Here is a 288,358-nt window from a genome sequence, read left to right as displayed (position 1 = left end):
ATAGATAAGCACATATATTACCACATCATTACTTTAATATTTTGATAACCACAATTCAATAATATTGCTTTGTAATCCTGTGTGTTTTATGCATTTAAAACATTTTTCTGAGAAAGGATGCATGGCTTTCACAGGATTGTCAAAGGGCACCTGGAACACACACACACATACACACACTCACAAGGTTAAGAGTTCCTGATCTAGAGGATGTAGGACATTGTCAGAAATTACATCTTCACCTTATTCCTGTTTACTCTATTGTACTATAGATTTTTAGATGTCTTTTCTTCCTTGCTGTCTGTAAATTCTTTTTTTTTTAATTTTATTTTGAAATAAATTCAAACTTACAGGAACAGTTGCAAAAACAACACAAACCCCATACACAGAACTCCAGCATACCCCAACCCCCCCAACCCCCCTCCCCCGATACCCCGATCCAACAACTTTAACATCCTGTCACACCACCATTTCTTTCTTTCTCTCCCTCCCTCTTCCCTGTCTATCATCCATCATCTACTGCTCTGTCTTCTGAACATGAGAGCAAGCTGCACACATCCTTGAACAAACAATATAATTCACCTATACATTTCCCATGAACAAGAACATTCTTTTATGCAATCCCATTAAGCGCAGCTAAGAAGTTCAAGAAATTCAACATTGATACAAAGCTTACATTCTATATTTCCTTTTTTTTTTCCTTATGTCCCATCTGTGTCCCTTTCAGCCTCCTCTCCTCCATCCTCAGATCCCATCCAGGATCATCCTTGGCATTTAATTGTCATCTATTTAGAGTGTCTTTTTTTTTTTTCAATTGTGGAAACATATATATAGCCTAAATCTTCCCATGCCAGCCCCTCCCTAGCATTCCATTAGTGGGATTAATTATATTTAGAATGTTGCAATGCTATCACCTTCCCACCATCCATTACTAGAAATTTCCCTTCACCACCCCAAACAGAAACCCTACTCTCATTTCTTAACTCCCCATTGCCCCTTCCCCCATTTCTCATAACCCATACTTTTCATCTCTATGGTTATATTCTCTGATAATTTCTTTGTGTTTACCGTGGGGCTTAAATTTAACCTCTTAAATCTATAACAATCTTGTTTTTCTTTGATACCAACTTAACTTCAACAGGACACATAAACTATGTTCCTATACTCCTCCATTCCCCCACTTTTATGTAGTTCTTATCAAAAATTACATATTTTACATTGAGTTCAAAACCACTGATTTATCATTACAGTTTATGTATTTCAGATCCTGTAGGAAGTAAATAGTGGAGTCACAAATCAAAAATACAGTAGTATTGGTATTTATATTTACCATGTGATCTTTACTGGAAATCTTTATTTCTTCATGTAGTTTCAGTCAATTGTTTAATGTCCCTTCCTTTCAGCCTGCTCAACTCCCTTTAGCATTTCTTATAGGACTGATCTACTGATGATGAAGTCCCTTATCTTTTGATTATCCAGGAATGTTTTCATCTCCCCCTCATTTTTACCCTCCAGATGCTTGTGAATTCTCCAAGTCTCTGATGGCTATTGACTTCTATTTGTATTCCATTGTGGTCAGAGAATGTGCTTTGAACAAATTCAATTTTTTTTTTCAAGATTTATTGAGGCTTGTTTTATGTCCCAGCATACGGTCCATTCTGGAGAAAGATCTGTGATCACTAGAGAAGAATGTGTGTCCCGGTGACCTAGGATGTAATGTTCTATATATGCCTGTTAAATTTCTCTGTATCTCTTTCTCCTTTCTTTGTTTCTTTGTTGGTAGGACTCCCTTTAGTATCTGAAGTAGGGCAGGTCTTTCATTGGCAAAATCTCTCAGCATTTGTTTGTCTGAAAAATTTAAGCTCTCCCTCAAATTTGAAAGAGAGTTTTGCTGGATAAAGTATTCTTGGTTGAAAATTCTTCTCTCTCAGAATTTTAAATATGTCCTGCCACTGCCTTCTCGCCTCCATGGTGGCCGCTGAGTAGTCACAACTTAGTCTCATGTTGTTTCCTTTGTATGTGGTGAATTGCTTTTCTCTTGCTGCTCTCAGAACTTGCTCCTTCTCTTCAGTATTTGAGAGTCTGATCAGAATATGTCTTGGAGTGGGTTTATTTGGATTTATTCTATTTGGAGTTCACTGGGCATTTATGCTTTGTTTATTTATATCGTGTAGAAGGTTTGGGAAGTTTTCCCCAACAATTTCTTTGAATACTCTTTCTAGACCTTTACCCTTCTCTTCCCCTTCTGGGACACCAATGAGTCTTAAATTTGGATGTTTTATTCTATCTATAATATCCCTGAGATCCATTTTGATTTTTTTTATTTTTTCCCCATTCTTTCTTTTGTTCTTCCATTTTCCGTTCTGTGGTCCTTGAGGACGCTGATTCATTGTTCAACTTCCTCTAATCTTGTATTGTGAGTATCCAGAGTCTTTTTAATTTGGCCAACAGTTTCTTTTATTTCCATAAAATCTTCTATTTTTTTATTTATTCTTGCAATTTCTTCTTTATGCTCTCCTAGGGTCTTCTTTTGTTCTTTATATCCTGTGCCATGCTCTTCTTCATGTCGTTTATATCCTGTGCCATGCTCTCGTTCTTCGTCTCTAGTTCTTTGATTAATTGTTCCAAGTACTGTGTCTCTTCTGATCTTTTGATTTGGGTGTTTGGGTTTGGGTTCTCTATATCGTCTGGCTTTATCACATGCTTTAAGATTTTCTGTTGTTTTTGGTCTCTTGGCATTTGCTTTACTTGATGGAGTTCTTTCAGGTTATAAAAATTACCAACCTCTAATTTTTCAGATCTACAGCTTGGTGGTATACACTTTCTCTAAATAACCAGCAGATGGCATCCGCGAGTCACCTGTTCCCCTCAAGTCAGTTCTCCCCAACTTTGTCTTTGTGGTATGTGGGGATCTGATTCTTGTGGGGTTCAATTGGTGCACTAAATTTGGGTGTGTTGTTGGTGCTGTCCGCCCTGAATTCGGGGCATGTGTCTGGGTGGTTAGGGAGGCGGGGCAGCTTTAATAATCACATCTCCCAGGTGTTCCTGGAAATTTAAGGCTGTTGTAAGAGTCTAAGCCTTCATTTCAGTCTTGCCACAGATTGTCTCTGTTGCTGACCCACGAGTCCTTGGTATTGGTGTAGGGTCCCTGGGATTTCCGAGTAGGTCCTCCTCAGCCATGCTCTTCCAGGACCTCTGCTGAGGGAAGGATGTGCCACTTCACAAGTGTGTGCCAGCCCTCCAGGGAAGCCCTGGGCTGCCAGGCCGTGCAGGGGCGTTCCCAGCCTGATGTAAAGATGGTTGAATGGGGTATGTTAATTTCCCCCCTTTCACACAGCTCTGCCTTCCCAGCTCCGGGACAATTAACTGTGGGTGCAGTAAAGGCCACTGTCCATGGCCAATACTGTGGCGTGTGCGCGGTGCTGCGGGAAACACTCCCCGTCACACTGGGTTTCTTGACGCGGCTCTGGACTGTGGGTCCAGCCCTGGGCAGGAGTGTCCCCAGCCCACAGGGGAGAGGTCTGCAAGGGGCGTGGTTTCTTTCTCCTTTTGGCTCCCCTCTGCCCCTTTAGCCCCGAGACAATCAGCAGCAGGTGTGGGAAGGGTTATCCTCCACACCAGACACCAAGGCTTTGTTACAGCCCTCTCCTGCCATGCTTCACTGCGCAGTTCTCCCCGTCATATCCGCAGCTGCTCCTGGGTTTTTTTTTTTAAAGAACTAGTCTGTCTCCAAACGCCAACCCACAGTTTCCCCACACCGCAGCGTGGCCACCAGACTTTCAGCCAGCTCACTCACTCATTTCAGAATGCAGACTCCCAGTTTCACCAAATGCACAGTCCCTGTGGATTTAGCAGACCTTGTCTGGCTGGTGCTTTGCTGGAACTGATGTTCTGGGTCACTTTCTGTTTTTTATCTAGTATTTTTCACGGAGGTGCTTTTGCCCTGTCTCACCTAGCTGCCATCTTAGGTTCCTCCCTGTCTGTAAATTCTTAAGAGGGCAGGAATGGTGTCTTACATTTCTTTGGGTCCTCAGTGTCTACAGGTAGGCCTTGGCATTTCTTGAACCATCATTTACAGAGTGTCTACTGTGTTTAAAAGGCTCAAATCCCACTGTGTAAAGCAGAGGATGGAGAGATTCAAAGAGCTATAATTCATTCACGTGATTGGGCATTCACTCATTCACTCAGAGAAGAATTATCCAATGACTATTCCATGCCAGACCCTGTGCTAGGCTCTGGGGACACTAAGAATAATAAGACCCAAGTGCTTATTCTTGTGGAGCACCCATTCCAACTGATAGGAAGAAGAGAAAAGTAGGTTTCTGAAGAAAGCCAAATGGGAATGAGTTCACTTGTTCTGGAGAAGCAGACTCATGGGGGAAATATAGTTCTTGGATCTATATTCATCAGCTCTTTCTGGCCAAAAGTTCACTGGGAGAAAGTAGCCAGGGGCTAGAAAAATGTAGATCAAGAAGTTCCTCCTAAGAGGAAAACTGTATGGAGGTTCTCGTGAGGACAGTTTACCTTGTTGTGTGGATGCTGGTCTTGCCTAGTAAACCTTGAAGAGAAGTTAGCCCTCCATGGCCCCAGATGTCTCAGGGGCTGGCCTGTCCAAAGGCACCGAGATGGATGACTGCCCTCTCTGGAGTTCCCTTCTGGTCCAAGGATTCTATGATGCTATCAATTGGTCAGAATGTATAAGGTTGCCTAGATACCTTGGAGCTCCTTTTTCTTGTAAGACACCAAAGCTGGAAAGGAAGTAGGCTGGGCTACCTTCTTACTTCCAAACATATACTGAGAGCAGGTTGTGGGAGAACTTGATGGCTCAGCTCCCTGACTCTCTGGAGCCAGAACATCTGTCCAGCAAGGGAGCGACTCCCAGCAGAATCAGGGGAAAGAGGGGCTGGGGGCTGAGGGTGTCTTACTAAGGAATGAGGGGGGACTGAGAAAAGGTAACCTAACAAGGACAATAAGGTTTTTGGTTCTTAAAAAAAAGATCTGAAAAGGTGAGACATTTCCTCAAAATACAAAAAGATCATCTTAATAGATCTGTACAACTTTTTCCCCAAAGAGGTAGAAACTTAAAATCAAAAAAGTGAATTTTGGTAAATCTAAGGCCTGCCCACAGTAGTAATTCCATACATGTTTATTGAACATGTGAAAAAAATATTTCCTGGGAAACCCTCAGCTCCCTCATCTATCCCCAGTTCTGGCTGGCCTCTCACACCCTCTTAGACTCGGCCTTCTCCATTCTATCTGTCTAAACCTCCTATTTCAACAAATGGTGATGGATAGCACTGGAAATCTTAGGGCAATGAAGAAGTAGCCAACCCTTTGTGGAGTTGAAGTGGTATATAATTATGTCCTTAAGTAGAAGAAATTAACTTGGATCACCTGGAATGCTACTCTTGTCAGTTTGTTCTCCACGATAACAGGATACCCTCCACTTTCGCCGAAGAATATTTTTCAGAATGTTCTATTTTTTAGTCTCCTTCCATCCAATAAGTTTTTAAAGAGAAAAGCAAAGTGCTGGGCTCACTGGGGGAACACAAAGATGTGTCTGACAAAGACTGTTCAATCTACTAGGCCAAATAAGAAACTCATACCTGTGTGGTTGCTAGTCTTGCCTGTGTGATGAAGCAGAAAGTCACAACAGGTTCACATGAAGGACAGGGGGAATCAGAAAAGAGAGAAAGAGCAAAGACTTCCACTGGAGAAATGGCCAGGAACCTGTCAATTACACACAGTTCTGGAGGGTAGAATGGAGACTAGTGGAGTGTTTGGGAGGGGCTAAGTTCCAGAGCGCTGGAGTCAGCTCCGAGGTCAAAAGAACCTTCTCTCAACTCCAGCTGGTTAGAAGCGAGAGCTGCATGATCAAATGGTAAGCTCCCAGTAACTGGAAGTATTCATTCAAGTAAAACTTAGATAATCTATTAAGGACATTATAGAAAAATTTCCTTGCATTTCTCACTGTTGGTGGGAAGTTTGGACTAGATGCTCCCAGCACCTTCTGACTCTACATGTCCCACATTCTACCAGCAAAGTGTGAGGTTACCAAGTAAGCCTCTCAGATGAAATATCAACACTTCATGCAAAGTTTCTTAGGAAATCAAATATTTTTTATTCACTTACTAGATTTCACATACCTGACAATCCTTAAAACAACTATCAAAAGCCGCAACACAAACCACATACAAGATGAGAAACAAATGCCCCAAATGGCACCCTACTCGATAATACACACCTATTAAGGAATTAAATCCTACAGAGGCTGACAACTCACTTAAAGCATGAGAAGTTTCCTATAACAGCTCCCTGGCAATCCACACCTCTGCATCCTGGGGTGAATACTCCAAAGTCTTAATTTGCTCTTCACATTTGAAGACAACATGACAAGTTGAAGACAAGTCAGATTAGATCCCCAGTTTGTTACATGAGTCCCTTTCACTCTCAGATGTTTGCCCACAAGCAGAGAACCCCATCTACTACAACCAGGAGCTTGAGCATCCCAGTGGAAATCTCAGCCAGGCCAGGCCACATGGGAGGATTCTGTGTATGTTTCCAAGTCTAGCAGCCATGGGACCCAATGGCACTGAGAACTGATAGCTCAGACCTGGAGGGGAAAATTTCCTGACAAGTATCTCTTCTGTCAGATACTTTGATTTCACAAGTTGGCCCATCTTTGGCCCAAATACATCAAATAGAAAAGTCATTTAATTCCATCGTAGAACCAGTAACAAGGACCTGGGGCTCCCTCAGCTGTCCAGAAGGTGAAGTCTGCCTGGAGGAGAGGCTGGTCAGTATCCGAGGTGCATCTTGCCCAAACCCAAGGGGTTCCTAGTTCTCCTTCCATGCCTGCTGTAACCTCTTGGCCACGGCAGTGATCAGAGCTGCCCCCTTTCCACTTCCATCTTCTGACAACATGAATGTCACATCACATTGAGGGGCTAGTTCTTTCACAGTTTCCTGCAATATCCAAGAAAAGCTATGAAAAAAAGAGAAAATGAAATATCATCAGCACTTAGGTATGTGATTAGCCAAACCAAACCAGTCTGGTTTGTTCCTTTGAGCTTGCTTCTTAAGGCTCTAAACAGCTTCTCAAACAGTTGTTTTACCTTTTTCCTTTCATTGGGTAACTACTAATGCCAGGTATTATTCTAGATGAAAACATACAGTGTCAAAGCATAACAAATAATAGTTTGAAAGTAGTTATTATTTTCACTACATAAAGAAACTGATGCTCAGAAATTAAACTTTTCCAAGTTTTCACAACTTGTCAGTTTATTAGAATTTGAACCGGGCCTTTTTCCAAAGTCTACCTTTTTTTTTCCCTCCAAATTTCCCCCCAACTTTTTATTTTGAAAATTTTTATACTTACAGAAATGCTGAAAGAACAATATAATAAACACCTGTGTTCACCCTCTGCCTAGACTCCATGACTTAAACTACTGCCCTATTTGCTTTGTCCATCCATCCATTCATCTTTCCATTAATTTTCTCCCAAAGCACATGCCTTAATTACAATATCCTCTGCCTCTCTCAACCATCTTCTGAGACTTAATCCATTTAATGGGCACCTTGGGAGTGAGAGTTACCCAAGACTGTCCTGGAGCCAAAGTGTGTTTGCCAGACACCTGGACGTCTAGGCCTCAGCTCCTGGGATCCTGGGTTACTGTGTGATACAGATGATGATCATCTTGGAGGGCCAGCATGCCAGTGCAGGTTCTGAGCCAGACTCTAACACCCAGCCAGTGGGTGATCTCTGCCAACCACTGCCACTCCCCAGGACTCTGCTTGCTAAGTGGGAGGAGAAGGTTTGAAGTTTCAATAAAAGGACAAGTAAGAGTGGTTAGCCCCAACATGCCTGGGAGAAAGGACAAAATGACTTGTAAAGAGTCACTGCTCAATCCAGTCTGAGGGACAGAAATCACCTGATCATCTGCAGGCAGGGCTAGAGGCAGTATGATGTTGAATAGAAGTGGTGAAAATAATCATCCTTATCTTTTTCCTGATCCTAAGGGAAAAGCTTTCAGTCTCTCACCATTAAGTATGATATTAGCTGTGGGTCTTTCATAGATATCGTTTATCAGATTGAGGAAGTTACCTTCTCTTCCTAGTTTGTTGAGTTTTTTTTTTTTAATCATAAAAAAAAATGCTTTTTTTAAAATGCATTGTCAAATGCTTTTTCTGCACCTGTTTTAGTTTCCCAGCTGCTAAAACAACTACCATACAACGGGAATTTATTGGCTCATGATTTTGAGACTAGAAGGGTCCAATATCAAGGCAGCAGCAAGGTGAGCTTTTTCCCCTTTGACTGTGGCGTTCTGGGGCCGGCTGCCGGCAATCCTTGGTCCTTGGCTTTTCTGTCCCATGGCAGTGCACATGGCAGCATCGTCTCCTTTCTCTTACGGGCTCCTGTGACTTCCAGCTTTAGGCTGCTCCCTGTGGCTTCTTTTTTTGTGTCCAATTTCCTTTACTTGTAAGGACTTTAGCCGTATTGGATTGAGACCCACCCTCACTCAGTATGGGCACATCTTAACTAACAACATCCTCAAAGGTCCTATTTACAAATGGGTTCCCACCCACAGGACCAGGGGTTGGGACCTGAACATGTCTCCCTTTGGTGGGGGACACAATTCAATCCCCAACAGCACCCACTGCGATGAGCTTGTGGTTTTCGTCTCTGAGTCAAGTCTTGATTCAAAGGAGAGATGTGTAGGAACCACACTAAAACATAAGACCCCCAAAGGGAAAATCAAGATAGGATACCAGTCAGTTACTTTACATAATTAGTCAGCATCATAGGAAGGACTAAGGATTACAATATTAATATGTTCATGGAGACATTTCAGCATGATTTGAAATTTTTATAAGCACGTATTACTTTTCTTCTTCAGCAAAACAAAATGTAAAACATTAAATAAAAAATAATAGCCTCTTTGGGTGATGAAAAAGTTCTACTAACGGAAAGTGGTGATCGTAACACAACATTGTAAAAGTAATTAATGCCACTGAATTATACACTTAAAAATGGTTAAACTTGCAAAATTTGTAATATATTCATATATACACACACAATAAAAATGAATTCAACACAGATAAAATAATGATAATGATAATAATAATAGCTTTCATTATTGAGCTTTTGTGATCTGCCATGCACTTTACAGACACTATTTTACTTAATCCTCATGACAATCTTTACGATAGGTAATACTTTTGTCTTTATCTTACAGATAAACAACTAAGACTCAAAGAGAATATGAAATTGGTCCCAGACCTCCTATCTTCTACATGGCAGAGTCAGGATTCAAACCTACATTGCTTGATGGGACTCTTAATCCCTCTGTCCACTGACTTTAAGATAAGAAAATTCATCCTTAACAAATGCTTTGTGCTTTGAAAAATTTTCATTCTCATTATAACCCTGTGATGTTAGATGAGAATAATGATAACAACAATAATTTGCATTACTGAGCACTGTGGGAAGTGTGTTATGTGTATTAACTCATTTAATCCCCATGTAGCCCTATGAGATGGGGATTATTACTGCCCCCCTTTTACAGATGAGGAATCTGGGGTTCAGAGTGGTTGGCTAATTTTCCCACATCATATCCCTAGGAAGTAGAGTCACCATGGTTCAAACCTCATCTGTCAGACTCAGCAGCCTCTGACTTCACCACCACATGGGCACTCCCTCCCGATCGGCAGCTGAGGAGGCTGTGCTGAGTCCCACACTTGGCCCCAGGCCCCTCCACGCCGCTCACCAGGCACTCACTGAGGGTGCAGCTTGTAAAGGGTGCCGTCCACACCCACAGTGATCCTCAGGAGCTCGAGCTTCTGGTCCTCCCTCCTTTTCTCCACGATGGCGGCCAGGCCAGCACCACAGAGCTGAGCTGCCCGCCGGGACACGGCTCCACACACCTCCTTCACCACGATGCTGTCTTCACAGGTGCTGTCCAGACCAAGCTGCTGCAGGATCCTCCTGACCTGGAGAAGAGCCAGCCGATCGCTGCAGGAAAGCAGAGTGTGATGTCAGGGCCTATTTCCTAGGGACGAGGAGCCTGCTTAACATGGCTGATAGCCTCCTCATCCTTAGATGCCCTAGCAGGAGAGAAGAGAAAATTGCCCAGGCAATGGCTACAGTGGAGCTGAGTGTCTCAGAAGCTGAGAGTCAAGGTCTGCCAACCCCAGGGCATCCCATCACCTTTAAAGTATGGAATGTAAGCAACTCTTATATTCGTATGTTCATATCTATCCTCTCACTAGGAGATATTATTAGATTAAACAAACAACATTCCAGATACCATTTTTCAGAAGAGTAATCTGAGGGTTAGAGTTATAGAGGCTTGCCCCAAACAGGAGCATAGCAAGGATTCAACACAAGCCTTCTCACATCAAGTCTAGCACTCCCCCACTGATCAAGCCAGCTCACAGCATGATGGCTTTCCTTCTATTTAACTTTTTCTGATTCTCTGCTTTAGCTTCCCAAGCAGACTCCATATTCTTGGAGGGTAAGACTATATTCCCAATAGTAGCCAACACAAGGCTGGGTGCATTCAGTGAGTAAGTGAATAAGTGAATAAACAACATATACTTATCACCTTATAGAATGAGAACCCGTTATGACCTTAAGCACATACAGAGAAGCATCTGTGATGGGGACAAGCTGGCCTCAATTCTAGATCCTGATTATCTCACAGTAAAGTAATGGTACTTACATGGAGCTTTGACTCCCAAGCTAAATAATGTGAAGTTATATTCTTAACTGTCTCCAGTAGTAATCGAGGGAAGAAGAGTGGTACCCAAAGGTAAACAGTATAGCCAGACAACAGAATTCTTTGTAGACATTAAAGATGACCTTGCAGAAAACTATTTAATGCCATGGAAAATGTTCACAAAATATTAAGTGAAAAACAGCTTGTAAAATGTTATGTGCCATATGATCTTATTTTCTTAAAATGTTTGTCTTCACACACACACAAAAGAGAGAAAAAATTCTATTTAGATGTTGGTGGGATTACTGATGATGCTTTTCTTTTTTTTCTTTATCTGTGTTTTAGACTTTCTAAAATTAATGAGTAATATTCTTTGTCTCTCTCTCTCTTTTATGATGTTAGCAGTCACTGATGCTCATTGCCTAGATCTACTTAGTAGATAACCAAAATGGTGATAATCTAATTCTATCATTCCTTCTGCAATATTTTCTGGAGTAGTTATAGAAAGAGAAACTATATTGTGTGCATAAAATGTTTATAAAAAAAGAAAATCTGTTAAGAGAATAAAAAGCCACAGACTGGGAAAAAATTTTGCAAACCACACATCAGATAAAGACTTGTATCCAAAATATACAAAGAACTCTTAAAATTCAACACTAGGAAAATAAACAACATAATTACAAAATGGGCAAAAGATCTAAACAGACATCCCACCAAAGAAGATGGCAAATAAGCATATGAAAAGATGCTCAACATCATATGTCATGAGAGAATTGTATATTAAAACAACAATGGTCTACTATTATACACCTACTAGAATGGCTAAAATCCAAAACACTGACAATACCAAATACCTTCAAGGATGTGGAGTAACAAGAACTCTCATTTACTGGTGGTGGGAATGCAAAATGGTATAGCCAGTTTGGAAGACAGTCTTACAAAGTTAAACATAGATTTACAAACATCCTACAAAGCTAAACATAGATTTACCGTATGATCCAGCAACCGCACCCTTAGATATTTACCCAATTGAGTTGAAAGCTTATGTACACACAAAAACCTGAACACCAGTTTATAGTAGCTTTACTCATAATTGCCCCAAACTGGAAGATTACAAGATGTCCTTCAAAAAGTGAATGCACAAAAGAACTGCGGTACATCCATATAGTGGACTATTCAGCGACTAAAAAGAAGTGAGCAATCAAGTTACAAAAGACATGGAAATACGTATTCAAGACACTCAAAGAACTCCAAACAGAATAAATTCAAATACAGGCATACCTCGTTTTATCGTACTTCACTTTATTGCCCTTCACAGATACTGTGTTTTTTACAAATTGAAGGCTTAATAGACTTGCAAGTCTATCAGCGCCATTTTTCCAACAGTATGTGCTCACTTCATGCCTCTGTGTCACATTTTACTTAAGGTATGTAACATTGTTTTTTAGACATAATACTATTGCACGCTTAATAGATTCTGGTACAGTATAAATACAACTTTTACATGCACTGGGAAACCAAAAAATTCATGTGACATGCTTTATTGCAATATTTGCTTTATTGTGATAGTCTGGAACCAAATCTGTGATATCTCCAAGGTATGCCTATAAACCCACACTGCGGCATATTAAAATCAAATGGTTGAAAGCCAAAAAAAGAAAGGAGAGAATTCTGAAAGCCACAGGAGAGAAGCAACATGTCACGTAAAGGGAGCCTCAATCACATTAAGTGCCAATTTCTTATCAGAAGCCAGGGAGATAAGAAGGCAGTGGGATGACATATTTAAAGTGCTGAAGGCATAAAAATGCCAACCAAGAATTCTATATCTGGCAAAACTGTCTTTCAAAAATGAGAGAGAGAGTAAAACATTCCCAGATAAACAAAAGCAGAGGGAGTTTTTCACCATTAGACTGGTCGTGTAAGATATGCTAAAGAGAGTTCTTCAGGTTGAAAGGAAAGGGTAATAGACAACAGATCACAGCCACATGAAAAATTAAGATATCCAGTGAGGGTAATGACAGGGATAAATATAAATGTCTGTTCTATTGTATTTTTGTTTTTTAATTCCACTTTTTACTTCCTTCAGGCTCTGAAAGGCAAATGCAAAAAATGTAATGATAAATCAGCAGTTTTGAAATCATAATGTATAGATACGTAATTGGTGACAAGAACTACATAAAGGTGGGAGGATGGAAGGGTACAGGAACATAGTTTGTATATACCATTGAAGTTAAGTTGGTATCAAAGCCATGAGAATGTTACAGATTTAGGATGTTAAATTTAAGCCCCACGGTAACTACAAAGAAAATATTAAGAAGATATGCACACTCAGAGAGAGATTAGAGTCCAGGTTGCCAGGAGCAGGGGGCAGGCAGAATGGGGAGTTGGGGACATGGAAAAGTTTTAGTAATGGAAGGTGGTGAGGGTACTACAATATTGTGAATGCGATTAATCCCATTGAATTGTATGCTTGGGAGTGGTTGAGATGGGAAACTTTATGTTGTATATATTCTCCCATAATTTAAAAAAAGAGGACAACTAAAGAGATAATGACAATTAAATGCAATACAGCAACCTGGATGGGATCTAACAAAAGACTCAAAGGAACATTTGAAAAAATTGGAATATAAATAGTAAGCTTTATGTCAATGTTAAATTTCTTGAACTTCAAAACTGTACTTAAGGTGATTATATAAGTGAATATCCTTGTTCTTAGGAAATATACATGGCAGAATTAAGTGTTCAAGGAGTACCTTACACTCAAGTATTCAGAAAATGGATGGATGGATGGATAGATGGATGGATGGATGGATGGATGGATGAATGGATGGACAGATATGGAAAATGTGGCAAAATGTTAAAATTGGTGGATCTCAGTATCTGAGGGTAGGGTGGGAGTATGCTGGAGTTCTCTGTATGGGGTTTGTATTTTTGTAACCAACCTAAAAGTTTGAAGTATTTAAAAATAAAAGTTAAAAAAAGGCACGGAGGAAGCTTAAGTGTGTATTGCTAAGTGAAAGAAGATACTCTGAGGAAGCGGAATGATTCCAACTATACGACATTCAAATAAAGGCAAAACTATAGAGACAGTACAAAGATCAGTGGATGCCAAAGGTTCAGAGAGAGGGAGGAAGGGAGGAGGTCGAACACAGGCAATTTTTATTGCAATGAAACTATCCTAAAAGATACTATAATGGTGGATACATGACATTATACATTTGTCAAAAGCCACAGAACTGTACAACACAAAGAGTGAACCCTAATGTGAATGATGGACTTTAGTTAATAATAAGGTATTGTCCTAGTTTGCTAATGCTGCAGAATGCAAAACACCAGAGATGGATTGGCTTTTATAAAATGGGGGTTTATTTCGCTTCACAGTTACAGTCTTAAGGCCACAAAGTGTCCAAGGTAACACCTCAGCAATTGGGTACCTTCACCAGAGGATGGCCAATGGCGTCCAGAAAACCTCTGTTAGCTAGGAAGGCAGCTGGCGTCTGCTCCAAAGCCCCGGCCTCAAAACGGCTTTCTCCCAGGACGTTCCTCTCTAGCAAGCTTGCTCCTCTTCAAAACATCACTCCCAGCTGCACTCAGTGAGTTCCCTCTCTCTGAGTCAGCTCATTTATATAGCTCCACTGATCAAGGCCCACCCCGAATGGGTGGGGCCACGCCTCCATGTGAACATCTCATCAGAATCATTGCCCACAGCTGGGTGGGGCACATTCCAAGCAAATCCAACCATCACCAAAACGCCTGCCCCACACAAGACCACAAAGATAATGGCATTTGGGGGACACAATACACTCAAACCGGCACAGGTATCAATATTGGTTCATCAATTGTAACAAATGGACCACACTAATGCAAGACAATAATAGGAGAAACTGTGGAGGGGAGGGGGTGTATGGGAACCCTCTGTACTTTCTGCACAATTTTTCTGCAAACCTAAAACTGCTCTTTTAAAAAAAAAACTATTAAAAAAGAAGAAAACCTGCAATTTCTTTACAGTTTACCTAGTTCTTTCTTGTACTTTCCCTAACTAAATCCTCTCAGCCGTCTTGGGAGTTAAACAGCAGAGAAATTATTTCTCTTATAGAGTGTGCTGGTTTGAAGGTATTATGTACCCCAGAAAAAACCATATTCTTGGATTGCAATCTTGTGTGGGCAGACATTATCAGTGTTGATTAGATTTCTTTGAGTGTTTCTTTGGAATGCGCCCCACCCAGCTGTGGGTGATGACTCTGACTGGATAAGTTCCATGGAAGCATGGCCCCACCCATTCAGGGTGGGCCTTGATCACTGGAGCCATATAAATGAGCTGACAAGCAGAAGGAACTCAGTGCAGTTGTGAGTGACACTTTGAAGAGGAGCTACAGCCAAGAGGGACACTCTGAAGAAAGCACAGGAGCTGCAGATGAGAGACATTTTGAAGATGGCTGTTGAAAGCAGACTCTTGCTCCGGAGAAGCTAAGAGAGGACAAATATCCCAAGTGCAACTAAGAGTGGCATTTTGAGGAACTGTAGCCTAGAGAGGAATGTCCTGGGAGAAAGCCATTTCAAAACCAGAACTTTGGAGCAGACACCAGCCACGTGCCTTCCCAGGTAACCGAGGTTTTCCGGAGACCATTGGCCATCCTACAGTGACGGTACCAGATTGTTGATGCATTACCTTGGACACTTTATGGCCTTAAGACTGTAACTGTGTAACCAAATAAATCCCCTTTATGAAACCCAATCCATCTCTGGTGTTTCACATGCCGGCAGTATTAGCAAACTAAAACATAGAGGAAGAAATTGAGATCCAGAGAAGTGAAGCAACCTGCCTCAAGTCACACAGTACCAACAGGTGAGCTCTGAGACTATAAAGTCTGGGCTCACTCTTTGGGAATCACTGCCCCATCCACTGGACAATATGCTCTGAAAGGGGCCACAGTCAGTATAGCACCCACCTTCTCCCAATAGGCACTAAATGGACGTGATTTTCTTTTTAATTCCATGAAGGATTTTTTTTTAACCGTAGAAATCGAAGCATCCAAAACAGACACCTCTTGTGCAGCAGAAGAAAATATTTCTGGAGGAAGATGGCTGACTTATACTTGTCCAGGAACAACTTTCTTTGTACTCAGACCAATTAAAAAAAAAAAAAAGCAAAGCAAAGGTAAATCAATCTGCTTAGCTGCTACACATGAGGGAGAAACTGTTTCTCACTCAAAAGAGGATCTCTCTGGTCACCAAAAGGTGATTACTTATAACTTGTTCTTTGGAGTCTGGTTAGTTGAAGCCAGACAGAAAAAGGATGCTGAACACCTGCTAATCTACACACGAAAAACACAAAGTCACGTCTGCTGTTGTTTGTTCTACCACCATGTCCCTAGACAGAAGAACACCTCTGCAACAGCCCCTCTGAGTTCCTTCATTAAGTCACTGCTTTAATTTATGAAGTGATTTTGTTTTTCCCTCTGTAAAGAGAGTTTCAGCTTGCTGGCATCTGGCCATAACAGCCAGGAGAATTGAATGAATGAATGCAAATTGAAAGAAATTCCAAACAGAGCCTATGATAACATCCATAACATCCAGCACTCATAAGCAGTAAAACTGACATATTTGTGCATAACTGGTGGTGGCAGACATTGTAACTATCTTTTTGAAAAATAGTGTGTCCATTGGAGGACCTATGCCTTTTAACAAATGCTTCTACTTCTAAGGGAATAATTTACAAGACACAAATGACTCTGTGTATAATTTTATTAATTATGGTATTAGAATAGCAGAAATCCATAAATTATAGGCTAGACATCCTATACTAAAGGAAAAGTTTAGGAAATTATAGGACAGAAGCATAAGATTATGCATCCACTTAAAATGATATTTAAACCAAAGAGTTTCTAAAAGGATTCCAGCTAATTAATGCAGAAGGACTGATAGAATTAGAATATCATCATTTTGCAATTCCTAGTGAAATAACAGATCTAGGCCATGAGCATCAATGACTTCTTACATCATAAAAAATAAAGAGACAGACAGACAAAACTAAATGCCACCTATTAAGTATTCTTGCCCAAAATTCAGCCCTGAATCTAATCAAGTCTATGTATCTAACCACAAATTGCAGCAAATACAAAGGACAGAGGAAAATGTTATTTGATGCAATCAGCAAACTCCAGAATGTAGGAAGCTCAATGGAAAAGTGACAGTTTCTTCAACAAATAAATACAAGGGTAAACGAGAGGATTGGGAAACATATAGATTAAAAGGGACTTAAGAGCCATATTGACCAAATGCAATTATGAACCTTGTTTGGATACTGCTGCAAATAAATGAACTGTAAAAAAAACATTTTTAGGCAATTGTGGAAATAAGAACACTGGCAGGATATTTAATGAGATTAAGGTTTATCATTAACTATTTCAGGTGTGATAATGGAATTGTGGTTATGTTTTTATAAAGAATCCTTGTATTTTAGAAATGTAGATTGAAATATTTATAGATGAAATTACATAAAATATGAGGTTAGTTTCAAACTAATCCAGCTGGGGAGTGGGGAAAGCAGCAGTTACAGATGAATCAAGTTTGGCTATGAGTTGATAATTGTTGAAGCTGGTAAGTGACTACATGGAGGTTTCACTTGGTTCACTGTAATATTCTATTTACTTTTGTATATGTTTAAAATTTTTCATAATTATAAGTAAAATAAAAATCAGAATAAATGAATACTCCCATGATTAACCATTTAATAAAACAACATACAGAATGATAGTTGTAATATGATTGCAACTAGACAAAATGTTTGCACACATTCAAGGATTGAAAGGGGATTCGATATGCAAAAAAATTTTAAACCAAACGTTTCTTTCATATACGGAAAGTCATCTTTTTTGGGAATAAAAGAGGATGAACAGCCTTAAGCTAACTTTAGTGTGACAGTTTAGGAACCTCGTTGGTTCTGCTGAGCACTCTGAGTCCCAGGCAGGGTGCTGGCCCCTCCACTGTGCACAGCCCTGGGGGCTGTGATCCCCACACAGCTGGAGAGAGGGCGCAGTCCCGGGGGGTGCCCTACCCCACCAGGGCCTTTCTGTTTGTTCTTGTAAATCTCAGATCTGCCTGACCCCGGCATGACAGCATGACGGCAGTGTATCCCAATCAGTGCCTCTCACACCACACGGGGGAACTTCATCAAATATCACCTTTCGATCTGGGACAGGAACTTCGTTTCAAAGATGCCCCTCGTCCTTAGACGCTCTGAAATCTGCCCACGGAAGAGGAGACCCTGCTTGGTCAGGTCGATCAGGATCTGCCGCACTATCTCCCCCAGGTACATCCCACTTGTCATTTTCTCGTATCTGTTTGGGAAAGAGGGGTGAGGTTGGTGCAGGCAGAAAACACTCTGGCGAAGGGCTCCTGCAGGACCAGCAGGCTGGACTGTGGAAGGCACGCCACTGTCACACCATTGTCACCTGCCAACTGCCTGGTTCAGGGTGGGCCTAGTGAGGCTGCCTCAGGCAGCAGGCTCTGAGAAATGCAATGCAGAGACAGCATGCAGTGGGAAAGCCAGGCTTTGGAGTCATATGGACCGGGAGCCAGGGCCCAGCTCTGCCTCCTGCTAGCCACATAACTTTGAACACACACCATAAGCTATCACCTATTAAATGGGGAGCAAAACACTGGCCCCACAAGACTCTGCCTCACTCCCAGAGCCACCACTGGCCTTGTGGTGAGTAGAAAAAGGCTCTCCTTCTTTCTATGTGTTGGAAATTAATCATAATATACTGCTTTTCTTCAAATAAGATATTTCACTGGCGTCTGATAGAATGTTGTAAAAAATACACCCAGGATATGAAAACAGCACCCCCCTAGACCTGGTAAAGTTGTACACTGCACAACCTGCATAATGCACACAGCCACACACTTCACCTCTGTTTGCCAGGATTCAAAGACCCCTCATCCACCTCCTTGTCATATTGGGTCCTGGTATCATCTATGCAGCCATTATCTCCAAATCCTCCCCACTCCGTGTTGATACACATCTTCCCTTCATCCCCTTCCACCACCTCGATGTTTCTCATCTCCTCCATGTAGCATACATTGCTGCCTGTTCCTAGAAGGGAAAGTGAAATGAGTTTACTCTTCGAAAGACCTTCTGGTCTTAGAGAGGCAGTGGAGTGTAGTGGATAAGAATTTAGACTTGGTCAGATACAATTGGGTGTGGATTCCAGCCTTATTCTCATGGCCAGGTGACTGTAAGCAAATACCTCATCTTTCAGAGGCTCAGTTTCCTAATTCATAGAAAGAAGATGGTACCTGCTTCATAGACTTGCTATAAGGAAAAATTAAGATAATTTCTGTAAGTTTTCTCCACAAGGTAAATTTTCAATAAATGGTATCTGCTATTATTATTATTATTATTATTATTATTATTATTATTATTACTATTCAGCCACAGGTATACAAAGTGAAATTCCAGGCAGTCTTGGGAGTGAGTGGTCAGAGTTGGAAGGGATCACATGGATGCATCTAGTCTGGGATCAGCAAACAGTTGGCATCACAAGTTACTCTCTTCTCCCTTGCCCATAACCTGGTCTCAGAACCATTCTCAACACAGCAGTTCAGGCAAATACATATTTGGTTGAACAGGTCTCATCTTTTTGCCCTCCTTGATCTAGTCCACCCCCTCCCACAGAAGAGGAAACTCAAGTCCAGACAGAGTAAGTAACTTGCCCAAGGTCACACAGTGGTAAGAGTTACAGTGAGATGAAACCCCTTAGCTGGCATGGGAGACATCTTAGTGTATCCCCATCACCTCATTCTACCCACTATGCATCTCTAGGAAGTCCAGATAACCAACTGGACAACTTTCCCAGATTCTGTCTATGGCCTGGAATGCTCTTCTTCCCCATTTCCTTTCAGTTAAATTCCACCACTCCCCCCACCTCTTTCTTTAATGCATTTTTAATTGTGAACTTTAACATGTATACATAACAGTGATAACTTTCAAAGTATAATTTAACAAGTAGTTACAGAGCAAATTGCAAAGAATGTCATGGGTCACAGTTCCACAACTTCAGCTATTTCCACTACTGTAAAATATAACACGCATACAGAAAGGTGTTAACTTTCAATGTATAGCTAGCTCAATAAGCAGTTATATAGGTAATTTCAAAAATTGTTATGGGTTACAGTTCCACAGTTTCAGTTCTTTCCTTATTATGCAATATACAGGGTATAAACAGAAAGGTGAAGACTTTCAAAGCACAATTCAATGAATAGCTATAGAGCAAATTTCAAAGGATGTTATAGGTTACAGTTCCACCACGTCATTCACCTTCTTCCAGCTATTCCAACACCCCAGCATCTAAATATATACATATATTACATATACATATGTATGCATACATATATATGCATACATATATATACACATATAAATATATAAAGTTTCAGTATTCATAGACCTTTGTTAAATCTTATTTGTTGCTACCCTTTCCTCTCACTTAATCTCTCTCTCTTCATCATCAGGGATATCTAGACAGTAAGCACCCTAACTTGTTCATTTTGAAACTGGGTATCGACAGTATAGGGAAGGGGGCTGCATCTGATTTTCATTCTTAAAGAGGCTGTTGCCTCTGGGTTTTAGGACTTGTCTGGCATAGGAACACTCTGACAGATTTAAGTTTCTGAGAGATAAAACTTGGTGAGTGAATATTTTATAGAATCTCAGGTGAGGACCTAGGTATTTGGGGATTACTTTTGGTAAGGGCATGGCATACTGTGGCCATTTGTCCCACTACCTCTTCAGAAATTCAATCTTCTAGAATTCACCCTTGAACTTAATCACTGCCAGACTTTTCCCCAAGAACCCCTATGAAGGTTAATTTTATGTATCAACCTTGGCTAGGTTATGGTGTCCAGTTGTTTGATCAAAAGGTAGCCTAGATATTACTATGCAGGTATTTTACAAACGGGATTAGCATCTACAATCAGTTGACTTTACATAAGGGAGACTACCCTCAATAATGTGGATGGGCTTCAGCCAGTCAGTTGGAGACCTTAAATACAAAGAAATGAGGGTTCTGGGAGGAAGAAGAAGGAATCCTGCCTCAAGACTACATCCTGGGGCGGGGCAAGATGGCAGACTGGTGAGCTGTATGTTTTAGTTACTCCTCCAGGAAAGTAGGTAGAAAGCCAGGAACTGCGTGGACTGGACACCACAGAGCAATCTGACTTTGGGCATACTTCATACAACACTCATGAAAACGTGGAACTGCTGAGATCAGCGAAATCTGTAAGTTTTTGCGGCCAGGGGACCCGCGCCCCTCCCTGCCAGGCTCAGTCCCGTGGGAGGAGGGGCTGTCAGCTCCGGGAAGGAGAAGGGAGAACTGCAGTGGCAGCCCTTATCGGAAACTCATTCTACTGATCCAAACTCCAACCATAGATAGACTGAGACCAGACACCAGAGAATCTGAGAGCAGCCAGCCCAGCAGAGAGGAGACAGGCACAGAAAAAAAACAACACGAAAAACTCCAAAATAAAAGCGGAGGATTTTTGGAGTTCTGGTGAACATAGAAAGGGGAAGGGCAGAGCTCAGGCCCTGAGGTGCATATGCAAATCCCAAAGAAAAGCTGATCTCTCTGCCCTGTGGACCTTTCCTTAATGGCCCTGGTTGCTTTGTCTCTTAGCATTTCAATAACCCATTAGATCTCTGAGGAGAGCCCTTTTTTTTTTTAATCCTTTTTTCTTTTTCTAAAACAATTACTCTAAGAAGCCCAGTACAGAAAGCTTCAAAGACTTGCAATTTGGGCAGGTCAAGTCAAGAGCAGAACTAGGAGAGCTCTGAGACAAAACGCAATAATCCAGTGGCTGAGAAAATTCACTAAACACCACAACTTCCCAAGAAAAGGGGGGTGTCCACTCACAGCCATCATCCTGGTGGACAGGAAACACTCCTGCCCATCACCAGCCCCATAGCCCAGAACTGCCCCAGACAACCCAGTGTGACGGAAGTGCTTCAAATAACAGGCACACACCACAAAACTGGGCGTGGACATTAGCCTTCCCTGCAACCTCAGCTGATTGTCCCAGAGTGGGGAAGGTAGAGCAGTGTGAATTAACAAAGCCCCATTCAGCCATCATTTCAGCAGACTGGGAGCCTCCCTACACAGCCCAGCAGCCCAGAACTGCCCTGGGGGCACGGCACTCACCTGTGACATAGCACAGTCATCCCTCAACAGAGGACCCGGGGTGCATGGCCTGGAAGAGGGGCCCACTTGCAAGTCTCAGGAGCCATACGCCAATACCAAGGACTTGTGGGTCAGTGGCAGAGACAAACTGTGGCAGGACTGAACTGAAGGATTAGACTATTGCAGCAGCTTTAAAACTCTAGGATCACCAGGGAGATTTGATTGTTAGAGCCACCCCCCCCTCCCTGACTACCCAGAAACACGCCCCATACACAGGGCAGGCAACACCAACTACACATGCAAGCTTGGTACACCAATTGGACCCCACAAGACTCACTCCCCCACTCACCAAAAAGGCTAAGCAGGGGAGAACTGGCTTGTGGAGAACAGGTGGCTCATGGACGCCACCTGCTGGTTAGTTAGAGAAAGTGTACTCCACGAAGCTGTAGATCTGATAAATTAGAGATAAGGACTTCAATAGGTCTACAAACCCTAAAAGAATCCTATCAAGTTCAGCAAATGCCACAAGGCCAAAAACAACAGAAAATTATAAAGCATATGAAAAAACCAGACGATATGGATAACCCAAGCCCAAGCACCCAAATCAAAATATCAGAAGAGACACAGCACCTAGAGCAGCTACTCAAAGAACTAAAGATGAACAATGAGACCATAGTACGGGATATGAAGGAAATCAAGAAGACTCTAGAAGAGCATAAAGAAGACATTGCAAGACTAAATAAAAAAATGGATGATCTTATGGAAATTAAAGAAACTGTTGACCAAATTAAAAAGATTCTGGACACTCATAGTACAAGACTAGAGGAAGTTGAACAACGAATCAGTGACCTGGAAGATGACAGAATGGAAAATGAAAGCATAAAAGAAAGAATGGGGAAAAAAATTGAAAAACTCGAAATGGACCTCAGGGATATGATAGATAATATGAAACGTCCGAATATAAGACTCATTGGTGTCCCAGAAGGGGAAGAAAAGGGTAAAGGTCTAGGAAGAGTATTCAAAGAAATTGTTGGGGAAAACTTCCCAAATCTTCTAAACAACATAAATACACAAATCATAAATGCTCAGCGAACTCCAAATAGAATAAATCCAAATAAACCCACTGTGAGACATATACTGATCACACTGTCAAACACAGAAGAGAAGGAGCAAGTTCTGAAAGCAGCAAGAGAAAAGCAATTCACCACATACAAAGGAAACAGCGTAAGACTAAGTAGTGACTACTCAGCAGCCACCATGGAGGCGAGAAGGCAGTGGCACTATATCTTTAAAATTCTGAGTGAGAAAAATTTCCAGCCAAGAATACTTTATCCAGCAAAGCTCTCCTTCAAATTTGAGGGAGAGCTTAAATTTTTCACAGACAAACAAATGCTGAGAGAATTTGCTAACAAGAGACCTGCCCTACTGGAGATACTAAAGGGAGCCCTACAGACAGAGAAACAAAGACAGGACAGAGAGACTTGGAGAAAGGTTCAGTACTAAAGAGATTCGGTATGGGTACAATAAAGGATATTAATAGAGAGAGGGAAAAATATGGCAAACATAAACCAAAGGATACGATGGCCAATTCAAGAAATGCCTTCACGGTTTTAACGTTGAATGTAAATGGATTAAACTCCCCAATTAAAAGATATAGATTCGCAGAATGGATCAAAAAAAATGAACCATCAATATGTTGCATACAAGAGACTCATCTTAGACACAGGGACACAAAGAAACTGAAAGTGAAAGGATGGAAAAAAATATTTCATGCAAGCTACAGCCAAAAGAAAGCCGGTGTAGCAATATTAATCTCAGATAAAATAGACTTCAAATGCAGGGATGTTTTGAGAGACAAAGAAGGCCACTACGTACTAATAAAAGGGGCAATTCAGCAAGAAGAAATAACAATCGTAAATGTCTATGCACCCAACCAAGGTGCTACAAAATACATGAGAGAAACACTGGCAAAACTAAAGGAAGCAATTGATGTTTCCACAATAATTGTGGGAGACTTCAACACATCACTCTCTCCTATAGATAGATCAACCAGACAGAAGACCAATAAGGAAATTGAAAACCTAAACAATCTGATAAATGAATTAGATTTAACAGACATATACAGGACATTACATCCCAAATCACCAGGATACACATACTTTTCTAGTGCTCATGGAACTTTCTCCAGAATAGATCATATGCTGGGACATAAAACAAGCCTCAATAAATTTAAAAAGATTGAAATTATTCAAAGCACATTCTCTGACCACAATGGAATACAATTAGAAGTCAATAACCATCAGAGACTTAGAAAATTCACAAATACCTGGAGGTTAAACAACACACTCCTAAACAATCAGTGGGTTAAAGAAGAAATAGCAAGAGAAATTGCTAAATATATAGAGACGAATGAAAATGAGAACACAACATACCAAAACCTATGGGATGCAGCAAAAGCAGTACTAAGGGGGAAATTTATAGCACTAAACGCATATATTAAAAAGGAAGAAAGAGCCAAAATCAAAGAACTAATGGATCAACTGAAGAAGCTAGAAAATGAACAGCAAACCAATCCTAAACCAAGTAGAAGAAAAGAAATAACAAGGATTAAAGCAGAAATAAATGACATAGAGAACAAAAAAACAATAGAGAGGATAAATATCACCAAAAGTTGGTTCTTTGAGAAGATCAACAAGATTGACAAGCCCCTAGCTAGACTGACAAAATCAAAAAGAGAGAAGACCCATATAAACAAAATAATGAATGAAAAAGGTGACATAACTGCAGATCCTGAAGAAATTAAAAAAATTATAAGAGGATACTATGAACAACTGTATGGCAACAAACTGGATAATGTAGAAGAAATGGACAATTTCCTGGAAACATATGAACAACCTAGACTGACCAGAGAAGAAATAGAAGACCTCAACCAACCCATCATAAGCAAAGAGATCCAATCAGTCATCAAAAATCTTCCCACAAATAAATGCCCAGGGCCAGATGGCTTCACAGGGGAATTCTACCAAACTTTCCAGAAAGAACTGATACCAATCTTACCCAAACTCTTTCAAAACATTGAAAAAAATGGAACACTACCTAACTCATTTTATGAAGCTAACATCAATCTAATACCAAAACCAGGCAAAGATGCTACAAAAAAGGAAAACTACCGGCCAATCTCCCTAATGAATATAGATGCAAAAATCCTCAACAAAATACTTGCAAATCGAATCCAAAGACACATTAAAAAAATCATACACCATGACCAAGTGGGGTTTATTCCAGGCATGCAAGGATGGTTCAACATAAGAAAATCAATCAATGTATTACAACACATTAACAAGTCAAAAGGGAAAAATCAATTGATCATCTCAATAGATGCTGAAAAAGCATTTGACAAAATCCAACATCCCTTTTTGATAAAAACACTTCAAAAGGTAGGAATTGAAGGAAACTTCCTCAACATGATAAAGAGCATATATGAAAAACCCACAGCCAGCATAGTACTCAATGGTGAGAGACTGAAAGCCTTCCCTCTAAGATCAGGAACAAGACAAGGATGCCCGCTGTCACCACTGTTATTCAACATTGTGCTGGAAGTGCTAGCCAGGGCAATCCGGCAAGACAAAGAAATAAAAGGCATCCAAATTGGAAAAGAAGAAGTAAAACTGTCATTGTTTACAGATGATATGATCTTATATCTAGAAAACCCTGAGAAATCGACGATACAGCTACTAGAGATAATAAACAAATTTAGCAAAGTAGCGGGATACAAGGTTAATGCACATAAGTCAGTAATGTTTCTATATGCTAGAAATGAACAAACTGAAGAGACACTCAAGAAAAAGATACCATTTTCAATAGCAACTAAAAAAATCAAGTACCTAGGAATAAACTTAACCAAAGATGTAAAAGACCTATACAAAGAAAACTACATAACTCTACTAAAAGAAATAGAAGGGGACCTTAAAAGATGGAAAAATATTCCATGTTCATGGATAGGAAGGCTAAATGTCATTAAGATGTCAATTCTACCCAAACTCATCTACAGATTCAATGCAATCCCAATCAAAATTCCAACAACCTACTTTGCAGACTTGGAAAAGCTAGTTATCAAATTTATTTGGAAAGGGAAGATGCCTCGAATTGCTAAAGACACTCTAAAAAAGAAAAACGAAGTGGGAGGACTTACACTCCCTGACTTGGAAGCTTATTATAAAGCCACAGTTGCCAAAACAGCATGGTACTGGCACAAAGATAGACATATAGATCAATGGAATCGAATTGAGAATTCAGAGATAGACCTTCAGATCTATGGCCGACTGATCTTTCATAAGGCCCCCAAAGTCACTGAACTGAGTCATAATGGTCTTTTCAACAAATGGGGCTGGGAGAGTTGGATATCCATATCCAAAAGAATGAAAGAGGACCCCTACCTCACCCCCTACACAAAAATTAACTCAAAATGGACCAAAGATCTCAATATAAAAGAAAGTATCATAAAACTCCTAGAAGATAATGTAGGAAAACATCTTCAAGACCTTGTATTAGGCGGCCACTTCCTAGACTTTACACCCAAAGCACAAGCAACAAAAGAGAAAATAGATAAATGGGAACTCCTCAAGCTTAGAAGTTTCTGCACCTCAAAGGAATTTCTCAAAAAGGTAAAGAGGCAGCCAAGTCAATGGGAAAAAATTTTTGGAAACCATGTATCTGAGAAAAGACTGATATCTTGCATATATAAAGAAATCCTACAACTCAATGACAATAGTACAGACAGCCCAATTATAAAATGGGCAAAAGATATGAAAAGACAGTTCTCTGAAGAGGAAATACAAATGGCCAAGAAACACATGAAAAAATGTTCAGCTTCACTAGCTATTAGAGAGATGCAAATTAAGACCACAATGAGATACCATTTAACACCGGTTAGAATGGCTGCCGTTAAACAAACAGGAAACTACAAATGCTGGAGGGGATGTGGAGAAATTGGAACTCTTATTCACTGTTGGTGGGACTGTATAATGGTTCAGCCACTCTGGAAGTCAGTCTGGCAGTTCCTTAGAAAACTAGATATAGAGTTACCATTCGATCCAGCGATTGCACTTCTCGGTATATACCCGGAAGATCGGAAAGCAGTGACACGAACAGATATCTATCTGCACGCCAATGTTCATAGCAGCATTATTCACAATTGCCAAAAGATGGAAACAACCCAAATGTCCTTCAACAGATGAGTGGATAAATAAAATGTGGTATATACACACGATGGAATACTACGTGGCAGTAAGAAGGAACGATCTCGTGAAACATATGACAACATGGTTGAACCTTGAGGACATAATGCTAAGCGAAATAAGCCAGGCACAAAAAGAGAAATATTATATGCTACCACTAATGTGAACTTTGAAAAATGTAAAACAAATGGCTTATAATGTAGAATGTAGGGGAACTAGCAATAGAGAGCAATTAAGGAAGGGGGAACAATAATCCAAGAAGAACAGATAAGCTATTTAATGTTCTGGGGATGCCCAGGAATGACTATGGTCTGTTAATTTCTGATGGATATAGTAGGAGCAAGTTCACAGAAATGTTGCTATATTAGGTAACTTTCTTGGGGTAAAGTAGGAACATGTTGGAAGTTAAGCAGTTATCTTAGGTTAGTTGTCTTTTTCTTACTCCCTTGTTATGGTCTCTTTGAAATGTTCTTTTATTGTATGTTTGTTTTCTTTTTAACTTTTTTTTCATACAGTTGATTTAAAAAAGAAGGGAAAGCTAAAAAAAAAAAAAAAAAAAAAAAGAAAAACAAGTTAAAAAAAAAGATGCAGTGCCCCCTTGAAGAGCCTGTGGAGAATGCAGGGGTATTCGCCTACCCCACCTCCATGGTTGCTAACATGACCACAGACATAGGGGACTGGTGGTTTGATGGGTTGAGCCCTCTACCATAGGTTTTACCCTTGGGAAGATGGTTGCTGCAAAGGAGAGGCTAGGCCTCCCTATAATTGTGCCTAAGAGCCTCCTCCTGAATGCCTCTTTGTTGCTCATATGTGGCCCTCTCTCTCTGGCTAAGCCAACTTGAAAGGTGAAATCACTGCCCTCCCCGCTACGTGGGATCAGACACCCAGGGGAGTGAATCTCCCTGGCAACGTGGAATATGACTCCCGGGGAGGAATGTAGACCCGGCATCGTGGGACGGAGAACATCTTCTTGACCAAAAGGGGGATGTGAAAGGAAATGAAATAAGCTTCAGTGGCAGAGAGAATCCAAAAGGAGCCGAGAGGTCACTCTGGTGGGCACTCTTACGCACACTTTAGACAACCCTTGTTAGGTTCTAAAGAATTGGGGTAGCTGGTGGTGGATACCTGAAACTATCAAACTACAACCCAGAACCCATGAATCTTGAAGACAGTTGTATAAAAATGTAGCTTATGAGGGGTGACAATGGGATTGGGAAAGCCATAAGGACCACACTCCACTTTGGGTTTATGGATGGATGAGTAGAAAAATAGGGGAAGGAAACAAACAGACAAAGGTACCCAGTGTTCTTTTTTACTTCAATTGCTCTTTTTCACTCTAATTATTATTCTTGTTATTTTTGTGTGTGTGCTAATGAAGGTGTCAGGGATTGATTTGGGTGATGAATGTACCACTATGTAATGGTACTGTAAACAATCGAAAGTACGATTTGTTTTGTATGACTGCGTGGTATGTGAATATATCTCAATAAAATGAAGATTAAAAAAAAAAAAAAAAGACTACATCCTTCACTCTTTCCTGAGTTTCCAGCCTCCTGGTATCCCCTATGGATTGCACACTGAAGATTTCAACATCACTCATCGGACTTTCCTATGGAATTCAGCCTGCCCTACAAAATTCAGAACCACCAGTCCCCACAATTGAATGAACCAATGCCTTAGGATAAATCTCTTAACACACGTGCACACACACACATCCTGTCGGCTCTGTTTCTTTGGAGAATCCTTACTGACACAACTCCTAAAACATCCATATGACCTCAGCCTACTCCCCTCCCACCTCCCCAAATTTTTTTCCAACTCTTCCCCTTCTCGTGCACCCTGACAGAAGAGTCCAGAGGACCAGAGGAGGTGCATGTTGGAGCTGGAGTGAAAAATATAGCTCACTCAGTCCCAGGCCAACGTAACTTGACGTTCTAATGACGTCTTCCAATCACAATCTAACTATGGCTTCCTTCCTCCCAGGGCAATCTGCCCCAAGACCCTAATTTGAAAATCTCCTCTGTTTATGTCATTCCTTTTTCTTCAACAGAAAGGATGAACTTGACTTAAGACTCTTAATGGAGAAAGATATTAAGTAAAGACTTAGGAATTAGGGGACCTGGACCTCCAATCTTAACCTCATCTCTGCCTTGGATAGAGCCGATCTCAAAGCCTCTTCATAATGGAACAGTGGCCCCCTGCCCCTCAGTAGGTTAAAAGGGAACCTCCAAAAGAACAGATGGGATTAGGCCAATGGGACATGCCTGACCGCTTACCTGCAATCAGGCCAATCTCACAATTGGGATTTTCATAGCCACAGGTCATCATGGTTCCCACTGTGTCATTTACAACTGCAACTATGTCCAGGTCAAACTCCTGCAAAGGAAACAGTTCCACTGTAAGTGGAGTGTGCAAGCCAAACAGATTTATCAGGAGGGGTGCATCAGCCTGGGGGTGGGGAGCAGAGACATATAGTGGCAGAACAGAGGGACTTGGGAGCGGGGCAAGGTCAGCCATGAGTTTCAAATCCATTTCGTACATTTCTCCGCTTGATGGCTTCCCTGAGCAGGTCCACTACATCTTCCCCTTCACAGTCAGTGGCCTTGAAGCCTTTGGTCCACTCTACGAGTGTTCCCTAAAAGAAGGGAGAAATTCACTAGAGCAATAGCTTGCTGGGACTACTGCACAACCTCAACATCTACTACATACAAGGCACTGTAGTTGATTGCTAGTCACACACATGTGCTTCTGACTGTGCTTCCATCTCTGCTGCCCTAACACTGAGCACAGAGGCTTCACACAGCATGATGATCAGTGTCTACCGCTCAGTGGAATAATTACAGCAATGCATAATCATCAAGCATGACTACACATAGTAAAGTTCTGGGATCATAGTGATCCCACTTCTAATCTAGTTAAGGTCAGAATTAAGATGTGAGCAAAGATAAAGCTACCAAATGTTCATCAAAGCATTGCTCCACAGTGAAAACCTAGAGGCATTCTATAATTCCAACAATATGGATCTATCAGCTTGGACATTCATATAGGAAATGTATTACAACCATTAAAAATCTTTTTTTTTCCTGGCCAACTCTCAGTGGCTCTGCTTCCAGCTGCCCATCTGTCTCCCCTTCCTCTTAGCTGTGTCTTCGTGAATCTCTCAGAACTGCTGGAGAGAGGCCCAGAGGTCCTGAGCCTCAGGTCAGGAAGAGCCACTGTGCCTGGGACCCATCCATCTCAGGGTTATGGACAACTACACACAATTCCCAAACTTCTTGGTACCTTAATTATTAATGGCAGCAGTAATACAGATGCATTACTCTCATAAAAATTAAAATGTCACTGATAAGGATAAAGTCCCCTCTAACTCTGCATTCCCTCAATCTGAGAGGTAACATATATTATCATTTTGATATGAATCCTTCCAGACCTTTTTCTCTCTATTTCCATGTGTTTTAAAAATAAATTCATACTGTGTGTGAACTACTGCAATTTGTTTTTTTCTCACTCATTAATGAATCTTTTACGCCTTTCCAGGTCAGTTAATACAGCTCTGCCACATTCTTACACCTAGCAAAATATTCCTTGAATATAATTGCATAGAAAAAAAACTCCACAAAACATACTGATGAAATAAATACTATTTTAATCCCCACTTTTCAAATGAGGAAACCAAGGTAGAGAGAGGTTAAATAACTTGCCCAAAGTCACAGAGCAGTAAGTGAAGAAGCCAAGAGTCAAACACAGGCACTCTGGCTCCAGAGCCTGTGTTCTTAGGTGCTGCACCCTGCTGCCTCCCAATTAGGTAAGTTAATATCTGTGAAGCACTCAGAACAGTGTCTGAGGACAGAGCAAACACTATCTATGTGTTTGTCAAATAAAAATCAAATATTTAATTACACTTGATTGATAAACCATCATTTATCTTGTTGCTCTTCATTGCCAGATATTTGGGTTATTTCTAATTTTTCATGATTAACTGGGTGCTGTAGTGAATATCCATGTTCATTCATCCTTGGGCTCATGCTTGAGAAGTAGATCTGTTGGCTCTTAAGACATGTGAATTTTTTATTTTAGTGTCATTCATATTACCAGATAATTCAATTTGATGTTTTGAATCCCTCTCTCCCTGTGTTCTGAATGATATACCCACATATATGCAATTACGACAACAACAACAACAAAATCAGGAAGTAACACTACCTTTATTATGTGGAATACATTCTGATATTTTCTATTCCCTTTCATTTTTCATATGGGGAAATTGAGACATGCAGGTCTCTGCAGACCAGTGTCCTGGGTTAAAACCCTCTACCACCATTTATACATGTGGTACCTTAGGCAATTTACTTAATCTCTGTTTTTCTCAACTACAAAATGATGATAAAAAAAAAAAAAACTAGTGTGTTCATCATGGGGACATTGGGTGCATTAGACAAAAATCGCAATAAATCTTAGGTGTTATTATCTTTTACACTCTGATTGACTTGCTGTGCTGACCAGAGTCCTCACTGCAAATTCAGGAAAGGGCATCTGCTTTATGCCAGCCTCAGAAGCCTGGTTGATGTGAGTCTGGCAGAGACAGAGTGCCACTCTCTACCAGCTGGTGAATCAGTCTACAAAGCTGAGGCCAGACTCCAAGTTACGGAGAATTCACCATGGGTGACACCAGGACAACCTCCCCCACTCCCCTGGCCCCTGCTTACCACCATCACTCACACCAGATGAATTTCAATCAGATTCTGACACAAGAGTTAATAATGGTTCTAATATTTGATGCTTACTATGTGCTAGGCACTGTGCTATGCATTACATGCATTAGCTCATTTAATCTTTACCATTATCCTACCAAGGAGGGTACTGATATCTTTATTTTTACAATGAAGAAACTGAGGCTTAGAGAAGTTAAATGACCTACTCAAGGCTATTCAGGCAGGAGGCAGGAGAGCAGGCTTTCAGCCCAGGCAGCCTGTGAGTGAGCCCAGAGCCAGTGCTCCTGTCTTCTGCTTTCCTGCTTAGGGGAGGATGTGGGTCTCTGTGCTGCAGCCACACCCAGGCCCCAAGCCTGAGCCCCTGAAGACGGGTCACCCTTGCTCCAAAGGCTGCCTGTTTAAAGGCCATTCTGCAGGGTGCTGGCCATTCTCTGACAGAGATTGTACCCCATCTCTTGCAATCTGCAACACAGACATCTCTGTGCAGAGCGTTGCCCAAGGTTCAACCTCACTCACCCACCATCAACCCAAGTAGAGGCCCCCATCACCCAGTGGAAATCTGGGGGACTTGAAGGGGGCAGTCAGTGTCTACTCCTCACTTTCTAAGCTCTACTCCTAGGTCAAGGTAGTTTACAAAAAACAAAACAAAACAAAATAAAACAAAAAACACCATGGGCCCAGCCTACTTGGATCCTAAATTCCCAATAAAATTTTTTTTTCACTCATTACACATAAAATTAATGCCTTTGGGAAAAGGGGTGCTTTTTATCCAAGAATTCCAAGGAAGACCTTGTGATAAATGTTACTAAACTCTTATGAATTAACTATTAAATCCATGCTGTTCTTCAGTGCCAACTAAGTAAGTGTCCAAGTGACAAATTCCTTCTGAGACTCTAATCAGGAAAGAGATGTATTTCTTATGATGAACTGGTAAGCTTTCTTTCATCAGTCAAGAAAAACCCTACAACCTGTCGGGTTTCCCTGTTTACACTGGCTGCCCAGGGACACATAGATAATATTACTGCCCGCTGTTATAACTGGTCTTAACTGATACATTTATAGGTCATTACCTCTTTCTCTCCCACCACGATAGGGCTTGACCTCTCTTTTAACAGCAGTCTTATGTATAAATCCCTTTATTGTATACTACTCTAAACTCTTTTTTGAACTTTGAGCCCAAAAATAACAATAACGAAAAATAGAACATAGTAAGTAAAAAAAAATTAAATAGTAAAAATTCTCTTTTATGTTTCCCCAGCTGCCCTGAACATGTGACTCCTAAATGAAATGAACAGTAACTGAGAGGTACCTTGACATTCATCTGGCGGGGGAAGGCAGGCCAGGGGGCTGGCTGGGAGCCTGGCTGGGCCTTCTTACCTTGTCAATGCTCGCCTGCCTGCAGGGAAAGGAGAACGTGAAGCCCAAAGGCAGCTGGGCTCCCTTAAGGCCCATGTAGTCCAGGAAGTCAGCGATGCACTGCACAATGTGGTCAAACAGCTGCAGGGAGAGAGCGGCATTCACAGCTGGTGGGCAATCATCCCAGGCCAGCAGGCTGGTGCCCACAGGACCTGCGCCCAGTGCTTACCTCCTCGCCAGTGCCCTGCATGATCTCCAGGGGGATGGCGAAGATCTTGTGGTACATTCGCACTGACCTTCGCGCGCTTCTGATCTTCACCAGGAGGACCCGGAAGTTGGTTCCCCCCAGATCCAAGGCGAGGAACTTTCCTTTCTCTGTAGTGGAGGAAGGTAACTTGGGGCTGCAATTCACCAGCATGCACTAAGCAGGGACTTGTGTCGAGGCATTGGGAGGAAGGGCAGATGCCGAAATGGGGCGGACCCAGAGCCTGCCCTCCTGGGGCTTCTGGATCAGAGAGATGTGACAGTCACTGTGCAATGTCAAGGCACCCTGAGCCTGAGGGAGGCAGACTGCTTTTCTTGGTCTCCTTTTTCCCTACACCAAAGATCTAGGCACCACCTAATCTACCACTGTGCTGGTTTGGAGCTGTTACATACTATAGAAAAGACTATGTTCTTTTAATCCATTCTTGTGGGGGCAGACCTATTGTGGGTGATTAGGTTGTTTCCATGAAGATGTGACCCAGTCATTCAAGGTGGGTATTAATCCCCTTGCTGAAGTCCTTTATGAGAGGATAAAAGGCAGATGAAACTCAGAGAGCAGAGAGAGACATTTTGGAGACAGCCATTGAAAACAGAACCAGCAGAGAAGCTAAGAGATGAAATCCAGAATATGCCCCAGAGATGTGAAGAAAGGACCCACACAGGAGCTGAGAGAGAAAGCCACTGAAAGCAGAAGCTAAACCTGGGAGAGAAGGACCAGCAGACTCCAGCCATGTGCCTTCCCATGCAACAGAGGAACCCCAGATGCCAGCAGCCTTTCCTCAGAGAAAGTATCCTTTTGTTGATGCCTTAAGTTGGACATTTTCACAGCCTTAGAACTGTAACTTGTAACATAATAAATCCCCATTGTTAAAAGCCAACCCATTTTCTGGTATATTACATTACAGCAGCTTTAGCAAACCAAAACACCTGGCCTCACTCACTCTGTTCTAGCCACACTGGTCTTTTCTTTGTTCCTTGAATTTGTCAAAGCCCTCACTTCCAGCCATCTCTCTAACCTCACATCCTGCTCTATTTTTCTTCTTATACCACTTGTCATTACCTGACATCATATGACATTTATTTGTTTACTGTCTGACAGCCCAACAGATTGTGAGCTCCACAAGGGCAGGTACTGTGTTTTCTTCACTGCTATATCATGAAACCTAGAACAGGGCCTGACACATAGTAGGTCCTTCATGAAGCTTTGAGGAATGAGTGAAGGATATAAGGAATAAAAGGATGAAAGAATGAATAACTGAACAGTATCTTGTACTGTTCTCCACTTTTTTTCCCATGTAGAGTCAAAGGATATTAGTTCTGAAAAAGATCTTAGAAATCTTTGTTGTGAAGAGATCCAAAGTTCAGCAGTGTGACATTCACTTCACTTTGCTGAGTCTCAGTTTTGGCATCTATAAAATGGGACTCATTCTCTCTTTGCTTAACATACGAAGTGGTTGTGAGGACCAAATGAGATGAAAGGTTCAAAAGCAAATTATAAAATGTAAAGCATTTTATGAAGGACATTATTTCCAGATGAGGCTAATGAAGTCCAAACCAGTGAAATAACTTGTTCAAAGAACTGACTCTGCTAGTTAGTGGCTTCTCTGTGCTGAGTACAGAGAACCAGAAGGATCAAGAGTTGGAAAAGTCAGAGAGTGATGAGAACAGAGAGGAAGAACCACGCCTCAGAAGACAACAGAGAAACTGGGCAGGAAAATAAGCCCATACAAGCTCAAGTGTTTAGATGGAAGCTCCCTGAGGACAGAATCTGGGTCTTCTGTTTGCTGACAGCATTGGGTACACTCCATGTTCTCAACTACATAGATACAAACTCACATGTGTGAGCACACGTGCACAACTTAACTTGGAGAGTCTTTCACAGCCAATTTCTTGGTTGAACCAAGGCAAACAGGACCAGGGGTACTGGTACACGACACTACCCTCCACTCCCATTACAGACAGGAACCCAAGGCTTCAAAAACAACCTTATGGATTTGAGGAGTTTCAACAGGAGCTGGGTGGCCATCCCAAGCAAGGGCTGTGCCGGCCCACCTGTGCCGTCAGGCATCCCGCAGACGTAGGTGGGCAGCATCTTGACTGTGGCCAGGTGATGGGTCTCCCTCTTCAGCCCGAACTCCAGCTCAGCGCGCATCTTGTCCTGTATACCCACAAGGCGGTCCCGCGTGAGCTGGAACAAAGCCAGAACCTCACTGATCTGCTTCCGCTGGGCCTTCAGGCGGCAGCCCACCGCTGTCACCATGGCGGCCCCCTTGCTGCTGCCACTCTCTGACAGGAGGAAGCGGACATCACAATTCGGGACCAGTTTCCTCACCACCTTGTGCAGGCGTTTCGGGTACCTGAAGGCAGGGGTGACAGCAGAAATATTTAACAATCACAAAAGACCTGGCCTGCCTATCGGAACACACACAGATGTAGCAGTGGAAAGGGTTGTGGGGAGCCCTGATGGGCCAGGGGTCAGTCCTTAAGTTGCTGGATGGTAGAAAGGATGCAGTGGGGTGTGAGGGTTGTGTGGGAAGAGACTACTAGGATAGCTGGGGCAGTAGAAGGTGAACTTGGGAGGCTCAGGGAAGTGACTATTTTATCAGCTAATATTTCAACTAGTGGAGCATGTGCACATATAATATATTGGCTGAACAACATCTCTGCCTAAATGGGAAGGATTTCCCTTCCCCTGCACCTTCCAGGATGTACCTGCCTGACTTCCAAAACCACCTCTGTTAGCCAAAGAAACATTCACTTTCCCTCCTTCTGGGAACTTCTCATATCCCTGTAACTTCCTACCAGGACCCTTCTTGTGAACTTGGCAACCTTTGCCATCCCTATTTTTCCCCATCTATAATCGGGTGTATCTTACTTTCTAGTTCTACCACATAGTAGGTATTCAACAAATAATAGACAGACAGATGAATAATAGATGGATGAATGAATGTGCAGATGGATAGATGGATGAGTGGACAGACACATGGATGGATGGCCTTAGTAACTAGTCAATTGACTTTAGCAGAAGAGTTCTTTAAGAATGATCCCCCAAAACAACCCAGCCAGCTAGATGAATGTAGCCTCTGGAATGACCCTTCCCGTAGGGGGCAGTTTGTTCCAGCAGCCCAGATAAGCAGCATATTCCAGGGAGAAGAACTGGGACCCTGTTCTGGGAGAGGCTTGTTGGCAGAGGCTGGGCTGGCAGACAGCACTTACTGAGGGTGTATCTTGTAGACAGTGCCATCCACTCCGACCGTGGTCCGCAGCCGTTCGAGCTTCTTGTTTTCCCGGAGGCGTGTCAGGATGGCCGCCAGGGCTGCTGCACAGAGATTGGCGGAGCGGAAGGAGACGATGGTGCACACATGCTGGACCGCAATGCAGTCGGCCTCGGATGGCTCCAGGCCCAGATCCGTCAGAATCTCTCTTGTATTGGCAAGGCCTTCTTTATACCTGGCCAGGGTTCAGGAATGAGAGGACCACCCTTCTCCATCTCCTGGGTATCCCCATTGGGAAGCCAGCTTTCCTATCTCTCAGGATGGTTAAAAATAAGCAGGCTGCACACAGTAATGTAATAATACAATAACAAGATCAACCATGATCATAGCAGCCAACACACTTACTGAGCACTCACTAAGTGCCAGGTACTCCTCTAAAGATTTTACGTGCATTAATCATTTGATCCTCACATAATCCTGGGAGAAGTAGCACCAGTACTCTATCGTGCAGATGCAAGACCTGAGACATAGTCAGGGTAAGGAACTCAGCCTCAGTCACAGGCTAGTAAGTTCTAGAGATAGGATTCGAACTCAGATTACAGTTAACCACCCTAAACTATACCACCTTTACAGTAACTCCACACTGCCAAGCACTGCACAGAACATAAGCTCTGGGGGTCAGGCACCATTCTGCTGAGCTCAGAATCTAAACACATTACAAAGCTCAGGGTGATGCCAGGGTTTCTAAGCCTGAGGAGCAGGACCCTGAGTTGACTGGGGCCAGCTCCCTCTTCCAGGGGCCACCTGGGTGTAAGGCCTCAAATCACCAAAGCCACAGCCAGTCCCTGAAGGGATCAGGTGGAGAAGGCCCCATCTATAATTGGGTGTATAATTTGCTATAACAGGAGTTCTTATTTTTTGGTTTACAGAAATTTATTAAGATGTTTAAATCTTATTTCCAGAGTATCCATCCAGCTGCTTTTCAAATAGTTAAGAGCTGCACAGCTGCTGTCGTTAAAGTCCTTGAAGCCTTCAGGCAAATGAAAGGTCTACCTGTGTTCTCCCTACAGGTGAGTTCCAAATCCTTGCCTTCTAAATTGTCCTGTGCATTGCAGCCAAGGTCTCCACAATCTGCACACAAGCAAGCTGTCACTGGATAAAAATGTGTACCATAGAGCAAATACAAAGCTTTCCAGACAGGTCAGACTTGGGTCTACCATTAGTTCTGGGTAATTTAGATAGCAGGAGTTCTTAATTTGGGTTCCATGCATGGGCTTTAAGGGTTCCTGATATGGAAAGCAAAACTGTGTAAGAATGTGCATTCTGGGGGGTAAAGGACCCAGAACTTGACTCAGATTCTCAAAGGGGTCCATGACCCTAAAAAATCTACAAGTTACCACTGTAGGGAGGAAAAAGGCAGCAAAACATGAGAAGGGGGTGGGCCTCTGACAGCAGCAGCGCTAGCTTAAGAAACCAACAGGCGTATCACATCTGAATCATGTAGACATCACTAACTCATCTGAAACTGTTTCCAGGTCTGCAGGAAGTCCTGGACCCTAGCACTGTACCACTACCATTGAGCATGCCATGCCTTGGCCACCCACCCTACCCCTCAGCAAAGTCAAGGTGGGAGGGACACAGCCAGCAGCTTACTTCTCCATGGCAGCCACATGTCGGGTTTCAATCTTGCCTTTAGTGAGGAGAGTGGAAGATTTCCTGCCACCAAACAGAAGACCGACTTTGGCCATCTTCAGCAAAATGAGCCTGACAAGTTCTCCCAGGTACAGGCCACTGATCATCTTCTCAAACCTGGTGGACAGATCAGTGGAAGCAACACCTTCGGTTATGGTTATGCAGCATCCTTTTCCCAAAAACCCTGAGCCATGGCAACTGACAAGAGCACATGCAGTGGGAGGGCCTCTCGATGAGGTCAGGTGAGGTCAGGAGGCCTCACCTCCAGTCCCAGCCCTTGGGAAATCACTATCCTCTCTGACTTCATTTGCCTCATCTATAAAAGGAAAGGACTGAACTAGAGGAGATCTAAGATTCCTTTCTGTTAACAAAGTGCTTCATTTCAAGAGTCTTTATCCCAAATCTTGCCTGACCATGGAGATACCATTCTCATACTAGGCATAAGGAACCTGAATTTCAGAAACTTCAGGTACTTTCTTTTCCAAGGTCATCCAACCATGGCATGAAAAATTCAAACCTCAGACTCAGATGCTTCCAACTCCTACACTGAGCTCCTGATTGAGAAAGAAAGATACTGTGTTCATGACATGGGTCTCTCTAGCACTAGAGGATGCTACAGCAATGTGGCTGGTATACCCCACGAGGCTACCTACACCTGCTTTCGGAGTCCATGTGCACCAGCACATGATTTCCAATTGTTTCCCAGGTAAAATATTAAATATAATTTTTTAAAACATAATTTTATTCCCCAAACACATTGGCACAAAATCGAGCACAAGCTGTTTCATAATCAACTTTATACATTTCACTACAAAAAGCCTTAGAAGACTGAAGAAGTAAAAGAAAATCAAAAAGAAATTCAGGTTGGGTTTGAAGGAGTGGAGCTTTTTGTTTGTTTGTTTGTTTCTTTTTTTTTTTTTAGTGAAATGGAGACTGATGAGGATGATAAAGTCCAAAATATGGACACCACTTCCACATGAAGTGACAGCAATAGGTCACCAGCAAATCAGGGATGTATTGGAGAACAGGTACATCCAGAACAGAAAGTTGCTTTACTGAGAAGCAATTCTGGTGTTTGAATGGTTTGGGGTAGGTGCTTAAAATATTTATTCGCCAGGGCTGATTCCAGGGCTAGGGCTGGGAAAGAATAGGATGAGCCTGGAATGTCTTACTGTGCCATAAAATAAGAAAGTACTTAAAGGGTGATGGGAACATGTCAAAAGGACACAGGAAATGGAGAGTTATTGCTTAATGGGTACACAGTCTCTGCTTGCAGTGATGAAAAAGTTCTGGCAATGGATGGTGGTGATGGTAGCACAATATTGTGAATATAATTAATATCACTGAATTGTACACATAAAAGTGTTCAAATGGGAAATGTTGTACAGTTTATAAGTTAATACAGCAAACGTTTTTTTAAAAAGACACTGGAGCCAGCTTGAAGGGGCTTCCATTGGCCAAATATGAAACTATCTACGCACGAAAATAAATAGTGATAGGAAGAGATGATAACCCATTAAACAGAAGAATCCATGGGTCCATATGAGTATAAATAAACAAATGGAGGAGACAGGAGAGCTCTTCCCTAAAGTAAAAAACAACTCATAGAGGAGGGATAATGGATTTAGAAATTCATCAATAGGTGCTAAAACTAGAGAGTGAAAGTTTGATCAGGATTTTTATATAGTCTCCAAGTATCTCCTCATCAGATACTTATTAATTCCAAAAGGAGTAATATTAACTTTATGGTAGAGAAACCTGTTGAACATCCCCCTACCCAAGTGATTTGAGTTAACATTACCAATAACAAACATCATTTGCTTCCTGATACAATGCACTGAAAACGACACAACATCATTTCTGTGATATTCCTGCCAAAATTGCATAATCTGAATCTATGATGAGGAAACATCAGACAAATCCAAATGGAGGGTCATTCTGCAAAATAAATGGTCTGTGTTCTTCAAGGTCATGAAAAACAAAGGGGTATTAAGGAACTGTTCCACTTTAAAGGTGGCTAAAGACACATGGCAACAAAATGCAACATGTAATCCTGGACTGCAGCCTGGATTAAAAAAAGAAACTTTTTTTCTTTTTTTATAAAGGACATTAGTGGGGCAGTTGGTAAATTTTTAATGTCTGTAATGTAGATATTAGAACTGATTAAGTATTAATTTCCTAATTTTGATCATTATAGTAGGGTTATGTAAGAGTATGTGCTTGTTTTTAGGAAATACACTGTTTATGGACAAAAGGGCATTACGTCTTGCAACTTACTCTCAATAAGAAAAAAAAACTGTATACATACATATGTGTATTTTATGTATATGAGTATTTTAATGTGTACATGTGCGTGTATATACACAAACACACCTATAAGGAGAGAGAGGAAATGATAGTATTTGTGGAATTTGGGTGAAGGGGTATATGGGGAATTCTATAGTACTTTTGTAAATTTTTTGTATGTCTGAAAATTTTTCAAAATTTAAAAACTAAAATATGTTTTCTCATTCAACAAACATTTAATGAGCTGCTATAATGTATAAGACACTGTGTGTGGAAAGGAAAGAAAAACTAAACACATAGCCTGCCCTCAGGGAGCTCAGCATTTAGGAAAAGGGCTAAGGCAGATACCTAAATAACCATTCCATAGTGGGTACTGAGGAGGCTCCCTGAGACCTGTGGGCTGGGAAGGACGGACACAACACAGATGCAAGGACAGCCTGTCCAAATCCACAAGGTGCCATGTAATTGGGCCTCTGAGCAAGCAGTGTGGTGGGGGAGTAGCGGAAACACAAAACGTGAGGAATTAGGCCAAGTCCTAATTCCTCGGGCGGCACTGGTTTGCTCTGTGACCACTAGTCCGAAAGCTCTGGGAGGACCAGGCCCATGTCATCTGGTTCTTAGAGAGATCTCCAGTGCCTCGACACGGGTGCTCTAGAAACATTTGATTAAATTAGAATTAGGTACAAAAGGACAAATATTGAATGATTCCACTTAAGTGAAATATCTAGAATAGGCAAATTCATAGAGACAGAAAGTAAAGATTACCAAGGGATGGGAGTAGAGATGGGGGGAATGGGGAGTTAATGTATAATGGTGTAGGGTCTTTGTTAGGGGTGATGAAAAGTTTTGGTAATGGATGATGGTGATGGTAACACAATACTGTGAATGTAATTAATGCCACTGAATTGCACACAAAATGGTTAAAATGGCAAGTTTTATATTATATATTTATAACATATATAATTTTTTTTTTAATTTGAACAAGCGTTATGACCTAGGGGAAATCCCTGTCTTCTTGGCTTCGATTTCCTCACTTGTCTGTCAAATGAAACTAAAAACCACAAGCCTTGCCTTATAGATTCATTGTGATGGGTAACCTGTCACAGCTCGAAAGCCCCCGAGTACCTGAGTGACTGGGTGTTTCCTGGTGACGATGCCCAGGTGCCAGCATGAGGGTACTCACAGCTGCTTCCCTGGGTTGAGCGATCCAAGGTCCAGCTCCTGGTCAAACTCTGTGCGGATGTCCTCCAAGGTCCCGTCGTCTCCAAAGGCCCCCCACTCCGTGTTGACGCACATCCTCCCCTCGTCGCCTTCCACCAGGTCAATGTTGCTTATGTCCTCCATGTAACATGCATTGGTCCCAGTTCCTGAACAAGGGATCAGAAAGAATATGCCAAGGGAGAAGGGCTCCTGGCTGGGCAAAGACAGGGAGATCTCTTAACTGCCTGGGAGTCCTCTGGAAAGTACCACAAAGTGCTTTTGATCCGCTGCAGGGGGCTGGTTCTCGCTGAGGGAAGCAGCTTTGGCAAGCCCAGTGTTCACGACAGAAGAAAGCTGGCATAGCAAGTCTATACTTCTCGGAGTGTTAATGGTTTGCTGTTACAAACAAAGTCTATTGTGAAGAAGTCTCTGATGAATATGTATAAACACTCACAAAGCACATTTCAAAGAGGAAGATGAATTAACCTAACTTTGTAAATACAAAAAATTCCCCAGTCTACAGTCATGTTTTAAAATTCTTTTCTTAGCTACTTAGCTTTCTCTCTATTTGATACTAAAACTATTTTTTACTCATGGCCTGCTACCAATTTCTAGCATTCAGCTATATCCTTTAATCTTTGACAATGATTAGCTATCACATAAGAAAGCAATATTTCATTATTCAAATACAACATCACTCCGTGGAAATATCTAAAAACTTGAGTATGGGGGAGGGACTACAAATGGGCATGAAGCATCTTTTGGGGATGATGGAAATACACTAAAATTGGATTGTGGTGACGGTTATAAAACTCGGTAATTTTACTAAAAGTCATCGAATTATACACTTAAAATGAAAGAATCTTTATGCTTCATTAAGGCTGTTTAAAAATAAATAAACTGATATCTTCACCTGGCTAATACTCTGTTTCTGAGGATTTTACAGACTTTTTTGAGAAATAAGAAATGTGGAAAAGGAGAATTTAGTATAAAAATTGGAAAAAGCTTTTCTCAGAAGAGGGTGAGTGCTGTGCAGGCTGATACCCGATCTGTGGGTCACCAGACAGTCTGGAAGACAACCAGGAAGTGGGACTGGGAAGCACCCACCCCTTCTGCAGGAGCAGGGAGGCAGACCAAGCCTGTCTGGTTCAAGATTCCGCCCTTGGGGAAAGTCAGGCCGAAGAGGGTGCTGTTGGAATTTAAGAAAACTTTTCCCAACTGTTTAAAGGAATGGGAAGGGGGGGGGCGGTATTCAAGATAAATTTGCTTTTGTCGTACCCCAAACTGCCTTCTCATGGACCCCCCCTCCAGCAGATCCCCTCTCAGCTCAGGAGTTGAGACCTCCGCTGCCACCTCCCTAGTCCAAGCCACCATCACCTCTCAGCTGGGCTGTTCCATGGCCTCTTAACTAGTCATACTGCCTCCACTCTTGCCCTCAATAATGGCTTCTCCACACAGCAGCCAAATGAGCTTTTTAAAAGTGCACATCCTACCCATCCATCCCCTGCTTGAAGTCCCCCAGGGACTTCCTGCCTCCGTTAGAGTAAAAGCCAGTGGCTTATGTGCCCTGTCCCATGCAGTCTGCCCAGTGCCTCCCGCTCTCTCTGACCTGTGCACCCACTACTCTCTGCCTTCACTCACTCTGACTGAGCCATGGGTTAGCCTTTTAGGGTTCCTTGAGCTCCCCAAACTCATTTCCATCTCAGAGGCCACATGCTTCCTATTTCCTTTGCAAGCGACTCTTCCCTCCTTCTCGTAACTGAAGTTCCTGCTCGAATGTAACCCCCTTAGAGGGACCTTCCCTGAGCCCTCCCCACCACTCACTGTCAGTCACATCAGCCTGTTTCATTTTCTTTATCACACTGACCATGACCTGAACTGATATCCTATCTGCTTAGGCAGTTTTGACCCTTCACTTACACACACACACACACACACACACACACACACACACACACACACCCCACTAAAACTCCACGAGTACAGGAACCTTTGAGTAACAACTCACCACTGTGAACTCAAAGTGGAGTGTGGGGCCTGGAATGCATGAAGCACTCAGTAAACACTTGAATTAATGAATGTACACAAGTAGTATTTTCCATCCTCCCTATGTTTCTTCCCCTAAATAGAAAGTACCAACTCCTCTCCCACAGAATTTACACAGCGAAACTAAGCCTCAAATCAGCCCCTTCCAAAAAAAAAAAAAGCCGATCTGAATTACCAATGATGACACCAACTTCGCAGTAGGGATCATCATAGGCACACGTCATCATGGTCCCCACGGTGTCATTGACCAGGGCCAGGATATCCACATCCAAGTCCTGCTGGAACACAAGTCGCAGGGGGTGTCAGTGGGTGGGAAGGAGGTATTATCCTTTTATCTCTCCACAGAGGAAGCAAAAGCAGGGAAGGTGGCTGGCTAAGACCATCACCAGATACTGCCTGCTGGGCCCGCCTGGAGGAAACAAGGTCTTTACCAAGGGTCAGTTCTCTTCACAGCTATGGGGGATTTGGGGGAGAGAAAGAGCAGATTGGGGGGCTGAAGAGAGAAACCCAAGCACTTGTTGTTGTGGGTAAAACCCTTTTTGCAATGGAAATACAAGGACTCCAGCCCCTTGTTTGGGAGACTCTGGGAAGACACAGAGGAAAGCACATTGAGCCAGAGAGCAATGGCATTTCCAAGAGAAAATGCCAAAGTCCTAGCCCACAGGACATCGTAACCAGAAAGCACAGCCTCGGCCGAATCCTCCCCATGGGTAGCACCATGGCTTCCCACCTGGGTTTCCCATTCTGTCAAGGCAACTTGGGTTATTGCACCAAGGTCCCCCCAGTGAAAACAAGAAGAGAAAAAAGCAGGCTACAAAAGAACAGATCCAAGTTTTAAGGAGGAAAGACTGGCAAGGTATACATCAAAACATTCCTCTTGCTAACAGGGTAACAGGCAACTTGGGTTTACTTGTGTAGTTTCCAGCTCTGCAAGGAGCATGTCTTGCTTTTGCTGTTATGTACATTATTTTAAAGTATATTCAACAAACAGAGATGTTCAACGAATTGAGAGTGGGAGTGAGACTGGAGAGAAAGTGATATCTTAAGGCTTGGAGAGGAGGGTGGCATGGGAGCATTACAAGCAGCATCTGGTCTAGCCGAGACCCTCTGAGGGGACTGTGGCCGGCAGGGGGAGGTCCCGGGAATTGTGGGGCCACCTTTTGAGGGTGATTGGAACGAGGTCCACATGGCAAGGCCCATCCAGGGTTCATCCAAATTGGCCACATCTATATACTGCAGTGAGACCTTCTCTGGACTGACCCCTCCAGATTCCCCTTCCAAGGTGGGCACGGTACGAGGCCCCACCCAGAGATGGGGCTAGGACTTGGAGAGCACCCGTGCAGAGGAGAATTCCTTGCCTTGTGTTTCTTCATAGCTTTTGTCAGACGGCTCACTACATCTGTGTCCTGGACTCCCCGCGCCTTAAACTTCTTCGTCCATGAAAGCAGGACACCCTGTGGGAAGATTTCAGATCCAGTCAAAATGAAGGAGGCTCTCAGATGCTAATGATAGCTGCTTCAGGTGCTTCCCCCTTGGCTGACTCTTCTCCAGGCCGAATCACCCCAGTTCTTTTAAGAGCTCAAGGTCTCACTGTGAGGGAAAGGAGAGAGCCCAGCTAGAACTGGGGTCTGACGCCTCATCGGCCACCAGGCTTTTTTCACTGCTCCACAGCACCACCTGGTGGCAGCTCTCCCTAACTTCCGCCTTCATAGGCTGTGGGAATAGACCCTGCTTCACCTGATAGGGGATGAGAGATCTTGGCATCTCCCAAGAAAGCATGCTAAGACAGTGCGAGACCTATTAGGGGGAAAGTTTATGGGAGAGTGGAGGAGAAGTGTTTGTTATATAATGCTACCGGGGAAAAACAGTAACAACAACAAAAAAAAGCAATACATAATCATATTTTTAAAATCTATATGTACACTGTAACACCAATATTTATTACAGAGAGGACTAAAAGGAAAACCCCACAATTACAGTAGTGGATATTTCTGTGTGTTAGAATTAGAGGAGGTTTCTATTTTCGTCTTTAAAATTTTCAGTTCCTACTCTCTCTCTTTCTTTTTTTATTTTTGATCCCAAAGAAGTATTATAGTTTTGCATTTAAAAAAAAAATACACACAAAAAAGAAACTTCTCTTTGGCTAAGATTTTTCTGTTAGCTCATTTTAAAAAAGTGACTTCCTCTTTTAATTCTCATGCCTTTATCCTCTTTAATCATTTTTAGCTGCTCAAAGAGGCCCTCTTAGTCACATATCCTGATGAAGATCCCTTCCAAATACCTTCTGCACTTGACTGGTGAGCAGACCCTTCCTTCTCCAAGAGCTCTTATTTTAGTGCTCACAAAATCCCCATCAATAGAAGAGCCATGGTTAATTAGCTATTCAGTGTGAGCTCACATGCAGTTTTTTATAACTAAGGAATTTCCTTGTGGTTGAAGCTTTTCTATTTATCTTTAGACTTCATTGAAAGGCAGTTTGGGAGGAAATTTTGTAAAATGCAAGTAATCAAGTAGACTTTGGTGAGAAAAAGCATTTCCTTCTTCCACAATACAACTGAGCTCCTTTCTCTAGTTTAAATGTTACTGGAAATTTCTTATTGTGATAAGACAGAAAATTGGTAAAAATGCTTTCAGGCACCTGCTGACATTTTAAACAAAGTTCTAGAGCTGTGTCTTTCTGGAAAGGCAGTGTGGTCAGGGAGTTCGTGAACTTGAACTCAGACACCCTTGACTGTGTGGCCTTAGGCAGCCTCTTAATCTCTCTGAGCTGCTGTTTTTCCCAAATAGTAAATGGGGATAATAACCTTATTTGGTTTGTTTTGGAACTTTAATGAGATTGAGATAATGCACATACAGAGTTTAGCACAGTGCAAGATACAGCCTCAAAATCCAAAGTACAGTACAAAAGCCTTTATTAAAATAGAAAGATACTGGTGGGTATTTGACTTAGATAAATGCCCAAATCTCCAAGAGGTAAATCATAGATTCACCCCTCAGGTATCAAGAAAATGTATGAGTTTGATTCCCAAAGTCAGATTCGCTCCCACAGTATAGCTTGAGAATTTGCTTCCTTCCCCTTGACGTCTCTGTTCCTGAGCTTGAGTAGAGTAAGAGCTGTTTAAATATCTGGCGTGCAGTGGGCATACTCCTACTCTGCCACCTGTGCTACAGAATCCGACACCCAGGCCCGATCCCAACTCCTCCTTGCACTTCCTAGGACATTGGAAAGTCACTGCCGGAGCCGCTGCTCTTCTAGCCAAGAGAGACAATGACACCTCAGAGCAAAACTCCACTTTGCCTCATTTAATCTTCTTCATACTATTTTTTAAACTTCTCTTCATAAAATAATGAAGAGATAAACCTCAGCCCATCTCCTGTATAGTTGATCTCAAATTCTCACTGAATGGAGTCATATAAATGAGGGTTTCTCACACTTTTCAATGGTCTGCTAGTTATCAAGTATCTATTAAATAAAGGATGGTGTGCTAGAAACCCTGGGGATGGGGAGGAAGAATTGCACAAAACAGTGACTTCCCTCCAAAAAAATCCCACTGAACTGGAAGACAAAGACACAAATGCACCAAGAGATAAGTAATACAGAAAGGGTCATTATAGCCCAGTCATGCTACATCCCTGCACCAGGCCCAGTGCTAGACACTTTGCATGTGTAAGCTTCAGCCCAGCAAGTAGATATCATTTACTATCTACTTTTACCCTGTTTCAAAATGAGTAAATAAGAGGCTCAAGAAGTTAAGCAACTTGTCCAAGGGGATTTTATAGTTTGTGCTGAGCAGTGATTCAAAGGTGAGACTTGAAAGTCCCTTCCTTTTCCACTATGCACATGATAAGCAGCTCAATCCAACAATATCAAAAACATCCCAAGGCCCAAAACTAGGAAGTCCCTGATTGCAAGGTATCCATGATTTGACTGTCACCTGGATGTTATAACCCATGTGTGCAGTAAGTCAGGAGCAACCACCCCAAACAGGAGTGGCCTGGGGAGACTTGATTCCTGGCCCCAGAAAGCTCATTGTCCTTTTACATGTTCCCTTATTTATTTTCACAGATTTCCTTAGGCTCAGCTTTAGCTACACTCTGCTTACAAACTGAAAAACTGAGGCACACAGAGATGAATCGCCAGAGAACCATGCCTTTCAAGTGGGACAGCTGAGACCATACACCCCAGGCTCTGCATCTGCTCAGTAACATTTTCACCCAATGACTCCACCTCAATCCTTCTCCAAGGACTTCCCCAGCCTTTCAGTTCTTATTCTATCGGCTATGTCAGTGGTTCTAAGTGTGATCCCCAGACCAGCAGTATGGGTATCACCCAGGAACTTGTTAGAAATGCAAATTTAGGGTCCTACTCCAGGCCCACTGATTAAGAATCTCCAGGGTGGGTCCCAGCAATCAATTTTTAATAAGTCTTTTAGGGTATTTCAATGCACACTAAGGTTTGAGAGTAACTGAACTAAGGCATGATTCTACGGACTTGGGCTGTGCCCATGTAAACTATAAAGTCAAGGCAGCTGGTTACCAAGTTCTTGGCCTCACATTTCCACCTCATCGTTAATATAAAGAAAAAGATAAACAAAAAAACTCCAGCTGGGTAACCTGGGCCCTCCTGTTCCCAGCCCAACTCCTACACATGCCCACATTCTCTAGCCCCAGACCCCAAATCCTGCACAGCAACTCCATCCAACCAGACTTACCTCTTCCAATTTTGTCTGTCTGCAGGGAAAAGAAAAGGTTAGGCCGAGTGGCAATTTCTTATGCTTGAAATCTTTGGTTTTCATGAAGTCAGCCAGACAGTCAGCTATGTATTCAAACAGCTACAGAGGAGAGAAGGCAAAGGATGCTGGGATGAGGCCCAGATACTTGTAACCTTGCTGCCAAGCCTTTTCCCGCCTGCCCGAGTACCTCGGAGCCATTCCCTCGGATAATTTCATTGGGCGTTGGGTAGAACTGGCTCTCCATCTGGACATTTCGTTTACCCTCTTGAGAGACTTGTACTTTCAGGACACGAAATTTGGATCCTCCGAGATCCAGGGAAAGAAACTCCCCATTTTCTATCACACAAAAAAAGCACCATTTATTGAGAGACTATTATAATAAGCTCTGCCCAAGAAGTTGGACATACAATAAATGTCATTAAATCTCACATGCAATAGGTATCATTATATCATTATCCACATTTGCAGCAGCTCCAAGTGCAGTCATCTGCAGCCTTCACAGTAAGGGACAGAAATGGGGAGTAGCCCCTATGTGGCTAAATCCACAGCTGGAGCCCTTCTCACTGGACTGTGCTGTAGGAAACATGCATGTTCATTTGGAAAAGACAAATATGAACCCACTTCATGCAGGTGGTATTAGAAATGGGCCTTGAGGGTGGAACAGATTCTAGCAAGCCATAGCAGGGAAGAGAGAGAGCTGATACTCCAAGCATGGGGGTGGGGGTGGGGGCATGGGGAAACATAGATAAAGGCATGGAGGAGAAGGGTGTACAGGGAAGAGAAACCAGCTCCACACAGGCCTCAATCTGATGGACAGAGGGAAAACACTCCAGGAGAGAAGAAGAGACAGGAACTAAATGATGGCACTCAAGATGCCAAGGATGTTTAACTTTTTAGTCCAGCATCACTCCAAATCCTTTTGTATCATGACCCAGCCTGCCTCAAGATAGATGCTGTACTGGGTTGAACAATGCCCCCCCAAAAAAATTCCTGTCCACCTGGAACCTCACAATGTGACCTTATTTGGAAATAGGGTCTTTGCAGAATAAGCTAAGATGAGGTCATACTAGATGTGGGAGCCCCAGGCCCAGGGCTTTCCCCAAATGCCTTGAAGACTGCACACAGCAGCTTGCTTGACCTAGGACACTTAAGGTTTGATCTACTCTCCTTAGAAAATCAGGCCTCCGGGGCTGAATGTTATCTATAGCTTGCCTCCCTACTGAAACTACCTACTCCCTGAAACTGCCTGAGGATAATCTATAATCCTCCCCTCTTCCCTGTTGACTACAACTGATCCCTCTCTACATCAATAGACCCCTGCTCCTCACATACCCATTTGAGTGTCACTAGACCCCTGCTCCTTGCATACCCATTTGAGTGTCGTTGTCCTAACCCTTACAAACCACTCCCTGGCACCCCCTGCTTTTGCAGAGTATCTTCTTGTTGAGCTTTGAACCCGCCACCATTCAGAGTAGCTCCTGAATTCAGGGCAATGTGACCAACTTCCCACCCTGTAGGTAAGCCCCAAAATAAAAGCACATGTCTCAGAATATGTCCGGTGCTTTCTTTGGTCCTTTGGCTGCAAAAGCCCTCTTGGGCAGTGGCACTAGATTAGGGTGGCACTAAGCCAATGACTGGTATCCTTATAAGAGAGACACAGGGACACAGGGAGAATGCCATGTGATGGTGGAGGCAGAGATTGGAGTGAGCGTTCTATAAGCCAAGGAAAGCCAAGGATTGCTGATAATCACCTGAGCTAGGAGACAGGCAGGGAACGGATTCTCCCTTGGAGCCTCCAAAATGGAATGAATGTTGCTGACACTTGATTTCAGACTTCTAGCCTCCAGAACTCTAAGAGACTAAAGTTCTGTGGTTTTAAGCCAGCCAATTTGTGGCACTTGGTACTGCAGCCGTAGGAAACTAATACAGACACTATTAATAAAGAGATGAAAATGAGTCACATGTGTGTGATGCAGCCCACCCTGAGGACTTTGATTCAGAGCCCAGCCAGAATTCCTCCCCAGGACCCCAGCCAGTGCCTTCAGCTTCAAACATAAATACGGGATGGGCATTCAGGTGGGCAAACCCTCAACCAGCAGGCCCACAAATCCTAGCACTTAGGTGGCCCTGTTGTGTACCATGTAATTCCAGCCTCTGCTGCCTGGATTTACGGGGCCTGCTGACCAATCAGATTCACTCCTTGAGAAATGAGAAGTGAAAAACACAGAGTGAAGTTGCTAGTAGGTGGTAAAAAGTGAAACAGAAGGGTCCCCCCAAAACAGAGTCAGCTGGAAGCCAAGGTGGCCACATGGTGGGCTGAAATCATGGGGAGGAAAACCCTGCATCCCAGTCCCCTGGAGGCCTGCATGTGCCACGGTTCCTGCCCTTGGGTTCCCATGAGATCCCGTCTGTCTCCCTTCTTGCTCCAAGCGTCCTCCCACAACAATCATCCTTTCCTTGACCCCACTTGAGTGGGTTTCCCTGTTCCTGGCAAACAAAGAGCTTGCGGCCAGATCTCTAGATGATTTGGAGCAAGGCTCTACAGTCTTTAATGTGTCTGTGAATCTCCCAGGATCTTGCTAAAGTGCAGGTTGTGATTCAGCGGTGGTGGGGCCTGACATTCTGCATTTCTAAACAAGCGCCCAGGTGCTGCTGCTGCGGCTGCTCTGTGGAGCAAAGTTAAAGGTTTAATGTCCTCACTACAGACCCAGCCAGCTCCTTCTCTTGTTTGTGTGGAGACATCTGGAAAGCGAGACTCTTATCTTCCCAGAGCTGCCCCGAAAGGAGCCTTAAGGAGCTGTTTATTATTTGGTGAAGGAATCCAGGGACTTCACCCTGTGCAACTTTTATTAGGCACTTGTTATGTACCAAGCAAGAGATGCTTTCACTCATGTTTATCACACTGGTAGGAAGTAGGGTAGATCACACAACCCATGTACAAACATTTACTGAGCACCTACTATGTGCCACTGGATACTATGTGCCACTGGATACTATGGTTTATCCAGTGCTAGGGATGCAGCTATAAAAGACCATCGATTTCCCAGGGTGGGGGGGCAGGGTCTATGAGGATGCAGGCAAGTAAATAAGCACAGGGATGGGCAGCTAAATTAGAGGCCTCAAAGGCAGGTCCCCAGGGAAGTTGATACAGAGCTGAGTGCTGAAGGATGGGAGGGAGGTGGCCAGCCAGACAAGGGGGTGGGGGGGTGGTGGGAGGGGGGTAGGAAAGTGGGGGTGTCTCTGGGAAAGGAAACCATGAGCAAAGAAATGGGGGGCCGAGAGAGCATGCAGAGCTGTGCTTTTGAGGAATGAGGGAGGCTGTGACAGAATTTGGCTGGCAGCTAGTCTCAGATTAAATTAGGAAGGATTTGGAAAGGCCACCCCTACTCAAGGAGCTTGGGCTTTATCCAGAAAGTGGCAGAACTGGAGTGCTAAGTTCTGATTGAGATTTTGGAAAAACACTGCTGCACCATCCAGGAATGGACTGAAGAGGTTCAGAACAAAAGAGGGGGTTCCTGCGCTACAATTCATGTTGGAGGTGATAGGCTAAGGCCTAGTTTCATGTCTACATGGAAACATTTCAGTGACTCATGATGCTATGTCGCTGAAACCCTGTGGTGTGATCCCATCCTTCAGTGACTTTGACTCCAGAGAAAAGACTCATTTGAGCCCAGCACGAAGGGGGCCATTCCCAGGAAGAAAGAGAGGACCACTGTAGCAGTGGGGCCATCAGGGCCTTTAAAGCAGTTATTAAGAAAACGACCTCCCAAGAGAGTGGATCATAGTGCAGACCGCTGGGGCTACTGGGGGCCTGGGCTGGCCCCAGGAGGCCTGCCTGGAGACAGAGACCACGAGGAGAACCAACCAGGGTCAGACTTACAAAATCCTAATTACCTTCAGAGTCACGCAATGGGGGCTTCCCACGATGATAGAGGAGAAGGCACAAATGATAACACATTTTTAAGTCCCTTGACACTGACTAAGAAGAGTCTATCACAGCTCCTCCACTAAAAGGCTGGGCAGTGACTGAGGTTTTAGCAGGTTACTCCCCTTTTGAGTGGAAACTGATGAAGAGAAGAAACTACAGAGAAAGGCAAACTCAGAAGGATTCCTCTGGAAACTGCACACATTTCTTAAATGTAAGACTTAAGGGAATAGGAGAGTTCTATTGTATGTTTCATTTGTCATGAGAGTATACCATCATCTCACAAGAGCTACTGAGGACTTGGGGCACCATTGTAGAGATTTCAAAGCACTCCATCCACATGACTTCATTGGATCCTCACAACTCTGCAGGGTGGTGAGAGGAGCTGACCATGGCCTTTTGCTAATGAGCACAGGCTACTTTGCCAAGGGCATCCAGCTCATTAAGGACTCTGGACCCAGGGACCTCATTGCATCAGAATCACTGGTGAGATTTCCTATGTGATGAGAGGTTCTAAGGACACAGCAAAGAAAGCAGGTGTCTCCTGGCCCGAGGAGCAAAGAGTTTCTAAAACTTTGTTAGTTTCACTTCTAAACTTGCCTGAAGCAGCCAACACAAGGAAGGTACACCCTGCCCTTGAAGCTGCCAGACCATCAAAGGCTACTTTCCCTTGCTTCTGGGGACACACCTTATCTGTATCTGGAGGAAGAGCCACAGCACAGGAAGTCAGGAGGACTTAGCCCTGGTATCCCCACCCCTCAACACCCCATGAGTCAGGGAACACATGTTGACTCAAACACTTTTTCTGGATGATCTGTCAAGGACCATGGCCTCTCAGCACACTCTCAGTGAGCAGTGTCGGGGACCGAGCTGAGATTTCCTCTCTCCAACGTTTATGCTCCTCCGGGGTGGGGCACTGCCTACCCCTACTGCCCACCCACCAGTGAAGGAACAAGGCTTTTCCCATCACATTTTCCCAGGGACCTCACAATAAGCAGGGCCAAGCTAATCTGGACCTGTGCATTGCCCCAGAGGGCCCCAGAACTGAGCTAACCCATTCAAGGGCCCCTGAAAGCTCCCCAAACTTCAGCCCTGCTCCTTCTAGGGCCCCAAGTTTCCTGCTGGAGCTTGGTTTTGGCACTAGGACCCTGACTTTGGGGGAAACCCCTCAGTCCTTGGTGTTCTCATCTGACCTGGGGATAACAGCTACACCACAGGATTCTTGTTAGGATTGTGTGAGACAGTGAGTCCCAGATACTCCATGGCCACTGTAGGTGCTCAGCAAACATCAGTTCCATTCCCTCTCATGGGTCTGCCCAGAGTCTAAGAATGGAGGAGTTGGATGGGACCTCATAGATCCCTTCAGAGTGTTCTAGGCTGCAGTAGGCAAAATAATAGCCCCCAAAGATGTCCACATCCTAAACCCTAGATCCTATGAATGTGTCAAGTTACATGGCAAAGGGGAATTAAGGTTGCAGATGGAATGAAGGTTGCTAATCAGTTGACCTCAAGATTGGGAGAGTATCCTGGAATATGTAGGTGGGCCCAATATAATCACAAGAGTCCTTGGAAGAGGTAGGGAAAAGAATCAGTCAAAGAGAGATTTGAAAATGCTACCCCGCTGGCTTCGAAGATGGAGGAAGGGAGGCAAGAGCCAAGGAATGCAGGTGGCCTCTAGAAGCTGTAGAAGTTAAGGAAACAGATTCTCCCCTAGAACCTCCAGAATGAACACAGCCCTGCTGACATCTTGATTTGAGCCTAGTGAGACCTATTTTGGACTTCTGATCGCCAGAATTGTAAAAGAATATATGTGTTATGACAACATGGATGAACCTTGAAGACATAATGCTGAGCGAAATAAGCCAGGCACAAAAAGAGAAATATTATATGCTACCACTAATGTGAACTTTGAAAAATGTAAAACAAATGGTTTATAATGTAGAATGTAGGGGAACTAGCAATAGAGAGCAATTAAGGAAGGGGGAACAATAATCCAAGAAGAACAGATAAGCTATTTAACGTTCTGGGGATGCCCAGGAATGACTATGGTCTGTTAATTTCTGATGGACATAGTAGGAGCAAGTTCACAGAAATGTTGCTATATTAGGTAACTTTCTTGGGGTAAAGTAGGAACATGTTGGAAGTTAAGCAGTTATCTTAGGTTAGTTGTCTTTTTCTTACTCCCTTGTTATGGTCTCTTTGAAATGTTCTTTTATTGTATGTTTGTTTTCCTTTTAACTTTTTTTTCATACAGTTGATTTAAAAAAGAAGGGTAAGTCAAAAAAAAAAAAAAAAAAAGAAAAACAAGGAAAAACAAAAGATGTAGTGCCCCCTTGAGGAGCCTGTGGAGAATGCAGGGCTATTGGCCTACCCCACCTCCATGGTTGCTAAAATGACCACAGACATGGGGGACTGGTGGTTTGATGGGTTGAGCCCTCTACCACAGGTTTTACCCTTGGGAAGACGGTTGCTGCAAAGGAGAGGCTAGGCCTCCCTATGGTTGTGCCTAAGAGCCTCCTCCCGAATGCCTCTTTGTTGCTCAGATGTGGCCCAGTCTCTCTAGCTAAGCCAACTTGAAAGGTGAAATCACTGCCCTCCCCACTACGTGGGATCAGACACCCAGGGGAGTGAATCTCCCTGGCAACGTGGAATATGACTCCCGGGGAGGAATGTAGACCTGGCATCGTGGGACGGAGAACATCTTCTTGACCAAAAGGGGGATGTGAAAGGAAATGAAATAAGCTTCAGTGGCAGAGAGATTCCAAAAGGAGCCAAGAGGTCACTCTGGTGGGCACTCTTATGCACACTTTAGACAACCCTTTTTAGGTTCTAAAGAATTGGGGTAGCTGGTGGTGGATACCTGAAACTATCAAACTACAACCCAGAACCCATGAATCTTGAAGACAGTTGTATAAAAATGTAGCTTATGAGGGGTGACAATGGGATTGGGAAAGCCATAAGGACCACACTCCACTTTGTCTAGTTTATGGATGGATGAGTAGAAAAATAGGGGAAGGAAACAAACAGACAAAGGTACCCAGTGTTCTTTTTTACTTCAATTGCTCTTTTTCACTCTAATTATTATTCTTTTTATTTTTGTGTGTGTGCTAATGAAGGTGTCAGGGATTGATTTGGGTGATGAATGTACCACTATGTAATGGAACTGTAAACAATCGAAAGTACGATTTGTTTTGTATGACTGCGTGGTATGTGAATATATCTCAATAAAATGAAGATTAAAAAAAAAAAAAAGAATATATGTGTGTTGTTTTAAGCCACTAAGTTTGTGGTGATTCATTACAGCAACCTTAGGAAACTAACTGATAGGACAACTCTCTTTTTACAGATGGAGAAACTTGTTTAAGGTCACTGGTGAATGGTAGAGCTGGGCCTAGAACCCAGGTTTCCTGAATTATCACTTAATATTCTTTCTATGACATCATGCCTCTGTCTATAACCTAGAATCTAGATGCCTGAGAGTGAAATGCCATTTATTATTCCTTCAACAAATACTTGAGGGTCTAGTATGCATCAGGCCCTATGATAGTTGCTCAGAACACTGGTGAATAAGACACAGACCCTTCCCTCGTGGGTCCAATGGGGACACTCTCCCAGACTTCAGGGTGAATGAGTCTCCCAAAAGCACTAACCCAAAAGAAGATGCTGCTCAGACGGAAGCAGTGTCCTCTGCACTGAGGTCGAAGTCTAAGATGGAGAAGGATGCTATGGCAGGAGAGGAGACAATGTGAGGGCAAGGCGGGCAGAGAGAAAGCAAGGTGTATTTGCCCATGGAGCCAAAAGATATTCAGTAAGACAGAAGCATAGTCAAGGAAGATGGGAAGAGAGAATGTGGAGAGAGAGAGAAGTAAGCTGGGGACCAGGAGCAAACTTCAAGATCCAACAGTCAGGAAGGAACCAGGGGGATCAGGATCCATGACAGTCCCCAGGCCCACTCACCTGAGCCATCAGGAATAGCCCTGACAAAGGTGGGCAGCATCTTCACTGCAGCTGTGGGGTTGGTGTCCTTCCCCAGGCCCTTCTCCATCTCAGCCTTGAACCGTGACATGATATCCAAAAGGGTCTCATCAGAGAGCCGCATGTGATACAGGAACCTGTCCACCTGGAACAGATAACAGGGTGACCAGGGTTGGCTGCTGGGGGCACCTGCCTTCCAGTCGAGGCTGTAAACTCCCACACCCATTGCAAAGCTGCAATCTTGACTCTGGGGACAGCTTTGTGTTGTGGATTCCCAAAGGCTCCCTACCTGACACCATATCAAGCTGGGGACATGGAAGGGAGTTGGGAGAACAGAATGGAACAGAAAGCTGTAGAGATGGGGATTTATAGCCTCCTCTGAAAGGCAAACTCTGAGAAAGAAACCCCCCCCCCCCCCATTTTTCTGATGGGACATTGGAGGAGCAGAAAATGAGGATTCATGCTTTCTAATTCCCTATTCAGTGTCCCCACCATTGTCCCATTGCTCTCCACTGGAAAAGCCTGGATACAGCTTGAATCTTAGACTCTTAAACATGGAAGCTTTCTTTTCTCTGATGATGAAAATATATATCCAAACATGTTTGTTTATTGGCTGCTAAGAAGTTCAGAGCTAAATTCAGCTTTCAACTGCAATTTCTAAAACCTAAATGAAAAATCTAAAAATTTTCATTCTGTTTTAACTGAGGTTGTTCTAATTTAGATGATGTTTAACTTTTAAAGCCAACTCAAATTGCTGCTGGAGATGAGTGGACGTTACTCAAATAAACGAACATAAGCAGGAAATTGAGACAAAGGACCATTGTCCCAGTGGAGGGAAGCTATAAAGATTACTATGGCTGTGCCCAACCCAGTTGAGGGTCATATGTTACATCAAGAACAGCAGAACAGTTTCCTCCCTGTGCTAATGTTAATATTTTGGTGGTGGCAGCCTGGGTTCCCAGGGCTCACTAGGAAAGACACATGATGGATCAACCAATGGGGCCAGGAGGAGGGATAGTAGCATAGTAGCATTTGCACTGTGTGTTTGCCACCCCTGTTTTGTATTTACTGGGAGCTCTCTCCACCCATCCAAATCTCAAGGAGGCTTGATGCCAGGAAGCTTCCTGTAGAAAGTGCATCTCCACAGTTTTATCTGAGGCTAAGACCTTGGGTTGCAGTCTACAAAGTGCTTTCATGTATGACATCTCATCTATTCTCATCTAATCTCTTGAGGCAGCCGGGTAAGGCCAAAATTCTTGTCCCTAATTTAGAGATGAGGAATCTAAGGCTCAGAGTTGTTAAATGTCATTAACCAGAGCTGCTAAGAAGCAAAACTGGAACTATATAAAGCAGTCTCTAGACTTCTTGCCCCCACTGTCTAGTTTTGGTTTGCAGCTCCATCTGCCATCCACAAGCCAAAAAGACAAATTACACCAAAAACAGAGTGGGGGTTGCATCACTTTTCTCAGAAGATGGGTGCCTGAGCATAAGCCAGGCATCAGGGGTCACAGGGACCCAGCTCAGTCCAGTGCCAATGCAGGGACCCAAGCCAGTAAAATGGCACATGAATCCAGGGGCTAGGAGGTCAGAAGCAATTGTCAGAGAACCATCAACAAGAAAAAGACAATTGGGCTTTCAGCAGATTTGAGAGGACAGGGTTGTAACCAGGTCATGCTTCATTAAGGGCTTCCTGATCAGCCTGAGTCTGTTTATCACTAATTGGCTGGCGGTTGGCACAGTCATACTCAACCAGAAAACTGCTGGAACAGAAGGGATGTGACTCAAGTTATTGGCTGTTGGAAGGGTGGGATGCCCTACATGGGAACTGAACTTGACCCTTCATCACGCCAAAGCCCCTTCGACAGTGTTCCTGAACCTATTTCTCATCTTCACTCAGGCCCCAGAGTACAGTGAGCTTCTTCAGGCATGTCCATAGTGCCATCCCTTCCATGCAAGTAAGGGTTTTGCAGCCTTGTAGGGACCGTTTGTGAGGTGCAGTTTAACCCGAGAAAAAATGTCAAGTTAGTGGCTGTTTCTTGTTTATTCTTTCTATGTTCCATAGCACCTTGTATAATAGCTAGAATGGAAGAGTGAATCATACCATATGTCAGGACAAAAAAAAAAGCTTTATTTTAAACCCAAACAGGTCACCTTTAGGCACATATAACCAGACACGTCGCAGGCACTGACGGTGGTCATGCTGCAGAAAAACAAGCCCACTTTGGGAGTGACTCACAGACCGTAGTATGGATTACCTTCTAAACAAGAGAGCTAACAAGCAGCAGCACATTTAATTTATGAAGAGCAAATTCACATATTTAAAGCTCAATACTGTTGAATTACAGAATGTGTGCGCTGGAAGGTGCCTTAGAAATCAATTAATCCTAAGGTCTCCTGTCAAGATCAAGAGTCATAAAAAGGTTCAAGCCTTTGACCCAGTAATTTCATTTCCGGGAATCTATCCTCAGAAAATAATCTTAAATATGGAGGACTTTAGGTATACACAAATATTTATCCTAGCAATATTTTTATTGCAAAAAATGCTTTTGAAAGTAAACAAAATGTCCTACAAGAAGGAAAAGTTTAAATAAATTATAGTATGTCCATTTGATTTACTATTAAGAAAACATTAAAATGAAAATTATGAAGATAATGGAAAAATGTAGATAACTGGTTACAACATAACAATAAGTGAAGAAAGCAAGAGTCAGAACTGTATGTACATTATAACTGTAAAAAACACATACCATGAAAAAAAGATGAGGGCTTCTACCCAGCAAAGATGACAGTGTTTGTGAAAGATAACATTTCTACTTTTCGTAATGTTGACTTACTAAACTGTAAAAAATACACATTGAAAACCCAACCAGTCCTTCCCTTACTAACAGTCTGCAGGTCAGTGACCAGGCCTGGCCCAATGCTATCAATAGGTCAAATGATGTCAATATATTGAATCGGAAAAGAAACTGTCAAGAGTGGTTTCTCGTCTTGCTTTTTTTTGTCTGTTTGTTTGTTTTGTTTTGTTTCTGTTTTAATGTTCGGATAGGAAGATTTTGTAAAGATTATTCCAGGGTCTGAATAGTAGCCTTCATAGGCAAGCATGGCCTGGGATCAAGACAAGGCAGGAAGCACAGAAACTCAGTAGGGGCCTGCCTACTTGACCACTAGAGAGAAAGGGCCCCCTGCCTTCTGACCAGGTGTGTTTTCTCAGAGAGGGGTGGATGACTACAGTGTTCTCAGAACCTGTGACTCACCGCAATGATCCAGGAACCAACCTCCCACACTACCCCAGGACCTGCTTAAGGTAGCTGCAAAATGCTACTTGACTCCCCTTGCTCAATTCACTCTCACAAGCTTCCTTGCCTGGGGCTGTGGGGGGTAGGGAGGGCTTGAGGGGAGTTGAGGATGGGCTCCTAGCATTGAGGAAGACTGACATACACGCCCCCCACCCCTGGAACAGGAACAGACCAGTGGAGGCTGCCTTTCCAAAGGGGCCTCCTGATCTGCACCAGGGCTGCTGAACAAACATGTCCCGCCCTATGGTGTGACAACAGGTTAACCACTACAAAGGGTTCAAGGAAAGGAAATGGATTTGCAGACCTAAGAGTGTCAAGGTTCCAAAGACACCCCTTGGGAGTTGGTGACACAACATGTAAATTCCTTTTTGCTTAAGAAGATGGTAATAAGAGAAAGTTAATTCTTGAGCAGGGCTGTACAGGGCTTTTTTGCCTTCTTAAGTAGCCAGCAGAGGGCTCCATGAATCTAATCAACAAATGAAAATAAAGGCAGATGAAACCTAATTGATTTATATTTTTTTTAAAAATTGCTGCAATGGCTAACCCAACTCTATAATAGTTTTGTGGGAGTTTATCCCACCAAGCACAAGAGGGCTATAAGGGCCATGTTCCCTCTTTCTCAATTTGGAAAGCAGGGAGGTATCATGGCACATTAGAAAGAATGCTGGAGGAGTCAGTTGACTTGGGTTTAGTCTGGGTTCCACCTTAAATACTTGGGTTACCTTGGGTAAATCCTCCTTCCAGGAGAACTTCTGTTATCTGTAAATTGAGAAATGCTACATGCCAGGACCCTGCTGCTGAGGACAACAGCCAGTGTGGCCAGGGCGGCAGGCTTGGAATATTCTGGGCATCCAGGAGAGAATCCTGATTGCCCAGTTCAGTCCTGACCACCTTTTACTGGCACACATTGGAATGAATTTTGTACACAGGTTTCTTAGATAAAATGGAGTGGAAAAAAAAAAAAAAAAACCCACACCATTAATAGCAAACCATTGCAAATAGCCCATACCAATAATGCATATGTCAATTGTTGTACATTAAAACTCATACCCATCTTGGTCAGCCCATTTTATATTCTTTCAAACACATGAAGAATCAGATCTGTGTCAAAAGTCTTAAAACTTTTTTTAAAATTTAAAAATGACTTTCCTTTCCTTTGTAGCCCTCCCCCCAAACATCCTTTACATCACATCAAACACAACCCTTTTTAAGTTCCTAAAGACTTTCTCTTCATACCCTTCTGTATCTTCCAGGAAGTTATGAGTGAAATTCAAGACTCAGGACAATAATGCAACGCCCAGTGGTGTGGAGGATTTACTTCCTCTTCCCCCTCTACGAGTTTTTTACTGGTCACATGTTCCCTGTATCTTTTATAATTTGCTCTCTTAAATCTTTTTTGATGTAGTCAAGAGTATCAGTTAGTTTTGTCAGTGAAGAAAGAACCAGGCATCTCTCAGCTTTGCTGAGTCCGTACCTTCTTGATTTGATCCTCCTTCAGCTTGGTGAAGTAAAACGCCATCAAGTGTACTGCAAACATTTTCCCCAAGTTTGGTTTCTCTTGAGACGGGCAGAGATTTCTGTGCAGTGTTTGGTTCCCACGTCTCCGGCGTTCTGCTCACTTCCAGCTCAGGCTGGAAGACCTCCCAGGGAGCGAAGTGCTAGGACTAAATACTCCCAGCTCGCTTGGTTCAATTATTAAACTTTGCCCCCTCTCTCTGGTCCCTCCCTTTGGCACATACTTAATTGTCTAGTATGAGGCTTTGGACAGCAGCTGAGGGTTGGTGGAGGGGGAGGCAGGGAATTGATGGGCTGCTTGAGTATTTGAGAATCGGGTGCCACAAAATCCTGTTGCTAAGCAACACTCTCAAACTACTGCTCCACCAAGTTCACTGAGGCGAGGAAAATCTTTGAAAAGTTAGGCACTGAACAAAGCCAACTTTCAACTGTTTGTACTACTCTTCAAATTTCCAGACTTAGGCTTTTCTCTTTGGTCCTTTTCTCCTCGGCCCGGTGATACAACTACACGACTCCCTGCCCCTCTGTGGCACTGTCTTCATTAAGACTAAGCATTGCCCTGGTCAGGGAGATTTTAAGAATGTTGGGACAAATTCCTCCATTTGTGAAAGATCAGTTCTCATACCTAACAGCCCATGGTGATGGAAAAGAATCACTAAAAGTTTACCCAGTACAACAGTAAGCCAGAAAGCCTTTATTTCACAGCTAGTGACCCAGAAAAAGATACGCACGAGAAAGAATTAACAGAAGTGACCAGTACTCACTCACTGCGAAGTTGCTGCTGGAGAAAGAACTGAATCTACAGATGGGAAATGTCTCACGCCACTAGGAAATTTGGTTCCTTCATTTATCTCTCTGATCATACTTGATGATGAGAAGCATCCAGAAAGGAGCCAAAGTGAGGGTTCCACAGACCTCACCCTCTTCCCATAGTCACTCGCTGGCTAATGAAATCAACAACAACATTTGGGTTTTAAACAACAGCTGACATGGATTGAACACTTATTATTCCCATTTATAGATGAGAAAACTGAGGCCAAGAAAGGTTAAGTGACTTACTCAAAATCACCAAGTGTGTAAGTGGTACACAAGCAAACAAACCCAGGAGTTTGATTCCAGGACCTAGCTCTTAATCAATACATGATACTGCCTCTCCGGTATTTTTTCTCCATGCAATAGGCACTCAGTTGATAACTATAATAGTAGCAGTATTCTATTGGACCATTGCTAAGAATTTCAACTACTTGGGAAACTAAATAGCGAGATATCACTTCAACAGGGCCTTCACAGTGGGGAAAAAAAGGCAAATGAAGGAATTCCTGACCACAACTTCCCAAAACTAACCAAATGCCTCCTAAAATTAGCAACCAACAAGATCTTAATGAATGTCTATTGGGAATCCAGTGTTGGGCATTCCAATGTTTCTCACTCCTACCTAGTACCTGCTTTTGACACAAGGGGCCTCTGAAAAAAAAAAGTGTTTTCCCGGTCAGCTTAACAGCCTCAGCTTTGTTTGCTTTTCTACTACACAATCTCATTAATCGAAACAGTTATCAAATGATTGCCTGGTGAGGGAACCTTCAACAGCTGCTTCTTCAGAAGCCACTGATCCTCCAATCAGTGCTTTTGCCCATCCTGTTGTGGCTAAGCAGTCTGCCTTTGAGTGTCTAGCTTAGACCTGCAATTCAGGGGGTGCCTGATTAAAGTTACTCCAGATGATTTTTTCACATTGATATAAAACTGTCTCCCAGGTAGAGAAAATCTGTTTCAGTCTGCCTGCCCCTCAAGCAATGATCTCTTTTACTTTATATAAGCAGGCAGAGGTTAATCTTCAGGTTTTGAAACCATTCAGTTCCTCATACCATTTGGAATAGTTGGTATTCTGAAATGGGTGTGCTCTGCCCCAAGTCTGCACTGGCCAAGGATATCTTGGAGAAGGTAACCTGCCCATGAGTGATAGCATTATTTGTCTTAATTCCTCCATCTATAAAGTAACCCCCAAGTGATGTCATCAACAAAGCAACATAAGACAGCTACTAAAAATCTGTCTCCAGAGATTCAGTGAAAAAAGGACAAATCTCACTTGTGCAGAACTCTGGAGAAAGGTAAACACTGGAGAAGTATCCCACAAATGCTGAATTGAAGAAGGAGAAAAATAGGCAGGAAACTTCTGTCCTGGACCAGCCAGTCCTCTCCCCTCCCCTTCATTCAGTCCCACACAGCTTGGGCAGTGTCCAGAGGCATTGGCTGGGATCCTCCCACTTCCCACTGCGTACACAGACTGTAAAATCTCTCATAGCAATGAGACAGATCCCCACCTATATCCAGACACAGAGACCCAAGTCCACAGGGATCCATAGTAGGACTCAAGTCACTGGGGAGGACAGAATACAAAAGGGCAACAAAGAGGAGCTCTTAAATGGAGGATGAGGGAGGGATGGCAAAATCTACTTCTTTCCCAAAAGCAGCAAGTAGCCAGGCAGAATCTCTCTGAATCAACTGTTTGGGGACCCAGGAGACAGGCGAGAATACTCCAAGGCCCAGGTCAGTGAGGGATGAAGAGTCTGAGAAAACATGGACAGAGACTGTAACTCCTGATGTCCATCCCCCACCCTTGAGGAAAACAGCAGCAGGAGGCCCAATCCTTGCCTGGAGATGGCTGCAGACTAGGGTGGCTGTAGGAGTCCTCCAACCAAGCACAGAGGGGGACACAGCCCAACACTTAGCCAGATATTGGCCAGTGAAGTGGGAGCACAGGAACCCTGCAGTTTTAGCCCTGCCTGGTCAGATGCTGTGGGGTTCCAGGAGTTAAACACCTTGTGAGGATGAATAAGTAACCAGAGCACTATCTGCTGGGCAGGCTGGGAAAGTGCAGGGGAAAACAGCAGAGCTTTTTGGAGCCTCTCCATACCCTGTCCCAGGCCCATTGGAGCTGGTCTACACCCCCTGCACAGGTACCTGGCCCTGTTTTGTCTGAGAAATACTGACAACCCAACTGTCAAAGCAGTGCCCTAATACAAACCTAGGCAACAACTAAATTCTAGGCAAGAGAGAAAACAACCTTCAGAATAGACCCATCGAGATAACCAGATGAGCAGGTATCAACAAAAAATCACAAGGTATACTAAAACACAGGAAGAAATGGCCCACTGAAAGTAACAAAAAAAGTTGGAGGAGTCACAGAATCTGGAACAACTAATCAAAGATGTTCAAATATCCTCCTGAATCAATTGAAAGAAATAAAGAAAAATATGCACAGATAAAGGATATTAAGAAGACACTAGAAGAATATAAAGAAGAATTTGAAATATATAAAGAAATAACAGACATTATGGAAATTAAAGACATTGTAGATGAAATTAAAAATATACTAGAGACACAGAAGAGCAGATTTGAAGAGGGAGAAGAATGGATCAGTGAGCTAGAAGACAAATAACTGAATTTGTACAGACAAAAGAACAAATGGGAAAGGGGCACTCGGGCAAGATGGCGGCATAGAGAGGAGTGGAGGCTAAGTAGTCCCCCTGGAACAACTACAAAAAAAACAGAAACAACTAGTAAATAATCCAGAATAACTGTGGGGGGACAAACGAGACCATCCACTCATCATACACCAACCTGAATTGGGAGGAATGCCCGTGAACACAGCATAAAATCTGTAAGTAAAACCTGCGGATCCAAGTCGTGAGACCCCTTCCCCCATAGCCCGAGCTGCAAAGCCTCGTGGTGCCAGAGAGAAGCTCTCTCCCAGCAAGCGAATATAGCTCAGCTGAGCTCCAACTGGGGTTTTAAGCAGTGAGTGTGAACTGCTCACTACAGGTACGCATCCCCAAAAAACAGACAGAGGCTTTGGGTGACGACTGACCTGGGAGAGCCGGAGGGTCGCCTTGGACTGGGTCTGAAGGGGACTATCTGTTTGTTTTTTGGCTCAGTGGAGAAAGCCCCAGTCATTTTCAGTTTCCAGGGCTGTGACTCTGGGAAGGGTGGAGACACCACAAGCAGAGAGCGAGACCATTGAAATGCTAATGACCTCCACCTGGGGGGTCTGTCTTCTCTAGGAGGAAAGGGGTGGGGCCCTTTCCATTCAGAACCAGACCCCAGAGCCTGGGGGAACATGGCCACACCTCCTCACACCAGTCAAGAATTATAGGCTAACAGGCGTCACCTGCTGGGCAGAAAAGCACAGTGACCTGAGGCATCAAAGGGTGGAACAACTTTCTAAGACACACCCGCAGGGAAACCAGATACTATTTCTTCCCTCTGGGACCTGAGCCTGTTCTGGTCTGGGAAAACCTGATTTGGATAACCAAGGAAACCATGCCTAGACAACAGAAAATTACAACCTACACTAAGGAAAACAAAGTTATGGCCCAGTCAAAGGAACAAACGTACACTTCAACTGAGATACAGGAATTTAAACAACTAATGCTAAATCAATTCAAAAAGTTTAGAGAAGATATTGCAAAAGAGATAGAGGCTGTAAAGGAAGCACTGGGCATGTATACGGCAGAAATCAAAAGTTCAAAAAAACAACTAGTAGAATCTATGGAATTGAAAGGCACAACACAAGAGATGAAAGACACAATGGAAACATACAACAGCAGATCTCAAGAGGCAGAAGAAGACACTCAGGAACTGGAGAACAAAACACCTGAAAGCCTACACGCAAAGGAGCAGATGGAGAAAAGAATGAAAAAATATGAGCAACATCTCTGGGAACTCAAGGATGAAACAAAGTACAAGAATCTACATATCATTGGTGTCCCAGAAGGAGAAGAGAAGGGAAAGGGGGCAGAAGCAATAATAGAGGAAATAATTAATGACAATTTCCCATCTCTTATGAAAGACATAAAATTACAGATCCAAGAAGCACAGCGTACTCCAAACAGAAGATATATGAATAGGCCTACGCCAAGACACTTAATAATCAGATTATCAAATGTCAAAGACAAAGAGAGAATCATGAAAGCAGCAAGAGAAAAGCAATCCATTACATACAAAGGAAGCTTAATAATAAGACTATGTGCGGATCTCTCAGCAGAAACCATGGAGGCAAGAAGGAAGTGGTGTGATATATTTAAGATACTGAAAGAGAAAAACCGCCAACCAAGAATACTGTATCCAGCAAAGCTGTCCTTCAAATATGAGGGAGAGCTCAAAATATTTTCTGACAAACAAACAATGAGAGACTTTGTGAACAAGACACCTGTCCTACAGGAAATACTAAAGGGAACACTACAGGGTGATAGAAGACAGGAGTGCGTGGTTTGCAACACAATATTGGGAGATGGTAGCACAACAATGTAAGTACACTGAACAAAGGTAACTATGAATACGGTTGAGAGAGGAAGGTGGGGAGCATGTGAGACACTACAAGAAAGGAGGAAAAATAAAGAGACTGGGATTGTATAACTTGGTGAAATCTAGAGTATTCAACAATTGTGATAAAATGTACAAATATGTTCTTTTACGAGGGAGAACAAGCAAATGTCAACCTTGCAAGGTGTTAAAAATGGGGAGGCATTGGGGGAGGGATGCAATCAGCATAAACTAGAGACTGTAACTAATAGAATCATTGTATTATGCTTCCTTTAATGTAACAAAGGTGATATACCAAGGTGAATGCAGATAAGAGGAGGGGATAGGGGAGGCATGTTAGACACTTGACATTGGTGGTATTGTCTGATTCTTTATTCTACTTTGATTTAAGGTTATTTTTCCTTTTGCTGCTTCCTAGCTGTCATCTTTTTTCCCTCTTTCTTTTGCCTCTCTACCTTCTTTGACTCTCCCTCCTGCCTTGTGAAAGAAATGTAGATGCTCTTATATAGACAGTGGTGAAGGTGGTGAACACATAAATGCATGACCATAGAGAAAACTATCAATTATTTACTTGGGATGGAATGTATGGTGAGTGAACAAAACCACATTAAAAAAAAATGGGTTGATGACAAAACCTTGAGGGCAATATACTGAGTGAAATAAGCCAGACACATTAGGACAATTATTGCAGGGTCTCACTGACAGGAACTAATTATGATATGTAAACTCATAGACATGAAATATAAGGTACCAAGATATAGGACAAGGCTTAAGAATGGGGAGTGGTTGCTTAGTATGAGCAGAATGTTCAATTAGGATGAACTTAAATGTTTGGAAATGAACAGGGGTGTTGGTAGCAAGATGTGAGAATACCTAACAGTGCCGAATGGTGTGTGAATGAGGTGGAAAGGGGAAGCTCAGAGTCATATGTCAGCAGAAGGAAAGTTGGAGGTCAAAAGATGGAAATGTATAAAACTGAATCCTATGGTGGGCAGTGTCCATGATCAACTGTACAAATACTAGAAATCACTTCCATGAACCAGAACAAATGTATGACAATACAATTAAAAGTTAATAATAGAGGGGCATATAGGGAAGAACTATATACCTATTACAAAATATATACTACCATTAGTAGTATTTCAACATTTTTTCATAAACAGTAACAAATATACTATATCAATACTACGAGTCAACAACTGAGGGGGGTTGGTTAGGGATAGGGGAGGATTAGAGTTTCCTTTTCTTTTTTTCTTTTTTCATCTTTCACTTTATTTCTTGTCTGGAGTAATGAAAAGTTTCTAAAAATTGAACAAAAATTAAGTGTGATGGATGCACAGATGTATGAGGGTACCCAGGGGCAAGTGATTGTACACTTTGGATCTTTGGATAATTATATGGTATCTGAACAATCTCAATAAAAATGAAAAAAAAAAAAAAAAAAAAGAACAAATAGGAAAAATTTGGGCAGGGTCTCAGGGAAATGATTGACAACACAAAGTGTGCAAGCATGTGCATCATGGGTCTCCCAGAAGGAGAAGAAAATGGAACAGGGCCAGGAAGAATATTCACAGAAATAATTGCTAAAAATTTCCCAATCATTATAAAAGACATAAATATGCAAATTCAAGAAACCCAACATACTCCAAGCAGAGTAAATTCAAATAGACCCAATCTAAGACATATACTTTTCATACTGTCAAATGCCAAAGAGAAGGAGAAAATTCTGAAAGCAGCAAGAGGAAAGTGATTCACTACATACAGGGAAAGCCAAATAAGACTCAGCGCTGATTTCTCATCAGACACCAAGGAGGAGAGAAGGAAGTGGTATGATATATTTAAGATACTGAAAGTGAAAAATTGCTGGCCAAGAGTTCTCTATCCAGCAAAGCTGTCCTTCAAAAGTGATAAACAAAAGCTGAGAGAGTTCATTAACAGGAGACCGGCCCTACAAGAAATACTAAAGGGAGTTCTGCTTGCTGAAAAGAAAAGACAGGAGAGAGAGGCCTGGAGAAGGGTACAGAAATGAAGAGTATTAATAAGGGTAACTAAAAGGACAAAAAAAGAGAAAAAAACAGATCTGACAAATAAAATCCTAAGTATAAAATGGTTGAAGTAAGTACTGCCTTTACAATAATAACATTGAATGTTAATGGATTAAAATCCCCAATCAAAAGACATAAATTGGCAGAATGGATAAAAAATATGATCCATCTGTATGCTGTTTAAAAGAGACTCATTTGAGACCCAAAGATACAAATAGGCTGGAAATGAAAAGATGGTAAAAGATATTCCAAGCAAGCAGTAATCCCACCCACCAAAAAAAAAAAAAAAAAAAAAGAAAAGAAAAAAAGCTTGAGTAGTTAGTATACTAATATCAGACAAAATAGACTTTAAATGCAAAACTGTTTTAAGAGACAAAGAAGGACATTATATTTTAATAAGAACAATTCACCAAGAAGAAATAACAATCATAAATATTTATGCACCTAATACAGTTACCCCAAAGTACATGAGGCAAGCACTGGCAAAACTGAAGGGAGTAATAGACGTCTCTAATAGTGAGAGACTTCAACATACCAGTCTCATCAATAGATAGGACATCTAAATAGAGAATCAATAAGGAAACAGAGAACCTAAATAATGATAAACAAATTAGACCTAATAGATATATATAGAACACTGCACCCCAAAACAGCAGGATATACCTTTTTCTCAAGTGCTCATGGAACATTTCCCAGGATACACCATATGCTGGGGCACAAATAGGTCTCAATAAATTTAAAAAGACTGAAATTATACAAAGCACTTTGATCATTAATGGAATGAAATTGGAAATCAATAACAAATGGAGAACCATAAAATTCACAAATATATGGAGAATAAATGACATGCTCTTAAATAATCAGTTGGTTAAGGAGAAACTACAAGAGAAATCAGAAAATATCTTGAGATGAATGAAAACGAGAACACAACTTATCAAAACTTATGGGATGCAGCCAAGCCAGTGGTGAGAGGGAAATTTATAGTCCCAAATGCCTACATTAAAAAGGCATAAAGAGCTAAAGCCAATGATGTAACTGAATAACTAAAGAAACTAGAGAAAGAACAGAAAACTAATTAGGAAGTAAGCAGAAGGAAAGAAATAACAAAGAATTTTACCAAGCATTCCAAGAAGAACTAATACCACTCCTGCTCAAAGTCTTCCAAAAAACTGAAGAAGAGGGAACAATAGCTAACTCATTCTATGAAGCCAATATCACCCTAATATCAAATTTGATAAAGATACTACAAGAAAAGAAAACAGACCAATCTCTGTAATGAATATAGATGCAAAAATCCTCAACAAAATACTTGCAAATCAAATACAACAGCATATTAAAAGAATTATACAACATGACCAAGTAGGTTTTCTTCCAGGTATGCAAGGTGGTTCAACACAAGAAAATCAATTAATGTAATACACCACATGAACAAATCAAAAGGGAAAAACTAAATGATCATTTCGATTGATGCGGAAAAGGCACTTGAAAAAATTCAGTATACTTTCATGATAAAACACTTTGAAAGGTAGGAATTGAAGCAGACGTCCTCCAAATGATAAAAGGGCAGATATGAAAAACCCACAGCTAACATCATACTCAATGATGAGTGACTGAAAGCTTTCCCTTCAAGATCAGGAACAAGACAAAGATGCCCAAGGTCACCACTCTCATTCAACACTGTGCTAGAAGTTCTAGCTAGAGCCGTTAGACAAGATAAAGAAATAAAATACATACAAATTGCTAAGGAAGAAGTAAAACTTTCACTATTTGCAGATGACATGATCCTATATTTTAAAAGTCCTGAAAAAAAAAAATGACAAAGCCACTTGAGCTAATAAAAGAGTTCAGTAAAGCGGTAGGATATAAGATCTACATGCGAAAATCAGAGGTTTTTTGAGCTATCTGAGGAGTCAATCAAGAAAAAAATCCGTCTATAAGAGCAACTAAAAGAATCAAATATCTAGGAATAAACTTAACCAAGGATGTAAAGAGCTTGTACACAGAAAACTACAAAACATTGCTAAAAGAAATCAAAGAAGACCTCAATAAATGGAAAGACATTTTGTGTTCATGGATTGGAAGGTTAAATGTCATTAAGATGTCAAGTCTAACCAAAGTTATTTACAGATTCAATGCAATACCAATCAAAATTCTAACAGCCTACTTTACACAAATGGAAAAATTATCAATTTTATTTGGAAGGGTAAGGGGCCTCAAATAGCCAAAAACATCTTGAAAAAGAAGAATGAAGTGGGAGGACTCACGCTTCTTGACTTTAAAGCATATCATAAAGCCACAGTGGTCAAAACAGCATGGTACTGACATAAGGACAGACATATTGATTAATGGAATCAAATGGAAAGTTCAGAAATAGACCCTCAGATCTATGGCCAAATGATTTTTTTAATTCAATTTTATTGAGCTATATTCACATACAATACAATCATCCAAAGTGTACAAGTGTACAATCAATTGTTCACAGTACCATCATTTAGTTCTGCATTCATCACCCCAATCTATTTTTTTAACATTTTCCTTATACCAGAAAAGTGAAAATAAGAATAAAAAATAAAGGTAAAAAAGAATATCCAAATCCTCCCCCCCACTGTATTTTTCATTTAGTTTTTTGTCCCCATTTTTCTACTTATCCATCCATATACTGGATAAAGGGAGTGTGATCCACAAGGCTTTCACAATCACACTGTCACCCCTTGTAAGCTGCATTGCTATACAATCTTCAAGAGTCAAGGCTACTGGGTTGGAGTTTGATAGTTTCGGGTATTTATTTCTAGCTATTCCAGTGCATTAAAACCTAAAAAAGGTTGTCTATATAGTACATAAGAATGTCCACCAGAGTGACCTCTGGACTCCATTTGGAATCTCTCAGCCACTGAAACTTTGTTTCATTTTGCATCCCCCTATTGGCCAAGAAGATGTTCTCAATCCCACAGTGTAGGGTCCAGATTTATCCCCAGGAGTCATATCCCACGTTGCCAGGGAGATTTACACCCCTAGGAGTCAGATCCCACATAGAGGGGAGGGCAGTGAGTTCACCTGCCGAGTTGACTTAGCTACAGAGAGAGGGCCACATCTGAGCAACAAAGAGGTACTCAGGGGCAGACTCTTAGGCACAATTATATTCAAGTTTAGCCTCTCCTTTGCAGTAATGAGCCTCATACGGGCAAGTCCCATGATAGACGGCTTGGCACATAAAATGGTCAGTCCTCAATGTATGGCCGATTGATTTTTGACATGGCTCCCAAGTCCACTCAACTGGGACAGAACAGTCTCTTCAGTAAAGGGTGTTAAGAGAACTGTATATCCATAACCAAAAGAATGAAAGAGGAGAGCTAGCTTACATTGTACATAAAAATTAACTCAAAATGGATCAAAGACCTAAATATAAGAACCAGTCTACCATAAAACTCTTGGAAGAAAATGTAGAGATCATCTTCAAGATCTAGTGATAGGTGGTAGTTTCTTAAACTTTACACCCAAAGCACAAGCAATGAAAGAAAAAAATAGATAAATGAGAACTCCTCAAAACTGAATACTTCTGTGCTTCAAAGGACTTTGTCAAAAGGATGAAAAGGCAGTGGACTCAAAGGGAGAAAATATTTGGAAACCACATATCTGATAAGGGTTTAATAATCCAGAATATATAAAGAAATCCTACAACTTAACAATAAAAAGACAGACAACCCAATTTAAAAATGGGCAAAAGACATGAATAGATATTTTTTCAAAGAGGAAATACAAATGGCTAAAAAGCTCATGAAAAGATATTCAAGTTCACTAGCTATCAGGGAAATGCAAATCAAAACCACAAGATATCATTTCACAGCTACTAGAATGGCTGCATTCAAACAAACAGGAAACTACAAAGTGTTAGAGAGAATGTGGAGAAATAGGAACATTTATTAACCGCTGGTGGAAATGTAAAATGATACAGCCACTGTGAAGGATGGTTTGGCGGTTCCTCAGGAAGCTAAGTATCGAGTGCCTCGGGACCTGGCAATCCTGCTACTCGGGATATACCCAGGAGATCTGAAGACAGTGACACGGACAGACATTTGCACACCAATGTTCATAGCAGCATTATTCACAATTGCTAAAAGATGGAAACAACCCAAGTGTCCATCAACCAATGAATGGATAAACAAAATGTGGTACATACATACAATGGAACATTATTCAGCAGTAAGAAGGAATGAAGTCCTGAAGTACAGGACAACATGGATGAAACCTGAGGACATGTTGAGTGAAATAAGTCAGACACAAAAAAATAAACATTGCACGATCTCCCTAATATTAACTATAATATGTAAACTCACAGACATAAAATATAAACTATAGGTCACCAGGAGATAGAAAGAGGCTAAGGAAGGCTAAGGAATGGGGAGCAGTTGCTTAATATCTGCAGAATGTTTAACTAGGTTGAACTTAAATGTTTGAAAATGGATAGAGGTGACAGTAGCATGTTATTGTGAGAATAATTAACAGTACTGAATTGTGGGTAAATGTGGTAGAAAGAAGTTTAGAGTCATGAATGTCACCAGAAGGAAAGCTAGAGGTTAAAACGTGAATTTATAACACAGTGAACCTTGTGATGGACAATGGCTGTGATTAACTATAAAAATATAAAAAAAATTCTTTCATGAACTAAACAAACAGACAACACTATTACATACAAAGAGTTAATAATAAAATGGTATATGGGGGAATGTATTTATTGTAAACTATGAATTATAGTTAACAGTACTATCTTAATATTCTTTCACCAACATTAACAAACGTACCACACCAATACTAGGGGTAAATAATGGGGGAAGGGCGGAGGGGGATAATGGTATGGGATGTTTTGGGTTTTCTTTTTTATTTTTATTTCTTTTCTGGAGTAATGAAAATGTTCTAAAATTGATCATGGTGATGTATGTGTAACTATGTGATGATATGGTGAAACAATGATTGTATACTTTGGATGGTTTGTATGGTGTGACTGTATCTCAATAAAATTGCATTTAAAAAAAGTGACCTCTGCAGTGCTGTACAGCACCAACTCCATTGGTTTATTCAACATAGAGATAAGAGATTACAGTGGCTACTGGGCAAAAGGACACAAAACTAAAGACAACATTTTCCTTTAAAATACTGAGCTTGATGGGAAGAATAGAAGTCCAATAAGATTTACCTATTTATTTAGCAAACACTTATATAGTGCTTACTAGGTGTTCTGCAACATTAATTCCCATGGCAAGTATTATTCTTCCCATTTTACAGACGGATAAACTGAGGCACAGAGTCCAGCTGGTATGTGTTAGAGTAGGGATTGCAATCCAAGCAGCCTGGCTACAAACTCCATGCTTAACCACTATGCCACACTGGCCCTCACTAACCTGGAAGCAAAACACAGTGGAAATGTAGGCTAAGTTGCTAAAGACCGATGCAACCCCCAGTAGCACAGTGGAAAGCACACAAAACCTGGCTTCTCTCTTTGGCTCTGCCCTCATTGGAAGAGAAAGCACTGAGTCCTTACCAATAAAGGATTCATGGCAACCTCAGTATTTATCACAAGAATGAAAGTAAATGAGATTACCTATGGGAAAGCATGTGGCCCACAATGGGTACCCAAGAAGAATCTCTCTCTCCTTTTTTCTTTTTTTTAAATATCTTAAGATATTTGAACAGTTTGCCTACATTCATTTCCATTTTGTTTTTTTAATACAGTTTTATTGAGATAAATTCACATATCATACAATCATCCGTGATGTACAATCAACTGTTCACAGTACCACCACAGAGTTGTGCATTTATCACCCCAATCTACTTTTTGAACATTTTCCTTATACCAGAAAAAGTAAAAATAAGAATAAAAAATAAAAGTAAAAAAGGACACCCAAATCATCCCCCCCCCACCCTATTTTTCATTTAGTTGTTGTCCTCATTTTTCTACGCATCCATCCATACACTAGATAAAAGGAGTGTGATCCACAAGGCTTTCACAATCACACTGTCACCCCTTGTAAGCTACATTGTTATATGGTTGTCTTCAAGAGTCAAGGCTACTGGGTTGGAGTTTGATAGTTTCCGGTATTTACTTCTAGCTATTCCAATACATTAAAATCTAAAAAGGGTTATCTATATAGTGCATAAGAATGTCCACCAGAGTCACCTCTTGACTCCATTTGGAATCTCTCAGCCACTGAAACTGTTTCATTTCATTTCAAATCCCCCTTTTGGTCAAGAAGATGTTCTCAATCCCACAATGTCAGGTCCTGATTCATCACCAGGAGTCATATCCCATGTTGCCAGGGAGATTTACACCCCTGGGAATCAGATCCCATGTAGCAGGGGAGGGCAGTGAGTTCACCTGCTGAGTTGGGTTACTAGAGAGGGCCACATCTGAGCAACAAAGAGGCACTCAGGGGGTGACTCAGGCACAATTATAAGCAGGTTTAGCCTCCTTTAATCTCACCTTTGCAGTAACAAGCGTCATAAGGGCAAGCCCCAAGATAGAGGACTCAGCATACCAAACCGCCAGTCCTCAATGTTTGCGAGATCATCAGCAACAATCCAGGTGAGGAAGTCCCACATTTCCGCATTTTCCCCTAGATCCTCAGGGGGGCCCTGCATATATATTTTTATTCTCTGCCCAAATTACTTTGGGATGTGTTGCTATTCACACTAACCTATACAAACCTACCAGGTCTCACTTCCTATTCAAAGTTCCATTTAATTATGGCGTTTGAATAAACTGTATCAATTAACCTTTTTAGGAAATACAGATCCTGCACCAAATAAACTTCTCTTCCCTTGGTCTCACATGGAAGTTGAAGTTCCAATACACAGTCAGTATCGTCCTTTACCCTTTGGCCTGATTTGCCCTAGTCTTAACCAGATCTGCTTCATTCATATCTCTAATGGAAGTCTTTTTTCAGCTTTTTTAACAGTTGCTGTATGAGGTAATATTGATATTCATAGCTGCCAAGCTCTAGCTCTGAAGAAGCATCTCTTGTATTTAAATCTTCACCTGGTTAGGGACCCCTTTTGAAAATTCCTATTTCTTCTCATTCCATTTGGTCCTGTAGGGTAAAAATGTATGCCCTCCTTTCAGTACATTCAGTGAAAACAGCATAACCACAGATCATTAGAAAGTACAGCCCTATTTAATAAAATTGTAGAACAATTACGAATTTTGTAAACATTCTATTCCTGCTGCCAAAGAAAACAGATCTTGAAGTTGGTCCATATTCTTTTAAATGGTAAATCCAAAATTAGGTTACCCATAACATAAATCGGTCTGACGTAATGGTATTCCAGTTGTTTCAGAAGAATGAGAGAGTGAGAGAGCAAACTTCCATCACAGAAAGTCAATGTAGAAACTTCTAAACCCTGCCAGTAATTATAGTTACTATGGTGTCTCCATGGGTGCAGGCATAGATAAAGAAGAAATGTTAACCTTGGCAAGTTTCAAAAGAATGCTGCTGATCATTTTTTAACAGGTTTATTCCTAAGCCAAGAGAAGACAGGAAATGCTCATGAAGAAATCAATTCAACACAAATCTTTTTATCAGAACTGTATATTAAAAGCCATATTTGCAAAACGCATGTCAAGGAAAGAGAAGCCATATTAGGAAATGTAATTCATGTGGTTTTTAACATTTTTCAGAGTAATTACAACCTCAGTTCCACAAAATAGCAAAGTTTTAAAAACAAATGAGGCTTCTGGTTAAACATGGCATAAATCCACAAGGACAAAGAGAAATGAAAGGGAACAGTGGTCAGTAACAGATGATAACATAATTTTGGAAGACTGAAAGCTACAGAGAAGTAATAGCTCAACAGAGGAAACAATGAAACCTAAATGCCTGCAGAGGGTGATTCAGCTGAGAAGTAGGCTGATGACATTTGTAAAATGCTAGAAATGCTCAGTGATTGGAGGCCCAGATACCTCAGAAAGGCAGGAGTGAGATACAGAGCTGAAAACAGGAGATTGGCTAATGTCTACATAAAAGAAATTAGAAAACCAGATGCCCCCCTGCTAACTAGAGTGATGGGTGACAACTGTTACCCCCCATCCATATAGGAGACTGGGAATTTATTCTCTGAAGAAACTGAACCCAAAAGCCTCCAGAACTGGGACCATCAGGCACCACGGGAAGTGGGAGTGAACACAAGACTGACAACAGGACCAATGAGTGAAACCCTCCAATCGAACAATGAGATCCCAGACCATGTTTCTCTATCCAGCGCCCTCCAACAGACATGTTTCCATATACAACCCTTTCCTTCCTCCTTGGGAGGTGTTGAAGTTTCCTCCTCCAGTAAAACTAAATGGCTTCAGAGAAAAAATACCACACCTAAAGATATGGAAAAGGCAAAACTATAAGAAATCAGTGGTTGCCAAGGTTTTGGAGAGGGGAGAAGGTTGAAAAAGTGAAGCACAGTATATTTTTTAGAGCAGTGAAACTATTCTGTATGACACTGTAATGGTGAATACGTGACTATGTTTTTTATCAAAACCCATATAACTTTACAGTACAAAGAGTGAACTTTAATGTATGCAATACTTTTTTTAAAAAGTATTTAGCATGTCAGGGGATCCCAGATGGAATGCAGACCGTGAAAAAAAAGAATCTAACTGTATTACAAACATATGGAATAACCTCACTGAAGGGGATGCGGGACTGATGTTGACCTAAGTAACTTTGGAAATGAGTGTAAAACTAAAGGTAAAATAAACTTTTGACATAAGAATTGTAAACTAGTTGATAAAGTTGTTTCCCATGGGGTATGGGTTAACAATTCTGAAACCACCATACATGTATATGGGTACTGAACAACTGGTCAATGGATGGTGAATAGGGGGAGCAGATTTCTCACTGTTGGAAAGAGAGGTTACAGACAAGCAGGGAGAGACAGCTACAATGATCTGGATTAGAGTTGGATTCGAGTTGGAGATATCAGTATAAACTCATGTTTAGCTTACTACAGACAGAAACAGATATATACATATATATAGACAATATAAATATTTATATATTAGAAAAAGACATGCATATATACACAGGGAAGTATACACACATATGTTCCCTTGCTCTGACAGCTAAGAAACCCTAGGAGCAACAACATAGGTAGCAACAAGCACACTTAGTTCTCAGATCTTCGTTTCTACTATCATTCTAAAATAAAAGGAACCAGATAATGGCTAGAGAAATGGCTGATTCTAGAGCTGAGGCAGGATATATATAACATGAGCCCAGAGCATCTTACAGTGCCAGAAAGTAAGGAAGTGCTCAAAAAGCAAAATAAAACCAAATCAACCCCTCAAAATGATGGATATGTCAAAGGGACACAGGAGCCAACTGAAAGAGCTCCCAATACCTGAGCTGAAGCAATCTGATCAAAAAAGTAAATAATGTAGTATTGGATTATAACCTGAGGTATTAAAAAAAATCATTCATGAGTCCATATTTATATAAATAATTGAATAAATAAGTAAATGGGGGAGAATAGCTTAATCTCCCATGCAGAACTTCAAACAATTTATGTGCATAGTCTCCCCTCAAGTTGGGGAGCATAACTCTTCACTCCTTAAGTGCGGCCTGCACATAGTGATTCCTCTCCAAGGAGTTCAGTATGAAAAGGAGGGAAAAGAGTAACTTAGTCGAAAAACCTGACAAAACACTACCTCAGCCCACGTGATCCAGGTTAACCTCAATAGTGATAAGTCATGTTGACAGCATGTATCCCTGATGTAACAGGATGCAAATGGCACTTCATCTCTGTGGTCTTCCTCCCCAAAACTCATAACCTCACTCTAATCTAAGAAAAACATCAGACAGATCCCAATTGAGGGACATTCTACAAACACCTGTCCAGTACTCCTCAAAACTTTCAAAGACATCAAAAGCAAGGAAAGTCTGAGACACTCACAGCCAAGAGGAACTGAGGGAGACATGATCCTGGAACAGGAAAAGGGCACTAGTAAAAACAAAGAAATGTGAATGAAGTGTGGACTTTAGTTAATAATCACATATCAATACTGACTCATAATTATAACAGTACCATACTAATGTAAGAAGTTAACAGTAAGAAGAACTGGGTGTGGAGCATGGATACTCTTGGTACTATCTTTGTAACTTTTCTGAAAATCTAAAGCTATTCTAATTTTTTTTTAAAAGCCTATTTAAAAAATCCTACAGATATTGACTTAGGGAATACACTAAAAGAGCCACTTACCATCCAATCAACCTGTATCAAAATCCAAGTCAATAAGCCCTACCCATGTACACAGAGCTTCCCATTAGCTTAATTCCTCACTTGAAAACAAGAACAAAGCCAAGATCACTCAACACTTGAGAAAAGCTTCCATCAGCAAAGGAAGAAATCAAACTCAGTGAGGAAAAAAGGGGGACTTTGAAAGCAAGTATGTAGGAAACAGAAGAAAACTTACAACAAAAATTATTGTATCTTTGGAGAAATAAGATATTCCATCTATTTAAGAACAACATGATGATAACTAAAAACAAAGGAACCAAAACAAAAAGCAAAGGAACTATATGACTTTTTTTTTTTTAACATCAGTACTTTTTGCCCAGCAGACTTTTAAGCTCAAAAAAACAAATTTAACTTTAGACTGAAAAGGAAAAGCCATGACTGATAAAAATCTTAGGTATGAGTCTAAAATTTTAATTTAAATGCCTTTTAAATTTCAAAAAGTGATTATTAGAAAGCACACTGAATAATGAAACTAGACAATGTATTCATTTACCTTAATTCTGAAGGATATAATCATGTACATTTTGCTTTACAAAATGCAAAACTCCTAGTTTGGGGCATGGCATATTGAACTACAGCTTAGAATATGGATCTGCATTAAAAACAGCTAAGACTTTCTGTAAATGTGATATAAATAATGCGATTTCAATTGAAGTGTTCCATAATTATAAACATTAGTGTCTTATTAGGGGGTTTAGCAAGGCCTAGATACTAGAAATTATATGAGTCCGTAGGGACCTTCCTAATAAAACTTTCAGGGAATGATTTAAAGGTGTACTACTGACACATTTTCCAATACTTCTTATTTTGATTGTATTACATTTTTATATTCTCTGGTTATATTTTACAGCATCTTAAATTAGCTTCAAGCAGTTTGAATTCAGACAATAAGATAATGGATTTTAATATTATACTAGGATTGTCTGTAATTGAAAAAGGATAATACACATACACACATACTTTGTAAACTTGGTTATAACCATACAAGATGTGATGCACTAAGTTGGTAAGGGAAGAATATTAGCTTAGGAAAGTAAGCAAGATAAAAAGTTTTAAGATCAGGGCAAGATTTATAGTTAAAAGAATATGTGAAAATACATGAATTCTACTATTACTAAGAATTAAATAATAGGAGGCAGAATTGGTTGAATTCAGCTAGAAATCATATATGTGAATCTTGCACATATAACTAAGTAAAAAAGTTTTTGTATATGGACCAGGTGGTGATGAAATTTAATCACTGTACAGAATTTAGGAGACTATGTCATGGGCATTGCCTTCCGTCATCTCAAGGTAGACTCGTCTCTCCTTGTGGCTGAGCATCTCCAAGAAAAGCCAAACGCTGAAAGCCTCCACTTTCTAAGTAGAACTCAGGTCTGTCATTTGTTAGAATACCAACACTCTTACAACAAAAAGCAACAAAATCCTCACCTTTTCTTTTCCTCAATGTAGACTCCCCTGAATTCTGTTCTTTTGAATTGTGTCTCCCTTTCCTTTCAAATGTGTATTTGAATCTCTTCTCAGATGTAGACATTACATTGTTTATTGTTATTCCTCGTTTTCAAAATGAAAAAAGGGAACTGTCAAACGATAAAGAGCACTAAGAAACTAAAACTGTGATAAAGAAAATAAAAATTTCAATAAGCTGTAAGATAAAGTTGAAGAAATTGCCTTAGAGAGTAGTACAAAAAGTCCTAAGAGTGTAATTTTTAAATATTGATTTAACAAAACAAACAAAAAGGAATAATAACTATTTGGGGAGGGCAGTGGGAAAATGAAGTGGTTTAAAAAAGCTAGATCCTCAAATGATACAATAGGAAATCAGTTGTTAATGTTGTAAAATTATGACTCAAGAGCTAGTAAAGGTGTATTACGTAGAATCATTGAGGTAAATACTGGAAGAAATAGATAACATAGTGCTTGTTTTTGCTTTTTTTTTTTTAACCTGTGCATGCATTCCTTTGACAAAAATTAATTTTTTAAAAATGACAAGCTAATTTGCTTATGTACACAGATTAGAGATAAGTTCAAAGTGCAAAAGTGTGGCTGAGGGGAGAGTTCTTATTTCCAAGTAAACTGTGTTTTTAATCCATGTTATTTGTGTTACTTTAAATAGTTATATGCAAAGATAATTTAACAGAGACAATGTAATCAACATCCTATCCGTCAGTTACAACGCATGACAAACACGTAAAGAAAATGAAAAGGTAGCTGTTAAAAGAATAAGGCAATTCAATGAACATTATAAATTACTATGGAATTTTAAAAATTAAAAAAAAAAAATATGATCCTGACCTGATTACAAGCCCTTCTAAAGACTCCAGAAGGTGATTATAAATTTCAGTGCATTTTATAGATGCATCAAATGGTGATTCAAACTAATTACTGGGCTTACAAGCTTTTCCAACCCTCTCTATATGCTTTTGCAGGGGATAGTGCGGACAGGGAATATGTGAAATTGAATCTCTGGGTTGATTCTAGGAGTGTAGCCTTAAAGTGCAAAGTTAAAATCTTTTCTCCCAAAATTTGCCAGAAGTAGCTTCCTAAATACAGTTTTCAAAGTCTCATCCTGTTTCAAAAGACTTTTTCATCTCTAACATTTTTTGCCCATAAAGACAACTTGTTTATCATCTCTGTATAAAATTGTCTATCTTAATTGACAAGCCTTTAGATAATATGGTAACTAGTAAAAATGGTAACTATGAAGCATGTTTATAAACATTGCTCTCTGTTCAGGTCTTTATTTTTTAAACTTTGAAATAGAGGAGGGAAATCTTGGCCTAATTCACTTATTTAGCAAACCACAACTCTTCATTATATCCTAATGGGTTTGAGTTGAATACATAGAGAATGACTACATATTAAACTATCAGATGTAACTATTGACTCATAGTTCTGAGCTGTAAGACACTTCAGTGATTTGCAATGATAGTTTTATATACTTGTGATTCACAGTAAAAGTCCTATTTCAAAAGACCCAGTTTCATTTTGCAGATTTATATTCTTCCACAGATATAATGTACAAAGCATTAGAAGTCAGCAGTTATTCCTAATAACCAGCTATGTACTATCCACATTCTATTAAATTACCCAGACCTGTTGTGACAGAATTGAGATCAGCATCTAAGCCTCAGTTCATATCCTCCATGTTAAAGTTCAGCTGAATCCACAAGAATCCAAGGAGGGCTTTCAAATAAGCTATTCTGTATTCGTTACAAAACTGCAAGGAAACAAAAAGTTGTGTTTGGGAAAGGGTGAAAACATGACCTATGTTCAGGACTTAATTTTCCCCAAATCTTAGAAGTGAAATGTACACCTGGAACTTAGTTGGCACAGAAGCCTGTAAAGAAAGAGACACACCAAGATTGTTGCAGAGAAGGAAGCCATTACTGCCATTATTTAAAGCACACTGCAGAGAATTTTTCAGGGCCACCCAGTTATATTTTCCTGTTTGATCTAACCTGATGTCATCTTTCTTTAGTCTATTCTACTTATCCACAATGCTCCGTCCCCTACCCCCAAAGAGAAGGGAAAGGTGAAAAGGGTAAACACTCTAAATTTAGCTAAATGTTCAAGCACCCCTTCCCTTAAGCATTCTCACCCCTTATTTGAGGCTTTGCTAACATTTAACTTGCGTAAATTTGCAAGTGTCTTGTCTAAATATCTTCTCTGAGCTTCCAACTCTGGCCCCCAGGCTGGAGAAAAGGGAGAATAAACAACCCTCTAAGTGACATCCCTCATCACTTAAAATGTGAGACCAAAGCCATTATCTAATTCAGTCCATGGATATTTTTTTTTTATCATTTTATTGAGATATATTCACATACCACGCAGTCATACAAAACAAATTGTACTTTCGATTGTTTACAGTACCATTACATAGTTGTACATTCATCACCAAAATCAATCCCTGACACCTTCATTAGCACACACACAAAAATAACAAGAATAATAATTAGAGTGAAAAAGAGCAACTGAAGTAAAAAAGAACACTGGGTACCTTTGTCTGTTTGTTTCCTTCCCCTACTTTTCTACACATCCATCCATAAACTAGACAAAGTGGAGTTTGGTCTTTATGGCTTTCCCAATCCCCTTGTCACCCCTCATAAGCTACATTTTTATACAACTGAATTCGAGATTCATGGGTTCTGGGTTGTAGTTTGATAGTTTCAGGTATCCACCACCAGCTACCCCAATTCTTTAGAACCTAAAAAGGGTTGTCTAAAGTGTGCGTAAGAGTGCCCACCAGAGTGATCTCTCGGCTCGTTTTGGAATCTCTCTGCCACTGAAGCTTATTTCATTTCCTTTCACATCCCCCTTTTGGTCAAGAAGATGTTCTCCGTCCCACGCTGCCGGGACTACATTCCTCCCCGGGAGTCATATTCCACGTTGCCAGGGAGATTCACTCCCCTGGGTGTCTGATCCCACGTAGGGGGGAGAGCAGTGATTTCACCTTTCAAGTTGGCTTAGCCAGAGAGAGAGGGCCACATCTGAGCAACAAAGAGGCATTCAGGAGGAGGCTCTTAGGCACAAATATAGGGAGGCCTAGCCTCTCCTTTGCAGCAACCGTCTTCCCAAGGGTAAAACTTATGGTAGAGGACTCAACCCATTAAACCGCCAGTCCCCTATGTCTGTGGTCATGTTAGCAACCATGGAGGTGGGGTAGGCGAATAACCCTGCATTCTCCACAGGCTCCTCAAGGGGGCACTACATCTTTTTTTTTTCCTTGTTTTTCTTTTTTTTTTTTAACTTTCCCTTCTTTTTTAAATCAACTGTATGAAAAAAAATGTTAAAAAGAAAACAAACATACAATAAAAGAACATTTCAAAGAGACCATAACAAGGGGGTAAGAAAAAGACAACTAACCTAAGATAACTGCTTAACTTCCAACATGTTCCTACTTTACCCCAAGAAAGTTACATAATATAGCAACATTTCTGTGAACTTGTTCCTACTATATCCATCAGAAATTAACAGACCATAGTCATTTCTGGGCATCCCCAGAACGTTAAATAGCTTATCTGTTCTTCTTGGATTATTGTTCCCCCTTCCTTAATTGCTCTCTACTGCTAGTTCTCCTACATTCTACATTATAAACCATTTGTTTTACATTTTTCAAAGTTGACATTAGTGGTAGCATATAATATTTCTCTTTTTGTGCCTGGCTTATTTCGCTCAGCATTATGTCTTCAAGGTTCATCCATGTTGTCATATGTTTCACCAGATTGTTCCTTCTTACTGCCACGTAGTATTCCATCGTGTGTATATACCACATTTTATTTATCCATTCATCTGTTGAAGGACATTTGGGTTGTTTCCATCTCTTGGCAATCGTGAATAATGCTGCTATGAACATTGGCGTGCAGATATCTGTTCGTGTCACTGCTTTCCGATCTTCCGGGTATATACCGAGAAGTGCAATCGCTGGATCGAATGGTAGCTCTATATCTAGTTTTCTAAGGAACTGCCAGACTGATTTCCAGAGTGGCTGAACCATTATACAGTCCCACCAACAATGAATAAGAGTTCCAATTTCTCCACATCCCCTCCAGCATTTGTAGTTTCCTGTTTGTTTAATGGCAGCCATTCTAACCGGTGTTAGATGGTATCTCATTGTGGTCTTAATTTGCATCTCTCTAACAGCTAGTGAAGCTGAACATTTTTTCATGTGTTTCTTGGCCATTTGTATTTCCTCTTCAGAGAACTGTCTTTTCATATCTTTTGCCCATTTTATAATTGGGCTGTCTGTACTATTGTCATTGAGTTGTAGGATTTCTTTGTCTTTTGTCAGATACATGGTTTCCAAAAATTTTTTCCCATTGAGTTGGCTGCCTCTTTACCTTTTTGAGAAATTCCTTTGAGGTGCAGAAACTTCTAAGCTTGAGGAGTTCCCATTTATCTATTTTTTCTTTTCTTGCTTGTGCTTTGGGTGTAAAGTCTAGGAAGTGGCCGCCTAATACAAGGTCTTGAAGATGTTTTCCTACATTATCTTCTAGGAGTTTTATGGTACTTTCTTTTATATTGAGATCTTTGGTCCATTTTGAGTTAATTTTTGTGTAGGGGGTGAGGTAGGGGTCCTCTTTCATTCTTTTGGATATGGATATCCAACTCTCCCAGCCCCATTTGTTGAAAAGACCATTATGACTCAGTTCAGTGACTTTGGGGGCCTTATCAAAGATCAGTCGGCCATAGATCTGAGGGTCTATCTCCGAATTCTCAATTCGATTCCATTGATCTATATGTCTATCTTTGTGCCAGTACCATGCTGTTTTGGCAACTGTGGCTTTATAATAAGCTTCCAAGTCAGGGAGTGTAAGTCCTCCCACTTCGTTTTTCTTTTTAGAGTGTCTTTAGCAATTCGAGGCATCTTCCCTTTCCAAATAAATTTGATAACTAGCTTTTCCAAGTCTGCAAAGTAGGTTGTTGGAATTTTGATTGGGATTGCATTGAATCTGTAGATGAGTTTGGGTAGAATTGACATCTTAATGACATTAGCCTTCCTATCCATGAACATGGAATATTTTTCCATCTTTTAAGGTCCCCTTCTATTTCTTTTAGTAGAGTTATGTAGTTTTCTTTGTATAGGTCTTTTACATCTTTGGTTAAGTTGATTCCTAGGTACTTGATTTTTTTAGTTGCTATTGAAAATGGTATCTTTTTCTTGAGTGTCTCTTGAGTTTGTTCATTTCTAGCATATAGAAACATTACTGACTTATGTGCATTAACCTTGTATCCCGCTACTTTGCTAAATTTGTTTATTAGCTCTAGTAGCTGTATCGTCGATTTCTCAGGGTTTTCTAGATGTAAGATTATATCATCTGCAAACAATGACACTTTTACTTCTTCTTTTCCAATTTGGATGCCTTTTATTTCTTTGTCTTGCAGGATTGCCCTGGCTAGCACTTCCAGCACAATGTTGAATAACAGTGGTGACAGCGGGCATCCTTGTCTTGTTCCTGATCTTAGAGGGAAGGCTTTCAGTCTCTCACCATTGAGTACTATGCTGGCTGTGGGTTTTTCATATATGCTCTTTATCATGTTTAGGAAGTTTCCTTCAATTCCTACCTTTTGAAGTGTTTTTATCAAAAAGGGATGTTGGATTTTGTCAAATGCTTTTTCAGCATCTATTGAGATGATCAATTGATTTTTCCGTTTCAAACTGTTAATGTGTTGTAATACATTGATTGTTTTTCTTATGTTGAACCATCCTTGCATGCCTGGAATGAACCCCACTTGGTCATGGTGTATGATTTTTTTAATGTGTCTTTGGATTCGATTTGCAAGTATTTTGTTGAGGATTTTTGCATCTATATTCATTAGGGAGATTGGCCGGTAGTTTTCCTTTTTTGTAGCATCTTTGCCTGGTTTGGGTATTAGATTGATGTTAGCTTCATAAAATGAGTTAGGTAGTGTTCCATTTTTTTCAATGTTTTGAAAGAGTTTGAGTAAGATTGGTGTCAGTTCTTTCTGGAAAGTTTGGTAGAATTCCCCTGTGAAGCCATCTGGCCCTGGGCATTTATTTGTGGGAAGATTTTTGATGACTGATTGGATCTCTTTGCTTGTGATGGGTTGGTTGAGGTCTTCTATTTCTTCTCTGGTCAGTTCGGTTGTTCATATGTTTCCAGGAAATTGTCCATTTCTTCTACATTATCCAGTTTGTTGCCATACAGTTGTTCATAATATCTTCTTATAATTTTTTTAATTTCTTCAGGATCTGCAGTTATGTCACCTTTTTCATTCATTATTTTGTTTATATGGGTCTTCTCTCTTTTTGATTTTGTCAGTCTAGCTAGGGGCTTGTCAATCTTGTTGATCTTCTCAAAGAACCAACTTTTGGTGATATTTATCCTCTCTATTGTTTTTTTGTTCTCTATGTCATTTATTTCTGCTTTAATCCTTGTTATTTCTTTTCTTCTACTTGGTTTAGGATTGGTTTGCTGTTCATTTTCTAGCTTCTTCAGTTGATCCATTAGTTCTTTGATTTTGGCTCTTTCTTCCTTTTTAATATATGCGTTCAGTGCTATAAATTTCCCCCTTAGCACTGCTTTTGCTGCATCCCATAGGTTTTGGTATGTTGTGTTCTCATTTTCATTCGTCTCTATATATTTAGCAATTTCTCTTGGTATTTCTTCTTTAACCCACTTATTGTTTAGGAGTGTGTTGTTTAACCTCCAGGTATTTGTGAATTTTCTAAGTCTCTGATGGTTATTGACTTCTAATTGTATTCCATTGTGGTCAGAGAATGTGCTTTGAATAATTTCAATCTTTTTAAATTTATTGAGGCTTGGTTTATGTCCCAGCATATGATCTATTCTGGAGAAAGTTCCATGAGCACTAGAAAAGTATGTGTATCCTGGTGATTTGGGATGTAATGTCCTGTATATGTCTGTTAAATCTAATTCATTTATCAGATTGTTTAGGTTTTCAATTTCCTTATTGGTCTTCTGTCTGGTTGATCTATCTATAGGAGAGAGTGATGTGTTGAAGTCTCCCACAATTATTGTGGAAACATCAATTGCTTCCTTTAGTTTTGCCAGTGTTTCTCTCATGTATTTTGTGGCACCTTGATTGGGTGCATAGACATTTACGATTGTTATTTCTTCTTGCTGAAGTGCCCCTTTTATTAGTATGTAGTGGCCTTCTTTGTCTCTCAAAACATCCCTGCATTTGAAGTCTATTTTATCTGAGATTAATATTGCTACACCTGCTTTCTTTTGGCTGTAGCTTGCATGAAATATTTTTTTCCATCCTTTCACTTTCAGTTTCTTTGTGTCCCTGTGTCTAAGATGAGTCTCTTGTATGCAACATATTGATGGTTCATTTTTTTTGATCCATTCTGCGAATCTATATCTTTTAATTGGGGAGTTTAATCCATTTACATTCAACGTTAAAACCGTGAAGGCATTTCTTGAATTGGCCATCGTATCCTTTGGTTTATGTTTGCCATATTTTTCCCTCTCTCTATTAATATCCTTTATTGTACCCATACCGAATCTCTTTAGTACTGAACCTTTCTCCAAGTCTCTCTGTCCTGTCTTTGTTTCTCTGTCTGTAGGGCTCCCTTTAGTATCTCCAGTAGGGCAGGTCTCTTGTTAGCAAATTCTCTCAGCATTTGTTTGTCTGTGAAAAATTTAAGCTCTCCCTCAAATTTGAAGGAGAGCTTTGCTGGATAAAGTATTCTTGGCTGGAAATTTTTCTCACTCAGAATTTTAAAGATATCGTGCCACTGCCTTCTCGCCTCCATGGTGGCTGCTGAGTAGTCACTACTTAGTCTTACGCTGTTTCCTTTGTATGTGGTGAATTGCTTTTCTCTTGCTGCTTTCAGAACTTGCTCCTTCTCTTCTGTGTTTGACAGTGTGATCAGTATATGTCTCACAGTGGGTTTATTTGGATTTATTCTATTTGGAGTTCGCTGAGCATTTATGATTTGTGTATTTATGTTGTTTAGAAGATTTGGGAAGTTTTCCCCAACAATTTCTTTGAATACTCTTCCTAGACCTTTACCCTTTTCTTCCCCTTCTGGGACACCAATGAGTCTTATATTTGGACGTTTCATATTATCTATCATATCCCTGAGGTCCATTTCGATTTTTTCAATTTTTTTCCCCATTCTTTCTTTTATGCTTTCATTTTCCATTCTGTCATCTTCCAGGTCACTGATTCGTTGTTCAACTTCCTCTAGTCTTGTACTATGAGTGTCCAGAATCTTTTTAATTTGGTCAACAGTTTCTTTAATTTCCATAAGATCATCCATTTTTTTATTTAGTCTTGCAATGTCTTCTTTATGCTCTTCTAGAGTCTTCTTGATTTCCTTCATATCCCGTACTATGGTCTCATTGTTCATCTTTAGTTCTTTGAGTAGCTGCTCTAGGTGCTGTGTCTCTTCTGATATTTTGATTTGGGTGCTTGGGCTTGGGTTATCCATATCGTCTGGTTTTTTCATATGCTTTATAATTTTCTGTTGTTTTTTGGCCTTGTGGCATTTGCTGAACTTGATAGGATTCTTTTAGGGTTTGTAGACCTATTGAAGTCCTTATCTCTAATTTATCAGATCTACAGCTTCGTGGAGTACACTTTCTCTAACTAACCAGCAGGTGGCGTCCATGAGCCACCTGTTCTCCACAAGCCAGTTCTCCCCTGCTTAGCCTTTTTGGTGAGTGGGGGAGTGAGTCTTGTGGGGTCCAATTGGTGTACCAAGCTTGCGTGTGTAGTTGGTGTTGCCTGCCCTGTATGTGGTGCGTGTTTCTGGGCAGTCGGGGAGGGGGGTGGCCCTAACAATCAAATCTCCCTGATGATCCTAGAGTTTTAAAGCTGCTGCAATAGTCTAATCCTTCAGTTCAGTCCTGCCACAGTTTGTCTCTGCCACTGACCCACAAGTCTTTGGTATTGGCGTATGGCTCCTGAGACTGCAAGTGGGCCCCTCTTCCAGGCTGTGCACCCCGGGTCCTCTGTTGAGGGATGACTGTGCTATGTCACAGGTGAGTGCCGTCCCCCCAGGGCAGTTCTGGGCTGCTGGGCTGTGTAGGGAGGCTCCCAGTCTGCTCAAATGATGGCTGAATGGGGCTTTGTTAATTCACACTGCTCCACCTTCTCAACTCTGGGACAATCAGCTGAGGTTGCAGGGAAGGCTAATGTCCACGCCCAGTTTTGTGGTGTGTGCCTGTTATTTGAAGCACTTCCGTCACACTGGGTTGTCTGGGGCAGCTCTGGGCTATGGGGCTGGCGATGGGCAGGAGTGTTTCCTGTCCACCAGGATGGTGGCTGTGAGCGGACACCCCCCTTTTCTTGGGAAGTTGTGGTGTTTAGTGAATTTTCTCAGCCACTGGATTATTGCCTTTTGTCTCAGAGCTCTCTTAGTTCTGCTCTTGACTTGACCTGCCCAAATTGCAATTCTTTGAAGCTTTCTGTATTGGGCTTCTTAGAGTAAATGTTTTAGAAACAGAAAAAAGGATTAAAAAAAAAAAAAAAAAGGGCCCTCCTCAGAGATCTAATGGTTATTGAAATGCTAATAGACAAAGCAACCAGGGCCATTAAGGAAAGGTCCACAGGGCAGAGAGATCAGCTTTTCTTCGGGATTTGCATATGCGCCTCAAGGCCTGAGCTCCGCCCTTCCCCTTTCTGTGTTCACCAGAACTCCAAAAATCCTCTGCTTTTATTTTGGAGTTTTTCGTGTTATTTTTTTTTTCTATGCCTGTCTCCTCTCTGCTGGGCTGGGAGCTCTCAGATTCTCTGGTGTCTGGTCTCAGTCTATCTATGGTTGGAATTTGGATCAGTAGAATGAGTTTCCGAGAAGGGCTACCACTGCAGTTCTCCCTTCTCCTTCCTGGAGCTGGCAGCCCCTCCTCCCATGGGACTGAGCCTGGCAGGGAGGGGCGCGGGTCCCCTGGCCGCAAAAACTTACAGATTTCGCTGATCTCAGCAGTTCGACATTTTCATGAGTGTTGTATGAACTATGCCCAAAGACAGATTGCTCTGTGGTGTCCAGTCCACGCAGTTCCTGGCTTTTTACCTACTTTCCTGGAGGAGTAACTAAAACTTACAGCTCACCAGTCTGCCATCTTGCCCCGCCCTCGGATATTTCTTAAAACTATTTGGGAAAGAATGACCATGACTGCGGTAACATTAATCCTAAAGGCTGAAGTTGTTGCCCAAAAGCAGATGTCAGAAGAACTATACCCTTCAAGGCATTTCACTACTGTTTACCCAGAAGCAAGAGAGAAATACAGTCAGTGCCACCTGCTCAGCCCTTATTTCCATAAAGGCAAAGATTAGCAGAAGATTGCCATCTCAGTTAAGTGAAATATGTGAATTCTGAACTATCAGAGGAAAAATGAGAGAGAGAGAGAAATTACTAGCTTGACAAACCTGGCTCTGGGTTCCCTGACCCAATTTGAACCAAGTAAGGTTTAATCCATAGTCTGAGGTCAGCCTCGATTCAGGAGTTGCTCAAGAAATTACCTCAGTTTTCAGAATGACCTAAGAGATCAATTCTCAGCCCCAAATGGACCCGAACCTTCAGGCTCATTTATAAAGCACTTACTATGGAGCCAAGGCCTGTGCAAAATGGCACATCATCATATTTAACCTCCAGAACAAATCTATGTAGATGTTCATGTCCACCTCCTTCAGAGGTAGAGACTAAGCCCTAGAGAGGGCAAAGTCAAAAAGCTGGTAGGTAAAGAGAGAACTTGAACCAGGTCTGTTCAACAGCAAACCCAACGCTCTCAAACTTCTTTTAGCTGTGTTTCTAACCAAAGGGGTTTGAAAATTTGGACAAATAAAAACTGTCATGCATCAGACTGGCCTTTGGACAGGAGAGACCACCCTAACTAAAATACCCGACCGCTGCCACCCGACACTATTTCTTTATTCTACTTTTTTATCATTTATTTCTTCTTGAAATTATATTCATTTATTTCACAAATATTGATTATGCTTCTATTATATTCCAGGCACTGTGGATATAGCACTGAACTGGAGACACAACAATCTCTGCCCTCATGGAGCTTTGTTAACTTGTTCCTATCTGTCTCTCCTACCAAAATATAAGCTCCACAAGGGCACGACCATTATCTGTCATCTTACTGCATATATCTCACATCTAGAAGAGCCTCTTGCACATGGTTCATGCTCAATGAATATTTACTGAATAAATGAAAGAAAATGAGTACAAGGGATGGCAATATTTGCCAAAGATCTCCACCCAAGATATCCTCCTCAGCAACAGTGTAAGAACCTGTCCAACAATACACCAAATGGATTTTATGCCTATGCAGAGTTCAGTGTTATACTACAAATGGCCATTATATAAGGTTTTGAATTAAATGTCTAATATTTTTCAAATCTTGTTTAGTCATCCTTAAGAGTTCATTTTTCTGTACAAAAATGCAGTCAGAGATAGTCACAATACTGCGGCAGACAGTAACTGCATATGAGGAAAAGAGTTTTAAAATAGACTTTATTGCAAAATTAAAAAATAAAACAAAACTAGTCTGAGTCATGTTCATTTTTCCTTCTTCGTGTCCCTTTTGAGTACTCTCAGATTCTGTTCTTTCTTGCTAGGTTCTGTTTGTTGTGTCAGCCATTCTTTTCTAGCTGTTTCAGCATGGCGGGAGTGAGGAGTCCTTGCTGTACCAATGTGGAAGCGAGGGATTTCTCTCCTGAGCTGGGGTGGCTCAGCAGCTCTATTTCCTAAGTTTTGGTGCTGCGCGTCCTTTTAGCTTGGCTCTTTAAGGTTCCTGACAACCCTGCTGACATGCTCTCCAATTTCAATAGCTTACGTGTCTCAGAAATTTTAATCAATTTGGTGATGTTGTGTACGCCATCTTGGATAATGCCATCTAGTTCTTCTGGAGTGCTCGAATAAGCTGCATCTGGGAAACATATCCATAAATCGGTAGCTCTGGAAAAAAAGACACATTATGTTATAGCAACAGCTCTTACCACAGTTGCTGCTGGGCTAACCTCCAAGACCTACCTGTACCTTGACACTGATTAATTCCAAATGTTTCTTTTTGCAGACTCTGCCCAGTGGCCTTTGCTCAGCCTTTATTTCTGCCCCAACACACTAAGAAATAGTCATCATGAAGGTAGCGCATCACTTGTATCTCAAGCGATTCTGATTATGCTCCCCCTGGAGGGACATGTCCCTCCTTTTTGAATCACTTATCTACAGCAGTGCTTCTCAAAATGTTAATATACAATGAATCACCTGGAGATCTTGTTAAAATGCAGAATTGATACAGTAAGTCTGGGGTGGGCCTGATATTCCTATATTTCTAACAAGTTCCCAGGAGATACAGAGGCTTTGGATCAGGGACCACCTTTTGAGTAGCTAGGTCTAGTGGACCTTCTTACCTTGTTATAGTAACTAGAATCTTAAAAACTCCTTAAGTCATTTTTAGAATAGATATAAACCAGGCTCAATTGACTTTATGGACAATAAACCTAATATGGAGCACCCTGCAAATGTATGCCAAATTGAAAGAGCAAAGATCATTCATAAAACCTCTGATTTACTTTACTACTTAGAAAAATGAAAGCACATAAGAGAAAATTTTTGGTACCTTAGCCACAGGTAGAGATCCAAGACATCATGGACAGCTTCAAGATCCATGAGGTCTTTAATATTTTTAGGAGGAAGTATTGGCCATTTAATATATCGGCGCAACCAAGTAAAGGTCAGGGGCTCATTCCTGCTATACTGTCTGGCAAACTGAGAGAAAGAAAAGAAAAGAGTTTAGAAAAGGAATTCGAATTCACGTAACTCTGTGATTAGAAAGAACAAGAGAGAAGCATAGCAAAATGTTAACTATAGTTGTGTTTCAATAGGCAGGCTGATTTCTTCTTTATACTTGCTATATTAAAAAAAAAACATTTACTACTTTATAAAAGTACTTAAAAAAAAGGATGATTTCTTTCTTTCTCCAAAACCAGGGCAATAATATATGTATCCGAAGTTGTTCAAGGACTACTGCCCAAGACCTCAGTCTGTTAACTCTCAGTTACGGATATTTGATGTTCTAAGCTATGGGCAGACAGTACCTGAGGACTATCATTTCTACCCCTTCATGTAATAGTCCCATATAACCTCAAATACAAGCTTTATTTTCCATATCTCGTTAATGTCCTTCCCTATTGCAAAGAAACTTTTTGAGGTGGCTGGGGCAAGGCTGGCCATGAGTCAATCTTGATTCTGCTTCTTACTAGTTGTGACTGTCACCACTCAGAGCTTCAGCCTCTTATTGGTAACATGAGAACACCACCCCCCTTCTTGAACCACGAGACACTGTGGAGGAGTAGTTTCAAAAACCATATTGCACCCCAGACCATGTTAGGAATCATTATGCATCACCTACACAATACAGGAGACAGGAATACAACCATATAATGAGATCTTTCAAGCAAGACTTTAAAATCTTTGGCTTTAAGAATAAGCTAATTTCAAATGGTTCATTTCTCAATTAGGAAAAAGTGCTAAACCAAAGTAAACTCAATACTTCAAAGAGAGCCAGGGCAACTTTAGGCCAACTGTGGTTAAATAATGCTATGATTTTATTAAATTTAGTCTGGCACAACCTGCTAGGTTTAATAAATGCCATGTTTGGAGCCCACAAATGTGACCATGATAACCTGTTAAACAGGATATGCCAAGCACAATTTTCAAGTTATCTTAAAAAGGCAGTGGTTTTATTATTTTTGGTCACAAAAACTTGTGGAAGCCCAATGTGTAAAACAGCAAGTACAGAGCTGCCCAGAGAAAGAGTGGGAAAGATGCCCATCCACTCAGATATGCTCATCCAGCAGCCATCCCTAAAGAAGCTCCGTGGAGCACAGTTTCAAAACGCCTAAGGGCCATCAGAAGCCATCAAAGGAATTGAGCGCTATGGGATTTATAGTTCAGTAATGATGGAGATCAGGAAAAAGTTAAAACTACTAGATCTCACATTCGAATATTTAAACAGGAAATATCAGCACTTATTGACATCTACTAATCCAGAGACTATACTACTCCTTAGTTTCTGCTTCCTTAGATCAGCTGCTTGTGGATGGTATAAGAGGGGCCAAAGCCACTGGAAAGAGCTCCATGCAGGCCAGTTTACTGCAGACAAAAAGACTTTGTTACATAAACTTCTACCTGATAGTAGCAAGATTTCTCAAAAATGCCAGCTCTAAGAAACATATATTTTATCCAGGGATTTTCTAGGTAAACACCTGGACATGAAAGCCCTCTAAGCCATATTAAGTTTTCAGTTTTCTTTCCAGAAAATGTTAAGTTGCAGAATAATTCATTATGATAACATTTATGGGAAACACAGACACACAACTAAACTAGAATTTCTACAGGTACATACATACATGTAGGCAAATGCAAAGAAAAAGGTCTGCAAGGATACACACAAACTGACAAGAGTGATTATTTCAGAGGACTGGGATTGAGGGTAGGAGCCAAACTTTAACCTATCTATAATGCCTTAATTTTGTACAACTGAAAGTATTTATGTATTATTTATGTAATTAAAACTTGGTTAATAAAAATAAGTTTAGAAATAGATTTGATTGAGCCAGGGCTAGTTTGCAGAATGCTAAAGCCTATAAAGGATACGGCAACTAACCTACACCAACAAGTCAGGAAAAGATTCAGAGAAGAGAAGACCTTTGGGTAGTGGGATGTGGAGGCACTTCGAGCAGAGGCAACAACACATGCAAGGGCCCAGAGTGGTAAGGAAACAGAGCGGGGGCTGGACATTCAGCTTCCACTGCCCTTCCCTGGTCCCCTTGTCTGGATGAATCATACCCACCATGTTCCTCAGAAATCAGAGATGTGCATTCCCTGGGTTAAAAGAGAAGGGGCTCACTAAGCATATTCTTCAGAAACTTCAATCCTCCAGAGGGCTCCTATGCCAGCTAAGTCTCAAAACCCAGAGGCAACAGACTCTCAAGGACATCAACCAGTTGCGTCCCCTTTTCCCATAATGTCGACACACCTTTTCAAGTGAACAAGTGAGGGTGGTCACTGCCTAGACATCCCTGAAGATTGGGGAAGTGATTAAACTAGAGGAAGGAGTAGCAACAGACAAGATAGAATTTAACAAAGGATTATGAATACTGAATCTCTTCTATATAATTTTCTTGGTTGCTAGGGTACAGAATAGCTAGAAGGAAAGAAATGAGATGGTGGAACTGTTACCAATAACATTCTTTGAAATTTGCTATATAGCTACTTGTTAAATCGTAATTTGAAAGTTATCATCTTTTTGTATACGTGCTACTTCACATTAAGGAAATAACTCAGACTATGGTACTGTAACCCATAATATTCTTAGAAATTTCCTATATAACTACTTGTTAAATCATATTATGAAAATCATCACCTTTTTACATATATGTTATATTCCACAATAAGGAAATAACTGAAACTGTGGAACTATAAATCATAACATTTTCTTTGAAATTTGCTCTTTACTTGTTAAATGGCACTTGGAAAGTTATCGCTTCTATGTAAATATGCTATATTCCACAATGAAAAAAAAAAAAGAGAGAGCGAGAAGGGGCTGGAACACTGGAACTACCTTCATATAAGACAGCAACCCCTGGCTCAATGCTTTACAGTGAAGAAAACTGACTAGTATTGCCACCACTAGCCCCTCATCTCCCCTCTCTCCCTCAAAATATTACTTCAACACTAAAAATGAAAAAATGTATCATCAGGCAAAGCATCTTCCCCTCCAAAATTCAATCATCTTTGTTTTAGCATTTTTACAAAAGCTACTATATGAGCTCAAATGCAAGGCAAGGGATCCCCCCACACCCTTCAAAAAACAATTACCTGTAAGAAAAAAAGGGAATCACTTTATGTTCAAGTTCTTACAAAGTCTCTCACATTACAGGGCACAATTTTTCTTAGTTTGAAAAACAAAGTACTTTCGGGGGAAATGAATCAACATGAGAAAAACTCAAAATATCATAAAGATAAAGGCTTACCTGTAGCAATGAAGAACAGACAAAAGGTTGCTTCTTGTTGATAGGGGCTGTGCAGAAAACATACCTCACTCGTAGATTTAATGGAATATGCTGGATCAAGTCTGCAGAAAATTTAAAGTCATCCATATTGCAGACAAAATATTGCCCATCAACTTGAGAAAAGTCTACAAAAATATCCTAGGGAAAAAAGGATATATGAAATTATTGGACTGTCAAACTAGGCATGAATAACTTAGACAAGTCTATAAAAGATAATCTCTTTAATCCATAACACACTTCCAGAAGGGTCTGCTTTATTCACTGCCTCCTCAAGCTAATAAACTTCCTCATAGCCTTCCCAACCAGAAATACAGAGAGAAAATTCCTCTAGAGAAAAGTTTCAGAAGATTTTGAGGAAAAGTTTTCACTTTGAATATAAATTTCATAAATAACAGTTCCACAACAGACAATCCATTCATGCCCATGAGGTTAACCAGTAATTCTCTTAACATATTACTGACATTTTTAGAAATATACAACACAAAGGGGTTTAAAAAGTAAATTTCTACTTACAATGAGATTAGAAAGTGTCGTATCAGGGAGATGGTAGGCAAACATTTCAATCTGTTCAGCAGTTGGATGAAGTCCAGCTGCCTATGGTAACAGTAAAAGAAAAAACCGTAAGCTGATTTTTTAAAAAAAGAACACAGTTTCTTAAGTTATTTCAAGATAAAATCCTACATTCAGGCAAAGCTCTCACAAATGGGTTAAATTCCAAGAATTTCAATAAAATAAGGATTTAAAAAATCATTTTACCATTTATTACCAATTTGGAAAGCTAATAAGATGATTTTGTTAACCTAACATACTATACACATTGAGTAATTAGTCTTTTGCTTGTATTTTAGCCATGTATATAAAATCTACGATGATCTGATAGACAACCAAAAAAGATGTTTTGTAGTGTAAAATAATTTTTCAAGTGTCAAGTCTCCCCAAGGAACAAAAATGAAGAAGGAAAACCCAATCTCACTGACCAACACAATAGTGACAAACATGTACATAAATACATAAGAAACTTTTCTAACTGGAGTTCAGTTGTATACTATAGCTATATACTTCAGCTGTATACTATAATGGTAAAAAAATGCACAAAAATGAGAATAAAGAATGAGGTAAGACAAAAGAAAAAAGGGAATGGAAAAGAGAAAGAAGAAAAGAAAGGTGAGCTAGGCATAAGGGAGGGGAGAAGAGTATGAGTAAAGGATATGGGGTACACAGGAGGGTAATGGGGATGTCATTATCAACTGCACTGGGAGCCACCCATGAATCCCACTGCACTCTTAAAAACTACACAAATGATTACAACTACAGCTTTCAGCCAGATACTTTTTCTTGAATCATCTCCTATATAAATTTCCTTTTACCTAGAATCAATGAAAAATGAGAGGAGCCACATAAGTCAATCTTCTAGGCAACTTTAAATTTCAACTGTTTTTTTTTTAAAATAGTGATTCTGCTTAAAAATATGCACTCAACTCATTAACTATACTAACCAAAATTTAACTTTGTCCCTACTGGCTTGAAGTTGTATTGTTTAGGGTTGTCCCTCCTCTCCCTCCACATTCATGGTTTCTTCTACAGTCTTCTGACAATTCTGCTAACTGCTAGATAGCTCAATGTGCCCACATGAGGCAACTGTTCCTATCCCACCTGCTGCTAGATTCCAGAAAAACTAAAGGAAAATCAGGTTAACTAAACTTGTTCAATCTGGATCTTTCAACTGCATACTACTCTCTGACCAAGGAGTCTTTTTGTCTCTCCAAACAAATAATAAAGATAGTGGAGTGAGAAGCGCCAGTGCTCTCTCCACAAAAGCTGTGAACAACCAGCAAGAACTGGCAGAAACATTATTCTCAAAGCTCCAGAAAACTTTAAAACATTACAGCATCAAGATGAGTGCCAAATCAAGAAAAAGTCAATTTAAAAGCGGTAGGATTTGGGGAGGCGGGGCAAGATGGCGGACTGGTGAGCTGTATGTTTTAGTTACTCCTCCAGGAAAGTAGGTAGAAAGCCAGGAACTGCGTGGACTGGACACCACAGAGCAATCTGACTTTGGGCATACTTCATACAACACTCATGGAAACGTGGAACTGCTGAGATCAGCGAAATCTGTAAGTTTTTGTGGCCAGGGGACCCGCATCCCTCCCTGCCAGGCTCAGTCCCGTGGGAGGAGGGGCTGTCAGCTCCGGGAAGGAGAAGGGAGAACTGCAGTGGCAGCCCTTATCGGAAACTCATTCTACTGATCCAAACTCCAACCACAGATAGACTGAGACCAGACACCAGAGAATCTGAGAGCAGCCAGCCCAGCAGAGAGGAGACAGGCATAGAAAAAAACAACACGAAAAACTCCAAAATAAAAGCGGAGGATTTTTGGAGTTCTGGTGAACATAGAAAGGGGAAGGGCAGAGCTCAGGCCCTGAGGCTCATATGCAAATCCCGAAGAAAAGCTGATCTCTCTGCCTTGTGGACCTTTCCTTAATGGCGCTAATTGCTTTGTCTATTAGCATTTCAATAACCCATTAGATCACTGAGGAGGGCCCTTTTTTTTAATCCTTTTTTCTTTTTCTAAAACAATTACTCTAAGAAGCCCAATACACAAAGCTTCAAAGACTTGCAATTTGGGCAGGTCAAGACAAGAGCAGAGCTAAGAGAGCTCTGAGACAAAAGGCAATAATCCAGTGGCTGAGAAAATTCACTAAACACCACAACTTCCCAAGAAAAGGGGGGTGTCTGCTCACAGCCATCATCCTGGTGGACAGGAAACACTCCTGCCCGTCGCCAGCCCCATAGCCCAGACCTGCCCCAGACAACCCAGTGGGACGGAAACGCTTCAAATAACAGGCACACACCACAAAACTGGGTGTGGACATTAGCCTTCCCTGCAACCTCAGCTGATTGTCCCAGAGTTGGGAAGGTGAACCAGCGTGAATTAACAAAGCCCCATTCAGCCATCATTTCAGCAGACTGGGAGCCTCCCTACACAGCCCAGCAGCCCAGAACTGCCCTGGGGGCACGGCACTCACCTGTGACATAGCACAGTCATCCCTCAACAGAGGACCAGGGGTGCACAGCCTGGAAGAGGGGCCCACTTGCAAGTCTCAGGAGCCATACGCCAATACCAAGGACTTGTGGGTCAGTGGCAGAGACAAACTGTGGCAGGACTGAACTGAAGGATTAGACTATTGCAGCAGCTTTAAAACTCTAGGATCATCAGGGAGATTTGATTGTTAGGGCCACCCCCCCTCCCCGACTGCCCAGAAACACGCCCCACATACAGGGCAGGCAACACCAACTACACACGCAAGCTTGGTACACCAATTGGACCCCACAAGACTCACTCCCCCACTCACCAAAAAGGCTAAGCAGGGGAGAACTGGCTTGTGGAGAACAGGTGGCTCGTGGACGCCACCTGCTGGTTAGTTAGAGAAAGTGTACTCCACAAAGCTGTAGATCTGATAAATTAGAGATAAGGACTTCAATTGGTCTACAAATCCTAAAAGAACCCTATCAAGTTCAGCAAATGCCAAGAGGCCAAAAACAACAGAAAATTATAAAGCATATGAAAAAACCAGACGATATGGATAACCCAAGCCCAAGCACCCAAATCAAAATATCAGAAGAGACACAGCACCTAGAGCAGCTACTCAAAGAACTAAAGATGAACAATGAGACCATAGTACGGGAGACAAAGGAGATCAAGAAGACCCTAGAAGAGCATAAAGAAGACATTGCAAGACTAAATAAAAAAATGGATGATCTTATGGAAATTAAAGAAACTGTTGACCAAATTAAAAAGATTCTGGACACTCATAGTACAAGACTAGAGGAAGGTGAACAACGAATCAGTGACCTGGAAGATGACAGAATGGAAAATGAAAGCATAAAAGAAAGAATGGGGAAAAAAATTGAAAAAATCGAAATGGACCTCAGGGATATGATAGATAATATGAGACGTCCGAATATAAGACTCATTGGTGTCCCAGAAGGGGAAGAAAAGGGTAAAGGTCTAGGAAGAGTATTCAAAGAAATTGTTGGGGAAAACTTCCCAAATCTTCTAAACAACATAAATACACAAATCATAAATGCCCAGCGAACTCCAAATAGAATAAATCCAAATAAACCCACTCCGAGACATATTCTGATCACACTGTCAAACACAGAAGAGAAGGAGCAAGTTCTGAAAGAAGCAAGAGAAAAGCAATTCACCACATACAAAGGAAACAGCGTAAGACTAAGTAGTGACTACTCAGCAGCCACCATGGAGGCGAGAAGGCAGTGGCACGATACATTTAAAATTCTGAATGAGAAAAATTTCCAACCAAGAATACTTTATCCAGCAAAGCTCTCCTTCAAATTTGAGGGAGAGCTTAAATTTTTCACAGACAAAGAAATGCTGAGAGAATTTGCTAACAAGAGACCTGCCCTACTGGAGATACTAAGGGGAGCCCTACAGACAGAGAAACAAAGAAAGGACAGAGAGACTTGGAGAAAGGTTCAGTACTAAAGAGATTCGGTATGGGTACAATAAAGGATATTAATAGAGAGGGGAAAAGTATGACAAACATAAACCAAAGGATAAGATGGCTGATTCAAGAAATGCCTTCACGGTTATAACGTTGAATGTAAATGGATTAAACTCCCCAATTAAAAGATACAGATTCGCAGAATGGATCAAAAAAAATGAACCATCAATATGTTGCATACAAGAGACTCATCTTAGACACAGGGACACAAAGAAACTGAAAGTGAAAGGATGGAAAAAAATATTTCATGCAAGCTACAGCCAAAAGAAAGCAGGTGTAGCAATATTAATCTCAGATAAAATAGACTTTAAATGCAGGGATGTTTTGAGAGACAAAGAAGGCCACTACATACTAATAAAAGGGGCAATTCAGCAAGAAGAAATAACAATCGTAAATGTCTATGCACCCAATCAAGGTGCCACAAAATACATGAGAGAAACACTGCCAAAACTAAAGGAAGCAATTGATGTTTCCACAATAATTGTGGGAGACTTCAACACATCACTCTCTCCTATAGATAGATCAACCAGACAGAAGACCAATAAGGAAATTAAAAACCTAAACAATCTGATAAATGAATTAGATTTAACAGACATATACAGGACATTACATCCCAAATCACCAGGATACACATACTTTTCTAGTGCTCATGGAACTTTCTCCAGAATAGATCATATGCTGGGACATAAAACAAGCCTCAATAAATTTAAAAAGATTGAAATTATTCAAAGCACATTCTCTGACCACAATGGAATACAATTAGAAGTCAACAACCATCAGAGACTTAGAAAATTCACAAATACCTGGAGGTTAAACAACACACTCCTAAACAATCAGTGGGTTAAAGAAGAAATAGCAAGAGAAATTGCTAAATATATAGAGACGAATGAAAATGAGAACACAACATACCAAAACCTATGGGATGCAGCAAAAGCAGTGCTAGGGGGGAAATTTATAGCACTGAACGCATATATTAAAAAGGAAGAAAGAGCCAAAATCAAAGAACTAATGATCAACTGAAGAAGCTAGAAAATGAACAGCAAACCAATCCTAAACCAAGTAGAAGAAAAGAAATAACAAGGATTAAAGCAAAAATAAATGACATAGAGAACAAAAAAACAATAGAGAGGATAAGTATCACCAAAAGTTGGTTCTTTGAGAAGATCAACAAGATTGACAAGCCCCTAGCTAGACTGACAAAATCAAAAAGAGAGAAGACCCATATAAACAAAATAATGAATGAAAAAGGTGACATAACTGCAGATCCTGAAGAAATTAAAAAAATTATAAGAGGATACTATGAACAACTGTATGGCAACAAACTGGATAATGTAGAGGAAATGGACAATTTCCTGGAAACATATGAACAACCTAGACTGACCAGAGAAGAAATAGAAGACCTCAACCAACCCATCACAAGCAAAGAGATCCAATCAGTCATCAAAAATCTTCCCACAAATAAATGCCCAGGGCCAGATGGCTTCACAGGGGAATTCTACCAAACTTTCCAGAAAGAACTGACACCAATCTTACTCAAACTCTTTCAAAACATTGAAGAAAATGGAACACTACCTAACTCATTTTATGAAGCTAACATCAATCTAATACCAAAACCAGGCAAAGATGCTACAAAAAAGGAAAACTACCGGCCAATCTCCCTAATGAATATAGATGCAAAAATCCTCAACAAAATACTTGCAAATCGAATCCAAAGACACATTAAAAAAATCATACACCATGACCAAGTGGGGTTCATTCCAGGCATGCAAGGATGGTTCAACATAAGAAAATCAATCAATGTATTACAACACATTAACAGTTTGAAACGGAAAAATCAATTGATCATCTCAATAGATGCTGAAAAAGCATTTGACAAAATCCAACATCCCTTTTTGATAAAAACACTTCAAAAGGTAGGAATTGAAGGAAACTTCCTAAACATGATAAAGAGCATATATGAAAAACCCACAGCCAGCATAGTACTCAATGGTGAGAGACTGAAAGCCTTCCCTCTAAGATCAGGAACAAGACAAGGATGCCCGCTGTCACCACTGTTATTCAACATTGTGCTGGAAGTGCTAGCCAGGGCAATCCTGCAAGACAAAGAAATAAAAGGCATCCAAATTGGAAAAGAAGAAGTAAAAGTGTCATTGTTTGCAGATGATATAATCTTACATCTAGAAAACCCTGAGAAATCGACGATACAGCTACTAGAGCTAATAAACAAATTTAGCAAAGTAGCGGGATACAAGGTTAATGCACATAAGTCAGTAATGTTTCTATATGCTAGAAATGAACAAACTCAAGAGACACTCAAGAAAAAGATACCATTTTCAATAGCAACTAAAAAAATCAAGTACCTAGGAATCAACTTAACCAAAGATGTAAAAGACCTATACAAAGAAAACTACATAACTCTACTAAAAGAAATAGAAGGGGACCTTAAAAGATGGAAAAATATTCCATGTTCATGGATAGGAAGGCTAAATGTCATTAAGATGTCAATTCTACCCAAACTCATCTACAGATTCAATGCAATCCCAATCAAAATTCCAACAACCTACTTTGCAGACTTGGAAAAGCTAGTTATCAAATTTATTTGGAAAGGGAAGATGCCTCGAATTGCTAAAGACACTCTAAAAAGAAAAACGAAGTGGGAGGACTTACACTCCCTGACTTGGAAGCTTATTATAAAGCCACAGTTGCCAAAACAGCATGGTACTGGCACAAAGATAGACATATAGATCAATGGAATCGAATTGAGAATTCGGAGATAGACCCTCAGATCTATGGCCGACTGATCTTTGATAAGGCCCCCAAAGTCACTGAACTGAGTCATAATGGTCTTTTCAACAAATGGGGCTGGGAGAGTTGGATATCCATATCCAAAAGAATGAAAGAGGACCCCTACCTCACCCCCTACACAAAAATTAACTCAAAATGGACCAAAGATCTCAATATAAAAGAAAGTACCATAAAACTCCTAGAAGATAATGTAGGAAAACATCTTCAAGACCTTGTATTAGGCGGCCACTTCCTAGACTTTACACCCAAAGCACAAGCAACAAAAGAGAAAATAGATAAATGGGAACTCCTCAAGCTTAGAAGTTTCTGCACCTCAAAGGAATTTCTCAAAAAGGTAAGGAGGCAGCCAAGTCAATGGGAAAAAATTTTTGGAAACCATGTATCTGAGAAAAGACTGATATCTTGCATATATAAAGAAATCCTACAACTCAATGACAATAGTACAGACAGCCCAATTATAAAATGGGCAAAAGGTATGAAAAGACAGTTCTCTGAAGAGGAAATACAAATGGCCAAGAAACACATGAAAAAATGTTCAGCTTCACTAGCTATTAGAGAGATGCAAATTAAGACCACAATGAGATACCATCTAACACCGATTAGAATGGCTGCCATTAAACAAACAGGAAACTACAAATGCTGGAGGGGATGTGGAGAAATTGGAACTCTTATTCATTGTTGGTGGGACTGTATAATGGTTCAGCCACTCTGGAAGTCAGTCTGGCAGTTCCTTAGAAAACTAGATATAGAGTTACCATTCGATCCAGCGATTGCACTTCTCGGTATATACCCGGAAGTTCGGAAAGCAGTGACACGAACAGATATCTGCACGCCAATGTTCATAGCAGCATTATTCACAATTGCCAAGAGATGGAAACAACCCAAATGTCCTTCAACAGATGAGCGGATAAATAAAATGTTGTATATACACACAATGGAATACTACACGGCAGTAAGAAGGAACGATCTCGTGAAACATATGACAACAGGGATGAACCTTGAAGACATAATGCTGAGCGAAATAAGCCAGGCACAAAAAGAGAAATACTATATGCTACCACTAATGTGAACTTTGAAAAATGTAAAACAAATGGTTTATAATGTAGAATGTAGGGGAACTAGCAATAGAGAGCAATTAAGGAAGGGGGAACAATAATCCAAGAAGAACAGATAAGCTATTTAACGTTCTGGGGATGCCCAGGAATGACTATGGTCTGTTAATTTCTGACGGATATAGTAGGAACAAGTTCACAGAAATGTTGCTATATTAGGTAACTTTCTTGGGGTAAAGTAGGAACATGTGGGAAGTTAAGCAGTTATCTTAGGTTAGTTGTCTTTTTCTTACTCCCTTGTTATGGTCTCTTTGAAATGTTCTTTTATTGTATGCTTGTTTTCTTTTTAACTTTTTTTTTCATAAAGTTGATTTAAAAAAGAAGGGAAAGTTAAAAAAAAAAAAAAAGGAAAACAAGGGAAAAAAGATGTAGTGCCCCGTTGAGGAGCCTGTGGAGAATGCAGGGCTATTGGCCTACCCCACCTCGATGGTTGCTAACATGACCACAGACATAGGGGACTGGTGGTTTGATGGGTTGAGCCCTCTACCATAAGTTTTACCCTTGGGAAGATGGTTGCTGCAAAGGAGAGGCTAGGCCTCCCTATATTTGTGCCTAAGAGTCTCCTCCTGAATGCCTCTTTGTTGCTCAGATGTGGCCCTCTCTCTCTGGCTAAGCCAACTTGAAAGGTGAAATCACTGCCCTCCCCGCTACGTGGGATCAGACACCCAGGGGAGTGAATCTCCCTGGCAACGTGGAATACGACTCCCGGGGAGGAATGTAGACCTGGCATCGTGGGATGGAGAACATCTTCTTGACCAAAAGGGGGATGTGAAAGGAAATGAAATAAGCTTCAGTGGCAGAGAGATTCCAAAAGGAGCCGAGAGGTCACTCTGGTGGGCACTCTTACGCACACTTTAGACAACCCTTTTTAGGTTCTAAAGAATTGGGGTAGCTGGTGGTGGATACCTGAAACTATCAAACTACAACCCAGAACCCATGAATCTCAAAGACAATTGTATAAAAATGTAGCTTATGAGGGGTGACAATGGGATTGGGAAAGCCATAAGGACCACACTCCACTTTGTCTAGTTTATGGATGGATGAGTAGAAACATAGGGGAAGGAAACAAACAGACAAAGGTACCCAGTGTTCTTTTTTACTTCAATTGCTCTTTTTCACTCTAATTATTATTCTTTTTATTTTTGTGTGTGTGCTAATGAAGGTGTCAGGGATTGATTTAGGTGATGAACGTACAACTACGTAATGGTTCTGTGAACAATCGAAAGTGAGATTTGTTTTGTATGACTGCGTGGTATGTGAATATATCTCAATAAAATGAAGATTAAAACAAAACAAAACAAAACAAAACAAAACAAAACAAAAAAGCGGTAGGATTTCATGGTGCCCTAGCTGGCCCCTCCCCCAATCCCCTCTCAGGCTCAGCACAGAGCTGGCCTACACTCGCAGTGTGCTCCTGGTTCCAAAGGGAGCAGAGTAAAACCCTCATGCACAACTACGTCTGGCCCAATCTCTCTGGTGGTAGCCAGAGGGAATGAACCAGGACACTCATTGCAGGCTTGCCACCCCAGTTTTTGTCTTGTGAACTTTCTTTAGGACAGTTCACAGAGCTGTCCTAGAGAAAGCTGTTGCGAGAGCAGTCAAGTCACAGCTGTCTAAGGCAAGGGAGTGCTGTCTGTGTGACATACAGTGCAGTGCCCAGGACTGTGAGTAAACTGTTTTCTAGGGAAAAGGGGACATTCATATCTGTGTAAGAAGGGGAATTTCAAGGGCCACACACACATGCCCAAGATAAGACAAATGTGACAAAGGCTCAGGGAGGCACCTGCACTTTGACCTGGAGCTACTCTCTAAACTCACTGTATGGATAAACTCTGAAGGAGAGCATTCCCACAGGTCAACCTGCAAAGTGTGGGAAAGGTGTTTTCTTTTCTTGCTTGTTTTTTTGGTTAGCTCATGACATTCAGGGAAAGCTTTGTCATTAACCCTAGTTGGATACAATCTTAAGGAATAGACACCCCAGAGTCAAAATTCCAGCAATCACACACTAACATATCACAAAGTCCAGGTTTCAACAAAAGATTACAAAACATACAAAGAAACAGAAAGCAATGCCCAGATGAAGAAAATTAAAGCATTAGAAACCAACAATGATGAGGACCAGCCCTGGGACATACCAAAGACTAAAAAATGGTCCTAAATATGCTCAAAGAGCAAAAGGAAAGCACGGACAAAGAATTACAGGAACTCAGGACAGCAAATGAGCACAAAGAGAACATCAATAGAGAGAAATTATGAAAAGGAACCAAACAGAGCTGAAGACCACAGTAATAGTTTTTAACTCCTTGGAGAGGTTCCATTTCCATAGCAGATTGGACCTGGCATAATAAAGAATTAGCAAACCTGACGATAAGACTATTGAAATCATTCAGTCTGAGGAGCAGAAAGAAGAAAAATGAACAGTGCCTGAGGAACCTGTGGGACACCATCAAGCATACTAATATAGGCGTTGTGGGAGTCCCAAAAGGAGAGGAAATAGAGAAAGAGGTAGAGAGACTATTCAACAAAATAATGGCTGAAAACACCCAAATTTAACAAAAGATGTGAATATACACATCCAAGATGCTTGATGAACTCCAAACTGGATATATCCAGATAGACCCAAGCAGTGACATATTATAACCAAACTCTCAAATGCCAAAGATAAAGAGAGAATTCTGAAAGCTGCAAGCGAGAAGCAACATTCACATAAAACCTTCAATAAGATTTAGCGTCGATTTCTCATCAAAAATCATGGAAAGAAGAAGGCAGTGGGATGCCAACCAATTCTATACCCAGCAAAACTGTCTTTCAAAAATGAGGAAGAGATTATGACATTCTCAGATAAACAAAAGCTGAGGGAGCTTATCACCATCAGTGTGGCCCTAAAAGAAATGCTAAAGAGAGTTCTGCAGGCTGAAAGAAAAAGACAGTAGACAATAGATGGAAACCACATGATGAAATAAAGATCTCCAGTAAGGGTAACAACATGGGTAAATATAAATGCCACTACTACTGTATTTTTGATTTGTAATTCCACTATTTACTCTCTACAGGATCTACAAGGCATATGCATAAAATGTAATGATAAATCAGTGATTTGGGACTCATAAGGTATAAACATGTAACTGGTGACAAGAACTACATAAGGTGGGGTGTACAGGAACATTGTGTGTGTATACTGCTGAAGTTAAGCTGGTATGAAAGCAACAAGATTGTTACAGATTTAGGATGTTAAATTTAAGCCCCACTACAAAGAAAATATTAGAGAATATACAAGTTCACAGAGACAGAAATTAGAGTACATGTTGCTAGAGGCAGGGGGAAAGGGGAAGGAGGGAATGTGGAGTTAATGCATATGGATATAGGATTTCTGTTTGAGATGTGAAATTTCAGTAATGGTAAGGGTGCTGCAACATTGTGAATATGATTAATCCCCACTGAATAGTATGCTTCAGAGTGGTTGAGATAGGAAAGTTTTATATTGTATACATGTTCCCACAATCAAAAAAAAAGAAGATCAATTAAAGAGACAATGACAATTAATGCAATATGTGATCCTGGACAGTTTCTAATAAGGGAGGAGAAAAGGCTAAAAGGAACATTATTAAGACATATGAAAAAATTGGAATATAGAATGCATACTTTATATCAATGTTAAATTTCTTGACATAACTGCACTTAAGGTGGTTACATAAGTGAATATCCTTGTTCTTAAGAAATGTACAAGGCAGTGTTAAGGTTCAAGGAGCATGATGTCTACAACCTACACTCAAGTGTTCAGAAAACGGATTGACAGATAGTAGAAAGACAGAATGACAGATGGATTGAAAGAAAGATAGAATGACACGGCAAATGCGGCAAAATGTTAAAATTGGTGGATCTGCATATCTGGGAGGTTGGAGTTTTCTGAAGTTCTCTGTATGGAGTTTGTACAATTTCTGCAGCTGTCCTGTAAGTTTGAAAGTATTTAAAAATAAAACATCTATTTTTTAAAAAAACAGCAATGAAGTTGTGGAACTCTGATCCATGACATTCTTTGAAATTTGCTAACTACTTGTTAAATTGAACTTTGAAATTATCACTGTTATGTATATGTGTTAAAGTTCACAATTTAAAATGCATTTTAAAAAAGCAGCAATAAGGTAAGGGCTTCTTGACATTATTTTCATGGTACCATTTTTTTTTTCCATTTGGTTATGTTTCCAGGTGTCTGAATGGTGGGTGAAGAAAGGAATGACTGTACTATAAAGAGAATTAACATGTTCTCCTTACCCTTATAGGATCCACAGGTCTATTCAAAATTTCCTTTAATAAACTGAGGTCTTCACGATTCATTGTGGTAACCAGTCCTTCTTTAAATTTTGAGCTAAATCTACCTGCTCTGCCAGCAATCTGCAGGGCTTGAGAGGTGGTGATGGGTTCTATTTCTTTCTCTCCCTTTTCATTAATACTGGGCTTTATAAGAGAGTAAAAAATAATTCTTCTTATGCTCCTGAAAAAGAAATAAAAATGATCTCAGACTGCTGTACCCACACATACACACACAAAAAAATTCGATTACTTGGGTCATCGCATAAATCCTTACTCTGATTCTAGTTTAGGTACACTTGTAATTTGGTTCACTGTAAAAAATAAAGGAGAGGTTCGTTGGCTACTCTTTTCCTTCTTTCAAATAATATTTTTAACTGTGTAAATTTACTAAAAATCAAACTGCAAACTTACAACGAGTAAATCATACGGGTATGTAAATTATACCCCAATAAAGCTATAAAAATAACTTTTTTACAAATAAACCAAATAAAGTATCCTCAGACTGCTTTAAAAAGTTTTCTACTATTAATGGCTATAGTTCTATAAACTATAAAGGTATAAATCACCTTGATTACTCAGGCAGGAATATTTAGGTGTAACATTGTTATCCCTAGAAATAATGGCTTGCCCCACATGCATAATAGGCACTCAGACACCTACTGATGGAGAAACTGAAAATGAAGTATATAACATAACAGGTTAGCAGTGCTGGAAGGAAGGGCTCAAACATCACAGTGCTATATTATGTTTTCTTTTTATTCCCTCAACAGTGTATAAGCAAGATAAACCTCAGGTCTATTGTAATACCCATTCTCCTAAACCAAAGTGTTCACTCATTCTAATGCCAGTTAGAAAATTGGGGGGAAAAAGTCATCCAACCCACTGAATATTTGTGCTTATTAAAAACAAATTACTTACAAATTAAGTCCCATGCCAATTGCATCTGTAGCAACCAGGATTTTGCATGGATCATCAGGATCATTAAACTTCTTTGCCTGAGCAAGTTTGGTCCCTAAAATAAAAATAGGTATAATACAGTTTAGGATATAGCAGTGTTCTCAGTCTTTTAATACATTATGCAATGTTTTTTTAGAAACCCTTGCCTCCTGCTCTTCCCATTTTTATGGATAAAACTCTTTTTTTTTTACAAACTTATTTCTTAACATCCTCAATAGAGCCAATAATTCGTTATTTCCACTCCTTTAAATATCCCTTTATGTAGCATCACAATCCCCTACCACACTAGTCTTACTGTTTCTGAGGACATTTATTAAGAGATATCAGAATTATAACTTGAAGGATATTAAAAAGTCTGTTATTAATGAGATTTCTGTAAGGAAATCATAAAATCATCACTTAAAATAGTCTTCTAATAGCAGCAAATAACAGTCTATAAATAACTAAAACACTTTTATTCCCAACCAAGATGAACTAGAAAAATATTTATTTTATATGACTTACAACAAATTACTGATACAGCAATCAACTTAATTATCTTTTACTATGCTTTCTATACATATCTTAAAATTATCTTTTACTAGGTTTTCTATACATATCTTAAAATAAACAGTTAAAAGAAGATATTTCATGCCCTGTTAGTATGACAGTCAATAATTACCAGGCGGGAGACTGCCATATATAACAGCTGATTCCAGTCCCCGAATTTCAATCTGCCGACTCACTGAATAAATATCGTTCTTGCTAAAACAGACGATGCAGTCCCCAGGTTGAAGGTTATCTAAGGAGTCTAGTGCATGATCAAGCACAGAGATAGGAGTCAGCCTCTCATAGCTTTGAACCTACAATAAAGACATGATATTGTAAAAACACACATCTAACTCAACTTCTAGTAATCAATAAATGAAAAACTTGTGAAATAATCCAAGAGTAGCTAAAAACTGACAAGTACCAATATTTTTCAAAGGAAAATACAGAAAGCATTTATTTTGATACTGTGTCATGATCAGTTCCTACTGACATTTCTGAATTAATAAAATATTCTACAGTGTTTCATACATTTTTAAAGCACTTTCACATATATTCAATTTTCATGGCAGCTCTGTAAGTTCAGAAGGGTTGTTAACTGTTACTTCCATTTTATGAAAAGAGTCAGACAGGGCTCAAGAAAACAGGTGGTCTGAGGTTTTGTCTAATACTAGCCTTCCATAATTTGCCTAATAACAGTGAAGACTAGATTGGAACCGGGAATTTCTTCCACTCTTTCTTCCCTATCTTTCCCTGAAAGCTGAGCATAAAACTAAAGTAATGGACTAACTGAAAAACACTTCTTCATCTTATTACAGAACTCTGGAAAAGGGGGAAAAAAAAAAAAAAGCAGGATCATTAAAAAGAAACCAGTAGTTCTACTCTAGAAATTTTAAAAAGAGACAGAATCTGTCTATGGCAATTAACGTATATCAAAGTTCCTAATATCTGAGATGTAAGGCTTCGAAAAACACAAATTTTAACTTGCCATTTTGCTGGGCCTCAAATTTCCAACAGTTCTGATTTATTTAATTCTAAAGAAATCTGCTCAAACTCCAAATGCTTTCATTAAGAGAAGATGAGAAATCTACTACACTCCTGGGGAGTGTATCAGAACTTCAGTACATACAGTTCAACTGAACATACATATCTAGTCAACCACAAGGAAATTAAGCTTTCTTTTTAATTCTCTTTAGTTCTTTTCAGATAGTTTTGCCACTATTTGGTGCCTAGGAAGCCACTGCCCAGGTCTTCTGGACTATGTGATATGCTATCCTGAGAACAAAGCATATAATCTAATACCTCCACTTCCTCCCCAGTTGTGTACATGAGCTCAGTAACCAGGTCAATAGCAGCAGATTCTCCACACAAGTGGATCTCTTCAGCACAGAGTCCTGTAAATGCAAAATCAGGATTTTGTTTTAATCTTAAAGCAATCAAAATTCAATATTCAACACATTACAAGCAAAAACAGTTCACATTTGTTTACCTATTGCTTTACAACTTTACCAAAGATTACCTTTTTTTACTCAAACCTCAGAACAACAACAACTTTCTAATGGGCAAAGATTATCCCCATCTTTAAAAATCTTGAGGATTTTAAATTGCTTTGGCCGAAGTTTTAAGTCTATTATGGAGTGAAACCAGCCAGGACTTCCAATGTATACTCTTTGAAGAAAGAGTTCAGCTATTTGTTTTTAAATCTGAAAACACCTGCCCTACAACATGCTGATCAAAAATTCACTCCAATATCAACAGCAGGAATGTTCATTCATGTCCACGGACCTCAAGAACTCTACTTCCAGGAGCCTATCCTAAAGAAGTAATTTAAAAATAAATAAATAAATAAATAAATAAATAATATATATATATAAAATATAAAAAACTATGGCCACAGAGATGTTTACTGCAGCATTATTAATAAAAGAAAAAGATTTTCAACTCCATGGTAACAAATTACGGTACAGCTCTTCAACATGAATAATGGAATCATATTAACATATGGTATGGAAAAATGTTTATGAAACAAAAGATCTAGAAAAACGACACAAAACTCTAAACACAAAACATCATATATACAAGGAAAAAAGACTAGTGTGAAGCACACCAAAATGTTAATAGTAGCTGTATAAAAAGGCAAGATTTGAAATTTTTAATTTTAATTACATGGTCATACTAATTTTTTAATATGAAAAATGGATTTCCCATTATTAAAATAATATTTAGAAAATAAAAACTTACATTTTAGCAGTCATGGTTTTTTTGTTTGATTTGTGTCAAAAGAAAGGATCTCCCACAATTAAAAAAAAGAATGAATGAACAACTGAAGAGACAATGACAATTAAATGCAATACATGATCTTGGACAGGATCTAACAAGGGAGGAGAAAAGGCTCAATGGGACATTACTGGGACATACAAAAAAACTCCAATATAGACTACAAGTTTTACATCAATGTTAAATTTTGTGAACTTGATTAACTGCATTTAAGGTGGTTACACAGTGAATATCCTTGTTCTTAGGAAAGGTACATGGCACTGTTAGTGCTCAAGGAGCATGATGTATACAACCTATAATCAAGTGTTCAGAAAATGGATTGATAACTATCTAGACAAACAAAATACACAGATAGATAGATAAATAGAATGATATGAAAAATGTGACAAAATCTTAAGAGTTGGAGTATACTGGAGTTCTCTATATGGGGTTTGTATTATTTTTGTAACTGTCCTGTAAGTTTGAAAGTATTTCAAAATAAAAAGCTAAAAGGAGAGAGAGAGAGAGAGAGAGAATCTACCTGGCTTTATTTGACAATGCCAAGCAGATAAATGCATCTCAGTGCAGATGTCACTAAGTAGAGGTTTTATAGCATTAAGAACACCAACCTAAAAGTGCTCTGGTCCAGGCCCATCCTCTGGCTGGATCTTTAATCATTTGAATTTCATCAATCACAGCTACTTTATCTTAAAATAATAAAAAAAAAAAATCATGAGAAATACAGTCTGCTTAAATAATATCAAAAAATGAAAACATCAAAACTCAAGGTTTCATCATTGTCACCAACATCACCATCATCATCATGGCAGCAGCCGACACTTATCTGATTCTCCTTTTCTGGGCGGCATGTTCTAAGCGCTTTACAATTGCAACTCATTTAATTCTCTCAACCCTATGAGGAAGATATTATCATTATCTCCTTTTATAGAAGATAAATTGAGGACCGGAAAAATTAAGTCACTTGCCCAATGTTACACAGTAAGCACAGAGATGAAATTTAAATCCAGGCTGTCTAGCTCCAAAGTCCAAGCGATTGACCACTATACTGCACTGCCTCCAAAACTGAGGAAGTTCATCTGTCCTATTTTCTGAATCTCAGAGGCAGCCTGGCAGAATCTCCCTAATAACACATCAGGAAAAGAAGAAAGCAAATTATCTAGCCTTCCAGGAATAAGGAGCAGAAAGCCCTGCAGTAAATGAAGCATCTCTACCACAGAAAACCAAACAGGTCTCAGAATCAAGAAGTGAAGTAAAACGTGTAATTCCTTGGGCTCCAGCTATGCTCATTCTTAGGGTTTTAAGCTAATCATGATGGCAAAAAAGTAGTATCCCACCTTATTTTCTACTGCTATTTTAAAGGATTTTATAATTTCAACCACATGATTTTATTCTCTGAAAGTTATGTAAATTATATTTTTGTTGTCTTATCTAAATACCAAGGAATTGAGAAGAGGGGAAACAAAACAAAACAAAACAAAAATCCATGTAATATACCACAATGATATTTAGGAAATTAAAGGAAGGTTTTTTTCAATACTGAAAGACCATCAAATTAAAAATTACTTATCATATTTTGTTATATACAAACAAGATTAGAAAAGAGAGGGCAGAAGAGGAAATTCTGATTTATAAACACCTGTGCTATTTGAATTTTTATAATGCATTACTTTTATAATACACTGACTTTTTAAAAACTATCCATCCACTCAAGAAGTTAAGACTACTAAAATGGGGGGGGGGCAACTAACATATAAGATCCATTTTATTTAATATACACACCCACAAAGCATACATAAGTGTATGAACACACAATAGGAACACAAATACAGAAAAATTCTGGAAAATATACACCACAGGGTTAACTTTTGTTGATTCTAGATGGATGGAACTGGGGGATTAACATGTTTGTTTTCTTCTTTTGCTCATATTTTTTTTTTCCTATAATGAAAATAAGCTTACTTACATAAGGAAAAAGTTAATTTTTATTTAAAATGTTCTCAAAACTATCTAAATAGAAGTTCACTAAAACACTGTGTATAATAGTGAAAAAAAACTTGAAAACTTAAATATCCTTTAATGGGGAATGAATAATGTTAGTCATGAAATGGAATACTGTGTAATAGTTTAACTGAATAAACTTGATTCCACGTATCAACAGGACTAGATCTATGTAATAGTTTAATTGAATAAACTTGATCCCCATGAACCAACAGGACTAGATCTAAAAACATGTTGTATGGAATAAAAAAGCAAGTTGTAAAACAATACATACAATATGATGATCACGTAAATGCCTTAAAACACAACAATCTATAGCATTATAGGTAATATGTATCAGCGATATAAAAAGAGACAGGAAAAGGTACACACCAAATACTTGATAGCAGTAGGCTCAAAAGAGGGGAGAGGAATTGAACTGAGGAATGGTACAAAGAAAAGTTCAACTTGCTGTTGACATTTTCATTCTTAGAAAAAGGGAATGCATGTAGTAGTATTAGTAGTATTAGTATAGCAGTTTGTTATACTGTTGTCTTTTTGTGATTTTAAAAAACTTTTTCATAATAAAAAAAGTATTTCACATAGATATATTTTACAACAAAAAATACTAAAACAAAGTTTTAAATGTATACATACAAGGAGTTGTGACACTGCACATCTCCACAGTGCAAGCGACATGGGCAGCCTGTTTCCCATCTGGATCCACTGTCACACGCTCTTCACCTGTCACCAAGTCACATGGCACACCCTAAGATGACAAAAAAGAAATTTAAAATTATTTCTACCTTGAAACAATAGCAAAAAGAAGTTTTGAATGTTTAATATTCTCTTCATTACCACCAGATTTATTTATTCAACAGCTGAAACAAAATATTCCCTATGTTTTCTTTTTTTATAAAAAACAAAATAAAAGCCACGGTCTTACATAACCTGTATAAACTTGGAAACATCTCAAATTGGCAAAATCCTCACGTAACAAGAGGAGCATGAGAAATCACAGGGGTTTCACTTTTTACTTAGTACATTTCTGTACTATGTAAGTTTATAAAAATGAACATGAATTACTTCTATAATCCCAAAGAACACTATAACACTTTAAATGAGTTAAATGTATGACAAGCAAATTATATCTTCAAAAAATGGCTAAGGGAAAAAAAAGAACATTACAAATAAAATTTTAAAATGTAAAGACCTCTTGAAAGAATGTCCTGAGAAGGACCAACATCAATTTTGTGGTACACCAGGGTAACCAGCTATCCTCGTTTGCCGAGAACTGAAGGCTTCCCCGGAACAAAGGATTTTCCAGTGATAGATTTTGAAAAGTTTCATGCAAATCAGGATGGTTGGTAATCCTAGTGGCTCCAGTCTAATCATGAGAAAGACATCAAACATATTCACACTCAAGAGAAGTTTTCCAACAAAATAACTTCTAGTCTTCCAAAATGTAAAGGCTAGGGAAGACCAAGAAAGACTGAGGAATTGTCCCAGATTAATGGAAACTAGAGACACGACAATTAAATACAATGCAAGACCCTGGATGGAATCCTGGACCAGGGTGGGATAAAAGAAACTTTACTGGACAACCGGCAAAATTTGAATATGGACTGTGAATTAAACAACAGTATCTATCATATAATTTCCAGTTTTGATAAATATCCGGTGGTTATATAAAAGAAAATCCTTGTTCTTAGAAAATACATTCTTAAGCATTTATGGATAAAGGGACAATATGTATGCAAATTACTCTAAATTTATTTTTTTTTTAAATAGAAGAGAATGCACAAGTACAAATTACCTACCAAAACTGGTTAATCTAACTCACATTATAAAGTCATAATGAAACAATGGACCAAAGTATGGCCCATTTAGTGAAATGATGCCTCAGACCACAGGCCATTCAGTCCTTTTAACTTTTGAAAAGGTGGCTTCAGTCTTTATCATTAGTTCTAGTGGACAGCATCAGAGATCTGATCTAAAGAAAGTAAATTAAACATCATAACAGAGTAGTGGTTAACTATGAGGAGGAAGAGGGAGTTTTTAACTATATCAATAATATTTCATTTCCTAAAAAAGTAAGATTTTAAGTATGGCAAAATTTTGGGATCTGATGGAGTCAGTAGTGGGTCCAAGGTTATTCACGTTACTCTCTATACTTCTCTGCATATGTGAAATATCCCATAATATTGTATTTTGTTCATTATAATGCACATATTTTTTCACATTTTAAGTACTCTGAAATTAGGATGCATCTTAAGAATTAAAGGTATGTCAAAGTTTAATTGGCAGCATCTTTTTCTTTCTTAGTTGAACATAAAATAATGGTGCAGCTCACAACTGATGGCTTCTTAGGTTTAATGAAATATGGCAACTTTGCTAACAGTAAATTACTACATATGACTCTCCCCACTTCCATTCCACTCCAAAACAGAAAATTACAAGGAAAAAGATCAAATATTTAGTAATAAACTGACAGCAGAATTACTCTTTTCGAAGATCTCATGTGCCAGTAATTTTAATGGACCACAATACACTCCAGATTTTGCTGCCAAGTATTTCTGGATTGCATGATAAGTCTTTCCACTGTTTGTGGGTCCTGAATGGAATATTATCTTCCGCCGTATAGCTCTGGCTTCTGGGTACCTAAAATATGAGTGGGAAACAGCTTAATCCCATTAACCTCAAATCCACTCTGGCAAAGATATCAACCCCAAAAAAATTTCAAATGAAATACCCTTTTAACATTCACAAGATAGTTTCTTTGAAAAGCTAAATTTAACAATGGGTTTCATATTCACAGGAAAATAGTGACTGATTTCCAAAAATAGCATTTACTAACTAAAGGAGAGAAAAATGGAAATGCAAAGTAATTTCTTAGATATTTTCCCATTGTAAAAATTTCATTATCTCAGAAAAGTTTTGTAAAATAAGTTTGACAGCAATCAGCTCTATAGATATGTTCATATCATTCCCACAGGTCTAAACATATGACCCTATAAATAAATACTCACAAGCTTCAGAGTCTCAAGGTAAAAATGTAACTGAGGTGTCTGCTTCTGGCATGATGGAATAATTGGTACTAGACTTCTTCCACCATATACAACTATAAAACTGGACAAAATATATGGGCAACTGTTTGAGGGCACTGGGCAATAATAGGCAGGGCAGGACTGCAACCCCCAAAAGAAGGGATCACTTGAGAGGAGCCCTACTTCACCCCAGTAGGACCTAGGGAGATGGAAACCAAGCAGAGTCTGACAGTCCCACTAAGCTGAGGAGGTAGAGATGAGGTTCAGAGCTGCTGAAGCAGCCGGAATGTGAAGGGCAGAGTATGGAAGAGAAGGGAGAATACAAGGCGGACGGAGCCCTGAAGTCTGTGTGGGGGTTCCCCAAGGCTCCTTGGTCAAGGTTGAGATTGAAAATGAGCAAGGTGAGATTTGGTAAGGCCTAGCAGAGAGCAGCTTGCTAAGGTTTTGAGAGTGGGAAGTCTCAGAGGACACAAACTGTTAGGAGATGTCGGAGTTCCAATCACAGTGGAGAGAGCTCATTAGCATCCCAAGCTTTCAGTTGAGACACCGGAAAGGCCACACCTTAGAAGAAAGGACAACACTTTAAGGGCTGCTCTAGATCTGCCCTAATAAAGCCTGAAATCAAGCCTGATCATGATCAAAGGGAGCTACCAGTTAAATTCCTGCCAGAATTATTGGCCTGTTTATCTAAAACACCAGAACTCAGGTTCCTTACAATTTATCACCCAACATACAAAATAATAATAATAATTAAAATAATAATGATCACTTATCTCCCAAGATTAGAAACTGAAAATTTCAAATCCACAAATGAGGAAACTAACCAGTGAGGTGGTAATCTTAAGTCACTGATTTTACGTAGATCATCCTTACATTCCAATACAGGGAATATCTGTTTTGCATGTCTCAAGAAAAATGGAAACAGATCGTCCACATGAGCTGGAAAATAAAACACTAAATTAACATGTGTAATCTAAATGTCAACTACAAATGAAATTAGTGAGACCTTTTTTCTTAGGAACTAAGTTAGGGACGCATCATCTGAATAAACAGAAAAGTCCTGGAGCAGGATGACCATCCTTTTCTGGGATCCTGCTCTGTCTTACTTTTTCCTCCAAATTTCACTTATATTTCCCAGGAAAACTAACAAACAAACAAACAAAAAAAGTGGCTGCCAACCACCATTATCTACTCCTCTAACGCAAACAGGCAAAAATCTGCATAGGTGAAAGTTAAATTAAAATTAAAGATGCCAGAAATATACACTAGAGAGAAGGTCTGTTACATGAAGAGAATACAGGTGCAAACATTTTTTAAACTACAAAGACTACAGAAAGACAAACACAAAAATGAATTAATTCCTCAGCAAGAATTCTCTACAACTTAACAACTCTGAGTCAAGGTGGGGCCATGTCCCATTCTGCTTTGTATCCAGGTTGTACCTCAGTGAAAATCTGAGTCAAACGTGTTAAAAATACAACCAAACCCAACCTGCCTGAGGGAACAAAGTGATGTTCTACTATCTTCTCTTTTGCAGCTAGAGCTTTATCCTGATATGAGGGAGAAAAAAGACAGTGGAGGAAAGAGATTGAATCCACTATGTGCTAATTCCACCTTGTGTGAGAGCTCATTTCACAGTGGCCTATGTTAAACACAGGGTGGAGAGCAGATGATGATAGATCAAGGATCCAGTCTTTCTCTGGTCCAAGACATATGGATGATTTAATAACCACCTCAGGGACGTAATACAAAAACAGAAGGACCTAGAAAGGTCTCGTATCAAAGTAAGGGATTACTTACAAAGGATGTTACTTGGGCCCAACATAAAACAAGTGAGTCCTGCCTAGAGAAGTAAACATGAAGTACAGGAAGAAAGAGAAAGTATGTTCAACAGAATTAAAAAAAACTTTAAACACTTGCCTGCACTGAAGCAAATGTCGTTCAAAACAATGTGAATGTCCACATCCAAGGAATGAGACTGTATAATATAATTTCTAAAGCTTATGAAAGCTTGATGGAAGAGACGAGCTATAGAAAACATAGTGTGAAAATAGGTAAGAGTTTAATTTTCATTTCATTTTGCATTAAAAAACATATACACACCACACTAAACTCATCAAAGTGTCATTTTAAAATGATTTTCATAATAAACTTGAGAGCATTCTTGTTTTTCTGCATTGAAGTAAGAGTTATGTGTTAGAAAGAGGCAAGGTGCTGGAAGAAATATTTTTAAATATATATTTTAGATTCATTCAACTTAAAGGGATTGCATTTTCTCAGAAATACACCATAGTGACATGTCGAATTTAGTTTTTCCAGAGATCAGGAAATAACAGTGAAGAATCCCTAAGACTCCATTTCTTAATATAAAACTTCTGACAGGCAGTTTTGGAGTTTTTATGACACCAAATTCACCAATATTGGGAAAGGGCAGAGCACTGAAATGTTTCATCAGTATTTAAATAATAAGGATTTTTTGTGCCTATTTTTGTAGGTACCTAACTAAATTGTTGGGGTGGAGTGACAATTTCCACTTTTGTTTACCCTCCCCCAGGTCTACAACAATTCTGGCAATGAAGACCCCTCTCTGCCATGTAATCTGGCTCACAAAGTAAGCCTTGCCAGTTTCCTCCCAAGGCAGAAGGAAAGGTCAGGGACATGTCTCCAGACCACATTATGTACACGCCACACAAGGTCCCACACAATATTGACAAAGCTGTACCCTAAGAAGAAAACTTTACTATGAAAGTATGATTAGACTTACCATCAAGTCCATAATCAGCACCCAGTTTCTGAATTTCTTTCCTCTTATAAAACTTGTCTAAGATCTTCTTTACTTCATCTAGAAGAGAAATACCAAAATTTGTCATGTGTTTCCTATCTCAGACAGAGAAATGTCCAGAAAGCAAAAGAAACTTGAAATCAGAACACTCAAGGCAGTGGTTAACCTACCGAGTATTGCAAGAACTTGAATGTTTTAGTAGATCATAAGTGCTTTACAGGTTAAAGGTTCAATGAGTCTCTAAAAAATAAAATCCAATAATGCAATCCATATTCCTGCTTTACTGCAGAGGAATGAGCAAGGCACTAGAGGATTTAGAAGAGGTAGTCCCTAATCTCGACCAGACCACTTTTAGACAACTGTGTTCTAGTTTATTTACTTTACAACAACTCTGAACATCAAATAGTGGGCAGCTAAATTATATCAAGAAAGACACTCCATACAGCAAAGACCAGAACATTGTGTTTTATGCAAATTATTCAAGGAGCTGGGGATGACCTTTAGTTTGAAGAAGATGACACTAGAGAACATATTTTATTTTGTTCTACAGAGCAGAATTAAAGCCAGTGGGAGGTAAGGGAAGCAGATTTCAGTAGTATTCATATAAGAATTTCCTGACAATTAGACAATGCAAAGGGGTTGCCTCACAAAATTGTGAGCTCCTTGTTACCAGATGTATTAAAGCAGGGGTTAGGACGACTCTATTCTGGGGTAATGCCAGAGAAATTACTGTGTTGTAGGGAAGGTTGAATTAGATGTCTGCTGAGGTGACATGCTATTATGAGTCAATAATTTTCTAGATGAAAATGTTTTCAATGAAACTGAAATTGTACTAAAACCTGTACAGGTCAAAATACCACCACCAAATTGTTCTGTAGACATGAACTTTACTGATCCATGTACATACTGTTTATTTCTGAGAAGGCAGGCCAAAATTGAGGGTGCAGTCTTTGCCCATGAAACACAAAACAGCCAAGTGAGAACTCATAAAAGAACCAACCACATTTTCACCCAACATATACAACACTCATTGAAGAAATTAATCCTGAAGAAAGCATCCCATCAACAAAACTTTGTTTTGCAGAATGAAGGAACTTCAAAGTCGCTGATTTTAGCCACTCAATTTGCCCACTCCTGAATGTATGATTATGTTATGTATTTCTCCAATGGCAGACAGCTAACCTGGTATTTCTGGGTTTCTGTTACTCTGTAACTAGTGGTGGCAGCAGTTTCTTTTCATTACTAGTAGAAAAATGAGTGACAAGTAAAAGACTGGGAAAAAGCACTGGGGAAATTCTGCTGACCTATAAATTCAATACAGACAACAGAGCACACTTATTTAGAATTAACCCATTTTCCATGACTAACATTCTGGTGTCATATTAATCATGCTACTTTACTCATTTTTAAAATAAAATTTTACTAGAGAAGATGTAAATACAGAAAGATGCATAAAATACAGAATTCCCATACACAACCCTATTATTAACACCTTGCCACTTTACTCAATTTTAAATGTTTCCAAAATGTAAGTGAAAAAAACCAATCATAAAAACACCACACATAGTGACAGAAAGTTTAGTGGTTGCCTAGGGCTCAGGGAGTGGGAAGTGACTACTAATGAATGGGGGTTTCTTTTCTGGGTGATGAAAATGTTCTAAAATTAAATTATAGCCATGGGTGTACAATCCTGCAAATATTCTAAAAATCAAGGAATTATATATACACTTAAAATGGTAAACTTATGGTATGTAAATTATAAATCAGTAAAACTTATCTTTAAATCCATGAATTTTACCCACCCCCAAATAAAGTTTCTCTGTATCAAGACTTTATCCAAAAGGATTTTCCAAAACTCATTAATCAATTTTTAAAAAATAATTGTAAAAACATTAACACAATGGAAATAGTCCTGAAAATTTTTTAACTTAACTACAGAAGTATATGGAGGGGGAATCCAAAATGGTGTATTAGGAGAGAGAGAGCAAAATTCTCCTCTGTGAAAAACACTAGATAATGGACAGAAAGTGATCCAGAACAGCAGTTCTGGGGTCCCACCAGCTGGGCAGGGACTTCTACACCCATAATGAGTGTGCACTTGGTGAAACCAAGAGTCTGCATTTAAGATGGGTGAGTGGTCGGCCGAACACCATCAGAGAATGGGTGGCTGGAGCCAGCTGATGGCGCGGAGGGGAGTAGCTTTCCACACCCAGGGCACCCTCCTCAGTACCTGGCCTGGGTGATAGTCCTTCACAGACCCGTGGCCAAGAGCCCCCGTGCCAGGGACTGGCCATTGGAGAAGGCAGACTATCACAGAAGGGGGTTGCCTTCCACACCCCGTGCAGCCAGCTTTGCAGCTGGCTGGGAGACGACCCTTCACAGCTCCACGCCAAAAGCTTCCTTGAGGGAATTTGGAATTCAGCGGGCTTGTGATGGCACCCATTCTTCCTCCATGGAAGCTCACAGTATGCACAGCCTGGAGGCTGGGGTGCCACACGGAAGTGTCACTAGCCCTCCCCCAACCCAGGGACTCCTGGATGCATGGCAGAGAGGGATTGTGGGACATGTGAGCTGGAAGGTGAGATGCACAGCTCTGCAGCCCCAGAGTACTCCACCCACAGCCCCAGGAATGGCCAGGACCACTGTGTCCTGGCCAGACTCCCTGCCAAACTGCACAGGGCATACCCCCATCCACAGGACTGGCAGACCCCAGTGCACACGGAAAACTGGTACAATGATTGGACCTCCACATGGTTTGGACCCCCACTCAGTGCACAGACAAAGCTGGAGAGAACTGACTTGAGGGTAAGGGGTGGCTCAGGAGCGCCATCTGCTGGTAGGTCAGGGAAAGTGCAGCCCACCAAGATGTAGTTTCTCAAATTACAGATAAATGTTCAAATAAGACTGCATATCCTAAAAGAACCCTATCAAGATAAACAAATGCCAAGAGGCCAAAAACAACAGAAAGTTATAAACAGGAGGCAAAGATCACCCCAGAAGATATGGATAACCCAAACATTCAAATTAAAAAGCCAGAGGAGACACAGAACCAGAAGCAATTACTCAAAGAAGTACACACAAACATCAATATCATGGCTCAGGATATAAAAGACATGAAAAAGACCCTAAAGCATAAAGAAGAATTTGCAAGAGTAAATTAAAAAAATTAATGGATCTTATGAAAATAAAAAAAAATTGTTGATCAAATTTAAAATATTCTTGAGACACATAACACCAGATTTGAAGAGGAAGAGGAAAGAATTAGCGTACTCGAGGATAGATGATGGAGAGTGAAAGTACAAAAGAACAAATGGTGAAAAAAAATTGAAAAATTTGAAATGTATCTAGGGGAAATTATGGACCGCATGAAGTGTACAAATATAAGAATCATTGGTGTTCCAGAAGGGGAAGAGAAAAGGGCTAGGAGGAGTATTCAAAGAAATTGTTGGGGAAAACATCCCAACCCTTCTAAATGACATAAATATGCAAATCAAAGATGTCCAGCAAACTCTAAATAGAATAAATCCAAATAAATGCACTCCAAGACATACTGTGATCAGACTGCCAATTATTGAAAAGGAGAAAGTTCTGAAAGCAGCAAGAGAGAAGCAATTCACCACATACAAAGGTAACAACATAAGACTAAGTACTGACTCCTCAGCAGGCACCATGGAGGTGAGAAGGCAGTGGTATGACATATTTCAAATTCTGAAAGAGAAAAATTGGCAGCCAAGAATTCTTTATACAGCAAAGCTCTCTTTCAGAAATGAGGGAGAGCTTAAAATTTTCAAAAAAAAAAAAATGCTGAGAGAATCCGTTAACAAGAGACCTACCCTACAAGAAATACTAAAGGAAGCTCTATCAGCTGAGAAAAAAAAGAGAGAGAGATATGGAGAAGGGTACAGAATTTAAGAGTTTTAGTAAGGGTATTGTGCCGGTTTGAATGTATTATGTCCCCCAAAACGCCACTATCTTTGATGTAATCTTGTGTGGGCAGCCATATCAGTGTTAATTAGATTGTAATTCTTTGAGTGTTTCCATGGAGATGTGACCCACCCAACTGTGGGTGATGACTCTAATAGGATAACCGGAAAACCTCTGTTAGCTGGGAAGGCATGTGGCTGGTGTCTGTTCCAAAGTTCTGGTTTCAAAATGGCTTTCTCCCAGGACATTCCTCTCTAGGCTGCAGTTCCTCAAAAACGTCACTCTTAGTTGCTCTTGGGGTGTTTGTCCTCTCTTAGCTTCTCAGGAGCAAGAGTCTGCTTTCAACAGCCGTCTTCAAACTGTCTCTCATCTGCAGCTCCTCTCTCAGCTCCTGTGCATTCTTCAAAGTGTCCCTCTTGGCTGTAGCAAGCCAGCTTCTTCTCTCTGAGTTATATAGTGCTCTAGTAAACTAATCAAGGCCCACACTGAATGGGCAGGGCCACATCTCCATGGGAATTACCCAATGAAAGATCTCACCCACAGTTGAGTGATCACATCTCCACAGAAACATCCAATCAAAAGTCTCCAACCCAATCAACACCAATATGTTTCCTACCCACACAAGACTGCATCAAAGATAATGGAGTTTTGGGGCACATAATACATACAAACCAGCACATTTGGTTACAAAGTTACAATCTGAAGGCCATGAAAATGTCCATCAACACAAGTATACCCTCACCGAAGGAAGGCCAATGGCATCCGGAAAACCTCTGTTAGCTGGGAAGGTACATGACTGGCATTTACTGATTTCAGGTTGTGTTCCAGCTCCACTTTCAGCTCCTGCACACTCTTCAAAGTGTCTCTCTTGGCTGTAGCACCTCCTTCTGTCTGTGACCTCTTTTACAGCACTCCAGTGATTCAATTAAGACCCACTCTGAATGGGTGGGTAACACCTCCATGGAAATTATCCAATCAAAGGTCTCGCCCACAGTTGATTGAGTCACATCTCCATGGAATACTCAATTAAAGGATTCCAACCTAATTAACACTAATACATCTGCCCCCACAAGACTATACCCAAGAACATGGCATTTTGGGGGACATAATACATACAAACCAGCACATTCCACCCTCTGGGCCCCGAAATGACATGATCTTTCCATATACAATACAGTTATCCTCACACAATATCAAAAAAGTTTAAATCATTTCAGTAACAATAGGTAAGTACAAGATCCTATCAAAATCAGTTACAAAAGTGGTCTTAATGCAAAATTCCCCTCTACCTGTGGACCTGTGAAACTTAGAACAAGTTATCTGCTGCCAATACACAAAGGAGGGACAGTCATATGACAAATGTTCCCACTGCCAAAGAGAGAAATTGAATGGCAAACAGGGTTCACAGAACCAAAACAGTTCCTAAAACCCGCAGGGCATACGTCATTAAATTTCAAAGTCTGAGAGTCATTTACAGAATGACGTTTTATCCTTGGGGCTTGAGAGAACAGAAGTCAAATCCTTTCTAAAGGCCATTGCGGCGGCCCTTTTCTCTCCAAATGCTGGGGTGAACGCTCCAACATACCCACACAATAGGGAGACTACCTTCTCAGCCCCACCCTCTCAAACATTGGGGCAGCACTTGGATTCTCTTCCATCTCCAGGGTACACGCTCAACCCCTTCAGAACATGGGGTGATGGCCAGGCTCTCCCCAATCCCCAGGGAATGTGCTCCACCCTCTGAGGCCTGGGGTGGCAGCACTATTCCAGAACATCGAGGCGGAAGGCCCACCCTCTGTCTCTGGGGCAAAGTCACCCTTTCCACATGCATGGGTTGCTCTGCTCTGCTTGCCCGAGATTTCTTGACTCCAGGCCTCAATTTCCATGGCTCTGTCTTTGAAGAAATTTTTCCTTCAAGTTGTCCCTTCTCTGTCCCCTCCAGTCCAGACTGACAGTGGTTCTGTGTATACAGATCTCGCAAAAATTCTGTAGGCTTGGCATGCAGTTTACAGGGGTCAAAACCATCAGACAATAGGACTTTCCACAAATCCTTTCTGGATAACTTCATGTTCAATTCTGGCTTGTACTGAAATGGTGGCTGCGTTCCATGTTTGGTTAAATCCTCACGTGGGGCTGTAGCTTCTGGGGTCTCACTTTTTAGAAGCCTGAAATTTTCCAAATTATCAGTTTCTGGCTTCTTTGTACCAATGAGTTCAATTATCAGTTTTATCTCTGTCCTCATGCAATTTACTATAAGCTGTAAGGAGAAGCCAGGCTACATCCTCCACACGTAGTCTGGCGATCTCCTCAGCTAAGTATCCCAGCTTGTCACTTTCAAATTCTGCCTTCCATCTGACACCAGGACAATATTTTGCCAAATTTTCCGCCACTTTAAAACAAAGATCACCTTTGTTCCAGTTAGCAATGACATATTCATCAATTCTGCTCAAGGCCTCATCAGAAGTATCTTTTTTTTTTTTTTTTTTTATGCTTACATGTGTCGTTAATTCTTTTTTTTTTTTTCATTTTTATTGAGATTGTTCAGATACCATACAATTATTCAAAGATCCAAAGTGTACAATCACTTGCCCCTGGGTACCCTCATACAGCTGTGCATCCATCACACTTAATTTTTGTTCAATTTTTAGAAACTTTTCATTACTCCAGACAAGAAATAAAGTGAAAGATGAAAAAAAAAAAAAAAAAGGAAACTCTAATCCGCCCCATCCCTAACCAACCCCCCTCAATTGTTGACTTGTAGTGTTGATATAGTACATTTGTTACTGTTTATGAAAAAATGTTGAAATACTACTAACTGTAGTATATAGTTTGTAATAGGTATATAGTTCTTCCCTATATGCCCCTCTATTATTAACTTCTAATTGTATTGTCATACATTTGTTCTGGTTCATGGAAGTGATTTCTAGTATTTGTACAGTTGATCATGGACATTGCCCACCATAGGATTCAGTTTTATACATTCCCATCTTTTGACCTCCAACTTTCCTTCTGTTGACATATATGACTCTGAGCTTCCCCTTTCCACCTCATTCACACACCATTCAGCGCTGTTAGTTATTCTCACATCTTGCTACCAATACCCCTGTTCATTTCCAAACATTTAAGTTCATCCTAATTGAACATTCTGCTCATACTAAGCAACCACTCTCCATTCTTAAGCCTCGTCCTATATCTTGGTACCTTATATTTCATGTCTATGAGTTTACATATTATAATTAGTTCCTGTCAGTGAGACCCTGCAATAATTGTCCTAATGTGTCTGGCTTATTTCACTCAGTATATTGCCCTCGAGGTTTTGTCATCAACCCATTTTTTTTTAATATGGTTTTGTTCACTCACCATACATTCCATCCCAAGTAAATAATTGATGGTTTTCTGCATGGTCATACATTTATGTGTTCACCACCTTCACCATTATCTATGTAAGAGCATCTACATTTCTTCCACAAGGCAGGAGGGAGAGTCAAAGAAGGTAGAGAGGCAAAAGAAAGAGGAAAAAAAAAGACAGCTAGGAAGCAACAAAAAGAAAAATAACCTTAAATCAAAGTAGAATAAAGAATCAGACAATACCACCAATGTCAAGTGTCTAACATGCCTCCCCTATCTCCCCCTCTTATCTGCATTCACCTTGGTATATCACCTTTGTTACATTAAAGGAAGCATAATACAATGATTCTATTAGTTACAGTCTCTAGTTTATGCTGATTGCATCCCTCCCCCAGTGCCTCCCCATTTTTAACACCTTGCAAGGTAGACATTTGCTTGTTCTCCCTTATAAAAGAACATATTTGTACATTTTATCACAATTGTTGAATACTCTAGATTTCACCAAGTTACACAGTCCCAGTCTTTATTTTTCCTCCTTTCTTGTGGTGTCTCACATGCTCCCCAGCTTACTCTCTCAACCATATTCATAGTTACCTTTGTTCAGTGTACTTACATTGTTGTGCTACCATCTCCCCAAATTGTGTTCCAAACCACGCACTCCTGTCTTCTATCACCCTGTAGTGCTCTCTTTAGTATTTCCTGTAGGACAGGTGTCTTGTTCACAAAGTCTCTCATTGTCTGTTTGCCAGAAAATATTTTGAGCTCTCCCTCATATTCGAAGGACAGCTTTGCTGGATACAGGATTCTTGGTTGGTGGTTTTTCTCTTTCAGTATCTTAAATATATCACACCATTTCCTTCTTGCCTCCATGGTTTCTGCTGAGAGATCCGCACATAGTCTTATGAAGCTTCCTTTGTATGTAATGGATTGCTTTTCTCTTGCTGCTTTCATGATTCTCTCTTTGTCTTTGACATTTGATAATCTGATTATTAAGTGTCTTGGCGTAGGTCTATTCATATCTCTTCTGTTTGGAGTACGCTGCGCTTTTTGGATCTGTAATTTTATGTCTTTCATAAGAGATGGGAAATTGTCATTAATTATTTCCTCTATTATTGCTTCTGCCCCCTTTCCCTTCTCTTCTCCTTCTGGGACACCAATGATACGCACATTATCGTACTTTGTTTCATCCTTGAGTTTCCGGAGACGTTGCTCATATTTTTTCATTCTTTTCTCCATCTGCTCCTTTGTGTGTAGGCTTTCAGGTGTTTCGTTCTCCAGTTCCTGAGTGTCTTCTTCTGCCTCTTGAGATCTGCTGTTGTATGTTTCCATTGTGTCTTTCATCTCTTGTGTTGTGCCTTTCATTTCCATAGATTCTACTAGTTGTTTTTTTGAACTTTTGATTTCTGCCGTATACATGCCCAGTGCTTCCTTTACAGCCTCTATCTCTTTTGCAATATCTTCTCTAAACTTTTTGATTTGATTTAGCATTAGTTGTTTAAATTCCTGTATCTCAGTTGAAGTGTATGTTTGTTCCTTTGACTGGGCCATAACTTTGTTTTTCTTAGTGTAGGTTGTAATTTTCTGTTGTCTAGGCATGGTTTCCTTCCTTGGTTATCCAAATCAGGTTTTCCCAGACCAGAACAGGCGCAGGTCCCAGAGGGAAGAAATATTCAGTATCTGGTTTCCCTGCCGGTGTGTCTTAGAAAATTGCTCCACCCTTTGATGCCTTGGGTCACTGTGCTTTTCTGCCCAGCAGGTGACGCCTGTTAGCCTATAATTCTTGACTGGTGTGAGGAGGTATGGCCGTGTTCCCCCAGGCTCTGGGGTCTGGTTCTGAATGGAAAGGGCCCCACCCCTTTCCTTCTAGAGAAGATAGAGCCCCCAGGTGGAGGTCATTAGCATTTCAATGGTCTCTCTCTCTCTCTCTGCTTGTGCTGTCTCCACCCTTCCTAGAATCACAGCCCTGGAAACTGAATATGACTGGGGCTTTCTCCACTGAGCCGAAAAAGAAACAGATAGTCCCCTTCAGACCCAGTCCAAGGCAACCCTCTGGCTCTCCCAGGTCAGTCGTCACCCAAAGCCTCTGTCTGTTTTTTGGGGATTCGTACCTGTAGTGAGCAGTTCACACTCGCTACTTAAAACCCCAGTTGGAGCTCAGCTGAGCTATACTTGCTTGCTGAGCGAGAGCTTGCTCGGGCTATGGGGGAGGGGTCTCACGACTTGGATCCGCAGGTTTTACTTACAGATTTTATGCTGTGTTCTCGGGCATTCCTCCCAATTCAGGTTGGTGTATGATGGGTGGACGGTCTTGTTTGTCCCCCTGCAGTTATTCTGGATTATTTACTAGTTGTTTCTGGTTTTTTGTAGTTGTTCCAGGGGGACTACTTAGCTTCCACGCCTTTCTATGCCGCCATCTTGCCCCGCCTCCCAGAAGTATCTTTAGAGTTCATATTTCCACAAATAGTCTCTTCAAAGCAATTTAGGCCTTTTCTATCAAGCTCCTCACAATTCTTCCAGAACCTTCCCCTTGTCCATTTAAAAAGCCGTTCCAACAAGTTTGGTATTTGCAAACTCAGCAGCATTCTACTCCTCTGATACCAGAATCTGTTCCAGTTTGTTAATGCTTCACCAAAGAAAGGCCAATGGCATCCGGAAAACCTCTGTTAGCTGGAAAGGCATCTGCTGATCCTGGGTTCTATTCCAGCTCCTCTCTCAGCTCCTGTGCATTCTTCAGAATGTTGCTCTTGGGGCATTCTGTCCTCTCTTAGCTTCTCCAGAGCAAACACTGGGCTAGTATCCCAAAGTTTCAGCAAAAGTCTGCTTTCAGTGGCCATCTCCAAAATTTCTCTCTCAGTTGCTCTCCAAAATGTCACTCACAGCTGCTCTGAGCTGCTTCTGTTGTGGGCTCTTTTTATAAGACCCCAGTAATTAAATCAAGACCCACCCTGGATGGGCAGGGTCCATATCTCCATGAAAATAATTCAATCAAACATTTCACTCACAGCTGGGTAAGTCACATCTCCATGGAAACACTCAATCAAAGGATTCCAACCTAATCAACACTAATACATCTTCTCCCACAAGATTTCATAAAAGAACATGGCATTTTGGAGGCCATAATACATCCAAACAGCACAGAAAGGAAGTAAAATTGTCATTATGTGCAGATGATATGGTATTATATTTGAAAAACCTCAAGAAACTGACAACAGCTACTTTAGTTAATAAACAAATTCAGCAAAGTGGTGGGATAAAAGATTAATTCACATAAACTCAAACTCATCTACTCATCTACAAATTCAATGCAATTCCAACCAAAATTCCAACAACCTACTTTGAAGACTTGGAAAAGCTAGTTATTCCATTTCTTTAAAGGGAAAGATGCCTAGAATTGCTAAAAACATTCTAAAAAATAAAAACAAAGTGGGAGGACACAAACCTAAATAATTGTTAACGTGATATACTTATAAGGTATTACACTGTTGCAGACGGTTAACAGCAGAGTGGTATGGAAAAACTACCCATTATGTATTAAAGACTATATTTAATAGGAATATCTTACCAACTCTACACTAATACTAGGGATGAATAATTAGCAGCTGATAAGAGCTCTGGAAAGTATTATGTTATGATAATTGTTTAAAGTTGAGAGTGATGATGATGGTACAACTAAGTGAAGATAATTTAAGAAACTGACTATTTATCCTGGGATAGAACACATGTTAAGTGAAGTTAGGAACCTACTACTTAATAAATCAAGCCCTCAACTTGAAGCTTGCTCTTGTGAAACTCAGGGCTGTAAATGGGAGGCTGAGCCCTCCTATAATTATGCCTAATAGGAACCTCCAGGGAACCACTTTTGTTGCTCAGATATGGCCTTTCTCTCTCTAAGCCCAACTCAGCAAATAAATTCATTAACCTCTCCCCCATGAGGGACATGACTCCCAGGGGAATGAATCTCCCTGGTGATCACAGACATGACACCCAGGAATGAGCCTGGTCCTGGCAGTAATGGATTGAAAATGCCTACCTGACCAAAAGGGGGGGAAAAGAAAGGTAACAAGCTGAGGTCACAGTGGCTGAGAGATCTCAAATAGAGTCAAGACGCTATCCTGGAGGTTTCTCTTATGCAACCTCCAGCTACACATCCTAAATGGCCACAGCATGCCATGCCCTTACCAAAAGTAGTCCCTGAATACCTAGGTCCCTACCTGAGAGTCTATAAACGATTCACTAAGTTTTATGTCTCAGAAACTTAAATCCACCAGAGTGTTCCTATACCAAACAAGTGCTAAAACCCAGGGGCAACAGCCTCTTTAAGATCAACTATCAGATGCAGCCCTCCTCCCCATACTGTTGACACCCCCTTTCAATATGAACAAGTTAGGGAGCTCACTGCCTAGACACCCCTGAAGATAGAGAAAGAGATTAAGTGAGAGGACAGGGTAGCAACAAACAAGATAAGATTTAACAAAGGTCTATGAATACTGAAACTTTATATAATTATATATATATTTTTCAGATGCAGGGGTGTTGGAATGGCTGGAAGGAGGTAAATGACATGGTAGAACTGTAGCCTATAGCATCCTTGGGGATTTGCTCTATAGCTGCTTGCTGAATTGTGCCTTGAAGATCTTCACCTTTCTGTATATAGCTTGTATTGCATAATAGGGAAGGGACTGAGAGGTGAAACTGTAATCCATAATAATTTTTAAAATTACCTATATGACTGCTTGTTGAGCTGTACATTGAGAGTTAACACCTTTCTGTATGCAGGTTATATTTTACAATAATGGAAATGGCTTAAGTTGTAGAACTGTGTGACCCATGACATTCCTTGAAATTTGTTCTCCACTTGTGAAATTGTACTTTGAAAGTTATCACTGTTACATATATATGTTAAAGTTCACAATAAAAAAAAAAGTATATGGAAACATAGTTTTGTTGTTCACAAAAATTAGGCTTTAACTTTTCATTGTCCTTAACAGAATGACCTGAATTTTGTTCATAATTACTTCTCACTAAAATTATCAAATTATTAAAGGTAAAGACTCTGGATTTCAACCATAGTAGAAATTAGTTAGTCATGTTATCTCTTAACCAGGTACTAGTTTTCTTCCTGTTGCCTTTAATAGGAATCCCAGCATAATATGGCTATGCCAGGATTGATCTATATTTGCTAAAATTAATGGGGCCAGAATGCGTTTTGGATCCAAAGGGAGTTCCTGTCTTTACTTAACATGAGACACTATTACCAAAGGTTGCTGGTTAGACCAAACTGGCAATTATTTATAAACCACATAAGTGTGATATATTTTTCTGTGTTAGATGCAAAAGCATGACTTTGTTCTTGAATCACCACAGAGATTCCCAGGGAAGCTGCCTTGTATTGCATACTCCTTATTGGCAATAAAGCGTGTTCTTTCATTGTTAAAAATAAACAAACTTAACTCTGAGCCACTATAAACTCTGAGTCAATTACAATGTGCTTTAAATGATGACATCTTCTTCTGAAGACAAAATGTTCCAGACAGTCCAATAGGATAGTCTCTCTTCTAAAATGTAAATGTTTCTCATGTGAGTCTTCATTCAAAAATAATTATCTACTTTACTCACTCCACTTATGGCCTAAGAAGGAAGCATGTCACTATTACTGCAGGCTTTTGACTTCTTCTCTTATGATTTATCCATTTTGTTAAAATGTTTTCTCACTTGTCTTGCTGTGGTCAACAGTAACTGAAGGCCCAGACACAATATGTCAATAACAATCTAATTCCAATACCAGAACAAGAAAGGTTAACTCCATAGCAGAAACACGGGTGGGGAAAAGTGATCAGAATAGATTAGAAAATTGCCAGGATCCAAAAAAGAAAGGCAGAAGAGCCATACCAGACCAGAATCAATCCTCAAGGGACTGTATCAAAGGGCACCAAATAATGACACTTAGTCCTACCCCTTTAATATTACAACTAGTACTACTGCCTTTGCCTTTGATTATGAAGATGTACTGGAATATTACCCTAAGTAGCAGTAAGGAACTCGTACTAAACCTTTCATGTCATCACAAAGGGAATTATGAACTGTGGTACAAGAGTTCCTAATGCTGTCACTACTGCATCAGACAGCTGTGCGTCAGGCTAAATGCTTTTGGCTTGTCTGCATCTCTCTCAGGTGATGTGTGTGACAGCAGCTTTAAGACTGAGGAGCCTCAGCTATTCCCTACATCCCCAAATGAGTTTGTGCTTGATACACCCACATCAAATCACACTGACTGGTTGAGACTTTGCTCTTGCATAAGGTTCCTCTTGAAACCAACAGCATGACACTCATCCAGGCAGCTAGACAGGCTGAAAAGTAATTTCTGGTCAGAAAACTGTTGCCGAATAGTCTGTGCAGGAACTGACACCATAATCTTCACCCCCTTACTACTGCATACTAATTCTGCCCTTCCTAAATGGTATGCCAGAATATGTCAGGCCTGGCATCCTGACAAGCAAGCTTCTCCACATCTCTGACTTCACTTCACCCCACTAACAACAGGGAGTGACATTAACCCCCTTGCCACAACCCTACCAATCCAAATCCCAATTTGCATCCATCCGTCTACCAGGATGAGAAAACTATCACAACTTGCCTCAATTAACCTGAGACATTCTCTAGGAGTCACAACTGCTAAAAAAAATCCACCCATGATTATTGCTTGTTACTACCACCTCTTGTAAACATGCTAGTGAGAAATTAAAAATCAGAATGAAAACATGCTCTGGATAAACAAGTGTCACCTGTGGATGGCCAGTGCTGACCTGGCTGATTGAACGCCTGGGTGCTACCTTCCTCCTTCACTGTTTCACCTGAAACCACCCAAAGCTTCCAACTTAGTCAACTTTCCCAGAAAGAGGAGGGCCACTCTTTCATCAATGCTGGAACTTTCAAACACTTACAAATTCTTAACAGTGCCCTAAAGGCTTAAAACAGTGCTCTAGTAGAGCCAACTGATTATGAGTAGAAATAAACCTAAAATTTTATATCAGCTATTAACAACCTAAAGAAAGTCTTAGAAAAAAAGTTCCTTGCTTGTACAAAAACTTAAAAAAAGAACATATACCTTTTTGTTAAATCCTCACATCAACCTATTAAATAGGTAGGGCAGATTATCTGAGTTCCTAGGGGGATCGTTTTTCCAGTTTCCACACATCACAGACTCTACTGACAACCCAGCAACTTTGTATTCCATTTTTCAAAGTACCTTGCTAAACATGGAATGATGATTTTCACTACAATCCAGTGAGGTTGGCAGGGAAACTGTTATTCCCATTTTATCAATTAGGAAGTGGAGAAAAGGTAAATGAACTGCAAATTCACCTAAGTGCTCTGCAACTATCATAAATATGCACCGTCTTTCTATTGATATTTCATCTACATCCATGAGGTTAAATACGTTACAATTAACTAGAAAGAAACAATATATATTTACATATATATAGCATCTGTTGCATGTCTAGAAGTATTTGTTAAACACTTGAGAAATGTATCAGACTGGGGACACAGCAGTGAACAAGACTCTTATGGCTATGTCCTCCTGGAATCTGGCGTATGACTACATTTATCTGTTATGCAATGACAAGTGGGAAGAGTGGTACTTGCAGGGAAAACAGAGGATGCTAAGAGAGCTTGGAAACTTTAACCTGCTCTCCTAGTCAGAAAGCAACATTTAAGCTACTTTTACAAACAGGGAGAAGTCAGCTAGATTAAAAACAAAGGGGTCTTCACACCTACAGAATGGCCGCTATTAAACAAACAGGAAACTACAAGTGTTGGAGAGGATGTGGAGAAATAGGAACACTTATTCACTGCTGGTGGGAATGTAAAATGGTGCAGTCACTGGACTGCGGTTTGGTGGTTCCTCAGAAAGCTAAGTATATAGTTTATGACCTGACAATCCTGCTATTCTGTATATACACAGAAGATCTGAAAACAGGGACGTGAACACACTTGCATGCTGATGTTGATAGCAACTTTATTCACAATTGCCAAAAGATGGAAACAACCCAAGTGTCTATTAAACAATTAATGTTGATTTAAAGAAGACTTATAACCCAATACTGCAAGATTTCAGGCAAGGTCAGTTATTACAAAAGATAAGCCCATTTAAATGTTGACCAGCAAGATTCTTTTGTTACGTGTCCAAATAGGATGACTGTAACCCAAACATAGAGGTCGCAATTCTGTCTAACTTGTAACATAGTGTATTAGTTAGGGTTGTCTAGGGAAACAGAACCAACAAGAGATATCTGTAAATATAAGATTTAAAAAAAAACAAAAAACAAACTATTAATGGATAAACAAAATGTGTTATATATACATACAACGGAATATTATTCAGCAGTAAGAATGAAATCCTGAAGCACATAACAACATGGATGAACCCTGAGCATGTTATGTTGAGTTAAGTAAGTCAGACACAAAAGGACAAATATTGCATGATCTCACTAATATGAACTAATTATAATATGCAAACTCATATACATAAGATATAGAATACAGGTGTGCTGGTTTAAAGCTGTTATGTACTCCAGAAAAGGCCATGTTCTTTTAAACCATTCCTGTGGATGCAGACCTATTGTGGGTGGGACCTTCTGGTTAGGTTATTTCAATTGAGATGTGACCCAGCCCATTCAAGGTGGGTATTAATCCTTTTACTGGAATCCTTTATGAGAGGATGCGAGATCTTTACAGACAGAGCTGTTGCCAAACGGGACTGGAGGAGACAGACAAGGAACAAACTGAAGGAAAAATTTCTTCAAAGACAGAGCCATGGAGGTTGAGGTCTGGAGTCAAGAGGTCTCGGGCTAGAAGAGCGGAGCAGCCCATACGCATGGAAAGGGTGAGTTTGCTCTGGAGGTCGAGGGCAGGCCTTCCGCCTCGATGCTCAGGAAATGAAAAAGCAGAGAGAGCTTAGAGAGAAAAGCCCTGGAGAAGCTAACAAAAGACCCACAGAGGCTCAGAGGGAGAGCCATTGAAGCCAGAAGCTGAAAGCAACAGAACCTGAAGAGAAGGACCAGCAGTCACTGGCCATGTGCCTTCCCATCTGACAAAGGTGTCCCAAAGGCTGGCAGACTTTCTTCAGAGAAGCTATCTTCCTACTGATGACTTAATTTGGACATTTTCATGGCCTTAGAACTGTAAATGTATAATCTAATAAATCCCCATTATAAAAGCGAACCCATTTCTGGTATCTTACATTTGGCAGCTTTTGCAAACCGAAACAACAGGTTACCAGGAGATAGAATGAGGCTAGAGAATGGGGCGTAGTTGCTTAATATGTGCAGAATTTTTAACTAGATTGAACTTAAATGTTTGGAAATCAATAGAGGTGATGGCAACACGTCATTGTGAATACACTTAACAGTGCTGTATTGTGTGTAAATGTGGTACAAAGGAGAAATTTAGAGTCGTGTATGTTACCAGAAAGAAAGCTAGAGGTTAAATCATGGAAATGTATAATACAGTGAATCTTGCAGTGGACAATGACTGTGATTAACAGTACAAACATATAAAAGTTTTTTTATGAACTAGATCAAATGTATGACACTATTACAATAGTGTTAGGGTTACGATAGTGTTACAATAGCATTACAATAGCATTAGTGACTCAGTTAATAACAGCGGTATATAGGGGAAAATGTACCTATTGCAAACTATGGACTAGAGTTCTAGAGTTAACAGGAAAATGTACCTACTGCAGGAAATAGGAAAATGTACCTATAGGAAAATGTACCTATTGCACACTATGGACTAGAGTTCTAGAGTTAACAGTAGTATATTAATATTTTTTAATCAACAGTAACAAAGGTACCACCTCAATACTAGGGATCAATAATGGGGGGTGGGGGTGGGGTATGGGATGTTTTGGGTTTTCTTTTTTTTTTTTACTGGTTTTTAGAGTAATGAAAATGTTCTAAAATCTATTGTGGTGGAGTTTGGTCCTGTGGTGACAAATGCACAAATAAGCGATGATACTGTGAGCTACCGATTATATACTTGGAATGGATTGTATGGTATGTGAATATATCACAATAAATTTTGTGAATTCTCATCTCGAAATGATCCCACGTCATAAAAAAAAAAAAAATGAAGGGGCCATTCTTTGAGGAAAATGCAGTCACTGAGACCCAGCTATAGCTTTTAAAGACATCAGAAATCCACTGGTGGAACCAGAGGTGGCATTTCAACACATTAGAATGACCCTAACCAGCTGCAATATGAAGTCTCTGGAGAAGGTGTGTTGACTCGATTAGAGGAGCAAAGGAAAAAACCTCAAAGCAAAGGGACCGGTTCAGATGCCTACCAAGACTCTGATAATCACTACAAAGAAAACTCCTAGTGCTGAAGACTTGGGATCATTTTCAGATGAGAATCCACAAGCAATTAATTGACTTGCACAGTCCTTCCAAGATTGTTAAGCAGATTACTTCTATCAGGATTGAGCCAGAAGTAGAGGCTGAAGTCATCTTTGCAGATACTTAAATCAACTAATTAATAAACTGATAATCAGTTGCTAGAAAAAGAGAAAGAAGGGGCCACAGTGTATTCTAGGCAGAGAAAATAGCATAAGCAAAAGGCCTGGAGCAAAAGCACACGTGGCACGTTTCATCAGTATGGATGAAGCATGGAAAGTGGCATGCAATGAGGCTGGAGAAGTAATTAGGCCAGATGAAGCAGCAGCAATGGGAAAAAAACCTACATAACTTTGCAAGGGAACATGATTAGATCTTTTAAAAAGAACATTCTGATTACATTTACAAGATGGATCGGAGAATCAAAGGTGTACAAGGAAACATCAGCAATAGAAGAAGCTATTGCAACAATCTAGTCCAAAGACAAAAGCTGATAACAGGCTAGGTTAATTGCAGTGGAGAAGGAGGGAGGTGAATGAATTCAATAAATATTTTTGAGATAGAATCAACAAGACTCATCAACTAGACTTTCTGATTGTTAGATATATTGTTAGATTTTTTTTAATTCAGTTTTATTGAGAGATATTCACTTATCATACAATCATCCATGGTATACAATCAACTGTTCACAGTACCATCATATAGTTGTGCATTCATCACCCCAATCTATTTGAACATTTTCCCTATACCATAAAAAGTAAAAATAAGAATAAAAAATAAAAGTATAAAAGAACACCCAAATCATCCCCACCACCCTATTTTTCATTTAGTTTTTGTTGAGGGGAGAAGATAAGTTGTCTTGGACACGCTGAGATAAGGTGCATATGAGAAATCTAAATGGGGATACCAGGTAGGCAGCTAGATATACATCCAGGGTGAATGAGAAAGGTCCAGGTTAGAGAGAAATATAAGACAATTGACAAACAAATGTTAATTAACTTCAGGGGAGAAAGAAAACACCCTTGGGAGAGACTGTAGAATAACCACTGTCCTCTACTGCCCTCCTTGCAATGCTTAAAAGATCATTCTAGATCATTCCAGTAAGTTCAACATCTGGACCAAAGCCAGCTAAGGGAGATGAAAAATACCCAGCACACACTGACTCTATGGGGTGTCTAAAGATTCTCCACCAGAAGAAAACCTGGTGCTGACAACCCAATGTCATCATTCTGTCTCCTTACTGGGAGCATCAATGACTGGTCCATCTCAGATGTTAGGACTGAGTAGAACAGTAAAGAATTTACTGGTAAATTGGAATAGCAGGACAAAATAAGGAGTTACCTATACTTCAACACAATAAATAAGGCAAATTATTTCATGCAATTACCATGTGCCTTAAAATAATAAAAGATAATTGCATTATTAAAATAATACAGACCCAAACTCCAAGTAAAGTGAAAGGCCTTAACACTGGTTTGGAAGAATAAGTCAAAGAATAACATTGTGAGTTCCATTATGTTTTTAGTCTAAGTACTGTACCTCTGCTCTGAAATACAAAATTTGATCGATGGCATGGTGTAATCTATACTTTAAAATTACAACAGGAGGCACTGATGTTCCTTGTTAAAGTGAACTGCCTGAAAACAATTCCTAGATAAATAGTGTCCCACAGAGCTAAAGCTTTGCTTTCTCAGCCTCCCAGAACACTTCATCTGGTCAAGATGACTCCCTCTTCTCTCTAATCAACCAAAAACTAAAGAAGTACAGCCATACAATCTGAAACTGCACAGGCCCCTTTGCAAACCTCTCCCTCCTCCTTACATCTGTCCAACATGAGTTTTAGGGCTAAAACCCAGTGCCACTTGCTGCTGATGCTAAGCTTTTCCTTTCTCCCTGGAGCCCCGGATGATTAAGGTACCTACCATCTTATTGTGTTTTACCTCATGTTACAGGTGGTTATCCACATACCCCCCCCCCACAAGACCATAAGTTCCTTGAGAAAAGAAGATCTGAATCTGAGTCGGGTTCCTCTTGGCAACTAACACAATGGCTCGTCTACGCCGGCACTCAGTCAATAACAAATAACCCTGAAAAAAGTCCTCTAGCTTTAAACACACACACACTCACACACACACACACCCTTACCTTCTCCGAGGCAAGCGTTCTGAGAAGCGGTGGAGGAACAAAGAAGAATGCTAGAGACAGCAGCTGTCTACCTAACGACTCAAAAAAATTTGAACCGTCCTAACACAAAACAGTTTAAACCATTCAAAAGAGAACAGCGAAACAGAAAAGGCCACTTCTAGGGCGGGAATTGAGGACTGAATCAGGCACAACTCCAAGGTTTAGCGGCTCACAAGCCAGCAAGGACGCAGACACTAAAACACGATGACGACGTTCCAGGGGGTCTCCGGTCACCAAGGGAAGAGAATGTGGCTTCCTCTCAGTCGCGCCTCCGCCCGGCAGACACCCTTCCCCCCGCCCCCGTCGCCTTCGACTAGTTCCTGTACTCACTCTTGTCCAAAGGCCGGGTTAGCTCAGCCCCGACGTCGCCATCCGCGCTAGGTCCTTGAGGTTTCACAGTTAGCGGCACGAACAAGGACGTGTTCGGGGCTTTGGAGCCACCCGAGGCAGAGGACGAAGCGGCAGCAAGGGCAGGAACGCGCCCCGGAACCCCAGGAAAGGGCCCAATATGGGCGCGAAAGGCAGAGCAGACGGCTGCCAGGTGCCCAGCCTGGCGCCCTGTCGGGAGCCGAGCCCACCACAGGGCACACCGGGGGAAGGACATTGAGGCCACAAGGCTTAAAGTAGCCGGGAGCTACCCCCCGACAAGACACTGGACAATGACGCACACCGCCAGTGCCTGCTGTCGGGAAAGACCCAGACCAAGCCGGGAAGCTGCCCAGAGAAATGCCTGATCAATAAGGAAAAAATAGTGCCGTATGATTGTTCTTAAAGGGAAGGGAAAGCTTGGAGGTGAAAATCAGGAAGATAGATATTTTTCTCTCTCTCTTCTTCATTGGAGATTGGGACCAGCCAGCTTCTATACAGGAGAGGAAATAATCAGGCATACTAGGGAATGGCTCAGATGGGAGTAGGGGGACCTGCGAGGTGTGTCACGTGACGCAAACTGAGCCGCTAGATAAGCGCGAGTCCAGAAGCACGTGGGAGCGCGTCTAGTATAGCGAGTAGAAAAGCGACTTTATGTGTTGTGGGGCACGAGCGTGGCTTGCAAGCTCGGACGCTAAGGAGCATTTCCTCAATGGTTTCTTGGATTAACTTTCGCTTCCTAATAGAATAAGGTAGGAGAACATAACTTGATCTGCCCGTCAGGATAGCTAAGGAATTTTGTTCTACAAGTTCTTAGGTGAAACACCTTGTATGACACATGTGTGAGTACTTGTACTTCAATATGAATAGTTTATGTCCGTCATTCCAGAAGCTAATATTTCACCACCGCATCGCAAAAACTGTACGTTGCACCCAACCAAAGTTTAGTTTCATTTCCATTAGTGGGATGCTGTTGTTGTAAGATGCTAAATTCAAAATATGCTGTTAGGTTTTTTACATCTCCCATTTTACTTAAAACATTGATTCTAGCAACTTGAGGGAACTTGTTACGTAATATCGTGTTTCAATTAGGATTCCAATAACAATTTGCTAGTTGCTTATGACTTAGAATACTTTCTGAACTTCAGGGTTAGGGATAGACGGTTTCTTGCCTTCAAAAAACAGTACATGTTCATTAAATAATGCGATACTTGTTATTTACTATAATAGGCTGATGGAAGTTCAGGGTCAAGAGCAATTTTAGAACCATAAGGAAATTTTTTACAGACTTAAAAACAGTAAAACAAGACAAATAAGAGAGCGAAGTGGTGAGAAAATTCTAGTTAGAGGAAACACGATGTAAGGGAGGCTTAACGCTGGAAAAAAAACAGAAAAATTCTAATATCCAGAATAAAGTAGGCGTCCTTCTGTTGTTGAAATTTTTGAGCAGAAGATAATCCTTGGTTTAGAAAGTGCCCGGGATGGACAGGAGCAAACCAAAAGCACCACAAAGGAGGAAAACCAATTATAACAATTGCAATATATGGTGGATTAGTATGAATTACTTACAGACTGTGTACCTGGAATGGGGAGAATTCTAGATAATTTAGTGATGGTGCAGATACTGTAGAAAATAACGTTAAACAAAGATGTTTCATCAGATTTGGAAACTGGATGTGAATGAGAAATAAACTATCATTTCAATATGCAATTGAGGCAATGATACTAAACAAAAATGGGGGGGGGGGGGGGTTTCTACCTGATCTGCGTAACAGCCAATCTGTAACACCTGGGTTTCCATGAGAGCAAAAGTTTATTGCTAAGCTGCAAGCAGGAGATCTGATGGCCTCTTGGCCTGCAAGTCTGTCTCCCCTAGTCTAAGTAGCTTGGATTTTTTATGGATTCAAACAAAAGGAGCTGGAGTTCTTAACCATTACAGTAACAAGTACAAGCAACTACAATTTACAAATATAAAGGGGTGGAGCTAGGCTAAAGCTAACTAACCATGACAATAATGAGTCAGTGGTTAGTTCTGGGCTCACTCAAGTTCCTTCATTAACTTTAGGGGGTTGTCTTTGTGATTATAATACTCTGAAGCTGTAAAACAGAATAAGAGGTTACATGGCAGGGCCAATCATGAGCTTTTTCCAATTTCCAATTCTGTGGGTTTCAGTAATTTCAGTTATTTCCTTTTGGCTGTTCTACAATATGCTAGAAAGAAAAAGGCATCCATGTAATGATTCGGTGATCATAATTATTTGTTAAATCTTAATTTCTCGGTTACAGCAAGTGTTATGTTACTTCTCTTAAACTGTTATTTAATATGCTTGACAACTGCTTGCAGATATTGTCACCAGGTTTACAGATGGGTTCAGTGCAGTTAAGTAACTTGCCCCAATGTTACGTATTAAGTGGTGGAGTCAAATACAAATGTAAAGCCCTCTGCTTCTTAAAAGCAAATGTTCTTTCTACCACAACATGCTAACATTAGCAGTAGTAGTTCACAGGGGGTCTCACATATAATCGCTTGGGCTTTTTGGGTAGGAATAGTACACTAACTTTGGGATCAGACTCAACAGTTGTTAATACTCTTATGGTTATTGTCAACCCTAGAATAATTTTTCAATCAAAAAAAAATTCTCAAACTGACCTTAACTGTAACTTTGTTTGCACCTCTTTGCCGGTATAAAGTACAGTCTGAATTTTATGGTACTACATGTAAGTTTTCCTCTTCAGCCATTCATGTAGAATTCTACTATAAACACTGAAATGGGAAACTTCAACATAAAATTTTTGCTTTTACAAAATACCTGTCATTCCCTTTTGGGGAGTATCTATGGTAATAACTGTAATCAGCTTATAGCACATATTGAAACCTCCATAAATATTTTGTGTCTTGAATAAATGAATGCCACAACCACGTAACTAGTATCCTTGCCTTCTCTAGCCTCCCTGTATACTTTGCATAAGCATCATATTGATCTTTTTCTTTTTATAATGAATAGTTATTTTTTTGTGACCAGATAACATTTTTTTATTGTAGAATATAACATACATACATAAAAGTGACAGCTTTCCAAGTGCAATTTAACAAGTAGTTAGAGAGCAAATTCCAAATAATATTATAAGTTACAATTCCAGTTTCAGTTATTTCCTTATTATGATATATAACATACATACAAAAAGGTAATATCTTTCAAAGTATGATTTAACAAGTAGATACATAGGAAATTTCCAAAGTTATTGAGTTGTACCATAGTTTCAGTTTTTTCCTTATTGTAAAATATAACATATATACAAAAAGGTATAGCTTTCAACTTGCCATTTAATAAGTAGCTATAGAAAAAATTTCAAAGGATGGTGTGGGTTATAGCTCCACCATTTCAGTTCTTTCTTTCTAGCTATTCTAATACCGTAGCAACTAAGAAAAAGAAAATTACATGAATATTCAGTATTCATAATCCTTTGTTAAATTCCATCTTGTCTGTTGCTACCCCTTCCTCTAGTTCAATCACTTTCCCGATATTCAGGGATGTCTAGGCAGTAACTGCCCTAACCTGTTCATGTTGAAAAGGGGTGTCAACTTTATGAGTAAGGGGGACACATCTAGTTGATGTTCTTGAAGAGGCTATTGCCTCTGGATTTTGGGACTTAGCTGCCATAGGAGCACTCAGAAGGATTTAAGTTCCTGATGAATACACTTACTGAAACCTTTATAGAGTCTCAGATAGGGATCTGGGCACTCTTTAAGGTTTTTGGGACTACTGTTGACTTGGGCCTCTCTTTGGCATATCTAGGTGAGGCTTGCATAAGAGTAACCTCCAGGACAACCTCCTGACTATCTGAATTCTCTTAGTCACTAAAACCTTATTTTGCTGCCTTTCTTTTCCCCCTTTTGGTCAAAAAGCATTCTCAATCCCTCGATGCCAGGGACAGACTCATTCCTGGAATCCATGTCCCACTTCACCAGGAAACCTCATTCATCATGGGTCCTATCCCATGTTTGGGAGGGGGAGGGTGATGAATTTATTTGCAGAGTTAGGCTTGGAAAGAGAAAGTCCACATCTGAACAACAAAAGAGGTTCTCTGGAGGTGACTCCTAGGCATAATTACAGGTGAGCCTAGCCTCCTCTCTACAGCCATTAGTTTCACCCAAGCAAGCCTCAGTATCAAGGGCTTGGCTTATAAAGTAGGGGGTTCCTAAGTTGACATAGCATATGTTATATCCACGATAATCCATCCATATCTTACACTATCATCCCTTAGTTGTACAATCCTTATCACTCTCCATTTTAAACAATTCTCATGACCCAAAACATCTCTTAGCTCTTGTCAGCCCTTAGTTATTTGTCCCTAGTATTTGTGTAATACTTCTATGGTATTCCTATTAATTATAGTCCCTAATATTCAATATGTAGATTTTTCCCATATACCCTTCTGTTGTCAACTCTCTGTGCTAGTGTCATACCTTAGAAGTATATTATGCAAGCCCCTGTCTATATTTGTGGTGGCGATCTGTGGGAAGCATGCCTTTAAACAACCCCTTGCATTCCCGTTTGGCTTCAATACAGCTTTGATACTCATAGTCCCATTAACAATCATCACCCCTATCCATTCCTATACCTTTGAATTCACCATCATTAACATATCTGACCATATTAGATTATCGTCCCCCCTCACTACCTACTGTCTATCACTAGGTTCCCAATTTTCTTATATTGTAAGACATTGATTTTACATTGTTCAGATAGTTCATAGAAGTGGTAACGTACAATACCTCTCCTTTTGTGTCTGAGCTATTTCGCTCAGAATTATTTCTTCAAGGTTCATCCATGTTGCATATGTTTCAGGACCTTGTTACTTCTTACTGCTGCATAGTATTCATTGTATGTGTATACCACATTTTGTTTATCCACTTGTCTGTTGAAGGACACTTGAATTGTTTCCATCTCTTGGCAATTGTGAACAAAGCTGCTAAAAACATCAGTGTACAAATGTCTTCGTGTCACTGCTTTCATGTGTTCTCAGTATATACCAAGAAGTGGAATTGCCGGATCATAGAGTAATTCAATATCTAGTTTTCTGAGAAACCATCAAACTGTCTTCCAGAGTGGCTGCACCATTATACAGTCCCATCAGCAGTGAATGAGTTTCAATTTCTCCACATCCTCTCCAGCATTTGTAGTTTCCCATTTGTTTGATGGCAGCCGTTCTTATTTGTGTGAGATGATATCTCATTGTTGTCTTGATTTGCATCTCTGTAATAGCTAGGGAAGATAAACATTTGTTCATGTGTTTTTTAGCCATTTGTATTTCCTCTTTGGAGAAATGTCTTTTTGTATCTTTTACCCCATCTATAATTGGGCTGTCTGTACTATTGTTGTTGAGTTGTAGGATTTCTTTATATATGCAAGATACCAGTCTTTTGTCAGATAAATGGTTTCCAAATATTTTTTCCCACTAAGTTGGCTGCCTTTTCACTTTTTTGACAAATTCCTTGGAGGTACAGAAGCTTTTAATTTTGAGGACTTTCCATTCATTTTTTCTTTCATTGCTTGTGCTCTGGGTGTAGGGTCTAAGAATTCACCTAATATAAGGTCTTGAAGATGATTCCCTACGTTATCTTCTAGGAGTTTTACGGTGCTGTCTCTTATGTTGAGATCTTTAATCCACTTTGAGTTACTTTTTGTGTAGGGTGTGAGGTAGGGGTCCTCTTTCATTCTTTTGGATATGGATATCCAGTTCTCCCAGCCCCATTTGTTGAAGAAACTGTTGTGTCCCAGATCAGTGGTTTTAGGGGCCTTATCAAAGATCAGTTGACTGTAGATCTTGGGATCTATCTCCGAATTCTCAATTCAATTCCATTGATTAATATGTCCATCTTTGTGCCAGTACCATGCTGTTTTGACTACTGTTGCTTTATAGTAAGCCTCAAAGTCAGTAAGTGTATAAGTCCTCCCACTTCGTTTTTCTTTTTTAGAATGTTTTTAGCGATTTGAAGCATCTTTCCCTTCTAAATAAATTTGATAACTAGCTTTTCCAAGTCTGCAAAGCAGGTTGTTGGAATTCTGATTAGAATTGCTTTGAATCTGTAGATGAGTTTGGGTAGAATTGACATCTTAAGACATTTAGCCTTCCTATCCATGAACATGGAATATTTTTCCATCTTTTCAGGTCCCCTTCTATTTCTTTTAATAAAGTTACGTAGTTTTCTATGTATAGGTCTTTGACATCTTTGGTTAAGTTTATTTCTAGGTACTTGATTTTTTTAGTTGCTATTGAGAATGGAATCTTTCTCTTGAGTGTCTCTTCAGTTAGGTCATTTTTAGTGTATAGGAACATTACTGACTTATGTGCATTAATTTTGTATCCCGCTACTTTGCTAAATTTATTAGCCCAGGCAGCTGTGTTGTTGATTTCTCAGGGTTTTCCAAATATAAGATCATAGCATCTGCAAATAATGAAGAGTTTTACTTCTTTCTTTCCAATTTGGATGCCTTTTATTTCTTTGTTTGGTCGGCTAACACTTCTAGACCAATGTTGAATAATAGTGGTGGCAGTGGGCATCCTTTTCTCATTCCCGATCTTAGAGGGAAGGCTTTCAGTCTCTTGCCATTGAGTACTATGCTGGCTGTGGGTTTTTCATATATTCCCTTTATAATATTGAGCAAGTTTCCTTCAATTCCTACATTTGGAAGTGTTTTTATCAAAAAAGGATGCTGAATTTTGTCAAATGCCTTTTCAACATCTGTTGAAATGACCATTGATTTTTCATTCAGTTCCCTGAGACATTTCATATTTTTTCCATTCTTTTCCCTATCTGTTCTTTTGTGTGTGGGATTTCAGGTCTTTTTCTCCAGTTCCTGAGTGTTTTCTTCTGCCTCTTGAAATCTGTTGTTGTATGTCTCCATTGTGTTTTTATCTCTTGTGTTGTGCCTTTCATTTCCATAGATTCTGTCAGTTTTTTTCAAACTTTCGATTTCTACCTTATGTTCACCCGGTATTTTCTTTATATCCTTCATCTCTTTTGCCATATCTTCCCTGAACTTGTTGACTTGGTTTTTGAATTGACTTAGCATATTTCTTTGAAAATCTTTAATTGATTTTTCATTAAAGTGAAACAATATCTCAACTGTATCTTAATTGAGGTGTAAGTTTGTTCCTTTAACTAGGCCATATCTTCATTTTTCCTAGTGTAATTTGTAATTTTCTGTTGTCTAGGCATCTGGTTTCCTTGGTTACCCCAATCAGATTTTCCCAGACCAGAATGGGTTCAGGTCTCAGAATGGGGCTATATTCAATGTCAGGTTTCCCTGAGGGTGTGTCTTAGAAGAATTGACAGACTTTCCTGTGAGGTCTCTAGCCACTGTGCTTTTTCTAACCTGCTCAGTAGGTGGCGCCTGTCAACCTTTCGCTCCCGACTGGTGTTAGGAAGTGTGGCCCCTTTAATTCTCCACTTAGGTCATTTCTGTTTTCACTGTTTCCCCCCAGGCCCTGGGGTCTGAGTTCTGAAAGGAGGGTTAGCACTAGAGCTGGGCCCCACTCCTTCTTCTTAGGGAAGATACACCCCCTAGGGAGCTATCTTCTGCATTTGAATTACTCCTTTGTCTCTCTGACTCTGTTAATTCCACCCCTGTCTGGGTCAGAGCCCTGCAAACTGAAAATGGCTGAGGCTTTCTCCACTGAGCCACTCAGGTTGAGGGAGAGAAAAAGGAAAAGAAAGTCCCCTTTCAGTGCCACTCCATGGCCCGCCAGTTTCACCTGTTGGTCAGAGAGAGCACCTGGTCTTCTGGGCTCCCATTCCTGGGGCACAGGCATTTTCTGGCTCTCTAAGGTCAGTTGTCTTTAAAAGCCTCTGTATTTTTCCTTCTTTTTTAAATTTTTTTTTTCTGTCAGCCCCACCTCTTCTCAACTGGGAGTGACCTCAGGGTACTTGGCTGCTTGTTAGGGGTTTGCCTATGTTATTCAGCAGTCCACATTTGTTAATTAAAACCCTAGTTTGAGCTAGGCTGAGCTATATTTGCTTGCTCCGAGAATGTTGGATGTTGTTGATTTCTAGTTGCTTTCCATTGTGGTCAGAGAGTGTGCTTTGAATAATTTCAGGGTTGTTGTTGTTTGTTTTTTTTGGTGTTTTTTATTATTATTATTATTATTATTATTTATTATTATTATTAAGACTTGTTTTGTGTCCTAACATGTGATCTATCCTGGAAAACATTCCGTGGGCACTGGAGAAGAATGTGTATCCTGGTACTTTGAGATGTAACAATTTATATATGTCAATTAAGTCTACTTCATTTCTCATATTGTTTAGGTTTTCAGTTTCCTTATTAGTCCTCTGTCTAGTTCTTCTATCTATACAACACAGTGGTATATTGAAGTCTGCCACTATTACTGGAGATGTGTCTATTGCTCCCCTTAGCTTAGCCAGTGTTTGTCTCATGTATTTTGGAGCTTCTTGATTGAGTGCATAAACATTTATAATTGTTATTTCTTCTTGGTGAATTATCCTTTTTATTAATATATGTTCTGTATCTCTTATGACATCTTTGCATTTAAAGTCTATTTTGTCTGATATTATTATAGCTCCCCCAGCTTTCTTTTGATTGCACTTTACGTGGAATATTGTTTTCCATCCTTTCATTTTCAGTCTCTGTGTCACAGGGTCTAAGATGAGTTTCTTGTAAATAGCACATTGCTGGGTTATATTTTTTAATCCATTCTACCTTTCCGTATCTTTTAATTGGACAGTTTAATCCATTCACATCAAAATTATTACTGTGAAGGGAGTCTTGAACCAACCATTTTGGTTTCTAGTTGTTAAATCTATTTTTTTTTTCCATCTCTCTTTTTTTCCTTTGAGTTACCCTTACTAATAACTCTTTAGTTCTGTGCTATTCTTATGATCTCTCTTTCCATTCTTTTTCTCAGCTGGTAGGGCTCCTGTTAGTATTTTTTGCAGGGCAGGTCTCTTGTTAACAAATTCTCTCAGTGGTTGTTTGTCTGTTAAAATTTTAAACTCTCCCTCAATATTGAAGGAGAGCTTTGCCAGATAAAGAATACTTGGTTGGCAATTTTTCTCTTTCAGAATCTGAAATGTGTCATAACACTGCCTTCTTGCCTCCACAGTCCCTGAGGAGTAGTGTGTACTTAGTCTTATGTTGTTTCCCTTGTATGTGGTGAATCGCTTCTTTCTTCCTGCTTTCAGAAGTCTCTGCTTCTTCAGCATTTGACAGTCTAATCAGTATATGTCATGGAGTGGGTTTATTTGGATTTATTCTTTCTGGAGTTCCTTGGGCATCTTTAATTTGGATATTTAGGTCATTAAGAAGGGTTGGGAAGTTTTCGCCAACAATTTCATTGAATACACTTCCTAACCCTTCACTCTTCTCTTCCCCTTCTGGAACACCAGTGATTCTTATATATCTGTGCTTCATGTTGTCCTTCATTTCCCTGAGATCCATTTAAAGTTTTTCGATTTTTTTCACCATTCATTCTTTTGTGCTTTCACTTTCCATCACCCTATTTTTGAGGTTGCTAATTCATTCCTGTATTTCTTCTATTTTTGAGGTCACTAATTCATTCCTGTATTTCTTCAAATCTGGTGTTATATGTCTCAAGAATATTTTTAATTTAACAGTATCTTTTATTTCCATAAGATCCGCTATTTTTTTTTTTTATATCCTCTTGCAAATTCTTATTTATGCTCTTCTAGGGTCTTCTTCGTGTCCTTTTTATCTTGAGCCATAATATTGATATTTGTGAGTACTTCTTTAATTGCTCCAAATTTTGTGTCCCTTGCAGCTTTTTAATTTGTTCTTTTGGCTTTTCCATATCTTCTGTATACTTCAAGTGCTTTGTAATTCTCTGCTGGCTTTGGGGCATTTGCTTTTCTTGATAGAGTTATTTGGGAAGTGCAGAATTGTCTACCAGCAGGTGGCTCTTTGGGGGCACAGCTTTTTGGAGTGCAGTTTCATTAACCTACCAGCAGGAGGAGCTCTCAAATAGGTGTTTCCCAAACTTCTCCTTTGGGGTGGGCAGATTCCAAACTGGGTGGGGAACTAATCAGTGCACCAGATCTCCATGTGCTCTGGGTAATCCCGGTCCTGGAGCTGAGATGTGGGCCCCAAGCAGGTAGGCAAAAAGCCTGATCAAGGACACCCCACAGGTGGGACATGGGCCCTTCCTGCCAGTTCTCTGCCTGGCATGCGCCTGTGAGTCTCCAGTGTGTAGGAGGGGCTCCCGATTGCCGGTATGGTTCTTGTTCCCTTCTCCACTTCCTGCTGTTGCATCCCCCTTGACTTCTGGTGGTGGGGAGCAATTGCTGCCTGCCAGGCTCTCTCATGGGAGCTCCCCACAGTTTGGCCGGAGGTCCACCCCCTGGCAAACCATCAAGATATGTGCCCTGGAGCAGAGAGCTGCTGCTCCCTCCCTTGTCCAGCAGCAGTTTTACTGCTGCTGATGTGAGGTGGGGGGTAGGCTGTACAGTCAGGAATGAACTCATCCCTGTTCCTTGAGCTGCTGTCTCTCCTCCCTTTTTGTTGGGTATCCCCTCCACGTACTGTGGGGTCTGTCTATGGTTGGTCACACCCCAGAACTATGGTCCCTGGTGTCCTCCAGCCCCTTTCTAGTTACTGTGATTGAGGATAAGCCCATCTGCCTCACCTACTCTGCCATCTTCCCGGAAGTCTCCTTATCGTTTGGTTTTCAATTGTCAGATCTATTCCCCCCACCACCATCTCTTTTTTCTTTAAGTTACCCTTACTAATTTTCTTCAGTTCTGTGCCCTTCTCAAAAATTTTCTCTCCATTCTTTTTTTTCTCAGATAGTAGTGCTCCTTTTAATATTTCTTGCAAGGCAAGTCTCTTGTTAACATATTCTCTCAGCATTTGGCTGTTTGTGAAAATTTTAACCTTTGCTGGATAAAGAATTCTTGGCTGGCAGTTTTTCTCTTTTAGAGTCTGAAAACACCACTGCCTTGCCTCCATGGTTTCTGCTGTGTACTCGGTATTTAGTCTTAGGTGGTTTCCCTTATATGGGGTGAATCACTTCTTTCTAACTGCTTTCAGAACTTTCTCCTTTTCTGCAGCATTTGACAGTTTGACTAGTACATGTCTTGTATGGATGGATCTATTTGGATTTATTCTGTTTGCTGTTCTTAGGCTTTGAGTTGCATAATTATCGTTTAGAAGGGTTCGGAGATTTTACCCAACTGTGTCCTCAAATACCCTTCCTAGTCCTGTTCTCTTCTTCTAGGACACCAGTGATTCTTATATTTGCACACTTCTTGTTTCCTTCATTTCCCTGAGGTCCATTCCAAATTTTTCTTTTTTTTTTCACCATTAGTTCTTTTGTGTGTTCACATTCGTCTGACCTCTAATTCACTTATTGATTCTTCTGCCTCTTCAAATCTCTTCTCTAGTATATTGTTATAGTGTCTCGTTTGCATTGATTGTATTTTCCCCCAATACTGCCATTTTTAACAGCTTGCAAGGTTGACATTCATTTGTTCTCCGTCATGAAAAAACATATTTGTACATTTTATCACAGTTGTTGAGCACTCTAGGTTTCACTGAGTTATACAGTCCCAGTCTTTATCTTTCCTCTTTCCTTCTGGTGTCCCATATGCTCTTAACCTTCCTCTTTCAGCCATAATCACAGTCATCTTTGTTCAGTGTACTTACATTGCTGTGCTACCATCACCCAAAATTGTGTTCCAGACCTCTCACTCCTGTCTTTTCCTATCTCTCTGTAGTGCCCCCTTTAGTATTTCCTGTAGAGCAGGTATCTTGTTCACAAACTCTGACATTGTCTGTCAGAGACTATTTTAAACTCTTCCTTATATTTGAAGGACAGTTTTGCCAGATATAGTATTCTTGGTTGGCAGTTTTTCTCTTTCAGTATCTTAAATATATCACCCCACTTCCTTCTTGCCTCCATGGTTTCTGCTGAGAAATCAACACGTAGTCTTATCAAGCTTCCTTTGTTATGTGATGGATCACTTTTCTCTTGCTGCTTTCAGAATTCTCTCTTGGTCTTTGACATTTGATAAGCTGATTATTAAGTGTCTTGGCATAGGCCTATTCAGATCTGTTCTGTTTGGGGTACACTGCAATTCTTGGATCTGTAATTTTATGTCTTTCATAAGAGATGGGAAATTTTCAGTGATTATTTCCTCTATTATTGCTTCTGCCCCTTTTCCCTTGTCGTCTTCTTTTGGGACACCCATGGCATGTACATTCATGCATTGCATGTTGTCATTCAGTTCCCTGAGACGTTACTCATATTTTTCTATTCTTTTCCCTGTCTGATCTTTTGTGTGTAGGATTTCAGGTGTCTTGTTCTCCAGTTCTTTAGTGTTTTCTTCTGCCTCTTGAGATCTGCTGTTGTATGTCTCCATTGTGTTTTTCATCTCTTGTGTTGTGCCTTTCATTTCCATAGATTCTGCCAGTTGTGTTTGCAAACTTGGGATTTCTACCTTATGTTCACCCAGTGTTTTCTTTATAGCCTTCATCTTTTTTGTTACATCTTCACTGAGCACATTGATTTGGTTTAGCACATTTCTTTGAAAATATTTAGTACATTGTTTCATTAAAGTGAAACAATATCTCAGCTATATCTTGATCGAGGTGTAAGTTTGTTCCTTTGACTGGGCCATATCTTTGTTTTTCTTAGTGTAGGTTGTAGTTTTCTGTTGCCTAGGCATCTGGTTTCCTTGGTTACCCCAAACAGGTTTTCCCAGAAGGGTGTGCCTGAGGGTGTGTCTTAGAAGATTGACACACCCTGTGAGGTCTCCATTTGCTGTGCTTTTTCTAACCTGCCCAGCAGGTGGTGCCTGTCAGCCTGTTACTCCTGACTGGTGTAAGGAAGTGTGGTCCCTTCAGTTTCTCTTTTGGCTGTTTTCCCCAGGGCTCCGGGATCTGGTTCTGAAGGGAAGGCTGGGCCCCGCCTCCTTAGTCTTGGGGAGGATATACCCCCTAGCGTCTGCATTTGAATAGTCTCTCTGTCTCTGTTATCTCCACCCTTATCTGAGTGCTGGGAACTAAAAGTGGCTGAGGCTCTCCCCAATGAAATAGCTGCAGTTCTCTCCTCTGAGCCCTTCAGGTTGAGAAAAAGAAAGAGGGACAGAAAGCCCCCTTTTGGAGCCAGTACACGGCCCCCCAATTTCACTTATCAGCCAGAGGTAACACCCAGTCTTCTGGGCTCCCCCTCCCAGTACAGATGAGTCTTTCGGTTCTTTGAGGTCAGTCATCACTAAAAGCCTCTGTCTGCTGGTTGAGGGTTTGTAGCTTGTATTCAGCAGTCTACACTTATTGAAACCCCAGTTGGAACTCAGCTGAGCTGTATTTGCTCACTCTGCTCACAGATTGCTGCTAGTTTCTAGCACAGCGCAGCTTTGCAGCAAAGCCTGCCGTGGTGGGGGAGGGGGCTCCTGGCGCAGTTCTGCAGCTTTTACTTACAGATTCTATTCTGCGATCTCAGGCATTCCTCCCAATCCAGGTTGGTGTATGATGTGTGGACAGTCACAGTTGTCCCCCAGCAGTTATTCCAGATTATTTACCAGTTGTTCCTGGTTGTTTATTAGTTGTTCCAGGGGACTGATTAAATTCTACTCCTCTCTATGCCGCCATCTTGCCCCTCCTTCTAGTATATTTTTAATTTGATCTTCAATACCCTTTATTTCCATAAGATGTTTTTTTTTTTGTTGTTTTTTTTTTTTCCCCTCTTTCAAATTCTTGTTTACACTCTGCTAGACTGTAAGGGTAGATTTGATTTGGAGATAGCCAAAAGTTACTTGAGAGTAAGTCCAGTGAAATAAGGTGGGTAATAACTTAAATTTTTAGTGAAATAAACATGTAAAAGGTGATCCATTTTACTTTTAGAATAAGTATAAGTATCAATATAGCCTTTCAAGATACCACCTTTGAAGGAAATGATGGTTTTTCAAGTAATTGTTTTTATAGTTTGGTCTGGGGCACATAGATATGTATCTGATTTTACAATAATAAAGAGAAAACAGGCATAACTAAGGAAAAAGAGCAGAATACTCAGCTTTCAAGGGATGTAGAGGCCAGGTAATAAAGTTTCCATCTACTTGCTGTGGCTTCTGGATGATAAGCAGCTTTTGTGTTAAGTGTAGGTTAGTCCTGCCTTGACTTAAATCAGCAATGCAGCTGCTGGGAAGCAGGAAATGGTGATGGATTCCACAGACCACCAAAACTAACACAAACACACAAAGTATATAAATCTGGAATGCCTTTTTTATAACAGTCTTGCACCCAAAAAAATGTTGCACTTTCTATACAAGAGAGATGTGGATCTTGTGCTTTGCAGTTGTTGTAGCTGCAGCAGTAGCTTTGTGGCTTTCATTCTCTTTTTTTCTTGATATGTGGTTGACTCATTAATGCCATAATGGTGGCTTCCACAAAACTCCCCAAAAGTTCCAATCTGATTTCTCATGCCAACCTGTGATATATCAAAACCACAATGGGGAAAGTCGCAATATGGAAGGGATACACCTATAGTTATATAATAAACCTATATATAGTTTATAATAAACCTATAGTTTATATAATTAGTTTATAATAGTTTACAATATAAATATATAAATATAGTTTAATATAAAGCTTATATAGTTGATAATTTATGGTTTATATAGTTTATAGTTTATATAGTATATATGGTTTATATAGTATATATAGTTTATAATAAACCTATAGTTATATAGGTTTATTTCTGGACTCTCAATTCTATTCCATTGTTGTACATGTCTGTCCTTTTGTGGGAATCACCATTTTGATTACTGTAGCTTTGTATTGTTTTAAAATAGGAAAGTGGAAGTTCTCCAACTTTGTTCTTTTCCAGGGTTGTTTTAAGTTTGGGGAACCCCTGCAATTTCATATAAATCTGAGGATCAGTTTTTCCATTTCTGCTCAAAAAAAAGGATGTTGAAATTTTGTTAGGGAGTGTGTTGAATCGGTAGATTGTTTTGGTTATATTCACATCTTGTCTTCCAATCCATGAACAAAGGATGTCTTTCCACTTATTAAGGTCGCCTTTAAATCCTTCCATCACTGTTCTATAGGTTTCTCTTATTCCTTTCATCACTTTTACCTCCTTGGTTAAATTTCACTTGATCTTAGCCAAAAGACTGAGAAGTGATCCTTGGTTAAATTTATTCCCAAGTATTTTATTCCTTTAGATGCTATTGTAAATCAAGTTTTTTTCTGGTTTCTCTCTTCAAACTCTTCATTGCTGGTGTACAGAAATGGAGCTGACATTTGTGTGTTGATCTTGTACCCTGCAAATTTGCTGTACTTCATTAGCTCTAGTAGGTTTCTTATAGATACTTAAACATAATAAATACAGAATCTTGTCATCTGCAAATAGAGCTTTCCAATTTGGATGCCTTTTATTTCTTTTTCTTGCCTAATTGAACAAGCTAGAACTTCCAGTACAATGTTATGTTTAGCAGTGGTGACAGCAGGCATCCTGTCTTGTTTGTGTTCTTAGGCAGAAAGCGTTTAGTCTTACCACCGAGTATGTTGTTAGCTGGGGCTTGCCTTTGCTTTTGATATTTACAAAACCTAGAATAAAAGGTTTCACAAAAGCACGTACTTAATTTCTCCCCTTCGTATCTTGTCTAGTATGCCTTGGCAGCAGAAGAGAGGGACATTTTAGCTCCTTGACTTGGAGATGGTATCAGGCAAGAGTTGCCAGGAGAGCCTTAACTAAAGGTTAGCTGGAGAGCAAGCAGGAGGGTCGGCATTCTCCAAGGGTCTGGTGTAACTGAACCACTGGATTAGGCATTGTGTTAAAGACAATTTCTTTCTCAGTTTATTTCTAATTAACTGGCAGGCTTTTGACTCGATAAATCATCAAATACTCAATTTAAATTTTTATTTTTCAAATTGGTCATGCAAGCAGAAAGTCTCAAGCAAAAGTAAGCATCCTGTGTATATAGTACAGACCATACTGTAAGCCAGCTAACTAAGCATTTTAAAATGTAAGTAGGTAATATTTATAAAAACTTATCACAATTATAGCTTCCTAAACTATACAGCAATCTCATCCTCAACAATAAATCTGACAATGAGAAAAGATTTGAGAATAGAGCTATTTTAATCATTCAAAGAGCAAGCTCAGGATCTGTTTCAAATTATTTTTTATACATCATGGTTGCACAATTTGAGGCTGGTTAAATACAAATGGTTTTCAAAATTTCTTTGAATAATTTTTTTTCTTTGAATAATTTTTAATTACTACATGCAAGTGATCATGAAAATATTTGGCATTGTTTAAATTTTGAAACTTTGAACAGGCACTTACATGAAGGAAAACGTTACCATTCACAGATATCTACATTTAAAATAGATGCTCCGGGATGGAACTTTTCGCCAATAGAGAAGGTGGTTATCGACCATTTTATCAAAGTGCTATTGTAGTAAAACAGCTTTAAGGAAATTAATTTGGATTATTTAGCTTACTTAAAGTAAGGTTAACTGACAAGACTTGCACTGAAGTATATAAAAAATATTGGTACAAAAACGAATGAACTGTAAATGAAAGTAGTTTCCACACAGTGGGCTTCGTTTTGGTATCTACATCCCACATTTACTGTATTTGAGATCAGATCCCATTCACACAGATGACTGCCACCTTCTTTTTCAGAGATTTTGAACAAATGACTTGAATTTACTGTTAAAAAAATTCAAACTGGTGGGTGAGGTTTAAATTTGAGTTTGAGTAGCCAAAGTTCCAGTTTACCAAACATGAAATTATCCAGATCTGGATATCTACATGCTCCTGAGTCCCCCCATCCCAAAATTTTCACCTGAGAAGTGAAGAGAATAAATTTGTGAGGTCAAGAAAATAGTGTATATGTGGCAAAAAGATTCCTTAAATTAAAAAAATACACATACCTGTTTCAGAGTATTTATGGAAAAATTATACAGTTCAACAAATTCTTAAACACCAACATAGGGTCAATTCCACATTGCACAAAACATATAGTGGCACTGCTGGAACGTAGCATAATGGTTACTTATTGTGGCAAAAAGGAGACAGAAAGGTCACAAAAACATGCCACATAATCCTTTGAAAAAAAATTTAATATTCATAGGACAGAAAACTTTTAAGAGGATACAAATTCAGGAAGCCATGGAATGGTAGACTCAGAACACTCCATATGTGTTTCTCAAACTTATGTAGAAACAATTTAGTTAAAAAAAAAAATGAAATGTTCTTTTAAATCTTTGTACAATATAAGGGCTAATCAAGTTTTCTAATTTTATTTGAATATAAAATAATTTGCATGTAGAGAATAAGAAGTAATCATTAGCATGAAAAGGGAGAAAAAAGATTAATAATCAACACTATGCAGAAAGAAAGCAAAATTATAAATACCAGCCTACTCACAGGAAAATCTTTAATGTTTATGCTTAGGCATATCTGAGTGCTTATCACCAAATCAAAGTGCAGTTTAAAAAAAAAAAAAGCAGCTTAAGAAAGTTCCAGTGTTTCAAAGAAAGCACTTTTTTAAATGTATATACATGAAGAATATTTAGTTACATCATAAAATATATGCAGCACTGTAAGATAAAGGAAGACTATTATAAATGGAGTTTTGGCCTTTTTCCCCCTACGTGGTGCAACCATCTTTAATCTGCTGAACTTAATCTCAACGGTTACAGGAGATTTTTGTTTTTTTTTTTTTCTCTTATTCAATAGTTCACATTTCAGGCTGTTCAGCAGATGCCTGTGATTCTGGAGACTCAAATCGCTGGTGGAAGTTTATTCTCTGTTTCCTCAGTTTTTCAGGTGCTTTTCTCCATAAAATGATCTCCTAATAAAACAAATGCAAAATATCAACAAGTATAATGTTACCGCCTTCCCTGCTCTCTCCACCAGCACCCAAGCACATCACCACACCAATCCAATGAGACCCAAAGTCCTAACCTACTATTTAAAGAACTCCTAAAATCTGTCCTTTGCTTTCCATTCCATTGCCATCACCTAAGTTCAGGCTTTTGTCTTAAACCTTAGATATTAAAATAGCTTCCTGGTAGGTAGTTCTGCATTCCTTGCCTGAGGCCTCTTTTTAATCCATCCTGCACATCACTACCAAATGAATTAAGCATCGCTTGGATTGCTGTTTAGTTCTCAGTGCCTTCAGGAGAAATCTGCAGCAAGGCATCTGCAGCGCTCCACAACCTTTACCCAATTGAGCAACATCACCTCCCTTCTTCCACCAGCCAAACTTAGTTACCCTCTGCCTCCAATGCCACTCCAAATAAATTTGCCCTACTTCTTACATACGTTCTTCGAATCCCTATTTCTCTGCCTATCTAAATTTTACTCTAAGCAATCCACTCTGAATTCTTTCTTCTAAATTACTAAAATTACTTGCTCCGTAAAGTCATGACTGACACTGTTATTTTGTTTTTTACTTCACCAACATACAAAAATTTGAACATGAGTCCCAACGGGAAGTGATATATTTACTCCAGTAGTGCTGCCATAATGTAACTGATTCTGAAATTGCAAATTTCATGTGATTTACTCTGCAATTTTAAATTACCTAAGTTTAATTATACAGCATTACAACAGCAATGCTGCAATAAGCGTTCTGTCTTCTGTATGACTGTCAAACTATTTAAGTTCTGTGTTAATTATATAGTTTTTCTTTTCCTACACATCTGCAATGTAAGGTCCTTGAGAACAAATAACATTTATAAAGATAGTTTTTTTGTATTCTTCACAGTACTTTAGCAAGAATAATTTCTAACCTCACTTTGAACTAACATTCAAGTATTTATTAATCTGACTCAATATAAAAGCCTATTTTAATGTCTTCATTCAAAATTCATCAATGGTTTTTAATTGATGTTCAAATGAGAAAAAGGTTTTTGGTAAACACTTTATATCGGAAAGTATCAGAACTGGTCATCTCATGGATATTTATAACAACTGTTTAATAAAGGAAAATGGCAAACCCAAAATTCCATCAGGTAATTGATGGTACTATGCAGCCATAGATAATTTCCATGATAATGGAAATTTATATTGTTGACAAGGGAAAGATATTCAAGACACTGAGTGAAAAAGCAAATTAAAGAACAACACACGTCATATGATCTAAATACACATACACAATTTGGAAGATTAATAGTGGTAGAATTTCTGGTAGTTCTACTTCATTCTCGGTTCTGTATTGCATGAATCTTTTTTTTTTTTTTAAACAGCAGGTACTGTTTTGACTTCAACTTTTCTTTAATTTGGCAGGGCTTTTGTTTTTCTTACAGCCCATTCCTGAATCCTGCAGAATGACTTGGGGAGGGATCTATCACAACAGGATTCTTGCCTGCTTCCTTCACATACCACCCCCACTTGCCAAGTATTATAAAGCTTAGAAAAGCAAGTGAGTACTTTCTAGGTGCTTTTAAAACTACCACAGGACAAAATACTAGTATGGGTAGCACCATACCTGCTGCTTGAAGTACCTTCTGTCTTCTTCATCAACAAGGACTAGATTCAAAAAGTACCTTACTGAAAATTTTTTGTTCACATCTCTCATTGTTGGAGTTGGGTCATACCCTGCTAAAAATAGTCTTATGGGAATTGATTCACCTGGAAGAAAAGCAATTTTCATTAAATTCTAAGAGATCATTAAATATAGTCACATAATAGCTAGGACCCAAAGTAATAGGCAGAAAACACCAATGCTTCAGTTCCTCAAATGAGATGCAGCTTAACAAAAACTTCTGAGCCAACCTTGATACTGATGTTGAAGGCTGCATAAACTCTTTGTTGTGAGGGCCGTCCTATGTATTTGAGGATGGTTCACAGCATCCCTAGCCTCTACCCACTATATCCCCAGGATGGGAACTACTGCTGTAGGGCCAGAATGTCTGGATTCAAATCCCAACTCGACCGCTAACTGGCTGTGTGACTTTGGTCAAGTCACCTCTCTTTCAAATTCCTCATCTATGAAATAGGGATAACACCCAATTGATAGGGAATGTGTAAGGACTGTATGGGTTAATGCATGTAAAGTGCTTAAAACAGCGCCAAAAAAATAAGTGCTGTATAAGTAGTTTTGTTATTTTCTGTTTTCTCAAAGTTGACCATAATTTCTAATCATAAGTTCCTGGAACACCTACTACTAATTCATCCAAAGCAAGAAACATGTACAGAACAGTGATATTCCTTCACAACCAAAAAGATTTTTCAGATCCTCATGGTTTTTCTTGTTCTAACAAAGGTAAGTATTTGCATACTTTCTTTTGAATCTTCCTGAAAGATAGATTATATAAGACCTATTGCTTTACATAATAATTTGTGGCTGCTGGAATTTTACAGAGTAATGTTGCATAACACAATAGTACATAACTTAGGGCTTGGAGACAGAAAGGCCTGGGCTCAAACCCCAAATTCTGCAATCATTAGATCTATCACCACTAAAAGTTTTTAACTTCTTTGGCTCTCTTTTGTTTCAACTGTAAAACAATGGTTACTACCACCTTACTAAAAGGATGGTTGGGAACTTTAAGAGTCTGAGAATATAAAGCCTCATCTGTAACTGGCACTCAGCTGCCCTTTGAAGTAATTATTAACAGAATGAATAAAATCCAAAAACATAAATGTAAAATGATAAATACTGGCTTCATTGTTTTAGACAATAAAGATTATCTAATAATGAACTGCTTGTTTTCTTGGGGGCAATAAGGACTCCAAAATCCCATGGGAATTAATGCTCAGCTATACTGTATTTTGTGTCCAGCATGAGAAAAACAGATTTACTGAGATGAACTATTAAAACAAAAGACAATCAGAATATTACAAATTCCAAACTAGAAAAGATATATGCACAAATGTATCTTCTAAATTCTAAATTTATGCTGAGTGAAAAATTAAATCTTATTTCAGACTACTAAGATTATACCATCTTCTTGTATCTATACAAGGATGATCTTAAGAACCATCATTATGAGAATGATTTTAAGAATGCACACTTTCATACTGAATAACTACTTTCAAACTAAACTGCCATGAACTCTGCTGTTTACACAAAAAAAGTAATTAAAAGCATGTTACCTTTTACTGGTGCACCATCCATTATTTCATATTTGGCAATTGTTTCTGTTTCTGTCGTAGTACTGGGTCCTAGTGCAATAATGTAAGGAATATTAATTTAAATATTCCCAGAACATAATTTGAAGTCTAGCACCTTCTTTCAAGTTTTCAACTCCATTATTTTAGTACTATTTTATCCTCCCATTTTATGACAATGTCAATCATTCTTTTCTGTTTCTTGATCTACACTTAATACACACTAATCACTCAACTGAATGTTTTGCTCCCTTCTCCCCAAAGATATCAAACAGTTCAGAAAACTCTTCTTCACAAAGTTCCTTCTATCATTTCTGGTATCTACTAAAGTAGACACTAGCAATACACATCAGAACTAACCACTGACATCCTAGTTTTCTCTGCAACACCCAAACTTCTCTCAAGTTAGTTAGCGTTAATGTAGACAAAATATCAAACTGAACACCTGATTGACAGGTTAATGGTTCTGACTTCTGCAAAACTCCCCCAAAATTCCCATTTAATTTCTTATGCCAACCTGTGATATTTCAAAACTGTAATGGGGAAATTTGTGATGTGGAAAGGATAACTATATAGGTTTATTCCTGACTCTGAATTCTATTCCATTGTTCTACATGTCTGTCCTTTTTGCCAGGAAAGTATCTCAGTCAAGACAACAAAGTTAAAGGGGACAAAGAAAATCTATAATACTGATTAAAATTTAAAAGTAGTTATTATTTTTGCAACTGTCTTTTAAATGTGAAATTACTTCAAAATAAAAAATTAAAAAGAAAAAGCAGTGCGTCACTGGTTAGCCATCTGGAAAATCAAGTCAGATACATGCCTCAAAACTTTCAGCAGGACAAATTGAAAATGAAATAAAAATGTAAACAAAAATAAAAAATCCTCAAATCATAACACTATTGTTTTTGTAAAATCAAGCGCAGAAAATTCTTTTCAGAACCTCGGTGTAAGAAAGTCCTTTTTACTGTGACACAAAATCCAGAAACAATAAAGGAAAAACTGATAAACTTAACTACATAAACATCAAAAAGTTCTACCTAATATAAACCACCACAAGGAAGACAAAGTGGGGAAATTTTTACTGTTCTTAATAAGGAAAAGGAAATTGATTTCCCTAATACAGAAAGAGTTTCTACAAATCAATAGAAAAAAAGAACAACAATCCAATAGACTATGGGGCAAAGAATATGAAATAGAAATATTTTCTATGTATGAAACGATGCCCAACCTTACTCAGAATGAGAAAACTGTCAACTAAAACTACAATCAAGTATTTCCCCACCCATCAAATCAGCTAAAAGTTTTTATAATATTGTGCTTATCAGAGTATGGGAAAAAGAGGCAATCTCCTACATTCACTGCTGGTAGTAATACAAATTAAAGTAGCACAGTGCCTAAACAAGATATACCGATAATACATTATCAAAATTACAAATGAATACTCTGATCCAGCAATTCCACTTCTCAAATTTTATCTTATAAACACATGCAAAATGACATTATTAACTGAAGTATTGTTTGTAATAGCAAAAGCCTGGACACAATCTGTGTGTCCACCAAAAGGAAAAGTGGTTAAATAAATTCTAGTACATCCATATAATGAAACTCTATAAAAAAGATGAAATGTTCAATACATGCTATGGAAAGATCTCTATGATATATTAAAAGCAAAGGAAGGTGTGTTGTACGTTATTTAAATTAAAAAACGGGGATAATATGCTTGTATATTAATATCTAGAAGGATTTAAAACTTATTACCTGTGAATACTTGCAGAACAGAAACAGTATATTTTTCATTGTACAGCCTTTTATTATACTTTATTTTTGAACCATACAAATATATTACACCTACTCAAAAATTAATTTTTAAACAATCATCAATGAATAACTTACTATCAGCAATATTAAGTATCAGATATGGACTTTATTTTGTTTAAATCATGTTAAGATTTTTAAAATTCAACCAAAACAAAGAATTTTAATTCAAATGCTTTTCAACTTACCAATTCCTGTGATTTCTTTTTTGATCAGTTGTAACTCCATATGTTGGATTTTTATTCTTACTAATAAGAAGTAAATTTTTCCAACAATCACATCCTTTAAATGGTACCTTTAGAGAAAGAATATACTTCACTTACTAAATATGTTTTCAAAACAAAGAGCAAAGTATATGTCCTTCTGAAAAGCTTTATTAAACATCTTTAAGGGAAACTATTGAAGAAATATTTGACTATTCATATTGTTCAATGTGTATTTTTCAAAGTGTTCATTTCACTAAGGGGAATAAGGAGTAAAACTTTTACTTGATAATCAGTATGCCTCAAAGGGGAGGATTCAGCCTGATTAACTGTTGCTCCTTATTTAGAGGTTAACTTACTTTTCAAAGAACCTAAGCACTTAATTTTCCATTCCATTTAATATTTTTATGCGTGAAATATTTATTTGGTGTGTGAAGATGGTTTTGAACATTAAAAAGTTCTTCACAATTACTTCATTTCAGTTATCTCATACAATATTTGTCCTTTTGTATCTGGCTTATTTCACTCAACATGATGTCTTTAAGGTTCACCCATGTTGTTGCATGTATCAGAACTTCATTTCTTTTTATAGCTGATATGAAATAAAGTAAGCAAATTCTTAGAGTCAGGAAGTAGAATACAGGTTACCAGGTGCTGGAGTAGGGATAGGGAATGGGGAGTTAATGGTTAATTGGGACAGAGTTTCTATTTGGGGTGATAGAAGAGTTTTAGTAATGGATGATGGTGATGATAGCACAACATTGTGAATGAAATTAATAGCACTGAATTATGAATTTGTGGCTAAAAGGGGAAATTTTAGGTTGCATATGTTACTAGAATAAAAATTTTTAAAAAAGGGTAAAACAAAAAGAGGTGAACCCTGGTGTACAATTTTAATAATAAGCACAATTTTAATATTCTTTCATTAATTGGAACAAAGGTACCACACGAATGGTGTTAATGGAGGGGAAGGTTATATGGGAACTCTGTATTTTCTGCATGGTATTTCTGTAACCTACAACTCCTCTAATAAAAAAACAGGTTAAAAAATGGTTTTAAAAAATAGATTTTTTTTTTTTTTAAAAAGCTCTACACAAGAGTTTGGTATCAGCCTGGATCAAGAGGATGGAGTGAGAAGCTGCAGGGCTATGTTACCCCACAGAAACTTTGAATCATCAGCAAGAAATGGCAGAAACCTCTTTCTCAAAGCTTCAGAAAGCAGTTAAAGGATTGCAATAACAAAATGAGCACCAATTCAAAAAAAAAGACAACTTAAAAATGGTAGAATCTCGTGGTGAACTGGCTGACCCGTCCCCATCCCCTTGCCATATTGGCATGAAGCCTGCCCACACACACAGGTAACAGCAGAGTAACCCTGTGCACATACTGCAAGTGTGTATGTCTGGCCCAGTCTCCCTGGTGGTAGCCAGGACTGAACCAAGACACTCTTTGCAGGTGTGCTTTCCCAGAATCTGCCCTGTACGTAGAAGGCAGCTCACACTGTGGGAGAACAGGCAAGTGCGACTGCCTGGGGAAGGGATTGCTGGCTGTGGGACATATACTGTGGTGCTGGGGACCATAAGGCAACTGCTTCCTAGGAAAGAGGGGACATTCATATCCATGTTAATCTGGGAATTTGTAGGGACACACACACACGGGCACAGACACATCCCAACAATCTGCATGCCCAGAAAGGATCAAAGAGGCCCCTACACGATACTCTCAAAGCTCTGGAGGAGAGGATTGGTGCGAGGTCAGTCAGCAAAGACTGGGAGAGAGGTTTCTTTTTTTTCTTTTTTTTTTTTTGTTAGCTCCTGGAAAACTCTTGTCATACCAGGTGGATACAAGCTTAAGGAACAGATGCCTCAGACTCTCAATTCCAGCAATAACTCATTAAAATATCAAAATGTCCAGGTTTCAACAAAAGATTATAAAACATACAAAGAAATAAGAAGTAATGGCCCAGGCAAAGGAGAAGATTAAAGCATTAGAAACCATCAATGAGGAGGACCAGGCCTGGGACATGCCAGAAAAAGACTTAAAATAAATGGCCCTAAATATGCACAAATAACTAAAAGAAAACACAGAGATCTAAAGGAAATCAAGAGAACAAAAGCTGAACACAAAGAGAGACTATCAACAGAGAGATGGAAATTAGAAAAAGGAACCAAAATTCCAGGGGGTTCAACAGCAGATTGGAGCTGGCAGAATCAATCAGTGAAGTTGATCACAAGACAACTGAAATCATACAGTCTGAGGAGCAGAAAGAAAAATGAAGAAAATGAACAGAGTATGAGGAGCCTGTGGGACACCATCAAGCATACCAACATACAGACTGTGGGAGTCCCAAAAGGAAAAGAAAGGGCAGAGAGAATGTTTAAAGGCATAAAGGCTGGAAACTTCCTAAATTTAATAAAAGACATGGAGTACACATCCAGGATGCTCAACAAACTCCAAATAGGATAAACCCACACAGACCCCACACCATAATATATTATAATCAGACTATCAGGTACCAAAGATAAAGAGAGAATTCTGAAAGCTTCAAGAAAGAAGTAATATGTAAAAGGGAGCCTCAATCAGATTAAGTGCCAATTTCTCATCAGAAACCATGGAAGCATGAAGGCAGTGGGAGGACACAAAGTACTAAAAACAAAAAAACTGCCAACCAAGAATTCTGTATCTGGCAAAACTTTCTTTCAAAAAAATAAGGAAGCGATTATGACATTCCCAGAGAAACAAGGAGTTCACCACTACAAGACCAGCCCTACAACAGATGCTAAAGAGAGTTCTCCAGGTTAAAAGGAAAGGACAGTAGACAACAGATCAAAGCCACAGAAGAAATACAGCTCTCCAGTAAAAGTAACAACAGAGGTAAATATAAATGCCAATATTATTGTATTTCTGGTTTGTAACTCCACTACTTCTACTCTGCAAGATCTAAAAGGTAAATGCATAAAATGTAATTAATAAATCATTGGTTTGGGACTCAGTGTATAAACATATAATTGGTGACAAGAACTACATAAAAGTTGGGGGACGGGTCTAGGAACATATTTAGTATGTATTATTGAAGTTAAATTGGTATCAAAGAAAACAAGATTTTTACAGATTCAGGATGTTAAATTTAAGCCCAATGGTAGCTACAAAGAAAGTATTAGAGAATATGCAACCTCATAGAGTCAAAAAAAAAAAAAAAAAATGGAGCACAGGTTGCCAGGGTGGGAGTTGGGGGAATGGGGAATTAATGCATAATGGGTGTAGGGAATCTGTTTGGGGAGATGGGAAAGTTTTAGTAATGAAAGACGGTAAGGGTACCACAACACTGTCAATGTGATTAATCCTACTGAATAGTATGGGTAGGAATGGATGGGATGGGAAAGTTTCTGTATACATGTTCCCACAATTTAAAAAAAAAAAAAAAAAAAAAGCGAGCAACTAAAGAGACAATGACAATTAAATGCAATAAATGATCCTGGGAGGCAGGGCAAGATGGCGGACTGGTGAGCTGTATGTTTTAATTACTCCTCCAAGAAAGTAGGTAGAAAGCCAGGAACTGCGTGGACTGGACACCACAGAGCAATCTGACTTTGGGCATACTTCATACAACACTCATGAAAACGTGGAACTGCTGAGATCAGCGAAATCTGTAAGTTTTTGTGGCCAGGGGAGGAGGGGCTGTCAGCTCCGGGAAGGAGAAGGGAGAACTGCAGTGGCAGCCCTTATCGGAAACTCATTCTACTGATCCAAACTCCAACCACTGATAGACTGAGACCAGACACCAGAGAATCTGAGAGCAGCCAGCCCAGCAGCGAGGAGACAGGCATAGAAAAAAACAACACGAAAAACTCCAAAATAAAAGCGGAGGATTTTTGGAGTTCTGGTGAACATAGAAAGGGGAAGGGCAGAGCTCAGGCCCTGAGGCGCATATGCAAATCCCGAAGAAAAGCTGATCTCTCTGCCCTGTGGACCTTTCCTTAATGGCCCTAATTGCTTTGTCTCTTAGCATTTCAATAACCCATTAAATCTCTGAGGAGGGCCCTTTTTTTTTTTCTTTTTTTTTTTTTTCTTTTTTAATCCTTTTTTCTTTTTCTAAAACAATTACTCTAAGAAGCCCAATACACAAAGCTTCAAAGACTTGCAATTTGGGCAGGTCAAGACAAGAGCAGAGCTAAGAGAGCTCTGAGACAAAAGGCAATAATCCAGTGGCTGAGAAAATTCACTAAACACCACAACTTCCCAAGAAAAGGGGGGTGTCCGCTCACAGCCATCATCCTGGTGGACAGAAACATTCATGCCCATCGCCAGCCCCATAGCCCAGAGCTGCCCCAGACAACCCAGTGTGAAGGAAGTGCTTCAAATAACAGGCACACACCACAAAACTGGGCGTGGACATTAGCCTTCCCTGCAACCTCAGCTGATTGTCCCAGAGTTGGGAAGGTGGAGCAGTGTGAATTAACAAAGCCCCATTCAGCCATCATTTGAGCAGACTGGGAGCCTCCCTACACAGCCCAGCAGCCCAGAACTGCCCTGGGGGGGACGGCACTCACCTGTGACATAGCACAGTCATCCCTCAACAGAGGACCAGGGGGTGCACAGCCTGGAAGAGGGGCCCACTTGCAAGTCTCAGGAGCCATACGCCAATACCAAGGACTTGTGGGTCAGTGGCAGAGACAAACTGTGGCAGGACTGAACTGAAGGATTAGACTATTGCAGCCGCTTTAAAACTCTAGGATCACCAGGGAGATTTGATTGTTAGAGCCATCCCTCCTCCCTGACTGCCCAGAAATAACAATCGTAAATGTCTATGCACCCAATCAAGGTGCCACAAAATACATGAGAGAAACACTGGCAAAACTAAAGGAAGCAATTGATGTTTCCACAATAATTGTGGGAGACTTCAACACAGCACTCTCTCCTATAGATAGATCAACCACACAGAAGACCAATAAGGAAATTGAAAACCTAAACAATCTGATAAATGAATTAGATTTAACAGACATATACAGGACATTACATCCCAAATCACCAGGATACACATACTTCTCTAGTGCTCACGGAACTTTTTCCAGAATAGATCATATGCTGGGACATAAAACAAGCCTCAATAAATTTAAAAAGATTGAAATTATTCAAAGCACATTCTCTGACCACAATGGAATACAATTAGAAGTCAATAACCATCAGAGACTTAGAAAATTCACAAGTACCTGGAGGTTAAACAACACACTCCTAAACAATCAGTGGGTTAAAGAAGAAATACCAAGAGAAATTGCTAAATATATAAAGACGAATGAAAATGAGAACACAACATACCAAAATCTATGGGATGCAGCAAAAGCAGTGCTAAGGGGGAAATTTATAGCACTAAACGCATATATTAAAAAGGAAGAAAGAGCCAAAATCAAAGAACTAATGGATCAACTGAAGAAGCTAGAAAATGAACAGCAAACCAATCCTAAACCAAGTAGAAGAAAAGAAATAACAAGGATTAAAGCAGAAATAAATGACATAGAGAACAAAAAAACAATAGAGAGGATAAATATCACCAAAAGTTGGTTCTTTGAGAAGATCAACAAGATTGACAAGCCCCTAGCTAGACTGACAAAATCAAAAAGAGAGAAGACCCATATAAACAAAATAATGAATGAAAAAGGTGACATAACTGCAGATCCTGAAGAAATTTAAAAAATTATAAGAGGATACAACTGTATGGCAACAAACTGGATAATGTAGAGGAAATGGACAATTTCCTGGAAACATATGAACAACCTAGACTGACCAGAGAAGAAATAGAAGACCTCAACCAACCCATCACAAGCAAAGAGATCCAATCAGTCATCAAAAATCTTCCCACAAATAAATGCCCAGGGCCAGATGGCTTCACAGGGGAATTCTACCAAACTTTCCAGAAAGAACTGACACCAATCTTACTCAAACTCTTTCAAAACATTGAAGAAAATGGAACACTACCTAACTCATTTTATGAAGCTAACATCAATCTAATACCAAAACCAGGCAAAGATGCTACAAAAAAGGAAAACTACCGGCCAATCTCCCTAATGAATATAGATGCAAAAATCCTCAACAAAATACTTGCAAATCGAATCCAAAGACACATTAAAAAAATCATACACCATGACCAAGTGGGGTTCATTCCAGGCATGCAAGGATGGTTCAACATAAGAAAATCAATCAATGTATTACAACACATTAACAGTTCGAAACGGAAAAATCAATTGATCATCTCAATAGATGCTGAAAAAGCATTTGACAAAATCCAACATCCCTTTTTGATAAAAACACTTCAAAAGGTAGGAATTGAAGGAAACTTCCTCAACATGATAAAGAGCATATATGAAAAACCCACAGCCAGCATAGTACTCAATGGTGAGAGACTGAAAGCCTTCCCTCTAAGATCAGGAACAAGACAAGGATACCCGCTGTCACCACTGTTATTCAACATTGTGCTGGAAGTGCTAGCCAGGGCAATCCTGCAAGACAAAGAAATAAAAGGCATCCAAATTGGAAAAGAAGAAGTAAAAGTGTCATTGTTTGCAGATGATATAATCTTACATCTAGAAAACCCTGAGAAATCGACGATACAGCTACTAGAGCTAATAAACAAATTTAGCAAAGTAGCGGGATACAAGATTAATGCACATAAGTCAGTAATGTTTCTATATGCTAGAAATGAACAAACTGAAGAGACACTCAAGAAAAAGATACCATTTTCAATAGCAACTAAAAAAATCAAGTACCCAGGAATCAACTTAACCAAAGATGTAAAAGACCTATACAAAGAAAACTACATAACTCTACTAAAAGAAATAGAAGGGGACCTTAAAAGATGGAAAAATATTCCATGTTCATGGATAGGAAGGCTAAATGTCATTAAGATGTCAATTCTACCCAAACTCATCTACAGATTCAATGCAATCCCAATCAAAATTCCAACAACCTACTTTGCAGACTTGGAAAAGCTAGTTATCAAATTTATTTGGAAAGGGAAGATGCCTCGAATTGCTAAAGACACTCTAAAAAAGAAAAACGAAGTGGGAGGACTTACACTCCCTGACTTGGAAGCTTATTATAAAGCCACAGTTGCCAAAACAGCATGGTACTGGCACAAAGATAGACATATAGATCAATGGAATCGAATTGAGAATTCGGAGATAGACCCTCAGATCTATGGCCGACTGATCTTTGATAAGGCCCCCAAAGTCACTGAACTGAGTCATAATGGTCTTTTCAACAAATGGGGCTGGGAGAGTTGGATATCCATATCCAAAAGAATGAAAGAGGACCCCTACCTCACCCCCTACACAAAAATTTACTCAAAATGGACCAAAGATCTCAATATAAAAGAAAGTACCATAAAACTCCTAGAAGATAATGTAGGAAAACATCTTCAAGACCTTGTATTAGGCGGCCACTTCCTAGACTTTACACCCAAAGCACAAGCAACAAAAGAGAAAATAGATAAATGGGAACTCCTCAAGCTTAGAAGTTTCTGCACCTCAAAGGAATTTCTCAAAAAGGTAAAGAGGCAGCCAACTCAATGGGAAAAAATTTTTGGAAACCATGTATCTGACAAAAGACTGATATCTTGCATATATAAAGAAATCCTACAACTCAATGACAATAGTACAGACAGCCCAATTATAAAATGGGCAAAAGATATGAAAAGACAGTTCTCTGAAGAGGAAATACAAATGGCCAAGAAACACATGAAAAAATGTTCAGCTTCACTAGCTATTAGAGAGATGCAAATTAAGACCACAATGAGATACCATCTAACACCGATTAGAATGGCTGCCATTAAACAAACAGGAAACTACAAATGCTGGAGGGGATGTGGAGAAATTGGAACTCTTATTCATTGTTGGTGGGACTGTATAATGGTTCAGCCACTCTGGAAGTCAGTTTGGCAATTCCTTAGAAAACTAGATATAGAGTTACCATTCGATCCAGCGATTACACTTCTCGGTATATACCCGGAAGTTCGGAAAGCAGTGACACGAACAGATATCTGCACGCCAATGTTCATAGCAGCATTATTCACAATTGCCAAGAGATGGAAACAACCCAAGTGTCCTTCAACAGATGAGTGGATAAATAAAATGTGGTATATACACACGATGGAATACTACGTGGCAGTAAGAAGGAACGATCTCGTGAAACATATGACAACATGGATGAACCTTGAAGACATAATGCTGAGCGAAATAAGCCAGGCACAAAAAGAGAAATATTATATGCTACCACTAATGTGAACTTTGAAAAATGTAAAACAAATGGTTTATAATGTAGAATGTAGGGGAACTAGCAATAGAGAGCAATTAAGGAAGGGGGAACAATAATCCAAGAAGAACAGATAAGCTATTTAACGTTCTGGGGATGCCCAGGAATGACTATGGTCTGTTAATTTCTGATGGATATAGTAGGAACAAGTTCACAGAAATGTTGCTATATTAGGTAACTTTCTTGGGGTAAAGTAGGAACAGGTTGGAAGTTAAGCAGTTATCTTAGGTTAGTTGTCTTTTTCTTACTCCCTTGTTATGGTCTCTTTGTAATGTTCTTTTATTGTATGTTTGTTTTCTTTTTAACTTTTTTTTCATACAGTTGATTTAAAAAAGAAGGGAAAGTTAAAAAAAAAAAAAGAAAAAGAAAAACAAGGAGAAAAAAAAGATGTAGTGCCCCGTTGAGGAGCCTGTGGAGAATGCAGGGGTATTGGCCTACCCCACCTCCATGGTTGCTAACATGACCACAGACATAGGGGACTGGTGGTTTGATGGGTTGAGCCCTCTACCATAGGTTTTACCCTTGGGAAGACAGTTGCTGCAAAGGAGAGGCTAGGCCTCCCTATAATTGTGCCTAATAGCCCCCTCCCGAATGCCTCTTTGTTGCTCAGATGTGGCCCTCTCTCTCTAGCTAAGCCAACTTGAAAGGTGAAATCACTGCCCTCCCCACTACGTGGGATCAGACACCCAGGGGAGTGAATCTCCCTGGCAACGTGGAATATGACTCCTGGGGAGGAATGTAGACCCAGCATCGTGGGACGGAGAACATCTTCTTGACCAAAAGGGGGATGTGAAAGGAAATGAAATAAGCTTCAGTGACAGAGAGATTCCAAAAGGAGCCGAGAGGTCACTCTGGTGGGCACTCTTACGCACACTTTAGACAACCCTTTTTAGGTTCTAAAGAATTGGGGTAGCTGGTGGTGGATACCTGAAACTATCAAACTACAACCCAGAACCCATGAATCTCAAAGACAATTGTATAAAAATGTAGCTTATGAGGGGTGACAATGGAATTGGGAAAGCCATAAGGACCACACTCCACTTTGTCTAGTTTATGGATGGATGAGTAGAAAAATAGGGGAAGGAAACAAACAGACAAAGGTACCCAGTGTTCTTTTTTACTTCAATTGCTCTTTTTCACTTTAATTATTATTCTTGTTATTTTTGTGTGCGTGCTAATGAAGGTGTCAGGGATTGATTTAGGTGATGAATGTACAACTGTAATGGTACTGTGAACAATCGAAAGTATGATTTGTTTTGTATGACTGCGTGGTATGTGAATATATCTCAATAAAATGAAGATAAAAAAAAGAAATGACAAAAGAGAATCATAAAACTTAGTGTTTAATGTTAACATTTTTTTTAAAAAAAGTATTGTGTTCAGCCTCAAAAATGCAATGCAGTGTGATTGTAGTTTTAAAGAATAACTCTAAGATTTTTTAAAAAATACATTCATAGTGCCCTAAAGGCAGTGTGCTCTGATAATCACAAAATTAAAACATATATACATATATATGTATATATATATTTGTTGCTCCGATTGCTTTGCTTTGTTTGTTTGGAAATGGTTTTTTTATTTGATAAATAAAGTTAATTTAAATATTAAAAAAAAAAATTGATCCTGGGTGGGATCTAGTAAGGGAGGAGAAAAGGCACAAAAAGGATATTTGGGGGATATATGAAAAAATTGGAATAAACTTGATAACTGCATTAAAGGTGGTTACATAAGTGAATATACTTGTTCTCAGGAAATAGACATTGCAGTGTTAAATGTTCAAGGAGCATGATATATACAGCCTATACTCAAGTGTTCAGAAAATGGATTAATACATTGACAGACAGCTATATGGATAGATGTAATGATATGGCATATATGGCAAAATGTTAAAATTAGTAGATCTGGGTATCTGGGGGGAAGCAGTATGTTGGAGTTCTCTGTATGGAATTTGTATTATTTTTGTAACAGTCCTGTAATTTGTTAGTATTTCAAAATAAAAATTTTTTAAAGAAAAAAAATTTTTGAAGAGTTTGAAGTCACTATTATTTTAAGTGCCAGAATAGTGCGGCTAACCTAAATCACTTGGCCACAAAGAGATAGGAGTTGTCCTCATTTCTAATAACCAAAGACCTTTCCCACATAGCTTGAAATGATGTAGTAATAAATCTACAATTCCCAGAGGATTTCTTAGTCTCATCCCAGGTCTTGATCTCAAAACAATATCCTAAGAATTTATTGATGCATATGTCAATGTAAAGGGAAGCTTCCAGTGCCAAGTCTTAAGATCTTAAACTATATGATAATTTTATCAGAAGTATGGTTTAAGGCTGTCTTCAGTCTTGTGTATCATATTTTCAGTAAGTCAAACCCAGGAGTGACGAGTAATATGTTAAATAATCGGTGTGGACAAACAAGATTGACTAATTAAATAAATTATGGTACTTCTTAATTGAAGTCTTGCCCACTACAAAATCTTGTAAGGTAAGGATGAAAGACTATTGTACACTATTGTACACTAGGTTTACAATACATACAAAGTTAATGTATTAATCCATTTTCTGAACACTTGAGTATAGGTTGTATATATCATGCTCCTTGAACATTTAATACTGCTATGTCTATTTCCTGAGAACAAGGATATTCACTTATGTAACCACCTTTAATGCAGTTATTTGTTCCTTCTACAAATAAGCTTTAAAGCAACATATAGAAGGAAAACCTAGTCAGAAAGAGATAGCCAGTTTGATATTAGGTTAAGCCAGTGAGATAAATTTTTACAGACACGATGGGATTCATTTCCTGTGAGATGGTGAGTTCCTCTACAAAAAGTGGCCAAGCAGAGACTTACAAGGAATAGAATATGAAAGACACCTTCATCAGGTCAGAAGCCAACCAAACTCCTAAAGTTTTTCAGCTCAGATTCCATTGGTCTGTTAATGTCAGTTCTATCCTTACTTCAATCAGTTTACAAGGACCTGAAAAGCTTATTTGTTAATCTTCCCTGCATATTTAAAAGCTGTCAGTTTGTGAGAGGTACTTACTTTGATTTATTATATTCAAATTCTATATGTAGACAATCTTCAATGCCCACTTCCATTTTAATAGAGTTGTTAACATCAGGATAGGTGGCAAGCTGGTGAACAATAAGATCATACTCTTTTACCAAGTCTGTCAGTCTTCTTACTATTGTCACTTTAAGAAAATACCTACAAAGTTAATGGAGAGGACAAGTTAGATCTCTTGTGATAAATCTAGATGTTTTAAATAAGCACATATTAACAGCAACTCAGCTTTCTCTTTCCTGCTCAAACTCCTTTGGGATCAACTTACAGCATCCTTTATTTGATGGCATTCTAATTAAACAAAAATGTACCATGATAAAAACTGAATTTTAAGAATTGTGTCCATATTTTCAGATGAGTTTGGGAAGCTACTTAAGGGAATCTCTCTAAATCACTTTTTTTTTTTAAGAGAAGTTGTACATTTACAATCATGCAGAAAGTACAGGTTTCTATACCACCACCACCACCACCCCCATTATTAACACCTTGTATTAGTGTGGTACATTTGTTACAGCTGATTAAAGATTATTATAACTGTACTATTAAGTCATTAGCGTTCCCTCTTTGTGTTGTACAGTCCAGTCCTATTTGTTTTTTTAAATTTTTATTCTAGTTAACACATACAATCTAAAATTTCCCCCTTTTAATCACATTCAAATATATAATTCAGTGCAGTTATTACGTTCTGTACATCATTTCTTAACCATATACCAAATGAGATTCTTGGAAGTAAACACTGGGGAAACTAATGGGTTTAGAGAGTAATTCAGTTTATACCACAAATGAAATACATAGGGAACAATTCATATAAGGGACGTAGATGACTGAAACATCACATAACTGCATTCTCTAAATCTATAATGATAAAAAGCTCATTACTCCAGATCAGCATTAGCCAAAATACTTGACAAAATCTACAAAAATCTGAAGTCCTCCAGTCCACAATCATAACTGGAAATTCTAACAAGACATTCAATAGTAGCCATTACTTTCTGGTTTTGACTTTGTTTAGTTTCTAACATACATTCATACCTCAAGCGGACATTGGCACCAATGTAAGATTCATATGGTTTTTCAACTTGCATGAATTCAAAGTCGTAACTTCTGCTCTGAGTCAGTTCTCCAGGTAAGGCCAATTCTTTGACTAGGTTTACAAATTCATGAGTGTTACTCTTGTCATTGAAAAGTTCTAAGGAATTTAAAAAAGCAAAAATATCAATTATACTTAACATACATTCAATAAAACCCAAAGTTCCACCTCCAAAGCAAATAATTTTTACCCAAAAAAGTAGTTGGATTTGACACTGCTTTAATAAACTAGAGCTCTGATATGCATTCCGTTATCCTTCTTGTTATTTTCCACCTAAGCATAAAAAATTCAAGTAGCATAGACACAATGAAAATTTCTATTATTAAAGTAAGTTCATTCCTTTGATGTAATTAGGACTCTCCCAATATGAAGCTCTTTTAACACATTACCAGCAATAATTTGAACTTTCTCCCTTCAAGGCAAAAACTTTTTTTTTTTTCAGTTAGGCAGATATATTACCTTAATAAAACTATTACACACAAAACACTAAAACTAACCATTTAATTGCTATAATTTACCCTTCAAGTACAATTTCACCCAGAACGGACACACAAATATCTATCCTTTCCAATCCTGATACCTTAAAAATGTACAGTAAAACTTAGTTAAATTTAAAACCACCCTATGTAAGGAGTTTATTATAAAGATGTACTTTTTTTTCCCTCTTCTGATTCTGCAGTACCAAAACATTTACATACAGTTTAACTCTACTAAATCAAGAATATCTCTGAAATGCATGTATGGAAATGTACACTAGTTGGTCTGAGTCAAAAAGAAATTAAACCTTTCCTTTTCACATAGAATTTTTTGTTGACAGGTGAGTCTGGATACAGGCACACACTAGGTCAGGAAGACAAATGGAATGGGTAATCAGAAAGGGGAAGATGAAGGTGGAGTTGGTAATTATGAGTAAAGGCTGGTGAAAAATGTAGGTAGATGGAAATTTCAGTAAGTCAATTAATTTGCTAGAATTATTTTTCAAGGCTGGTAGAGTTTACATAACTCCTTTCATTTTTAGTAATTAAGTCCAGTAACAAAGGCAGGATCATTTAATACAATTAAAAGAAACATGTGTTTATAAAATAACTCCTCTCTTTTATTATGCAAAATCAGTTCCTTCCTTCCAGAAAACTAAGCTCTAATTCAGTTATTTAAGCACCAAATCCAACCCTCTTCACACTCAGTTTTCACAGAAAAAAAATAATAATACTATTTTAAAACTCACCAATTTGACCTACAAATTCAATTCTAATTCCTTGGTGCTCTAGCCTCTTTCCAGGTTGCTTAAAGGCTAGGTTTACCTGCCAAAACATGAAATTGTAAGAAATGTTAACAGTTCTTTGAGTGGGCCTACTAGTATATTCCTTCCAGATGAATGCAATACATAAGTATCTCAGGTATTCATTTCCAAGATTTGAGACACCACCACATACCTAGATCAGGATGACCTTATAGCACCAGAGAAGGTATAATTTATTCACATACAACCGCTAATGAACCTGTTACTCACACATAACGCTTAAAGCATCTGCTTTGTTAGGAAGGAATTCTTCTTTATAATTGGAGAAATATGTAAAGACTCAATCAAAGAAAGGGAAAACTTCAACTATCCAAATGTCTTTTCTGGTCAGAAAGTTAAACAATTCTATAACCGATCATAGCAACTTTAATGTGAGGTGACCACTAATTCCAAGAATTGACCTAAATGATCACTTTCAGCTTTTCATAACCAAGAATATACTGTTATAATTCTTAGCCCTCAAAGTAATGCATATTGCCTTAAGTCTGTCACTCATCCTAAAAACAGAATATCGAATGATTTAAATTTTTCAGCATGATTTATCTCATACTTCTGATCAAAAATATATAACCTCAAAATCTCTAAGTTCATATACTGACAATTGGGAACCTTAAATTTGTATTTTTTTTAACTTGAGAGTACACTCATATTAAAAGTAAAATTCCAAACGTTTAAAGATTAACTAACAGAACCTATTTTTCATATAAAACAGCATGCTTCATGTTTACTTTTCACTATAGGAAATATTGGCAACATGACAAAGTCTTTTCTTCCAAACAATGCTTTTCAAAAGAAACTAGAAATCAAGGGCCAATAAAACAAAGGTCCAATTACTAATATCTGTAAACTATATAAATTAAATTTTTCACTCTTCTATATTTTCCATATCAGCAACCAAAAAGAGTTAGTTACTTGCTTCAAAATTAATTATCGCAGGCAAGGAGGTAAATAATTAAATAAATTATAGTACATCCATATAAAATATTATTGAAAATTTTAAAATAATAGTCAACAAATTTTAATGATGTGGAGATGTGCATGATATGTTACATGAAGGAAACAAAATTGTTTACAGGTATAATCCCAATTTTTAAGAACTACAGAAATATATCTAACAGCATTTACTTCTGGTATAGCTTTCACTTTCATTGTTGGTTTTTGTTTTTTAACAATAGACAACTAATAACTTTCAAAGTCAGAAAAATTTTAAGAAAGAAAAAAAATACTAAGAGAAGTTTCACATACACTAACAAGTTGAACTTTAGATTCAAACAACAAATAAAGCAAGCATAACGCCCAGATGTTTCATAAGCCAGACAATAATTAGAGCTAGTCCCTAATTTGTAACAATAAAGCACAGAGGGGGGAAAAAGTATATTAAAAATATCTACTTGACAGGTGGTTTTTTGAAAATGTCTGGTGTTTTTTTTCAATGTGGCTATATCTGATATTTCAAAAATTTACAGTTCTTTAAAAGCATTATGAAAGCACATTATGGAACATTAAGGTAGAAATGCAGTCAGTTTTCCCACCTAGTTGCCTGAACTCCAAAATTTTCCTTGACCCCCACTGATGTTAAAAACATACTTGCTTTTAATCCTGATGCAGTTTATCTATTCCTTCCCAACACTGGAGGGCATAATCAGGATTTTAGTTTAAAAGCTAATCTGCAAGGGAGCACAGAAACGTAAATGAAATTATGATGGTGAACTGGGTTAAAGACTTTTAGCACCAACTCAGTACACTGTTGTTAAGTTTTAATTTTTCATAATTTCATACTTACAGAAAAGATGCAAAAACAGCACAAGGAACTACCGTATAACCTTTACTCAGATTCAGCATGTTTATATTTTGCCCATTTCCTTTATCATCTTTTTATATACATACAAGTGTGCACACACACAGCACTTTTATTCCATGAACCAATGGAGAATAAGTTGGACACATCGTGTCCCTCTCTCTAAACACTTCATGTGTATCTCCTAAGAAAAAGGGCATTCTCTTAACATAATTACAGTACAATTACCAAAATCAGGAAATTTAACATTCCATGGTCTACATTCATATTTCATCAACTATCCCAATAATGTACTTCATAGCTGTTTTTCCCTCCTAATATCCATTCACACATTTAATTATTATGTCTTTTTAGTCTCCTTTAATCTGGAACATTCTTCAGCCACTGATTTAAAAAAAATAAAGGTTAGTTACTTTGCAGATTTGGGTTCCTTGATTTGGATTTGACTGATATTTTAACACAGTGAGACTGTGGTTATGCACTTTTTGCAAGAAAACCACAGAACTGAAGTTGGTCCTTCTCAGTATATAATTTTTTTAGGACGTACAAGATACTAGTTATTCGCAATATTGGTAATGCTAACTTTGATCATTTGGTTAAGGTGATCTACCAGGTTTTTCAGAGTAAAGTTATTATTTTTTCCTTTGCTGTTAATAAATAATTGGTGTGGAGATACTTAAGACTAGGTAAATATATTTAAAAGGCCATGAAAATAGAAGGGAAACTAAATTTATATGTAAAATATATTCACTGCTCCAACAAAAGTCTCAAAGCTCATTCTTCAACAGATGATATTCTGTACATGTCTCAAATAATGCATCTTCAGGATCAACTCAAAGTGAAGTTCTTTTTGATTGTGTTTAAGACATACATGTAATATCGATGAACTATATGCCATTTATAGGGTTCATTTACAGTGAAGCACCAAGGTATGTGTACATTATTGTTGCTAGATCTTATGGTTATCCAAGATGAATTTCCAACTGTTGCCAGAACAACAAGGTCCATATTCATGCTGATTAAAGATATTAAAAAATATTCCTTGTTAAAAGAACTAAACTGTAAATGCCTAAAATCCCAGACAGAAGATATATGCCTTTGTTCTCTTCTGAAATAGAGAATAGATAAGCATTCACTATAGGTGGCTTAGCATCAGTGCTACCACTTCAAGACTTTTTAGAGACCAATCCAGCCCCTTTTGGAAGTCAACTAAAATTAAAATTTTTCATAAATGGAAGTAGAGAACAGTAAAAATTAATCTCCATTACACTAATGTATCACTTTGAACCAATTACCATCTTAATTACCAAATATCCCTGTACCTTAAAGAAATCTATCAAGAAGTTGTCTTATTCTTTACAAGCTGTGTAGCTAATACTTATTAATAGAATGAATAATTTTTCTCAGAAATACCTAAACAGTTTGACAAGAAAGGATTATTTTCACATGAAAGAGCACTGCAAAAGAAAAACAATTCCTTCTTAAAGCTGCCGACTATATAAATTCCTCAGTTCCAAGTGAGTTATTACTTTTGCCACTTCACTATAAATTTGGGTTGGAAGTCAGGATCAGCACTTAAAAGAAATTAAGCTGTGGACAAAAGGAATTTTAATAAGTAACTTGAAAATAGAATCTGAAATTAACACTTCAGATGTTTACTAACAGTCAGGCCCTCTAATGTACTACTGATCATTTAACAAGGTCAAGTATTCAAAAAGCTAGTAAAAAAGCTAGTTAAAGGAGTGACTTCATCAACATGGCAACATAAGACATTCACTGAAAAACCCTCCCCAGGGATTCAGCGAAAAAACGACAGACCTCACTTGCTTAAAACTCTGAAAGGAAGATAAGAAACTAGAGAAGGATCCCACAAATGCTGAATTAAAGAAAAAAATATCAGGTCCCATTCCAGACCAGGCTGGTCCTCTTCCCTCCCCCTCACTCAGTCCCATGCAGGTTGGAAAGTGCCCAGAGGAAACAGCCAGGATCCCTCCGTCCCACCTCCCACCAGGGATAAGGCCTATAAACACTCACAGCAGTGAAAAGAGCCCTACGTATATCCAGACATAGAGACCCAAGTCCACACCTAGTGTCCTGCTGAACAAAAGGGACCCAAGGAAGAACTTCCAAAATGGAGAATTAGGGAGGGAATGAGAGAAAAGCAGCAAGTAGCCAGGCAGAAACTGTCTGAATCAACTGGGGTTCCCAGTTGATTCATTTCAATGCCCAGGTCAGTGAGGGATGAAGAGTAAGAAAACATGGACAGAGATTGTAACTCCTGGTGCTCACCCCCACCGCTGAAGAAAGCAGCAGCACGTGGCCTGATCCAACTGCTGGAGTCCTCCGCCCCAATTACAGAGGAGGATACAGCCCAATACTGAGCCAGATATTGGCTGGCAAAATGAGAAGGCGGGATCCTCACAGTTTCAGCCCCACTTGGTCACTCTTCTGGGCTCCGTGATTTAAACTGCTTTAAAGAAGCAATAAGTTACCGAAGATCACCATCTGCTGGGAAGGTCAGAATGTTCCGGGGGGGGAAGAAGAGCTTTTTGGGAGTCTTTCCAGGCCGTACCCCAGGCCCATAGCTGGTCTACACCTCCCACATGGATATCCAGTCTTGTTTTGAATGGGAAATACTGATAAACCAATGGTCAAAGCAGTGCCCTAATACAAACCCAAGCAGCAACTAACTCCTAGACAAGACACAAACTTACCTTCAGAATATACCCATCAAAATAATCAGATAACCAGACAGCAGCAAAAAAAAAACACAAGGCATACTAAAACACAGGAAGAAATGGCCCAGTCAAAGGAAAAGTTGGAAGAGACAGAGAATTTTGAACTAATTAAACACGTTCAAACAAATCTAAACAAATTCAACGAGATGGATAAACAGATAAAGGATATTAGGAAAACACTAGGTGGACATAAAGAGTTTGAAAGAACACATAGAAAAATAACAGACATTATGGAAATGAAAACATTGTAGGTGAAATTAAAAACACACTAGCGACACAAAGTAGCAGATTTGAAGAGGCAGAAGAAAGGATCAGCAAGGTAGAAGACAGGAGAAAATAATGTAAAATTTTGAGCAGGGTCCCAGGAAAATGATAGACAACATGAAGCACACAAACATACGCAGTGTCTAAGAAGGGAATGGAAAAGGGCCAGGAAGAATATTTGAGGTAATAAAAGTTGAAGATTTCCCAACCCTTATAAAAGATATAAATATGCAAATCCAAGAAGCCCAATGTACTCCAAACAGACCAGCTGCAAGACACATACTAATCAGACTGTCAAATGCCAAACAGAAGGAAAAAATTCTGAAAGCAGCAAAAGGGATTCACCACATACAAGGGAAGCCAAATAAGACTCAATGCTGATTTCTCTTCAGATACCATGGAGGTGAGAAGGCAGTGATAAGATATATTTAAGATACTGGAAGAGAATTCTCTGTCCAGCAAAGCTATCCTTCAACAATGAGGAAAAGTTTAAAATATTCACAGATAAACAGAAGCTGAGAGAATTTGTTAAGAGATCAGCCCTACAAAAAATACTAAAGGAAGTTTGCTGGCTGAAAAGAAAAGACAGGAGACAGAGGCTTAGAAGCATATAGAAATGAAGAGTATTAGTAAGGATATAAAAGTATCCTTTTACTAAGCCTACTTATAATTGTGCCTAACACTCTCCCTTAGAGAACCTCCTTGTTGCTCAGATGTGGCCCTCTCTCTAGCTAAGCCAGCTCAGCACATGAACTCACTACCCCCACACACACGGAATCAGATTCCTAGGGGTATAAATCTCCCTCACAATGCAGGATATGACTCCTGGGGAAGAATCGGGACCCGGCATCGTGGGATTGAGAAGATCTTCTTGACCAAAAGAAGGAAGAGAGATGAAACAAAGTTTCAGTGGCTGAGAGATTTCAAATGGAGTCAAGAGGTCACTCTGGAGGACATTATTATGCACTATATAGATACTGGAACAGCTAGAAGGAAACACCTGAAACTGTCAAATTGCAACCCAGGAGCCTTGATTCTTGAAGGCAATTGTGTAACTATATAGCTTACATGGTGTGACTGTGTGATTGTGAAAACCTTGTGGAGCACACTCTTTTTATCCAGTGTATGGCTGGATGAGTAGAAAAATGGGGACAAAAACTAAATGAAAAATAGGGTGGGACGGGGGGATGATTTGGGTGTTCTTTTTTACTTTTATTTTTCATTCTTATTCTGATTCTTTCTGATGTAAGGAAAATGTTCAAAAATAGATTGGGGTGATGAATGCATAACTATATGATGGTACTGTGAATAGTTGATTGTACACCATGGATGACTGTATGGTATGTGACTATATTTCAAGATAAAATTAAAAAAAAAAAAAAACTAAATGAAAAACAGGGTGGGATGGGGGCTGGAATGATTTGGGTGTTCTTGATTCCTTTTATTTTTTATTGTTATGTTTCTTCTTTTTGGTGTAAGGAAGATGTTCAAAAATTGATTGCAGTGATAAATGCACAACTATATGATGGTACTGTGAACAGTTGATTGTACACCAAGAATGATCATATGGTATGTGAATATATCTCAGTAAAACTGAATTTTTTAAAAAAAAGTATCCTTTTATACGAAAAAGGAAAGAAAGAGAGGAAAAAACAGATCTGACATATAAAAGCCAAAGGATAAAACGGCCAAAGTAAGTACTGCCCTTACAGTAATACTGAATGTTCATGGATTAAACTCCTGAATCAAAAGACAAATTGGGTATTGGAATAGCTAGAAGTAAATACCTGAAACTACCAAACTCCAACCCAGCAGTCTGGACTCCTGAAGACAATTATATAATAATGTAGATTACAAGGGGTGACAGTGTGATTGTGAAGACCTTGTGGATCACACCCCCTTTATCTAGTGTATGGATGAGTGGAGGAATGGGGATAAAAACTAAAGGACAAATGGGGTGGGATGGGGGGATGATTTGGGTGTTCTTTTTTCACTTTTATTTTTTATTCTTGTTCTGGTTCTTTCTGATGTAAGGAAAATGTTCAGAGACAGATTGTGGTGATGAACGCATAACTATGTTATCATACTGTGGACAGTGGATTGTATATCATGGATGATTGTATGGTGTGTGAATGTATTTCAATAAAACTGAATTTAATAAAAAAAAAAAAGACACATTGGCAGAATGGATCAAAAAAAAGAAGAAGAATAATCAATCTATATGCTCTTTACAAGAGCCTTATTTTAGACCCAAAAAAAAAAATACGCTGAAAGTGAAAGGATGGAAAAAGATATTACACACAAGCAGTAACCAAAAAGGTTGGGGTAGCTATACTAATATCAGAAAAAATACTTTAAATGCAAAAATGTTATAACAGACAAAGAAGAAAACTATATTAATAAAAGGTGCAATTCACCAAAAATAACCATCATAAATATTTATGCACCTAATAAAGGTGCCCCAAGTACATGAGGCAAACACTGGCAAAACTAAAGGGAGTAATAGATGCCTCTACAATTATACCAGGAGACTTCCACACACCATTCTCTTCGATAGACAAAACATCTAAACAGAGGATCAATAGGAAACAGGGAACCTAAATAATATGATAAATGCAAAAGACCTAACAGACATATATAGAGCACTGCATCCCAAAACAGCAGGATATACATTTTTCTCAGGTACTCATGTAGCATTCTCTAGGATAGACCACAAGCTGGGACAAAAAACAGGTTGGGTTGGTTTGAATGTATTATGTCCCCCCAAACACCATTATCTTTGATGTAATCTTGTGTGGGCAGACCTATCAGTGTTAATTAGATTGAAATTCTTTGAGTTTTTCCATGGAGATGTGCCCCACCCAACTGTGGGTGATAACTCTGATTGGATAATTTCCATGGAGGTGTTGGCTTGCCCATTGAGTGGGTCTGAATTAAATTACTGGCACACTATATAAGATCAGACAGAAGGAGCAAGCTGTTACAGCCAAGAGGGACACTTTGAAGAAAGCACAGGAGCTGCAGATGAGAGACAGTTTGAAGACGGCCACTGAAAGCAGACTCTTGCTCTGGAGAAGCTGAGAGAGGACAAATATCCCAAGTGCAACTAAGAGTGACATTTTTGAGGAACTGCAGCCTAGAGAGGAACGTCCTGGGAGAAAGCCATTTTGAAACCAGAACTTTGGAGCAGACGCCAGCCACGTGCCTTCCCAGCTAACAGAGGTTTTCCGGACACCATTGGCCATCCTCTAGTGAAGGTACCCGATTGCTGATGTGTTACCTTGGACACTTATGGCCTTAATGTTAACTGTGGAGAAACTAAAATGGCGGCTAGGTGAGATAGGGCAAAAAAACACCTCCGTGAAAAACACCAGATAAAAACCAGACAGTGACCCAGAATACTGGTTACAGCAATACACCAGCTGGACGAAGTCTGCTAGTATCACAGGGGCCGTATACTTGGTGAAACTGGGAGTCTGCATTCTGAAATGAGTGAGTAAGCTGGCTGGAAGACCCACAGCCACGCAGCATTGTGGGGACGCCAGGGCTTGGCATTTGGAGACCGAGTGGCTCTTTAAAAAAAAAAGGGGGGGGGGACAACCCAGGAGCGGCTGCAGTTGCGGGAGTGAGAACCACGCAGTAAAACACAGCAAAAGGGGGCTGGGCCGGCCTCTCAAGTGTCTGGCCTGGAGGATAGTCCACTGCAGATACCCTCGAGGCCAGGGGAACAGAGGGGAGAGCCGGAAACTGAAAGAAACCCTGCGGCTCGCAGCTGGCTCCCAGGAGGGCTGGATAAACTCCTGCCCAGGGCCGTGCCCACAGCCCAGAGCCCCGCCAGTTGTCCCAGAGCTGGGAAAGAGGAACTATGCGAGGAGAGGGGGGTTGAGACACCCCATTCGGCCATCTTTGCATCAGGCTGAGAGCGTTGCTGCACGGCCCGGCAGCCTGGGCTACCCTTGAGGGATGGCGCGCACTTGTGACGTAGCACAGCATTCTCTCAGCAGAGCTCCTGGAAGATCACGGCTGGGAGGGGGACCCATTCAGAGAACCCAGGGACACTACGCCAAGTCCGGTGGTTTGTGGGACAGCGAGAGAGAGGGTCTGGGGCTGAAATGAAATGACGGTTCAGACTCTTGCGGCGGCCTTGAATCTCCGGGAACCTGGGGGATTTGAATATTAAAGCTGCCCTTCCTCCCTGGCCACCCATACACACAGCCCACATTCAGGACGGACAGCTCCAGCAACACACCCAAACTGAGTTCTCCAGCTGAACCCCACAAGAATCATTTCCCCACACACCGTGGGAACAAGGTTGAGAACTGACTTGAGGGGTATAGGTGACTCACAGACGCCATGTGCTGGTTAGAGAAAGTGTACATCACCAAAATGTGTTTCTGAAAAATTAGATTGGTATCTTTTTTTTTTTTTTTACAACTTGAAACAACCCTATCAAGCAAAGCAAATGCCAAGAGGCCAAAAACAACAGAAAATCTTAATGCATATGATAAAACCAGACGATATGGAGAACCCAATACCAAACACACAAATCAAGATATCAAAAGAGACTCAGTACTTGGCAGAATTAATCAAAGAACTACAATCGAGGAACGAAAACATGGCAAAGGATTTAAAGGACATCAAGAAGACCATGGCCCAGAATATAAGTGACATAAAAAAGACCCTAGAAGAGCATAAAGAAGACATTGCAAGAGTAAATAAAAAAACAGAAGATCTTATGGAAATAAAAGAAACTGTTGGCCAAATTAAAAAGACTCTGGATATTCACAATACAAGATTAGAGGAAGGTGAACAACGTCTCAGTGTCCTAGAAGTCCAGAGAACAGAAAATGAAAGAACAAAAGAAAGAATGGGGAAAAAAATCGAAAAAATCGAAATGGATCTCAGGGATACGATAGATAAAATAAAATGTCCAAACTTAAGACTCATTGGTGTCCCAGAAGGGGAAGAGAAGGGTAAAAGGTCTAGAAAGAGTATTCAAAGAACTTGTTGGGGAAAACTTCCCAAACCTTCTACACAATATAAATACACAAAGCATAAATGCCCAGCAAACTCCAAATAGAATAAATCCAAATAAACCCACTCCGAGACATATTCTGATCAGACTCTCAAATACTGAAGAGAAGGAGCAAGTTCTGAAAGCAGCAAGAGAAAAGCAATTCACCACATACAAAGGAAACAACATAAGACTAAGTTGTGACTACTCAGTGGCCACCATGGAGGCGAGAAGGCGGTGGCATGACATTTAAAATTCTGAGAGAGAAAAATTTCCAACCAAGAATACTTTATCCAGCAAAACTCTCCTTCAAATTTGAGGGAGAGCTTAAATTTTTCACAGACAAACAAATGCTGAGAGACTCTGCCAATAAAAGACCTGCCCTACTTCAGATTCTAAAGGGAGCCCTACCAACAGAGAAACAAAGAAAGGAGAAAGAAAGAGAGAATTTTAACAGACATATATAGTACCTTACATCCCAAATCACCAGGACACTCATTTTTCTCTAGTGATCACGGATCTTTCTCCAGAAGGGACCATAAGCTGGGACATAAAACAAGCCTCAATAAATTAAAAAAAAAAAAAAAATTGAGTATACTCAAAGCACATTCTCCAACCACAATGGAATACAAATAGAAGTCAATAATTTTTGAACTGTAACTCCACTATTTACTTCCTACATGATATAAAATACACAAACTCTAATGACAAATCAGTGGTTTTGAACTCAATGTAAAATATGTAATTTTAGACAACTATATAAAGGTGGGGGAATGGAGGAGTATAGGGACACAGTTTATGTGTCCTATTGAAGTGAAGGTGGTATCAAAGAAAAACAAGATTGTTATGGATTTAAGAGGTTAATTTTAAGCCCCACAGTAAACACAAAGAAATTATCAGAGAATATAACCATAGAGATGAAAAGTAGAGTATGGGTTAAGAGAAATGGGGGAAGGGGCAATGGGGAGTTAAGAAATGAGTGTAGGGTTGCTGTTTGAGGTGAATGGAAATTTCTAGAAATGGATGGTGGGAAAGAGCATTATAACATTCTAAATGTGATTAATCCCACTAATGGAAGGCTAGGGAGGGGGTGGAATGGGAAGATTTAGGCTGTATATATGTTTCCACAATTGAAAAAAAAAAGACGACAGTCTAAATAGATGACAATCAAATACCAAGGTTGAACCTTGATGGAATTGGAGGATGAAGGACAGGAAGCTCAAAGGGACACAGCTGAGACATAAGGAAAAGGAAATACAGAATGTAAGCTTTGTATGATTGTTGAATCTCTTGTACTTCTTAGCTGCGCTTAATGGGATTGCATAAAAGAATGTTCTTATTCATGGGAAGTGTATATGTGAATTACAGTGTTTGTTCAAAGGTGTGTGAAGCTAGCTCTCATATGTTCAGAAGACAGAGCAATGATGATGGATGATAGGGAAGGAGGGAAAGAAATAGCGATGTGACAGTATGTTAACATTGGTGGATTGGGCTATCGGGGGAGGGGGGTCAGGGTATGATGGAATTCTGTGTATGAGGTTAGTATTGTTTTGCAACTGTTCCTATAACTTTGAATTTATTTCAAAATTAAAAAAAAAAAAAAAGACTGTAACTGTGTAACCAAATAAACCCCCTTTATAAAAGCCAGTCCATTTCTGGTGTTTTGCATTCCGGCAGCACTAGCAAACTAGAACACAGGTCTTAATAAATTTTAAAACATTGAAATTATACAAAGCACAATGTAGATGAAATGGACAATTTCCTAGAAACACATGAACAATCTACAGACTCTAGAACAGATAAAATACCTCAATAAACCAGTCACAAGTAAGAGACTGAATCAGTCATCAAAAATCTCCCAACAAAGAAAATCCTAGGCAGCTTCACAGACAAATTCTACCAAGCATTCCAAGGAGAATTAATACCAATCAGGACTGGACTCTTGAAAACGATTGTAGAACAATGTAGCTTACAAGCGGGAACAATGTGATTGTGAAAGCCTTGTGGATCACACTCCCTTTATCAAGTGTATGGATAGATGAGCAGAAAAATGGGGACAAAAACTGAATGAAAAATAGGGTGGGATGGGGGGTGATTTGGATGTTTTTACTTTTACTTTTTATTCTTATTCTGATTCTTCCTGATGTTAAGGAAAATGTTCAAAAATGGATTGGAGTGACGAATGCATAACTATGTGATCACACCTGAACAGGTGATTGTACACCATGGGTGACTGTATGGTATGTGAATGTATTTCAATAAAACTGAATTTAATTTAAAAAACAAAAAATACAAACAAAGAACCACTATCACCACTGTTATTCAACTTTTATGTTGGAAGTTATAGCTAGAGCAATTAGGCAAGACAAAGAAATAAAAGGCATCAAATTGGAGAGAAAGAAGTAAAACTTTCACTGTTTGCAGATGACATGATCCTCTTATAGCAAAGCTAATAGAGCTAATCAATGAACACAGCAAAGTGGCAGGCTATAAGATGAACACACAAAAATCTGTAGTGTTCTCATACACAAGTAGTAAGCAACAGGAGGAGGAAATCAAGAAAAAAATTCCATTTACAACAACCAAAAGAATCAAGTATTTAGGAATAAACTTAACCAAGGCCACAAAAGACCTATACAGAGAAAACTATAAGAAACTGCTAAAAGAAATCAAACAGGACCTTAAAAAATGAAAGAACATACCGTGTTCATAGATTAGAAGACTAAATATAGTAAGATGGCAATTCTACGTAAATTGATTTATAGATTCAATGCAATAGCAATTAAAATCCCAACAACTTTGCAGAAATAGAAAAGCCAATAACCAAATCTATTTGGAGGGGCAAGGTGCCCCAAATAGCCAAAAATATCTTAAGAGGAACAAAGTGGGAGGTCTCACACTACCTGACTTTAAAGCATACTACAAAGCTACAGTGGTCAAAAAAGCATAGTACTGGCATAAAGATAGATATACCGAACAATGGAATCAAATTGAGTGTCCAGAAATAGACTCTCTCATCTACGGACAACTGATCTTTGATAAGGCAGTCAAGCCAAAGCAACTGGGACAGAGCAGCCTCTTTAATAAATGGTGTTTGGAGAACTTGATATCCATATCCAAAAGAATGAAAGAGGACTCCTATCTCACACCTTATACAAAAATAAACTCAAAATGGATCAAAGACCTAAACATTAGCACTAAAACCATAAGACTTTTAGAAGAAAATGTAGGGAAATATCGTAAAGATCTTGTGATAGGAGGTGGTTTCCTAGACCTTACACCCAAAGCACAATCAAAGAAGAAGTAGATAAATGGGATCTCCTCAAAATTAAACACTTTTGTACATCCAAGGACTTTGTCAGGAAAGTAAAAAGGCAGCCTATGCAATGGGAGACAATATTTGGAAACCACACATCAGATAAGGATTTAATATCCAAAATATATAAAGAGATCCAACAACTCAACAACAGAAAGATAAACAACCCAATTTTTAAATGGGCAAAAGACATGTATAGACACTATTCTGAAGAGGAAATACCAATGGCTCAAAAACATATGAAAAGATGCTCAACTTCACTGGCTATTTGGGAAATGCAAATCAAAAACGCAATAAGATATCATCTCACACATACTAGAATGACCATTATCAATAAAACAGAAAATTACAAGTGCTAGAGAGGATGTGGAGAGAGAGGCACATTTATTCACTGTTGGTGGGTATGTAGAATGGTGCAGCCACTCTGGAAGGCAGAGTGATGGTTCCTCAGGAAGCTAACTATGGAATTGCCATATGATCCAGCAATTGCATTAGTAGGTATATATACTCAGAGGAACTGAAAGCTAAGACATAAAAGACATTTGTAAACCAATGTTCTTAACAGCATTATTCATGACTGCCAAGAGATGGAAACAGCCCAAAGGTCCATCAACAGACAAGCAGATAAACAAACTGCGGTGTATATACATGATGGAACAGAACAAAGACACGGAACATATAGCAACGTGGGTGAACCCTGAGGATGTTGTGTTGAGCGAAGTTAGCCAGAAACAAAAAGACAAATACTGTATGGTCTTACTAATATGAACTAACATTAATGAGCAAACTTTGAGTCAAAAGCTGAGAACACAGGTTATCAGGAAATAGAAAGAGGGTAGAGATCAGGCATTTGATGCTGAAGGAATACAGAATGTTCAACAGGATTGACTGTGTAGATCCAGAAATGGATAGCACAGTACTGTGTGATGGTAGCATAATACTGTAAGAACACTGAACAACGATGTCTGTGAATAAAGCTGAAAGAGGAGTGCTAGGGGCAAGTATGACACCAAAAGGAAAGACAGACACTAAAGACTGGAACTGTATAACTTAGTGAAATCTAGAGTGGTCAATGATGGTGACTAAATGTACAAATATAAAAATATTATTACATGTGGGAGAACAAATGAATGTCAACCTTGCAAGGTGTTGAAAAAGGGATGGTACTGGGGAAAAATATAATCAAAGCAAACTGGAGACTATGGTTAACAGTAACATTGTAATTTGCTTCCATTAAATGTAACAAAGGCAATATACCAAAGCTAAATGTCTATGAGAGGGGGATATAAGGGAGGGGTATGGGATTCTTGGTAGTGGTGGTGTAGTCTTACCTTATTATTATATTGTATGGTATTTAATTTTTTTTATCTTTTTAATTTTTTTAAATGTTTTTTTTTTTGAAGTAATGAATATGTTCAAGTGCCAGTTGTGATGAATGCACAACTATATGATGATAACTGTGAACAACTGATTGTACACTGGATGATTGTATAGTATGTGAATATATCTCTATAAAAACTGCAAGGAAAAATATAAACAGATGGACACAAGTGCTGGCGAAAACACAGAGAGAGGGATGTACCTATTCACTGTTGGTAGGGAAGTAGAATGGTGTAGCCCATCTGGAGGACAGAGCGGTGGTTCCACAAGAAGCTAAGTACGTGGGTGCCATAAGGTCCTGCAGCCTCATTATGGGGGATCTTCTTGGTAGATCTGAGAGCAGGGGCATGAATGGACATTTGCACACTGGTGTTTATGCCGAAGAGTGTTCACAATTTGCGATGGATGGAGGTAGCCTAAGCGTACATCGACTGATGATTAACAGAATGGTGAACCGTGGTGTACACATACAATAGAATATTGAGCAGATACAAGAAGGAATGAAGCTGTGAGACATGCAACTAGATGAATGGATCTTGAGGACAGCATTTCAAGTGAAGTATGCCAGAAACAAAAAGACAAACATTATAAATGCCTCACTAATATGGACTAACTATAATGTATAAACTCTGAGAATTAAATCTTAGAGCCCAGATTATCTAGGAAATGCTTATTGTAATGGTCCCTAGACTGTAAGCTCTTAGAGCAGTCACATCTATTCCTGAGTTGTAATGGTTATCTCTAAATTCAGAGATGCTGAGCTCTTTGTGTATAACCTGGTCGGTCTCTGGTACTTTGGTATCTGTGTGACACCGGAAACTCAGAGCTAGAGCTCAGCAACTATGAATGTCAGTATTCATACAGCAACTGTTACAAGAGCTGAAAAAAGAGTTCAGACTTCAGTAGAAATAAGAATGAAGTGGATCACGTTAGGACTAAGGCAAATCAGGCCAAAGGGTGAAGGACGATATTGACTGTGTCTTAATACTTCAACTTCTATATGAGACCAAGAGAAGAGATGTTTATTTGGTGCAGGATCTATATTTTCTACAGCACACTGAATAATTTAATACAATCAGTTTATTCAAACATTATAATTACATGAAACTTTGAATAGGAAGTGGGATCTGGTAGGTTTGTACAGGTTAATGTGAAATCCTGATAAATCCCAAAGTAATTTGGGCAGAGAATATTTTTTGCAGGGTCCCCCTGAGGAACTGGGGAAAAATGTGGAAATGTTGGACTTCCTCACCTAGGTTAGTACTGATAGTCTCACAAACATTGAGGACTAACAATTTAGTGAGGTGAGCCACCAATCTTGGGGTTTGCCTTTATGAAGCTTGTTACTGCAAAGGAGAGAATAAGCCTACTTAAAATTGTGCCTGAGAGTCTCCCCCAGAGAACCTCTTTATTGCTCAGATGTGGACCTCTCTCTCTAAGCCTATGCGGCAGATGAACTCACTGCCCTTCCCACTAAGTGGGACATGTCTCCCAGGGGTATAAATCTCCCTGGCAATGTGGGACATGACTCCTGGGGATGAGCCTAGACCCGGCATCATAGGACAAAGAAAATCTTCTTGACCAAAAGGGGGAAGTGAAATGAAACAAAATAAAGTTTCAGTGGCTGAGAGATTTCAAACTGGAGGGCATTCTTATGCGCTATATAGATATCTCTTTTTAGCTTTTAGTGTATTGGAATAGCTAGAAGGAAATATCTGAAACTGTTGAACTGCAACCCAATAGCCTTGATCCTTGAAAACAATTGCATAACTATGTAGCTTACATGGTGTGATTGTGAGATTGTGAAAGCCTCATGGCTCACACTTCCTTTTATCCAGTGTTACGGACAAATGAGTAGAAAAATGAGGACAAAAACTAAATGAAAAATAGGGTAGGGATGGGGGGATGAAATGTTTTAGGTATGCATTTTTACTTTTATTTTTGGAGGAGTAAGGAAAATGTTCAAAAATTGATTCTGGTGATGAATTCACAACCATATGATAGTACTGTGAATAACTGTGGATGACTGTAGGGTATGTGAATATATCTCAATAAAACTGTATTTTAAAAAAGTCAGTATAGTGGTTACATTTGAAGGAAAGGGATTGTGACTAGGATGGAATAGATGGAGTAGCTGGCAAAGTTCCACTTCTTAACTTGGATGGTGATTTCAAGAAATATGCATTATAAAATTTATTTTTGTTTTGTATGGTTTTCTATATCTGTTTTATTTTACAATAATGATTAAAATGAAATTAAAAAATCTCAGATTAATAGTCAAGTCAATAATATCTTCTAAGGAACAGAAAATATTTACTTAAGAGATTTTATTTTAAAATACACATGTATACTCTACTGTTATTAACTAGGTAGGTCTACATGTGATTTCTAATAATTCCAAAAATGTAACCCGAATGTCAGCTATTTTTCAAAAACACAGTGAAGTGCGTTCATTTTTAACTTAAACAATGTCTTCCTTTATTTATCCCACAAACAACCATGAACATTAATTTTCAGATGACATTTTAAACCAGATAGGGAACGTTCCCTGCTAGACTTAAAAACAGTAAATAAATAAATAAATCAAATAACTATTTACTGAGAGCCTATTTTATAACCAACACTATGATATATTTTATGGCGAATACAGAAGCACACTCTGATCCCTTTGTCTTAAAGAGCTTACAGCATAGCTGTAGTGATAAGATATTTACTTGTCAAATGAAAATATCTGAGATATTAGTAGGTTCAATCTCTCCCTAGAAAGAAGACTTGGTTGGTATCCCTAACCTCCAAACCCCAACTCAAAGCATATTAACAAGCCTTCTTTTCTGTAGGCGATACACTACTTCAACCCCTCTTCATCTGACATGTTCCAACCATTTGATGATTTTGTCTGCTTTCCTTTAGGCCTCGTCTCTTTCTTACCATTTTTTTAAAAGTAAGAGTTTCAGGGAAATAAAAGATGAAAAACAATTAAAAAAAAAAAAAAAGTCATACTCATACTAAGACCCCAACAGGCAATCTCTCAATGGACCCAAACAGACAAGTCAATAAAAAGTAATCTCAAATGTCTAATAAACCTATTAGGCAAAATCAACCTATCTCCTACAATGGTAGGAAAACAGAAAGGTAAACCATAAAGAAAGGAAAAAAAAATTTAGAAAGCTAGAGAATTGCCTCCAACCTCCATCTCTCAGCTTTATGTTAAAGGACAAACTAACTTTGAGTGGATTCCAGCCCCACTGGAGAAACTGTCAGAAATTAGATGCACACAGTCAAAACCACAAAATTTTGCATGCAATTTAGAGCATATAGAGACCCTGCCCCTAAAATCCTTCCAGGTTAAGAATCTTTCCTATAAATTTTCTAACAAAAAAAGGATTTAGTTGACCTTCGGAAAAATTTCCATCGCTAATACAACCATTCAAATTTAGAAATGGCACAGCCTACGTGATGACTAATTCTAATGTCCTTCAACTAGGTAATTCTCCAAAACAAAGATTTACCTTTCCTGAAACAGATTCTCCATCATAGAAAAGATAGTGTTTTTCTACTTTCCCATCTTCAGTTTTCATTTCTGCCATTTTCCTGGTGTCCCCATCATTAAGGACAACATCGATCTCACAAATGGGACCAAAAAAGCCTCCAAGAAAACTCTGAAATAAAAGGAAAATGTTCATATTTATCAACTTTAGTCTCTACCACATTTTGTACTTCAAATTTAATTACCTATGACCTATGGTTAAACAGACTGAAAATCTGTGAGCTCATATGGCACTGATAGTAAGAATTTTTATCCAATTCTTCATCATAACAAGACAAATTTAAATTTGCTATAATTTCAATCATTTCCATACGTAATCACTATAAATAATCAAATATTAACATACACCAGAAATCTAAGAAATTAATTTTTAACATCTTGATTTGAAAACTTACCTTTGGTTACACTTTGATGAGACTTTTCATTATAGCAGAACTCATACAATCCAAATTACTCATACATATATATTATATAGTACTACTTACTGTAAAGTCTAACACTAGAACAGGTCCAAATAGTACATATTACACTGTGTAAAACCTTGGAATAAAACTGGTCCTAATGTACTAAACTAGTAAAATTTATGTGAATTTTTGTAAAGAAAAGTTTTAAGCCTTATGTAAATCCTGAATATGACAAAAACATAAGGGACAAAAATCAACTGCTTGAAAATATCAAAACACACTAGTTGGTAATAACAATACATAATTCATTAACAAGTCTGATATTGGATCATTTTTGTCACCTATGAAAGGCAGCCTTCTAGTCATTTTTGTTTTTGTTTTTATCAAAGAGAATGGTCTCTTATTAAATCTTCCTACATCTCTTACTCTGCCTTATAGAACAATCAGAATGATCCTTTAAAAACATATATCTGATCATATAATTCCCTGCTTAAGATCTTTCAATGGGCTTGTGAGAGTATGAACAGGAACTACTTTCTAAAACAGTTTGGCATTATTTGGTAAAGCTGAAGATAAGCATATTCCTTGACCCCATAATTCCACCCCTAGATATATACTCTATTCATAAACTGTTACACACAGGAACCTGGAGACAAATATAAGACTGTTCACAGCAGCATTGTTCATAATAGCCCCAAATAGAAACAATCCAAATAGCCATCAACAGGAGAATGGATACATAATTTGGGTATATATTCATACAATGGGAATACCAAATAGCAAAAGAATGAGATACAACTATACACAACATGTTGAGTGAAAAAAGCCACAAAAATACACACTATGATTCCATTTATATAAAAAATCAAAACCAGGTAATGTACACTATACTATTAGAAGTCATGGGTTCCTTTTTATATTCTGAATGCTTGATACACGTGGTCAATTATTTGTGTACTTTTCTGTAGGTAATGTTTACTTCAATTAAGTGTTTATTTACATACACTCACACACCCATGTTCCTTCATATGGTCTACATATATGTGACCCTGTCCATCTCTCCAGCCATACCAGCATCACATGATCCACGGTCTTTCTGGAATAGTTTGTAAAATTTGCCAGCCTTCCTTGTCCTAGAGCCAAGATATATATCCTGGACCTAGCTCATTCATCCTTCAATTTGCAGTTTCACTCACCTCCGGAAAACGGCCTTTCCTGACCTCTCGATCAAAATTTGTATCTCCAAATTTTGTAATCATGTAATTTAACTTTATTATTTATTATAATCTGTGTGCTTATTTATATCTGACTCCCCAAGTGAACTGTGAACTCTGTGGGGACGGATACCTTGTCCTTTGATCATCACTGAAGACAAGGTGCCTTGGAGAGTGCCTAGCAGTTAGTAGAAAGCATTCAAATACCTGCTGAATGTAAAATTAATTTTGAATAAAATATATGCTGTCCCAATAATAGAAAATAAATAAATACACAAAAGAAATGAGCTGAAATCTGGAATATTCGTGAGACTAGGCCTCCCCCAGGAAATTAGCAAAGGTGTAGTAATAAAAGACTAGAGCTGAGTAAGTCAAGCAAGCTGTATGCAAGCCATGACCCTCCTAAGGCTGTGTAAGTCACAGGGTAATAATATGATCAAACAGATAGTGTCCTAAATTCTGGGCCTTTTTTTTGTTTTTATTAATCCTACATTAACAAAAGGTATTATAATTTCAAGAAGTAACAATTACCAGATTAGTACTTTTTACATACAAACAGCAAATTTTCTTTCTGACAAGATGTTTTCATCTTCTCTGATATTACAAACATAACTCAATTTTGATTAGAATACTAAGAATCAAATCTGACTCTGAACTAATTTAGAAAAGAGAACAAAAAGCACCAATTATAAGTCACCTGCACTGTCCTTTCCTAGTTAGCTTTCATACTCCAAATCTTAAACTCAAAACTTGCTCAAAATAAAGTATGAAATTACACATCTTCACCTAAGGACTACAGATATATGAGAATGCAGAGCAGCTCAGAATCAATCAGCTGATAATTACTAATTATCAACCATGTGCAAAGCAAAGAGCCAGCAACCGTGGTGGGTAAGGCTGTTGTGGAAGGAGCAGTTATAAAAAGGTAGAAGACAAGGTGTCCAAGGAGCTGTGTATTTTAAATAGGGAAACAAAATTAGATCTGTAAAAAGATTATTGCCAATTGGCAATGAGGGCTTTCAGAGAATTGAGCTCTCCTTCCTTATGAAAGCAACATTAACTAATTTGAGCTATAAAATAGAGGCAGGAAAATTATTTTCTCAATCCCAACACTTCCCAGAGCTGATCAAGGAAAAGTGAGATTTGAAAACTATAAAAAATGTTTTACAGATATAAAGAAATGGTATTTTTTTCATATCCTCAACACATAGAGCTGAACTTGGGATTTGAAAGCTGATATTAAAAAATAACCAAAAATAAAATTAAAATTGCCGATAAATAAAATGGTATAAAATAGGCAAAGTTTTATGAAATTTACCATCAATTAATAACAAATATAATTATGCAAGAAGTCTTATTTAACTTCTTAAAGAATTTGGACACTTAAAACTTCCTAAACATTAAAAATATATGTAATAACTATGTTAGCCTGCTTTTAAATGCATGAAATATTTCATAACTAAAAATAAAAGTAGGCTTACTTTTCAAAACACAAAACTCTAAAACTGAAAGAGATCAGAAGGTTTATAAAAAGTCTGGTATAGCATATGCAGAAGAATAATGGTTGAGTAATAAACTATAAGCATTTTAACAAGGTTAATTATGGCATGAGAATGTAGCATTGGATTAACATCATTTTTTACATTAAGACACATCAAAAATTAACTATACTTAAAACCTCCAAACAATTGTGAATGTCCTACATTTAACAAGTAGATAAGGGAAAAAAAAAACTAAGAAAAAGGTTTAAGTCTTTTTGTTTTCCTTCTAAAGGGAGTTGAAGGAAAAAGATTCTCTAACCCAGTCTTGCTCTTAAAGGTTTTAAGACATGCACCTGGTCATTTCAAATAAGTCATGAAATTAAAATCTTTTTAATTATCCGCAACCAAATTATATTTCTCTAGATATGTAAAGAGGAAGTAAAATACAGAATTGTCAGGATGGCAAAGACTAGATGAAAGGGAATAAAATGTACAGAGGGTTAAGATACATTAATTCAACTTTTCTTGTAATTACAGAGGGCGGTTTTGAGACCTAAGTTTAAGACTACTAAATTCTTTGGGAGAGAAGCATCTTCATGTGAATATTCAGAACATGAGATTTTCAGAAACAGTATTAGACAGTTAATAAGCAAGTTAAAAATCTTGTAGCTTTTAAATTACTAGACTGCAAAATATGTGACAATTAAAACATTAAAATTATTTCTACAGTTTTCTAATCCTTGCTTAACTTTCCTATCGCCGACTGTAGTTTCATTTAAGGTTTTTCACATAAGTTGTGAACCCAGTTTAGAGCATTACGATCGAGCAAAACTACACGTGGATACATAAAGGCAGCAAACTTTTCAGCCCTTACTGAAGAAATTTCACTAAGTCCAGTGATGTAAAGAATGTTACTCAAAGTTGGGCAAGAGACTCTCAAAATGCATTCACTTAATCCATACACAAGCAATGAAACAGCAAATTTTCATACATATTTATGCCCGTTTCAATGTTTTAAAGCTTTAAAAGTTACTTTCATGAGTAACTGGAAAAATTTTTTAAATTGCTGTTGAACATGATTCAAGAAACTTATTAAAAATAGCAAATATAAATGTAAGCAAAAAACAGGAAGCCCTTGTAAGTTTTCTTTTCAAATGATATTCAATTAAAGAAGCCTTCCCTAACTCCCTGACTAGGCAGGGTCCCCCAATACTTCCTTCTTAGTAGTTATAATTGTATCTTACATATTAAAGAAACAATTAAATATTCACCTTCCTTTAGATTGTAAGCTACGAGAAGGCAGGGGCTTGCTTGCTCACTGCCTCTGGGTGTGCCTAAATATTTGTTGAATGAAAGAAAAAAGGGCTCCACATTTAAGAATGAACACGTCTGTCTTGACTTTTTAAAAATTAAAGTAACACGATTTCTAAATATAAAATCTATTTATTCAAAGTTTTTTTTTAAACCTAGTTTGGCCTCTGGCCAAAAGTCTCAGTTTATAAAACCAATGAGCTTGAGGAGAGCACCTTGTAGAAGGACAGCACACAGTAGGCGCTCAAGCCTATGACTGTTAAATGAAAACGAATAAACGTATTCTATAACAAAAGGACCCAAATGAGAACCAAACTAGAGGAGATAACCCACACACACATAGTTCAACGCCATCGTGCCCAGTCTTGTGCTTCCCACTAACTCTATGGTTAGAGTATTGATTTCCTTCCCTCCCCTGCTTTCTAGGCCAGTTCAACATCCCAGAACGTTACGTTTATAGAAATTTCTCGGGGGAGGAAATGACAGTCAATACTTTAAAAGGCGGGCAAGAAACCAGTGTCTTTAAATTAAAGACATCCCCCTCCCCCCAACGTCCTTTTCCTTTTCACTTTCATTCTACAAGTGTCAACAGCAACCCTGAACTGGGGTCATAAAATCGCAGACTATCACCATATCCAGGTGTTTTTTAAAAATCAAGGAGTTTATCAAGCTCGTGACATACTGGCAGAGAGTGAACAAGTACCCCAGAGTCCGTAACTGATGGACTCACGGGTCACCCAACATAAAGGGAAGCGAGGCAGCCCGGGAAGAGCAGAGAGACTGGCTACCTTGGAAGGGGAGGCGGCGACAAGCCCCCGCAGAGGCGGGGTCCGAGTACCCAACTGGGGCCCCCAAAGCCGGAGGAGAAACGCGGGCAGAGGCTCCGACATGGCCAGGAGAGCACGCCGCTGCCCGCAGGTGCTCGGGCCTCTCCGCAACCGGGAAGAGGCAGCGTCGCCCGCTCCTCCCCGCCCTCGGGTTGGCCCGACAGGCCTAGCCCAGCTCCCCGCCCTGCTCGCCTGCCCCCTTCTCCCGCTCCCCGCTGCCTCTCCCGCAACGCCCAGCCCGCCGTTGGCCGGCCCGCCGCGCGCTCCGAGACGAGGGCGGGAAGCAAAGCACGCGGGCCGCCGCGCACTCACCATTGTGAGCGCCGCCGCCGCCGCCGCCGCCGCCGCGTCCCCCCCACTTCACTCCTCTTCCCTCTGGAGAACTCCCAGTCCCGGCTCCCACCGCCCCGGCGGCCGGTCACGTGACCTATAGCCGCCTGCCGCACGTGACTCCTCCCTTCCTCTCCTCCCCGCCCTATGTACCCGGCCCCTCCCTCGAACCACTCGCCCCACCCTACTGGCCAGCGTGGTCTCCCTCCGAGGAGAGGCCGTTTGGAGGCGGGGCCTCGTGCTCCACCCTTAGGAGGGCGGGGCGGGGCCACGCGGTCGACGTCAAGGGGGAGGAGCCTGGGCGGAAGTAGGTTCTCCTGGTCCTCTTCGCCCTCCTTTCTGTCACGTGTCTGGTGGGTTGCTGACTTGTTTCTGACCGACTCTTACCACACCCAGTTCCTTCTCCTGTGAAAGTTTGACTGTCTGGGAAGGAGAGACGGGTTTGTTCGGGAGGTTCTCTCCGTGGTTAGGTTATGGAATCGCCGAGGCGAAGAGGGGCTGTAACGCGAAGCCGCATTTACTGAAACCTTGCAGTGAGATGGGGATGAGTCATTGTTCCACCTTTCGTGAACTCGAAAGCTCCTCTTCCCTCAGAGCTTCTGCGTGCTGAGAACTGAGCTTTGGGATGTAGTGCTCTGAAGAGAAGCGCTATAGAATAATCGACATACGTGGGTTCCTGAAATCCTCGGATAGCTTGTGAACTATCTATCCATCCCTAGCCATGGAGGGCTCATAAGTCAATTGCACCACCCTACCCACAACAGAAGATGTCCCTCCCCTTAAAAGTCCGGTGATGCTGCTAAAGACTCCTCCGGCCTTAGCGGCAACCTAATCACTGTACTGTAAGCCTACAGCACCTCTAAAAGAATGAAATACTGTTTAATCTACCACAGTACTCTCCATATGTAATGAAGGCAGAAAAACAAAAATTCCTTCAGTAATCTGTTTGCAGCCAAGGGACTTAAAGAGGTAAATTAAACTGTAAGAGAGTAGAAGGAAGAGCAAAATTCAATAGAATAAAAAATAGATGAAAATGGAGATGATCAATAAATCCAAAAATTGGAAAGATGAATAAAATTGATAAGCAATACTAATCAAGGTAAAAAGAGAGAAAACACAAATTTCCAATATTAGGAATGAAAAAGGGGACACAACTTTAGATCCTACAGACATCAAAAGGATAAAGGGAATATTATGAACAACTTTAGTCCAGTACATTTGACAACTTAGGAGAAATGGATAACGTTCTTAAAAACACAACTCTCTGAAACTAACATAAGAAATAGAAAATCTGAACAGTCCTACATCAGCTAAAGAAATTGAATACAAAATTGAAAACCTTCCCATAAAAACAAAACTCTAGGCCCTGGAACGTGCTAGTGAGTTCTACCAAAATTTAAGAAAGAAATAATACCAAACTTCTTACACAAACTCTTTAAGAGACTGGAGGAAGACAGAACACTTGCCAACTAATTTTATGAGTCCAACATAACCCTGATACCAAAACCTGACAACAACATGCCAGGAAAGAAAATTACATACCAATATCCCTCATAAACTAAACCAAGTTTATAAAACAGAAATTCCTGTGAAAACAGTCATTACTGAATTATCCTTAAACTGTGGTCAAATATATTCCTTAGAATCTTTTTTGTGTCTCTTTAAAGTTCCTATTTAGTAAAGTGGGACAGCATCTCTATATGAATTTTAAACATTTCTATCGTTGCCAGTGCTCAGGTCAGCATTATAATACAGATATCGGTAAAATGTGAAACAAGTACAGGGCACTTTTACCTAAGGCTACAAAGGAAACAAGTGCTCATCAAAGGAGAAAGAAAGCATTTCATGTTTCCCCCATCTTTGATTGTTTTTCTGTAGGAGTCTCTGCCTAGTAACTGAGAGTATTTGCTGGAGCCAGATATTTGGATTTGGGAATGTGACCTTCATTCATTAAACCTATACTTACTAAAAACCCCAGTGCTGTAGAGATAGTGCCAGTTAGCAAAAATAAATAAATAAAGTCCTTGTCCCCATGAAGCTTACATTCTAGTGGAGAAAATGAACAATGAACAAGTAAATAAATAATATACTTTCAACTGGAAAAAAGAAATATACATGGTGATGTGATGGGTGGAATAGGAAGCAATTCCCCTCACAAACAGTTTCTCCTATAATTTGTTGAAATTGATATAAACCAATATTATTATAATTATATTATTAATAAAAATTCATAGTTTATATTAGAGTTCACTCTTTGTGTTGCACAGTTCTAGGAGATGTTGTTTCCCTTCGCTCCTCAGAACCTTGAGAAGCAGTGTCTTTGTCCTTGCTCATTCCACCACAGCCCTCTGTTTATTCCCTGTGAATATAGTCTGTTTTCACCACCAGATTTAAGAAAAGGACTAAATGCTGCAACTTCATCTCTCATCCCTATGCCCCAACCTCCACACCTAAAACTCAGTAAACCCACAATAAATATTTTGTTCTGACTTTTAATTGGGACTGTAGATAAAGTTGGAGATCAATTAGCCCTTTTATTAGGATCTAGACCCTACAATGGATTAGGGGTAGATCATAGACTTCCTGACTCCAGGTGCAGTGTGCTTTCTATTAGAGTTCCCACTTGACATTAGTCAAGAAGAGAATAGTAAAAGCACATTTGATAACTGTTCTAGTTTGCTAATGCTGCCGGAATGCAAAATACCAGAAACGGATTGGCTTTTATAAAAGGGATTTATTTGGTTACAAAGTTACAGTCTGAAAGCCATAAAGTGTCCAAGGTAGCGCATCAGCAATTGGGTACCTTCACTGGAAGATGGCCAGTGATGTCCAGAAAATCTCTGTTAGCTGGGAAGGCACGCGGCTGGCATCTGCTCCAAAGTTCTGGTTTCAAAATGGCTTTCTCCCAGGACATTCCTCTCTAGGCTGCAATTCCTCAAAAATGTGACTCTTACTTGCACTTGAGGTATTTGTCCTCTCTTAGCTTCTCTGAAGCAAGAGTCTGCTTTCCTCGGACATCTTAAGCTGTCTCTCATATGCAGCTCCTGTGCTTTCTTCAAAGTGTCCCTCTTGGCTGTACCAGCTTGCTCCTTCTGTATGATCTTTATACAGTGCTCCAGAAGTTTAATTCAGACACACCCTGAAAGGGCAGGCCAACACCTCCATGGAAATTATCCAATCAGAGTCATCACCCACAGTTGGGTAGGGTGCATCTCCATGGAAACACTCAAAGAATTACAATTTAATTAACACTGATAGGTCTGCCCACACAAGATTACATCAAAGATAATGGCATTTACGGGACATAATACATTCAAACTGGCACAATAACTAAGAATCTGGATGAGGTGCAGTGAATTTTTTTTTAATTTTTATTTTTTTGTTTTGATTTTTTATTTTATTCCTATTAATTTTTAAAAGCTATTTTAGAATGGTATTAGGTATTAGTGCCTTATTTATAATTGCGATGACACCGGTATTATTATTATTGTCTATTTGAACTGTGAGAAGAAAACAGTAAAAACAAAGCAAGTCTTCATGAAATAAGAAATTTTTAATGAAAGAGGAAGATGTGTTTGTTTTTTTTCACTTAGAAGATTTGCCTATCACCTTGACAGCTGCTTAGGTTCCTAAGAATGCTACTTGGTGGCTTAAATATCAACACATCAAAAAGAATCAGTGAAAGAAAAGTAATAGTAACAGAGATACCGGTGAAGCCAAATATAAAGAAAAGGTGGCAAAGAAGGTAACACTAGGGGCCAATTTGTATTATTTATTCTACTGATCAAAATCCAATAACTGTGCTTTTGTAATAAATACAAGGAGCAAAGGAACTGTGGTGCTAGTTTCACCCCCCCATCCCCCCCTCCCCCTTTCTCCCTCTCTCTCTTTCTCCCTCTGGAAAGCCAGAATGTTAGAACTAGACTGTGAACAGTGCAGAATTTTGCCAGCTGCAGACTCGTTTAGTTAGTTGTGTCTCTGCGTTTGCCCTTTGCAAACATAAATCTGATTGATTATTTGGGTTGATCATAAAGCTTTGGTGATGGATGGTGGTGACAGAAGCACAAACATTGGGAACATATTTAACAGCACTAAATTGTATAGGTTTGTGGTTAAAAGGTGATATTTGGGGTGGTAAATATTACTAGAATAAATATTTTTTTAAATATGATCATAAAACACAAACAGTGAACCCTATTGTAAACTATGGACTATAGTTAATAGTACCTTTATTAAAATGTTCTTCCATGAATTGTAACAAATGTACCACACTGATGCAGGGTGTTGATAATAGGGTGGTATATGGGTGGTGTTCCGATTTGCTAAAGCTGCCAGAAATGCAATATACCAGAAATGGTTTGGCTTTTACAATGGGGGTTTATTAGTTCACAAATTTACAGTTGTAAGGCCATGAAAATATCCAAATTAAGGCATCAAGAGGTAGATACCTTCTTTGAGGAAAAGGCCATTGGTGTCCGGAATCTCTGTCAGCTGGGAAGGCATGTGGCTGGCATCTGCTGGTTGTTTGCTCCTGGGTTGCATTGCTTTCAGCTTCTGTTTCCAGTAGCTTTCTCCTTAAGCATTGGTGGTTCTCACTTACCTTCTCAGGGCCAAACTCTGGACGACTTCTCTTAGCTTAGCATCTCTAAACTTTGGGGTCTGTGTCAGCTCTCAGCTCTCTTAAGGACTCCAGTAAACTAATTAAGACACACCTTGAATGGGTGGGGTCACCCCTCCATGGAAACAACCTAATCAAGAGATCCCACCACAATAGGTCTGCACCCACAAGAGTGGATTAAAAGAACAGTCTTTCCTGGGGTACATAATAGTTTCAAACTGGCACAGGTGGTATATGGGAACTCTGTATTTTATGTATGGTTTTTCTGTAAACCTACAATTTCTCTAAAAAATTTTAATAAAATAAGAAAACTACCAAAACTTTCCACCACCCTAAAGAAAAACGCTGTAGATTTCATTCATTGTATATCAGATAAGAAAAGTGGCTACGAATTAGAGTTACTCAAAAGTACAAATTGGAAGAAACTCACATGCAAGCCCCAAAAACCTATAATTATGGTAAATAGTTGATTAACAAATAGAATCCAATAGGTAAGAGTAAGAATTAGAAAGTTGTACAATATCCTTTATGCACCTGTTGGTATTTACTTCTCTCCATCTACCTTCCCTTGTCCCAGTCAAAACTAACACATCATATTTACCCTCAGCTCAAGGCCAAAGGCCTTATGGTGTGTCTTTGTTTTTTTCTGTCTCCCCACACCTACCACAGTGCCTGGCACAAAGATAGAATCCTTAAGCTTATGAAGTAGCCATAACCCACATTTTCATGATTGTGCTTTTTTTAGGGCTTACTGTGTGCTAGGCACTCAACTAATCATATCACATGCATTGCCTCATTTTAATCCTCACCATAATCCTTTCGGTAAGTATTGTGAACCTATAGTATAGATAATGGTAATAGCCCATGTTTATTGATTACTCACTCAATGGCTGGCATTGTTCCAAGCACTTTATATGAATTAATTTATTTAATCCTCTCAAGAAATCTATAAGGTGGGTACTATCATTATCCTTATTTTAAAGAAGAGGGAACTGAGGTATAGAGAGGTTAAGAAAGTCATCTAAGACTACCTAGTTGGTAAATAACAGAGTTTTGTTGATGCGGCTCCAGAGTCTACACAATTAAACCCTTCAGTACACTGCTCTCCCTAGACAAGCTTAGCTAAATTAAGTAACTTGTTTAAAGTAGCACAACTAATAAAGAGTTAAACTGGTATTTAAGCCAGGACTTTGCAATTCTAAAGCCCATATTCTTCCTACCAGTCTAAATACCCACTCCCCCAAGATAAAAATATTCTATATTTCCTTTGTGGCAAGCTTAAGATCTTTCTCTATAAGGGTGTCATTTTTTTGTAAAATCAACCTAGACTACCTGCCCCCTTCTTCAAATGGGTAAAACCTAGCACTTAACTACAGAACACAAAGCAAACATGCATATTTTCTAATACATGTCTTGTTTTCTCTCCTATATTATAATATTTATGGGAGTAAAAAAAATAGGTCTCTTGACAGTAACATTCTACTGAACATAAAGACCCATTAAGTTCCTGATAAATATGTTAAATAACCACAGATAGATTCATTTCATTAAAGGAAAGATCAGGGTATACTTTAACAACTGTCATTGATAATAAAAAGCTCTAAAGATGATTGCTGTGAGATGGAGAATAGCATGGAGGAAGTGTATTAGGGAGTGGACTTAGGATAAACACTGTGCAGGACCACAAGGAAGCAATTAGGCAGAGGAATAAGTTGACCTGCAACATAATCACAAGGCCTCAGCTGACCCCGGAGAGAGTTCTGAAGCTGGAATGCCCTTACAGAGTTGTCCCAGGTGAGGGGTGAGTCTAAACCTTTACACCTTTACAGATGAGTCCCAGTCTTTGACTATGAGCTGTGTGGGGAAGGGAACCTGACCTTGGGCGAGTTGACTCTTCATCTAAGAGCTTGCAGCTGTCAGCCAGCCTTCCCAGTAGCTAGGGGAATAAGTTCTCCAGACCTGGAGGGAGAATATGGGTGCACAACACAGCAGTCATAACAGTTCACCCCTTGTGCTACTCAGATCCTTTTGCTTCATGTAAATTCCGAGAGCAGCTCCTTCAGGACTTTGGTGAGAGGGCTCTTTTCCTGGCGAAAACCTATAAAAGGAAGGTCAGTGGAATGAACTGCATCCCTGCCACTGCTGCTGATATCAAGGCTACAGTTGATACTCATTTAATTCCAACTCTACTATTAATTCTAGATTTCTCTCACTCTTGGCTAATACCTCTCTTTGTTTAGGTGGTTTAGTTGGAAGGTTGACACAGACTCTTAACCATGAAGGATCTAAGCCCCTGGTTACCATGCCCTTCTAAAGCCGTGGCTGCTGAATTTATCCGTATACTATCAAAACTGGGTAATGGAAGTACTAAGAGAAGCCTCGGTAGACCTCTTGGGTGTTAAACATAGTCCTCCCTCCCCACATGTAGCAGCAGCAGCCCTGCTGTCTCCTGATGATCAGGTCCATCCCTACAAAGATGTAACTCCATTTCTGTCAAGAAATGATCTTGAAGTGTCTGAACAACAGCCATAGCTTAAAGATAATAGAACTCTTACTGTGTCTGTTGGTGGAAATGTTCCCCCAAGGAACCATGTCTAATCTAAATCTGCAAAATACAGAGTGGCAGGAACCAGAAGCACAAATTCCCCTTGTAGGTTTTTTGGTAAGTGGGTCCTCTCCTACTTCCACCCTTTGGTTCCTGAACCCATGTATTCTACCTATTAAAATGACACAGCACCATATAAAGCTTTAGTGTGCAAACAGCATATCCTAGCTGATGCCCCAGCATTGCCTTCAATCGGCCCTTCCATCATTCCATCATGTCGATGGCATTTAGGTGATGTGGTATGTGATAGGACCAGTGGATCCCATGGTTATGTGCCCATCACTTCATCCCCTTGCTGTAACATGGGTCCTTTGGTCTGACTCAATGTTACATGGAAGGTCATGTTGGTGAATCAAACACTGTAAGATATTGGTATTGCCAAGGGCTCTGTGAGTAGGAAAGGCAAAGCCGTATCTGGAACACATGCCTATTCCTGTTAGAACAAACTTCTGGCCCCTCCAGGATGGAAGAGGTCTAATGTAGTCGACCTGCCAACAAGGTCTTCTAGAGGCACAGTGCTATGTATCAACAGTTCAACGATGAGGTCTATTGCTAGCATATTGGATGTTCGGCAGCATTGATGCTAGATCAGCCTTGGTCAGAAGGAGCCTGCTATTGAGCCTATACATAACCTCCGTCTCTGCCACTATGGCTGCTCCTACATGAGCCCATCGTGCTAGCATTAAGGTGGCCCATGACAGAGGCTGACATCAACTAGCCAAGTTACTTTGTCCACAGTTATTTAGTGCCTCTTTGGTGGTGGATTTTTCCTGGTGGGTGTTAACATTTGCTGCAAAGATCTTCACACTTGTGCCTTCTCCCACTAATCCATTAACGTGCCTCCACCCAACCTCCTAGTCCCCGATCTTCCATTCTTTGTTTTAGGTCCCTAACCAACTAAAATATTCACCACTACCTATGAAACTATATATATTCTAATCTTGGGCTATTTCTCTTTTCTCACTGAGTAGTTGACCAGATGACTTGAAGCTTTGCCCATTGAGAGGATTTCCTCTCATAGCTATTTTTCCAGGCATTCCTGATCGACACTGCAGTGCGGCTGTGGTCCATTTTTGTCTTGCCCCCAGATACCCTGCCAGTCCATTCATGAACCAAACTTGAGCTTATGTTCTCTGTCAGTTTGTCATAAGAAAGTCCCCATGTGGATGACATGGGGATCTGGGTCACGGATTTGTGAAACGTGTGTGTTCCTCCAGCCCTATGTATGCTCGATCCAGTATCTACCATTTCCACCTTAAAATGCTAGACACAGCCAACCTTATGACTTGAGTCTGACAGAACCCAGCTCATGATGGGCAGTTACGGTCACTTGGTCAACTAGTGTTCCATGATCAGACACTCTTCCTCCCTACCAGGTGTTGGTAGCATGTCAGCAGCTGTTTTTCAAAAGGTATATAATTTTCTACCTCAGATGGTATGGAATTGCTACAGAATGCCGGAGAGTGCGTTATGTTTTGCCATAAACTCCACAGGTATCTTTTCCTATCACCAATCTCTAATATAAAGTCTGCTATATTTGCTGTAGAGCCCTTTCCAGCTCTGAGCCCCATCCAAAGTTGGCAGCTTTTAGTGTTCTTCCAGAAATGGGACAGAGTAGTATTCCCAAGTATAAAATGTGCTACATCTAGACCCAAAAAGACCTACCAGGTATTGTACTTCCTTCTTCATAGTGGGCGATCTGAGCTCCAATATTTTGTCCTACCATGCCCCAAACTCCCTAACCTCTAAAAATTTAACTGATGTGGTGAGTCCCTGAATCCTTGTAGGACTTTTCTCACCCTATGGAACACGTCTTACCAAGGCCTCCAATATACTTGCTAGTTCTTGCTCTATTAGTATGCTGTCATTGATATAGTGGACCATTGTGATGTTCTATGAGCTGCCAGTCAGTCCAGGTCTCTTCAGATGGTATTATGACAAAGGATTGGAGAATTAACATAGCCCTGAGAATAGACCGTAAATGTATGCAATTGTCTGCTTCAAAAGAATATAAACTGTTTCTGATCTTCCTTTTTGATAGGGCTGGTAAAGAGCATTTACCAGATGAATGACTGTCTACCATGTACTTATAACTGTGTAACTCTGCTCTAGCAAAAGGAATACAACTGGCATAGCTGCTGCTAATGGTTGAATTTGTAATAGTCTACTGTCACCCTCCAGGATCATCTAGTTTATGCAAGGCCCAAACTGCTGAATTAAATGGAGATGTTGGGGACCAGCATCTCTGCATCTTTTAGGTCTTTAAATGGTGCTATTAATCTCTGACATTCCCCCTAGGATGAAATAGATTTTTTATTACTATATTGGCAGGTGGGGAGCACCTTCAGAAGCTTCTCCTTGATCTCTCCAGTACAATATAGCTCCTACCATACAGGCCATGAAACCAGTGTGGGGATTGTGCTAACTACTAACTATGACCATTCTAATTATACATTCAGACACTGGAAAAATTACTCTTGTGAGCCAACAGACCTGGGTCAAGATTCCATTTATTACCTAAATGCCACACACACAACCCCCCATACCCCCACTAACAAGGAGACCATGATGATGCTTTGGGCCTCTGTGCCACCAAATAGCATACTTGGGAACCTAAACAGCTGTCAAGGTGATAGGCAAAATCTTCTAAGTGAAAAAAAAAAAAACCACTTTCTTCTTTCATTAAAAAATGTTGTATTTCATGCAGACTTTCATTGTTTTGTTTTCTTCTCAGTTCAAACAGACAATAATACCAGTCTCACTGCAATTATAAATAAGACACTAATACTTAATACCATTCTAAAATAGCTTTTAAAAATTACTGGGAACAAACTAAAAAATAAAAACAAAAAAACAATTAAAAAGTCAACCTAGATTCTGTGATGACTGTCCTTGAAATGTTTGATTATTCCCCCTTCCCCAATATATGATACCTGAGTAAATGGCCATAGGTCCCTTTGGTTAAGCATTAGGGTAATCACTGCTGTACATAGTTGCCATGGTGTCACAGAGTCCTTAGTACTGGGCCCCCAGCCTGCCTTTTAGACAGTGGGTTCCAGGTCTGAAAACTGGCTTAAGTAGGGAAACTGGTTTTTCATTGTAGCAGGTGCCCTGAGTCTCCTGATTATCCATCCTAGATCTTTCTGGTTAAATAGACTGAACAATAGCTTGGTTGACTGCTCAATTACCTTGCCTTTAGAGAGGCCATCGTAATTCTTTACAGGCCAGGCTCCCATGGTACCATTCTGACCTTGATGCTTATTATAATAATCGTACCACCTGGGTTCTGATAGTTGCACACTCCCACCTTGCTGAGTTGAGCCTCTATTATTTCGGAGCCCTGTAATTCCCACTGCTGTTAGTGAGCCCAGTTCTGTAATGATATCTCCTACCATCAAGCCTGTCCTTCAGAGGAGAGCAACCACAAATGGCTCAGTGATGCTGGTCCTTCTCACCAGCACATTCTTTATTGCTTTGGCCTTCCTGCAGAACAAAGTCACCTGGTGAGTTTTGTGATATTTCATAATCTATTCACTCTACCGTGCCCACTTCCTTAAACTTCCTTCTTCAGATACCAGCCATGGCAGTTCCTGCATTTCTACTTCACTAAAGAGGTATATGTCAGCTAGTTTCTGCAGAACCTTCAGTGTATATTACCTTTCTCCTCACCAGGGCCAGAACTTCCCTGTTGGTTTATATTGTAACTTAACTCTAGTCATTGGCCTCATGGCTGGGAGGTGAGGTGGGGATACATCTTGAGGGGAAGGTACATATTGTCCTGAAGGGCAGAGACCTCTTAATCATCATCAAGCAAGAGGAAAGCATTAGTTCTTAAGGAGGAGTGGGCCTCTTCTATACACACAGAGGATTCAGGGGAATTTGGGGAATGAATATTTGAATGTGGCAATTCAGGTGTCCTCATCTCTCAGGATCCCATTCTTTCCCAATCAGGGCCCTGACCTTGCATAGCATGTGTGACCAGTTCAGTAAGTTAACATTCTTGGGCCTCTGCTATTCTAATGATTAAGTTCTGGGCCTGGCCCTCATCTTTCTCAGCCCTTCCACTGCAGGAGAAAAGTTTCTTCATGTTGCCAAGGAGGCACATTGGTTTTTACATTTAGCTTTAACTGAAAGCTAAATGTTTGGCCTTTCATGGTCACTTTCAAAAGCATTAATTGCCTCCAGCAACAGCCATCCAATTCCATTGTTTCTTTAATTACTACTTCCCCATATTTCTCAACTGCCTGATTCACTGCATCCTAATGCACTTCCTTCCATTGGTATATCATTCCAGTCCTCAGCAGTGAAAGTTTTAACAATTGCAATGTTATCTTATATCTGTGCTCCATCTATGTCCAGGGACAGGGTCCTCATTGCCAGCTGGGCAGCAAGTGATCTAGCTCCAAAATCTCATCTCAGCATCTGCTTTCTAACCCTCCTGGCACCAGCTGTCTAAGTTGGATTCTCCAGGAAGCAACAGTGTGCAGAAAGTTTCTAAGTGAGTGTTCTCAGGAAAAACACCTGCGAGGGGAATGGAAAGAAGCAAGACCAGGTAAAAGAAGACATTGAGCTGCAAAGTAATCCCAACAAAGCCTCATCTTGACCCCTTGGGGAGCTTGGAATCTGTGGTGGCCCTTTGGAGTTGCCCCCATTTCTGATGAGGGGGCCAGCCTTTATCTGCCTATATCAACCAGACATTGGATGCGGGCTGCCCTGGAGAGGGGCATGAGCTTGGCAAAGTGGCTCTCTTCAGCCAGAATAATTTGAATAAATCTGTGCAGTACAGGACAGAATCCAGGACAATGATGCTGATGAACTTTTCAGGACTAAAGGGAACAGAGACGTGAATACCCTGCAGGTAGAGGAAGTGCTTCGGCAAGTACAACCCTCTTGCTAAGGCATAACAGTTTTTATCATGTTAGTATGATTTGATTCAAGTTACAAAATTTGCACTCATTATAAAATAATGTTAAAGATATTCTGTTGATATGACTTCTAGAAACATCTGAAGAAAACTAATCATTTCCTGAGTTTAAAATAGAAATCCCAAACAGCTTAACCCTTTGGTTATATTTCTGCTTTAATAGAGTAATTTGAAAATGCACAGATATCCAGAGAAAGAGGTAAAGGCATATGGGGCACTGAGAATACGGCTGTGCTTTAATTTGGGTCTTAAGTTTCTAACTTCTAAACAACATCCACTAGCTCTGCAAACACATCCAGTCATAGTTTAATAACAATACCTCTTGCACCATAAAACATGTCAAATGTCTACTCTATAAACTCATTGTGTTATATCTTGATTTTTTTTTTTTTTTGGTAAGAAAAGGGGCATATCTGTAATTCACATTCAGAGGCATGTTCCTGAATACTAAAAAGGTATGAAATATTGCCCATCAACTTACTTCTCAAACAATTTTTTTTAAAACAGCATAATTTATCCTTTTTTAAAGCAATTTTATGGACATGGGGAGTCCAGTTAATTTCATAGTAAGTTTGGTTGAATAGGATACAAAGAGAATGCAGGTATTTTCCAGACCAATATGATAGCTATCAGCATTAAAGCGTAAGCTTATAACTTTTAAAATTCCACAAGAAAAAAAAGTGACATAAATCTAAATTTGTTTTTAGATGTTTTAAAATTCCTATAAAACTTTTTGTCCCAAGATCATTTAACTAGGGTACACAAAAGATACTGAATACATTGCCTGGTGTCAAGGTGGGGAAACCCTCTCTTTTATCTAATAAAATCATCTTCTGATCCATCTTGATCCAAGTCCTGGTAGTCTGAGGGCAGATTCCTCTTGAAAGGTTGAACATTGTACTGGAGAGCATCATCCCCATCTACTGGTTCGTATTCTTGTTCCATCTCGGTCAGGAAGCCACCTCCAGAGCCCGATCCAGAGCCAGAGCCCGATCCAGAATAGTCCTCAGAAAGAGGGAACACCTCCTGCACATTCAGTAAGCTCTTCATTCTGAATCATGACAGAAGAACAACAAAAACACAGTAAAGTTGAGGCCTCGGAAGAGAATCTTAATTTTTTAAAGAATAAGGTAATAAATATGGTCACCCAGTTGCTCAAATTAAAAGTTAAAAGCTTCGATTATTCAATGCTTTAAAACAAAAAGCTGGGTCTTCCCACATGTTTGCCTATACTTATCTTACCTAACTCAATCCACTTAGCATTCCTATATCTACCCATTGCTGACTCACATAAAGTGTTAATTTCCTTATTAGTAGCATAACAATCCTATGTGTTCCTTTTTCCATTTTCTCCCACCAAATAAAGGACAAACAACTAAGTTATCCTAAACAGATGACATTTTCTCTTCATTAAAAATTTCCGAAAAAGCCCTAATAACTTCCTTTTTTTTAAAATTAAATTCCGTTTTATTGAAATATATTCATATACCATACAATCATCCATGGTGTACAATCAACCATTCACAGTATGATCATATAGTTGTGCATTCATCACCCCAATCTATTTTTGAACATTTTCCTTACACCAGAAAGAATCAGAATAAGAATAAAAAATAAAAGTAAAAAAAGAACAACCAAATCATTCCCCCCCATCCCACCCTATTTTTCATTTAGTTTTTTGTCCCCTTCTTCTACTCATCCATCCAAACACTGGATAAAGGGAGTGCTATCCACAAGGTTTTCATAGTCACACTGTCACCCCTTGTAAGCTACATCGTTGTACAGTCATCTTCAAGAGTCAAAGCTACTGGGCTGGAGTTGGGTAGTTTCAGGTATTTACTTCTAGTTATTCCCATACATTAAAACCTAAAAAGTGTTATCTATATAGTGCATAAGAATGTCCACCAGAGTGATGTCTTGACTCCATCTGAAATCTCTCAGCCACTGAAACTTTATTTCATTTCATTTCGCATCCCCCTTTTGGTCAAGAAAATGTTCTCAATCCCACGATAATAACTTCCTTTTGAGACATTCTTTGTAACAAGTATTATATTCAAACTCCTACCCCCCCCCCCAAAAAAAAACCCAAAACTTATCCTGCCTTTAATGTGTATTCATTCACATGTAGAGTACTGTAAGTTAAGGCCAATGAGTTTTTTTGAAGGTACTTAAGACATCAAGAAGCTAAAAATAGAGAAAGCAACCAGTGAATCTATCAACCTGAAGTCATTGTGACCCTAACAAGCATTCTGAGTGGAGGGAAGGAACAGAAATGCTACTGGAGGGGTTGAAGAGAGGAGGAGGGGGAGACAGCAATTCTTTCAGGAGGTGTTACGGTGAGGGGAACAGAGAATGGGGCAATAGCTAAAAGGGATGGAGTCAAAGGAGGGTTTTTTTTTTAAAAAAAAATTAATCAAAACGGATACTGAAGCGTTCTTGCTTGCTGATGGGAAGGAGATGCCAGGTTAGGGCTAACTGCAGAACTGAAGTCCTGGAGCTGTAGGGATAGGATCCCCAGCACCTAGGATGGTCTTAGGAGCTGCAGTGCCCAAAGTCCCACCAGGGAACTTTTCTGAATACTAAACACAGAGGGAACTGGTTATAGATGTGATGGGAGAGAAGGGAAACCAAACAGAGGGTGGTGAAGTAACCCAGAGATTAGCAACAGCCTGAAGGTACTTTCATTCCCAGGCTGGAGGGACGACAGAAGGAGGTGGTGTGATCTGAGCCCAGGGACTAGGGGCACCTGGTGAAGGCCGTGCCAGAGGTGCTGGCAAGGAGTGAGAAGAAACCCCCTGGTCTCTTGCTTTCCCACAACCTCCAGTCTCCCTTCTGTGCCTCCCAATAGCCAAACTCAGCTCTGAGCTGAGAGCCTGAGAAACGCACTGCCAGGCGTCAGCCCCCTTGATATAGAACTGGGCCAGGGAAGAACAAGGAATGGATCAAACCAGCCTAGGACTGATACAGAAATAGGGACCATTCACCCACAGTGACAAGAGGGAAGATATCAAAGGGAGGCTCATAGATGTTTGACAGCAAAAAAAGAAAAAAAAAAAAAATGTATGAAACAGTCATTCTGGAGAATGAATTATTCCCCCAATGTTTTAGATTGAATAGAACTATTATTGAAACCCATTGACTTAAGGTAACGGAGGATGCTGTAACACTGGGTTCAAACAGAGAACGGCCGCAAAGCTGCATGCATTTTGAGAATCACAAATAAGCAATCTCTAAATCGGTAAATGCCAGTGATGAAGGGGGGTCTCCAGGATCCCCAAAGTGATGACGGGTACATCTGGTTTGGGGCTTTGAGAATGATTTTCTAGGTCTGAGCCTAAAGATTAGAACTTTTATGATCATTTTCTGAATATATTTTTGCTACATGCTATGTAAATTCAATATTCATTGACATAGTGGATTCCAATATAATTTGATTTTGATACTTATGAATTCCTATTGGATTAAAAAAATTTTGCAGGTTTTATCTGATCAAGAATAGTTCAATTTTTTTAGTCATGGCCATTTTTTCTCCCTTTTCCTAATTTTAAAAATTGAGATATAATTCACATACCATAAAATTCACCTTTTAAAAATGTACAATTCAGTCATTTGTAGTGTAGTCACAACTATTACCACCATCTGATTCCAGAAAATTTTCCATCAGCAGTCACACCTCATTTTTCCCTTCCCCTGGCCCCTAGCAATCACTAATCTACTTTCTGCCTCTTTGGATTTGCCTGTTCTGGACATTTCATATAAATGAAATCATATTATATGTGGCCTTCTGTTTCCGTTTTCTTTCACTTAGCATGTTTTCAAGGTTCATTTATATTGTAGCATGTATCAGTACTTCATTCCTTTTTATAGCCCAAGGATATTCCATTGTATGACCATACTACATTTTGTTTATCCAGTCATCCATGGATAGACTCCTATTTGATATTAATCCAATAGAGTGTGTTCTACTTACATAACTAAAACAATGTTCAATCATTTTCAATACCTACTGGTGAAAAGTACTCAATTCTTGTCCCCACAACAACCCAAAAACCTTGCAAAAATGTAGATACATCATGTGTATTCACACATCTCAAATGCAAATAAATATAGAACAGTTTTATGATTTGCTGTGCAGTTAAAAACCAAACCAACAAAAAAGCAGGAGCTTGAAGGAAAACATTCTTGCCACTTCCATGCCAAGATCAGAGGTTGAGAAACAGTGACCATTTTAAAATTGGAGAAAATCCACTTACGGTAAAGAGTCAGTCCTCGGAGGGAGGAGCCTGTTAGATTCACCAGGAGGCAGGTTGAACACTGGTCCCTTCTCCTCAATGCAGTTTGCAGAATTACTGTCTGGGCTGCAGCGCACCCACTGGTACCTGGCTCTCCGCATGGGATAACCTGTCAAACAAGGAACTCACGCGGTTAACAAGTATCTCTCACACACTTCTAATCACTCTGTCCCCAAGGAGTTCTGAATTAAATACACACTAAATTTGGAAGGCAGTAGGGTGTGGGCCAGTTTTAGGCCCTTTAGTGTGACAGCAGCACCCACTATGAGGCAGCCTTTTATATACTGGAATCAGCTGCCTGGGTGAGTCCCAGCTCTGCTGCTGGAGAGCTGTGAAGTCTTAACTTCTCGGAGCTTCATCATAAAATAAAGGTACTAATATGATAGTGTATCTTACAAACTTGTAACAAAAATTAAATGAGAAAACACATGTAAAGAACTTTGTGTATTGCCAGGCAGATGGTAAGCACCTGAAAATATTTACTATTATTGTTTTCGTGCTATCATCTCCACTTTACACAAAGGAAAACTGAGGCCACACAGGTGCCAAGCAGAGGTCCCAGGATTCAGACAGATATCTGACTCCCCAGTCTACCTCTTCTCAAAGAGACAAGTCAAGCCACGTTCAGAAAGGTTACGGGGCACACCGATAGTACCTGAGATATCACACAGCCTTAGTTCTTGTGTTTAAGACCGTGTGGTGTGCTAGGAATAAGAAGATTAAAAACTTGCCCTCTTTTTCTCTTTTGCACTGAGATCAGAGATTTCACAAGAAACAAGCCTCCTGTATTTACAGAGGGACAGCCAGCTTGTGGTATCCTAGTCAATCACGGCTTCTTTCATATTCTTTTCATGTTTCTACGGAAAAAGTTCCAAATCTGGCATTACGAGATTATACGGTAGATCCCTTCAGTGGCTCACCAAATGAAATTCTTCATTCCTCAATTTAGCAAGCACTGAGGACTGGTGGTGAGAAATATTTCACCACCCTTCAAACAGTTCATCTCTTCTCCACCCCAAGCACATACTTTATTCAAACAAGTGCTGCTAATAACCACCTAGCAAGAAGGAGCACATCTAGAATTCTTGAAAAGCAGAAAAAGTGGTTTTAAAGCCCAGCACACTGCTGTCCCAAACAGATCAGAAGGTTAATGATAAGATTTAAAAATACAAAAAACAATGCTTCAGACACTCACTGCAGAATTGTGTGTCATAGCAAAAGATTGGAAAATTAAATGTCCATCGACCTCAGATGTAAATTAAAGTATAGCCCTTCAATACTATGTAGCTATTAAAAAGAATGAGGCAGCTCTCTGTGTACTGAAATAGAATAACCTCCAAGGTATATTGTTAAGTAAAAAAAAAGTAAGGAGCAGTATGCATAGTGTATTATCATTTGTGTGTTTGTGTTTGTAATACATTTACATACATGCATATACATATGGAACATCTCGGAAAAGATGCACAACAAACCAGTTGTCTTTGTGAACAAACTGGGCGACAAAGGAAGGAAGGAAACTGACTTTTCACTGCATACCCTTTCCAACCTTTTTGATTTTCTGAGCCATATGTATGCCTTACCTAGTCAAAATTAGTTATTTTTATTTTTAACAGGCTAAGGTGGAATTGACTTACAATAAGCTGTACATATTGAAGTGTCCCATTTAATGTTTTGACACATGCATACACCTATAGAACCTTCACCAGAATCAACATAATGATCACCCCCAAAAGTTTCCCTGTGCCCCTTTGTAATCCTTCTACACTCCCTTCCTCCAGATAACCAGTAATCTGTTTTCGTCATTATATATTAGTTTCATATAAATTTTCTATAGATGTACTCATACAGCAACGGGTCAAGTGTTTCAACTCGGAGACTCTACCTTTTACAGTACTCTGCCCTAGAAATGGAGAGTCTGTTTGGATATTCCTTACATCTAGACTGCTTCTTTGCAGTTTTTAAAAATAACATTTCTCATCAAAGGAATGTGTTCATATAGAAATTTTTGAAAAATGTCGAAAACAAAAAGAAAAGAAAAATTACCCTGACCTCATTACCCAACCACCTGGAGACCAGGCATTGGGAGTGTTGCTTTTTGATCTTCTCCCCTGGGCATCTGTGTTTTTGGTGAGTAGGCACAGATTGTGTCCTGTTCTCTTCTCACAGAAGCTATCAGAGGTTAAAACGAGGTCGAGACTATACAAAGCCCATACTTCCCCTTTTTATGTCAGTGAGGTAGAGCCAAGTGCTTTGTTCTTCCAAGACTGAAGACTGGAGAACTTTTCAAAATGTTCTTTTCCCTGGTGACTTTCTATTATGTCTACTTATATTCAATTTTGTCCTGGCTAATATCTCTGATTAGTTTTATAAATACAGCATTGCCCAATTTTACATCATTAAAATATAAAAGATACATGAAGCTGTGCACCTTAGTATTATTTAAAACAGGGGAACACAAGAAAAAAATCGAGTCAACAATAGAAATAGATAAATTATAAGGCATTCACTTATGATGAAAAGAATATTAACTAAATGGTAAAAAAAAGTAGTAGTTATGAAGAAGATTGTGTAGCATCACAGGAAAACCCATATTTAAAAAGGAGCGTGAAAAGCAGACTGCCACTTTGTATGAATAACAATTCTAACTACATAAATAGATATTGGGAAAAAAACTGGGAGAAACATTAAAAAACTATAATTAAAGTAGAAAGAAAATAAATATTCTCCCCTTTTTTTTTCCTTTCTTTTCTGTCAAACTACCATTTGATCACAATCTTCCCCATGGTTCCTGAATGTAGCCTACAATGCCTGTTCTGGACGGCAAAGTTGTCCAAAATGGGTGAACTGTCGCTGCCTGGAGCCTGGGGATAAGGCGGGCAACATGACCTTGGCCAGCTTACTTAGCCTTGTACCTCAATTTCCTCATCTGTGAAATGGGGATAGTAATAGTTCCATCTTTGGGGGTTGTTTTGAAGAATGAATGAAATAATAAATGTTAAGTTCTTAGAGTAGTCCCTGGCACCACGGTTAGAGCTCTTTAAATGCTACCTGTTATGATGAGGAGGAGGAGGACCCATCTCTGATAGCAGACAGCCTGCAGAGACTGGAATTTAAATTACCATTCTACCACTTACTTTTCTGAGTCTCAATTTCTCATCTTTCAGATTGAACTAATGATATATACCAAAGACTTCCTGTTTAAACGAGACAGAAAGTATGTGAAGCACCTCGCGCTGTCCCTTGCACATGGTTATTTACTAGGAGTTCAGCTCCTTTCTCTCTCCCATCTCAGAAGCCCCTGCAGGCAGTGGGGATCAAACCGCACATTTCCTCCCGCAGGGGGCGATGTCCTCACAGTCTATGCCGCTGGACCAGCACTATCCAGTGGAAACGTAAGGCGAACCACATATGGAATTTTAGATGTTCTAGCAGCCATATTAAACAAAAATAAAAACTGGTGACATTAACTTGAACGTATTTTATTTAAACTGATACATTCAAAATATTGTCATTTTAGTATAATCAATATAAAAGTTATTAATGGGATATATTACATTCTTTTTTTTCATACTGAATCTTCCAGATCTGGTGTATACTTTGCACTTAAGGCACACCTCAGCTTGGACTTGCCACCTTTCAAGTCTCGATAGCCGTCGGTGGCTGGTGGCAACGGTAACCAGATAGCACAGGTCTGGACAGTCCTCTACAGGCGGCCGATTCACTATCGGGCTGTGCCAATTTTTGCTCCATTGGAAAGGAAGTGAAACAGAAGAATAAAACTAGTACTTTATGAGGAAGCATCCAGGTGAGAGATCACATCCCTCCATTGGTATAACAAATACCATCTTGGTAAACTATGCTTTAAAAAATCTTCTTTCTAAAATGCAAAATTCCTCCAGAGTTCAGAATCTCAGCTTTTAAGACATGCAAAGAAATCAAAGACAGAAGTTCTCCCACCCGAAAGTCTAATTTGGGTCTGAGGACTTTAAATGTTTTTTAAAATACACACAAAATTCCCAAGTTATCTATTTGAGAAGTGTTGGCAGTATGTAAAAATTCACCAATGGGTGCTGTTCCTTAATGTAAGACTATCTTGACTATCTTGCTTGAGGAAAATGTCTTATGATTATCATAATTTAAAAAATAAAAAGAGAGTAAGCTTGTGGACAGAAAGGTCCCACTTATGCTGGTTAATTTTGTGGTGGATTCCAGGGGAAAGAATGATTTTTATTTGGAATCCCTCTTCTCAATGCCACCCCCGACACACACACACCCAAAAAAGGTCACTAGTTCTGCTTTACCAAAATACTTCACATGAGTAAATGTTACCAGAGAAAACAACTATCCCCAGTAGTCTCTATCTTTTGATACTTCAGTACCAATTTTTTCAACAGTCACAATTTACTAATTTCCCAGCCTTAAGGAAGACTTACTGCATGCATAATAGAGAAATTTAACCAGAAATTGCCATCCTAAAAAAAGACCATTTTGATTCATTCAGAATGGTAGCATTTAAACAACAGCATCATTATCTAAGTTAGAGTTACTTCCTATTTGCCTATCAGCTCCCTAAGGTGGATAAGGCTCCCCAACATTTGCAGGGTTTGACAAAGTTATAAAAACTTCGGAAGTTTATTTTCAATTTCTCCCTCTCTATTCCTCAATTCAAAGTAAACACTATAGGAAAGCTTTTTGTTTTGTTTTAGAGAAATTCCCTTAGGGCAACCAAATTGCAGTACAAAGTTCATTAACTCTGACCTTAAAATTAGCTGACCAGTTCTGCCATTAAGTAGTCATTAGGGGCTGTAAGCAAGTCTCTTAAACTTTTTGCATGAGATTAATGTAACGAACAAATGAAATGATGAAGGTAGTAACCAGTTTTCTTGTCTTTCAATTGGTGCTAAGTCCTCCTCGCAGGGAAAGTGATGATCATCCCCATGAATGGATGTGAAGTCTCTGCAGACATCGCGGCCCATGCATGGAATTACTAGCACCACTGTGACCTAGGAGACAGACTGGATGGTCTGGTCCTGACCCCTATGGCCACACTTACTCATAGATTTTCCATTTTCTCTCTTTACGTTCATCTTTGAAAAAAAAGTTCAATAAAAGTTTAGGACTCACAGCCTCAACGATAACCATGAGCTCCAAATTAAATAGATTAGCCATCTATGCTCTCCAGGGTCTCACACACCATTTATTTCCACACTGTATTTGACTTTGCAACAGGTAGACTGTGTTTTGCCCCACGGCATTACTTAGGGTTGACTTACAGTAACATAAGATGCTTTGAATATGCTCAGTAAAAGCAAGTCACAAGCCTAGTTAATATGATCAGTTCAGCCAAATCAATGGGTTGAGTAAAATTGTTTTAAAAGTGGAGGAAGAATCGTCAAACCATATTTGGCATCTCATGGTCACACGATGAAATGGTGTGGCTCGCTGCATTCTAGCTTTGTGTTACTGTGACTCACACAGGCAGCTGTGGGGATCTATTTCCTTTTGCAATCACATGGGGGCACCTGTCAAGCCCTTGCATATAGCACGAAGGGCACTTCTCCTTTGGAAGCTCCCTAGTTTTTCAGTTCATTTAATGTCTCTTCTTTAGTTTCCTTTTCCAACAAAGGTCGAATATACCAAGTGACGATATAACTGCTAGTATTTTATTCACTCTCATATTGCTTTGGTTTCTTTTTTCATATCTTTCTCTCTTTCTAATGATTACATAAGGAACATTTTTTTGTTTTAATTCTGGTGTTCCCTTAGTGGGGAATGTGACATTTCTGGGAAATTTACATAGCTCTGTTCGGGGATATACCCAGCTCCCATTGATCATTCAAGTCTGGGCTACAAAAATGGATCCCACTGTTCTCGATCTTGTCTAGAGCACACAGTTACTAAGGAATTATTTCATCAAGCTGAAGATGTTTCACAAAAGATACAAGTAAAGCCTGCTCCCTGCAATCGATAATGTTTTATACTTTAAAAAAATATATAGATTAATGGAAAAGTTTCAGTAACACTTGCTGTGTTTTCTCTCAAAATTAGCATAACTGGAAGAAAGTAATCTTAAAAGTTTCCAATATATAATGAATGTGTATCTGAGATCATCGTAAGATTTCATTTCCAACGGAAGTATGAACATGACAATGAGAAGTCACTTCGAAGAAACAAATTCAGGGCATGTATGTCACTGTGACTCAACATTTCCTTTACGATTTGGGGGAACAATGTTTTTCTACTATAAATTCTGCCATCCTTTTAGCAGTCCATGACTTTCTGCCTTATTTAGACATAATCCCTTGTTTACCAGAGAAGAAATTACATTTTTCTTACAAATTGATCGTTTTCATTTTCTTAGTCATTAAAGGTTTTAAATTGTTTCTGTCTGACTAAGCAACTCTAAATAATAGAGAAATTTAAAAAGTAATTTCCAAATGTGATCTTTCTCTGAGCAACAGTGCAAATATTAAAATTCTTCGGCATCTCTTTGAGAGAGGGTTTGCATTAATTATGCCTAACTAACCACAGGTGAATTTTCACTAAGAACCAAGTTAAAATTGGAAGGGAAAAGAAGTCAAACTCACCCCTATTAAGAAATAGCAGTTCCCAGTGTTAAAATAAATATGACATAACCACAATGCATAATAACTTGGAATTGATGTAGAAACTCAGGAGTAGGTCAGTAGATATCCCCAAAATACTCAAAGATGCCATCTTTTCCTTGCAACAGACACACGGGTTATTTTCTATATTCCTTTCTTAAGCTTTTTTATTTATAAGCCACACATTTCCACCCCAAAAAAAGTAACACAGCTCAGTCATTGTAAGACTTCACAAGGCTGCACCTGTCTTGGAGTTTTAATTTTTCTTGGCACCAAACTCAGCTGAACTCACCCCAAGGAGATCAGCCACCCCAAACTCTGCCTACCTTCCCACAGTATTTTAAATTCTGTACCTTAATATGAATATAGTCATTTGTATGGGTGCTGGGGTTTACAAAGAAGGTTGCAGAAGAACAACCACTCCTGGGTCTTCTTACCTTGAACTGAAGATTCCCCAATCAGGATGGAGAGAGCCAGGACAAGCCTACCACACTGGAGGAAGCTCAGCATCGTGACCAGCCCAGCACGCTCAGCCCCCAGCCGCTGCACACCAACCTCAAGATTAGGAAGTGCAGCAGGGTGCTCGCTGTCCGTTTTAGAAAAGGTTCCGAAACCTCAAACCCTGCCCAGAACACACGTCACAATTTCCTGAACAAACAGAAAGAGATCCACATCAGAATCTAGAAGAACAAAAAAAAAAGCTGCAAAAGCAAAATAACTATTCATACCCATTATGAAACTGTGCTGGACTCTCCCCAAGTTGGCTTTTTCAGAAGTTTTTGTTGTTTGCCACTTGCCTGTTAAAATTTTGTCCCCACCGAAACAGCAGAATCAGCATTCGGGGCAGTTTGTTTTTACTTTCTTCAGGTAACAATCTAAATGGGAGATTGCTAGCATTAAGAACCCACTGCATTACTGATGAGATAAGGAGCCAGACACCTGTTCATCACTGAGCAACTTCAACATAAAATGTTCTCAATTCTCTTTCTCATCAAAGAGGAGCATAACTCACTGAACCACCTCAACAAGTGAAACTTCAAAGCTGAGCTCTAATTTAGAAGAATGAGTTGTCGGATTTCAGATAAATGATTGCTTCTTCGTGGACTCAGTTTCTCCTGTTGGGTCCATGGCTCCCTCTACCTCAAGAGACTAGGGAGGATTTTCAGTTACGGAGGAACTTGGTAGAAGAGAAAAATTATTGCACATTCCTCTGCTTCCTCAAACCAAGAATTTCTCATGAGTTTGATCTTCTTTCTAATTTCATCTTTTCTCCTGATAAAATTTTCCAACTTGATTTTTGGGGGCTTCTGCCCTTGAATGAGCTAGAAACCAGGAAGGAGGGCTAAGGTCTCCTTCTGGTGGGCTGCTGGACTTCAGAAAACACACACTATGGCCCCCCAGTAAGTAAAGAAACAGCCTTTTCCCCGAGGAACACCAGGTATAGGCTCCAGGTTAAAGAACATAATAAATACAACAGCTTATCACTTGGGGCACACGCTTTTTTCTTACTTCCTTTCAGTATTCTACCACTTTCTATTTTAACACTGTCTGTCCCTCCAGCTCCCCCAGACAGTTCAGTACACATGCCCCGCTTTCCATTTTCCTCACCACTCTCGCCTGTTCTTTGACAGGAGGGAGGAGTTTCCCTTCTCTTGTTTTAGGCTTCCTGCTGATTCCTTTACCATTTCCTGCTAAGGTCAGGCCTCAGAATCTTATCGCTGAGCAGCTGCAGAAGGAGGCAAAGAATATACATTTTGACCTTCCTCAAAAGCCTCTCAGAACCATGCAGAAGTGTTCTCTGCAGCCGAGGGATTCCTCAGTGCGCAGCACCAACCCCCAACTCCCAAGCCCGGCACCCTCCCCGCTATGGAATATTGGTTTCCGCCTGATATATCAGGTCTTTGGTCACTTTTAATCCTACCCCCAATTTAAAACCTTGGCACCAAAACAATAGTTCCTGTCAATAAGTTGTAATACATACCAGGCAACTCTCAGAGCTCATTAAAGCCTGTGCTTTAAAATGGTAATTTGGGTATTTTTATCCCTCCTTGGGTCTTGGGAGATTTTTTAAAAAAACCTTGGTAGTATTCATAAGCATTCGCTCTTCTCCCACCACAATGACATCGGGTTTTTTTTTTTCCAAATACGCTTCCTCCAGGCTCATTTCGTTAGTCTTCTTTCAAGCACACAGGAGCAGAACAAATGCACACCAGCAGCCCGAAGTCCTGGGTCCAAGCCTGTCTCCCTTACTCACCAGCTGAGTGACATTGGCCACTTACTCGTCACACTTCCATTGTCCTAACATTGTCCTAACAGTGGTGGGAAAAGCCAACGGGAAGGTGGACACGGAAGCACGTGGCACACATGTGAGGGTGCTGGGTCCAAGCTCAGCTGGAAATTTGTTTTCCATCATTTTAAAGGACCAATTCTATTCCAGAATTAACCCTTCATATACCAGACAACCTAAATGCACCTTCTCTACTTCACATTCAATTGATTTGCCTGTAAAATGGATATCCTTATTCCTTAACAATCACCCTGGAATATGACAGAAATTAGTTCCTCATTGTCTAAGAAAGTAACATAACCCCCAAAAAGGAGTATCAACATTGCTTTTCACTAGCTTTGGATTTCAGGGTGTTCTTTGTAAAAGGTGAATCTAGTTAGAGAGCTTGGAACTTCCCACATCTCAGCTCAGCAGACTATTTGGTAAGATAAATTGAGGTTTTCAGAAGAGAGACTGAGGGCAGCACAAAACTGTTCCAGGGATGACCGCAAGGCTCACTTCTTTTTCTAAAGCCCCAGGTGAAAGATCCCACCACTAAACACCCTCTAGGACTTTTTCTTGGCTCTTTACTAAGAGGGTCTTGAATTTCCACTGGGCATTACACAAAAAATAAAGAGCAAATAGATCCTGTATCAAATCTGTCTCTGGAGGCTTAAATTAGGACTACCCTTGCAAGAATTTTAGATATCTAGAACTAGAAAGGAACTTAGAAATCATCTAGTTCTCCTTTTTGTGAAAAAAAATGCAAGTCTAGAAAAACTGACATGACTTGCCCTTGGTCACACAGTCAGTAGACGGCAAAACCAGGATTAGAACTCAGGTTTCCTATTTTACAATCCACTGAATAGAGGGGAGGAATGAAGGGGAAACGAGATTAAGATTTTAAAACAATCAGAAGTCTTCCTTTTAATCCTTTTCTTTTAGAGATACCTACTGTAGTGTTGGGGATTGAATCATGTCTCCCACAAAAGGCATGTTAATATTCCAACCCCTGGTCCTGTGGGTGTGAGCACATTTGTAAACAGGACCGTTGAAGAAGTTATTTAAGTTAAGGGGTGCCCAATTTGAATGAGTGTGGGCTTTAATCTAATATGGCTGAAGTCCATAAAGCAAAGGAAATTGTACAAAAAAGCCATGGGGAGAAGCCAGAAGCTGGAAGCCAACAGAACCCAGAAGAGAAAGGAAAAAACACCGCTGTGTGCATTGCCATATGACTGAAAAGCCAGGGACCAAGGATCTCTGGCAGCCAGCTCCAGAATGCCAGTCTTTGGGAAGAAAGCATCATCTTGCTGATGTCTCGATTTTTTACTTCTCCTAGCCTCAAAACATGAGCCAATAAATCCCCATTGTTTAAGCCAATCCATTATATGGTATTTTTTTAGCAATTGGGAAATGAAGACATGTAGTATTTATGTTTGGATTGATTAAATGACTGCAATTTGCTTCAAAATAATCCAGTTTAAAGAGGGGGAATGAATTGTGGGTTGATAATTGCTGAAGCTGAGCAATGGGTAAATGGAAGTTCATTATACTAGTCTCCCTACTTTTATATATGTTTGAGAATTTCAATAAAAGTGGTTTTTTAAAAATTATCCTTTTAAAAAAAGTATCTTTGGAATCCATGTAAACAAGAAACCATCTCCTTAAACCATCTCCTAAGTAAAAAACAGGGAATTTGCAAAATCAACAACAAAAAAGTCTATTTTCTTTAAAAAGCAACTTATCCATGGCTCTCGGCCACCTTCATGTTTCCCATTCTTTCAATCCTACTCTCATTTCCACCTGCTCTGCTTTAATGGATGAAGAGACTGTGGTGAAGACAGAAATGTATTGATGCTTCTGGTCCCAAAAAAGCAGCTACCTCTTGGTCTCCTCACCAAATAACAATAGATGGATCCCTGCAGCCCAGAGTCCTGGAAAGAGAGGCTCAAGGGCATCCCCGGCTGGCCCCCAGGTGCCTCCTTCCCCAACTCTTTCCTTCTCAACACAAGAGCCTCACATCCAGCTTCCCAAGGGCGAGATTTCTGCCCCTTATTAAAGGTCTTCCCAGACCTAGGCCAGAAGTCTCTCTAGTTGTTGCCAACTATCTAACGGTTGGAGAACTCATTATTTTAATCTTGTACTGGGAAAGGGGGGAAAGAGCTCCTCCCCTCATGGTTTACATCTGTAATTTGAGTAGAAGAAAAACAAGACATAGAAGAACTTTTCAAATACCACGTAGAATCTAGTAGAATATTATATTCCAATTCCAAAATTATAGGGCTTTGAAGAAGAACCAAAAGTTGCAAGGGATGAGCCACACAATTTATATTATTGATTTAAATAACTGGGATCAGGAAGACACAGTACTTCTCTTGGGAATATTTTCACAGGGATCAGAAACATTGTAAACAAATCTCTTAGGGAAAATCTCAGACATAAGGAAATAGGAGTGGATCCTCTGAAACCAAATCAAGAAAGGGGACCCTTATTTGATTTCTTTGTTTTACCTTTTCCCCAAGATATGCTACTTATCAACACTATTTTTAAATAGTTTTGTATCTTTAGTAAACTATCTTTCCTATGTAAAAAATTAATAAATACTGACTATAAAAAAGTGTGCAGTTGAGTAGTGGTGAGATTTAAAAGACAATCCCTTATCATCGCTCACTCAGAGATTACAACTGCCATCTTTTTGGTGTGTGCTGCCTTTGGTAATTCAAAGTGGTACACTGCTCCCTAAGGCTTTGGGTTCCCTCTTATTTCCTTTATTTCATACCCTACCCTGTGGGACACTACCCAGCCCTACAGTTGTTCCTGGATCTCAGTTGTCACTTCCAGCCATTCCATAACCAATCCTTCAAATTCACCCCCTGAACTCCCTCCAGAGATAAGGAAACTCTCCAAGTTCCCTAACATAGTGAAAATACTTACTAGGCTTCACCGCTCCTACTTTCTATTCCCAAGAACACGTTCTGAAATTGCACTCATGTACCTGCAATTATATTTAAGTTTATCAGTCACCATGGAAGAGAGAAATTCTTTCTCCTTAATTTTAACCACAAAACAACCAGATCTTCAACGGCCTTTAGATTTCAATCCCCAGAAGTTGACCACATTTACCAGTAAGTTACTACACTTTGGTCAGTTCTTATTTTTTGCCACTCTAGGCTTTTTTTTTTTTTCCTCTCTTTCAATGGAAAATGAACAGAAATGCTTAGTGAAGTACTATTTGGAAGCCTCATTGCCTCCCATTTTATTATACTGAGGTGGTAAAACTATTCTCATGGAGAACTTTTTACACCTCTCTATCAATCCCTTAAGAAGAATGAAAGGATATAGCCACACTCTATCCAAAATAATAAAAGCTACTGCTGGAATCAGTTGTTCCTTTTCTGAATTCAATGATATGCTCTACAATTTTTACCTTTATTTGACTATATCCCTAAGTGGACTAAACCTTCAGAGAGTAGGTTGGCAAGGACCAGTATATCTCCACAAAGGACTAAATGAATAAATGAATTTCCTATTGAATTCTTAAAATTTTTTTGCATATGCTAGACCAACTTTATAACAGGGATGCAATTGTAGAATATAATGAACTCAAATAACTGTAGATAACCATGGAATTTCTAGACAAATGACTTTAATTTTCTTTATCTTTTCCAACCTATTTCAAACTTTGGAGGACAAAATTATGTATCATATTAGTAATAAGGAAAAAACTGTCAATAAAAATGGTTTGATTGCTGATAAAAATTTAAAATGTATATTAATGGATAGCATACCTGGTATAACATCCCTAGAGGCCCAATGAGACTAAAAATGTCAGATCAGTGGGAATCCACAGCACTTCTTGAGGGATCCCTTGATAAATGTATTTTGCCTCAACTGGGCTTCAAGGCAATGTAGCTGGGAACACCATAGAATAGAAGAAAGGCAAATAGTAATCAGGGAGGCTGAAAGGAAAGAAAATGTGTGGATTAAGGAGGCAGTCCAAATCTCATCACAAATGAAACAAGATTAGGGTTTGTTTTTTTCAGAATCTAGAACACCCATGAGGTAATAATAGTGCTGGCTCATGGGGAGTGGAAGCGAGAGGCTGTCTTTTCAAGTACTTGGAAATAGGGAAATGAGACCATCTTCAAGCAAATTTATAATGAATAGGAGGAAAGCCATGTAAATTTACCCCAAAAAGACAGACTTCGGATTGGGAGTGGGGGAGGACAGAAGAGGAGAGGAGGTCAAAGACCTCAGCCAGCCTTCCCTAAAGCACTTCCTACCTGGAAACCCAAACTGGAAACTATGAATTGGATCAGTGTGGGTAGGGTAGTCAGGGGGAGTAGAGGTTGTTGTACCTCCCTCTTCTGGACTAGCGGGAATGGGTCAGCAGGACAGGTCTGCAAAACTCCTCCTTCGTGGGACACCTGATGCCGTTTTCTGATTCAGATTAATTCATCTAGAAAAATATGGACTCGGTGTCCAGAAAGTTGATGTCTGCTCTCACCCTCAAAGCTTCTGCCTTTGGTTCATGAGGTTCCCTTTAGAGCTAAGTGAAAATATTCATTAAACGTGTGGGCTCTGCAGAATCAATTCACCTGCCCATCAAGGCTGGCTTTTGAGCAATGCTACTTCTTAGAGCTCCTGAGCAGAGCCCAACACAGCTACTTCATACCATCCTAATCTCTACCTCAACTATTAAGTCTTAGCTGATAATCCAGAAATTCCCTAGATGAAGGTATTATCCCAGCATTTGCATCTTAATGGAGGATGATAATCATTGATAGGCTGATGGTTTTAGTATCTAAAGCCTCATGGCAGTTAGAGTTGAAGGGTAGGGATGGTAGGGGCAAACAGAGCTTGTTCAATATATCTCAGTTCAAAAGCACTCTCTTGGAATTGCAGGATTTGCCCTGCACTCTTGTTCACTATGACCGAAAGACCACATCTCAGGTCTTTCTGGTTATCATCATGGTAAGTTGGGAGAGTCAGACTAGCCCACCCAAACTCATTCCTAAGAATCAGCTTCCTGTCACTTAGAACTCTGCTGTCTAAAATGCTAGGCACATGTGACTAGTAAGCACTTAAAATTTGACTAATCTGCATTGAGATGTGCTGTAATTGTAAAATACCATCAAGTTTTGAAAGTTTAATAAGGAAAATATTTCCTCAATTTTTATATCAATCACATTTGAAATTATATCTTGGATACACTGGGTTAAAATATTATTATTAACTTCACCTGTTCCTTTTTGCTTTTTGAATGTGGCTACTAGAAAGTTTGAAATTATATATGGTGGTCTGCATGTGTGGCTTGCATTATACCTCTATGGAACACTACTGGCTTAGTACTCTTTCAAGATTAAGGGAAATCTTGGTTAGGAACAAGAGTGATGTATGACCCAAAAGTGTGTTTGCACAGAAAATCACCTGCTAAATAGGCAGCCCTGAATGAAAACCACTCAGACATTGATTAGGAAGAGCCCATGTAACCCAAAGACAAAAGGACCCGCCATCAGCTGTTTCACCAGGCCATTCTAGGTCCTGTTCTAAGGACTTCATGCGTCTTAATTGACTTGGTGCCATTTTTATCTATTTTTCAGATGAGGAAATAGAGGTACAGAGTGAATTAAATGAAGGTGGGATTTGACCTCTGCAGCCTGACTTCAAAGTCTGACCCCCCTTACCTGTTCTGTGACCCCTCACCTGGGCTCACCTTTCTGAATGTGCTTTGCTGGGAGGATTTTCTTCATTCCTCCTTTTCCTCGGCCAGCCCACCCTGGCATTAAAAACCCAAACACTCCTGTCTGTTGTGGGGAGGGAAAGCCCTTCCCTAGTATCACAGGGCTCCAAATTCTGGAATTTAGGCAAAACCAAGTGCCTGACCATAGGATGCTCTCAAATCCCGCCGTTTAGCAGCTCAATGGGTTGGAGGAGGCGATTTGGCATTTCTGCTCTCTATAGCCTGAGGGCTAGGAAATTTTATCAGTTTAAAAAAAAAAATTGTCAAAGACCGTTTTTCACTTTTTGCACAATACTTTCCAAACCTTCCCAACGGACAGTTGGCTGCTTGCGTCTGTTCTGAACTCGCAGCTAAGGAAATGGTCTCAGGGAGCAGCTGAGGGGGGCCTTGGAGCGCGGCCCTCACAAAGCCAAGTCAGTTACATGCCAGTGAGAGGAAGCTGATTCTGCCTCTTTCACCTCATTTTTTTTCCTGACCAAGGGCCAGGCTCTTGCCTTTCTTTTCCTCAGAAACCACAGAAGTCAGGTGATTTTTTTTTTTAATTCCTTTCTAGAAGAATCTTTCCATTATTTCATTTTTCTTTTTCATCCTTTATAAAACAGAATTTTAATTGTCTACTATATATAAGGCATTATAGTATTGTAATACATTAAGAAAGAATATCTAGATTTAATATCAAATGGTTTTATTTTTAAAGTCTCAACATGAGGAATAATTAACTTCTTCACGCCAGAAGGAGACTCCGATCATCGTCGTCGTTATTATTATTACTATCATTGCAAAGGGCATGCAGGTGGCGGTGGCCACAAGGCCGGAGCACAGGCAGACACTGACCGTCTCCTTTTACAGACCAGGCCACGGAGGTCAGGGACTAAGTGGCTTACCCAAGGCCATGTCCCAGTTGTGAAAGAGCCTGGATCAGAGCTATTTCACAGCCACATTTGTCTGATTTCCGTTTGCCCAGAGGCTCCGGCACAGCCGGTCCCCAGGGTCAGGGGAAACCACCTGCCCACGGAGCGCCACAATGCGATTAGCATAGGTATGCGGCCCTCCCCTTGGGTGTTCTCAGGCTGCTCCTTATCCTTTTGGGGCCCTTCCTGGTGTTTGTGTTGGATTTTGCTACTTTTAGGCCTTAGCTTTTCCCTCAACCTGAAAAGCTCTGCCCCAGATACCCGTGTGGTTAAATCCCTCACCTTCTTCATATCTTAGCTCAACTCTCACCTTTTTAAGGACACGCACTCTGACACCCCACCCCACTGAAAGACACACCCTGTGCCCACTGCACCCCAACAACCCCCCTTCCTCTTTCTTTTTCCATAGTTTTTATCAATTCATCGTCTGCCAACCCCGGCTAGAGCCTAAGTTCTAGTGAGGACAGGGGTCTTTTGTTCCCTGATGTACCCTAAGTGCCTGGAAGAGGACCCGGCCACAGCAGGGGTTCAGAAAATACTGATAGAAATGGAGATTGTGCAAGGCCGTTCTTGATGCTCAGGAGCTCAGACTGTAAGCATCTTCAGGCGAGGGCTGTCTCCATATTCCCTCCTCACCCCAGGACCCTACACACCCGCATCATCCACGGGTATAAAATAAACTCTAATTGGTATAAAAATGTCAGGGAAAGAACGCTTTACTCAGGGTGACGTCCCTCATGGCTTCAAAGAAGAAGGGGCTCAGAGAGATTTTGCAACATTTATTTTAAGGCTATTTTGAAGCAGGTGGAAGAACGTGCTGACCTGCTCTTTTCCATCTCTGCGAGTGACAAAACAAGAGAATAGAGGCGTATTTTGAAAACGAAAGAATGCAGTCAGATTTAGAAAGAACTTCTTATTTAGAAGAGGATTAAACACCAGCAGAGGGGAAGTTTGACATTTCCAACTCCAAAGTAAAATATCTTTTGGTTAAAAAAAAGAGGAAACAATTAAAGCTCTGGCACTCGTAGGACAAAGACCACGCTCCTTTCCCGATTCCGGATTCTAGACATTAGGGTCAAATGGTGGGAGCTGGGGCTCAGGGTCAGACTGCTTGGATTCAATCCTGCCACTTCCTCGCTGCAATCTTTGTGCCTCAGTTTCTCTATCTTTTAAATGGGGATGGTAACTGCACCAAGCTCATAGGAACAGTATGAGGATCTAACACGTGCATGCATGTAGCACCTGCTAGGTAAGAAAGGTCAGTGCCCAGTAAATATGAGCTCTTACTACTAGGGTTTGGAAGAGTTAAAAGTCCAAGGAATATATCTTCCAGAGATGGAGGACTGGGAGGAGAACCAAAGGATGGGAAGTCTGGGGTAAGTGGAGGCAAAAGGGTGAACAATTGAGAAGCACAAAGGAAAAACAGGAGCAAAACCTTCCTGAGAAACTTTAAATCCATTTTCTTTGATCGTCTTCAAGCAGATGACGAGGGGTCCTCCATGTGTTAGGCAGGGTGTGAGCTCTTGTCTGCCCCAGACTGGCCTTGCCATCCCACCCCACAGATGAGCATTGGGGCTCAAGGCTGGCAGGTAAGAGGGAAGGAGCCAGGAGCGGACCCAGGTTTCTGTCCATCTCTGTTCACCAGGCCAGGTGATATAATCATAATCACACACAGGTAAAATACAAGCAGGCACTTGACGTATATTAATGCACCCTCCATCAAGGACAGGCCTCCCCAGCTCAAGCTGAGGAGGATGCTCATAGGGCTGACCCTGCAGGGGAAGGAATCCAGACTCGGGCCCCATCCGTCCTGTGGCCCCCAGCAGCCAAAGTCAGCTTGTTAAAACACAAATTGTATCATGGTCCTCACTTCCATTCCCTCCAAAGGCAGAGCCACCTAATCAAGCACGATTCCTCTCTAGCAGAAAGTTCAATTTAGAAGGTCTCTTGATCCTGCCTTCAAAATCTCCCTGGGAAGAGACTGGCTCCATCGCAGCATCTCTTATTTCGTGGCATGTATGTGAAACAGAGATAGGCAGAGCCCCACAATGTGCGTGTGAGGCAAGACCCCACAGAAGTCCATGTCTGGGAGATAAGCCAGCCCTTGAGACACCTGACTGCTTGCTTCAGCCCCCAAAGCTGATAACCTTTCCCTCAGGGTAGCCACAAAGGAGAAGGTTAGGGTCGCCTGTGATTGCCTTCCCCAAGCAAGAGAGACAGAGGCAGGGCCACTCCCTGCCTGGGCCCAGTGTCTTTTTGGTGTCCTGATCCTGGCTGTCCCCAACCCTTTGTGACCCTGGCAGTCGCCACACTGTCCTGGGGCGATGACACCAGCATGGACGCTCTATGAGGACAGGGGCTGTCTGGTCACTGCTGTAACTGCATGTGCCAGGCTCACAGCAGGCTCTCAGGACATTTGTGTGAAGTGATGAGCATGGGCTTCGGAACCAGACATGGCTGGATCCAATGTTTTCTACAGCACAGCGGGTAAGAGCCTGCTCTGCAGCCGAGCTGCTGGTGTGGGCCTCCCTGCTCTGACATTTGCTGGCTGAATGCCTTGGGGAGCCTGCTTAACCTTCCTATACTTCAGTTTCTGCATCTGTTAAAATGGGGGTAATACTACCTCCTTCACAGGGATGTTGTTAAAACAGGAAGCCCTCTAGGGCCTGGCTCATAGTTAAGTGCTGGATGGTTGTTAGCTATTAGCCAGCTTTACCATATTTAGCTGCATGATCCTGGGCAAGTCACTTATCTCTGAGCCCCAGTTTTTGCTCCAGCAAAATAGGGATATTATTGATTGCACAGGGCTGCTGAAAAGAGAGTTTCTTGTGTAGAGGGCTTAACGCACTGCATGCAAAATAATGGGTAAGAAGTCCACCATTCTGTGTTGTATTCCATTCTCTCAGGGGCTTGCCAGTCCAGGCAAAAACTGATTGACTATATTAACTAATATTAGTAGTCCAGATGAGATAGAATTGGCCTGGGCTTCTCATGAATAGCACAGCAGGAATATTTCCCAGACACCCATCTCCTGACTTGACTGGGTGAATATCCCAAGTGGAGTCACCTCGTGGCTCTTGCCCCATTGAAGAAATGACTCAAAGAGGCTCCCTTTCCAAAGGGTCAGATCTGGGCTTGAGCAGCAGACTTCAAAACCCTACCCTCAAAATACTACTAACGGTGGTATTTCAGACACTGGGGGAGGTTGGTGAGGGTACATTTGGAGGCAGCACTTTTACCATTTGGCAAATGCCAAACCATATACCCAAAACATCCAACCTGCGCCTTTCTCCACCCCAAGCCAACCTCTCCCACACCCAAACGTGAAACCCCTGCAGAGGCTGGCGCTGTCATTCATGTTAGCACCAGAACCCCAGGAAGGGAAAAATGGAAGCAAATGACCCTCCGTCCAGCTCCACAGATGCCCACGCTTGGAGAAGGGCAGAGGTGATGGTTCCTGGGCCTGGGAAAAGAGGGGCTCAGCTTGGTAGCTGCTCTTCCCTGGAACAAGGACCCCGTCACCCTCACTGGACTCTGAACCCAGAATGGGGTTCCGTATCTGACAAAGGGCTTTTCCCATCCTCTTTTGTGGTTTTACACATGCAAAAAGTTTAGAGGTATAAAAATTACATTATATGATTATAGTTTACTAAGCCACCATAGTTGAAAAGAATTGACTTCAATGCAATCAAGACTAGAGGTCACAGTATTTTCCTTTGGATGGTGGTTTGCTGGTCCGTGAGAAGTCAGATTTGATTCTTTCCCCTTTTATATACCTCTGGGTACCTTCAAAAAAGACCTAAACCTTGTTAGCACAATGTTATGAATGTAATTAATGCCACTGAATTACACATTTAAAAATGGTTAAAAGAGCAAGTTTTCTGTTATATAAATGTTACCCAATTATTTAAAAAAGAATCTAAACCTTTGACATAGTGTCCACTGAGCCACTGAGTCAACGAGTATTTAGTGAGCACCTACCATGTACCATGTGGGCCAATGGGGGAGATTCATGAAAAAACAAGACTCTGGCCTCACGGCGCTCCATCCCCTGAGCCAAGACATGCAACAGATTTCTGCCACCCAATTCCCGGCTGTGCGCTCACGGAGCACTGCCAGAAGTTTGGTTTTTATGCTGTATTGATGAAGTAACAGTTTAATTAAAGAAAAACCTAGAATGTCACCCTCCCCCTACCCCATAATCTCACTGCCTTAACACAACCATTTCCATCTTGCCTTTGATTTCCAGTTTTTAGCTGCAACATATGCATCGTGCTTTATAGCAGCTACAACCATAATATACGTACTGGATATTTTCTCATTGATATTATTTTTATATATTCCTGCCTAGTCTTTGTAATTAGCTTTTCTAAAAGACTACATGATATTCTATCTTGATTCCTGTTATTATACAACATAATAATTATACAAAAAAAAATTTTTTTTTTTTGGAGGTATAGAAAACACTGCAGTGTCTTCTTCTGCCTGGACTTGCCCTCGCAGAGCTTAAGTTCCTGCTGAGCCTTTAAGTTCCGAGGACAACAGCAAACCATTTCAGTAAAGGGTGAAAACACCTTGGAACACATCCCAAGGTGAATCACACTAAAAGCCCCGGCAAAAGGCAATCAAATCAAGCCTAAGGGATGCAAAATAGTTATGTTTTCAAGATGACTGATGTACAGTCTTTGAGGAAGCCCCAGCTCCTAAGTTTCAGTCACAAGCAGGGCTTAAACTACCTCCAGACAAGGTTCTTGTTTCTAAATGGCCACTCTTCTGATCTCTTTGGCGACTGAGGGAAAACCCACCTTTATTTCAGAAGGAACTAACCCTACTGAGCAGCCAGGGAATCTCAGCTCCCCTCCTGCCCCTGGGAGAACAAGTTCAGGCCTTTGTCCAGGATGAGGGCATCAGTGCAGGGGGCTGACCTCTCTCCGGACCTCTCTCACCTCTTTTTCACTCTTACTCCACACAAAGCCAGAAAGAAGCCCTAGGAAGAGAACCATGGCCTGGACGGATATCCATGAAAAGAACTTCCCCGTTTGCTTAGAAGTAAACACACATTCACCACTTCTACATCAAGACTGTCTCCCCCGTAAAACCCAGTTCTCTGGTTTCTACCCCAGATGTGAAACTGCTGTAGAAGATAAACCGAAGGTACATAGCCCAGCTGGAAACTCCAGCCTCGGGCAGCCCATGGCAAGTTTTTATGTGTTTGTGGGTTCCCCCTCTTCCTTTGGACTCTGAGGCCCCTCAGAACCATCTGTGCACCTACTGGTATAAGGGTGGGGAGGGAAAGGTAGTTATTGGTCAGACGTCTAGAAGCTTCCACACAGCAGAGCCCTTAATCGTTTTGCCCTCCAAGGCTGGCTCCAAATGCTATCTCTAGTGCTTTGTAAACCTGTGCACTTATCAACTTTTTTTTTTTTTTAATCAACTTTGCCCCAACAAAGCCTTTAATTCTGGGAGGGCAAGACACAGAACCCACAGAATCCTGGAATCAGTAAATAAGGGGCCTTCTCCAGAAGCTCCATCCCCTCCTGGTTTTCATGAGAATAAGGGACCCAGGATGAATCACCCAGGTGATGGGAGGAAAGAGGGACCCTCCCACCAGTAGAGGGCCATATACTAAGTAAATCAGGCTCCTACATCTCAGATCATGTTGAATGAAGTAAGCCAGACACAAAAGGACAAATATTGTATGACCTCACTTATACTTATATTGTATTTCCTCACTAGAATATGGAAATTCACAGACAGAAAGTAGATTCTAGGGTACCAGCGGTGGGGGTGGGAAATGGGAAGTTAATGCTTAAGGGAAGGGAATCCCCTGTGTTACTCAGTGAGTGCTGACTAAATGTGCATCTTGTCTTGGCAAACCCAGGAGGGGCAGCAGCAGAGAATCCCAGAATATTATAACCAGGAGATTTACTGAAAAGCACCAGAGACGTTGGCCCCTGTTTCTCAAAGTTAGCTGAACATTGGGGAAATGGGAGCTTTAGGAAGCTCTGATGTTATGGAATGGGTGGATGGATGGGTGGGTGATGAAGCAAGCATACACAAATGTCCGTGTCTGTAGAATCCAGGTGGTGGGTAAATGCCTGTTCACTATGGAGTTCTTTGAATTTTGCTATATATTTGAACATTTTCATAATGTAGTGTTGGAGAAATAAATCCTGATGGCTGGCCCCATCCCGGAGATTCTGATTTAATTGTTGCAAACTGTCCACTGAGAGTGGCGAGAGGTCTCCAGATGACTCCACTGTACATCCGAGATTAAGCCCCATTGCTTGAGTCTGGGCTAGGTGTGGTCACCTGACAAGTATCATCACCATCATCAGGGACCTTCTGAGAAATGCAAATTCTCAGGCCTTACCCTAGACCTACAGAATTAGAATCTCTGAGGTGGGCCCAGTACTTTTAACAAACATCTTCCAGTCTGAAGCTCACTAGCTGAAGTTAGTGTTTCCCAAAATTGGCTGCACAAGGGAATCATCTGAGGAACTTTGGGGAAAAAAGAGAAGATTCCAGCACCAGCCTCAGACTTCTCGAATTCAGTGCTAGGAATTTGTACTTTTTCATAAGCTCCCCTGGTGATTCTGGTGTTCACCAAGATTTGGGTCCAGCCCCTCCTAGTGGGGGTGAGGAGGCTGAGATCCTTGGAGGGCTGAGCCTCACCCAAAGCTTCAGGGTTCCAGAGGAGCATAATTGGGACTAGGTTTCCTGTCTCCTTGCTCCACAGCCCTTGCCATTATTTATGTCTATCAGGTGGTCTTACGGGATCCCAGGCTTAAGAGTTCCCTACTCTAGCCTCCTGGTTCTCAAATTTGGCTGTACATTGGGACTACTTGGAGAGTTTTAAAAAAAAAAAAAATCCAGGAAGTTTTCTCTGAAATAAGTAGGAGTAGAAAAATGGGAGAAGAAAAAAAAAAAAAAAGGCACCCAATGTTCTTTTTTACTTTAATTGTTCATTTTCACTTTAATTTTTATTCTTATTATTTGTGTGTGTGTGGTAATGAAAATGTCAAAAATTAATTTTGGTGATGAATGCACAACTATATAATGGTACTGTAAACAACTGAATGTACACTTTGTTTTGTATGACTGCGTGGTATGTGAATATATCTCAATAAAAATGAATAAAAAAAAAAAAAGAAACGTCTGCTGTCATCCCACATCTACTGCATGCTCGCCTCGGGGTGGGAGATGGGGGGGTAGCTCCATTCCTTAGATAACAAGGTAGTTCTGCAGCTGCCTGATAATAGTGAATTTTGTTCAATTCGTTTTAGGTATCAGCTGCCTACATAGAACCCACACATGGGAAGTAGGGCTTCCTGCTCTGCCACCAACTTGCCCCCACAGCCTTACTTCGGTTCCCTGGGACACCAAGAAGCCTGGAGAAGTAATGAAAATGAATGGCTGACACAGAACTCACCTTCCTTGTCTAAAAAGACTCAGTAAATAGTTTTGTGGAGGGCATCTGGGAAAGGGGGGAAGAAAATGAGTCAGGAGAACGACCGAAGACCCAACCCAGACTCATCCCAGATGCCAGGAAGCCACCACGTGGACGTTCCTCCAAGTGAACATTTTCCCATGCCCCAAGCACACACAGGAACCTCGACATTAAACAAAGGAAAAGCCCTTCCTGACGCAGAAGCAAACCAAGGGCACTCTCCTGCCCTCAGGGCAATCCAGAACAGGGTTGTTCCCTCCTCCCACCAAGTACCCGATGAAGAATCAAACCCGGTGGTGGGGTTCAAAATGGATCAGTGTCCCCCACTAACCAGCAGGGCAACCAAGGCTGAGAAAATGAAGCAACCTGTCCCCTGTCAGACACCAGGCAAGCGGAGAGCCAGGGTTTGAAGTCAGCTGTGTCTCCAAAGCCTGGCCCTTTCAGCTGTAAGTGGTCAAGCTAGAACTCAGATCAGGCTTCCAGACTCCAAGGCCAGAGCTCTTTCCTGATACCACTGTCAGCTTATGCAGGAAGCTCTCAGAGCTCTCAACAAAAGCCACAGCCAAGCTCCCTTGAGAGTTGGAGTGATGACAGAGAGAGGGGGCAGCCCACCCAACAGCTCAGAAACTGACACTGACAGCACATCCGAGTGAAACCTCTGAGTGGAAGCCCTGGCCCCGATGCCTGCCCGACCCCTCAGCCTTTTCAGCCGTGGGTCCAACTCTTCTTTTGGTAATTGTTTCCAGATCCTTGGTCTGGGTATTTCTGGGCCACAGCGACAGGTCTAAAACACAAAGACCAGCCTGATGATCTTTTTTAAAGGAATGGATTTACTGTGTCCTAAACCTCCCCCCACCACCACCCTCCCACCCGCTGCCTCAGCCAAGGAGAATCCCTAGTCCAAGCCCAGAAAGGTAGGAAAATTTGGAATTCGAGCCACTCACCTCTCTCTGGCTCCTGTCCTTATCCCTGCTCCTGCTGCGGAGGTGAAGTGGGTTTCGGCTTGCTCTGGATCCTGCCCTGCCAGAGGGAGAGGTTGGATTTCTTAACACTTAGCAGAAGCAGGTGGGGAAAGCTGAAGAGTCTTTTACATACAATAGAACCACCTTCAGGCCAGCTGACAGTCGGGTCCAATAGAGGGGCTCAAGAGATTGCTTCTCAAGGTCCGCCCAAGCCCCAAAGCACAGAGGAGCAGTGAGACTGGGCGGGGAGCTCATCCTGAAGGGCAGGGAAGTGGGGCCACCGATCCCGGTCATTTGGTTGCTTACTTTAACTTCTTGCAACTGTGACTTGGTAAAAAGAACACAGGAATGAAATGGAAGAGAGGGTTTCATTTAACAGTCCATTCATCTATCCACTCATCTTGTCTCATTCATTCATTCATTCAAGGGACAGTGTTTTGAGCATCTGCTATGAGCCGGCACTGCTAAGGCACCGTGGGAAGAAGGGTAACAAGATTCACTCCCCAAAGATTTTGGTCTTAATCAAAGTAGTCCATGACCCCCTCGACATGCTCTTACCCCCTTAAATAATTGACAAACCCTATTCTGAGAAAAATGACCACTAACCATAAAATTATTCACTCCAATTTAGGGGTCATCAGACCTCCCAGTCTGATTACTTCTATCTGGGATCTCCTATCCTTGACCAGGTAGTCCCCAAAACCTTTTAAAGTCTCAAAGATTGGGTGATTCTGGAAGCCTTGGAGCCGCCCAGCTGAAATGAGATGAGGAGTGAAGTGTGTGGCCTTGGAAGTCCTTGATGGTGAAAAGGAGGTGGGGCAATTACCAAGACAGCCTCAAGCACCACCACTGTGGCCCCTGAGGATAGAGAGAAAGAATGCTCTGCCCCGCCCAGGACACAATCAGTCCACCCCGCCCTGAGGACAAAGGTTCTCTGGATGGACAGGAAAGAGCCCCTCTGGAAGGCTTGGGGCCCTGATGACACTTAGGTGAATTTCCAGGAGGATGAGGTCATAGAATCTCTCATCTATTCAACAAATAATAATTGAGGCAGCCGGATTCCAAGGTGAACAGCCAGGCAGGGCCTCTGTGGAGCTTCCTTTCTGGGAGAGTCAGACCATGTAAATGTAAAACAAGCACCATCATTTCAGGTAGTCACCGAGCAAGAGAATAAAACCAGTAATGGGATAATCAAGTGGAGGGGGGAAGGGGAGGCGGGTACTTTACCTAGGGTCTGAAAACAAGCATATAAGACCTGAATGACAAGAACAGCCAGCCCTGAGAAGACGGGAGCAGGGTTTTTGAGACCGAGGGAACTGCAAGGGAAAAGGTCCTGAGGTGGGAGAGAGCTGGCAGAGAAGGGAAGGGGGAGTGGGAGGCGTTGAGGCCTGAGAGGCAGGTGGGGCCACTCCCCGTGGGGCCTTGCAGGCAAAGGAGCTGAGAGCAGCGGGAGGAAAGAATGGACACCTACAAGGCACTAGCGGATCTGTCCCTTCTCCTTTCCTCTTTGACCTCATTACACCCTTCCTTCAGCCACACTGGCCTCCTGGCTATTCTACAAACAGGAACATTCCAGGCCACTCTTACCTTGAGTCCTTCACACTGGCTGTTCCCTCTACCTAGAATGCTTTTCCCCAGATATCCACAAAGCTCTCTCCCTCCCCTCCTTCAGTCTTAGCTCAAAGGACACCTGCTCAATGAGGCCTTTTCCACCACCATATTGTTAACTAAGAGCCCTCCCCACAGCACTCCTATCTTCCTTCTCTGCTTCATTTATCTCCAGAACACTTACCATTTTCTTTTGCACATTCATTTGTTTATTATCTCTCTCTTGCACTGCTAGAAAGCCAGCCTCATGAGGGCAGGGAATTTTGATTGTTTTGTTCACTGCTGATCCCCTGTACTGGGAACAATGCCCAACCCTAGTATGTGTTTAGTAAGTAATTGTGGAATGAATGCAGTGGGAAGACTGGTTAAGAGGCGATTGCAGTATTTCAGATGCAAGATGATGGTGGCTTGTAAAAGGGTGGTGGCCCATGGGCAGAGAGAAGCCTGGAATTCAGCAGAGCCAGGTCTAGGGTGGTCCCAGCCCAAGTGTTCTTTTCACTCCCCTCCCATAGAAGGCCTTCAGAGCCATAAATACTGGCACCGCAGTCTCAATCCTGCCCTCCTCCTCTCTCCTCGCCCTTCCTTTTGGCATCAACACCTGAACTAGGTCAGAAGCAAAAAAGAAATAGTTTTTTTGCCTTTACCCAGATCCCAAAATCTCTGCAAAACGTAAAATAGCCAACCTAAATTTACACAGATTTTCAACTCCATTATTTTTTTTTCTTGAGATATAATTCACATACCATAGTATTCCTCCTTTTAAAGTGTACAATTCAGCAGTTTTTAGTATATTCACATATATATGCAACAGCCACCACTATCTAATTCCAGAACATTTCAACTCAAGGAAACCCAGTGCTACCATCACCACCATCCATTACAAAAACTTCGTTTGTGAATGTAATTAATACCAACAAATTGTATACTTGAAAGTGGTTAAAGTGGGAAACATTAATGCAATAAAAATTTAAAAGAAATAAAGGAACCTCATACTCATTAGTAGCCACTTCCCATTCCCCCCTGTCCCTGGCTCCTGGCAGCCACTAATCTTCTTTCTGTCTCTATGGATTTGTCTATTTTGGACAATTCATATAAATTGAATTATGCAAGATATGGCTTTTTGTACCTAGTCAGTTACTTAACATAATGTTTTTGAGATTTATCCGTGTTGTAGTATGTATCAGTAGTTAACTTCTTTTTATGGCCAAATCATCTTCCATAGTATGGATATACCTGACTTTGTTTATCCATTCATCAGCTGGTGGACATTTGTGTTATTTCTATTTTGGGGCTATTATGAATTATGCTGCTATGAATATTCACATACAAGTTTTTGCATAGGCATATGTTTTCATTTCTCACGGGTATATACCTAGTTGTAGAATGCTGGGTCAGATGGTAACTCCATGTTTAACTTTTGGAGGAACTGCCAGATGGTTTTCCAAAGCCACACCTCCATTATTCTCCTCATTTTGTGGATGAGGAACCTGAGGGAGGAGACGGGAGGCGGTTTTCTCACATTCACCTGCTACTGAACTAGGACCCTCGGGAGTTTTGAGCATGAAAAGGACCCCCCCACCCCCACCCCCAGCCTTCCTCCCATGCATTTCCATCCATTCTGTGAAAATTCTGGGTGCCTTCCATGTGCCAGTCGCTAGCCTAGGTGCCGGGGATGCCTCTGAGAGCAGGACACACATACTTCAGAGACTTCAGTCTAGCAGGGAAAATACACATTAAGCAGATAATTACAAATTTGACACGTATGGTGATAAAGTCTATGAGAGGGTGTAGACTAACTCATTGTGCCCTGGGTGTAGTGATTAAGAATTTGGGCTTGGGCCAGCCTGTCCAGATCCAAATCCCAGGTTTCTACTTAACTAGCAGTGGGAACTGGACAAGTCCCCTAACCTCCCTATGTCTCTGTTTCCTCATGTGGAAAGTGGGGACAGTAACACAACCTACTTCAAGGGTCGAAGGGTGAATTCAATGTAGATTCGATGTGTTAGATCCCGTAAAGCACCTGGCACTGGCAAACCAAAAATAAATATTAGCTGTTGAGGCTGCTTTTATACTGTCTTGGCCTTTCCCATCCTTGGAGGCCAAGCCCTCCCCTGAATCCTGATCCACCCAACTTTCGCTGCTCCCCTCCCCGCTTCCCCCGTAGGCACAACTCTGACATTAACCAAAATTCCCATCGTGCTCTGTTCCAACGTCCTGCAGTTTAGTTCATCTGGTTTGGTACTCCAATTAGAATCCCTGGATGCCAGTCTCCCTGGTTGTAGAGAGAAGGAAACGCATTTTAGAGAGTCCTGTTTTCTCCTTAACTAGATTGCCAGCTCCTTGAATCCAGGCCTTCTCACTCTTCTACTGCTGTAACATTTCGGTGAAGAAGTCAAGGGGAGGCAAAGCAGTGGAGTGAGGTGGTAGCACTGAAAGAACTGGTCATACCCTAGCTGTGCCTTCTCCAGCCACATGACCCGGGACAGGTAACTGAGGCTCTCCTGGAGCTGGTTTTCTCACCTATGAAAGGAGTGCAAGAGCAGCTGCCTCTCAGAGCCACCTGGGGGTCAGCAGTGACCTGCAGAAGTTTCTTGCCCGTGCATGGTAGGCACTCGCTGGCTGGCGATGCCACTACCCTTGTCATGACAGAGCTGCTGAGAGGCGGGAGCCCACCTGGGCAGCACATCCAGCAGCGCCAGAGAAGGACAGGAAGTCCACAAGGTCAAAAGGAAAATGAGCTCTTGGGAGATGTCCTCTGATCACAATCAAGTGCACTGGGTCGAATGCAACAGAATTTGCTGTTTGGGGTTTTTTGCCCCCTCCTAACCCCATCGAGCCTTCTTTTCTGTTTTTATAATTGTGAACAGGAACTGAAAGTATTCACTTAACTATCCATTGACTTATTAGGAAATGCACATGAGCAGAGATTGTGAAATTCCCAAACTGCCATGCCTCGTCATGCCTCTTGCAGCCATAAATCCAGAAATACAGTAACTCCTAAACTGACCTCTGTTCCTAAGAAGTTTAACTTCCTAGGAAGTTAAAAATGGGTATAACGCATTACTTGAGAGTTATGACAGAGGCTATAAAAAAGACCCTTCCTCTCAATGATGACCACATATTGGTAGAGCACATCCCCTATCTAATCTTCAATAACTGTGCATGAGGAATAATAAAAGGTTTGCCTTTTATTGAAAGGTGTCATTTCTTCAAGTGAGCTTCATGAAGGATGAGTTACTCATTTGTATTAAAAGGGGTTACAGAATTTTTCTATTGCAATAAGCAAATTTCCAAAAATAAAAGCTATATATATATATATATATATATATATATATATATATATATATAGTTTTTAAAGTGGCTTTTACATTTTTTCTGTGGCAATTTCCCAGAGGCAGCAGCTATGTGGGAAGGGGAATTTTCAAGGCTCATTGTGGGTGAACTTTAGAAACCAGCAGAATATTGCACAGAAGGATTCCCCAAATTGTAATTCTGGGCTCAGAGAAACCTCACTCATTTGGGTAGGAGCTGAGTTGAAATTTACCTTTACTTAGCAAACTCTCTGTGAGATAGGGCAAATGGATTATGTTAACAAGCTCAAAGAGGAGGATTTCTTAAAGGCTTAAGAAAACTTGAGAACAAACTTTCTAAGACCCCAGTTTAGCCAAGGGGCATGTTTATTACAAATCATTCTTAACTAGATCTCTTTTTTCAAATACACTCTTCATTAATCAGTCTGTATTTTGCCCCAAATTGGTAATATTTGACCAGAAAATCAAAAATTGTTTGGAGGCAGAAAGAGTGTGTTGGCTTTTCTTTGGTGCTGGCCCAAACTGGACAATGGAGAAGGAAAGGCAGGAAGAATAGAGAAAACAGAGGAGAGGAATGAACCGCTCCACCCTGAGCTGATAGGATACAGAAGCCCATCAGGCCCCAGGCCGTGAGGGTTGGGGACAGAACTCCTATCACCAGGGAGCCCTGCCCATACCAGACATCTCAGTTGCTCCAGACTCTTGGTAACCACCGATTTTCTGAATCATTAACCAGGACATGGTAACTGAGGAGTAGTAGCATTTGTGAAATCAGCACTGATTCAGAAAATCTGGGGCCTATAGAACAGCCCCCTCAAACCCCAGCCTCAGATGCCCACAGCCTAAATTCCACCTGAGCGATCTGGGGATTCAGGCCAGCCCTGACACTGGGAGGGGATTCAGCTTGCCAGAAGCATTGTTTCCCCACCCTTTCCCTCTCATTCATAGGTGGAGACACTTGGGAGATTGTGGGTGATCTTTCCACTTATTTCCGGTGGGTTGCTTTTGTCACCAGCAGCCCCTCCACTGCTGCAGAGAGGAGCCGGGAGAGGAGCTGGCCCCAGGTCCTGGGCTGCTCAGGTCGTGCTGAGAAGAGGCCATTTCCAGGAAAGTCTTTGGCCCCCTTCCTTTCAGTGAGGTGGATGCTCTGAGGTCGCTGGGCTTGGTTCTTGTTAAAACCCTGAATCCTTTCTCTGCTTGTGGAGGAAGGTCTTGGAAACAGAAGAGGCTAGAGGATTCTTTTTAACTCCCCAGGAGGGGTAAGTCAAGGTTATGGCTTCAGGAAGAAAACCTGCTGATCTTTTGCTCTGGAATCAAGATATCAGAGGGAGGGTGAGAGCACTAAGAAGCCCTGGTGCCTCTGCTGCTTTTTGTGCCCATGTCCAGATGTTCTGGGCACTTCCGAGCCATCCTCTGGGGATGGAGGTGGGGAGTGTTTATTTCTACTTATTAGTTTCCCCAGCTCAGGGTAGAACCGGAAGCGCGGCCAACCCTCCACCCCCATCCCACTTCCTCCTCTTGATGGGAAGTGGTGAAGGGGAGGGGAGAGGGGTCCTGGCTCTGCCACTGGCCCTGCACTCGTGGGGAACTCATTCTACCCCTCTAGCTTTATTTCTTCTTCCTCCAAACATGGGGGTCCCCACCCCTCGGATGTGAACCTCTGAGAGAGTGTGCACAATTGTGAATGACACGTGTGAAGTGTGTGAATTCCCCTGAGGAGAAGGGTCTGTGGGTTTCACCAGAGGCTGGAAGAGTTCGGGACTCCAAAAGATGAGGAGAAAAGGTCATCTCTGAGGACCCTGTTCTCTGACTGGGCAACATGACACCCACAACTATTGTTCTTATGCTCAACAAAGCGTGTTTTGGGGGGAGATTCTGGACTAGATGGTCAGGTTCCACCATGGAGACACTCTGCCACCTCCCACCTCCTCATCACCAGTGGGTGTGCTCCTCATGTGCGTCCATGTCCATGGGGATGGGTCCATGTCCGTGTCCTCTTCTGTATCTAAGACCTTCTTCCTCAAGCAGAAAGAGGGCTCAGTGTTTTAATAAGAACCAAACCCAGTGACCCCAGACTGTCCACCTCGCTGCAATCTGAAAGGAAGTGCCCCAAAAGCTTTCACACTCAGGTCACCTGGAAATGGTGTCTTCTCAGCATGATCTGAGCAGCCCAGGACATGGGGTCAGACTCTTCTCCCCACCCCTTACCTACCCCTTCACTTTTCCTTTCCACTAAATATCCTTGGCCTCAGCCTTGTTCCCACTGGACAACCAACCTAGACAACCCAGGAATGTTCTCCAGGGCTGCCATGGGGGCAAAAGGGGTGCTTCTGACAAGCAAAGGGAAATGGAGAGAGAGAGCTAGGGGCGCCCACCCCAAGGGGAGGTCAGACGGCCCCGACCACGAATGGCGTGACGTTTGCCAGCAGGCCACATGGGACAAGAGGGAGTTACTGTTCCTACTGCCTGCCACTGTGTCTTCTCTGGGGGCATGGAAAAGCCTCCTTTGATGGTCTAGCTTAAGATCTTTGCTTTCATCCAAAGGTCTGAACCTTTTTTTGTTGTTGTTCCAGGAATCACTTTGGCCATCTGAGGAAGCCTGTGGATCCTTACTCAGAGTACTGTTTTAAAATGCATAAATAAAATACAGAGGACTTCACTGGAAATAATTATATCAAAATATTTTTTAAATTGTGATATAGTAATATACGGGCAGATACCTTTATTCATGCATTAAATAGCAAACTCCAGAAACAAGTTTAATAACTACATTAATTTTGAAGTTGGTGTTGGGGATTAAATCATGCGCCCTACAAAAGGCATGTTCAGGTCCCAATGCCTGGTCCTGTGGGTGGGAACCTATTTGTAAATAGGAACTTTGAAGATGTTATTTGCTAAGCTATGCCCACACAGAACAAGGGTGGGCCTTAATCCAATATGCCTGAAGTTCTTATAAGCAAAGGAACTGGATACAGAAAGGAAGCCATGGGAAGAGCAAGAAACCAGCAGTCAACGAAATCCAGAAGAGAAAGCAGAAGACATAGCCATGTGCACTGCCATGAGACAGAAAGCTAAGGACCAAGGATCGCCTGCAGCCAGCCCCAGAAGCCACAATCTTTGGGAAGAAAGCCTCTCCTGGCTGACACCTTGATTTTGAACTTCTCCTAGCCTCAAAATCCTAAGCTAGTAAATTCTCATTGTTTAAGCCAACCCATCCTACGGTATTTGTTTTAGCAAATGAGAAATGAAAACAATAGGGATGGGTTTAAATGATATTTTGAGATCTCTGCAACACTTGATGTGATATGAAAACATCTGTGATTTCTATGGGTCTCAAAGTCACAGACACTGCTGACACTTCTATGGTCTGACACCTGCATTTATAATAGGAGGAAACGCTCAATTTCAGTTGGAGGTAAGCAAAAATTAAAGTGTAATTTTTTCCCCATTCAAGACCATAGAGTCCCTGAATGCTATTCATGGAGCTCCAGGGTTAAGAATTGTTAAGCTGAGTCCTTCCAACACAGTGAGGCAACTTCTGGAGCAGTGGTCCTAAACCTGACCACCCAGTGGAGGCACCTGGCAAGCTGATGCCCAGGCCTCACTCCACACCAGATGGATTAGAATCTCTGGGGGTGGGGCCCAGCAGCCGGTGTTTTGTTTGTTGTTGTTCTTTTAAATTCTCCGGGGATTCTATGGTGCAGAAGAGTGAGGAGCACTAGTGAGGGGAAAGAATCCAGGGGAGTGAGCCCACTGGGTTATTGAGCGTGGGTAAGAGAGCCCCAGTGGGTGAGAGGGTCGGGCATCAGAGCAAGCCTGCACCCTGCTCCCCAGGTTGGAGCCTGAGTCTCACTGCCACTCATTGAGCCAGGACTGCTGGGCAACTCCTTGACCTGGGCTCCTCCCAGCCTTTTGCTGGTGGTGCTCCCTCTTGGGTGGGGTCCTCCGAGCTGTCCCTCCCTGCACCGTTGTGCTCGCTCTCTGTTCTGGACCCCAAGTGGCCCCCTAGTCCATTCACAGTCTCTCCCCACCTCTCTCACTCCCAGGCAACTGCATTGCACAACTCCAGTGCACCATTTACATTGAGGTTCCATGAAAATGGTGCCCTCTGGAGTTGTGCAAGGAGGTAGGTAGCACTACCCACTAATTGGGGGTGGCCCCGGTTAGAATGCAGACTCCTTGAAGGCAGGTTCTGCGTCTGCCCTTCCTCCACTCCCACCACTTCTCTGCTGCCACCACGAGCCTGGCACACTCTAAAGAATTCCTTCCTGTCCTCGGCATCTCTTTTCCTCCGTAGGGAAAGGAGCAGGGGATTGAGCTCTCTGGACTCCATTTCAGCCATTTAAGATTCTTTTTCACAACTCATTCACTCTTTTTTATTCATTTTTATTCCACAAGTATTTTTCAAGACCCTACTATGTGCCAGTCACTGTTCTAGGTGCATGGCCTATAACCAATGAACGAAAGGTACAAATCTTTGCTCTCATGCAGTTTACATTTTAATGGGATGGGTATGGGGTGGCAGGAAGGACAAGAAGCAGCAACTTAATACTTAAGGAAATTACACAGTGAGTTAGAAGGTGCTAAGTGCTATGGGGAAAATAAACACAGCAAAGGGAATGGGCAGCTGAAGGTGGGAGGTGCTCCTTTAAAATAAGGTGGTCAGGGAAGTTTCCCCAGCAGGTGACATCTGAGCGAAGACTTGAAGAAGGCAAAGGAGTGAGTCAGGGAGACAGCCCACCTGCCTGGGAGCCTGGGGGCTGCTTGTTCCCATCCTGAGGGAAAGTAGAGCTGGCCTCAAACCCTGGAGAGGCAGAGGGAAAAGTTTCAGGGATAGCCCTAGGGGAAATCGGAAGGAAATGGGGAAGGGGTTTTAGGACCTTGCCCTTCGAGAGCAGGTGCAAGGAAAAGACCCAATTTGATTCTTATTGTCTGGAAAAGACAATAAGACGATGGCTCTTGGACTGATCAGGCTGGAGCTAGGAGTAATCATTCTCCACCCCAGCCAAATAATGGGGGAAGTGGGGCCTGGGGGAAGCAAAATGAGGGAGCCAAAAGCCCTGAAAGGCTCCTCTCCACCCCTAGCTCCCAGCCCAGGGCTTCTCACTCCTCCACCCTGGCCCTGGCACCTTTGGGTGAGTGGCCATGTCCCTTGTGCTCGCCCTGTGGCCCTGGCACACCCCTGCCTCAGGGGCTGTGCCTGGAATCTATCCTCAGATACTTCTGCCACTGGTTCTGTTCTGTTCTCAAGCCCCAGAGTGGCTTTCTCCGCCTATCCTATCCCATCAAAACCAGCCCCGTTCCTCTCTCCTCATTCCCTGCTCACCAGAGCCCAAAGTTACATCATACGCCTGTGTGCTGATCATCTGTCTCCATCCCCAGCAGAAACTGCTTTCTGTTCACACTGTGTCCCTAGAGTCTAGAGCAGTGTCTGGCACATGCTGAGCACTCTGTCCCACCCCTTCCTTTGGGTCAGAAGATGCTGGGGAACCCAGAGTCTTTGGAAATATCTCACACAAAAGATCCTCACCAATGCCATTTGGAACTTTAGTCTCACAGTGGCCAAAAATGCATCACTCCACAAACATCTGCCGGGACCCAGGCCTGGAGGGACCCAGTGCATCACACGTGTCCCTGCCCTCAAGGAGCTTTCAGTCTAGTCGGGAAAACATGATTTACAGCTTGTTCTTGCAAAGATGTCCTTCCCCATTCTAGTATCCACATCTTCTAGAAAGCAGAAGTGATGGGCTTGCAGCGAAAGGCATATGTGGACTTCAGGGAAAGGGCAGGGAGCACATGCCAACAGGATATCATTATGGGGTGGCACTATCCATTAGATTTAGAATGCTAGTCATGCATGTGACGTCAATTGTTCTAATAGCCACATTGAAAGAAAGTAAAAAGAAATAGGTGAAGTTAATTTTAATTATATATTATATTTGACCCAAAATATCAAACTTATCTTCTAATAGGTAATCAATATTTAAAATTTTTAAGGAGATATTTTACATTACTTTTTCACACTAAGTCTTTGAAATCCCACGCGCCTATTGCATTTGCAGCACATCTCGGTTCAGACCAACCATATTTTGGGTCTCGGTGGCCACATGTGGTTGGGGCGACCACACTGGACAGCACATGCAGAAGCTTCCAGACAGACCAGCGTACTTAACTCGGGGTACCTAGACCCCAGGGCTTCACGAATGGGCTTCAGGAGGTCCATTTGTTCTCTGAAATTGTTAGCGAAAATTTAGGTGTATGGGCTTTTATCTAAAGAGAAAGTTGAGAGGTTTACCAGATTTTCAAAGGGGTCTGAGCCCCACACCCCCAAAAGGTTAAGAACCCCTGAAAATGGGTACAGGTTTATGAGTGGAAGACTGAATCTAGCTCCCTCACTTTGCTACTCTGCAATAGAGTCTGAGGACATAGAATGGGTGACTTGCTCCGGAGTACACAGCCGTTTTTGGCACAGTTGGATGTGTAGCTTTGCTTCCTGGACTCTATAGCTCCCCTCCTTGTTCCCAGCCCTGGGGGAAGTTGAGACTCTTGGTGTGAGGTCAGCAGGCAGAGGGCGTGGGGGTGGGAGCTGAAGTCAGCAAGGCGCAGTTTCCACAGCTTCTTGTGCCTACGAGAATGACACATTCTTTAGTGTTCAGCTCAGTTCTCACAGACGTTTCCACAGAAAGGACAATTTCCTCTTTTCTGCTCTTCCTCCATCTGTCTTATCAAGATCCTCTCCTCCCGTAGCCTCCACCCTGCCACTGTGAGCTTCCAGCAGAAACCCTTCTCTCCCAACCCCAGGGAGCCCCTACACTGAGAGTTCTTTTCCATGAGAGTCCCCAAATCTGGCTGGTCATCAGAATCACCTGTGGGTTGTTAAAAGTGCAGCTGCCTGGGCCCCAGGTTCTCGGGACCTGAATCCCTGGGGACAGGACCCAGGACACCTCCGTTTATATTGAGTTCTGGTGATTCTGTTTGTGGTGGCCTTTGGGTTTTGTTGGCTCTCCCCGCCCCTCCACTATAGATGAGAGCTGGACTTTGCAGTCACCTGAATTTAGAAGCTAGACTCCTGCCACCTTCCAGCTCTGTGACCTTGGGTGAGTTTTTTTTTGTTATTATTATTTTTAACCTCTCTGAGCCTCCATTTCCTTCCCTGCAGAATGAAGATAACGTGAAGATTGAATCATTTCGCAGAGGCCTGCCTCCTGGGCCCACACCTCCCTAACCCAGCCTGCTCCTCACCCTGTACCATTTAACTGGGAAAGTTTCTTTCAAGGAAATAAGGTCCGGTGGTTCTAAGAGTAACCAAATGTTCAAACACCTTTAGGATCAAGACATTTCCTTCAGTTCTCCCCAAGAAATAAAGGTAACTATAGTTATTTTCCCCAAAGGATGAAAAAGAAGATTCCATAGAATAAATCCCTGTGTTATCCAATACCCATAACCACCTTCAGAGTCTGGACATTTTCCCAAGCAAAGATCATGGTCCAGTTCTACCTGCAAACATAACCATGTAAATCCTACACTGTAGCTTTTCTACAAAGAAAATGGCTGGCGCCCAGCGATTTCCATCGGACAGAAATTATAGTGTTGACTATCAGCCTCACTCACTTAGAGAGGATTTTTATTTTAATTAGAGAAGTTGTAGGTTTACAGAATAGTCATGCAAAAAGTACAGAGTTTCCATTTACCATACCCTCCATACACTTTGTATTAGTGTGGTACTTCTGTTACAATTAATGAAACAACATTATTATAATTATACTATTAACTGTAGTCCACAGTTCACATCAGGGTTCATTCACTCTTTGTGTTGTACAGTTCTATGGTTTTTTAAAATTTTTATTCTGATAACATATGTACAACCTACAATTTCCTATTTTAACCACTTTCAAATGTATAATTCAGTGGTGTTAATTACATTCACAATGTTATGAGAGAGGATGTATTTTTAAAAGTCCATAAACTCCCAAATAACAAATTGCTTCAGAAAGTCCCATGTTGGATTCTTGCCAGGGACCTCTTGAGGGGGTCACCATGAGGAATAAGTGTGGATTTTCCTCTCCCCTGTGCCAGGGAGGATGGGGGCAAAGGGGCTGGAGCAGCTCTGGCACTCTGCACCTCCCAGGACATCTGACATCCACGCTCTCTGCCTTCTCCCTCTCCGGGACCTCGGCTCCAAGCCAGCCAGCTCCCCTGGTGCCCGGACACTGCTGGAACACCCAGCTGTTTGTCTTCGCCGGGTGCCCGAGTCCTCCGCATTACACATGGCCTTTTCCCCTTCCCCCTCTTCTCATCCATCACGTCCCACTTCCTCCATGAAGTCAGGCCTCTCCAGCTCCCCAGGTTCGTAGGCTCCCTCACCTGAGTCCCCAAGGCCTGGATTACCTGCACCTTCTCCTTGGCTCCATTACTGGCAGATGGGCGCACAGGATCCCAGGCGGGGCCTTGTTCAAGGTAAGTGTTCTGTGAAGCTTTTACCGATTGATAGATTTGAGAGGCTCCTTCAGGGAACCTCAAATTAAATCAGGGCTTAGACATAAGTTAGCCTGAGCACTTGACAGTGGTGGGGATTGCATAGGGCAGGGGCTGGGGTGGGGTAGGTCAGATACAAGTTAGCCTGAGCACTGGGCCCGTGTGACGCATGTTTAGGTTGAATTCCATTGAACCTGAAGTTGCAAAAGAGAGGAAACGGGTTGCTATAAAACAGCCTAACCACAGTATGCACACAGCTTGTTTGTTATCTGTATGTGATGCTTTTGGTTTCAGAAACACCTTTCTATTGCAAGACTAGTACTCTTGGCCAGGAACTAGGTCTTCTCTATGGGGTCAGCTGCAGACAGTGAGTCCTGGGCCTCTAAACTCCCCTTCCCTGATCACTGTTGATAACAAATCTCCACAGCCTTGTGTCACAAGACCCTGTCTAAACTCTGTTCTCACACCCTACGGAATGTCTTTGTCCTAAGCCTTATAAGCCACCCCCTGGAACCACCCATTCTTTGCAGAGCACTGACTTCCATCTTTCCTGGCCAGCCACTGCTGTGGAACAATCTTTCCAGTCTGTAAGTCTCATTAAGCTCCTGTCTAACTCTGTACCTGGCGTGTTCTTTGGTCTTGGGGCTGAGCTGCTTTGGAACAAGCGGTTACTTGTTTTCTCTTACAGACACAGTGGTGAGTTGTGTAATGTTCCAGTTTCCCTTTTCTCATTGTTCACTAGGATTCTCAGAGCCAGGGCTGTGTCCCACAAAAACAACGGTGTCCATTTCTGTATTAGTCTCTTGTCTGGCTCCATTTTATGTTCACATACTCATTTTCCCTCTATTTTTCTCATTAATCTGCTAAAAATGCCCTCAAATCTGATTTAGAATAAGAAAGATAGAAAGAGGAGAAAGGGAAAAAGAACTCCCTGCCCCCAAGGAATCAAGAATAGATAAGTCTGCTTTAGAGATGGAAGGTGGTAATGGTTGTATGACGTTGTAATTAAGGCCACTGAATTATAGATAAGGAGATGAGTAACAATAATAAAAATAATAGCAGGGAAGTAAACATTTCTTTAGCACTTGTGCCAGGCACTGTGCTAAGTAATTGGTATGCATTGGCTTAGTAAATCCCTCAACAACCCTGCCACATAAATCCAGAACTATTATTTCCCCCAGATTAGCATTACAGATGAAGACAGAGAAGCTGGGAGAGGTTAAGCCATGAGCCCAAGGTGACACAGCTGGTAAACGGTATGACCAGGCCCCAAGCCCAGGTTTGGGTGATGACAAGGCTCAGTTTCATGGGCCCCACACTGTGCAAAGTTATATGTTGGGGGCTGGAAAGTGAAGGTGTCATGTAAGATTTACACAGAGGGCCTGTGGAGTTCAGAGTTGGAGAGCTTCTGGCAGACTTCTGGCAGGTCTGCTCTCAAAAAGGCCAATGTCTTTGACTCAAAAGGAGAACATTACAGCGCCTTGGCTGTACTGATAAAGAGCTAAGGTGGAAAGAGAGCCTCTGGCTCCCAACTGTAAGGCTCCTCATTACCCCTCACACCCAGGCTTCTGGGGTGACATTTAACAGCACGTTCCCTGAGGGCAAGGATGATGTGTCCCCAGAAAAGAGCCTAGCGTGCACCTGACACAAAGTAGGCCCTCAATAAATATGTGATGAATTAATAAATGAATGGTTTCTAGACGCATCAAATCCATTGCCAACAGCACAGGTGAAGGAAGCTACGCACAAACCCACACAAAAGTATTCTGGTCACACATATATACTCAAACACACAGACACATTCAGACCCCACAGGTTCCACAGGGGAACCTGCTTTTCCCATTATAACATTGCTCATCTGAATGCCATACATATTTTCAAGTTTCAGTGAAAAGGGAAAAAAATAGTAAACTGACTACCTTTTTTTTTTATTTTTAGGATTTAGTCAATTTTATTTACAGCTTTTTTGTTTTGTTACATTTCAGAACATTACATAATTACATTTTCTCATTTCCTGACTTGCAAACAGATACTGTAAACAGAAATATATATTTTTTAAATACCAATTTAGGTAGATCCCAAATGCAACAATTACACATATGGCAATTAATTCACAAAGTGTAATTTCCTAGGATATATCCTAAGAATTTAGAACAGCCAGTCAGGAGAAATCTGACCAAACATAGCAATCAGCTATCTACGTATCCAAAAAACAAACCTATGTAAACTCCCAAACAAGAAACTTGAGTGTTTTTGTTAAATTCTCATTGGAAGATAGAAAGCGATGATTTAAACCTATTCAACCTTAACAGCCTTAATCCCAAATACTGGTTACTTCTCCAGTCTGCAACTGAATAACAAGCATCTGATTGTCAAACACCTAAGTATTAAATTCTTAGTCCATTATGTGCATAGAAAGGCTAAGTGTTCATTAATAGTCATTAAATATCCAACTATTCTCCTAGTTCACCAACACTTACTGCAGTCCCAAGTCTGCAACCTGTGTCACATAGTGACAAGCTATATTTTATAGTACATATATGTATACATATGTTGTGTGTGTTTACACACACACACTCAAACACACAGACAGTACTAGGTACAAAATGGCTATTAACAGTCCCTGCAAAAATTCACTTTCAGTTGAGGCTATGGCTCCTGTGCCTTGGGATGGTTTGACTTCACGACTGAAAAATACTGCTAATATCTCACTTAATTAAGACAAAATTTGATTGCATGTTCAATAAGTTTCTCAGCCAAAAAACAGCCAAAGGCAAGTTAAAAAAAAGCAACAGCCAACTGAGTGCAATTTCTCTCTCCAATTTGGCCAAGCAATTTGTAGAAGTTATTCCTAACTAGACTAGAAAATCTGTAGCGCCTTCCAAATTTTCTTGCCTACTTTACTTTCCATGTTCATGTTTCAAACTGTTTCAACAGAGCCCCCACCTCAGGGGTCAGCTGTTCGGCAGCCTGAGCTGCCTCTGTGATAGCCTTGCAACACAGGACCTTTCTCTTCTTATTAAAGTGTGACTGGACGTTTTCTAAGAAGAGGGAGAGTTGTGAAAGAGCAAAGAAAGATGTTGGAGACCCGAACCATGAAACACGGGCCCCCTGTCAGACTAAAAGGCCATTGTCTTTCTGGCTCACAGACAAGGGAAACCCTGGATCCTGGACCAAATAATGTCCCCTACACATATGGTCCTGCTGTTACGGGACCCAGATGGTGGATTTTTGGCCTGATGCGCTCAAATGACCAATTCCTGAGACACTGGGGTTTCAAGGAGAGAAAGAGTTTATTGCTAGGTGCGAAGCAGGAGAACAGATGGCCTATCGGTCCAAAACCTGTCTGCCCGAACTGCAGTAATTCTGATAGTTTTATAGCATCAAAAGATGGGCAGTTTCAGGATAATGAGCACAATGGCCCCAGATAATGTAATTACAGGTGATCTAATTATTGAGCATGAGCAGATTGATTACATGCTTAGTCACAGAATGTGTATAAGAAAATGGCGGCCTTAATTAGATGATGGGCGTGATTCTTAGTATTATAATGAGGCACAGGTCACTTATAGGATAAAGTCTAAGTACTGTGCATGTCAGGAGGGCCCATCTTGGTTAGACCCAGCTTTGGACTTGGGGTGATTTAATTCTGGGCTGACCCAAGACCCGTCATTAACAAACATTAGGGGCTGTCTTTAGTGGTCATAAGACTAAAGTCAAAAAACTCGGTAAATGGATACAAGTGAAGGTTAGTCACAAGGTTTTACAATCAGAAGGGCACAAGATAAAGGCTATACAATCATTAGCAGAGATCAAAGCAGCTGGATTACAGTTCAGAGATTTCAGGTATTTCCCTCTGTCTACTCTAAAATACCAGAAGGTAAAAAGGAATATCTTTATAATGATTCAGTAATCATAATCATCCCTTAAACCCTAACTTCTTGGTTACACTGCCATCTGGTGTGATGCATATACAGATATTTTTTAAGAAGACTTTCATTTTCAAGGAATGAAGAAGAGGAAGTAGAGGAGGTGGGAGGTGCATACATACCGCCTGAAGCAAATTGACAGCTTTCAGAAGAACTACGCTCAGAGCTGGAGGATTTCAAATCACCTATGCTATCAGTGCTACAAACTGATGCACTGGAAGAGTCAGATTTCTTTTGATTTAAGGTCGTGCAAACAGAGATATTGCTTTTGCTGCCCTTTTTGCCCAATTTCTGTGTTTTTTTTTTCTGCTCACCAAGCACATGTCCTGAACCTCACTGCTGGTCTCTTCAGGGCCTTTTGAGGGATTCTGGTTTTCTGAAGGGGCCTCTCCCGCTGGGCGGGTACAGGCTCAGCAAGACTGGGATGTGGGTGCCATCTTGCCGCTCTGCATTGTCTCAAGTTGCGTCTTCAGAGAAGAGTTATTTTTTTCATGCCTGTGCCTTTGAGGTTTTAAACGAACCCAGGGCGGAAAGACACCTGAGCTAGGATTCTTATATTGATGTGTGAAATGGACTTTTAAACATGCATTTTTGGAAGCAGAGGTTTCGCTTTGCTTTTGAGCCTTTTCTGTGGCAATTTTCAGCACTACTTGAGTTTTTGCATGGTTCATGTTCTTCCTCTGGAGCACTTTTTTCATACTTTAACTGAGTTTTGATGTATTTGCTTGAGCAGAAACTTTACTCTGCCTCTACTATGGGCAATATTTGAAACCTTAACCACTGAATTTCTCTTCTGGCTTTCATTTTGGCTTTTCCCATACACTTTATGGTCAGTTTAAAGTTTTTTGTTCATGTTTTCTATCTTCATATTTAGAAGAGTCACGTGCACTACTACCTTTTCTAATTTCCCTTTTTTCAGCCACAACACTGTTTTTACATTTGTCACCTAGGACTCGCCTGGGTCATGGTTTCATAGAAGTGGGTTCTTCCTTGTGCATATTTTCTTTGGGGGGGGGTGTCACTTAATTTCCCCAGGAGGTGGCTAAGGTATTGATTAGTTATACATGTCCCTGCTAAACAAAGGGAAAGGAGAAGGTGCTCCTTCATGCAAGGGAGGTGATGGTTTGCAGGTCCGCAGGCTTGTCAGCTGTGGGTGAGCTCCCCCAGTGGTGGCGGCGGCTTGTCGGCCTGAGGAGCAGGCCACTGCCCATCGGCCTCGCTGTCCAGCGGCTGTGAGCAGGGGTGGGGGGTGGGGGAGGTCAGTGCCAGCTTTGTTGCCAGGAATGGGTTCCAGCTCCCACTCGGCCTCATCGGCTCCCTCTCCCTGGGGGACACTGGAGTCACTGCTGCCTCTGCAGCTGCAGCTGCCATTTTCTCTCTGGCTTCTCCCTCCTCCAACTGGTACTGCCCTAACTACATTTTTAATACAGAAATGACAAATTAAAAACAAGTCTGCCCCAGGATAAGGTAGAAGATTTGAGTGACCTAAGTAGGCACTCCTTGCTTAGATGGCTGGGACATTGATTTCCATTAGCTGGGAAAATGGTGCTGACATGGAACCAGTGAGATATGAGGGTCAGTCACAGGGATACCAGCCACATTTGTTCACAACACTTCGCTTGACCAAGCCCTAGATGATCCTACCAGTCAAACAGAGATACCATAAGCAGTTGCAAGGCAGAATGGGGTAGTAATTAAATACCAGGGCTGTGGAGTCCAAACTGGGCTCAACTCCCATCTCAGACACCTGCTGGCTTTGTGACTTGGGCATCTGTGAAGGTACCTAATTCATCAAGTTGTTGGGTTAAACAAGGGAGCGCACATGAGTGCTTTGCATAGTGTGTGGCCCATGGAAAGTCAGGGCAGGTCTACATGGGGCCCCTCAGCAGAGTGTGAAGAGGATGAAGGCCTTCTGGATTCCCCTGCGTGTGTCTGTGGCAGCTAAGCCTCCTTGCAAACTAGGTAAATGGATTCCATCCGGCTCAGAGCTGCTGCATGGGGGCTGGGACACATCCTCATGACCCAACCCTTCTGGCAACACAGAAGTCACAGGTGTCAGCACCCTCTCTCTAGATGGCCTGACGATGGGGTCACTTTGGGGCAGCTGAGGGGAGACCAGATTCCATCCCAAGGAGGGCCAGCTCCACTGGCCTGTCTCTGTGTCCTTTGGCCTCCTAAAGGAGGGGTCAAGCCAGCAGCAATGTCCATCCAAGAAAGCCTTGCAGATTGCCAAGAGGCCCTTAGCAGAGAGCTCATGTTGTATCAGGTTAAACAAGCAGAGAAAGAACTTATAGCAAAAGCACATGTAAAAGGGAATTATATCCCTAAGAATTAATGACCAAGGTATAGATAGGTTCCCAGATCTCCATGATCCAATAGTTTTCAGTCATTGACACTGCCCTAAAACACCTGAAATCAAATTTAAGAGGAAGAAAGAATGAGTTTGTTGAAATGATACTGATTGTAAAAACATCCATTCCCGGCTTGATGGAAGAATTATGGGGACACATGAGTTGCTGCCTCCAAGGCAATGGCCATGAGCACAAACCCTGGAGAAGGAGTTCATTGGCCAAGGGCAAGGTGGAGAGGAAGGTTTGCCCGTCATGTGCATCCCCTGCACATCCACGGCAGGGCCAGATACAGATGGGAAAGAGCTGTGGGAGTTTGTCCTGCAACTCCTTATTCTTCTGTGACACAGTGAAGAACCAATAGTGTCAATGATCTTCTACTATAAATCCCAACATCAAGAATCACATGAAAACACACATTTCCCAACATAAACCCCCCAGTCTCCCCCCACCCTCCCCGCTGTACTTGGTTGGAATCCAATAAAAAACCAATTTAAAAACAAAAAACAAAACAAAACAAAAAAAAAGCACAGTCCTGCTGCAATGTGAAATTAAACAACACAAGGGTAACAATCTCTGCAAATGAGCAACCAAGTGGGAAACGACCCCTAAGGAACGCACTTACAATGAAGACCCCTCTCTGTAGTCTCTGTCCAGAGCTTCAGCCAAACTGACAGCACTGGTTAAATGGTCCCAATTTAAAATGTGGTGTCTCAAGCAAAAGTTCCAGGAAGGACTCCCTTGTTGATTAAAAGCAAATGATTCCAGAGGAGACTGGCATCCCAGTTAGTCCCATGACAGCTTTGCCTCAGGCCCATTCCTTCCTCCCCAAGGCCAGGGATAGTTTTTCTTCCCTTTCCCCTGTTCCATTTCCTCTCCGGAATAGTGGAATTTTCCCCCAAGGTGCATTCAACAACATCAACAAACATTTACTGGGTGCTACTTTGTGTCAGCCCTGTTCTGAGACCTGGAGTTCTCAGACATAGTTCCTGCCCTCACAGAGTTGGCTTTCTTGGCCTTGTATCTTTCACTTCCTCCTTTGAATCTACCCCCCACAAATCTTGATGGAGACCTGACCAGACCTCAGAGCTCCAGCCTGGCCGCTTCATCTGGGTGGCCCTCATGAACTCAAACTTACCATGACCCAAACTGCACTTCTCTCACCCCTGACTCTCACTGGTAGTAACTGGTTATTTAAGCCGCTCCATCTCCTTTTTTGCTGACAGAGCCCCAACTAACAGTGTGGGAAGCAGAACAACAGCCTCCTAAGATGTTTCCGTCCTAACCCCCAGAGACTGTGAACATGTTACCTTATGTGGCAAAGGAAATTTAAAGTTGTGGATGGAATTAAGGTTGCTCAGCAGCTGACTTTAAAATAGGAAGATTATCCGGGATTATCCAGGTGGGCCCAGTAATCACAAGGGTCGTTAAAAGTGGAAGAGGGAGGCAGAAGAAGAGGTCAGAGTGACGAAGCGTGAGAAGGACTTGACGCGCCTTTGCTGGCTTTGAAGATGGAGGAAGGGGTGTGGAGAGCCGTCTCCCGGGACGGGCATAGCGCATGCGCTGTAAACCTGCTCCAAAGTCCCCCCGCCCATCGAATGAGCCAAGATGGCGCCCATATCCTGCTTCCGCTTATGACGTGCACACTCACTATTCCTATCTGCCAATTGAGTGCATATGCGCGGCGCTAGATCATTGGTTATGAGTAGAGTACTTAAGAGTTTGCCCAAGCGAACCTCGGGGAGACAGCCCACTAGGAGCCGTACCTGACGGCCACATCGAGGCTGCTCTCCCGCGAGGCACTCTGCCCCGCGTGGAAACCTGTAACAGAGAATGCTTATCTAGCTTCAGTAAAAGACTTGCTCTCGCAACCGCCGTGTGGCTCGAGTCGTGACTTCCAGCCAGGTCAGTTTGCGTGGTCTGCATCTCTCTCTCTCTCATCCCTTGTTTCTCCCCTCGCCGGCCGGGGAACAGGGGTCGAGCGGGGCGGCGCCGGACAAGTGGTGGCCCGTACGGGGAACGCTCCTCCTCCTGCCTCGCTCTCGACGGTCCCTCTGTGAGGAGAGCAGCGCTGCGCATCGAGCTTACGGCGGACTTCCCGCGCCTGATCAACGCGAGAAGGTGAGTGCGTCTTATTACATGATAGTTAGGGCCCGTGGGTTTTCAGGTGACCCCGGGGGACTCGGAAGAGCTCTCCGAGTGACTGAAGTATAGTGCCGACTGCAATCATGGGGCAGTCCGGAAGTTCATCTCTCTTAGCTCCCTTAAAGAACCTTTTGAAACAACGGGGTATCTCGGTCAGGAAAAGCTCCCTTCAGCGTTTTCTTGATGATGTTGATACTTTTGCCCCTTGGTTTGCCTGCACCGGCAGCCTTAGCCTACCCTCTTGGATGAAGCTCGGTCGCGACATAGACCGAGCGCGCCAGACGGGCGTGTGTATGGACCCGATTCTAGTACCCATATGGGAGACCGTCCGTGCGGTCCTTGAACTAGAATCGGCTGCCGGCCTAAGCCCGTCCTCTGCCTTGCAAGAAGCACGGTGCGCGCTCCAAGAAACCCAGTCAGTTTCGTCAGCGGACGGCTCCTATAAGGGCAAACCGCCGGAGTCCAATGACTCTGACTCAGAGTCAGATAGCGATACCGACGAGGAGGCGGAAGCATCCCCGCTAATTGAGTGGGAGGAGCCTCCCGCCACACCCGTGCGGCCTTCCGCCCCGCCAATGTCTACCGCTGCACCCCCAGGGACACCCCAGCTCCCAACTGACGCCTTGGGCGGTCCCACCAAAGGACCTCGCCGAGAGCTCCCTCTAGTGGCCATGCCCAGTAAATGTAATTATCCTTTGCTGCCAGACCCGGAAACCCCGATGGGCCGGTCAGGGGAGGGGCAACCTTTGCCGTACCCCCCGCCCGAGTACACAGGCCCTCAGGACCCTTTGCCATTAGGTAGTGGTGGGAGACATTTCTGGAGATGGAACCCTTTCACAACATTTAGACCTTTTGGCATGCTGGGTGGCTACCAGCCACTTGAGCCGCAGCCAGTCTCAGAAATGTACCCGGTTATTATCAATCCCCAAGGTGGCAATCAGCACGAATCATATGATTACAAACTATTGAGGGAATTGAGGCAGGCCGTCCATCAGTATGGCCCCAATGCCCCTTATACCTTGAACATGATCGAGAACCTCTCTGCTCTAAATCATACACCCGCAGATATTTTTCAGCTAGCCCGTGCTTGCTTGCCGTCAGGCCGATTCATAGATTGGAAAGCATGGTTTGAGGAGTTAGCTGAAGAGCAGGCCGCAAGGAATGCGGCAGGGAGACGTGGCGGGTGGAATGCTGACATGCTGTTGGGGAGAGGCGCCCATGCCCAGAACCAAACGGGTTTCCCACAAGAGGTCTACGCCCAGATCTTCCGCTGTTTTGTGGGTGCCTGGAAAAAGCTAAAGGTAAGGGAGAGGCTCAGGCCTCACTCAGCAATATACACCAAGGCCCCACAGAACCATTTGCGGATTTTGTAGCCAGGATGCAAACCGCAGCTGAGAGAATCTTCTCAGATCCAGGAGTAGCAGAGACTGTGGTTAAGCAAATGATTTTTGAGCAGTGCAACAAGGAGTGCAAAGTTATCCTGGCACAAAACAGAGCAAAAAATTTGACAGAGTGGGTCAGGCTCTGTAGAGATACTGGCAGCCCTTTAACTAATGCAGGTCTAGCTGCCATGCTAGCTAGCTCCCTACAGGTGGCTACAAAAGGCCCGAGAACCTTAGGAGCAAAGTCTAACGGGTGCTATGGCTGTGGCCAATCAGGGCACTTTAAGAGAGATTGTCCCAATAGACGTCAGCCCTCTGCCACTCAACGGTTTGGCGAACCAGGTGCAGTAACCAGGCCGTGTGGCCGTTGCCACAAAGGCCCCCACCGCGCAGAAGATTGTAAATCGGTTTTCGATGCGCAGGGTAGACGCCTCTCTGGCCGCCCTGAGCAGATTCCAAAAAACGGGAAGAGGGGGTCCGCCCTTTCGACGGACCCCCTTGCATGCCATTCGACAACACAGGATCCGATCAAATTCGTGCGTCCCCCGGCTCAGCAGGACTGGACCTCTGTGCCACCTCCAGACTCGTACTAACCCCCTCCATGGGTGTCCAGTTAGTAGGGAACTCCTTCAAGGGGCCCTTACCGGCTGGTACTGTAGGGCTCATATTGGGGAGAGCATCCACGGCCCTGAGAGGATTAACAGTTATACCAGGACTTGTAGATTCAGATTTCACAGGCCGTACCCAAGTTATGGTTCAATCTCAGCGGGGCACCTTAGTCATTGCAGAAGGTGATAAGCTGGCGCAGCTCCTGCTCTTACCCAGCTTACATGCAGTCTTTCCAAGCAGAATCAGACAGAGAGGGGAAAAAGGGTTCGGATCCAGTGGAGCGATTTTTGAGGGACTCCATATGTCCCTGGAGTCTCGACCTATGCTAACCATTAAGGTGCAAGGCAGATCTTTCTTGGGCCTGCTCGATACAGGGGCCGATCGGTCTATCATAAGACAACAAGAATGGCCCCCCACCTGGCCAACGAGCAGGGCGGAAGAGCCCATTAGAGGAATAGGCCAAATTTCAGCGCCCATGCTCAGTGCAGCTGCCCTTCATTGGGCCGATGAAGAAGGACACCAAGGCAGTTTCCAGCCTTATGTATTAGCCCTGCCTGTGTCTTTGTGGGGAAGAGACATTCTGACCCAAATGGACGTTACTTCAATTAGCGGCTACTCCCCAACCTCTAAGCGACTGCTAAAAGAAATGGGGTATACCCCCGGCAAGGGTTTAGGAGCTTCACTGCACGGACGTGCGGAGCCTATACAAGCTGCCCCCAAGTCTGACAGACGAGGCTTGGGTTTTCCATAGGGGCCACTGAGGAGAGATTCCCACCCACACCTATAAAACTAAAATGGATGGAAGGATGTCCTGTCGGGGCAGTGGAAAGGCCCTGACCCGGTGCTCAGCTGGGCCAGAGGCTCTGTTTGTGTTTTTCCCCAGGAACCAGGACGTCAACCAGTGTGGGTTCCGGAAAGACTGGTGAGAACCGTGACATCACCTGAAGAAGCCAAGGAACAGCTGTCAGAAACGCCAACGAATATACAACCTGAACCATTAGACCAAGCCTCCGACCCTGCTGATGATGGCGACGACCGACAAGACGATAATAGTAGGACTGACCACCCCGCGGTTGCCCAAAAAGAGGATCGGTAACTCTGTTCTTTGCTCTCCTATAGCAATCCTTCTAATCTGCCTTTTTCTTTTTTTAGTGGAACTGTGGTAGCGCAGGAGAGTGGTCTTTGGGGCCTGTGGCATCATCCCCCGACCCTGGCCCCATTCTCTGCTGGGTCTCCCGCCTCTCCTGTGTTTTTCACTCGTACCCTGTCTCTAGGTCTCCACCACCTGCCTTCTGACAGAAATATTTCCTCCACAAGCTTCAACGAGTCCTTCCCCCTCACCAATGACACACTGATCCTCTCTTTTGCTAACCTCTCTGTCAAGGTTGTCAACACCACAGTTGCGGCGAATGCTACTTGTGAAACTGGTAATGGCGAGTTAAGTAAGGGAGTCTTGCTTGAATTTCTTAACGTTACAGGGAAGAGCCGCCAGTCTTGTGAAGGGATCTTGAGTAAAAATGAGACTCAAAGGTGCCTTTTCCTTCCGGGGTTTGCTCCTACAGTCTGCAACCGTTCCAAAGACCCGGATGCCTCGCCGCCCCGCTATCCTAGTGTATCGCCCAAGTTATGTCTGGCTCCCCGTCAAGGCAACCGACTGGGTTGGCCCTGTTTCTCAAGTTGTTTCACTTAACAATATCCCCTTCTCTAAGTCTAGGCGTCCAAGAGGCATACCTTACCCGAGACGTGCTACGCCGCCACAATCAGATGCTGAACTTAAATTTCCAGGCCATTCAGAAACTCCTAGCGGAGATAGATGAACTTGGACTAGAAATAGATGGACTCTGGAGAGTTCTCCAGCAGACGTGTGATACCCGATGGTTATTCGGGAGGCTTTGTGTCACCCCGGTTAGGGTGAACTTGACAGAGGAGCAGCAAGATGTCGCCGAGTGGCTCAAGGACACTTATCTCCCCAACTTCACCAATCTCTCCGACCAAGTGAAATCCGACCTTCAGGGACTTGAGAACATTAGGAAATTGAAGCCTGTTAGTTTCGACCTTTCCACACTGGGCGAGACTGTAAAAAATCTGTGGGACCAAGTCACCTCTTGGTTCTCTTGGCCCAATTTGACTAATTGGATTCTCTTGATGGTGGGACCATTGGTGGGATTAGTCATTGTTAAATCTTTGCTAGAACGCCTGTTTCAAGCGCGGCAGTACCGTGTTACCACTATGATGGCTATGTCCTCCACCTTTGATACCCCCAACAGCGACCATTCTGATGGCCATACCCCATCCTGGCCGCCTCGGGCGGGGCACTCGGGAGCGAGGTTTGTAGCTAAGCGCGCAGCTGTGTCCCGGGTATAACGGGCGACGCCAGCAGTCATAATTTTTGTCTCAGGTAGGTCCCTAAGGCAGAGTCATAGTTGTGGCCAGACTTGACTCTAGCCAATGCATAGGGACGCCTAGTGACGCCTCCGACTCTGGTTAATGCTATCCCTGCCCCCGCCTTTGTCCCCCAGTTGCAAGGCAAAGCACTGCAGGGAGAGTCATGTTGTTTCCAGCTCACGGACTCTCCTGTCTCCATATGAGGTGAGCATTCTGGTCGGTGCTAGAGGCTCCGCCGCTAAATGGCTGAGACCTAGTCCAGACTCCCCAAAGCACCGGAACAAATTGTGAGCCATCTGGGTTCACGGGAGCACACTCATCACTGGGGACACTGGGTCGATATAAATAATAAAGGGGGAGATGTGGAGAGCCGTCTCCCGGGACGGGCATAGCGCATGCGCTGTAAACCCGCTCCAAAGTCCCCCCGCCCATCGAATGAGCCAAGATGGCGCCCATATCCTGCTTCCGCTTATGACGTGCACACTCACTATTCCTATCTGCCAATTGAGTGCATATGCGCGGCGCTAGATCATTGGTTATGAGTAGAGTACTTAAGAGTTTGCCCAAGCGAACCTCGGGGAGACAGCCCACTAGGAGCCGTACCTGACGGCCACATCGAGGCTGCTCTCCCGCGAGGCACTCTGCCCCGCGTGGAAACCTGTAACAGAGAATGCTTATCTAGCTTCAGTAAAAGACTTGCTCTCGCAACCGCCGTGTGGCTCGAGTCGTGACTTCCAGCCAGGTCAGTTTGCGTGGTCTGCATCTCTCTCTCTCTCATCCCTTGTTTCTCCCCTCGCCGGCCGGGGAACAGGGGTCGAGCGGGGCGGCGCCGGACAAAGGGGGCCATGAGCCAAGGGATGTGGGCAGCCTCCAGAAGCTGGAAAAGGCAAGGGAATGGATTTCCCCTTAGAGACTCCAGCAGGAATGCAGCTCTTCCAACACTTTGGTTTTAGTCAATACCTGTGTTGGATCTCTAACCTACAGAACTGCAAGATAATCAGTTCATGTTGTTTTAGGCCACCAAGTTTGTGGCAATTTGTTACAGCAGCAAAAGGAAGACTAAAACCAGTTGCCTCTTAACACTCACCTGTTAAAGCACTGCCAGTGACTACCTGCCTGCGGGACAAGCCCATGCTCTGCACCTAGAATTCAGATCCTTCATGAACTCCCTGTCTGGCCTCCCCCCTCTTTCCAGCTTCATGTCTTAACAGGTGCTTCTTTCAGAGGGTTGCTCTTCTCATATTCCTCTCTGGACATCTGGTGCTAAAACTGACCCAACAAAAAAACCCCATGCTCTTCTTTCTGCCTGTTGTAGTCCCACCTTCTCCAGGTCATTCCTGTCCCTCAGCCTCACCATTTGGGTGGGGACCATGACTATCTAATATTGTCACCTGCTTCAGATGTGTAAGTACAATTGTATGTTCTGTCTCCCCACTGGATTGCAAGATCCAAGGTTTGTACACTTCCCAGGCGGGGCATCCAATGCACTTAGCACCTCCCAACCCAGCTTCTAGAAAACAGAAAACTGAGGCTTTGAGATAGAGGGCAAGTGATACCCCCAAAGCCTCCTAACTCAGTCCAGAGACGTTTTCACTCTTCTCTGAGCCTCCGGCTGGTAGAGATTTACTGAATGTGGGATGGATTGCTTGCTTGCTTGCTTGCCTCAGTCAGGCTGGGTTGCGCTCATCTCCACATCCCAGCCTGAATGCAGCATGGCTTCCAAACAAAAGTCTTTGAACAAAGGGCACAAAATCACAGGTTTCTAAGGGCAGAACAAGAGTTTGTTGTCCAGGTCCAGTAGAGAAGAATGAGGTGTTTGTCTCCTTCCCCCACTCCCTCTGAGAGTCAGAACGAAGTACGCTTAGAGAACCTGACAAATTGGGGAGTGATCTGTAATTCTTTACTGAGCCCTAAGCACCGTGCCAGCCACAGAAATAAAATTGATGTCAAAGTGTCCTTGGGCAAGTTCATTGCACTGGTTTCCTCATCCAGAAAATAAGGGATTCGTACCGTGATGTCCAACATCACTGGTTACCCAGGAAAATACAAATTGAAATAACAGTGAGATACCATCACCCCTCAGATTAGCAAAAAAAAAAAATTAAAAAATAAAAAATAAAAAATAACAATATCTAGTGTTAGAGAGGATGTGGAGAAACTGATGCTTTCTTACATTACTTGTGGGAATATGAATTGCTACAACTCTTGGGCAGAGTAATGTGGCAATATCTTAAAATTAAAAAGATGCCTAGATGTTAGAGGTGGGGATAGAGGTCACCCTTGGGAAGGGAGTATTGACCCAAAGGAGTACAAAGAGGGCTTCTGGGATGCTGCAATGTTCTTTTTCTTGATGTGGGTGCAGGTCACACTTGTGTGTTCTATTTGTGAAAATTCACTGAACTGTACATTTAGAATGTGTGCACTTTTTGGTATGTGTGTTACACTTCAATAAAAAGTTGAAACAATATATGTATGTCCTTTCACTCAGTAATCCCAGTTTTGGAAATCTATCCTACAAAAATAAGAGCATCAATATATAAGGATTCATTTACAAGTATGTTTATTGGCTTGTAGCAGTAAAAACTGGAAAATAATCTGAATGGTCATCATAGGAAACAGTTAAATGGCTAAGGTATAGCCATGTTATGGAATCACAAGCAGCTACTAAAAAAAGATACATCAATATATACGGAACTGGAGAAAAGTCTATGATAAATTATTAAGTAGGGAAAAAAAGCAAGTTGCAGAGTAAGATGTATAATATGATTTCATTTCTGTAAAAGAAAAAACTAAAAGGAAGCCAAGTGTTCATATGTTTGAATATATGTATTTAAGCACAGATAAAGGAAGGACAACCTACCACACTGTTAGTATTGATTACCTCAGGGGTGCAGGGTTGGAGGAGAATGAAGGGAATTTTTATATACCTGCACATTTGACTTGTTATAAGAAGCATGTGTTACTTTTTTTTTCCTTTAATTTAATAAACCAAGAAAAAGGAAGATATGGGGTCCAGGAAAGAGTGGCTCTACCCTAGGAAGGCACGGAAGGAAGTCCCAGGATGATAGCCGTGCATCAGACCTTGAGGAAAATCAGTCCAAATTGGAGCAGGAAGAAAGAGGGCTGCAGGAAGGAGGTGTCTGGGAAGAAAAAAGAAGTCCACAGAATAGATGATTAGGATAGTGAGTTTAATAATTCAGAATATGAAAGGGCAAATACCAAGGGGAAAAAGGCAATTAGAAACTCCAGGAAGAACACAGATCTGTACAATAAAGAAATAAAATCAAAGTATATTTTACTTGATACTGCAGTGAGTGATATTTACATAATCATTGCAGATTGTTTATTAATTAGTAGCTCTTAGAATCCCCTTATAGACAAAGATACAAGACACAAGAATTTAATTATATTACATAAAAGAATGTGTATTTATCAACCCTGATGAGGTATAAATGAAAGTACAGATGATTTGTGAGATTGCTGGAGAAAGGAAAGTTAAAGGACAGGGTAGGGGCACTAATATCCTTTTATCTTAGTGGTTGATCAAGAGATGGAACAATTTGCACACACACATATATATATATTATATCAATAAACAGTTTAACCAAAAATAGTGTTAAACTATACTGGGAGATATTTTGATAGAGGTGAGGAGGGAAAGTGGGATGTTGTGAGCCAAAACTTTTCTATCATTGGAAGAAGTCAATAGATAAGGTTTTAAACTGATAAATTAAGAAATAGTGATATAATAATGTTATTACAACATATCCAGGTAACCACCAAAAGACAGTTAAACAGGTCCCCTCCTGAGAGTGGTTGAGGGGGGTGGGTAGAGAAGGATGGCAGTTAGGGACTGCTACTTTTCATTTTTAAGTCCTTGGAACTATCAGTTTTAGTTTTAGTTTTTTAAAAATTTATTAGAGAAGCTATGGGTTTACAGATCATGCATAAAATACAGGACTCCCATATACCACTGTATTATTAACACCTTGTATTGATGTGTACATTTGTTACAATTGATGAAAGCACATTTTTATACTTGTAATATTAGCTATAGTCCATGGTTTAACTTAGGGTCCACTGTTTGTGTTGTGCAGTTCCACGAATTTTTTTTGTAAGTTTTATCCTAGTACTGTATATACAACCAAAATTCTCCTTTTAACCACATTCAAATATATAATTCAGTGCTGTTAATTACATTCACAATGCTGTGCTATCACCTCCACCATCCATTACCAAAACTTTTCCATCATCCCAAGTAGAAACTCTGTACATTTTAAGCTTTAACTTCCTATTCTGTACCCGAACCCCATTCCCTGGGAACCGGGATTCTAGATTCTGGCTCTATGAAGCTGCTTATTCTCATTATTTCATATCAGTGAGATCATAAAATATTTGTCCTGTTATGCCTGGTGTATTTCATAACTATTAGTTTTTTGACTAAGGATCTCTCTTACATTGATTAAAAAAAAATTAAAGTAATATAAATTAATAACATTTTTAAAAAGGAAACGCATGCGAGTGTGCGTGTGTGCGAGAGAGTTTAAGTAGCATTCAACAAATCCTAAAAGGGATAAGTGACCTAAAAAGATTAGGAATTAGATACAGAAGGTAACTAATATTTTAAGAGTGGATGACATTGCCCCAGGGAAGACTGGAGGGACTGAGAACAAAGTCAAAAGTTAAAAAGAGCCTTTAAGGAAACAGGACCCAGGTGGCAAGGTAGAAGAATGAGAGAGTGCAGTGTTGTGGAAGGAAAGGGAGGAAAGTTTCAAGGAGGGAATAGTCAAATGCCATACTCTCAAGAGGTCAGGATTGGGGAGGACCAAAGTTTTCATTGGGCTTAGCAGCAAGGAGGTCCCTGGGCCCCTGGTAGGGACATTTGCTGGCCAATGGCTAAGTCCACCATATGCTGTCAGTGTGTATATTGGTATAATGGACTGCCTGGCTGCAAAGGTATGGTGGGAAGATTCCATTTTTCTCATTCACAGAGTTCCAACCTCTCATCGACCTGGCATGTGACTCTTATCTTCTCCAAAGGAAGACAGTATTAATGGCAGGTCAAAGACAAAAACACAGGTCTCCATTCTGCAACTTGGACATCTCTCCAAGGAAGAGATGCTCTGGTGCATCCTAAGTGATGGCCCTGGCTCTCAACTAACTACAAAGTAGTTAATACCACACCACTGGAACAACCATTTGGGTATTTCCATTCAAATCCCCCAAGAATTGCTGTTTGCTCAATCTATATTCTTTGCCAGTCTCTCCTTCCCCGTCCTCACCACCCTTGAGGTTTTCCTGAATATCTTAAGGGGTCGTTAGGGAGTGCATACCTTCCATCACAAAGGCCTCCCTTTGGGACCCATACTGTGGTTACCAGCCTCGGTCCCCAGCTGGCATGCACCCAGCAGAATTCCCCTTTCAGTACAGGGAGCCCCAAGAAAGGAGATGGCAGCTCCTAAGCTACCCAAAGTTGTTGGGAATGTTCATTCTGTCCCTCTGTCCCCTCTTGGAAACCAAAGGCACAGAATAGCTTTCTGGTTCATGATGCTTTTCCCTATAAAAATGCTCTTCTAATATGCTCCAGCTCTAGCCTCTTTCTTTCAGTTCAGGAGCAGGGGTTCTTGCACTTTAATGTACATAGGAATCACCCAGGGCTTTGCTAACATACAGATACCTGAACCCCACCTCCAGACTTTCTAATTAGGTATGGTCTAGAGCCTGAGAATCTTCATTTTAATAAGTACCTCTAAATGATTCCAATACAGGCAGTCCTGAGACGTGATTTTTAAGAAACAGGGTCCCACAGCTTTTGCTAATATATCCTAAAATTAAAAATATGTTCTTAAGTACATTTATCCCAATTAGTCAATAGTCACTAATGAGCATTATGCAATGATATAAACAAATCCTTGCTGCTGACCCCAGAGCAACACAGAATTGCCTAAGTGAAAAGCAGTTTAATTAGCCATCAATACTTGAATTTGGAGCTCGTATTCCAAAATATTGGTTTTCTCTGTCTGTGGCAGCCTAGCACCATCTTGGGGGCACGGCAGTCACCCAGGCCTCTCACATCCTATTATCAGCTGCTCTAGAGAGTGCCTGCCTCTTTCTCTAAGCACCCCAAGGAATCTCAAATGACTTTTATTTATAACACATAACTATGTTTCAAGTCAGATCATTCCAAACACTCTCTACATTTGGAGTACATGCTTTACTGAATTCATGTGTAAAGATAAGTATATACATAATTTTTTCATTGAGAAGGTAAAAGCAGCCTGTGAAATCATTTAACTTCCACTCCACAATTTGGAACACTCTGGCACATTCTCAATGAATAAAACTTAAGCTACTTTTCCAGACGAGTCTGAGAATAATTTCTACTTATTTATAAATGGAATGCAATTAGATTTTATGTGCTCCAGGCACATACACAAAAAAGCAAGTGAAAGATTAAATAGACTCAGAAGCAGAGTTCAAAATTCTTGAGTTTAAAAGGGCAGTAATTTCTTAACATAAAGCCATTCTATAGTTTTGAATAATCAATACAGCAGATTGGAATTCCTTTGCCCCCAAAAGATTATACTGTTTTTATTAAAATTTTTTATAAGGCTGTATTATTTCCTTTGTGTCCAAGCAATAGCTTTTAAGTAAAAATTAAAAGCATAAAATTCATTCAAATAAAATTACAGGCGATTATGGAGGGTGATGAGGTCTCTGATAACAAAATCTGACTTAGGTTCTAAGAGAAAAGGCAAAGTGATAAAGATAACCAGTGGGGAAGGAGGAAGTGAGGGCAAAGAGCTCAGTGCTGATGGAACTGGTACGGGGCTGCCACAGGTGACGTCAGATTCAGCCACTCATTATCATCCAGCAGGTTCTCCAACTGGTTTATCTTGGCTGTATTTTTGATCCTTATTTTCACAAAGAGCACACATAAGGAATTCTTGTCTCTTCCTGTAGATGAAAAATCACTATTGGGTCATGGCCTTTCTGAGAAAGAAGCTACTGGTTTAAAGAGTCCGATTGGCGTATATGGGTGAGATTTTATGAGAATGATACTTTCTCTGGGATTTCTCCTTGACAATAGTTCCTGGTTGCTTTCCTGAATTTTCTTCCCATTCTAGGTTTTCTTAAAGTTCAATAATAGCAAAAAAACAAAAACAAAAACAAAAAAAACAACAGGAATTGATGTAGTGGCCCACTTACAAAACGAAAATGAATGCATCTACATGTCTTGAGCCATTTAAAAATATTATTGTTGCCCTAACATATTTGAGTTTTCTCTCTTCCTATCTCATGATTAATAACTGATCATAAAAATTAAAACAGACATACTGAAGGTGGCCACGGAAAGTTTGGAAATTTAAAAAATCTATGTATATCTATATAGATATAGCTATAATTATGGTTTAGACAATGTTTGATTTTAGGTTTTATCTTCCCTGTTGTAGCTTCTACCTGGCTTAGTAGCTTCTCAGCAATTTTACTTGAGGTGTAGTTGTACTTTCGTATAGTCCATTTAAACTAAAACTGATAGAACTAGGCAACTTGTTTTTATAGAAGTTATTCCTACTGACCTTGGTTCAAATAATAGCTGTCACTTACTATGTGATCTTGAGCAACTTAAGTTTCAGGTCTTAGTTTCACATTCTGTAAAAGGCTAATGGTACCACTTTGCTTGGATTGTATGATGTGTGAATATATCTCAATATAATTGCATTAAAAACAAAGGAAATCGGTAAAAGCAAGAGTTGGCAAACAGGCCAAATCCAACCTGCCACCTGTTTTTGTGACTCCAGTTTTGTTGGAACACAGTCACATTGATTCATTTCTGGATTATCTGTGGCTGCGTCAATAGCAGTATTGAGTAGCTGTCACAAAGACGGTATGGACTGCAAAGTGTTAAAATATTTACAATCTGGCCCTTTACAGAAAAAAAATTGAGAATCCTTGAATAAAAGAAGGAATCTAATTGAACAGAACAAATAGCATTTGAAATGTGGACATGTTTATTTTTTAGTAAAAACCAACAACAAAAACAAAAACGAGGAGAGGAAAATACATATCTTTATCAAGCCCTTCCTCTCATATGATTCAGGGAGAAACTGACAGCATGGGCTCAAAATGATCTGAGGAGCAGAGAGGAACAAGCAAGACGTAGATAACCCAGAAAAGCCCACTGAGTTACAGTCAATTGCAACAACTTTCCTCAAAGTGTTTTAAGGGAAGAAGAATTTCTTCATCCAATGTGGTCCACCGAGAATAACAGAAAGGAATGAGAATGACATTTAAATAATCTGTTCTTAATAACTAAGATTCCCCCAAAACATACACAAAGTCATCTGGAAGACTTCAAATTTCATGTACAAATTTCAACATTTTTCAGCTAGCAGCATTAGTCAACTGCTCGGCATTGACAGGTAATGTGTAGTCTTCTGATAGTAGGCATCCAATATATATATTTATTCACTTATTTAAATATATATAATATATATATATATATATTTGTTGAATAAGTGAATAAATGAATGAAATGAATGCGTGAATGACACTTTCAGTCTATTAGTTCTCTAAATCTAGCAAGATTGAGAAGAAAACTGCAAAGGACTTTTGTGTCCAAAAAAAAACAAAACAAAATGTTTTTTATTAGCTTATTATGTAGTCTTTGTCCCAACAACTGGTTTTAGGGGTGAGGAAAAGAGGAACAAAAGGTTATATGAAAAAAATCTGTGGCTTTGAGAGGTCATTAACTTTGGCCCAAATCCCATCATGCTGCCAACACTTCTAAGGGCCCTGGGCATGTGTTTTTCATGTACAATTTTGCAAACTTAGCCCAGAATAATGGACCAAGTGTCTAAGAAATAGAAAACCTCTATTTCCTTTCAGCAACACCTACAGTTATAGGGTTAAAAACAGCAATGAAATACTTGACTTTGTGAGAGTTCTATCAGATAAAACAGTATTAAAGTAGCCAGATTGCCAAGAAGTCTAATATATTTTGTGGTAAATTGACAATTCAAATATAACATTGCCATGACTCCAGACTCAACTAAAATCAGTATTACAAAGTAATAAAGGGATTCAATTTCTTGTACAGATGTGAGACCTGGATCAGCCACTGTAGCCACTTTAGTTTCCTAAAGGAACCCTCAACATCATCCAATTTGCACCATATCCAACACAGAGTAGTCCAGGACAGCAGTTCTCAAAGTGTGGTCCAGGGAACCTTGGGGGGGGAACGTTCCATGAAACTATTTTCATATTAATACTAAAACACTATGTACCTTTCCACTCTCATTCTCACAAATGTACAGTGGAGTTTTCCAAAGGCTACATGACACCCATATCACAACTGCTATGAGAATCAAACTGCCTCCTATTAAGGTATTTATTAAAGATACTGGAAAATATGTAAAATAATTCCACTCTTCTAAATTTGTTTTAGAAAAATTATTTTTCATAAATGTTATTTATGTTTAAATACAATAGGTTGGCAAGATGGCAGACTGGTGAGCTGTATGTTTTAGTTACTCCTCCAGGAAAGTAGGTAAAAAGCCAGGAACTGCGTGGACTGGACACCACAGAGCAATCTGTCTTTGGGCATACTTCATACAACACTCATGAAAACGTGGAACTGCTGAGATCAGCGAAGTCTGTAAGTTTTTGCGGCCAGGGGACCCGCGCCCCTCCCTGCCAGGCTCAGTCCCGGGGGAGGAGGGGCTGTCAGCTCCAGGAAGGAGAAGGGAGAATTGCAGTGGCTGCTCTTATCGGAAACTCATTCTACTGATTCAAACTCCAACCATAGATAGACTGAGACCAGACACCAGAGACTCTGAGAGCAGCCAGCCCAGCAGAGAGGAGACAGGCATAGAAAAAAAAACAACACGAAAAACTCCAAAATAAAAGCAGAGGATTTTTGGAGTTCTGGTGAACACAGAAAGGGGAAGGGCGGAGATCAGGCCTTGAGGCGCATATGCAAATCCCGAAGCAAGGCTGATCTCTCTGCCCTGTGCACCTTTCCTTAATGGCCCTGGTTGCTTTGTCTATTAGCATTTCAATAACCCATTAAATCTCTGAGGAGGGCCGTTTTTTTTTTTTTTTTTTTTTTTTTTAAATCCTTTTTGCTTTTTCTAAAACAATTACTCTAAGAAGCTCAATACAGAAAGCTTCAAAGAATTGAAATTTGGGCACGTCAAGTCAAGAGCAGAACTAAGAGAGCTCTGAGACAAAAGGCAATAATCCAGTGGCTGAGAAAATTCACTAAACAACACAACTTCCCAAGAAAAGGGGGGTGTCCGCTCACAGCCACCATCCTGGTGGACAGGAAACACTCCTGCCCATCGCCAGCCCCATAGCCCAGAGCTGCCCCAGACAACCCAGTGTGACGGAAGTGCTTCAAATAACAGGCACACACCACAAAACTGGGCGTGGACATTAGCCTTCCCTGCAACCTCAGCTGAATGTCCCAGAGCTGGGAAGGGGGAGCAGTGTGAATTAACAGAGCCCCATTCAGCCATCATTTGAGCAGACTGGGAGCCTCCCTACACAGCCCAGCAGCCCAGAACTGCCCTGGGGGGACGGCACTCACCTGTGACATAGCACAGTCATCCCTCAACAGAGGACCCGGGGTGCACAGCCTGGAAGAGGGGCCCACTTGCAAGTCTCAGGAGCCATACGCCAATACCAAAGACTTGTGGGTCAGTGGCAGAGACAAACTGTGGCAGGACTGAACTGAAGGATTAGACTATTGCAGTAGCTTTAAAACTCTAGGATCATCAGGGAGATTTGATTGTTAGGGCCACCCCCCCTCCCCGACTGCCCAGAAACACGCCCCACATACAGGGCAGGCAACACCAACTACACACGCAAGCTTGGTACACCAATTGGGCCCCACAAGACTCACTCCCCCACTCACCAAAAAGGCTAAGCAGGGGAGATCTGGCTTGTGGAGAACAGGTGGCTCGTGGACGCCACCTGCTGGTTAGTTAGAGAAAGTGTACTCCACGAAGCTGTAGATCTGATAAATTAGAGATAAGGACTTCAACTGGTCTACAAACCCTAAAAGAACCCTATCAAGTTCAGCAAATGCCACGAGGCCAAAAACAACAGAAAATTATAAAGCATATGAAAAAACCAGACGATATGGATAACCCAAGCCCAAGCACCCAAATCAAAAGACCAGAAGAGACACAGCACCTAGAGCAGCTACTCAAAGAACTAAAGATGAACAATGAGACCATAGTACGGGATATGAAGGAAATCAAGAAGACCATAGAAGAGCATAAAGAAGACATTGCAAGACTAAATAAAAAAATGGATGATCTTATGGAAATTAAAGAAACTGTTGACCAAATTAAAAAGATTCTGGACACTCATAGTACAAGACTAGAGGAAGTTGAACAACGAATCAGTGACCTGGAAGATGACAGAATGGAAAATGAAAGCATAAAAGAAAGAATGGGGAAAAAAATTGAAAAACTCGAAATGGACCTCAGGGATATGATAGATAATATGAAACGTCCGAATATAAGACTCATTGGTGTCCCAGAAGGGGAAGAAAAGGGTAAAGGTCTAGGAAGAGTATTCAAAGAAATTGTTGGGGAAAACTTCCCAAATCTTCTAAACAACATAAATACACAAATCATAAATGCTCAGCGAACTCCAAATAGAATAAATCCAAAAAAACCCACTCCGAGACATATACTGATCACACTGTCAAACATAGAAGAGAAGGAGCAAGTTCTGAAAGCAGCAAGAGAAAAGCAATTCACCACATACAAAGGAAACAGCATAAGACTAAGTAGTGACTACTCAGCAGCCACCATGGAGGCAAGAAGGCAGTGGCACGATATCTTTAAAATTCTGAGTGAGAGGAATTTCCAGCCAAGAATACTTTATCCAGCAAAGCTCTCCTTCAAATTTGAGGGAGAGCTTAAATTTTTCACAGACAAAGAAATGCTGAGAGAATTTGCTAACAAGAGACCTGCCCTACTGGAGATACTAAAGGGAGCCCTACAGACAGACAAACAAAGACAGGACAGAGAGACTTGGAGAAAGGTTCAGTACTAAAGAGATTCGGTATGGGTACAATAAAGGATATTAATAGAGAGAGGGAAAAATATGGCAAACATAATCCAAAGGATAAGATGGCCGATTCAAGAAATGCCTTCACGGTTTTAACGTTGAATGTAAATGGATTAAACTCCCCAATTAAAAGATATAGATTCGCAGAATGGATCAAAAAAAATGAACCATCAATATGTTGCATACAAGAGACTCATCTTAGACACAGGGACACAAAGAAACTGAAGGTGAAAGGATGGAAAAAAATATTTCATGCAAGCTACAGCCAAAAGAAAGCAGGTGTAGCAATATTAATCTCAGATAAAATAGACTTCAAATGCAGGGATGTTTTGAGAGACAAAGAAGGCCACTACATACTAATAAAAGGGGCAATTCAGCAAGAAGAAATAACAATCGTAAATGTCTATGCACCCAATCAAGGTGCCACAAAATACATGAGAGAAACACTGGCAAAACTAAAGGAAGCAATTGATGTTTCCACAATAATTGTGGGAGACTTCAACACATCACTCTCTCCTATAGATAGATCAACCACACAGAAGACCAATAAGGAAATTGAAAACCTAAACAATCTGATAAATGAATTAGATTTAACAGACATATACAGGACATTACATCCCAAATCACCAGGATACACATACTTTTCTAGTGCTCACGGAACTTTCTCCAGAATAGATCATATGCTGGGACATAAAACAAGCCTCAATAAATTTAAAAAGATTGAAATTATTCAAAGCACATTCTCTGACCACAATGGAATACAATTAGAAGTCAATAACCATCAGAGACTTAGAAAATTCACAAATACCTGGAGGTTAAACAACACACTCCTAAACAATCAGTGGGTTAAAGAAGAAATAGCAAGAGAAATTGCTAAATATATAGAGACGAATGAAAATGAGAACACAACATACCAAAACCTTTGGGATGCAGCAAAAGCAGTGCTAAGGGGGAAATTTATAGCACTAAACGCATATATTAAAAAGGAAGAAAGAGCCAAAATCAAAGAACTAATGGATCAACTGAAGAAGCTAGAAAATGAACAGCAAACCAATCCTAAACCAAGTACAAGAAAAGAAATAACAAGGATTAAAGCAGAAATAAATGACATAGAGAACAAAAAAACAATAGAAAGGATAAATATCACCAAAAGTTGGTTCTTTGAGAAGATCAACAAGATTGACAAGCCCCTAGCTACACTGACAAAATCAAAAAGAGAGAAGACCCATATAAACAAAATAATGAATGAAAAAGGTGACATAACTGCAGATCCTGAAGAAATTAAAAAAATTATAAGAGGATATTATGAACAACTGTATGGCAACAAACTGGATAATGTAGAAGAAATGGACAATTTCCTGGAAACATATGAACAACCTAGACTGACCAGAGAAGAAATAGAAGACCTCAACCAACCCATCACAAGCAAAGAGATCCAATCAGTCATCAAAAATCTTCCCACAAATAAATGCCCAGGGCCAGATGGCTTCACAGGGGAATTCTACCAAACTTTCCAGAAAGAACTGACACCAATCTTACTCAAACTCTTTCAAAACATTGAAAAAAATGGAACACTACCTAACTCATTTTATGAAGCTAACATCAATCTAATACCAAAACCAGGCAAAGATGCTACAAAAAAGGAAAACTACCGGCCAATCTCCCTAATGAATATAGATGCAAAAATCCTCAACAAAATACTTGCAAATCGAATCCAAAGACACATTAAAAAAATCATACACCATGACCAAGTGGGGTTCATTCCAGGCATGCAAGGATGGTTCAACATAAGAAAAACAATCAATGTATTACAACACATTAAAAACTCGAAAGGGAAAAATCAATTGATCATCTCAATAGATGCTGAAAAAGCATTTAACAAAATCCAACATCCCTTTTTGATAAAAACACTTCAAAAGGTAGGAATTGAAGGAAACTTCCTCAACATAATAAAGAGCATATATGAAAAACCCACAGCCAGCATAGTACTCAATGGTGAGAGACTGAAAGCCTTCCCTCTAAGATCAGGAACAAGACAAGGATGCCCGCTGTCACCACTGTTATTCAACATTGTGCTGGAAGTGCTAGCCAGGGCAATCCGGCAAGACAAAGAAATAAAAGGCATCCAAATTGGAAAAGAAGAAGTAAAACTGTCATTGTTTGCAGATGATATGATCTTATATCTAGAAAACCCTGAGAAATCAACGATACACCTACTAGAGCTAATAAACAAATTTAGCAAAGTAGCGGGATACAAGATTAATGCACACAAGTCAGTAATGTTTCTATATGCTAGAAATGAACAAACTGAAGAGACACTCAAGAAAAAGATACCATTTTCAATAGCAACTAAAAAAATCAAGTACCTAGGAATAAACTTAACCAAAGATGTAAAAGACCTATACAAAGAAAACTACATAACTCTACTAAAATAAATAGAAGGGGACCTTAAAAGATGGAAAAATATTCCATGTTCATGGATAGGAAGGCTAAATGTCATTAAGATGTCAATTCTACCCAAACTCATCTACAGATTCAATGCAATCCCAATCAAAATTCCAACAACCTACTTTGCAGACTTGGAAAAGCTAGTTATCAAATTTATTTGGAAAGGGAAGATGCCTCGAATTGCTAAAGACACTCTAAAAAAGAAAAACGAAGTGGGAGGACTTACACTCCCTGACTTGGAAGCTTATTATAAAGCCACAGTTGCCAAAACAGCATGGTACTGGCACAAAGATAGACATATAGATCAATGGAATCGAATTGAGAATTCAGAGATAGACCCTCAGATCTATGGCCGACTGATCTTTGATAAGGCCCCTAAAGTCACCGAACTGAGCCATAATGGTGTTTTCAACAAATGGGGCTGGGAGAGTTGGATATCCATATCCAAAAGAATGAAAGAGGACCCCTACCTCACCCCCTACACAAAAATTAACTCAAAATGGACCAAAGATCTCAATATAAAAGAAAGTACCATAAAACTCCTAGAAGATAATGTAGGAAAACATCTTCAAGACCTTGTATTAGGAGGCCACTTCCTAGACTTTACACCCAAAGCACAAGCAACAAAAGAGAAAATAGATAAATGGGAACTCCTCAAGCTTAGAAGTTTCTGCACCTCAAAGGAATTTCTCAAAAAGGTAAAGAGGCAGCCAACTCAATGGGAAAAAATTTTTGGAAACCATGTATCTGACAAAAGACTGATATCTTGCATATACAAAGAAATCCTACAACTCAAGGACAATAGTACAGACAGCCCAATTATAAAATGGGCAAAAGATATGAAAAGACAGTTCTCTGAAGAGGAAATACAAATGGCCAAGAAACACATGAAAAAATGTTCAGCTTCACTAGCTATTAGAGAGATGCAAATTAAGACCACAATGAGATACCATCTAACACCGGTTAGAATGGGTGCCATTAAACAAACAGGAAACTACAAATGCTGGAGGGGATGTGGAGAAATTGGAACTCTTATTCATTGTTGGTGGGACTGCATAATGGTTCAGCCACTCTGGAAGTCAGTCTGGCAGTTCCTTAGAAAACTAGATATAGAGCTACCATTCGATCCAGCGATTGCACTTCTCGGTATATACCCGGAAGATCGGAAAGCAGTGACACGAACAGATATCTGCACGCCAATGTTTATAGCAGCATTATTCACAATTGCCAAGAGATGGAAAAAACCCAAATGTCCTTCAACAGATGAGTGGATAAATAAAATGTGGTATATACACACGATGGAATACTACGCGGCAGTAAGAAGGAACGATCTCGTGAAACATATGACAACATGGATGAACCTTGAAGACATAATGCTGAGCGAAATAAGCCAGGCACAAAAAGAGAAATACTATATGCTACCACTAATGTGAACTTTGAAAAATGTAAAACAAATGGTTTATAATGTAGAATGTAGGGGAACTAGCAGTAGAGAGCAATTAAGGAAGGGGGAACAATAATCCAAGAAGAACAGATAAGCTATTTAACGTTCTGGGGATGCCCAGAAATGACTATGGTCTGTTAATTTCTGATGGATGTAGTAGGAACAAGTTCACTGAAATGTTGCTATATTATGTAACTTTCTTGGGGTAAAGTAGGAACATGTTGGAAGTTAAGCAGTTATCTTAGGTTAGTTGTCTTTTTCTTACTCCCTTGCTATGGTCTCTTTGAAATGTTTTTTTATTGTATGTTTGTTTTCTTTTTAACTTTTTTTATCATACAGTTGATTTGAAAAAAGAAGGGAAAGTTAAAAAAAAAAAAAAAGAAAAAAGACAAACAAGGAAAAAAAAAAAAAAAAGATGTAGTGCCCCCTTGAGGAGCCTGTGGAGAGTGCGGGGGTGTTCGCCTACCCCACCTCCATGGTTGCTGGCATGACCACAGACGTGGGGGACTGGTGGTTTGATGGGTTGAGCCCTCTACCATAGGTTTTACCCTTGGGAAGACGGTTGCTGCAAAGGAGAGGCTAGGCCTCCCTGTATTTGTGCCTAAGAGTCTCCTCCTGAATGCCTCTTTGTTGCTCAGATGTGGCCCTCTCTCTCTGGCTAAGCCAACTTGAAAGGTGAAATCACTGCCCTCCCCCCTACGTGGGATCAGACACCCAGGGAAGTGAATCTCCCTGGCAACGTGGAATATGACTCCCGGGGAGGAATGTAGACCCGGCATCGTGGGATGGAGAACATCTTCTTGACCAAAAGGGGGATGTGAAAGGAAATGAAATAAGCTTCAGTGGCAGAGAGATTCCAAAACGAGCCGAGAGATCACCCTGGTGGGCACTCTTACGCACACTTTAGACAACCTTTTTTAGGTTCTAAAGAATTGGGGTAGCTGGTGGTGGATACCTGAAACTATTAAACTACAACCCAGAACCCATGAATCTCGAAGACAGTTGTATAAAAATGTAGCTTATGAGGGGTGACAGTGGGATTGGGAATGCCATAAGGACCAAACTCCACTTTGTCTAGTTTATGGATGGATGTGTAGAAAAGTAGGGGAAGCAAACAAACAGACAAAGGTACCTAGTGTTCTTTTTTACTTCAATTGCTCTTTTTCACTCTAATTATTATTCTTGTTATTTTTGTGTGTGTGCTAATGAAGGTGTCAGGGATTGATTTAGGTGATGAATGTACAACTATGTAATGGTACTGTAAACAATCGAAAGTACAATTTGTTTTGTATGACTGCGTGGTATGTGAATATATCTCAATAAAATGATGATTAAAAAAAAATAAAATAAATAAATACAATAGGTTTACAATTGTCATTTTACCATAAATTAATAATGCTAAAATTTCTCAATTTTAACTTCAAATAGGGTAAATATAAAAGATAAAACTCATATAAACAAGAATTTTGGGGGGTTCTCAAGTTTTTTTTAATTCAGTTTTATTGAGATATATTCACAAAACATACAATCATCCACAGTGTACAATTACTTGTTCACAGCACCATTATATAGTTGTGCATTCATCACCACAATTTTTAAACATTTTCATTACCACACACAAAAAGAGTAAGAAAAAAAATTAAAGTAAAAAAGAACACCCAAAACATCCCATTTCCCCCATCCTTCCCTATTATTCATTAACTGTTTGTCCTCATTTTTCTATTCATCTGTCCATACTTTGGATAAAGGGAGTGGGAGCACAAGGTTTTCACAACCACACAGTCACACAGTGTGAACTATATAGTTATCTAATCATCTTCAAGAATCAAGGCTACTGGATTGCAGTTCAACAGTTTCAGGTATTTCCTTCTAGCTATTCCAATACACTAAAAACTAGAAAGGGATATCTACATAATGCATAAGAATAACTTCCAGAATGATCTCTTGACTCTATTTGAAATCTCTCAGGCATTGAAACTTTGTTTCATTTCTCTTCCCCGTTACAGTCCAAGAAGGCTTTCTCAATCCCCGGATGCCAGGGCCAAGCTCATCTCAGAGAGTCATGTCCCACGTTGCCAGGGAGATTTATACCCCTGGGAGTCATGTCCCACATAGAGGAGAGGGCAGTGAGTTTACCTGCCGAGTGGGCTCAGAGAGAGATGGGCCACATCTGAGCAACAAAAGAGGTTCTCTGGGGGTGACTCTTAGGCATAATTTTAAGTAGGCTTAGCCTCTCCTTTGCAGTAACAAACTTCGTAAGGGCAAGCCCCAAGACTGAGGGCTCGGCCTTCTAAATTGGTAGTCCCCAGTGCTTGTGAGAATATCATGAATTCCCCAGTCGGGGAAGTTTAATATTTCCACATTCTCCAAATATCCCTCAAGGGGCTTTGCAAATACATTTTTATTCTCTGCCCAAGTTACCCTGGGATGTCTTGGGGCTTCACACTAACCTGCACAAACCAACCAGATTTCACTCCCTATTCAAAGTTCCTTTTCATTATGGTGTTTGAATAAACTGACCATACAAGTTAAATTATACAGTGAGTTACAAAAAATATAGATTTTTGTATCTAATAAACATCTCTTCCTTTGGTCACACACAGAAGTTGAAGTTTTAAAACACCATCAATATAGTCGTTTACCCTCTAGTCTGATTTACCTTAGTCCTAACCAAGTCCATTTCGTCCATATCTCTAATAGAAGTCTGATCTCTTTTTTCAGACTCTTTAATATTTGCTATATGGGGTAATGCTGACAGTCATAGCCACCAGACTCTGGCTCACAGGTGTTACACAGATACCCAAAGTTCCAGGGTCTGACCAGGTTATACACAAAGAGCTCAGCATCTCAGAATTTAGAAACAGCCATCACAACTCAGGAATAGATGTAACTGATGTAAGAGCTTACAATCTAGGAACCTTTGCAATAAGCCTTCCCCTGATAACCTGTGTTTCAGATTGTTCTCCGAGTTTGCACATTATAGTTAGTCCGTATTAGTGAGGCACTATAACGTTTTTCTTTTCATTTCTGGTTTATTTCACTTAACATACTGTCCTCCACGTCCATTCACCTCACAACTTCATGCCTTCTTGTTTTTAAGACTGTAAAGGGCTCTTGAGATCAAAAAGTTTGAGAACTGCTGATCTAGAGAAGTAAAGAAGTCTCAGAGGACTGATTCTCTGGAAAGCCATGCTCAGCAAAAGCAGCATTTATGGAATATGTATGTGAAGATGTAGGACTGCAATGCAATTAATGAGATTTTCTACTGACAACCAAAGACAAAGTCTTTAAATATGAAAAAGTCACTACATGCTGCAAATATCAAATAGCAGAGTTTGTTGATGGCTATTAGGATAAAGACTGGTTTTAAGAGCAAAGCTTGTTATACTTGTATTCTATCTTTTGAACTCAGGTTAAATAACACAGTTGGAAAGAGGAAGGAATGTTATTAACATTTAAGAGGTTGTGTCTTATAGATCATATTCTCAGAGCTTAGCACAGTGCCTAATACACAGAAAGAGTTTAGTAATTATTCATTAAATAAATAAATGAATGAATAAATAAGTGAAGCTGATAGAGGTTGGTAGCAAAATAGCTGTAACTGGAAAGACTTCTAACAGGGGGATCTGTTCAAGAATTAGTTCTCACAAGGAAGGTGAGTTAAAAAAATGAGAGTAGCTGAGATGCAGTGCCATTACTATTCCCTCTTACAATCTATTCTCTCCTCAGGAGCCAGAGGCATTTCTCAAAAATACCAATTAGATCATGCCACTCTCTTTGTAAAAATTCTACAAAGGCTTTCCACTGCACCTAGAATAAAATCTCCTTACCCTGATCTACAAAGCCCATGCCATCTTGAGCCCTATTCTTGCCCCACCCTTCCCCATCCTATTTACCCCCATCTGCAAAGGCAACACTGGCATTTTATATCTTCTAAAATCTCAAACTCCTTCCTAAATTTATTACAGCCTGAGAGCCTAGCATTCTCTAGAATATTCTTCTCAAGGATCTTTACTTGGTTGCCTTTTTTTTTTTTCCTTTTAGTTCTCAACTCCAAGTTACCTCCCTCCTTCCCTGAGGTCCTTCCAGACCACTATCGCTAGCTAGAGCAGCACCCCTTCCCATGAAATGTTTACCATACCATTCTGCTTTCCTTTCTTAACAGCACTTATGACCTGAAATTATCTTGTTCATTTGTTGATTTGTTCCATGACAGCAGGGTCCTTGTTTATCTTGTTCATGACTGTATCAT

At 40.5% G+C, this 288,358-nt stretch overlaps 4 protein-coding genes, 1 long non-coding RNA gene and 1 pseudogene across 11 annotated transcripts; 1 reads left to right on the top strand and 5 right to left on the bottom strand.

Moving 5' to 3' along the window:
• Window positions 1-6,127: 6,127 nt before the first annotated feature.
• Window positions 6,128-61,451, bottom strand: HKDC1 (hexokinase domain containing 1). 3 transcript variants are annotated; one of them, XM_037804376.1, is made up of 18 exons: window positions 61,301-61,451; window positions 56,513-56,675; window positions 48,818-48,966; window positions 48,610-48,729; window positions 45,256-45,351; window positions 44,073-44,172; window positions 41,835-42,018; window positions 38,327-38,482; window positions 36,675-36,908; window positions 35,511-35,815; window positions 33,424-33,569; window positions 33,216-33,335; window positions 29,666-29,761; window positions 29,403-29,502; window positions 18,627-18,810; window positions 17,900-18,055; window positions 9,776-10,009; window positions 6,128-6,982 (listed from the first exon to the last, which is right to left on the bottom strand). In XM_037804376.1, exons 1-18 carry the CDS (start codon window positions 61,361-61,363, stop codon window positions 6,835-6,837), a joined length of 2,754 nt encoding a protein of 917 aa, XP_037660304.1. In that variant the 5' UTR covers window positions 61,364-61,451; the 3' UTR covers window positions 6,128-6,834. The 3 variants fall into 3 exon arrangements, with proteins under 3 accessions (XP_037660304.1, XP_037660306.1, XP_037660305.1); XM_037804377.1 differs by having other exon boundaries at window positions 6,891-6,982; window positions 9,765-10,009; XM_037804378.1 differs by lacking the exons at window positions 56,513-56,675; window positions 61,301-61,451 and adding an exon at window positions 50,382-50,409.
• A 30,429-nt stretch (window positions 61,452-91,880) lies between these two features.
• On the bottom strand, window positions 91,881-141,344 carry SUPV3L1 (Suv3 like RNA helicase). The gene is made up of 15 exons (XM_037805116.1): window positions 141,015-141,344; window positions 120,814-120,891; window positions 119,970-120,077; window positions 118,874-118,988; window positions 117,495-117,663; window positions 115,660-115,771; window positions 113,634-113,711; window positions 112,051-112,142; window positions 110,882-111,062; window positions 110,182-110,275; window positions 109,225-109,444; window positions 97,023-97,103; window positions 96,471-96,647; window positions 93,053-93,201; window positions 91,881-92,386 (listed from the first exon to the last, which is right to left on the bottom strand). Exons 1-15 carry the CDS (start codon window positions 141,286-141,288, stop codon window positions 92,281-92,283), a joined length of 2,034 nt encoding a protein of 677 aa, XP_037661044.1. The 5' UTR covers window positions 141,289-141,344; the 3' UTR covers window positions 91,881-92,280.
• A 324-nt stretch (window positions 141,345-141,668) lies between these two features.
• Window positions 141,669-173,179, top strand: LOC119510348. Its single transcript, XR_005211884.1, has 4 exons — window positions 141,669-141,802; window positions 160,355-160,470; window positions 161,173-161,313; window positions 173,117-173,179. It is a non-coding gene; the product is annotated as an uncharacterized LOC119510348 (long non-coding RNA).
• Window positions 156,937-201,655, bottom strand: VPS26A (VPS26, retromer complex component A). Of its 5 annotated transcripts, none has more exons than XM_037804627.1 (9): window positions 201,542-201,655; window positions 195,955-196,104; window positions 177,861-177,936; window positions 176,578-176,734; window positions 175,525-175,689; window positions 164,168-164,274; window positions 162,147-162,215; window positions 160,537-160,679; window positions 156,937-158,895 (listed from the first exon to the last, which is right to left on the bottom strand). In XM_037804627.1, exons 1-9 carry the CDS (start codon window positions 201,542-201,544, stop codon window positions 158,782-158,784), a joined length of 984 nt encoding a protein of 327 aa, XP_037660555.1. In that variant the 5' UTR covers window positions 201,545-201,655; the 3' UTR covers window positions 156,937-158,781. The 5 variants fall into 5 exon arrangements, with proteins under 5 accessions (XP_037660555.1, XP_037660554.1, XP_037660557.1 ...); XM_037804626.1 differs by lacking the exon at window positions 201,542-201,655 and adding an exon at window positions 201,191-201,386; XM_037804629.1 differs by lacking the exons at window positions 195,955-196,104; window positions 201,542-201,655 and adding an exon at window positions 179,523-179,556.
• Window positions 201,656-214,007: 12,352 nt separating this feature from the next.
• SRGN (serglycin) lies at window positions 214,008-225,196 on the bottom strand. The gene is made up of 3 exons (XM_037804501.1): window positions 225,041-225,196; window positions 217,960-218,107; window positions 214,008-214,757 (listed from the first exon to the last, which is right to left on the bottom strand). The coding sequence occupies exons 1-3, from the start codon at window positions 225,111-225,113 to the stop codon at window positions 214,520-214,522; spliced, it is 459 nt and encodes a 152-aa protein (XP_037660429.1). The 5' UTR covers window positions 225,114-225,196; the 3' UTR covers window positions 214,008-214,519.
• Window positions 225,197-258,179: 32,983 nt separating this feature from the next.
• LOC119510258 lies at window positions 258,180-260,271 on the bottom strand (annotated as a pseudogene).
• Between the last annotated feature and the right edge of the window lie 28,087 nt (window positions 260,272-288,358).

This window comes from Choloepus didactylus, chromosome 15 (genome assembly GCF_015220235.1).
Source record: "Choloepus didactylus isolate mChoDid1 chromosome 15, mChoDid1.pri, whole genome shotgun sequence".
Lineage (NCBI taxonomy): Eukaryota > Metazoa > Chordata > Mammalia > Pilosa > Megalonychidae > Choloepus > Choloepus didactylus.
This window is presented reverse-complemented; position numbering and strand designations above follow the sequence as displayed.

Bases quoted from the DNA above. Each gene is read 5' to 3' on its own strand.
- HKDC1 (XM_037804376.1), bottom strand. From the start codon at position 61,363: ATGTTTGCAGTACACTTGATGGCGTTTTACTTCACCAAGCTGAAGGAG. The intron at 29,762-33,215 runs GTAAGAAGGCCC...CCCTTCTTTTAG, and splicing joins GGCAGGCGAGCATTGACAAG to GGAACACTCGTAGAGTGGAC. The intron at 6,983-9,775 runs GTGAGTGCCTGG...TTTTTTTCATAG, and splicing joins CTTTACAAGCTGCACCCTCA to CTTTTCTTGGATATTGCAGG.
- SUPV3L1 (XM_037805116.1), bottom strand. From the start codon at position 141,288: ATGTCCTTCCCCCGGTGTGCCCTGTGGTGGGCTCGGCTCCCGACAGGG. The intron at 120,892-141,014 runs GTGAGTACAGGA...TTTCTCTTCTAG, and splicing joins AACCCGGCCTTTGGACAAGA to ATGAAGTAAAGAAGATCTTA. The intron at 92,387-93,052 runs GTACCAAAAATT...TTTTTTCCAGAG, and splicing joins GATCTCTACCTGTGGCTAAG to CTACCGATTTATGGATATGT.
- VPS26A (XM_037804626.1), bottom strand. From the start codon at position 201,292: ATGTCGGAGCCTCTGCCCGCGTTTCTCCTCCGGCTTTGGGGGCCCCAG. The intron at 160,680-162,146 runs GTAACATGCTTT...CTTTTCTTCCAG, and splicing joins GGATGGTGCACCAGTAAAAG to GTGAATCAATTCCCATAAGA. The intron at 158,896-160,536 runs GTATGGTGCTAC...TTGTTTTATTAG, and splicing joins GAAGGTACTTCAAGCAGCAG to GAGATCATTTTATGGAGAAA.
- SRGN (XM_037804501.1), bottom strand. From the start codon at position 225,113: ATGCTGAGCTTCCTCCAGTGTGGTAGGCTTGTCCTGGCTCTCTCCATC. The intron at 218,108-225,040 runs GTAAGAAGACCC...CTTGTTTGACAG, and splicing joins TGGGGAATCTTCAGTTCAAG to GTTATCCCATGCGGAGAGCC. The intron at 214,758-217,959 runs GTAAGTGGATTT...GTCATGATTCAG, and splicing joins CCGAGGACTGACTCTTTACC to AATGAAGAGCTTACTGAATG.